This window comes from Leptinotarsa decemlineata, unplaced genomic scaffold (genome assembly GCF_025532065.1).
Source record: "Leptinotarsa decemlineata unplaced genomic scaffold, Ldec_3_MD MMD2_tig00026328_RagTag_RagTag, whole genome shotgun sequence".
In the NCBI taxonomy this organism is placed as follows: domain Eukaryota; kingdom Metazoa; phylum Arthropoda; class Insecta; order Coleoptera; family Chrysomelidae; genus Leptinotarsa; species Leptinotarsa decemlineata.
In genome coordinates this window covers 3,730,313-4,018,670 of record NW_027412688.1, presented here as the reverse complement: position 1 = coordinate 4,018,670, position 288,358 = coordinate 3,730,313, and the positions used below count along the sequence as shown (strand labels likewise).

The window sequence follows — 288,358 nt, the reverse complement described above, 5'->3', positions numbered from 1 at the left end:
CCTTTGTATTACAGAGCCCAAAAGCACGGTCTAATAGAGTCTTGATGATTCCTCTTTTTGTCGATTGATGGTGGTTGGATTCGTGGTTCAGATACTGTCCCGTATGAGTGGGTTTTCGGTATACAGATGTTTCCCACTTAGTGTCGGTCCTCTTCACCAAAACGTCTAGGAATGGCAATTCATTGTGGATTTCCTTCTCCATTGTGAAAGTGATGGAAGGTCTTACGCTGTTGATGTGTTTCAGAACGGCGTCTAGTTCAGTATTCCCATGGTTCCATATTATGAAGGTGTCATCAACATATCTCAACCATACTCGAGGTTTCTTGTGTGCTTCTTCAATGGCCAGAGTTTCAAACCACTCCATATATATGTTGGCTATGACTGGTGAAAGTGGCGATCCCATTGGCAGTCCCTCATCTTGTGTAAAGAATTCGTCCTTCAGTTGGAAATAACAGTTTCGTACACAGCATCCTAGTAATTCCATAATTACTTCTATAGGTAGATTCGTTCTCTCTTTCAGGTTCCCGTCTTCGGATAGCTTTCTCTGTATGATTTGGAGTGCTTCTTCGACCGTAACGTTGGTGTAAAGGCTTTCCACGTCGAAACTAATTAGTTGATCTTCCTGTGTGACTTCAATTGACCCTAGTAGTTCGACAAAATGTCTTGAATTCTTCACAAAAGACGATGTTTTTCCTTGTAATGGTTGTATTAAGGGAAGTAAAAATCTAGACAAGTTTTGAGTAGCCGAATCTCTGGAGCTGATGATCGGTCTAAGCGGAACGTCCTTCTTGTGGATTTTGGGTAGACCATACAAGTGAGGGGGCTTACTGTGGTGCGGTGTTAGCCATGATCTTTCCTTGTCCGAAAAGTAGACTTGGTGTTTTTTCAAAATCTGGTACAACTTCCTTTTGATTGATGCAGTAGGGTCCCGTACGATCTTTGTGTATCGTCCCTTCTGCAGAACCTCTTCGATCTTCTGTTCGTAGAGAACGGTGTCCATTACCACAGTAGCGTTTCCTTTATCTGCACCTTAATGGTGTTGTCTCTACGTAGGCCGTTCAGAGCTCTACGTTCTTCCTTGTTGATGTTAGATGTTGGAACTGGTTCTCGATCCAACTGCTCTCTAATTTTCCATCTGAACTCTTCTGCCTCGGTCTGGTCAATGAAGGAACTGGTGGATTCCACTGCAGTAATTATCTCCAAAGTGGGCACAGATGTTGGCGTATTGGCAAAATTCAGGCCTTTCCTCAACAAGGATTCCTCTATTCCCGTGAGCGGGCGGGAACTCATGTTGATGACGTTGGTGGCTTCATAGTTGTCCTGTTTTCGGTCTGTATTTGGGCATTGTTTCCTCACTAACTTCCCCCACTTTCTGTTGTGGGTATTCTCCATGTCTTGGCGGATCTTCAAGCACGTCCTTTCAATCTTGGCAAAGATTGGTCCATGATCATCTTTCAATGTCTCTCTTCTTATTTCTTCGAATCGTTCTGTGGCATCCTGCAGCAAAGTTGACCTCTTCCAACGGTGATAATTGATTTGAGACCTTATCAATGCTCGGCTGGCGCGTTCCAATATGCGTTTAGCTCTCTCTCCTGGGATTGGCGATTTCAATAGAAAACCTTTGGGGATGATGTTATTGTCTCTGGCTCTGCACAGAAAACTGAGGTGAGTTTCTTCCTTTGTAAGCTTGACCATAGTCTTCTCATATCCTCGGAATAAGTCGCTGGTTCCGGGTCCGTACCGGGTATTCAACGTTTGTTTGAAGGTGATTGACAATTATTCTTTTTTACTTGTTTCAGGGATTTCAAATCATCTTATATAGTAGACAATGGAAGTCCGAACTAGTGAAATTCATCACGAAACATTGTCAATCACCTTCAAACAAATATCGATTTACTCAATAAAATAGATTGGATATTACCACAAAGTATTTTAGGCATGTCATTCTGAATTATCTACTGATTATGGATACCAAATATTAAATAAATGAATGAATAAATGAATAGAAATTTGAATGGAGGTTTTTGAGTTCATCGCGTTCAAACAGACTGACAGACAGACATACATGGCGGGGAAGTTTGATAATATAAATATAGTTTTACGGTAACCGTATGCCAAACGGAAAAAATACGAGACGAGAAACATAGTTTAAACATTAAGGAAAAACAGTATCACATCACTTTTCTCTTTGAACTGATCCTTTTGATATTACGTTGAAAATGTATGTTCAATGTATAAGTTTGAAAATGTCCTCATAGGACGAAACTGGAGTAACGTTAGTTATAAAAAAAGTGGTAAAAACATGAAAAGTTTCAATTCTCTTTTCTTCATTATTGAATTTTTTTGGTTGAAACTTCAGCACCCTGTAGAAATGTACGATTCCATGTATTGCAGAAAAAGAAAATTTCCAATGAAATCACGTCTGTGAAGTAGAAAATTCTGTTATTCCATATTAATATAATACCCTTTTCTCAAATCGAAAAGTTCCCATCTATGCGACCACAATGTAGACGATGTGGTCAGCACGCTTCAGGTATTTTCTGTCTCGACAGAAGTTTCCTGGAAAGAACAAAAACAAACTTGATTTGATTTAGTTTTTCTGGAGTTGTGCGAGTTGGCAATATATTCGCGATAATAAATAGGATCGATTCAGCAGATTCCCAGTTCCGTGTTGTGTTGACATTAGTTTTCCTGTTTACAGTGGCTATTTTGTTCAGTGTTTTGTTCATTTTCGGTTCAGCTGCATGTTACGTTGTAAATTAATGAAAAGCTTTGTTTACCCCGTCCCAAATTATAAATTGTATATAATATCTGGTTATGTTACATATGCTGCCCCGTTTTATTTGACTCCGAATGCTCAAATTAAAATATTAATGATTTCATATCAAACATGCGTTTCCAATATGCAGACACCAGATAAATTGAATCATACAAATGGAAGGCTTTTAGATTGGAATGGTGCTATATATTATTTTGATTAGGATGATGTGTTTTTGAGAATTATCTATCTTACTTCTGTGGTATATTAATTTCCAACAGATTTCTAATAGAGTCTAAATGAATTTCAAATGAATTGTTTGATGGAGCCGTTACTACGTAGTAGGAGATTATCATGGTGGGCGACCCTCTGTCGTATGTCACCCATATTTGGAATAACGTACTCGAGAAATATGGAGGATCAAGAGCTGATATTTCTGAAGGTGGCCCTAAACGATCAATCTGCTCAATCAAATGATTGACGTGCGCTTCAATCAACTGCAATCGACCCTTCAATCTTTTGATCAAAACCTTCTTCTCACCAGAAATGGGACCACTGTATACTAGCTGTTCGTTCGCTGGTGGTTCATTTCGATGAGCAATGGTTTTGAACACGGAGTTGGCCTTTCTCTTCCTCACATTGGTTGCCCTCAAGAGGAAAAAACAACATAAAAAGAAACGACGGTGATCAAAGAAGTGTTACATGGTAATGATGCAGTATAATCGATCCACTCATAAATCAGTCCTTAGAATGCCAAGTTGATGAAGAAGACAACCCGCTCTTGGATGAGCAAAATTAACATTTTCAACAGGACGGCGCACCGCCACACTACACATTGCATGTCCGACATTGGCTCGATCAACGGTATCCTGACAAATGAATTGGCGAAAGAGGCGCTCTGGAATGGCTGGCGAGATCTCCGGATTTAACGCCATTGGATTACTTTCTCTGAGGTTATTTGAAGACAGTGGTATACAAAACTCTCCCTCAGGATATTCAGGATCTAAGACATAGGATCACTGACACATGCATACAAATTAATAACGAAACATTTACAAAAGTCCGACAGGAATTTGAGACGAGATTGTACTTTTGCTTAGCTACTTATGGTAGTGTGGTATATTGAACACCTAATAAAGTAAGGTACATTTATTTAATTATGATACCTATTATTTTATTTTTTATTATAATTAATTTTTTTCCTACCCTATTTCACGAAAACAGATCAACCAATTTCAGTTTTATAAACGGGGATGAGTGAGGATTTTTAAGATCTTTAAAATGATGTGTTACAAGATAGGGGGTGCCATTCTAAATTATTAAGCGGGGGTAGCTAGGAGTAGGGGGATTAAACCTAAAATATCACTGGCACTGGTTTTGAACTTCCCCATCAATATCTAAATTGAAGTGTTTTTCGCCTACGGCAAATTCTCCCTGCTAAACGAAGTACTAGGGATGGAAATTTTTGAAATGAAGGCACTGTATATAATATATTTAGGCCAGGGTTTATTCCAATTTTCGAAGCAGTTTTGATATACACTTTTTGGTATGTCCTTGAGCTTGCTCAGCGATCCGATATGCATCTCCTCAATCGTCACAAATTGCCATTCTTTCATGGGTCTCTTCAATCTGGACGGCAGAAAAAAGTCACTGGGGGCAAATCTGGTCAATATTGTGGCTGAGGCATGATAACGGTGTTGTTTTTGGCCAAAAAATCAAGAACAAGCATTGACGTGTGAGCAGGTTCATTATCGTGATGCAATGGTTTTCCACAATACCGGATGATTTCTTCGTATTGCTTCTAGTAAGAGGCACATAACTTCAAGTTGATACTTGTGGCACTACGCCATGGTTATTGAATGAAGTAGTGGGGGAAACCTTGATATTTGCTTTTGTAGATTTTGGCCCTCCTCGGTTGAGACGATTGAAGCTTGGTTTTGATGTCATAACGAAATACCCATAATTTGTCACCAGTTATCACCCTTTGAAGTAAATGAGTATCGCCGTTGATGTCATTCAACAGTTTTTGAGCGATGCTCATGCAACGGTTTTTTTTTGGTCAAATTTGTTTTCAGTATTTTGAAACAAACTTTGCTGCCACAGGCTTCATGCTCAACGTTAATGGAAAGATTGCATGGCATGAGCCAACTGATATGCCGACATCCTCAGTTACTTCGAAAATAGTGATTTGACGGTTTGCCATGACAATTTACTTCACTTTCTCAACATTTTCATCGGTTGTTGATGTGTTGGGGCGTCCAGGGGCCAGCGAATTTTTTTTCATAGCGAAAAATCGCCGAACATGCAAATACTCATTACTTTAATGCCTCTCACTCACGAGCTGAACATGCTGGACAGCATGTGTTCGAAACGAGTGTACCAACACCTTACTTTTTGAACAGTCCTCGTACATAGTCTACATCTGTTAAAAGCAATCTACTTTCTCGTTTACTTCCAATTCAAATCAGAACATGAACACATTATAGCTAATTAATCTGTTTATGATAAACAGATAATTAAAACATTGTCAATAGACAATAGTGAAATGAATCCCATTCCAGAATTACATTTTTTCAATCATATATGTGAGGAAATGTCTACATTCTTTTCCAGATCATTCCTTATATTGTATTGTATTCTTTTTTCTTCAAAAAGTTTCAGGTTTTCAAGACAGAAGTCCGCTGACCCGAATCAAATCGAACTGAAGGCAGTAAAAAATCATGGTGTAGTAAACCTGAATTACTGAATGAAATAAAATACGACTATGTCATGTGTTGCGTTATTAATAATCCCACGGACTTCCGCTGAAGGAATCTAAAAACAAATAATGATTGGTCAGCGACCCATCGACGATGGTTCTGAAGCCGACTAGATGCCTTACTAAGGATGCAACGAAACGACATGTTCATAAAAAAACACACGGGCGTAGGTAGCAAGAAATTGTTGAAGTATCGCTTCGGGTAACAAAAAGGATGTAACGGATATTATTGGAAAATTCATAATTCAATCACCTGGAGACTTTTATTTACTTGTCATAATCAGGATGTGGATATGTTAATGTGTGCTTTAGATGTATATATTGCGAATCAGCAATGCTTGGAGTATGTTTGTCCAGTAGAGAATGTCATTACAAATTTAGGAATAACATGTCATTACGCAATAATAAGTATAAGAATTTTCACGCTAAATTACTGTCTACTGTATATTGTCCGGGATATGTCGTGGTATTAGCCAAAGAAGTAGTTGTAAGCTGTTTCGAATTTCAATTTGAAATATTTTTCCTCAGTAGATACGTTTATAATTATCGTAGACATACTAATCAGGCTTATTTAATTTCTGTTGAAGAAATCTGCTTGTTCGAAGAATTTCTCAAAAACTGAAATAAAATAATAAAGCTGAGTTGAAGGAATCCGAGAATATCGACAGATACATACAATAAAGAATACAATCAATTTACGGGACAATGATAGTACGAGATGAGATTATACTTGCCTGTTTGTGGCACAGATCTGTCACTTTTTGACACATATGTCGAAAACTGACAAATTATCATTGATTTTGCATTAATTATTTATGTGCTTCTGTATTATTCGGCGATGAGATAGGATGATGTGTAACAAGATACTCTTCTAAGCTCTGAAAATATTGAGTTTTTTGAAAAATATATATTTACAAAATTTTTGAAAGTTTTCACTACAGATATAAACTTTTTTTCATCACCAATTTTCCAGAAAATTTTATTTTTCAAAGAGATTGATATCATTTATCCGAATATGAAGTACTAAGTTTCGAAAAACCTTTTTTTCACCTTTTGTGAATTGATGTCTAATTGTTCTCTCGATTACACACATCAAATTTGGCAAACAACTTTTCATCATATAAGGGGATCAAAAATTAGCAATCGGAGCAAGTGTGATTGAGCTACCTTCATATGTACCTACTTCGAATACAGAAAAATTGTATTCGAAAGAGTTGTTCAAATTTAGTTTTTTATTGGTTAAAAATTAAAATAATCCATGTTCTACTTTAGATTGACGTGAATAATTGATTTCAATTAATCCTTCTTATCTAACTGAAGATGAAATCGAGATATTGGCTTCAAAATCAGCCTTTCCGAATTGAAATTTTTCCGTGTTTGAAAATTTAAGGGTAGTTTACTTTTGCCTCTGCTACTCTTTTTTGATTCTCCCTGTATGGAAAAAAATCATTCCAGATTGTTGCATGTTACCTAGGTCAAATCTACAATAAAAATGTTTTCCGTTTGTATGGAACAATTTGAGACTCACTGTATATATAACTCTTTCAAGAGAATAGCACAGTCGTCTACTAAATCACATTTGACAAATATAATCTCTCAATGACTGGAGAAGTTGAAAAATTGGATTTATTCAGTCGAATGAATTTTCAGGGCATGCGCACTGTTTAATTGTTCTGCCGTTAGAAATGTGAATTCACTACTGAAATAATACGTTATTCCTATTATTTTGAGTTTTTGAAACTGTATAATTTGAAAAATAAAATAATATGGTAGGTACTCGATGAAAAAATATCCCTTCCAAGGCAATTCTTTTTTTTGTGATTTTCATTGTCAATTTTTCACTATCAACCTCAACATTCCAGAATGACAATTGGATAGTTTCGTTAGTGATTATTAATCATTGCTCTAACAGTTCGCGAAATGAATTTTAAAACTTTTTTGTTGAACACAACAAAACAATGAGTAGTTATATTTTATTCAGTGTTGAACGGAAAACTAATGGGTTATTTGATCGAAATCAATTCAAAAAGGAAAATAACTTTGTCTGGAATATAAATTTTAAATTATTCGAAAAATATCAGATCTTCATCAATGATTGCTGAAAAGAAAAAAGAACAAATGAGATGAAGCACGGCATCCACAAACAGTAACAAATGATTATGTGTCAAAGAATATGAAGTCGTCAAATAAAGTGTGTTTCGAAGGACTGTGTGACATTTATTGAAAACTGTAACAATGAAAAAGAAGGTAAAGTTGTTATTTCAAAGACATTTTCATCCCTTCATATTCCATTGCATTCGAATACACTGAGTTAGGTATATAACCTACATTTTTCGAATGAGGGCGTACCACACAACTGATATTTTTTTGTTTGAAATATTAATGAGCAGCATTACCACACAATGAGCCATTTGTGTCTAAGGTCACTAGATCTATTGCACCAATTGCAAATAACCTGCAGTTCAAAATTCAAATTGTTAAATTATCATTTATTTATTCATAGGTTGAATGTTTTATAAAACATGTGCGTAAATATCTTTCTCAAATAACCATGAGGTGATAAGACTTCACGATAGGAATTGAGTAAGACGATTATTCCACCGGTTTAAGAGTTGATGAGAAATTGACTCAAAATAAACTATCGCTCCTGACAGTGGACTGTTACAGAGCCAGGATTCCCCGTAATCGACGGTTAGAAAGGAAATCGATGTATGTCTGTCTCTCTGTAACATTCAGTACAATGAGAGGCCAGAATCCAAAGGCGTCTGTTTTGTTCTGCCCTAACCTCATTGTTGGTAACGGTATAGCATTTGATTTTCAAAACAACACAAAAATTTGAAGAAATTGATGAAATCTTTATTGGAATCGATAGAACGATCAATGTAATTTAATGTTTATGATGATTTCATGCAAATGTTGTCCGCGCCTCCGCTTTAGATGTCTCATGCGCAAGGTGCAATTTTTGCACACTCTCTCTAAAACATTGACCGGTATTTCACGTATAAATGCTTCAATATTGGCTACCAGAGCGTCAGTCGTTGCTGGTTTATCCCTGAGAACATGAACCTCAACATGAACCCACAAGAAATAATCCAAAGGCGTTAAATCACACGATCTAGGCGGCCAATTGACGGGCCCCAAACGTGAGATAAACTGTTCACCGAAGGCGGCTCTTGACTGGGCCATTGTTTCGCGTGCCGTGTGGCACCGTCTTGTTGAAACCACATGTCAGGCACGTCCAATGCTTCCATTTTGGACAACAAAAATCGTCAATCATCATACGGTAGCGCTGGCCATTCACAGTAACGTTCCGGCCATTGTCGTCTTTGAAGAAGTACGGCCCGATGATGCCACCGACCCATAATCCACACCAAACAGTGACTTTTTAGGGATGCATTGGTAGCTCTTGCAATGCTTGTGGCTGGTCTTCACTCCAGATGCGGCAATTTTGCTTGTTAACGTATCCATTCAACCAGAAATGAGCCTTGTCGCTGAACACAATTTTTCGATGAAAATGTGGATCTTCCTCCAACTTTGCCAGCGCCCATTCACCAAATGTTAGACATTGTGGGAGTTCGTGTGGCTTCATTTCTCGCACCAGCTGTATCTCATAAGGTTTTACACCTAAATCCTTTCGCAAAATTTACCACGTAGTGGAGTAACAGAGGCCCAATAGCTGCGAACGGCGGCGAATCGTCATTTCACGGTCATCACGAACACTGGCGGATACAGCCGCAATATGTTCTTGCATTTTTACTCTACGTATGAGTGTTGGTGGTTTAATATCCAATAATGTAAACTTGGTTCGAAATTTAGTCACAAGCATCCGAATAGCTCCCTCAGTAGGCCGACGAAACTGCCCATAAATTGGAAGGAGTGCACGATGCCCTTTCTTCATCGAGCATAAACTTTGATAATACAATCCAATAATTTGCAAGCGTTGTTCATTCGTAAGTCTATTGATGGTTTACTTTTAGACCAAACTGAACAAGTTTGACAATAACACAAGACACGATTCATGCGTGATATGTCAAAAACAGTGTTGCCAAAAAGATACCAGCACAACAATCACTCATTACTTGTCTGCATTGTTAACACAATGAATAATGCTCTCGAGTACCTTCACTCGCATGTAGAAAAACTGTTTTCCTATAAACTAAACTACACTCTGACTGTAAGTACTGGAAATTCATGGAAACCTACTGTTTGATTACTGATGACAAGTGTGGGGACAGTTTGAAATGAATAAAAAGTGGGAAGTTCTTTGGAGTCCTCTAATGTATCCTGCGATTCACGCTAAATGATAAGTACAATATTCAGTATTGATATACTGAAAAATCGTGATGGTAGTCAGCTAGTTAGATAAATCAGCATTTCTGATCAGTAAACCCATTCAGAAGCATTAATGAACTGTGTTGTAAACAGATTCAGGTGGCAGTGACACAACATTTTGGTACTGAGCTATTGAACATTTCGTCATCGATGACAAGAGAAGATTTTACTCATTCGATACATATATTCGTGATGTTATAAAATAATTCAGTGCTAAATCTGGTAATGTTATCCATATTGGAACTGAAGAGGCAATAAGGCCAGTATCTTATTCCGAAACATTGAGGTCCGCTATTTAGGGTAACATTGTAAGTGAAATTGTAATTTCTTCACATAATTTGTAGCAATCCTGTGAATAATATCTTCTTTTTTTTTAATTTAGATTTCAAACCGCATCAACCACATAGGGTTATTAGCGGCGGTACATATGAGATACAGTTCATATCGGTATACATTAAATTGAATCAAATATATGGATTCGTTTGACATATTTTATTATATTATTCCATCCTCTATTTAGAATGGTGGATATGTCTCCATATCAAATTTTAATAGAAAATAATATATGTCGTGGATAATATGAAAACATGCACGAACGCCACTGAATTACAATAAAAACCTGTGTTCGTTATATCGAGATTACAAGTATGGCTCATCACAATGATGATGAAAAAGATGAGGTGCCACATTAAACAGTGAAGTCTATTATATTTTCTTGAATGAAATGGCTGAATCAAGATAATAGTAGACCCACTTGTACATACAAATTAGTTGATCATCTACGAAGTGTATACTTATGTTCACGGTAACATCCTTCGGTTCATTTTGTTCAATGAATATTGAAGATAGTGAGAAGTTTATTATAGTATGTATGAGAGAATTTCAATGCAGAATTATGGGTTATACTGGAAGATTTCTCATTCATTGAAAATGCACTACTCATTCAAGAATTATGAATATTATTTCTCATTGAATATTGAAACAATATTTGAAATGATCAGTATTAGTATGCAATACAGTAAGTTGTGGAGTTGGAAAAAGTGATAATAATATATAATGATTTCGAACAAAGGGCCTTGGAACAAGCGCCCGTGAAACAACATTGCTGGCTGCGTTATGTTAATGATACGTTCATGGAATGGCGAGATGGTGAAGAACCACTTAACTATAATCTATTCTATTATTTTTCATTATCTATCTCAAAACTCTCAAACAAAAATCCAATTCGCAATGGAACGATAAAAAACCAAGTGACTATAGCCTTATCAAATTTATCTCCGGAAGACTGTGAAGAAGAACAAGAAAACTGGAAATGAAATGAGTACACTCTCCATCAGAAATATGAAGTGATTTATAAGACTCCAAATCAATGACGATTCACCAAAAATGTGGAGTTATTTTATAGTTCCTGTCAACAACAACGATACCGTAGAAATATATTGACATCACGTTGGTTCATAGGAAAGGATCTAACTCACTTTAATTGGAAAAGGTTACAAAAATATAATTTGAAACAAGGAATTTTTAGGATAGATAAATATTTGAGAAACAAGGGGTTAGTTTTCTACTATCCAAACCAGTACTATCACATGAACATTGAATGATATAACAGAAAAAGTGCTTTTGAAACAAGTACTTCCAAATGAACATTGAATTTCACGAAAAACATTTTTTTATTCAGTCTATTATCCATTCTCGTAGTTTCATATTGAACTTTTGAAGACGGAAACAAGCTCAGTTTTTGCGCAATAATACAACTCCATGTCACCGGATTAGACAAATTTACTCATGTCCCAGTGACAGTACGTAATAAATTCATACTGTTGTTTGATTTTAATCCCAGCTATAGGAACTTGGTTTGTATGAAGGTAAATTAGTAGGAAGCCAAACAGCTTCTCAACGTATCAAAAGATCTCATTTTTGGATTAAATTAATTATTGAACAAAGGATTCGATATTGTTTTTTTTTTCATTACCATTTGATCTGAAATTTGTGAAGTTTGTCAGTTTCAGTAAAATTTCGATAATTTTTGTCAAATTCACATCAGTTATAGATTTTCCAATGAAGTCATGTAAAAAGTATAGTATTCTACTAGCATGTAATTGCCTTCATTCACTCCAATAACTCATGGTAACACTGCTCTTTCTGAAAATATACTATTATCTATAATCGGACGAGAATATCACTAGTCCACGATGTCCATCTACAAGTTTTACTGAGAAAAAATCGTATTTGTTACAAGAAAATGTATATGAATGCATGTATATGTATATGAACGAAGTTTTTATCAAATAGAACATTGACTTTAAAAATAATAATGATAATAGCTTTATTGTCCAACAGTTACCCATTTACAGGACAATATAAAATTTTATTCACAATATTCAACCATAAACGAAAAATAAAATGAACAAATAAAAAACTAATTCTAATCACCTACTTCAAGTACACGTTAGCAATTCTAATAATGTTATGAAAGTTAGAGAAGAATAAATCACCATGGGCACGAATGCCATTGAAATTTGTGCACATAACATATATTGGAGAATTGAACATAATGTTTGTTCCTGCTCTGAAAGGTCTAAAAATGAATTCAGATCGAGCGTGGTACATTGAAGTTAATTTGTTTAAGAATTTTAGGATAGTCAACTCTCTAATTCACTAACTTGAATAAAAATATGAGTGACGCACATTTCCTACGTTGCTCTAAACTTAAAAGTTCCAAACGTTGATATATGACATCATTACTGATACCTTTCTCAGGGTAAGAACCATCTTTTCTGAAAATTAGAAATATACAAAAACTTTCTTTGAACTTTTTCAATCGCTATATTATGAATCTAATAGAATAGACTTCAGACGATACATGCATATTCTATCTTCGAACGTACGTAGGTGAAATACAACAGCTTCATGGCTTTAATATTATGAAAGTTTCTACAATTTCTAACAATGAAACCATAAGCTCTGAGAGATTCTGAAACTTTTTGTGAAATATGTCTACCAAATGTTAATTTATGATCTAATATTACCCCTAGGTCTTTCATCTCATTACATCTTAGCAGATCTGAATCCTGTATTAAATGCGGGAATGTATAAACCTCTTTTTTTTTATTATAACTCACTTCTTTACGTTACTCCACATTGAGTTTCAATTTATTATTGCTACACCAAGCAACAAGAAATTCTAATTGAGATTGAAGATTTGCATAATCTTCTTAATTATAGAAAATAATTTCGAGTCATCCGCGAAGCATAACCACTCACAAGCTAAACTATCAGCTAAAAGTCATTAATAAACAATGAAAACAAAGGAGGACTTAGATTGGAGCCCTGAGGCACTCGTACACTAATAGAAATCCTTCATCATCCAGAATCGATATCATTTGGATATTGAGAATGTGATAAAATATAGATCATTTTAAAATAATCATATACAAAACACTGTCAATTTATCATATTTCATTTTTTATGAGTCTACTCCAAACTGTAATATCTCAGAGAATAATGATTTAATTTGATTGAAATGAGCGCCATTTGAATCAGTGTACTTTCGTCATCGTGACAAAAGTAATTTTTTCTGTCAGCATAAAAATTGTATGCTCTGGATGCGAAGTCGACAAAGGTCGTTTTTGTCTGGTCCTGATTGGCGAAGGTTCTACCGGTGAGTAAGTTATCGAAGTAAAAGGAAGAGGATAGGATAAATACCTGCACTAAGGCGTTCTAACAGTATAAAAGAACAAACAAGAAGATAAAACGTTCAGTTTGGGTAGAGTCATAAAGATGGCAGCACAGCGTGCTATCGAAAGCGCTCGCATATAATAATAAGAAGTTAATGAAGTTTCAAACCCTTTTTGTGAATAAATGTTAATATTAAAATTATTGAGATATGGTAGCTACATGAGAACATGCCACTGAAACGGACCAAACGTATGAAACAACGTAATATTCATTTTTACCTCATCTCAAACGATGCGACGTTCAAATCTCTCGATATTTATCTTCACCTCAATGTTTGCCTGACCTAATGAACTAATTCAGGACACGCCACTGAGAGGAACTTAATGAGAGAGACAGAAACTATTCTGGAGCATGTCGATTATGATAATACAGCTTGCCTTCTTCTCCACAACTCACAGTGTGGGAACCCACTTGTGAATGAACCTTTGAGGCCACTTTTAATTATCAACCAGTTATTAAATATTCAAAAGACTCAAAGATATCGCTACGGGTGTGCAAGCGAGGTGAAAAAACGAAACTTGTTGTCAATAAAAATGTCGCAGCAGAAAGCTGGTTTCCATGATATGAATGCTGTCGTTTGGAATTTTAGAGATGCTGTATTTGCTGTATTTGTTCCATATATGTTCTGACTAGAATGGGTGACTTGGGAAAGCTACAACGTGAAAGAATTCTACAGTCAGGATTTGTGAAGATAAAATCGTGAAGTGTAGTTCTTGAAATAACTATGGATCTTCATCAAGTAACGGACGAATCAATCAGAAAAAAAAAGTGTATTTCATCTTTCCTCGAATTTTTTTCCCTGTCGCGAATGATAAAAAGCGCTTGCAAGAAATATTACACTATTCGCATTCAAATTCGAGATCAATATGTTTTCAAACCATTCATCAAAAATATTAGCTTCCATGTTCTTATGATAGTCAACATTGCAGTCTTCAAGTTTTTTCCACATAATTTTGGAACCCATCTTTTAATTCCTCCGCAATGCACAATGCTTCGTCTTGATCTTTCATTTGCAGGTATGTTAGGCGTACACATTCTCGAACCATCAGTCCACCCTTTCGTAACTGTGTCGTGAGTGTCATACCAAGTTTCGTCCAAATAGAAAATTTGTTCTGAGTATTTATCAAGTATTCCTCTGATATTCGTAACTGCTTGACGTTTGTTTTATTATTTCAAATCTAAATCCTAGTTTCTTCATGCAATTCTGAAGAGTTTTTTCACAGAAGCTCACGTTATGGCCGGAAGTATTCAACTTGTTTCTTATGATTTCAGTTGTAGGAATCACATTGCTTTTTTTACAGTTGTATATTGTTTTTTTTTTTCAATGATTTTATTAGATGAACATCTGAAGGTTTTGGTAATCCTGCATCACATCGCATCTTTCGTTCATAAGGTTCGTTTTTGACTAGTTTACGTACAGTTGAGAAAGGAGTTTCGGTCAAATCTGATGTTGCTTGTAATAGTTTGCTTCCCTCGAAACTATATTTGAGATGTAGATTCTTATATATATTGAAACATACTCTGTGTTTAGATATTCAAATGCATCCGAAATTCATTCACTGGTTTTTTCTTCGCATTATTCACCATCGCTATTGGAATCACTACACAGGAAAAAGTCTGCGTTGTTATCACACTCGTTATTTCTATTAGTACATGTCCAAGGACGCCACATTTTAAATAGGTAACAGAAATTTTAAGTAATTATAACTGCACCAATATCGAATTTCAACGTCAAATCAGTTCCTAAACTGAACATTTACGACACAATGGCGATACTATTCCTCCCCGTAACATGACTTCAAATTCAATTTTATGACTCTTCATCCAATCATAAAACTCGGTTAGTAAAAATTATCCAAACCGCCAATACTTCAGTCCACGTGGACTAGTTGGCAGCGGCATTATTTCTCTGTATTGGTTTTTTTTGCCTTTGAGATGCCGATAGCTTCAACTATTCACAATACAGGTTACCTCGACAATACAAAAATTTTTACCCAGCTCAAAATTGGCTGGGATTCTTCAAAACAATATACTCGTGAAAGAAATCTAAAAAATCCCCATCGATCAGATTCGTGCAAAAAATTTACTTGAAGTCAAATGTCACAAAAACGGATATTTTGTGATTTTCAGCAAAACGGTCAGTTTAATCATGAAATTAACTCGGACAGATGATTATCTATAGAAAATGTCTCATTTTTTAAGAGCCACCGTGGAAGAGTTGAAACCGTCATGATATGCATATGTGTCCACGCCACCTTTGAGGTAGTGGTTTCCTAGATAGGCCTATTCCACGGATCTGTTGTGATTCTGTTCAAATTTAAACTATTGAATGATAAAAGATATTTGCAAGGGTTGAAAATACTGAATGCGGTGTATATTTACAAAATGGGAAATTCATTCGTCTGATTCATAATCATCTAATTCTTCTGCTTCCTCGTTTTTCTTATTCTTCTTCTGCACCTTGTTCTTCTTCTTCACTCTGGGTGCAAGCAAATTGCCTCAATAGTGATACATCGCATGTTTCATCATTGATATCAAACGAATTCTCAACTGTTTGTAATTCAACATTGGAGCACGACCGGCGTTGATGATTTGTACAGGCTAGAGAACAAATCAGTTGAACTTTTTTGCGATCACATTTAGCAATACAACTATTTTTACAGTTGCACAAAATTGTATTTAGCAGTTTTTCCAGCTTGACATAGAGCCAAGCCCAACTTCACGAGCTTTATAACAACTAATTTCATCATTATCAACGACACCACTCGCAATAGATAGAATTTTCTCAACCTTTGGAAAAGGAAGAAGAACAAGGAGAAAAAGAAGAAGAGGAAACAAGAGTATCGGAGAATTATGAATCAGACGAATGAATTAGCGAATTTTTTTACCGCTTCATTTCATTTTCAGCCCTGTTCAGTATCTTCCATTATTCAATAGTTTCAAATCAGGCAGAATAGGCATACCTCAAAGGTGGCATAGAGACGTATGCATATTATGAGGATTGCAACTCTTATTCCTATTGTTTCAATCGTTATATCTCTGAAACGGTGGCTCCTAGAAAAAAAAGTATCAAAACATTTTTTATAGACAATGATCCAATCTACAATTTTTGTTTGAACTAATATTATGATAAAACTGACCATTTTGCTGAAAATTTCTAAAAACCCGTTTTTATAACCTTTGACCCCCGAGTAAAATGACTCTCTGGCGATTTGACGCATTTTCTATCTTGCTTATTCAAACAGAATTCATATTTTTCCTCGGGTCACGGTTAATAAATCAGAGCGAACTGACATTTTATTCTTCATCAAACGCGAGTTCAGTCAACTGTGTGGATGAACAACTTTTTCGTAATTGAATGATTAAATATTCATAGCTCAACCTGCCCTGGTTTACAATGGCTAGGTTGCTTCATCATTGTTTGAACAGAGGATATATTATTTCGTTTTGTAGTCAATCGATAAAATAGAGACAGAGTTAGAGAATGCTCATGTTTTGCGAATAATGTAACATTTTCAATGTATAGTCTCGTTATTAGGATTTTTCTTAGCATTTCAGGCATCATAACTGAACAGGGCATCTATAGATGGCATTTGTCAACTGCTGAATTTTCTGCTATAGGTTTGGCTAGCTTCTCTTGAGTTCCTTTAATTGTTTTGTTCGCCAAGGCATAAAAATTTATATTTATTTGACGTTTAAAGTGGTACACTTGTGAGAAAATGATTTATTGCCAAAACTACTTTAAAGGTTTGCCAAGGAATTTTACACCACAAAAGTCATAAAATGAACATTTCACGTCGATTCACTTATTTCAGTTAATTACGACAGTTATTAGGAGGTTTAATTTTTCCGAGAGAAATATTTCTACCTTCAAACGGTTGATTATTGCGAAATGCACAACGATTCGAGGTGAGGTTTCATTAATAACAGTCTTTGAAAATATGTATAGTAAATTTTGAAAATCGTAGAAATGTGGTAACCCCGTGCGATTTTGTTAAAACCACAGTTATTTGAACAATTGCTAGGGATTATTATATTTCAACCGAATATTTTTTTTAATTCTGTGTTGGAGTACAACAAAAAAAGATCCTTAGACTTCCCACATTGATATTTTTGATGATATGAATTTTTAAAGGTTTGAAAAATCTGAAATTTGGGTACTTCTGATCCATGAAAAATATTTTTAAAAAACAGAAAATATAAAATTATTTATTTTTCAATTCCTTATACCATAGTCAAAAATACAGTCAATTGAGATTTGGAAAATTTTCATTGTTCATTCCTATTTTTTATTTGTATATTGTGCGCTCCCACCAGTATACCTTATAGTATTGCCGTCTCTCTCTGACTTATACGCTGTATCGGCCTCTCTGTGTCCTGAGTAACGTTATTATTATCTACAGTTTGTTCCGAATAAGTTTTTTTCTGAACTAAATTTTACAAAAGTTATCGAAACTTGAAGCGGAACATGTGATTGAAACAGAAAGAACGAAGGTTATAGTTCGAGAAGAAGAAATAATGAAACAAGATTCATAAACATATATTCATTCATTTATTATCAATATCATTTTTATATAGTACATTTCTTGTCTTCAGAATCACAGGCACATAAAAGTGTGCAATTATTATAATTTTTTTTGCAGTAACATGCTTTAGTTTTACAGACTTTCTTACAATTACATGTTTAAAACATGTTGTTTTAACTTTTTGATAATTCCCATATTGATTTCAATTTAAGAGCCACCGGTAGACAGCTGTTTCAGCCTATTGGGCATCGTCAGTACTGGGCAGGCGGTCCTCGATTGAAGACAAAATGACGTAATCCATCTTGAGTTCCTACAGGTTGAAGCCTGGCTGCCTTCCCCTTTCAACTGGTGTTTGTCAGAGAGACAAACGGGTTATAAGACAAAATGACGTTAACCATCTTGATTTTATTCAGGTTGAAGCCTGGCCTCCTTCCCCTTTTAACTGAAGTTTGTCAGAGAGACAAATGGGTCACAACTGATGTTTGATGGTGGCATGAAAGTCCTTAGACATCCATACCGCCCTTCGCGTTTTACCCCTACCTGGCTGGGGTGAGATAGATGAAGATATTATTCATCTGTTAACGGAGGACATAGGGGCCTCATACGACAGAGTGTCGGGGCCTTCTATATCGGGAGGGGTCGTCTACAGCGTAATCTATTGCTTCCCTGACTAAAGGATTTTCGTGAGTTTCAGCATAATCTAAAACTCGCCGATTCCTCGACTGAATGGATTGCTGAATGGAAGGCAGCTTCAAATCTCTGCGGATGGCTTCATTCCCCACGAACCACGGGGCATTCACAATCATCCGTAAAATTTTATTTTGTAAAGTCTCCAAGATGGAGATATTAGTCGGAGCCGCTTGTCCCCAAACGCCTGAAGCATACATGATGACAGACTTGAACATCATGTTATAGATCGTGATTTTGTTCTTTAGGCTCAGCTTAGATCTTCTATTGATCAAAGGGTACAGGCTTGCCACCCGACCCTGGATCTTTGCCTTCACGCTTAACAGGTGCGGGTTCCATGTGAGCCTCCGGTCTATAAGAAGACCTAGGTACTTGACCCGCGTTTGCCAATCAATCTCCCTTCCAGAGATTCTCACTTTCATGGCCGGAGAAGCTATCGTTCTTCCCATGGTTATTGCCTGAGTTTTATCCGGATTCACTCGGATCTTCCACTCGAGGTACCAGCGCTCGAGGTCGCCCAATGCACGTTGCATATAGACGATCCCGAGCTCCCGACCCATGGAAGATGAGAGGAGAGCCGTGTCATCGGCGTAGAGGGATACCTTCACATGCTCGGACCTCGGAAGGTCGCTGGTGTAAAGAGAATATAGCGTGGGAGAGAGCACGGCCCCCTGTGGCACTCCTGCGAGGATCTCTCTGTTGTCAGACAGAGAGCCCTCTACTCTAACCTGAAATGTTCTGCCTCTCAGGAAAGACCCAATCCACCGGATCAGGCCTCGAGGCAGGTCGAATGCGATTAGTTTGTGAAGAAGGCCTTCATGCCAGACGCGGTCGAAGGCCTTCGAAATATCTAATAGAACTAAATGGACTTTTTTGTTCCTGTTCAACTCCGCGATGGTGTTTTCGACCAGTCTCAGAGCCTGCAACTCAGTGGAAGACAAAATGAGAAAAACCAAGAAAGTACTTGATAAAAATAGCTGCGTAAACGCAAGCGAAACATAAGTGGAACCACCTATTGGTGTGACACCCAAGTCAACTTGCCAAGCTTTTATGTCAGTGGTGGTGGTTTGACCAATCAACCGCCAACTGCGGTAGCAGAAATTTCGGTGGCTAACCTGAAATGCCATCGGAAAACGAATCCACATGTTTCTAGAAATGATGTGAAATCTAGAAAGGTTAATGCAGTCAAGCTGCTGGAAAATAATTCCATGAAAATCAAAAAATAAATAGATAAGTACTTTTTGATAATTCCCATATTGATTTCAATTCAAGAGCCACCGGTAAACAACTGTTTCAGCCTATTGGTTTTTCTCATTTTGTCGTCAATCGAGGACAGTCTGCCCGGCACTGACGATGCCCAATAGGCTGAAACAGCTGTCTATCGGTGGCTCTTAAATTGAAATCAATATGGGAATTATCAAAAAGTAGTTATATATTTATTTTTCGATTTTCATGGAATTATTTTCCTGCAGTTTGACTGCATTAACTGGTTTTCCGGGTATTTGATCCGTGTATGTGATATTATCTCTAATTTCACCGACGTTTCGACAAAATCTCATTTGTCATTATCTAGGTGTGCTAATACGTGTTCAGAAGTTTTGTTGACCTTGACTTCTGACTTCTGAACACGTATTAGCACACCTAGATAATGACAAATGAGATTTTGTCGAAACGTCGGTGAAATTAGAGATAATATCACATACACGGATCAAATACCCGGAAAACCAGTTTAGCATATATATATATATATATATATATATATATATATATATATATATATATATAAAATTTGTATAAATATGTGAAAATTGATAGATGGTAACTAGGGGAACGAGATAGATTTTCAATTGTTTTATCAACAAGGGGTTTCTTCTTGAGGCAACGAAAGAGACGCCACGCTAAAATTTTCTCTCCGTAAAATTTGAATTATATAAAGTACATGAATTAAGAATTAAACTGAATAGTAGTGAATACTGATTAGCAATAATGAAGGCAGTGAAAAAACCTACCTGTCCAGCCAAGTCGAGTAAGAAATCCACGAGTTCCAGCTTCACAGAAATATCACACCATACACACACCAGCGTTGGAGGAAAGTAAGGTATTTACTTAAACCATTCATAAACAATGTATGCGTATATTAATGAAAAGACCTACGAACGGAATAAAAATAAAAAGTACTTGAAATAAAAACCAGAAATTGGACTCTGCCGAATTACAGTGACCTGCAATTCATAAACTGATTCACACATTACCACATTTGTTCGGTGTTTCTTTATTGAATAGTTCGTTGTTCGGTGTAGATTTAGGACTTTCTTAGAATTGAGGAATTACTCTTTTGGCAATTGACAAATTTATATATTTCTGAATCAAACATATTTTTACTTTTACAATTGAAACTGTTCTATATTTCCTGACAACAATTGTGTCTTTTTCAAAATTTTTCCACAGGTGAAATCTACTTGAAAAATCAAAGTTTGGTAAGTGATTGTTGTGTTTTTGCCTGAATCTACCTGAGAGGTTGAGAAAAATCTCTATACACTGAGTTATAGGATTTAAACTCAACGTAAGAGTCTAGCCGATTGAAATTTTCATAAAAATTAATAACAATAATAAAAAAAAAATGTATATTTTACAAAACTCAAATCAATTAAAAATCATTTATCAACATCATCATCATATAATATATATATATATACATATATATATATATATATATATATATATATATATATATATATATATATATATATATATATACAGATAGAGATTTTATCGAGTGTGTATGATACAATCACTTGGCTGCACCGCGCTGATGAGGCCAATAGCCAGAAACACGTGTCCGCGGTTTGCCCCTATTTTTTGAGTGTTGTGTCCACGAATTATTTCATTCTTGATTTGTATCATACACACTCGATAAAATCTCTATCTGTATTTATATTCTGGACCCGGATGTCACGCAGGTAGCTATAGCTGCCTACGTGGTCATGTTAGATGTAGCTTAGGAATTCTAGGTCTTCTAACTGGAACCACAAATGTGCGGTTGGCTTCTGTTGTTGACTCCGTGCGTATGTGTTGTTTCCTGCTTTCGGCAAACAAGTGTTGCCGATCTTTACACTTGGCTGCACCGCGCTGATGAGGCCAATAGCCAGAAACACGTGTCCGCGGTTTGCCCCTATTTTTTGAGTGTTGTGTGTTGTGTTGGAAAGGGGCTATGACTTTTCACTTTATCGTGAAAAGTCATAGCCCCTTTCCAAGTTGTACTTTAACACGAAATAAAAATTAAATGTCTAATTGCAAAATAACAATTCCTTGCAATTGTTCAAACATTTAATTTAAAGAGGATCGTTTAAAAAATTTAGGTGCAATAGTTTTCAGAACTCACGCTCCCAATCATCGTGGACTAAATCGCTTCACACGGGCCTTTTAAATAATATATTTCCGGTACTTTTTAAAGCGAATGTATATTTAGTAATTATTCACCCAAAGTTTTTCAACGGTTTCTTTTGTACTTTTCAGGTTTTTTCCACGTATCATAATTATGTAATCTCAATGATCAGAAAATATTGAAAATAAATACCTATAGTTCAAAGAACTAAAAAATACAATTTTAAAGCACATCGAACTGAAAAGTTAAAAATATTTTTTTATCAAGCTTAAAACAAAAACCAACGAAAAATACCAGTATTGTTGTGATAAAAGCGGCGGGCGCTTGATATACAAAAAATATAGCACAAAGCGCCCACGCTTTTTTCACAATAAAACTAGTATTTTTCGTTCGTTATTGTTTTGAGCTTATAAAAAAAAACAATTTCAACTTTCCAGTTCGATGTTCTTCAAAAGCGTGTTTTTTAGCTTTAAAAACTGTTTTTATTTTTCATTTTTCAGATTCGTATGCTATAAAATCGTGTTATTTTAGAATTTTTAAACTATAGTTATTTTTTGTAAACTTTGGGATGAATCAGCCGTATATTGTTTAGAAAAATGACTATTGATATTTTCCTATTCCGAAGAGGGAGCCTAAAAATCAGCTACCAAGCGCAGCAGGCGCTTGTGTTAATAAAAAAAATACTTTTTTCAAATGAAGAAATACATGTAAAGCGAGTTCGAATTATATCAAGGAGGTTACGTACAGCCCCATCTGCCCGCGAATAGATCAAGCAATAACGTCGATAATTCTGTCAAATACAAATCCCGAGTTTAAGAGTTACAAACAATCAAACATACATACATACATACAGGTGAAGGTAATGAAAGCGTGTTAATTAAAATAGGTAATAATCCTGCCTGATAAATATCATCCAAGTTCCAAAGTGTAGGTATCAGGAAGGTAAACGCGCTACTACATTCCATTGCCAACCGATTTTTCTATCCAATTCAAATTGGAGGTGCTGCTATCAAACATAATTCTTACTAACAAGGTGTAATTTGAATGTTGCCTTTTGTGAGAAAGAATTCCAACAAAAAAATACAGCTGTTTGTTTCGGAATCCAAATGTTCCGTAAATCACAGCAAATGTAAAATTTTGTTATTTTACTCAGATGAATGGTTTATGTGGGCACATTCCGGCAATACTGTTGATAGCTATATCGATTTCATGAACGTATTCAAAACAAACATAAGTGAAATTTAATGTCGTTTCAAGCCTATTTCAATTTTTCCATTCGTCGCTAACCTGTTTATTCGAACAATATTTTTGAATATCGATGAATTTTTGGGTATCACTACCGAATAATGTTTATTTTTGAAACTCCACTCATATAAAAATGCATTAACAAAAATATCTATAGAGCTTTGTAAACGAATGGGTAAATTCAAATTCAATAGAAAAAAAATGTAATATTTTTTATCCCATCAGTCGGTAGAGTAATGGATTTCATTTAATAAAATCTGTATTTCATTGGAAATTTATTTGTTTTATTCGTTAAAAATGAAATTGTGAAAATCATTCCGAAAAATTAGTGGACACTGTTACTTTGTGTTATAGAATTTTATTCGACAAGAGCTTTGTCCTATTTTTCCATCGATTTTACAATTATACGATTTTTTAATATCAATAGACCATTGAAAATACATACTAGTAATATGATAATATTCATTTCATCAAGTTAGATATATTAAAAAACAACATCTTGAAATCATGACTGAATAAACTACGATTCCACCGAGAATTTATTCCTTATTTTAGATGAAAATTGTGAAAATAAGTAAAAAAATTAGCAAACTATACATTTAGAGCGATAATAAAATTACTCACTAGGAGTTTGGAAAAATAAAACATAATTTATTCATCCATTTATTTCACTAGCAATAAAGATACAAACAGACAGAGTCCATTACAGTATCTACTACTTACTCATTGATTACTGATAATTCTATGGAAAAAAAATCTAATTCATTCTGTAGAGTAGGGAGAGTGAGTGTAGGTCCACAGCACATAGGCTTCATGTAACCCATTGTACATCCTCCCAAAGAGCTGTCCTTCTAGATCATCGTCCATCATGTCCTTTCCAGGATGGTGGACAGGTCTCTGGGAGACATCTCCTTCATATCGGCAGGTGAAGGCTAAGACTCGCCGAACACACACTCTCTTATTGACGATAACTCCGGACATTCGTCTAGGACATGCCTGACAGTTTCATCTTTCTGTTCACACATTCTGCATAGAGGAGTGTCCACTAGCCCCATATTGTGGAGGCGTTTCCTTACTTGACAGTGGCCAGTCAGAAATCCTGCTGTTAGGCGTATATTTTTCCTGGTCATCGTCAGATATTTCCTCGGCTCCGAATTCCCAGGGTCGTCCAGGGTAATCCTGGCAAAATTGCATCCTTTAGTTTCAGTCACTATCAGCGGCTGTTTCAAAGTCACCATCTGAATGATGACTCTGTCACATGATCTTTCTCTTGATGGACAATTACTACATCGTGAAAATTTCGAGTCCAGATACTGCAGAAGCAAAATTTCAGTGATAGTCTATTTTTCTAACTAAGTATTTGTATCACTTCATATATACCGTATTGTTGTAGAAATTTGAGATGAAAAACTTATTGTCAGTAATCCAAATCCACATTAAGTGAATAGAGCTATTTCGATGTCAAATTTCCAGACGTAAAATAATTCATCCGAGAATTTCGAAATGTTATTTACGATAATGGGACTCTGGAAAATGGCACTCCTTGTATTGACAATCCCCCAAATATATCCATGTCTACCGGCATTAACTTAATCGATTCACTACAGATTGTGAGCGTGAGAAACGAAAAAAGACATAATGTTATGCAAATTTGGCGATGTGTAGGCTAGATATATTTGTTAATGATCATTCACGCGTTATTAAGAAATGGAAATCATCGAAACACAACTTTATAAAACTCATTTGGTGATGTCACGCAGTAAGGAAGTGTGTATATGTTATTCGAATAACCATCTTTATCATTGATATAAGCTACAAAAGTTACTTTTTTAGATGACTCATATGAATATTTTATTTATCATTTTACCATCATGTTTTTTTAAAATTAGTTTCCTCTTTGTCCGTCTGTCTCCTGGTCTATTCGATACAAATTCTGCAACCGATTTTCAATTAATTTTCTGCTGAGGCAACGACAAAGGAACTTCATACTCGAAACAGGATTGAAATTTTATAATAACTTCAATACCTAATCACAGCAGAAATGAACCAAGTCAATTTATGTTATGGTTGAGGAAAAACAAAAATGACAAGTGAACAAAAATCGGAAAGAGGTGAAAAATAGACCACAGAATTCTTCAGAAGTCGGCTGTGAAGGGAATATTGTTCAGTCAGGGAAAAATATTTCAATGCTTTTTTATACCCCAAAAACTACAGAAGTTCTGTAAATTTTGTTGTTTTATATTATATCGATGTATTTCCTTTTAAATTGTTGCAAACAATCGAAGAAATACTGTAACAGATACATTAAAATTCACTTTCGATTTCAATATCAACCTGCACGTCGTCTCGATTTCAATCAGGTTGGAGCCTGGCTCCCTTACCCTTTGAACTGATGTGTGCCAGAAGAACAAACGGATCATGACTGATGGTGGGTGTTGATGGTATGGTGACTGATGGTGGGTGTTGATGGTATGTTGATGGAATGTCGTCAGACATCAGTACCGCCCTTCACGGTGTACCCCTACCTGGCTGGGGTGAGTTGGATGAAAAAGTTGTTCATCTTTCAACGGAAGATATAGGGGCCTCATTCGACAGAGTGTCGAGGCCTTCTATATCGGGAGGGGTCGTCTACAGTGTTATCCATAGCTTCCCTGACTAATGGGTTTTCATGAGTTTCTGCACCATCGAAAACTCTCTGATTTCTCGACTGAATGGACTGCCGAACGGAAGGCAGCTACAAATCTCTGCGGATGGCTTCATTTCGCACGAACCAGGAAGCATTCACAATCATTCTTATTAGCTTGTTTTGCAATACCTCCAGAATGGAGATATTAGATTTCGCCACTTGTCCCCAGACGCCTGAAGCATACATGATGACAGGCTTGAACATCGTATTATAGATGGTAATTTTGTTTTTGAGACTCATTTTAGATTTTCTGTTGATCAGAAGGTACAGATGTGCTATCCGACCCTCGATCTTTGATTTGACGCTCGTTATGAGCGGGTTCCAAGTGAGCCTACGGTCTATTAAAAGGACGAGGTACTTCACCCGCGCTTGCCATTCAATCTCCCTTCCAGAGATTCTCACTTTTCTGTCCGGAGAAGATTTCAGTCTTCCCATGCTTATTGTCTGAGTCTTATCCGGGTTCACTCGGATCTTCCAATCAAGGTACGTCCAATCGAGGTCGTCCAATGCACGTTGCATTGGACGCACTCCTGTGGCACTCCAGCAAGGATCTCTCTGTTATCAGACAGAGATTCCTCTACTCTAACCTGAAATGTCCTGTCTTTCAGGAAAGACCCGATCCACTGGACGAGGCCCCGAGGCAGGTCGAGCGCATTTAATTTGTGCAGAAGACCTTCGTGCCAAACACGGTCGAAGGCCTTCAAAATGTGTAATAGGACAATGTGCACTTTTTTGTTGGTGTTTAACTCGCGGATGGTGTTTTAGACCAGCCTCAGAGCCTGTAACTCAGTGGAATGGTCTCTCCTGAAGCCAAATTGTTCATCAGGCAGAACATTTCGGTCCTCAACTTCTTCGTTCAGCCTTTGGAGAACAACTGTTTCAGCCAGCTCAGCCGCCGAAGAGAGTAGACTGATCGGGCGGTAGTTCTGTGAGAACAGCGGGTTCTGACCCTGTTTTGGGATCATGACGACGACCGCATGCTTCCACCTTCTGGGGAAGTGTCTGAGGGCCAACAAACTATTTATTATGTTCAGTAAGCATTCAACGCAGTTGTTCGGGAGCCTCTTCAACAACTTGTTAGTTATTGAGTCGATCCCCGGTGCTTTCTTAGCCTTTGCGGCCCTGATATATCCCTTCAGCTCTTCCACAGAAGCTGGAGATGTCGTCATTGTCATCGTCATCTTCCCTGAGGAGTCGGTGAACCCGGTCTTCCAACAGCATATCGCGATCGATGTGGTCGTCGTCGTCAACGTCAACGTTAAGCTGAAACTGACGTTCCATCGAGTCAGCAAAGGCTAACGCTTTGTCGGCGGGGGAGTAGCATAATCCGCGCTCTCCGTGAATGGGTGAGAGAGCAGTCTTCTTCCCCTTGAGCGTGTGAGTGACTCGCCAAAGCTTGTCACTCCCAGGGTCGAAGGATTCCAAAAGCTCTTCCCACCTTTCGTTTTGATGATCAATGATGGCCTGCTTGACTTGGTTGGACATCCTATTTGCCGCAATTTTATTCCCTGGAAAAAGGGTTCGCTGATAGAGCCTTCTCAGGCGATCTCTCTCTCTCTCGAAACGCATCATTCACGGAAAGCTCGAAACGCTCGACTGCCGTCTCGAGTTCGTCAGGAGAGTCGAGTACCTCAGAAGGGGCGCGCATCTCTCCGAATTGGGCTGTGAAGACATCCCAGTCCGTCTTAGATTTCGTGCAATAATCAGGGGAAGGAAGATCATCGCCCAATACCAGGACTACTGGGTTATGATCAGAATCCAGTTCCGACAAAACGTAAATTTCGCTAGTCAGAGAGACATTTCTGAGAAGCGCAATGTCTAGTACGTCAGGCCTAGTCTGCCCGCGATAATACGTAGGCTCATCTGGTCCCAGCACTAGATATTCATGTCTGTCAACGTGCGATTTCAGTACCAATAAGCTGAAGAATGATTGCAAGCTTCAGAATTTCAATTACAATTGGAAAAAATATCGGTTCAGATATATTTGCAACTTTGCCATACGCCAAACGTATAATGATTTTACTTCTACATTTGCATTTTCAAACTATCGAAAAAAACTCCAAAAGTTCTGCACTAGGTTAGGTTAGGTTAGGTTTAAAGTGAGTGAGTCTATTCGACCCTCCACCGCAACCCGCAAGGGTTTATTGTGGCTCACACCCATTCACACTCGACCAAATAAACCCATCTAGCCTCTCTCTCCAGAAAAATATGGAGAGGAGGTAGATCTGGAAGGATCTCCATGGCCGCTGACGGTGTGGTACTGATGGCACCCCTGATAGCCAGACAAGCCTGTCTCTGTAAGCCAGAGAGCTTCGCTTGGACCGTTTTCTGTAAAGCCTTCGGCCTGGTGGCCGAAGGCTTCAAAACAGTTCTACACTAGGTATTGAAACCAATATTATACGCTTGGCAAAAGTTTGCTACCTTCAATATTAAATAGAACCTTTATATTTTTATATAGTTTACTTGATTTTCAATAATTTGTCCTGAACAGAGAATATTGAATTCGTTATAGGAAAAAACTCTTTGGCTTTCTGTTCTCCATCTTTATACCAAAAATTATGGAAAACTTCTGAAAGAATCGTATTGAAAAGGTTAATGAACTGGAAAAGTGGGTACCCAACGATTTGACCGATCGATAGAAATTCTCACGATTCGAGGTCTGTTCTTCTTTGCCTTTGCGCAACCAAAAGATCAAATGACTTTCCTTGATTTTATCGAATCTAGAGCATCCAATTTTCATGCTAACGAAATCAATCGACTCCTGTTACGTTGCCAAAAGTTCGTTGATTAAAATTGCAATTGCCGACCCAAGGCGAGCTGAGCCAAAGCGAGTCGACGCGAGCCGAGCCAAGGCGAGTTGAGCCGAGTCGTGCCAAGCCGAGCAGAGGCGAGTCAAGCCAAGGTAAGTCAGACCGATCCAAGTCAAGACGAGTCGAACTAAGTTGAGCCGATCCAAGGCCGAGCCGAGCCAAGTCAAGGCGGGACAGGCCGATCCGAGGCAAGCCGAGATGTTGAGAACCGATTTGAGGCGAGTGTAATTGGGGCGAGTCGAGCCAAGTCAAGCCTAGATTTTGAGAACCGATTCGAGGCGAGTGTAATTGGGGCGAGTCGAGCCAAGTCAAGCCGAGATGTTGAGAACCGATTCGAGGCGAGTGTAGTTGGGGCGAGTCGAGCCAAGTCAAGCCGAGGCGAACCTAGGCGAAACGAGCTCAGTCGCGGCGAATCGAGAGGAGCCGAAGCGAGCCGAGCTGAGTCGGGCCGAGCCGAATTCAGGCGGGCACCGACGACCTGAGCCAAGTTGAGCCGTGACGAGTCGAGTCGAGTTAAGTCATGTCAATCCGAGCCGAGTCGAGCCCTGCCTAGTCAAGCAGAGGAGATCCGAGTCGAGCAGAGGCGAGTCGAGTCGGGCGCAGGCGAGTCGAGGCGAGCCAAGTCGAGTCGAGCAGAGGCCAAGTCATGTTTATGCATCAGCAATAGTGTGGTTTGCAAGGCATTCGCGTATTCTGATTTCAGTTTTGTATTGAATAACTCTCACATCTTTCAAACGTAAATCATTCAACACTGAAAGGTTACTTTTCTCCATGCTGCATTGAATATTATTGCAATTGCCGGTTACAATTGAGAAAACTGAAATGAGTGATATATATTTCTGACCTATATATATAATATGATCCAAACAACAACATGTCTATGAGATAATTTAGGGTATGAAAGATAATTCACGGCAAAAAAACAGGTCAGCATGATAATTCATGGCAGAAAGCTAGTCAGCATAGATGAATCCCGGTAGGAACTTATTTGAGAGCCGAGTTGAGCAGTGCCGAGCCAATTTGAGCTTAGGCGAGTTGAAACGGGACGAGGCGAGACAACCGAGGCGAGACGAGCCAAGCGAATTAAAATAGGCGAGTCAAGTCGAGTCGAGTTGAGAGGAGTGCAATGGTGTGGAATAGAATAGAATAGGCGAGCCGAGCCGAGTCAAGCAGAATGGAATATAGTAGAATAGGCGAGTCAAGCCGAGGCGTGTCGAGCTGAGCCGATTGGAATGGAATGAAATAGAATAGGGTAAAAAAGGCAAGTCGAGAAGAGGCGAGTCGAGTCGAGCCGAGACAGGCGAGTTCAGTTGAGCAGAGATGAGCCGAGTCGAATCGAGTCCAGTGAAATGAAATAGGATAGAATACGCGAGCCGAGCCGAGCCAAGTCGAGTCGTGTCGAGTAGAATGAGATGGAATATAATAGAATAAAATGAAGTCGAACCGTTCCGAACCATTTTTGTGAAAATCGTAAATAATGAGTGAACTATGAAATGTAATGCATAAATGAAAGCATAAGACAAATCTCACCCTATATTTGGAGAAAAACTGCGAAAAAGACTAAACGAAAAGTTATTTCTCAATGAGTAATTACTTGACCCCTATTTCCATTAAAATAATTGTGGGTGACACTCCTGCTTAGAGGGTTGAAAGTTTTCAAATTTTCCAGTTGAAAATATGCTGCTCCTATAAATGACCTTACTGTCTTTATTGTCTTTCCCGGAAAGTTTATTCCTTGGAATTTTATCAGCAGGTATAATTTCTCAAATCAAATTCCTGATAGAAATTTAAATGGCCGAAAGATCCACCAATATCTTTCAAGCAAAATACTTTCCTTCCAGAAAATTTCAGTGAAATCGTTAAATCCCTGTAACTGGGATTTCATTTGAATGCCTCATGATTATGTTTTTTTCGATTTTTCAAACATAGAGTTGATTTCACTTCATATAAAACGCCGTAGGCTTTTTCAGTCAACACGAACAAAATTTTTACTCGGAAAAACAAGCACATTATTACAAATGAAATGCCAGTCTGATGATTCCACAGAGAATTCTCCAAATTAAAAACAATAATTAATTCTGATATACATATGAAAAGAGTATCTGGAAATGAAAAGTTACTCATTACATATGAGGCATGATCATTAGCGTACAAATATAAAAGTTAATGATACGAAACAGGTGATCCACAATATCCCAGAAAAATGAGATGATGAAACCCATAAAATCTAACTTCATAAATTTTACTGTTAGAAGGAAACATTTGATTTTACGTCGTGATAACTGATTAGTTTCATTCTAGGCAAAGTGACAGCTCGAAAATACGATAATGCATAGAAACTACTTTCAGAGGCAAACTGAAAGAAAAAGTCATTCCGAAATAATCGCTTCCAAATGAACAGTGAATAACACGAAAGAGAAATTACTTTCAAAACAACTATTGGTTGTTTGAACTGTTTTGTCCGTTTCAATCTGTTAAAAAAAATCTGTTTTTACTGTTAATGAGCTGTCTCCCTCATACGAACGACAACTCTCAGAAGTTGAGAAACTTGTACGAAGGACTAACGAGGTCTCACCTTTTTACGTGTGATTCCTAACACAGTTGCAGAATCATCCCAGCTTCTACCAAATAAATTATCTCGAGGAAAATATCTGGTCGAGGCAGGAATCAAACCCACGGCCTTCCGATCGTGAGTCGGGCGCACTACCACCGCGGCCAATTCCACAACAATATCATGTGTTTTTGTAGTTCCACACCTCAATAAATATTTATTCTACTGTGTTGTGGTATATACTGATCAATTGTGAATTTTTTACTTCATACGTCGATACTATTCAATTTTTCCAAATTTTAATGATATGCATTGTTTCAGCTTAGTACCAAATTTTCTCTATGAATTCAAGTTGAATCAAAGCGTTGCCGAAACAACCCAAAAAATCAAGCCGGCATTTGGCAATTATAGTGTTAATGAACGCTTTGTTCGATGATGTTTGCAAAATTTTGTTCCAAAGATTTTAGCCTTGAAGATAAGCCCCGAAGTGGCCGACCTACAGTAATCTAGGACGATGATTTGAGGACCCTGATATAGATGCTATCGAGTGTTTATGACATGAATCAAAAATGAAGCAATTTGTGGACACAACACTCTAAAAAAAGGTCAAAACGCGGACAAGTGTTTCTGGCTATTGGCCTCATCAGCGTGGGCAACACTGGTTTGCCAAAAATTGGAAAAAACATACGCACGGAGTCAACAACAAAAAACAATCGCACATTTGTGGTTCCGATTAGGACACCTAGAATTCCCAGGCTACATCTAACATGACCACGTAGGCAGCTTTAGCTAGCAGCATATGAACGAATATATAGATACTATCGAGTGTGTATGATAAAACTCAAAAGTGGAACAATTCGTGGACACGTGTTTCTGGCTATTGGCCTCATCAGCGTGGTGCAGCCAAGTGCAAAGATGGGCCGCAATTGTTTGCCGAAAATAAAAAACAACATTTGAGCACGGAGTCAATAAAAGGAACCAACCGCACATTTGTGGTTCCAGTTAGAAGACCTAGAATTCCCAGGCTTCATCTAACATGACCACGTAGTTAGCTATAGCTACTTGCGTGACATCCGGTTCCAGGATTTGAACAATGATATAGATGCTCTCAAGTGTGTATGATATAAATAAAAAAAGAAACAATTCTTAGACACTCTAAAGAAGGGGCAAATCTCGGACACGTATTTCTGGCTATTGGCCTCATTAGCACGGTGCAGCCAAATGCGGTGCCAAAAATAGGAAACAACACATACGCACGGAGTCAAGAACAGGAACGTTTCCATTCTTTCTGCAAAATTTTTCAACATATCCTGTTCAAAGATGAAGTAGAATGTCAAAACATTTCTTTCCCAGAAACTAAAATAAAAGTTTACTGTTAGTAGCCTACACTCGAACCAATGAAATAAAGTTTCCAATTTTCTTTCGACGATAAATTTCAAAATGTTTCAGTTTTTTCCACGAAATAGAAGGACGGTGTCGTCGGCAAAGCAGCTAATATTCGCTTCCACGTCAACATTGTAGATATCATGGATATAAATATTGAATAGAATAGGTCCAAGCACCGTTCCTGGAGGCACTCCACATTCAATGACTTGATCTGAACTAAATGAACTATTGATTTCAACTCTCTGTTTTCTATTCGATCAATAAGTATTTGATGGTATCTCAGAAAGTATTTTTTCTTTCATTCAAGTCAATCTTTAAATGATAGTAGCTGTTTCGAGAGGGCTTTTTTTCAGATTGTATCTGAAAGTTACTTTTTTGCATGATTGATGATTGATGGAACCCAATCAACAATAATATCAAAAAAATTGGGTGTACCGCAAGGTTCAGTCCTGGGACCGCTCCTTTTTGCAATTTATATTAGTGACTTCCATGAATTTGTTAGTTTTGGTTGAATACCTCACTACGCCGATGATACTCAATTGTATAGTTCATTCAGCTCTGAAGATATCATACCTGCTAATGAAAATATTAACAGAAACCTCAAAACTCTATATGATGTATCCTGTGCACATAATCTTATTATCAATCCAAAGAAATCCCAGGTCATGTTATTTGGTCCCAAAAGTAAAAGAAATATTGTTTGTGGGTCATTGTCGATCCGTGTCAACAATAACATAATACCTTTTGTGAATGAATGTAAAAATCTGGGCTTGTGGTTAGATACAGACATGAGATTCACGAAGCATGTAAGTCATCTATGTAAAACGTCATTCAATGTATTAAGACAACTTTATCCAAGTAGACAACTTTTATCAAAAAGTCTGAAGTTGAGTCTCTGTGAAACACTCATTTTTTCAAGATTAGCTTACTGCGATTGTATCTACGGACCCACCTTACAACAATTAGATGTAATGCGACTCCAGCGTATACAAAATAGTTGTGTCAGATTTTCCTACGGTATCCGAAAGAATGATCACATAAGTCCGTCCTTTCGAGATTCTGGCTGGCTTTCACTCAAATATCTAAGAGCAATCCATTTGCTTAGTTTCACGCATAGAATTCTTGTTTCGGAATATCCGCCTTACTTACGTGAAAGACTGGTTGCACTATCACGCAGTGGCACTTCTAGTAATAGGCATACCTTGCTCATTTCCAGGCATTGTACAGCAATATTTACTCGAAGTTTCTTCTCCTACAATGCGGCAAAGTTGTATAACACCATCCCTACAGACTTTAAAGAAAGTTCATTGAGAAACTTTAAGAAAAGGTTGAAAGACATGTTTCTTACACGACAGTGATAGGGCACGACATATGCAAAAAGATTTTGGCAAATTCTCACATATCTGAATATTATAAAAATAATAAAAATACATACCAATCGAGATTGGGTTTAAAACCAGCTCTCATAGCTGAACTCCGCCTATTCATCATTTCTTTGAATTTTATTTAATTTGTACTTCTTATTGTGATGAATAAAGACATATTATTATTATTATTATTATTATCATTATTCACATATCTTTTTAAAGATTTTAAAATCGATTGATTTTTTCCTTCATTTGGAAGATTCCCACATTTTTGTTTGGAAGATGGGTCTATTTTTAGATAAGTTGAATTATCTTTTCTAAAAATACACTCCTTTTCAAATCTTGCATTCATACATTTCAACTTATTTACTGCCGCTTCGTCAATAAGATCTATTCTCTTGACAGTCAGGCTTATTTTTTTATTATTATCATTACAAACGCAGATGAATCATCGCGAAGAGACATTAAACCAACTCGCGAAACGATCTTTTTTACCACCAGTCCCGTTCTTGAACACGTCACAAACATGTGCAAGCTCTAAATTCAATGTAACATTATATTTTGATAATCTCCCACCGATGTTGAACCATACGCCGTGATCTAGATCTGCCTCCCGCTTTGTTTCACAGTTTATTTTAGATCTGCAGACATTGAAAACCAAACCGCAAGAGACGAGACACACTTTTTTCGATGTTGACGTATTTTAATTGTTTGTTGAATCGATCCCTGACATGATACGCCATGGTGTTATGTTTCGAAAGTGGCCGCAATAAAAATGTTCATGGTATTTAAATTTATACAGCACTTTCTGATAGTGTATAGCGAAGTTTTGGATTTTCAGTCTACCGAAATTTTCTGAAATTTTTTTACCGATTATACATCAACTTATTCGGGTAAAATAACTACACTGGCTAGATATTCAACAACAACTGACTAAGCATTCAGTAATTTTGTAAGCAGAGGTATAATCGAAGTAAACGATATTGTGCACTCTTAAAGTTTTCGGCACTCTCAAAAGCCAAAAAACCAATACATAGAAATGATCCGGCAGCGAACCAGTCCACGTCGACTGTAGACTTGGCCGTTCGTATTGGATAATTTTCACTAACCGAGTTTTATGACTGGCTGAAGAGTCATAAATCTAAATTTGAAGTCATGTTACGGTGACGATTAGAAATCGGGAATGCGGCGATGGTTATCGCCGTCGTGTTCAGTTCAGAAACTGATGGCGATTTGAGTGTTGAAATTCGATATTGGTGCAGTTATAATTACTTAAAATTTTTATGTGTTTAAAATATGGCGTCCTTGGACAAGTACTAATAGTAATAATGAGTGTGATAACAACGCAGACTTTTTCTAGTGTAGTGATGCCAATAGTGATGTTGAACAATTCGAAAAAGAGATGCCGGTGAATAAGGTTCGGATATATTTGAATGTTGGAACACAGAGAGTATGTCTCAATGTATACAGGGGTGCGCAAAAGTCCGGAATAAAATCAATATCTCTTTAACCAGTATTTTAGGAAAAAAACGGTGAAACACGTCAGTTGATTTCACGTTGTACGCATTTTTTGGCAGTAAAATGAAATATTTTTTCTCAACCCCTTAGCAGGAACCCTCCCCAACTTTTTTTTTTCAAATGCAAACCTATGTCGTGTATGGGCTCATTGAAAAGCTCCTAAAAATGGATTCTGACCATACCCTTTATTTTTTTTGTGGTTACAACGAAATGAGAAGAAACTCTTTTGAAAAGTTACAAATACCTAACTTAGTGCTAGAACCAATAAAGTTTCGAAATGCCGACAATTTAGCAATTTGTCTTCTTCAATATTTTGACCGATTTTCCGCCAACTTGTCTATCGAAATAATATTCAACGGTCGCCACCCTATTCAACTAATTACATATTCCTTATGTGGAAAGTTATACTGAAAATAAAACCCTAAGTGAAAGCCTTCAGCCTATAAAATTTCAGTTTTAATCCAAATTTACTGAAAACATCATTTTCATCGCAACAACTCGAGTGTTTCGAACTTGTTTTGATAATTTAGTTAGGTTCATCGTAATTTTATTAGTTTCGGATCAGAAATTTCAAACTGGATCTTACGAACTTCTCAAGAAAAACAAAATGGATTACTGGATAGCGACTTGTTTTGGAGGATTATTGTTCTCGTCAGTGATTCTAAAACGAAAGAGATGAAAGTCATGTTGCATATTGGTGATATGCATTTGAAAATGACATTGTTTCTATCAACATATCGAACACATGAAGTGTTTTATTGAGATAAAAAAAACGCGGTTTCAATAAATCAAATGAGTTGTAACATCATCAACGTTTTTACCTTCCATACTCCAAAAAATCAGCAAAAATTCCTTCACAGAAAAATGTTTTAAAAAAATTATCTTCAACCTTTATAGAATTATAGTTACATTAAGGTGAAACCTCTGTCGAATATTTAGAATACTGAATTAAAATGCAATTCCAACATCCAAGATCAGTCACAAAGAACGTTAGAACAACATTATTCAGAAGAGGAAAACACGAAGATTGCAGATCTTACTGCATCTATAGAAGGAAAGATACACCTTTCTTCGAAGAAAAGTCATTTTTCCAACATAATAGGTCATCGGTAATATGGCATCTCAGCAAGCCTCCCCACTTGTTGTATCATCCAAGATTTACATGATTTGTTTCTCACCAAATATCAGATCCAACCACAACTTGTCAAGATTCCTACTTTTGATTATGCAGTTGCTACAAAGAAAACTTATTTGCTGAAAAATTCAAGATACTTTGTCAAATTACTTGAGGCACTCCAAGTCACTGATTAAGATCAACTAATGAGTTTCGACGTAGAAAGTGCATATTCCTAACCTAACCTTCGATCCTTTCTGGGATTTGTCTCTTCCCATACCACAAAGAACTGGCCATTTGAGTTTGTCACATTGCTTGGACTCCTTCACAAGAGAGGAAACTCTGGATGGAGTTATGTCATGAGTTATGTCATGACGTTTCGATTGTTAGTATCCACAATCGTAAATGAAATCAAATCAGCCATATTGGATGACACTAGTGTACAGGCATCTGAAGTAGGGTTGAATGGGGGAATGGCAGTCACTTAAGCAGGAATCGAAATAACTCATTTCTTATATGAGCAAAGGCCGAAGTAATTTACTTACTGAATAGCTAATTCTCTTCACTTTCTGTATATAAAATACAAATACAAAGCTTTGTATAGTTTTTTATATTTTTATGCCTTTTAGTAAAGCTTTCATTGACCGCCATTACCCGGACTTTCGGGTAATGGCGGTCAGCAGGGGGGGGTAATGCCAGTCAGTCAAAAAATATAAGGTTTATTCTAAGGTTTGCTTTTAAATTAAAATAAAACAATAAAATATTGAGTACTAATGTATTATAAAGTAAGTAGGCAATTCAAAGTTTGCAAAACTAATTTAAATTATTACAGTTCATATTATAAGAAATTACAAATCAAGACGCTTGATAACCTTCCATTTTTTATCACAATAATCACATGCATATTTATCAGGGGAATCACAACCGGAACAATTTTTGTGAGCCCACTGCCCACAACTTCGGTGTCTATACCAAACCTCATTCTTTCCGAACTTTTTACAGATGCAACATATCTCTTCTTCATTTCCTGAAGAAATATCGTCAACATTATTGTCGTAACAAACATTTTCAAAACGCCTTTTCTTTTTTGAAGCCAAAAGTTCCTCATCCGAAGAAGAAAATTCTGAACTGATTTTTGATGCCTTGATATTCTTGGATTGTCTTGTCTTGACATTCTTGGCTTGTTCTTTAGTGTTTTTTTTGTAACCTTTGTTTTCTTCTGACCAGATTTATAGCCAGTTCTCTTATTCTCCTTTATTACTTTTTCTTGTCGTTTTTTTCCCTTTATTTCTAATTCTTCTTTTACAGGTGTTGCTGTCAATATGGCGGAGTGTTGTTTGGTTTTCACACGTTTTGTAGCTTTTGTTGCTGTTGGAAGTGGCAAGGGAAATAGTATAATTTTACTTGGCGTCAAAATATTACTAGGATCTGGAAGGGAATTATCCATTTCAGGCGGAGGTATGGTATTCTGCAGTTGGTTGCTGGTTTCTGGTCCAGAAGCATCTTCACCTGTTTCTCGATTTTGATTAGAGGTGTTAGGTATGGAATCATTGATGACAAGATCGGTGTTGTTAGCTAATAAATAATCTGAAGCGAAAAAGTCTTCTTCTCCAAAAATTGAAGGGTTAATTGGCACTATTCCTGATGCTTTGAAACCAGAAACCCCTTTCTTAATCGTAGCTGTGTCACAGTAGGCTTTGTTAAATAGAGACGCCACATCATATGGGGTAATTTTCTGTAATGCATTGCTTTTCATAAACAAATCACATGCCTTCCGAAAAGCAGCTTTTAGAGGGCCATAAAATGCAACATCTAACGGTTGCATTCTATGAGATGTCTGGGGCGGAATAGAAAGAATGACGATATTGTTTTCTCGGCAAAACTTGTATGCTTCTAAAGACACGTGGCTATAATGGTTATCCAAAACGATAAGGATTGGCTCGTCTGAAGATGGCTTTGCAAACTTGGCAAAGTGTATTAGCCATGTCACAAACAACTCTTGGTTTTTCCAACCATTTTTGGAGCAGTGATAAATAGCTTCAATTGGACCATCTTTCGATAGCTGTGGTGACATTCGCTGTCTTGAGTAAATAAACATAGGTGGTATGTAGGACCCTGCAGCGGACACTGCACAAATGACAGTTATATTTTTTCCTCTTTCATAACTTGTGACAGACCCTACTCTCTTCTGTCCTTTTTCCGCAATAACTGTGCCAGGGTCTTGCACGGTAGTGACCCCGGTTTCATCCATGTTATATATTTTGGAAGCAGGAAAGTGATATTTTTCCATAATATCTTCCAAATTTTTAAAGAATAAGCTAACCTCTTCCTTGTTGAATGCTGTCACGCGATTTATGCTGGTTGCTTCAGGTTGGCGGATAGATATCGAAGGATTTCTTTTTGAAAATCCATAGAGCCAATCTTTTCCATCAAGTCCTGCCGCTCTATTGAACCGGTGCTTTATATTATTTGTCTCAGCATAAACGTAGGCTGCACGACGAACTTGGCGTAGAGTCAAACCATAAAATAGTTCAGCTAGAATTTTTATATTCTCAGCCATAGATTTTTCTACCTCTAGTGAGAAAGTGGAATGTCTTCCTAAACGTGGTTCAGTAGCAGGAAGATTCTTCTTGATCCGTTCTGGCAAGGTACTGAACGGTATGTTGTAAGTTTTGGAAGCTCTTCTAATAGAAAGTCCACCACCTACTGCTTCGATAGCTTTTTCTAAGATCGCTTTACTCCACGACGCCTTTATTGTTGTTCTAGGTCTCTTCCTGGGCATCTGCGCACAAAAAGCAATTATGAGATACTATTTTTACATTATTATATGTGATAAAGATATATGAAAGTTTGTCAAAAACTTGTCCTATATTTTCGTATAGGGTAATACCGGTCACTGACCGCCATTACCCGCTTCGAATGATTGGCATAACCCCAAAACTACGAAAGTTTGTTTCAGTTGACAATACAAATGATAAAATACGCTTTCAAAATCAAAACCGAGATATTGTATTAATAAATACGCATGCAATAGTTGGTGGTTAATGCTGTTTTATTCGAATAATATATTAAATGACTTACCTTTGGTTAAAAATTTCCAATTATAACAAGAATACACCTCTACACACAGTAATGGCTGGCACGCTCACTATAGGTGCGCCAGCACGATTGCGCCATATATATAAGGTAACTTGCAGGTATACTAGATGGAAGCACTGGTATTTTTAATGAGATGTTTCGGGAAGATGGATATCTTAAACTGACCGGCATTTCTCACTGACCGCTATTCCCCCATTCTACCCTAAAACGTAGAAATGTCGCTTGAGATGGTGAAGCTCCAAATACTCAAGAATGTGTTGAATAATACTGATTGTTCATCAATATCAACAACAGTAATCTCATTCACAAAAAAATAACTCTATTCAGTGCACACGAAACCACATCTGTAAATCTTTCAATTCGTTCTGCTGAATAATCAGGTGCTGAAAATGGACTGAGCAAAAATTAAGCGTTCTTGACGCGTTAAACGCGATAAAAATAACCATCGTAACCATGCAAACGAAAAATTCGCGATAGTCGTTTAATACCAAGAAATAAAAACCGAGCACATGTGTACAATATCCGACGCCATTTTACGAGCACGCAAGTAGCAAAATAAACACAAAAGGTTTCCGGGAGGTCTTATCCCCTTATTTGCAGGAGAACTAATGGCCGTCCCGTTTTACAATGCGAGTTTGGCCTCAAACGGAATTATGATTCGTAGAATCGGACATTATGATGTTGATTTTCAACTAGTTTCCGTTGTTCGAATTAATATACTTTTTACTCAAACTATAACTATACAGTGCTTTCCATTTGAAATACACTGAAATACATCCTGAATAACTTTTGGTACAATGATTTGCAGGAAAAATTAAAAAACACATCAACCATAGTATACAGAGGGACACATTTTGACATATTCAGATTTAATATAACTTTCCCTTTCGCACCTTCAGAGCATGTCACAATTTTTTTTCAAATTGATCACCCTATATTGTTTCGCATTATCAGATGCTCCATGATGGGCAAATTTCAACGAAGTATAAAACATTTGACGAATATATTTCGGTTTGACTTTGAGCTTTTCCTGGCTTTAGAAAAAAAATAGTTTTTTCAGGTGGAGTTTGAGCAGTGAGAAGTACGAGTAAGTCTACATCTTCACCAACAACAAAAGTTGTATTCGTCAAATTAAATTACTCTATAGCTATTTCAATAATCAGTACGTCGGCATCGTTATTAGCCTGTTCAACCAATATATTTTCGCCAATAAACTTATCCTTCAACATTGAAATGAACCGAGATTTGTTGTGAGTATTTGCAAGAAATTTTTGTTTACTGGTAGGAAACTGTCATAAGTCCATCATATAGAATATCGGAAGATGAAGATGTTGCTAAAGTTCGACGACGTTGTTCTGCAGCTTTAATATTTCTCGTGCAATCATCATAGCCATCAACTACAAGTTAAGGGACTGGATTTCATTGTACCTGATATTCTTATATTTATACTTATGCACACCAATAGAAAATATTTTCACTTTAATTACATACTTATGCATATAATGACGAGTAAAACTTTTACAACTTTTTGACTCGTCGTATCTCAGAAACGGTGGCTCTGAAAAATGAAAGTATCGATACATTTTTTGTAGAGAATTTTATGATCTACACGATTACACGCATTTGCAGCTTGTTGTAAATTTATGTACCTTCACTCTTTCTTTTTAGTCTAATTTGACCGGACTATAAAGCATATTTTGATTGATTGTTTGATTGATAAAACACAGTTCTGAAACCACAAGGTATTGTATTTGCAAAAGATTCAATTCGAATGACACAATTAAACTTGTTGGATACAACGACCTTGCACTTCACACTTTATCTAGGTACATGCATCAGAACAGTAAAGAGCTTTCGTAGCAGTTTATGATCGTTTGACCAATTCCATTGCAGATTCCACGAAGCGACTATGTGCTGATCATTATTTGAATGTACCGAATTAGGGATTGAAGATCTATAAACAATATGGTGTATCATTGAATAATGAAGATGTTCTCATGGTTTTTTGAAGCCTTCCTCCACTACCAATTCCCACGGTTTCTTCATTCATCTCGAATTTCATTCACGATCTTCAGTTTTCTCAATGGACGCAAAATAGTTCGCATCCTCGTGTTCCGTTCGAGCAGAAGCCCTGCATGAACAGGTATCTTGATGAAGTCCCACATAATCTCCACTTATTTACTATACCAACCGCCCGAGGCCCGGATGTCCTAACGTCATTAAGACAACCGGTTCAGGAGATACCGCTGAAGTTCAGTGTATATTACAGATTAACACTGAAATATCGCATTCATTTTTCTCTGAGGAACGGATCACTGGCGAGTAACTTGTTTGATGAGAGAAATAATCAACAGTTGATGGTCAGGCTGTTCGATGTAATTATCTGTTTCCAGGTTAGGTGGAAGAACATTGATGCAGACTCAGATGCTATAGTAAAGTCGTATATAGCGACATAAAGGATCCAGTACCATACTTCGTTTCCCAATAGTGAATGGTGAAATGAATCCTCAATATAAATGCAAAACGCTAACAGAATGCTCAAAGAAAATTTGTGTAATTTGAAAGGGTTATATTTTTAGGAGTGACTAATTTTTGGGAAAAATTAGTCACTCCTAAAAATATAACCCTTTCAAATTGAATAAGATTCCTTTTGGCTGGGATTTAATCAAATAGGTGAATGTCATTACGATGTCATCGATGACATAAGTAGATCAAACTTATTCCGTGACATAAAAAATCGTAATTTATGAATTAAATGTGTGTTTTTTCTTATAATGTTATCCATATTGGTACTGAAGAGCCCTAAGGCAACTGTTTTACGGCGAAACATCGGTTCAACCAGTGAGGATGACAGTGTCCCATGTAAGTGCTAATTTTTACCATTTATTTAGTGTAAAACGCCCGTGAATGATATCTTATTTTATTTCATAACGAATGTTTGGAATACAAATTGAGTAGAAAAAAGTGTTTTCTCTCACTTAAGAGGGTCATAGAAAGACCAGAGCACCACAGGTTTTTCAAACTGAAATGAATAAAATACTTCTTCAAAAGAAACCCTGTTCATTCTATAAAAAATTCCTGTAATTTTCAGTCATCATAATATAGTTTTATATGTAGATTCACAAAACTCTTGTTATAAACGAATTGAGTTATTTGAAGTAATATAAATTCAATCAAGTTGATATTGCTTTTCATTTGAAACAGTTTATTCTTCCCTTCAAATAGGTGGTGGATTTTGAGATGATTCTATATTTTCTTGATTCAAAATAGTTCATCTTCGCAATAATATAATCAAACGAATGATGTCGTTGAAAGGACAAGAAATTTGATTTCTTTGTTGAAAAAAGTGTGATTTTCTGGTGGAACATGGCGATGTTAGCATAAAGTAATAGTTTCTCCCATAGAGATAAAAATTTCAAAGCAACCTATGATCTTCTTTTAAAGAAATACTTTTGAACTGTATACAAGGTTTGAAACGTAAGGAATGATGTTACAAAATGCGATGTTTCACATCGGTAGTTGGAGAACGGGGTCAGATTCGTCGTTGTAGGGGTAGACAGAGGTTTGGATTAACATAGATAGGAAAGGTTATAATAGCGGGTAATTCCCAAGATAAGGGATACAGGGAACTAGCTATTGGTAGCTTACAATATTTACGTGAAATAGACTTGAATATACGGGTTGCTTGAGAGAAGATATTCGAGAATATTGAATTTCATGAGGATAAGTGGATTAAAAGAGATCCGTACATGAGAAGACCAACTGGAAAACCCCGATTGGGAAACTCTTGGAAATGATGAAAAATTAAATAACTTTAGTGTCCGACCGAAAGTTCGGTTTCGGTCGAGTTTCGGCAAAAAAACGGGTTTCGGTTTGATTTCGGTGGTAAACCTGCCGAAACTACGACCGAAACCGAAACTTCATTCGGAAGTTCCCGCGCTGTGATCGATCATGTTCGGTTCGTTAAATTTCATACAAGTAATAGTAGGTAACAACTCAAATAAATAATTTTATGTTTGATATTTTTGAAAACCCATCAATAATATTCAAAAGAAGGATCTACACCTACTCAAATAAACAACTCACATATTTTAGGTATTTTTAAGGTGCCATTGATATTTTTTCTTAAATAAGGGTTTTTTTATGTTGATTATCAATGAGTAAAAATGTCGAAGACTGCATGACGTTGTGATTTAAAAATAAAAAAAATAAAGACTAACTGATTAAAATAACCTTTTCTTTATTTTTCCTCAAAACATAATCCTTGTGAGGAAGTTTCGGTTTCGGCTGAAACTGAGACCGTTGCCGAAATTCGTTTTCGGTTTCGGTCGTAAAAACCAGTTTCGGTCGGACACTAAATAACTTAAACACAATTTACTTGAAAAACATAATAATTTCAATTCAATTGGTTTGAGACCGAACACTGAATTTTTCAAGAATACTGTTTTTCCTATGCGATTATTTAATATGAAAGAAATCTGAATGATTTGATAATACAACTAACTGCACTGGAAACCACCAAAGAATTAACAGAAGTCAAACAATCGCATACCCGTTATGCACAAATAACCTATGCGTTTCCTCAAACGACCATCGATTACAAATATCGTACACAATTGATGCTGTTATACGAGGCTTTAGCACCTCCTTGTTGCGTGGTTATTTCTCACTGTCTTAACCTGGTTCAATATTCATTTCACAGCGGTTCACACGGGGTCACTTTGAGCGTAAGGGTTGCCAGACACGTAACTTGGGAAGCCCGTCTCAAAGGAACGCTTTATGATGATGGCACTTGGATTATTTCAGCCGCTGAGGAATTCATCACCTGAAAACAGATGTAACATCAGTCTTTCACTAAACACGGTCGTTTTCACTCGAACATTATTTTATCATTTATCTCGCTTGAAAACGCAGAAGCACAATAGAAATAGCAACTGATTAAACTTGGAGCATTAATATATACGGATAGCAGAGTAATAATAATAATAATAATAATATGTATTTATACATTTCTCAAGATTGTTTACAGTAAATATACATGTGTATATAGAAATTAACAGTGAACAAATAAAATACATCTTACGAGGCAAAATGATCTGCCTGTGTGTAAGGAATGAAAATACTGAATCTGACATTGAATGAGATTCACGCTTTAAATTGAGTACTAAGATATAAATTCAAAATAGCTATTTTTCAACAGAATATAAATAAATAAAACCAATCAATCTATTGAAATAAGTACTAGATACAGACAAGAATATAATTTTAAACTGGACATATTTGAACAGAATATGAAGAATCAAAATAAACTAATCTATTGAAACGGTACTAAGTATGGATAAAAACATAAATTTGAACTGGACACATTTGAAACGAATTTGAACAGAGAATTTGATATTAAGGTACCGTATTGAGTAGATTTATATTGAAATTTATATATACTGTAACGAATTAAAGAATTAACTGTCTTAAACAAATTTATTTTAACAATACTTTACTATCACAACTAATTTATTTACATCACCCAGTAACTAACGCTTAATTTATCTTCACCGTTTGTTAACCGCTCGATTCGCTTTCTTGGTACAGACTACTCTTCGGGACGAAGAGCGACGTTTTTATATCGTCAACGAACGTTTCGGATCCCTCTGCGGATTTCGGAACCCATCCGGAGTTTTCGCGGTATTTCGCGATGCGTCATGCGTTTGCTGACTGGGACATCGGTCAGGGCCGGCTTCAGATTCATTACATTTCCCCCTTCTTAAAGACGTTTCGCCCCGGAATGTCATCCTTGGCGTGTGTCGATACCTGCAGAACTCTCCATATTTGCACTGTGAAGTTCGATGGAAGTAACACTCCACAGTCTTTGTGCTCGGTCGTGGAAGATGGTTAGCACACACCAAAATCTGGATGCCGCTGGATCTGAAGATCGTTTCCAACATGCTTCTCACAATTCTCCAGTCCAGCCTGTCGAGCCCAGAGGCTAATTTCGGGATCGCCAACTCCACGAGATTCTGGTCGAGCATCGTCTCCTTCAGTCTATTAAGACTCCTCCAGACATCTTCATAGGACGGTTTGTTTCGAGAATGCTTTTTGGTCACCAAGTAGAAGATGTTTCTTCGACCCTTCTTCAACTGTAGCACTCCTCCGACTTCTGGATTCTGTTCTCGTAATGTTTGAAGCTAACCGAATTTCTTGTTGAATACCACAGCGATGCCCTTGGACATTTGGAGATCCTCTGCCACGCAGTGCGCTAAGGCGTAATCAACTGGAACCTTGAAAAGGTCTCGTGGCTCTTCTCGAGTTACCCCATGTACGACCTTCTGTCCGTTCGAGTATAAGGACATGAATTGCTGGAACGTTATTTCATCCTCTGGTGGTCTGAGGGCGCGAACTTGGTCGTGATTTCCAGCATAAGGAGCCAGTCTATTAAAATGGACGACCCTAGGCTTTCCTCGAGGTGGCTTATGGATTCGGTAGACGAGGTCATTAATCTTTTTCATGATTTTGTACGGACCTTCCCACGAGTTCCGCAACTTCGGTGATAAACCACGGCGGCGCTTAGGATTGTACAGCCAAACTAGGTCGCCGATTTCGAATCCTCCAGCATTCGCCTTGATGTCATAGGCCTCCTTCATCCCATTTCTGACACCAATTGTAACAAATTAAAGAATTAACTGTCTTAAACAAATTTATTTTAACAATACTTCACTATCACAACTAATTTATTTACACCACTCAGTAACTAACGCTTAATTTATCTTCACCGTTTGTTAACCGCTCGATTCGCTTTCTTGGTACAGACTACTCTTCGGGACGAAGAGCGACGTTTTTATATCGTCAACGAACGTTCCGGATCCCTCTGCGGATTTCGGAACCCATCCGGAGTTTTCGCGGTATTTCGCGATGCGTCATGCGTTTGCTGACTAGGACATCGGTCAGGGCCGGCTTCAGATTCATTACAATACACTCCCCCTCACCGAAAAGCAGCGTAGGTTAACTAATGTTGTTTGTAATGTATAATGTGTACATTTAACCGTGCTTATGGCCTGAACTTTACTAGGCTGAAATATTAGTAGGTATCTTTATGTTAAGTATCATTCGTACCATTTTAAAGCCTACACTTATTGACTTCGATGATTATGAAAATATTTCCGTTTTTATTTTCTTATGAATCTTTTCAGAACTTGTAGGAAACTGGAATCTTTGATGGCATTTGATATTTATATTCTTTTTAACAGGCTTTTATTAACTTCACCTGTATATAGGGGTGGGATGGGCATAGTGGCCACCCTAAGGAACATCAATTTTTTTCCACCCTTGAACTTTTTTGAAACATTTTATAAATTCCTCCAACATTTAGTATAATTACTTAGGCCTGATCCAAAAATAAAAACGACTTGATTTTTTAAGTTATTTGTACAAAATTTTGACTTTACCAAAAGTTGTCAATGTGGCCACTTTAGGCCACTAGGTAGGGCTTAGTTTCTCTTTTGATATACCTATTGACCTTGGGTACAGGAATAATTTCACGTGGAATTACAGCAAATGAAGTGGACATCTTGTTTGGTGGACTGTACAAATTTGAAGTTGTTTCTAGGAAACCAGCTGATGAAGTGCTGGGACTAGACGGATCAAATGTGGCAGAAGGAAGCCCACTGCTAGACCTTATTGGATGATCAACAGAAGATAGGGATACCATTATGAAGACGGTATTGGGGTTTTCAGAACCACCAATGGGTTCTGTTGAGCTACTGTTGTTGACAGTCTGAGATGAAGTTGCACAAACTTGTATGATGGTGTTCTCTTCTACTGGCGCAGGGTCTTCTTATAGAGTTATTTATGTTGTTTCAGCAGCTGCATAATCCAGTTCTGTAAACACATTTTTGTCGATTGGGACGATTCTACATTTTCTAAAGCCTTTTATGGCGATTACTGGTGTAGCTGCCTTCAAAAACGCTTCACCAAGTAGCCGGGAAACCTGAAATTGAGTCACTGTCCGTCCTGGATTATTTCTTAAGAACTTTTCAATGCTTTGTACAAAATACGTATGGAAAGGTGCCATAAACGCAACGTCGAGTGGCTGTATTTTATGACTGCAGTGAGGGGGAATGCATAAAACAGTGACATGATTGTCTCTGGCTTTTTCGATGGAGTCTTTGTTGTTCCTGTGAGTTGCATGACCGTCGAGTCGTCTTTTGTTTGTTTTGCAGATGTTAAAGAGCCGACTTGTCGCCGACCTTTTAGAGCAAAGACCTTGGACGACTTGGACTGGACTGTTAAGAGTCCAGTCTCATCAACATTGTACACCCTATGAGGTGGGAATACGTGATCTTTCTGAATGCCTTCCAAAATGTCAAAAAACTTTGATACATTAGTGTTGTTAAACGCTTGAGTCCGTGCAGCTGAAGTCGCCTCAGGCTTCCGTAATGCAATCATAGGTTGGGTTTTCTAAATCCCTGTACCCAATCTTTCCCAGCAGCTTTTTTTTCTTGACTAAAGTTATGAGGTATGCAATTTTTAACAGCGAGTTTGTAGGCAAGAGCCTGTAGATCAGCGACTGTTACACCAAAAAAACGGACTTCCATATCCAAAAGATGGTTAACTATTTCTTTTTTCTGCCCCTCAGTAAATATGGGCCGAAAGTGACCAAGAACCTTTTTTGTGTTTACTGCTTGAACATTTTTGTCGAGTGCACGCCGTTTTGAAGTATTTCGAGGTACCTGGAACCTTTTAGCTGCGGTTTGCCAAGGCAACTCGTCCTTCTTCACTGCATCAATGGCCTTTTGCATAGCTTCAGAGTTCCAGGACTGCTGAGCGGTTCACCTTTGATACTTGGACACCATACTGTTCTTCTTCTGTATAAAAAAACACGGAATTAGAATAACTGAAGTTTGCCGTACTCTTGCTCTTGATATTATAGGCCTACTTAGTTTTGTTTCAAAAATCAAGTTTTATGCAAAATACATTGCGGGCAAAGTGGACACATTCGCGGGCAAAGTGGCCACGGCTGTGGCCACTCTAGCACGCCAATTTCTAAATACAATATTTCACGTATAACCCGTTGTAGTATCTACTGTTGAGACATATGAATTCAAAGTTGAAACATGTTTTTTTGGACGATTGATGTACAATTTACTTCACCTAGGCCTACAATGAAATAAAGCGAAACATGTGATGCACTCACCTAACACCACCACCAAACTACAACAAAATAACAACGGCTGCCGGGCGAGTAGTTGTGACTATTGCCGCGAGGCTGCAGCACTATACAGGGAAGAAAACTTCAAGTGGCAACATTGCCCGCAGTGACCACTATGCCCACCCTTCTCCTATGTATATATGTATGTTTGTTTTTTTGTTTGTAATTCTCAAGCTCGGGATCTGCATTTGTAATTTCCTCTTTTGAAAAAAGATTTTTTTTTATTAACACGCGCCCCTGCTGCCTTATTTGTAACCCTTCTTTGCGCGCCTGCTGCCTGGGGCTTGGTAGCTGATTTTCAGGCTCCCTCTCCGGAATCGGAAAATATCCATGGTCATTGTTCTAAACAATATACGGCTGATTGATCTCAAAGTTTAGATAAAATAAATATATTCTAAAAAGACTAAAAATCACGCTTTCATAGCATACAAAACTAACAAATTTAAAATAAATATTTAAAAAGTAAAAAACACGCTTTTAAAGAACATTGAACTGAAAAGTTGAAATATTTTTTTTAAATAAGCTTAAAATAATAACGAAAGAAAAATACTATTATCATTGTAAAACAAGTGTGGGCGCTTTATGCCATATTTTTTGTATATCAAGCGCCCATCGCTTTTTTCACAATAATACTAGTATTTTCCGTTCGTTATTGTTTTAAGCTTATTTAAAACAAAAAAATTTAACTTTTTAATTCGACGTTTTTCAAAAGCGTGTTTTTTAGTTTTCCAATTATATTTATTTCTTTTTCATTCTGTTAAGTATTCTCAAGTCATCTTGTAATTTATATTATCGCACGTCAGGATTGCTAATGAGCATCTTTTTTTTTCTGTAGATCTACGAAATGTAATTGTAAGTATGTGAAACATATAATTAAGTTAGCCAACTGTATTCTAAATGAATGAATGAATGAAAACACTTCAAATGAAACTGAAGGCAAAATTAGAAGTGAAGACGGAACGTCTGTTAACCATAGCAGTGACGATCTTAACATCGATTACATAAAATGTTGTGGGAGGCCCATTGATAATACAGACGAATGAAGTCTGCATTTCTTGGTGAATGCAACTTGGTAATTTCGCGGGTGTTGTTCACCATCGCCTCTTTTTGGTGATATTTTTGATTTTCAATAAAAGATTTTTGGATTTGTAAACAATACATCCAACCGCCGACAAAATGTAACGACTTATCGCTGCAAACTTGTCACACCGTGTGAACGCGGCTTAAATAAATCTTCAATCTGAAATTCCGAAGCAATAACAAATTTTCATCGTTTTCCTTCAACTTACAAGCTCATAATCACCACTGTTGGGCTACCATAAGTGACCCATAAAATTGTAGTCTAGTCACGAAACACGATAACCCAAAATATGTTGTTTCAACAATTTCATCCTCTGAGAGCCGACTACCTGTACTAATTTTCTTCATATTATCCATGTTTCGACACACGGCGGAATGATGCCGAATATCCGAATGTTGGAGAAGGGCATGAACCTGCCGGGAATTTTATTGTCTTACATTCACCTGCTCAAAAGGCGGCTGCTCTTATGTTATTAACAGGTGGTAGACTTGGCCCCAGGGGCCCGAAATATCTTGGGGTCGGGGTGTGCTGTGACTAATACATTAGCAAACAATATTCTGAGAATTATTTGTCGGCTGGGTGATAATTGATTTTCACCTCCAAAAGGTGATAGTTTTTGTCAAAAAGACAAAAATAACTCTACTATCTGGGCTGAAAAATTTCGAGTCTAGCACATAGATGACACTAGTCTTATTGTATTCATCACTTTTTCAATTAGTTCTAACCTTCGAAGGGACGCTGTTGAAATTTTATGATATTCTATTCATAAGTTTCTGAGTTATCGACCTTTTTTGGGTTATTGTTACCTTCCAAAATCTGAAAAAATTATAATGGAGAACTTTATACAAGTGTAGAAGGGCAAACTTTTTAGTTTACCCCGATAAGTTACTGCGTAAAAATCAAAGTATTTTTCACAAAGAAAAATCTTGTAAACTTGTAACTTGTCGTATTTAACAATTTTGCCTATCAAAAAAATTATTAAGAAATAATACTTGTCTTTTACGTTTCGGAGGCCAAAATCTGCCTCCGTCTTCAGAAATGGATAAAAAATTCGAATAAATTCGCAGTTATTCCTTTTTTGATAGCTTATTTCTTTACTTCTTCGACAGATGTCAAAGAAGTTTAGTAATATGCAGTTTCAACAATAAGAACATCCGCATCATCTCTGGCTTGTTTAGTAGTAATATTTGCAGTTTGTAATTTTTCAATTAACATATTAGTGAACTTATCTTTGTTATTTCGATTTGATAAGAATTTTTCTTGAGTAACTGGTACAACCATTGTTTCTTCGCATTGAGAAGCAGCCTTTGTTATTCCAGCAACATGATTGTGCCAAGACATGTTGGTGTTCATTTTGACCTCTAACAAACTTATCGAAGCCAAAATCGAAGTTGTCTGTTCTAACATTATTATATCCGGTTCGGAGGATTTATCTCTTTGGAGAAAACCGATGTTTGGGTTTATGTGGAACTGAATTCGACCTGTTTACGTTCACCCCAATTTGAAATCACTTCTAGATCCTCATTGAGATATGCAACCTCCTGCTGCCGATGAAGATGTGCATCCCCAGCCGATGTCCTGGAATCTAATTGGAACGAGACAAGTGTGCTGTCGTCGAGTCGAAATTTTGGAATCAAAGTCGAAATTTCGAAATTAATGTCGAATTTTCACTAAACAAATAATGAAAATAAGTGGCCACTCTGCGCTTCCGTACCATAATTTCACCATTGTCATTTCAGAAAACCCTTTTTCCTCTTACGTTACTTTCTTATACTAGTTTTGAAAATTATTCAATAAAGTCGGTGACGCGAATCCAAAATTCTAGCTCTCATAGTTATGATTGCCACGTTAATTTTTCCGTAGAAATAAACAGATCCAGTTCAGCAACACTAAATGTTATGGAAGTGTACTTTATATGTACATTTCATTCAACTGTACATGAAATGCATGTTTTCGTTTTTGAACTGAAAACTTCAACCGCCAGAGAAACAATCGTTCGCTGCTTGTCTCGGTTGGAGGAATTGCTCTTTCAGATTGCGGTACAGAGAAGTTCCCTTATCCGTCAGTTTGCAGAACTTGTCAAGAATCCGCGAAGTGAACAATTCCCGGTCAAGTGTCTTGAATATTCCAGGAAAAATCACTGAACAATTTCCTTTATTAAATTTATAAACGGTTCCCTTTTATTACAATGGACGTAAAAGGATCACAAGTGGCCTGGAATAGATATGGGTTAAGTGGATTCAATTATGCAGACAACCAACTTGGCCCAAGTATTTTAATGTCATGTGATTTCGAGATAATTCCCAACCATGACTCCGAATGGAAAATTAATTGTACTGTGGCGATTCTGACGCTTGTGTCGGGATGATGCAGATGGAACTAATGTATAATAATTGAATTTGTTTGCTGAGTGGACTTGAATATCCTAGAATATTGAAAACACATCATGAACTCAAGGGGTGTGATTTGTTGGAGAGGATAAAAATTAGTAGTTTACGTAACAAGTCCGGAAAATACTGATGAGCCCTGGGAGTCTGCATGTCCAGAAAAACTGTTTTCGGTCGTATTGTGTACACTGTACACTATATTTTGGGCAACCCTGTAGACTGACAGAATAATGAGACACCTGTCTTCATTATGATTATTTGTGGAAGAAAATGTCGAACGTTTCATTTATTTTTTGCATTAAATACCGAAATTCGAACAGAATATAGGTACTAACAGAAACATTATTATACTCATTATATTAAGTAATATTATTCATATTGAAAATGATAATGATAAATTATTTTACATTCAATATATTCGAGCAATTGCTCGCTACAGAAAAATTACAGTTACAGAATTTTTCCACCAAATAGGCCAAAATTATAACCTCTGCAATAGTTTTTCATTTCTTCATATCTATCCATTTCATCCATATCAATGCAAATCAGAAAGTTTTTTGTAACTGGACTTCGATTTTCAGGTAATGCTTGTGCTGCAGCAGCTGCTGCATTAGAAATTTCATAAGGCACATTTTCACTCACCATTGCTGCTGTTTTCCATAGTTTATTGTGATAATTGCGAACTAAAAAACCTAAATGACAACTAATTTCATGTAAAACAATTGGTTCCAAATGGTTGATTATCAGCAACAAGTTGATTATAATCAGCAACAAACATATCAGGGAAGCAGTAAGCTGCAAAAATTTTTCAGGACTCCAGATATTTCTTGTGCCGTTTTGCATCTCGAGAATTTCAGTTCTATCTATTTCTAAAAGTAATCCATAAGAGCTAAACAATATTTTTCATTATACACACAAATATCAACCGCCATTTTTTGCCATGATATTTCAGACATACCATGAAGAATAGTTCAAGTACACTCAATAGGGGTTTCAGTTTTCCCCAAATCAACTCGATGGGATTGAAAACACAAAAATAGGGGGGAAGTCTCAGTATGGTGTGTTCATAGGTACGTTTCAGCAATACTCTCAAGGGCATACAAATGTTTTTGTTTGTAAAACTGGAAGTTTTTAATTTTTGGTATAGTAATTTTCAAATTGCAAATTGTCATCCATTGAAAAACTTTGTATTTCGTCTTTATTCGAATTTTTATTCGGTACTTTGATGTGCTGTCGCGAATGATAGAAATCGTTGTCAAGAACTATTACACTATTCGCATCCAAATTTGGGATTAATGTGTTTTGAAACCATTTCTCGAAAATCTCAGCTTCCATGTACCATTGCAGTCCTCAAGTGTTTTTCCACGTAATTTCAAAGACTTCGGAACCCATCCTTTACTTCCTCCGCAATGCACAATGATTAGTCGCGATCCTTTGTTTGCAGGCATGTTAGGCGTACACATTCTCGAACCATCATTCCACTCTTTCGTAACTGTCTCGTGAGTGTCATACCAAATTTTGTCCAAATAGAAAATTTGCCGTTGTTCTTCTCTATATTTAGATATTTCTTCTAAGTATATGTTACGTAATTCCAGGATTCTTCTGCTTTCCATAACTCCTAGACGTTTGTTCATTACTTTAAATCTGAATCCTAGTTATTGCCAAATTTCTTCCTTATGATTTCAGTTGTAGAAATCTTATTGCACTTTTTCGCATTGTTCACCATCGCTATTGGAATCACTACACTGGAAAAAGTCTGCGTTGTTATCACACTCGTTATTACTATTAGTACTTGTTTAAGGACGCCACATTTTAAACAGATAACAAAAATTTTAAGTAGTTATAACTGCACCAATATCGCGATCAGTTTTTGAACTGAACACGTAGAAAAATGGATATCATTGAGTCGCTTCGACAAAAAAATATCATTTGATGAAAGTATACTCAAAAAAACTTTTGTCCATAATATTATTTTTCTGTTCCTGCCCCCTTATCATTGCGAAGTCAATTCCATTGACTTCGTTCAGACTCTAGTGAAGGGTTTCGTGACAAAAGTAATACGACACTCAAAAGATGTCAAAATACTCTTGATGGAGTCTTCAAAATACGTCAATTCCGAAAAATGGCAAAAAAATATTGAACATGCTATAAAAGAAGAGGACAAAATGTTGAAATAGGACTATTCAGTTGTGGAGAATGTAGAACCTTCAATGTTTCATGATTAATTTCACTACTTTGGACTTCCATTGTCTAATATTTTATAAAATGATACGGAATCCCTGAAAGAACTAATAAAAAAATAAGAATTGAAAAAGAATAGCTGAAAAGAATGATTATATTAGGCAGAAAAAACCTGAACTGAAATAATCTAATATATAAAAATGGATGTTTCTTGGTTGGTTGGTTGGTTGGTTAGTAAGTGATAAACTTCTACATCGCTTAACCGATCGTGATGAAACTTGACATGCATAAGTAATTTTTCATAGGGAAGGTTTTTAGGCTATCAATTTTTTTTGTAACTCGCCACTAGATGGCGCTGTAGAATAATTTTTTGAAAGCACCGTTCTATAACGCTGCGCACGCCTGAGTTCATTGATTCTGAATCTGTCAAAACATTTGAACAGCAGCGACACAGCAATATTGTACTAGTAGTGAAATAAAATAAAAGTAGAAATAGAATAATTGAACAAAAAATAAAAAGTTAAGATTCCAAGCCAAGTTACTTCACGACGTTACGATTGTTAGTAACCACAAACGTCTTCGGGTGATGACTGCATTCATTCCTCCGAGAGATATATATGTATGGGTCATTCGTGTACTTTCACTTCGAGTTCTTCGCTTTCCTTTTTCCGCTTCTCCGGTTCAGTGGGAGATGACCGTTTGGCGAGAGTTGGCCATTTTTCGCTTGATTATGGGTTTCCATATGTTGCGTATCTCTACGCTAGCTTCGGTGAATACATTGTTGGACAGCATCTATGCAGCTTCTTTGAATTTCCTTCTAAACCAATGTTTCTCCCTGTGTGTGATCTCAGCTTGGGACAGGAAGGCGTCTAGTTCAGTATTCCCAACTGGACGCCTTCCTGAAACACATCAACAGCGTGAAACCTGCCATCACTTACACAATGTAGAAGGAAGTCCACAACGAACTGCCATCCTTAGACGTATTGGTGAAGAGGACCGACATTAAGTGGAAAACATCTGGATACCGAAAACCCACTCACACGGACAGTATCTGAACCACGAATCCAACCAACATCAATCGACTAAAAGAGGAATCATCAAGACTCTATTAGATCGTGCTTTCGGGCTCTGTAATACAAAGAAGGTCTTGAGAAGGAACTAGACATCATTAAAAAATATCTTCAACGGAATGGCTACTCCGGAGCGATGGTGGAACAGACTTTGGCTGAAAGACAGCAGGAGCCTCACAAGGAAGAGAAGCCGTCACAACCAGTGCTTCCAATTTCCACATCAGAGGATTATCGGAAAGGATAAGACGAAGTGGGTCCAAGTACAACATCAGAACCTGCTTCAGATCCGGAAACACTATAGGTAGTAGCCTCGCGAAAACCAGGCCACCAAAACGGAATGCGATTCCAAGAATTGCATTTACCGGATACCCTTTGAGTGCGGAAAATCCTATATAGGTGAAACTAAGAGGCCACTAAACACACACAGCGAGGGAAAACCTCGCTGTGGGGGAATAACAGAGCATGTTTGGACCCATCAACATAACATTGAGCGGTTCCAAGCTGAGATCATATACAGGGAGGAACATTGGTTTAGGAGGAAATTCAAAGAAGTCGCATTAAACTATATTTATTTTATATGATGGAATCAGCCGATACTTGATGAAAATCCATAGTTAACGTAGTCTTAGAACAGTTTTATTAAGACACGCCCGAGGAAGCCATCGTATGGCGAAACACGTGTTGAGTTTTTGTGAAAATCACATAATAAAGTGTTTTAGGATGCGTTATATTTATTTTATCTAATCTTTGGGATCAATCAGCCGTATATTGTTTAGAAAAAAAATAACCATTGATATTTTCCGATTCCGGAGAGAGAGCCTGAAAATCAGCTACCAAGCCCAAGACAGCAGGCACGCGTATTGATAAAAAAAAATACTTTTTTCAAACGAAAAAATACATGTGAAGTGAGTTCGAATTATATCGAGGAGGTTAACTACAGCGCCATCTGCTCGCAAATAGATCAAGCAATAATGTTGATAATTCTGTCAAATACAGATTTCGTGCTTGAGAGTTACAAACAAACAAACTGCCAAACAAACAAAAAAACAATTGTTTTCTTGCCGACGTTTTGAATTTAATTAATTTCTTCTTCAAGGCTCTGTAACAATGAATGTCCATAAATATACCTTCCACAAAACTCATACGATTATTATCGTTTCGTATCAGTTTTATGAAAGGTATGTTGATGAAAATGCATTGTTACAGAGCCCTGAAAAAGTATTTCATTGAATTTAAAACGTCGGAAAACGAAAAGATAATAATCGTATAAGTTTCATGGAGGGTATGTTAATGAAAATTCATTTTTACAGAGTCCTGAAAAAGAATTTGATTAAAAAGGAAAAGTCGGCAAGAAAATAATTTTTTTTGAGAAAAAATTGACCCTGTTACTCAACCAACCTTTCTTCAAAAATATTATAGCATCACTAAACTAGTTAACTGAATAGTTGTTAGTTTCAACAAATATTTTTGGTTAAATACCCAAAAGCTCATAAAACCTTTTGTTTGCGACCCGTTTGTGATACAACAATAGGGTGGACCCGGTAAAGCATTACAAAACCCCCTATACCAGCTGTGGCAAAGTATAATGCAATCAAAAAACTTTGGTTGAGCACTCTGTCATCGTTTTGCATTCATAATAAACACTTATTACCATTTTATACTAGCCTACATTGTATAAATAGCCTTATCACCTTCAGAAGGTTCATAGAAATTACGATTTATGCCCTTCTTTCACGGTATATCTGGGGTCAAATAACAATAGAACATCGCGCGTCAACAATAAAGTAGTAAATAACACCTTGCAGCTTGCAGCATCTTTTCTGTAGCACCTGTACTACAGGAGTATTCGGAGCATTCATACCACCCTTTTTAGTCTCGTTTTAAACTTTCAACCGATTCCACCAGTTGTCCTAAGAAGGATCAACATAACAGGTGATGGAACCCGAAGGACAATCGGTCGCGCTCGACTCTGGCCGCGGCAAACTCTGCACGTGAAGCAGCCAGTGAGTTTTAGGGCGCTGTTACTGCACGACGCAAAGCTCGCAGCTTGCTGTGATCCGGTTTTCGTGATTACTTCGGTTCATCCCAGCAAATATTTGTTTCACGGCTACCTGAGACATTCTTGCAGTGCTCAAGAGTTTGTTTTCTGTTCAAATTAGGAGGATTTTTGGACGTACTTTGTGCTGGTGCTAGCAAGATTTTCATTCATTACTCGCAAGTGACTGTGAAAGTGTAGACCTTGGATCCACTCTAGGTGTCGAAGCCGTTAGATTTTGTTCATTCATAAAAACCGGAGTCTGGCGCAGTGTAGTAACGACTGAATTTCGTTTTGCAATTCATGTATGAAGTGGTGGATTGGAGACTACGATTTTAATTCCATTAAAAAAGGAATACATTTAAATACGCTAAAAGTTATCGGGGACTAGACTCTAAAAGTGTTTTCTTTTTCGTAATTAAATGGTGATTTATTCAGAGATTAGGGGATTCAGGGACTGTGTGCAGTGCTGAAAGATTTAAACGATGCGTAAAGCAGATTAGTGAAAGCACTTATTAAAATGTTTGTTTTTGTTATGGTTTAATTGTTTGAGTGATTTATTAAGTGATTATTTCACGCCTGTTGACTTGGATTACGGCTTTTAAACATGGATATTACTCTTTTAACGACATGTAAGTAGACATAGTTGTTTTATCTGCTCGTATATCACTGATATGAGGTAGAAAGTATGAACTTTTTGATGGTTGATTCACTGGTGATGCTGATACTATGGGACTTTTGTTTGAATACTACTTAAATTTACTTAGGTGCCACTTGATAGATACACAAAACTCGAAGGATAGTGAGTTTTTCAAAAGTCATTGCTCTAACAGTTATAATTTGGATTTTTATAGTTTTAGATATCGTCGACATAACCGTCACTATTGCAATGAAAACTTGGTTGAAGTTGAAGATTGTTTTGTAATAAGGATATTAATAAAATTTAGTTTTCTCATTATCGATTCATAATTGGACAAAAATCGCCCTTCTAAATAAGGGGTGTTTCAAAAAGCAAAAACAGTTTTTTCTTAAAGTTGTCTGTAAAAGTGTGGGGTCGTGTTATCAATACCTACCAGTAGGATAGTTATACAATAAACAAGAAACGCAAAAAAACAAATATCTGATTTTTGCAAGAATATTTCATGGAATAGAGATCTTTTACTGAGAGACATATTTGGATCAAAATAAATAATATTATTGATGCCGAATAATCCTAGATATCAATGTTTTCCAATGATCTTTTGTTAATTTTTTTGAAGAAAAAAGTTCAGTTGAGTTACAGTATCGGAAAAAAACTAATTATAATTCAGTTTCACATTCATTGACCGAAGGTTTCGGGTGCTTGGCGGTTCGAAAATATATTGATTATATCCTGCGGAAAGCAGTATTTACATCTTTTACTTCAATATAAATACTACTGGTAACTCCTCAGTGATGGAGTATTTTCGGACACAATTTTATCCCAACTTTCGAACCCATTCGATGATTTGTTGGCTCTTCAATTACTTTTCGAAAATATCAGATCTCTTGTTTTGACCACGAATCAACAGAAACCATCAAACAAGAAACTATTTTCTTTTTTTGCGTCTAAAATCTCGGATTCAATTCAATCAATGCTCGCAATTTTGCTCGCATGGATTTTTTATTAGTAGGTTCTGTTCAAAACAGACCTAACTGTTGAGATGACCGAAACAAATCTGAATTCAACAGTTTTTAAAGGAGCTTTCTTTTTAGTTTGAATCAAATATACCTGCTCACTTGTTCTGTTGAAGTTCAAATAACATTTTAGAATAATATTTCCAAAATAAAGGCATTTGAACATATCAAGCATTCGGGTCTACCGTTTAAAAGTTTCATCCGTATAATTATTTGGTTGATTTTAGAAGTTAAGGCTTATTCAAAATCATTCAATCAAGCATGCATTCACTGAAGAATTGCGGTTTATCATTTTACTCGATTCTATCAAAAATTAGAAAAATATCATTAATTTCAAATTAGATCATAATATTGGCTCATTAAAGACTAATATGGCATTTTACCTCAAGCGAGATCAAATATTTGTATAATTCGTTCAATAAAAAGAAATATTTTCTGGGAAAATGGGGCACGTATGCTACAAATTTTTTCCTTATTTCCTGAAATACATACATATAAATCACATTACTAGGTACATATAAAATCGAATAATGTAGGTACATAAAAAATCGAATCTCTTTTTTTAAAACTTCCTCGATAAAGGAGTTTTGAATTGTAAAATATATTACTCGTCATATTTCACATTTAGAAACTCCTGACATCTGCCAGGGAAGTTGGAAATAATGAGAATCAGCGAAGAAAAAGTTGCTGATATACTTAGATTTTTCTTATTCTGAAAATGGAGCTTATTCACTATGAAAATAGTGAAAAGTCATTTATATTGTGATGTTATTACTCACAGTGAATGTACATTGAAATAATATGAATCCACTGTGTACTCTTATGGTACTAAAATGTTATTTCATAGAATTGATTCATTCGATATGAATTTTACCTAATTTGACTAGGGTGGTATGTAACGTGTATGGTCATCGCAGACAACTGAAATATAATTATCATTACTTATTATAATGATGCCAAGTACAAAACAAATTCTGTGAATCGGTACGCCTACCAAAGCTGCAAAAAATGTGTTTTAGGACCAAGGTTTCACAATATAATTTGTTCCCGAACTCATTGAAACAAATTCAGTATTCATTGAAAAAAGGTTAAAAAATCGGCGCTCTCTCTTTTATTTTCAGATTTAAATCCCTCTAAAGTTCCGAGAAATACAACTTGTTTGAAGGTGGTTGACAATGTTTGATATAAAATGATTTGAAATTCCCAATAGAACAAATAAAATTGAAATGCAAATGAATAGCTGCAAAATAACAATTATATCGAGCAAAAAATCCCCGAAATGAAATTAAGTACAATAAAATACAAGCAAAATTGAAAATTGAACAATCATAAAGAAATAAGCCAAGTTATTTCACGACGTTTCGATTGTTAGTATCCACAATCGTCTTCGGTTGATGACCAAAATTCAAAACACAAGTATTTATTCACCATATCATCTTCACATCTCACTCTTAAATATTCAAATCAAAATTTTTCCTGTTAACAAGGTATTCATTTGCTGGTGACATCCCTTCAGCTTGAGGTTATATACTAGTGACATTTTGAAAAAATGCGGTTGTAAACTGTTACTGACTATTCATTTAATTCACATGATTTGACGTGCAAATTCTTTTTTCAATATGTATCATGAATAAATATATATTTAGTTGCCACAGTGGACAGAATGTGGAGGGAAGTTTGACAAAATATTCCCCGAATATGGAGGAAACATTTTCCCAGCTACCTTGAAAAAATATTTATTCAAACGAAACATTCCACTTGATGAACGTTTTCGTAGTTTTCTGGAAATTACAGTGTATTTATTCCATGAAAATGCATGATTATTGATTTATTATTTTTATTTTGTTCCATTTTCACTACTTCATAATATTTGTTTAATTTATTTACATTAGATTTCTACAAGGTGGTTTTCGAAATAGTCTGTGAAATTGCAAAAGATGATTTTGGCTTTTTTTCAATACTTTAACTTATCGCTTCATTACATCTTTATAGCAAAGTATCATATTGCATTCTTCAATGCAAACACTCCGACTTGAACCAAATGGAGAATTGACCTCCCCATGACTCTGACCGAAATAAATAATATACAGCATAATTTTGTTCTATTCATCTCATTTATATAAAACTCAATATATTTCTTGGTTTCCTATTCAAATATTCATAAATTTGGTGTAAATTACACCTAGGTACTAAAATACTTTCTTCCTTTGGCAAAACTATTTTCCACATCTAACCTATAACTGTACAGGTTTTTCATTGTTTATAGTAGTTGTACAAAAGCATTGGATTTCTCTAACCGTTTGGATACAAAAACGAGCATATTTCTACTATTTCAGTATGTTTGAAAGGTTTCGATGAGAAAACCTCAATAACATAGTTTTGGCGATTCTCTTTGAGGTCCGACAAAATCCTGCATTATCCTACAAAATAGATTACAAAACCAAACCGTCAAAATTATTCTGCATTGCATTCTCACTTGGTTTATTTTGTTGGACTAGTCAATATCGATTTATTTCTTGAATCTTTTTTCGCTTAATATAGCGTCAAAGAATTGAAAATCTGAACAATGAAGGCAAAAATACGTTATTCGAATTTGAAAGTATGATAGTAATCAGTGATGCCAACAATAAAGTTAACCTCAAAAAGCAGCTCTATATTATAATAGAAAAAATGTCCATTATTGAACTGAAAATTACCATCTTCATACAAAAAAATGTGGGAATCCTCCAAAGAAAGGAAGGAAGAAATCAATTTCAAAACAAAGTAACTCTTTCTAAGATATGTAGATAACGCAAAGAAGTAACTTTCAGTTACAAACTGGAAGAAAAACCCGTCTCGAAACAGCTACTTCCATATACATATTGAATTAACCAGAAGAAAAATAATTTCGAAACAAATACTTTTACATGAACACTGAACTATATAAAACACTTTTCTCTATTATGGAATTGAATCAGATATCATCCACAGGATTCCTACACAATAAACTAAATGAAAGAGGTAAAATTTCACTTACATGGAACACTGTCACCCTCATTGGTAGACATCTTGTATGTTTCGCCGTTAGATAGTTGGCTTATCAGCTCTTCACTACCAAATCTGGATAAAATTATAAGAAAACACATTCCTTTAATTCATAAAATTATGACTTTATGTCACGGAATGTCATGTCAGCGATGAGAGTGCGAAATGACAGCCATTCGCTCATTTGATTAAGTCCCAGACAATAGAAACTTGTTTAAATTGAAAGGGTTATAATTTTAGGAGAGTTAATATTTCGGAAAGGATGTTTTTGGCTTCCTACTTCTTTCTCCATTTTTACATAAAAAAATGTGGAAATCTTTCAAAAAAGGAAGTAGCAATGAATTAAAATGAAGATTTGTAGATCATGCAAATAAGTTCAAAATCTGTTTTTCCGTTAATCAGCTGTCGCCCCCATACGAACGACAACTCTCAGAAGTTGAGAAACTTGTGTGAGCTAAGGACTAACGAGGTTTTACCTTTTAACGTGTGATTCATAACACGGTACTCACATATTTGATTTCCAAATTGGATGGTGCAGCATATCTGAAATTCTACCTTTTGGTTTTCATTTCTTATATTTTAGGTATATTTATTGAGTTTCTTTATTATTTTTGCATTTAACTTTACTTCGATTGAGTATGTGTACACAATATTACGCTTTTCCTTCTCAATAAAACAGTACCTACTAATAATTTTTTTTTCTTTTGTGGGACATGCAAATTTTGCTAACTTATACACTTAAAATTTTTGAAATATTATTCCATAATTGTAATTTTCAAGTTCCTGTTTTCAGTCCTCTGTATACTACTTACTCTACTGCATATGGTATTAAAATAATTCTAACTTTTCTCACCGGATGCTCTGCCACCAAAACTTCATAGTGCAATGTAATGTCGCCTCCACGATAACAGGTAATTCATGTTTTATTTAAAAATCATTAAAGTTCCCATTTAGAAGGAACAGGAGCTGTAAAAGCGAACGCTTGCATATTTTACAAGTGGCCGAGGTCTGTTACAATACAAGCGGCGCCCTCTTGTAGAGACCACTTCAACCACCACCTCGCCCGTATTCAGCTCGAGCACCGGACGAGATTTAGTACATGAGAATTAGGTGAAACTATAGGAATTTTTTTTGCAAGCTTCAAGTTGTTTGGAACGCTTGGAACAGAATAGGAAACGTGGAGTACTTAAGTTTTTTCATGAAAATCAATAATGTGTGATTAAATACTATTCAATTGATGATTGAAAATGTCTGTCAAAAATTTGAGTTTCCATTTTTCTTTGTCCTGGAAGGATTTTGGGTTCTAAACGTGTTTTTTTTCTCTTATTTCACTTCAATTTTTCATAACGGTATTGAAACTGAAATGTTTGAATAGTTACTGTTACAAAAAGATTTGTTAAACATTTTTCTTGCAAGTTTTCGATCAAGGACAAAAAAAGATTGATTTTAACCAATGGAAAATTCTTGAACTGGGCATCATGATACTCACTTGTTTGAAGTTATCTGCACAAAGCCACATTTACATTTTCAAATATTCAAAATCTCTATTTCATTTCATTCATTGGATGGTCTGGAAATTGTGAAAAGCTAAAACGCAGTTTGAGCCTAATCAGCTTCGAAAAATAACTTCTATGACTGCTCTAACTAGGTGTAAAATTGATATTTTTGGTGCCATATTAACTTCACTCATCTGTATCCTCTGTTCACTCATATTCACATCATTCATATTATTCACTCATATTAACTTCATCACCAAATTATATGTTCGCTGAATACCCAGAAACTTTGGATCTATCATTAATTATGTAGATTAGGACAGTAATTTACTCATCTCCTCTATCGTGTGGTTGTCAATTTTCAAAAATTGTTTTGTTTACAAGTAAACTGGCAAAACAAAACAAGAAACTAATCAAATCTTATAAAAAAGCCACCGTAAGCACCTGATTAGGCTCCGGCAGCTTTTTTTCTCCTAAAACTCAAATCGCCACTTTGTGTTACCCGTTTTCAGTCGACATAATACAATAAATGTGGATGAATAATACATATTTAGTGTTTCTTTGACGCATTCACGGTGCTTTTTTATAGTCTTTCTTTTCTTTTTAGTGTCTTTCTCATCTAGCATTTCTGTGTGTGAATCAAAAAGGGATTTTTCCGTCAAACGGCAAAATTTTCCAAAATATTTTTCATGAAACATAAAGTAGGTTGTTGTTACAAAGGATGAGGAACCGAAATAAAAAAAACTCTATCCGTGAATTACATTCTTTACTGAATATACTACAAAATCTCTTAAACTGAAGTGTACTCCCTCTATGCAGTGTTCAAAACTGTTTCTATACTTCAATATGCAATAAGTAGTTTCACCAAAAATTTTTGGATTTACCAACTTTAGGTAGGTACTATACTATACTTAGTATACAAGTAATAGATATATTCATTGGATACAAATAGTTGAAATTCGTTTATCCGTGTGAATACAGGTTTCTACACACTCGAATTGAGTCAGTGAAGTTCCCTTAAAAAAATCGATTTGAGATTTTTCACATCATATCAAATAATTCAACCTAATTTCTCTGTACTAATTCAAAATTCATCTCATTTCCGCTGCGACTTTTTATTTTTCACCTGCACGCAGATGGCCACGGTTGGAGAGAGGTTAATTGATCAGCGGAGGGCACATCCCAACGACACCTGTTATTTTATGGGGTTTTACACATGCAGCCTCGTGTGGTATTACATGGCATCCAATCCTCGAATATACTTAATAGAATAGTCACTTTACGGATTTATAAAAGGGTGGGGTGTGTAGCGAGGTTCGATTTTCGGGGTTTTCCTTTCAGATTTCCGTTCGCGTTTTCAATTATAGTTGCTGAACGAGTCTGAATTAGTACCTTGTTGCTATCAAATTTGAAATGAGGAAAACGGTTGAAGGTAATGACTTTGTTCTTTTGTTTTCTTTTGCAGCTGATCTGTATTTTTCAAACAGTATAGGATTTTCACTAAACAGTATACGAATCAGCAACATATATTTTACTTTGAAAAAGCTCAATTAACGAGTGTGAAGTTATTCACATCCACAAAGTACCATTAAAAACATATATTTCCTTGTATGCCTTTGTATATTAAGAGAAATATTCTAGTTTTCCAAGTAGTGTTTCGGGTCTAAGAAAACTGGAGATTATCACGAAGAAATGAACGGTGAATCTTTCGAACGGTTGTTTTCCAAAGTTCTACCCCATCTGGAAGATAATGCTGTGATTTTAATGGACAATGCACCTTATCATTCGCGACGGTTAGAGAAGATTCCGACAACGTCTTCAAAGAAGGTTGAAATCCAAAATTGGCTGCGATCAAAGAATATTACCTTTGAAGACTCAATGCTAAGAGTACAGCTACCAAAAATTGTCAAGGAGCGCAAGCTTGAATACCAAAAATATATAGTCGATGAGATGGCAGCAGGCCAAAACAAAATTGTCCTTCGCCTGCCTCCATACCACTGCGAGCTCAATCCCATCGAGTTAATATGGGCCGATGTGAAGAATTTTGTAGCTCAGCATAACACCACGTTCAAATTTGCAGATCTCAAAGTACTTTTTGATGAGGCTTTGAAAAGAGTCACAGCGGAGAAGTGTGTTCGGCATGTGATATCGGAAGTCGAGGACTAGAGGCACAAATCGAGCCACTGATAATTCAGATTGGTGAGGATGACACTACTGATGAAGAGACAAATTCATCCAGTTGAATAATTTTGATTAATATTCCTTTTGATTTTACATAAAATAAAAATTATCAATAAAGAAATAATTACGTCTCTTCTCATATAATGCTTGAGTGCGCTGTGAAAAATCCAATGAAAATCTTTTTTTATTACACATATTATCTGTATTTTTCCCGTTAAACTGCAAAACTTGTGCATTTCACTCGTTATTATAAAAAAGTTTTTCTAAGTATGATATAGCATTTGCGATCAACAAGATGTTGGTTCTGAATACGACCCTGGTCAATTCTTGGGATTTTCAATATCACGTGCGTAGGTTTACATCCACTCTGTCTTGGATTTGAATTTGCTTTAGAAAATAAATAAGCATGTACAGGTATATTCTTGACAATTCACATCACTATGTACAGCACAAACGTGCTGAGCTGAATTTTCTAGTGCAAAGTTTTTTGACTTTGACTTTCACACATTAGAGGTTCACAAGAGAAAAACGGACCATACAGGAAATAGCAGCCAGTAACGGTTTCTCGAGGGGTAATGTAGGTGATATAATAAGTTTAGGTTTCAAAGAACTAGGTATGAAGGTGGTTTTTAAAACAAGGTATACATTACAGAACCTTTTAGGAAATCCAAAAGACCAAGTCTAGAATCTGATAAAGTCTAGAATTTACGAAATTAAAAGTAAGGACTGCGATGCAAAATATTATGGACAGATGAAAAGATCTATTGAAATAAGATGAAAGAAACACTTAGTACATTTAAAATATGGAAGACCTGAAAAATCAGCAGTCGCCCATCACATTCTGCGAACAAAACCATTCCATAGACTTCAGTTCATTAAAATTAGTTAGACAAGTTAACAACAGGCATCTAGATGCCTATGAGAGTGTAGAAATGAGTGAACATAATAATATTATGAATAACGATGGTGGACCAATGCATCAGTGCGAAACAGCCATGGGGGTCAGCCACAAATTGGGGGAAATTACCATTAACGAAAAGGAGTGCGCCAAGCCACCATTGGCCGTTAAAATTCATTGCTGGCCATGAAAAGTTGTCTTTTATAACAATAATTTCATGGCCAGCCATGAAAATTGTCACATGAAACGACAGTTTTCAACGTTTTCAATGTTTTTTCAATAATACCTTTACAGTCCTCGATTTTGTCGCTGAAAAAAACCTTCCCTTCAACTCCTTCCATCATTTTGATTGAAAAAATCATATCTTTTGAAAAATTTGTGCTGCTGGGGATATTTTCACATAAAACGAAAGTATTCGGCGTATTTTATGATACCTACATAGTCCTCGAATTTGTCGCGGAAAAATACACCACCTGCAACCCCTTCAATTATTTTGATAACAAAAAATCAATTATTTTTAAAAATTTGTGCTGCTGAGAATATTTTCACATAAAACGAAGGTATTCGGCGTATTCTATGATACCTTTATGGTCGTCGATTTTGTCGCGGAAAACTACACCCCCTGCAACCCCTTCCACCATTTGGATTGAAAAAATCATATCTTTTGAAAAATTCGTGCTGCTGGCAATATTTTCACATAAAACGAAGGTATTTGGCGTATTCTATGATACCTATATGGTCCTCGATTTTGTCGCTTCGATTAGTTTGTTGGGGGTTGAAATGGATACCAATATGTCTTGGCATAATAATGTCGCTGGAATTGCAAAGGCTGCTTCCCAAAAGTTTAGAACACTGTTCCGAACCAGAAAACTGTACATACCTCAGCAACTTTTGATGCTTTATAAAGCTCAGATCGAACCTTCTTTGGAGTAGTGTTCTCATGTATGGAGCTCAGCCCCTGGAACATCGAAGAGAGGTTGGAGATTTGTCCCCCTTCTGTAGATACTTTCACGGGAGGTGTTCAAGTGTCTTGGCACACTTTATTCCACCAAGAGCGGTACATATCAGAAATACGCGACGAACTGTGGCTGCTCATCGTTTTCAAAATAATGAATTATTCATATCCGTCCTGTAACTTGTTTTATTCATAAAAATGAACCATTCTGCCCATTCAATCACTCCAAAAGTGTGATAAATGCCCCAGCGGATAATTTTACCCACCTTTGTTACAACCTCGTTTTTGAAGCAAATTTAATGCCGTGACTTTATTGACGGATCCGTAACAATCCGTCAAAGTGTTTGTTTTTACACCGGTACACTTTCTGTTCGTCTTTCGTTTGATTGCTATACACAATCATTCTTTCGCCTGCTCTCTCATGTACTTTGTTCTCAAAAATTGTCGTTTATACAGTGTGTAACAACGAAAACTTAACACAGCCGTTTTTGAATATAAAAGTAATATTTTTAAAAAAAGCTCGCACACATCGATTTCTAATTAAACGGGGACACCTTTCAGACTAATCAGATTTTTTGTAGTACGCACCCCCTCGGAGGGGTGCGTCCGACGACCCTTATTTAGATAGGGAAAATAGGTCGAGTGGCATCTTGTTTTAAAGTTCTTTCGAATACCTTTACATCTCTGTCGAAAGAAAATTTTTGTAACGATTAGTTTTCGAGATGATTTGAAGATTTAAAGGTATTTTTATTGAGTTCAACTCTTTTTAAAATAAGTCAAATTGTTTTTAAGGTACAATTTACGTTCAGAACTTTCATAAAAAAATAAATTTTTGCTTTTTATGACAACCTGCTAATAGGTGTCCATTTGATTTCGTAAAAAAGTGAGAATTATTTGTTTATTACGAGGAGATTTTTTCGGGGGATGGGGTTGGTTACCACCCTTACATTTTAGGTAAATTGAGTGGCACCTCCTTATGAAGGTTGCCTCTTGACGTGGATAGTTTATGCTTCTAATAAAAAAGTGAATCATACTAAAAACTTACCTACACAACGAATACAATCTGCTGATTTTTTTGAATGTTGATGACATAGAAAAGTTTGAAAAACTGTTTTAGGGTTAATAAAACCCAATAATTGTTTTTAAAGCACACACAAAAAAAGTAACATCTAATAAGGGTAACTCACATAGGAAATTTAGAGTAAATGTTCAAAATGTGCGCCATTTTGCTCCATGCAACAATAAAGATTTTGTTCGAATTTTGCTCTTACATTATTCAACATTTCAGGAGTTATAGCTCGGCATTCATCAATAATTCTACGACGTAATTCATCCAAATTGGCTGGCTGTGTAGCATAAACTTTAGACTTTAAATATCACCACAAAAAGTAGTCCAGTGTTGTTAAATCTGGTGATCGTGCTGGCCATTCAATTGGACCTCTTCTGCCAATCCATTGTCCTTCAAAATGATTATTCAAAAAATTTCGAACCTGCTGGGCATAATGGGGTGGTGCACCGTCTTGTTGAAAATGGATAAATTCATCTTGACATCTTGGATCCTGTTCAATTATTTCAACTATACGAGGTTGTATTGCCTCTTCAAGAAGTTGTAAATAAGAATCACCGGTTAAATTTCCATCAATGAAAAATGGATAATATGATTGCCTACTATTCCGGCCCAGACATTCAACTTTTGGGAATGTTGGGTATGTATCTCTGCGTATTGTCTTGGGTTTTCATCCGACCAATAACGGCAATTGTGACGGTTATGCAACCATTTAAATAAAATGAGCTTTCATCTGAAAAACAGATGTTATAAAGCAGCTCGGGATTTTGCATTAATCTCTTACTCATGCCCGCACAAAACTCCTATCTTCGGTCAAAATCATCCTCATTAATTTCATGAACAAGTTTGATTTTGTAAGGATGGAATTTGTGGTTTTTAAGGATTCTCCATGCGCTCATATGGCTTATTCCGGCCATTGCTGATAAACCTCTGTTACTTAACCTGGGATTGGCGATGACTTGACCAATCACTCCAATCGCATTATAGTCATTCACTACCCTTCTCTGAACATGTCTTTTCTTATTTAAAACCGAACCTGTCTCCCTGAATTTTGTGACCAAATCCAGAACGTGATTTCTGCTTAGGTGTTTACCAGGGTTTTGCTCGTTAAATAAAATTGATGTTCTATTAGCATTCTGGACGTTGCCAAAAAATAAAGCAATAACTGAAACCCTTTCAGTAGTAGTGTAAGGCATTTTTAAACAAATAACAATACACGACCCGTTCAAACAAAACAATCGAACGATGTACTAATGAAAACTGGAAGAAGAGCAGTGGGTATTGATTTTAAAAAAGGGATTTTATTTAACAAAAAACTGATAAGAAGAACCGCTCGAATTTTTTTTTATTTAGGCCTACAAGTTACCGAGTGGTCTGTCTAATGTATTATTAACATGGCAATTTTAACTTCAAATTATCTCGAAAACTAATGGTTACAAAAATTTTCTTTTAACAGAGTTATAGAGGTATTCCAAAGACCTTTAAAACTAGGTGCCACTCGACCAACTTTTCCTATCTAAATAAGGGTCGTCGGACGCACCCCTCCGAGGGGGTGCGTACTACAAAAAATCTGATTAGTCTGAAAGATGTCCCCCTTTAATTAGAAATCGACGTGTTCGAGCTTTTTTTAAAAATCTTACTTTTTATATTAAAAAACGGTTAAGTTTTCGTAGAATAATCAAACTCAGAAGTTATTTCTGACACACGCCGTTTTTCACACATCCATATTCGTTTTCCAAAGAATCTGCCTTGCTAATAAATGTTCCTGTTTGCATAGTGGGACACACTACAAATACGCCTTAACAAATTGCGACGTCTTGGTAGGTAGGTAGGTAGGTATGTAATTTCTTCGGGTTGATAAAACGGAGAAGTTGTAACTTATAATTAGTTGCGATGCGGGCTAAATTGCCTAATTCGTGTAGACTTCCTTGGGTTATAAACAAAGGAAAACAACGTGGAAACCACCCCGTTCTTGAAATTTAATCTCCTCGTATGTTGTCTGTACTATTTGCAACTCGAAGAGAATATTATATGAGTAACGAATTGAATCGTTAATTTGAACTGGAGTAGCATTCGTCTACTTCCGAGTTTGCTGAAATGTTTCTACTTTTGCATAATCAGATTTGGCACGAACGAGTGGCAGCAGGCTTGGTAGTCTGAAATATTGGAAAAGAAAATCCATTCAACAAGAAATCAAACACCTAGATATGTTTGGAAATTTTCTGGAATTGTGAAACTAATATGATAACTAACAAACTCGTTCGATTGATGACTTATTTATTTTGTAGAAATTCATGTTGAATATAGAATAAAGAAAATACTTTTGTCTAGTTTCTACTGTGTTTATTTATTCGTTACGATCGGTTTCGGCTTATAAGGCCATTTTCAAGTAACTACCACAAATTGTCAAGTTGCGTACCTGACCTAACACGTTACCAATATTACAATATGTCACGATTACCAACTATTGGATGGATCCTAAAATTCCTAAATTCAAAAGGGACGAGCTGCATAGATCTAGTTGGTCGTTGAGCGTTATGGGGTCCTTGTACAATTTATTCATTCATAAATTCATAAATTCATCTCCCTTCCTTTGTTACATGTATGAAGCATTTTCATGTTTCCTTTATTTACTGTATGGTTTGTTTCCTTTAGATGTCCATATATGGCTGATTTTTTATCTGATAATACATGCTCTCGGTATCTTATGTCGAAGTTTCTGCCTGTCTGACCTGTATAAGCTGCTGGGCAGTGCCCACATTCTAGTCTGTATATGCCCGATTTTTTCCATTTATCCCTTTTGGGTTTTGCGTTGAATAACATGTTTCCCAAATTATTCTTATTAGAAAATGATGTGCTTATGTTGAGTTTTGATAAATAGTTCTTTATATTTTCTGAGAGCTTCCCGGAATAACTTATGCTATCATATTTTTTACCTTCTTTATGTTCTTCCTGATATAAGTATAGTTCCTTCATGATCAATTTATTGTTCTTATTGGAGATCAGTTTTTCAGTTAAGTTGGCGGCGAATAAATAAACACAGTAGAAACTAGACAAAGTATTTTCTTTATTCTATATTCAACTAACAAACTATTGATGGAGTCGTAAAACTGAAAAATGTATGAAAATAGAAAATGAACTGCCGCAAAGATCAGTTTTAGCATGTTGTTATTTGTTATCCATGTGAACAGTATGCTGCCCAACTGTATGTGAATGACTTTGTTCTAGATACACTGACGACGTATTTATAGTTGTAAGTTTGTTTTTTTTGCGGCATCAACTGCTAGGTTATTAGCCGCGGACTTGTTGTTTGTTTTTCAAATGTCATCTTTTATATTTATGGCTTTAGGTTTGAGGATGCTCAATGTCCGTCTGTCTTCACATAGAATTTCATTCATTGCCTCAGTTATATTATGTTGTCTTCTGTTTTCCTCATATTCTGGACATTCTACAAGTATATGTTGTTCTCCTAGGAGCAGGTGATGGTGTGTCATTTTTGTATGACCGACGTGTGAGAACAACTTGTTCTTTCCTGGTCAATTTACTTAAGTGGTGAGATTCGCTTATTCACACTTGGTTTCGAGCATTTCAGTTTCGCGTCAGTTCCATTCCAAAGAGTCTGCCAGTCACATTCTTCTTTGGTTTTATTAAAATTCTTCAGATCTTCTAAGTTGAGTGGTACATCTTCATGTTCCTTGTAGTTGGCAACCATTCCAGCTGCCTTATCCACATCCTCGTTGTTCTTTATGCCACAATGACTAGACACCCACATGAAGCTGACAGTTCTACTGCTTTCCTTCATAATATGAACTCTAGCAAGAATAATCCTTACAAGAGGGTCAAGAGTAAATTTATTTTGAAATGATCTTATGGAACTCAACTAGTCGGTACAAATTAGGAAATGAGTTTCATTTTGTGCGAAACAGAATAAAAAAGATTGGTATCTAGCGTATAATTCTGCTGTGTATACGCTGGTCGTAGTGCATCGTCCAGCTATGGAGATGTCCATCTACAAGGAATGCACAACCCACTTTATACTCACTCCTTGATTCATCAGTATATATTTTGCAGTAGTTAGGAAATTTACTAATGTTTTTGTAATAGTTCAGTTTGTGTTGTTGTGAATTTAATTCTGACTTTTTCATTTCACTTCCCGAAACATTGCAATGTATATCACCTAGTTTCCATGGAGGGAACTCAGGGAAAGCGAGCATGAAAACTTTTGAATCTGGGATTTTACGTTGCTCTCTTATGCGTGTACCTGTTTGTCTGGTTGCAGTTGGTTTTTGTAGGAATAAATCATAGATTTTGTCATTGAAAAAGATATCGTGATTCGGTTGTGATTAGGTTGGCAGTATATTTTTACAGCATAGTTTGCCAGAAGTCTCGTTCTTCGAAGTTCAAGAGAAGGGGAAGCAGTCTCACAGCAGAGTGATATTACAGTTGTAAGTAAGTATTTTAATTTTTGTACAGAGTATGGGCCAAATTTGACACATTGAAGGGAAACTCCTCTTTTCAAACTAGATAGATGAAAACTGATAGCTGTGTCTAGGGGTCAAATTTAATGAAAAACCTAATCGTGAAAACCGCATATTAATATCTATAATCGTTTTTGAGTTTTTGTATCCCTCTCCAGGCATCAAATCGGAGTTTATTGTGCCACAGAAATTTCGAAATAAATCGAGTTACTACGTTTTACATTGATATTTCTGATTAATTTATTATGAATGTCAGAATTTTGTTATGCATTTTTTCATTGAGTGTAGCTAAACGGACTGTTATATTGGTTGGAAACGAAACATTCGAGGAAAGCAAATTATTTAAGAAATCCGGCCGGTACAGTTTGAAGTTGGGACATGTGAATAGGATGTGATTTATATCCGCTAAAGAAAAGTTGTCATATGAGCATAATGGATTCACATAATAGCCTATTGGTTTCTGAGTTACATCATGTTTTTCAAAAATACACATTTACGAAAAGTTACTGTAATTTTTTTCTTGTCAAAACATTATTGTTTCTATGAAAACATTTCCAAAGCATTTTTCCATGTAGAATTCAATGGTTTAAAATACTTTCAAATCGGATATCAACAGTTATTGATGGAAAATTATTCTTTCAATGGGACATCCTGTATATTCCTGCATATTTCACTAGAGCTTAAAATTACCTTCCCAAAAATCTAGCACATTGTTGTTTCACTCGAGTAATCTTTGAAACATAGAGCTTTCAGTTTTTTTTCGTGTAGACTTTGAAACGCACACTTTGACCAAGTAGGCTTTGGACGATGCGGCTATAAAACATAATGCAAATCTTTAATGGTATAGTCGAAGTAACCGATATAGTAATCTTAAAGGTGTCGGCGAAGTCAAAAGCCAAAAAAACCAATACAAAGGAATTATGCCGTAACGAATTAGTCCACGAGGACTGAAGAATTGGCGGTTCGTATTGGATAATTTTTACTAACCAAGTTTTATGATTGGCTGAAGAGTCATAAAATTAAATTTGGAGTCATGTTACCGTGATCAACAGAATGTAGCGATGAGTACCGCGTTGTGTGTGTTATTGAAGGGGACTGCTGGAAGGTAGGGGGCACTATATCTTTTACTTGAACTATAGCTTCATTCGCAATGAAAGAACTATGAAAAATAAAATAAAAAAAGCGATTTATTTCCAACAGGAGTACCCAGTTACAGGAAATGCTATTATTACAGTAGTACTGACAAAAATATTATTTATAGTATTATTAAAAGTGATTGTGGATACATGATACCAAGGAGTTTAGGGAGTCGAAATGAATATCGCGATGTTCACAGATTTTATTGAAGCAATAGTGATCGTAGCATAACATTTGTGCGTGATGCTTCGCAATAGAATTTCAGATTGTGTCGACCTCCACTTCTTGGTGCTAAGAAATTGATCTCAGGTAAAAGAAACGTACTATCAATATCGTTGTTTAGTTACTTAGGCAGGAACTTTATACCAAGGATAACTCTCCTATTTTCCAAAGATGTCATATCGAATCGTGTCAACAAAATGATCAATGCCTCTCGTGGGGTATTGACAATCAACTTTTAGACATAAGTATTTTAGGAACTTCCTTTGCACGCTCCAATTAATGTTTTTTGGTAGTCGTATACTGGATTCCATAACACATAACTTTAATCTAACTTGTGGCATACGTTAAATACAGCAATTTTAAGGTGACAATACTTTTGAAGTTTTTGCCATTTCTGTTAATGAATCCAAGCATCCTATTTGCATCAGCAGTCATATTCCTTACTAATATGTGTTGTAAATGTTGATTTACTGTCGTATGTTATATCAAGATCTTTTATCTCATGTACGCGGTTGATTGTAGTATTGTTGTTTGAATAATCGTACATTAAAGTTTTTTGTTGTGAATTATATTATTTTACATTTGGATACGTGGATACGTCATCGATTTCATAATATAGTTTAAGGTCGTCTGCAAATAGTAGGCTAGGAATAATCAAAGAGGTTGCCAAGTCATTAATAAAAATTAAAAATGAAAGAGGCCCAAGATTAGATCCTTGTGTTACCCCAGATGTAACTACGTACTGAGACGATTTGAAAGATTCATATTCGACGAAATGTTTTCTGTTAACTAGATATGATTCAAATAGAGTAAGCAGAAGCAACATTGCGACACAACATGTTCGATGGATGATGTATGGTAGTCAATTTAAAAAGAAAAAGACAAATAGGGATAAGGAGTTGAAAGAAATAGTCATTTTAGGAGTAGTTGAAAATAATCCCAAAACGTCAACGTGAAATTTGAAAATATCAAAGGCCCACCAAGTCATACAGGACAGGAAGAGATCACCAGCTCAGACCATGAGATTGTGAACGCCGCATGGCTTTTTGCCAGTGATTCCTGGAAAGTTGTAACCAAGTGCGTGATTTTTCGTTAAATTGTATTTCGATATACGAAGCTTATGTTGCGCCAATTTCTGTTGCCGGAAAAATGTACTTTGTTTGCTGATGATACTACCCTGATTACCTCTCACTATGACTATCAGCAACTACCGATGTTATCACTGGCGTTACAAGAAAAAGCCAAATATTGGTTTCAGGCTAATAAACTACAACTTAATAATAGTAAAACCCAGAATATCACATTTCCTACAAATAATTCTCCCGTGGAGGACAATAACGTTAAATTATTGGGAATAACAACAGACTTGGCTGGAATTGTCATATTGAACAGCTTAGACATAAACTTTCTAGTAAGCTATTTTTACTTCGGCAATTGAAGAGATATGTTAATCATGATACACTGAAAAGTATCTACTTTGCACTTTTTCATGCTCATATGAGTTACGGTATCATAATGTGCGGTAACTCCTCAAAGTCACTGCAAATCTTTCGACAACAAAAAAAGGCCCTGAGAATAATTTTAAATTGTAATAGCAGAGAACATTGTCGTCCTTTATTTGTTCGCCCCAAAATGTTATCACTACCTTCCTCATACATATATGAGACTCCTCCAGAAATACATAGACAAACAAGAAATTTGGTAACACAATCTCAAGTACATTCCTATGATGCAAGACGATCCGATTACATACGAATTTCCAGATACAGGCTTACAGTCTCCCAAAGAAATTCACCAGACTATCATGTGTATAATATATTATCATCTGAGGTCAACCAACGCAGGTCAACCAACGCAGGTAAAGTTTTTTTGGCTCAAAAAAACATCATCAGAAGTATCACTGGTATAAGTTACATGGAGTCCTGTGAACCTTTTTTCAAGAAATTACAAATACTGACTTTACCCTGCTTGTACATAATGGAAATTTGTGTCTACGTTTTTCAAAATAAAAGTCAATTTCCTTTAATAGGCTCTACTCATACAAATAACACTAGGCCAAAAAAAATATATCAAGTTCCTCTAGCTCGAGGGCGGATTGCTCTTAAAGGTCCTAATGTTGCAGGTCCTCGTTTGTTCAATATGTTACCAACTGAAATAAAAGAAAGCAAAACATTAGAGATGTTCAAAACAAAGATTAAAATTTTTTTAGTTCTGAATGCGTATTACAGTGTTGATGATTATTTAACGTAAGTGTATGTGTGGTGTGTGCATGCGTTTTCGTGTGTGCTTCTAGTTTTAGTGTAGTAGTTTATAATTTTAGCTTTACTGACTATTCCTAATACAATTACTTATGAAATTGTCGAACAGGAAAATAAAGGATTTGATTTGATTTGATATCAAATCACTCAATATAATAGAAACGATCATGTTAAAATATATGAATTCTGCAGTAATTCATGTGAACTTTTCAAATTATATCCAGCTTCAATAACGTTTTCCTTTTCATTTGTGGTTGAACATCATACATAGAAATTCTCCATTCCTCATATATTTCCAAGTATGTTTCCATTCTCATTCCATTATTCTATACTGCTAATGTCCTAAAAGCCTCGGCTGTTGCCGAGAATTACAAAAAATTAATTAATTTCTGCTCTTGTACGTTTTGTTTCATAATTCTGGGATTTGTATCTTCATTACGAAACTTCACTATGTAATCTTCCACGTTCTTGGACATTTTTAATTGTATAGCCACACTGCATTCCCACTTAACAATAAATTCTAGATAATCCTACCTAATGAACTTCTGTTTACGAGGTAATATACGTGCTCTGCCTTTTCCTCCACCCGGCGCAGTTTCCAGCTTATCGTTTTTGCAGATCTTGGTAAATTTGCTTTTCAGTTCTTTCTTTAATTCCATCTGTGGAATTAAAGCAGAATATAAAAAGGACAGTTTTGCATTTTACTGTTCGAAGGAAACGCAACAATAAAACTTAAATTCGATTAAATGAGAATCTAGTATTGTTATAGCGTTTTTTTTCAATAAAACCAGGGCATATTCATCATCCGTTCTCCCCCATGCGTTAATATATCAATACATATGAATTTATCTAGAAAAAAGTTCAGGCAAACCACAAATAGTGAATCTAAAAGTGTAACGTAACATCGTAAATTTCGACTCGTTGCGAGATGACACGGTTAGGTTCTAGAAAAATTTTGAGTTTTGGTCCTGTCAATTATTCCTTAACGTAGCCAAAAAAGGTCAGGAAACACATCCACAACGGTAAAAGATAAGTGATACCTCTATATTCGTTGTTACTTGTCGCTGTCCGTAACGTAAGTCTTTTGATGCGATAGCTACAAACCGATAAGAAGTTACTAACCGTGACGTAACACGTTTGCGGTTATGTTACGGATAACTTCTCACGAATTGATATGTGCCTTAATGATACTACTGTCTAATATATACATTATTACTTGTCGCTGTCCGTAACGTTACATACTTTTGATGGGATAGCTACAAAACGACAAAATAAGTAACTACTCTTTTGTAACGTAACATTTTTGTGGTTATGTTACAGTTAATTTGTTGCGATGTATGAACCACTTGTTTTCCAGTATAAGTTCGTGAACATGCGGAGTATATCCACCCGACAGTTTTCCAGATTGAACGTGACTCATAACTGAATCACTGGCATTTTTTCCAACTCAATTTCTCTTTCGAATATAAAAAGGACCCCAAATTATTTTTATTTTTCGCCACATTTTTGTTGAACACGTAACTCTCATTACGTTGAAACAAGATATCTCAAGAGGCAACGATTTCGGTTTTTCTGTTGCGAAAGGAATTTTCTTCACCAATCAATCAGTTTTTATCTGTGCTTCGTCTCAAGAACGGAATATAACGTGAAAATCCTTCATCTGCCGAAATCGATTCAGGGATCTTCCGGTAGAGGAAACACTTTTCAGACCCGTTTTATTGGGACTTCTTTTCCTTTGATCGTATTATTTATAATACAAGGACTTTGGAGTCTTTCGTGATAAAGTTTATTTGGATCGTGCATTTTGCAGAGATTTTTCTCCATCAGAGACGATTTGCGTTCGTTCTAGCGGATAAATGTTGGGGTAGGGTTAATAAGATTTTCAACTAATACGAAGTGATTTGAGAAATGGAGGATTCCAATTAAAAAGAACCTACGCAAAATATGTTTTTCGTATTTCCTGTTAGAGTAAAAACTTGGTCGAGCAAATCTTGTTCTATGCTAGTTTAAAATGAAAAATACCATGATATCAAGTGTCATAGTCAAGTTTTGACGTTAGTATAATTTCTGGTAATTGTGGTTGTCACTTCTAAAATAAATACAAAAGTAAAAAAGTTATTTGTTCACAAAACGGAGCGATTTATTTAAGAGATAACTTCAATAGGTTAAAGGTCCAGATACACAATAAATAGGTTTGTGAACAATATTGTATTTGCTGGTATTCGAAAGCTGCTGACATGGATTTAGCGAAGCATATCAAACCCCGTTGAGTTAGAATAGCCCATGTGGAAAAGGAAAATCTGGGATCTGCTAGACTATCATGAAGGCCTACAGTTATGCCAAGTCAATGATAACATCTGCAATAAGTGACTCCGTTTATCAGAAGATCATGGATAAGGAAACCTGGAACCTGGAAAGCGCTAAAACAACAGTTTGAAGCTACATCAAAGAATCAGTTGTTCAAAATCTGTACCGATTTTTTCGCTTCAGTCTGGACGTCAGGAGATGATGTTTCTACTCACATAGCAAAGTTACGGAGTTTATGGAATGAACTCAATAATGGATTCAAAACGAAGAATCAGCCAGGTCTGCCAGATTTGATGTTGGTTTGTAAAATGCTCCATGTTTCACCCAAAACCAAAAAAACATTCAGATCCAGTTGGATGTTGCTGACTAAAGAAGGTGACAAAATCTTTGATGACTCCTTTGATAATTACGAAATTACGCAAGACCGAGCGTACGAAGGAACAGTACAATATTTAAAAGGTATTTATAGAAAATTTGTCTGTGGATGGTTGAACAAATCCCAATAATTTGAGTGATTTAGATACAATGTGATCAATATGACCTTTAAAGGTTACTTCATTAGCAAACACGACTCCAAAGCCCCGAACGCTGTTGGTCAACATTAGAATATTTTTTTTGGTTTTGTATTGATACACAATAAGTTTCACAGTTCTTGACAATATTCTTTGATAACATACTTCTATATTTAATTGAAGCATGTTCATATCACACCAACGAGATAAGTTATTTAAGGCTAGCTGTAACAGTTCTGCATCACAAAAGTTATCTAGTTCCCTATAAAGTTTGAGATCGTCTGCAAACATTGAGTAATGGCTATGGTGTATGACATCCGACACATCGTTTACAAAAATATTGAAGAGTATTTGGCGCACATGCGATCCTTGAGGAACACTAGACGTTACAGAAATTTTTGATGATATTAGGCCAGCATGTTTGACATACTGAATCCTGTTCCCCCAACAGCTCTTTATCCATTTTGACATGTTACCATTAATGCCAAATGCTAGGAGCTTAGCCATGACAGGATCATGATTTACCCTGTCGATCTACCAGATACAAAGCCATGTTGGTGTTCATTTATCATGTGTTTCGCATCGAATATAAGTTTTCTAGTTATCATACAGTCCATACTTGGGCATTTCAGATTGCTTGCTCACTGGAAGGTAGTTTTTAATGTTTTTTCTATCTCCAGATTTGTAGATTGGAGTTAGAAAACGTAACTTCCAGAATTCTGAAAACGTTTTCATGGATAAAGAAAGATTGAATATTGTTTTCAAAGATTTTGCTAGAGTTAATATGCAGTTTTTCTTATTTTTAATATTTTTACAAAACTTCAAAAATCGTTTGGAAAAGCATTTTCGATTCTTTAGAGGTAACAGTCATGGCATTGCTTATGAACTTCTTTACACCTATTTAAGAGGTCAGCAAATTGATGGTAGTGCTCAATGCACTTGTACCTTTGTAACTTTCATGATATTTTTTTTTCTATTAGTTCGATTATATGTGTATAGAAAAATAAATGTCGTTATTAGTTTCAATAGGTATTTTTGATTGTATACCAAAACGCACTCCACTGCAGGTAACAAAAAGGCTTGATAGCTCATTAAATCTTCTTTCCGATCCAAAAATACGGTGGACTTGGTAAAGTAGTATAAACCGGCCTATACCTGCTGTGGCAAATCATAAAATTTTGTTTGAGCATTCTGTTAATGTTTTGCATTCATAACGTGCATTCATTACACTTTAACATTAGGAAACAAAGCATACCTCTGAAATTTACTCATAACTAACTCCTATGTATGTAGGTAGTTTGGTAATGTTGATACAATTGGCAGTCTCATTTGCAGAAATTGTCGTAGGTATACATGTCGACAAAGTTATTTTTAGACAATGACCTCAATATTTTCCAACTAATAGACTGTACTTCTGACTTTCTGAATTTACAGGTTAATTGTTTACTTTTTTTCATTCATACATTATTATAACCCAGGGAAAAATTTCTTTAAGAAATTTATCTAACTACTATAGAAAATTATAAGTAATTTCATGAATATGAAAATATAGAAGCATACAATTTAAAAATAAGAAAATGCATGTAAAAAAAAGTAAAACACAGTAGATATAGGCAAATATTTCCTAAATAAGAAAATGTAAATAATGATTAATGAAAAACAAGAGACGAAATTGAATAGAATTCATCAATGAAAAAATAAACCTAATTAATATGTGTTATTAAGAAGAGTTTCTTCCCAGCTTCCCAGAGCTTCCCAGGGTCGTCCAGGGTGATCCTGGCAAGATTGCATCCTTTGATTTCATCCCATCTTTTTAGAGATTGAGCATGGGTGTAACATTTGACTAGTTCCGCAATTGTCGAAGTCATCAGGCCGTGGGTGCCACTGGGTCCTAAAATTCCTAGTCCAGCCGCTTCCTTGGCTTAAGAGTCGGCAAAGCGATTATCTTTACTCATGTCATGCCCTTCAACCCACCTCAGGATAATGTTATTATCTGCCGAGGTTTTGGCTAAATCTTGGTGGCACGCTATTACTAGCCCTGAGGTAACACGTTGTCTGTTCAAGGCTAATAGGATTTTTCTGCTGTCAGTGCAGATTGTTAGGTTTTTGTCAGAAGTTCCTTTCCTGGTTATTTCTTTTATGGCTTTTGAGATACCAGCCAGTTCTGTTTGGACCACGATGGTATTATTTTCCATTCCCCACTTAATCCTTAGGCTCAGTGATATAGAGTACACTCCACATCCTGAGCCTTCTTTGGTTTTTGAGCCGTCTGTATATATGCTTATTATATTTGCAGCATCTGACTCTGTGTTCTGTTTTATTTGTATTTTATAGGGTTTATTAAATACAAACCTGGGTTCAATAGCATCACTGGGTTTGTTCTGGTTCTAACATCCGAAACTGTTTGGACACTGCACAAGACATGGTGCGTACAAACAAATAATCTCAAACAGTCCGAAACAGTCTCGGACACTTGTTTGAACCAGAACGCTTTTGAGGAGACCACTGTGCCACCTATCGTATATATGAAGAGATGAAGACGAGAAAATACTATTAATCGTGTCCATTTTGTTATGTAGCGTATCCCTATAGTCAGTTCAAATGTTATCTACCCTCAATCATCAATTACTCAAATCAAATAAATAAAAAAACATCCTAGCAAAGAGCCCAAACAAATATCCACACGAATGCGCATGAGCAACGCGAACAGTTCTCAACAGTTCAGCCTCGAGAGCAAGAACGATTCGGGACGGTTCAAAACAGTTTAGGATCATTTCGCAGTCGAAACCAGAACAGAGGATTCATCAGTCCGAAATTATCCTCAATAAAGCAGAACGCTCTATATTAACTGCGCATGATCCTGACGTGCTAGAACCAGAACAAACCTACTGGTTGCCTGCAGCAGAGGTTACGTAGTAAGCGCTTCTCGCCAAAGGCCCAGCCTCAATTGACCCATTTCTACTTCCGAGGTTTACACCGACCATGCGCAATCGTAACATGGCCATTAACGCAACCTTTTTAACGTACAGGTCCAGAGGGGTCAGACCCGTAATTAATTCCATTGCCGCGGTTGGTGTTGTTTTCATGGCTCCTATGATATTCAAACAAACCAGTCGCTGCATTTGATATACTTTTTGAAAGGCCGTTGCTTGCAGAACTTTTGGTCCCCATGCAATGGCTCCGTACTTTAACAAAGGTCTTATTATTGAGTGTAGATCCAGGTGACCACACGCGCGTCCCACTGTCCTCCGACATTGCTCATAAGCCACATATGCTATTTTTGCTCTACTCTGTAGGTGAGAGTTCCATGTTGACTCCCTGTCGAGGAAAGTACCAAGGTATTCCACCTCTTCAGAGAAATTTAGTTTGCTTTTAAAGATTTTCCTGGTGAAAAGAACTTACTCAGTCTTCTTGGGATTGATCGACAGTGAGTGTTCCTTACACTATGTTTCTATTAATTTGAGCCCATCCTGCGCTCTATCGCACAGTGTGTTCACAAATTTGCCGGTCTCCAAGATAACTATGTCATCTGCGTATGCAATTGTGTAGAATCCATTATTGTTAAGGTGATTAATCAGGGTATCCAGAACTATGTTCCAGAGAAGGGTTGATAAGACCCCTCCCTGTGGACATCTCCTCATGACCAGTTCTCTCACTGTGATGTCTTCTACATTGATACTTATTGCTCTACTATTTCTGATATGTCGCGTATTTCGAATATGTACCGCTCTTGCTGGAATGAAATGTGCCAAGTCACCTGAACACTTCCTGTGAAAGTATCTATAAAACAGAGACAAATCTCCAACCTTTCTTCGATGTTCCAGATCAGGCGGATGACTCTTTTCTGGATGGAATCCAGCAGCTTCAGGGCATGCTTAGAGGTGGAGCTCCATACATGTGAACAATACTGCAAATAAGGCCTGATCTGAGCTTCATAAAAAAATGCTGGGGTTTGTACAGTTTTCTAGTTCGAAACAGTGTTCCAAGCTTTTGAGAAGCAGCCTTTGCAAATTCAGCGACATGATTGGGCCAAGACATATTGGTGTCCGTTTTAACCCCCAACAAACTTATTGAAGCAGAAAGCGGAATTGACATTGACATTATTATATCCGGTTCGGAGACATTTATCTTTTTGGTGAAAACCGTTGCCTGGGTTTTTGTGGCATCGAATTGAACCTGTTTCCTTTCACCCCAATTCGAAATCACCCCTAGATCCTCATTAAGATATGCAACCTCCTGCTGCCGGTGAAGATGTGCATCCGCAGCCGATGTCCTAGAATCCAAATGGAATGACGAGACAAGTGTGTTGTCGTTAGCAAGGCTTCATATTGGATTCTTGGTTTTTCCAATGAGTCGTTGATATACAATAAAAAAGAGTGTTGGAGACAATATGGCTTCCTGAGGAACACCAGCGTTGATGGGAAAAGTATTCGAGAGATATCCTTTAACGGTCACTTCATTTAGAGAAGGATTTTCATGTAGTACTTGTGTTTTGTCTTTAAAAAAAATCGTACATTTGTAGATTTTGCCATCCGAAAGGATGTATTTTCCAGGTGGAACTCATCATTTACGTAGTAAATCAACTTGCACGAACTCTTTCGCCACCGAAGCAGTTTGGTTTGAAAACAAAGCGGTGTGCATTGGAAGAGAAATCGTGTTATTTACAAACTCCCTGTCGTATTTTTTGCTGGGCACGCAGTGTTACGTCTCCGAGAAGTTATTGCCTCTAATTTGTTATTCCAGTTTCAGTTAGAAAGTAAGTTTATTCCCGCTGCAAAGGTCGTAACGAGATTGCCTCACAGAAGAAAATAGGAGAAAAACAACTTAATGGGTAGTTGAAATTCAGTAGAACCGATTTTTATTAGGAAATCATTCTCCGGTCTACGTAAAGTTGGGATTTGAAATTTTAATTTCCAGACTACACAACCGGTCTCCGGCTTTGAGGAAATAGGCCAATGCGCCTGAACATAAAATATGGAGTTGTGTGGGAAAGCAATGTATGCGGAATATATTATTTCGTTTTTCCTGCTATACGCAATAACCGGGTATTCACAGTTTCTTTTTATTTTCGGCTCTGCGGGTATTTTCCGCATCACGCAATCCAGAAATGCTTTGCGACTCTCTCGGCAATCAGCAGTCGGAAGTAACTCCAGATTCAAACTGCGGTTGAATTTTTGATGTGAGTTATTTTTTTAATTCGGAAGATAGTGTCAAGAGATGAAAAATACTCAGCTGCAGGAGGTGAATAATACTGAAGACGCCCACTTGGTTGGTGAAACGCGCGTCAAAAAGAGAATTCCATTTCTGGTAATTGATAAAAGTGCTTGTTTTGGATTAGTATCAGCGCCTTTAAAATACCTTCCACCAAAGCTTCCAATGAAAGTGATAATAGTTATAATGTTTATTCACTTAATATACTTATGATGCATTTTTTGGAACCTTTGGTGTAGTAATGAATATTACCGGAGTTTTTTCCCAACATCAAATCGTTATTTTCAACACCTCGACACGTGTTTCGATCACCAAGTGATCATCTTCAAAGAGGAAGATCAAAACAAGAAACTAATGCGAGGTAGCCCTATTTATGCTACATAGGTAGGTATCCCATACAGGTGAACCATCCAGGCGTACTACCCATAGAGGTATACCAACCTAAATTAATTTTACAATTTTGCCTTATCTATTATTTTCCAATATATGTTTATATAAAACAATTTTCAGCTATATAAAAATTAATTTCACAATATTGCCTATCCAAATTTATTTTTGCAATGTGTCCTTATGTAGTAATCAGTAAACCCAACAACATTTTATTTTAACAAGCTATATAGTATAATCTTTGGTATAAGTTCGTCATTGTTATCCATAATATTTATTTGTTTTCTTATTTCTACACTCTCATAGACATCTAGTTGCCTGTTTTTGTTAACTTGTCTAACTAATCTTAATGAACAGCGACTGCTGATTTTTCAGGTCTTCCATATTTTAAATGTGCTATGTGTTCCTTATATCTTACTTTAATAGATGTTTTTGTATGTGTGTACAAAAAGAATTTAGGCAAACGTTCATTGATTCAGTTCAGTTGCTTTTGAAATTATTTCAACTTTACTGTGAAAATGGTTTATTCCATTCCTGAACGAGTTGAAATTGTTAAACTTTATTATCAACGTAATAGTTGTGCTAAACTTACTTTAATAACAGTAATCCCGGGAAAATGTGAATGATTCGTACGTTGCCAAGTTAGTCCAAAAGTTTGTCGATACCGGATCTGTCTGTAATGTGAAACACCAGCCAGGGAAACCGATCAGAAATGAAGCAGTGGAAGTCGCTGTTTTGAGACATGTTGAATTGGATCATACCCAAAGTACCCGTCAACTTGCTGCAGCCTCAGGTGTCTCCCGTTCGTCCATAATACGGATATTAAAAGCCTATAAATTTTATCCGTACAAAATTAAATTAGTACAGGAACTCAATGAAGATGATCCTGATAGAAGGCTGCAATTTTATGAACAAGTGAGACAGTGCTTTTCCGATGAGAGTACATTTTTTTTGAATGGAGCTGTGAATAGGCATAATTGCCGTTACTGGGTTGACAGTAACCCACACTTATTCCGAGAGGTCCATACCCAGTACCCTCAAAAAATCAATGTCTGGTGTGGCATATTAGGTAGTCATATCGTAGGACCACTTTTTATTCTTGGGAATTTAACTGGTTAGGTCTACCTGAACATGCTTGAAGCTACAATTGATCCTCTCATAATAGAAATAATTGAAAATTACCAAAATCATAATGATGATCGGCTTCATTTCCAGCAAGATGGAGCACCTCCCCACTATGTTGCTCCGGTAAAAGAGTTTTTAGATGACCAGTTTCCTGGACGGTGGATTGGAAGGAGAGGCCCCATCGAATGGCCTGCCAGGTCACCTGATTTATCGCCTTTAGACTTTTTCCTTTGGGGTCACTTGAAAAATAAATGTTTTGCTAGGCAGCCCGAGTCCATAGAAGATTTCGCCAACGAATTACAGCAGAGTGCAGAAGTATAACACCTGATATGCTACAGAATGATAGGAATAGATTTGAACAAAATCTGTATTGTATGGAAGCAAATGGGTCACATTTTCAGCACTTGCTGAAGTAGGATTCTACTAAGTCAATTACACATTTCAAAGTACTGGGTTGTAGTTGTTTTTCTTCATAATACCTACATGTTTGAGTGAAATACAACAAATTAGGTATCATTGGAAAGATAATTTTGTGCCCTTTCAAGTGATATATCACTCGACCCCACTTTCCATTTAAAATTTTAGGGTTGTTATTCACCCTCGCTAAGGGGTTGAAGGCACAGATAGAAAAATACATCTAAAATGTGCCCCCCTCAAAAGCAAAACTGACCTGTCTGAGCATTTTTGCGTTAAGTTACAAAAAAAGGAGAAAAACAAGGTGCATAGTTTTTGATGGACCACTCTGTTGAAAATTGAAAACTGTTGGGTACCATAACAATCTGAAACATATTATTAAATAATTACATGGATTGACACTTCATTTCTAAAATATCTTGAAGAGTTTTTAAAATGTTTGAACAGTTCAGTTTTATATATTTCATTGATTTATATTTTTAGCAACTGTTGATTATAATCGATAACTTACTCGAGCAAAAGGTTCACACGCACTATTCACGAAAAACGAGACAGTTTTAATTCGCAGAAATCTAATAAATGTAATTCTTCAGGTAATGCTAACAACTTCGACTTATAAGTATGTGTCTGCATCCTTCCTCTCTCGGCACTGTTACACTTGACACCGAATATATAATAATACATACCTACTCCTGTACTCCTGAAATGTAAAAAAAAAGTGTCTAGACAATGTCTAGCGGGGCTGGACGACTAACCGCCAAAACAAAACAGTATTGACACTCAATAGACTTGAAATATCAATGGCGCTATCCTAAGTATAATAACACTGATGATGATAATAATAAAAATCTGTTTTTTCGTTAATCAGCTGTCACCCCCATACGAACGACACCTCTCAGAAGTTGAGAAACTTGTGCGAGCTAAGGACTAACGAGGTCTTACCTTTTAACGTGTGATTCCTAAGGTGGTGATGATTATTATTCAATTATTATGGATAGAAATGATTTTATGAGAAACATTTCAGGAATGACATATTAAAATTATGTGTTTAGAAGAAGTTTTCTCGTGTATACTGCCTGTAAAGTTTGATAAAAATAACTAAAATTGCAAAAAACTCATGATGAAACCCAAACGAATGATTTTTCGATGAACATTTCATAGGAATAGTCTCTAAATTGTTCAATTATTTTCGCTGAGAATGCAATTTCAATTTCTTCGCATAACTGTAATTTCTATGATCTGAAAACTTTTTATGTCGCAAAGTTTTTTCCTCAAAGGTATTTGAAACATTGGAAGTCCAACAAATCTTCTGAAATTACCAAACAACCATCCTTTGTTAGTCGCGACGCTGAACATAATTCACTGAAATAGACTTTCTGAAATTAGGTGGTCTCATACTCGTTTTTATTTCTGGTACTATTTATATGTTAGTTTACTCCGTTTATTCCCGGAATTTATGCGTTCAACTTCGCTGGCAAATTTCCAGAAACCATTAGCAGAACTGTCAGCTGACTAATCCACTAGGAACCTCCCCATAGTATAGCAATCATAATTCATTACCAGCCAAATAGACAAACACAAATATACTCAAGACGTACACAAAATACGCTGAATTGCCAGCAGAGTTGTGTCATTATCCATTGAATTTAATTATGTCTCTCAACACAAGTTGGAATACATCAACAATGTGATATTCTATGCATATGTCAGAAAGTCGTCGAAATGTTTATTTCATTCGTAATAGGGATTGACTGTTTGTTTCAGTTCAGTAGTTTTATTCATTTCAGTAACTGTGACAGTTTTTCGGATCATTTTTCTCAATACATAAAAACGACTAAAAAGTTGAAGGCTAGACATTTTGTACAGACTTGTGAATCACTGTTTGGAACATTTGGTGCAGTAATGAATGTTACTGGAGTTTTTTCTCCAACACCGAACCGTTATTTCAACACCTCGACACGTGTTTCGATCAGCAAGTGATCATCTTCAAGAGGAAGGTCAAACTGTGGGGTTAGTATGTTGTCGCATTTCTTGAGGACGTCTTTTACTTCGGCAATCATCTTTGGTAACGGATTCCAGGACAATTTCGCATACAGTCCGTTATTGATGAGAGAATTGACCCTTTCATGGTAGTCCGATTTATCCAGAATTACTACTTCGTTACCTTTGTCGGTTTCCAAATAAAAAGAGTCTGATAAGTTTCTTTTGGTTTGTATCGTCGTTTATTAAATGTTTCCGTTTATCTGTTATCATATTCCTGGAGATTTTTTTTTCAAAAATAACCTCATCAACCGCGAAGGGTTATTAGCGGAGGAACAATTAGGTATAATTATATTTTATGTAATATATGAATAGATTTCAAAAAAGTTGGTAAAGATTTCAAGTTCACTACGTCTAGGACAGAATTGAGATCACTGGGAAGTCTTGCTTCTTGTCGTTTATTTGGTCGAGTGTGAATAGGTGTGAGCCACAATAAACCCTTGCGGGTTGCAGGTATCACAGGTAATGATAAAGCTGATGAATGCGCTAGACGCGGATCATCAACTTCATATATAGGTCCTGAACCAGCTCTGGGGGTACCAAAATTATTGGTACGAAACCAGATTAGGACATGAACCAATAAGAAGCACATAGAGTACTGGATAAAAGTACCTGGCAACAAACACAGTAGAACCTTCATTAGGGAACCATCCGAGAAAAGAACCGAAGAACTACTTTAATATAGTAGGGATCGGCTCAAAGTAATTACAGGGTTACTAACCGGTCATTGTCCGCTTAGAGGACACCTGAATGAAATGGGGCTGTACAACGGAGATCTCAGCTGCAGATTATGCAACGAAGGGATAGAAACAGCTCTACATATCTTATGCGAATGTGAGGCACTGAATGACAGAAGGCAGGCAATATATGGACGTACAAAATTACGTCCAGAAGACTATGAGGAACATCCAACACGGAACCTGCACAAACTAGTACAGGAAACGAGACTGATGGAATGGGTGTCATGAGAAGATTGGAGAATAAACTCAATAAGTCCAAGAGGCTGCAGTGTTTTCTGGAGACTTCGACTAAATGGACAAGTCAGACAGCTCCCAAGATACAAAAAAAAATACAGTAAAAACCCATAAATCAGTCTGGAAACAATTCATGATATTTTGCAAGGAAATGGGTTATGGAATGAAAACGAATACATCTGTAAGGAATATTGCCTTGATACTCAAAGAATGGGCGTTCAACATGAAGAAACGAAACGGTGGTGCTAACTGAGAAAATGTTATCAAGATTCTTGGGAACATAACTGCCAAAAAATTACAAGAAATGTACTTTTATGGTTATTGAATAATTTTTGACCCATTCAAAAACACTGCTAAAAAAACGACGAAAATTACAGAAATTTCCAAATATAACAATAATTCGGTGGCTTTGAAAAATTGATAAATACGGGGGTGGTCTGAAAAGTTTTCGACCTCAACATGAAAATGACGGCACTCGTAAATTAAAGCTAGTGAATTCCGTTGTTCATCTGTTGACAGTTACTCACCAAAGTTTCAGTCATTTTGGCCGCGCAGTTATTATGTAACAGTCTCGAGTTGATGTGAGTGATAATGAACAAAATCGAGAATCGAGCTGTCAAAATATGAAAATTTGGCCTTCAGGCAAACGCTTTCGTGTATAAAAATTAAAAATAAAATCCCTCGACGTACGGTCTCGGGGTTTTATTAAATTTTTATACACCCAAATGATTTGCTTAGCAAAGTTTCAAAAATTATGGACTTGCACATATTTCAATCGACTGAACTTTGTGCACTCGGAATATAACTCCTGAATAAAGTTTGTGTAAATCTAAGGTATACTTCTGATTTTCATTTAAGATTATATTACACACTCGACTATTTGAAAATTCGATCTATTCAGCCTCGATCATTTTACCAAAACTCTTCAAGCAATCTTTTGAATCTAGAGATTTGCCTTCCCTCTTTATGAGGGTAGATCCACACTGGAGAACTTTCCAACTATAGATCCTTATAGTTATTAGTCACTACTATAGAGAACTGTACATAAACTTATCAAAAATAAAATTGTGCTAGTATCCTTCTGTAATAAGCATTTTTTGAACTTTCATCTGCTTTGACTTCAAGCTAACGAAGCTACTATATTTTTTCAATAACTAGTAGCTTTGGTCGGAAAACTTGAGCTCAAAAATTTTTTTTAAACTTCATAGACTATTTTTTTGGTGAAAGAAAAATTACTCAATTTTTCGAAAAATATTGTACAGGATTTTTTCAACTCTTTCTGAAGTTCAATCGATAATTAAATAAAAACATAAAAATGTTTGAGTGGGTACGCCAATGGATCGAACAGCAGGCTTACCGATATCAATCTAATTTAAGAGGAACAAAAACTAACAGAATCTCATCGTGGTAACATAATCTCTGAAATTTTCTTAGATTTAACGAGGGATTCATTTTTAAAGCGAGCTTTATTGATCATGATTTTATTACTAACCGTAAATTATATGGAGGGATAGGTACTTTGTATAACTTTTAGTATAACTACATTTTGAGATAAAAGTCAATTATACTCCAGCTCTGATAAACCCCGTAGATTAGAATATTGCTCGTAAAATCCGAGATTTGATAGCGGAACTGAAGCCCGGAGCAAAATGTAACCCGCGCGTTCACCAAAAAAGTAAATAAATTCGGGAGTGGAACTTTTGGACATTTTATTATTATTTACATAATTTTTCTCGTCATTTATTGCGATTTCATTAGAGACTCGAACAACAGATGTAAAAACCAAATGGAAATTCTCCAGGCAGTATTTCCAATTCATAAATGAAAATAGAATGAACAATGTTGAAATTCAACAAAAAATTAATTTATGGGACCTACGTATGACATATTCTGATACTGATTTACTTCATTCTGTACTGTGTAATCATGAATATGATAATAATAAAATTATTACCTGTAAAATCAACAAATCAGTCACCGTAGTTTTTTCATCTTATGTCAAATAATTAGTGTCCGACAGAAAGTTCGGTTTCGGTTTCGGTCGAGTTTCGGTTTAGTTTCGGTTTCGGCGGCAAACCTGCCGAAACTACATTCGAAACTGCATTCGGGAGTTCCCGTGCTGTGATCGGTCATGTTCGGCTCTTTAAATTTCATACAAGTGATATTAGGTAACAACTCAAATAAGTAATTTTATTTTTATTATTTTTGAAAACCCATCAATTATATTCAAAAGAAGGATCTACCTACTCAAAATTGATATTTTCTTTTTTTATCACTAGTCAGTGTACAAAAAATCATGAGAAATTGCCAGAGATTTCCAAGACATGTAGAACCCAAAAAAAATTGTATTTCATTAGCAGATAGCATTGTTCCAATCTACGATAGGTTTGACAAAATTCTTATGTTTATGAAATGAATAAAAATACTTTTGTCTAATTACCACTAGTTGATTTTATTTACACGACCGGTTTCGGATTTGAACCCATTGTCAAGTATGAAACTCAAGTTTCATTATCAGGTATAAAACTTGAGTTTTATACTTGATAATGAGTGCAAACACGAAACCGGTCGTATGAATAAAATCAATAAAACAAACTTGAGTTTTATACTTGGTAATGGGTTCAAACTCGAACCTATTCATGAATTACCATAAAATAAACAAATCATCAATCACACATATAACATTCTTACGAACAATATATCAAATAATAAACCTTATTATAGTTTGGGGAACTCTCTAATGATACTGATGAGTGATTTTTTTTTTCTGGTATCTTTTTAGCAACACGGTTTATGACGGATCACGCGTGAATCGTGCCTTGTGTCATTGTCAAACTTGTTCAGTTTGGTCTATAATTTAACCATGAATCGACTTACGAATGCACAACGCTTGCAAATTATAGAATTTTATTATCAAAATTCATGCTCGGTGAAGAAAGTGCATCGTGCACTTCTTCCAATTTATGGGCAGTTTCGTCGACCTACTGAGGAAGCTATTCGGAAGCTTGTGACTAAATTTCGAACCCACTTTACATTATTGGACATTAAACCACCAACTCGCATTCGTAGAGTGAGGACCGAAGAAAATATTGCGGCTGTATCCGCCAGTGTTCGTGATGACCGTGAAACATCGATTCGCCGCCGTTCACATCAATTGGGCCTCTGTTACTCCACTACGTGGAAAATTTTGCGAAAGGATTTGGGTGTAAAATCTTATGAGATACAGCTGGTGCAAGAATTGAAGCCACAAGACCTTCCACAACGTCTGACATTTGGTGAATGGGCGCTGGCAAAGTTGGAGGTAGATCCACATTTTTATCGAAAAATTGTGTTCAGCGACGAGGCTCATTTCTGGTTGAATGGATATGTTAACAAGCAATTGCCGCATTTGGAGTGAAAACCAGCCACAAGCATTGCAAGAGCTACCGATGCATCCCGAAAAAGTCACTGTCTGGTGTGGTGTGGTTTGTGCCACACGGCACGCGAAACAATGGCCCAATTAAGAGCCGCCTTTGGGGCCCGTCAATTGGCCGCCTAGATCGTCTGATTTAACGCCTTTGGATTATTTCTTGTAGGGTCATGTTAAGGCCCATCTCCACAGGAATGAACCTGCAACAGCTGGATTGGACCTTGCGCATGGGCATATAAAGCAAAGCCGCGGACAACATTTGCATGAAATCATCTTCAAACATCGAATTATATTGATCGTTCTATCGGTTTCAATAAAGATTTTATCAATTTTTTTTAAATTTTTTTGTTGTTTTGAAAATCAAATCCTATACCTTTCAAAAAATCACCGTTATTTGAGCTTTAAAATGTTTCATTTATGCATTGGGCATAGAAATCCCTTATTTTATTTGTTATAATGTATACATGTTTATCAATGAAATTTATTTTGTTTTTTATATTGAAAGGGTATATTTTTAGGAGAGATTAATTTTTGGAAAATAAAGTTTTTGGCTTTCTGCTTCTCCATCTTGATTGAAAAAATGTGGGATAACTATACATAAAGTGTACATCATGCCAAAAAGTAACTTCTAGGCACAAACTGGAAAAAACGCATTTGAAACAGCTATTTTCATATAAACATTGAATCACACTGAAGAAAAATACTTTCCAAACAAATACTTTTATAGGAACGCTGAATTATTCGAAAAACACTTTTCTCCATTCCGTTTGTATTCCAAACATTCGTAATGGGATCGAATCAGATATATTTCACAGGATTCCTACACAATATAATTAATGAAAAGAGTAAAATTTCACTTACGTGGAACACTGTCATCCTCACTGCTAACCATCTGAAGTTTCGCCGTAAGACACTTGCCTTATCGCCTCTTCAGTAGCAAATACGGATAACATTATAAGAAAAAACACTCAGTTCGTTCATAATTGCGTTCATAATGTCAGCGTATTGGGTTGAATTCACCCATTGCTTCATTTTGTTCAGTTTTATGAATTTTCAATAAGATTATGTTTTGAATAATAAATTATAATTATTATCAACATTATTATTGTTTTTAACTGTTCCGAATCATTCACCGGAAATAAGATATGCAGGGTTATCACCTTTTTAAATCCATATGCAAAATTCCATCCACTAGGATCTTGAAATATTGACAATATTTTTCTTTTCTAGTGTATTTCCTGACCGCCGTTTATGCATCTCAAGCCCAGCAGCAGTACTTCCGTTTGTTACCGAAAGATGTCAAGATCCACGAGGGCGGAGAGGCCATGTTGGAGTGCGAAGTGGCCAATCTAGCAGGTCAAGTGCAGTGGACCAAAGACGGATTTGCTCTAGGTAAGCCGCCAACAACCCTTATTAGCGTCCCTGTAATTTACTAGTGAACAAACCTAACTCCTTCTTGGTCCGCCAATATAACTTGTAGGACGCTGATATTGAATTAATTTGGTTGAGCTCAAGTGATACTGCAAGCCATTATAGATTAGGGTTGGACTATCGGGGTTAGTCTACAGGTGAAGGGTCAAGTTATTTCGATTAGTTGAAACTTTGTGTTTGATAAAACAAAAACATTTTAATAATCTTTCCCTGAATGTTGAAAGATTATTAAAACGGCATTTCTCTTCACCGAATGAATTAAATTCTTCAAAATTGTAGCTTTCTAGATTACACATGTGTTCCTTAAACACATGCTAATATTTAAGGAGGTAATTCTTAGACCCATTTTAAGGAAAAAACGTCCTATGGATGTATCTCCTAAACGCCTCAACTTTTGAGATACAGGGTGGCAAAGTTTTCAAAAATAATCAGTTTTTTAATAATAACTGAGATAATTTTGTAGACATCTTTGGCATATTTGGTACATATGTTCCATGCCTCTAGGCGCATTTTCTGATGTACAATTTTCTTAATTGTCTCTGCCAGTGGCGTACGTACGAGTTTTGAAATGTATATTTTTGGCGAAAAAAATACTACGCCACTGCTTTATCTTGAATTAAAAATTATTTTTTAAATCTCCATACATTTTTGAGCACATTTGATTTGCTGGGTTTTCTTTGTCCGACGCATGGTTTTCGCTCAAAAAATTAAAAATCACTTTACTTAAGGATAAATTCCTTAAAAATCTGATGCGGTATCGTGTATCGACTGAAAGCAAACTAAGAGATCAGATTTGTTGGAAAATAATTGAGGATCTAAAAGGTATTTGTTTGTTGTCAGATGTACTGTTCTCAATTAAAATTACGTCATAACGCAGCACCGCTTAATAATTTTTGAAAACATAAATTTAGTTATCCTGGAATAAATGACGTGTAGCAGAATTTATTTACTGCACCTCTTGGAAATATGGAGTTTGTCGATATGTGATTTCTTTTAAAGATCAAAAGCAGAAAAAACAGCGTACCCACCATAGCAATAAAAAACGAATTCTCTGTATGTACAAACGTCAGTAGCTAATATTGATGTTGGTTTAAAGTAAGGTGTTGGTGTTAAAAACTGTCACAGCGCGTTTTGATTGATTTTGAAGTGTTATTGAAGTTATTTTGGTAGTCCGCTGTTTTTCTGAATATCAGTAAATATGGTAAATTATACGAATGCGGAAATGGCGCAAATGCGTTACGTATATGGCCGTGCCGATGGTAATGCAACAGAAGCCAGGCGCATTTATCAGGAAAGTTATCCTAATCGTGCCTTACCAGATAGCCGAACCTTTTCAAATATTCATCATCGACTTGGGGAAACTGGTAGTTTCAAGAAAGGGACTCCGGAAGGTAGACCTCGTGTAGTAAGAACTCCTGAAATTGAGGAAGCGGTGCTGCAAGAAATTGAGGAACATCCTGAGACGAGTACGAGGAAGATCGCTAGAACTCTGGATATTTGTCATCAAATTGTTTGGCGTATTTTGGTTGATTTTTTGTTATACCCATACCATATTTCAAGAGTGCAGGCATTACTTCCCAGAGATTTTCCACAGCGTGTGAACTTCAGTCAGTGGTATCTACAAAGTATTGCACTAAATCCGCAGTTTGAGACACAAATCTTGTTTACAGACGAAGCAAATTTTTCTCGGAATGCCATTCAAAATTTCCATAACAATCATGTGTGGGCTGAAGAAATTCCCAATGCATTAACCGAAACCCATTTCCAACACCAATTTTCGGTTGATGTATGGGCAGGAATTATAGGTGATCATCTAATAGGCCCATTTTTTTTAGCAGGACGCCTTGATGGTCGTTCTTATTTACACTTTCTCGAAGAAGACTTACCTGGGTTATTGGATGATGTGCCACTTGCGTTAAGGAATCGAATATGGTGCATGCACGATGGCGCCCCTGCTCATTTCAGTGTAATTGTCCGAAACCATTTATATACCGTTTATCCTAATCGTTGGATAGGTCGCGGAGGATCTCAGCAATGGCTAGCAAGATCCTCCGATCTCAACAGTTTAGATTTTTTTTTTATGAAGTCACCTTAAAACTCTTGTGTATAAAACTCCCGGTAATACTTTAGAAGATTTAAGAGAGCGAATAGTTGCCTCGTGTGAAACTATACGAAATACGCCGGGAATATTTGAACGGGTTCGTAATTCCACGCGTAGAAGCATGCATACTAAGTGCAGGTGGCCACTTCAAACAATTCTTATAATCAGTTTTGGTATTATTACTAATTAACAAATTTGTGCTATTCGTTTAGACTTACTATCACAAAATAAAATAAAACTCGTTTTTGTGAAAAAATAATTTTTTTGCAGATTATGTTTTCAAATATCATTAGGGAATTGGTAATGGGTTATGAAGCAATTTTCAGATTCTCATTCATTTTAGAATTGATCTAATTTCTTAATTTGCTTTCTATCGATTTTTATTTTTTTTAAGTGAAAATCATGCGTCGGACAAAGAAATATCAGAAGATCAAATTTCCTCAAAAATAAATGAGGATTTTAAAAATGATTTTATTTTGAAAAGAAAGCATTGGCGTAGTACTTTTTCCCCAAAAATATTCAATGCGAAACCCACATGCCACTGCCATACCACTGCCATGTACCAAATATGCCAAAGATGTCTTCAAAATTATCTCAGTTATTATTAAAAAACTGATTATTTTTGAAAACTTTGCCACCTTGTATCTCAAAAGTTAAGGCGTTTAGAAGATACGTTTAGGAGATACGTAGGAGGACGTTTTTTCCTTAAAATGGGTCCAAGAATTACCTCCTTAAATATTAGCATGTGTTTAAGGAACACCCTGTATAACGAAAACAGGAGTCATTTGGGCTGAACGTGAGCGTCTGTAAGAAAACATAGGCGTAAATGGGGAAGGCGACACGGCGTGGCAGTTCCCCCCCAAAACCTACGTTGTCACGTATATTTTTTCATTTCAAGAACACCCCGTTTCATAGTAGTCGTTCCACTCTGAATAAAATGTTGCCATCTCCATTGAAAAGCTAAATTCACGACTCTTCAAGAGCACACTAAAAAACTGGACGCACGTTTTTTTGTGTGCGTTTTTCTTTCAGGAAGATTTAAAAAATTCAACAATATTTTACATACTGTTACAATAACCTTCACTTCAAAATTACCCTCTGGCATAAAATAAACTAAAACAATAAAAATTGAAATGATTTTGCCAAAAACCTTGCGTATTGGGGGAAGCACAAAAATTGTAAATCATCTAGTATAGTTCAAAATAAATAACTATCCTTGAACCACAAGTTGTTAGGTATAATGGGAATAAAATTCAAATCTTGTTTTTATAACAACTAATAAAGCTTGAGTTGTATTCAGTTGCGTCTCTCAGTCTTCATTTCCCTTTCGTAGAGGTATTAGAAAAGAAGGAGCTAACAAAACCTGTAAGTGTTTAAAAACCATTCCCAACAACAACTAATTTCTATATGTTAGCAGTAATGTGTTTCAATATAAATGGATATATGAATAACAAATCTGTAGAATAAAGAAGAGATTGAAATAAGTATAATTGTTGAAATGAAAAGCAAATTGATAAAATGAAAAAAGCCCAAATACCGTAAAGTGATAGGAAAGTACCAAATAAAGACATTTTTCCACCTTGCTAATGATACTAATGAGTTTATTCACTAGAATTTGAGAAAAGTGATACTGAATATTAGTCAGTAATCTCTTGGTGAGAGATATTACTAATTGAACATTGATATTATCGCTTGCTAGATCGTCTTGGTCCATGTTTTCCAAGAATATTTTCGTAAAGTACCTAGTCATCACCGTTATTGTTTCTCAGGATCCATATTTTTGCTGACCCTCTTTCGACCAAGTAATATCGATCTATATATTTAGCTTTAGGTTAGGTTAGGTCCAAAGTGGCTAGGTCTATTCGACCCTCCACCGCAACCCGCGAGGGTTTATTGTGGCTCACACCTATTCTCACTCGGCCAAATAAACCCAGCTTCTTAACGAAGCCGATTACTTTATGTAGTGAGTGGTCTTACAGGTCAGATGATAAGAGTACGGCTCTGCCGAACTCTAAAGACCTGATTCGGTCCCCAGCGGGGCAGGCACAAAGTATATGCTCTGTTAATGAGGTAGTCGGATAGACAAGTTGCAAGAATCCCACCTCGATATCCAAAAACCTTCCCATATGAGGGATTTTGCACGTCAGCTACACCTGACGATGCCTTAAATTCAGCCGTGCAGGGATTTTTCGCCTCTGGTTTTGGTGAATCATTACTTGGGCACAAACGTTTGCAAACCTGCTCATGGGTGGTTTGTTTCCCCACCTGAGACAGATTATGCGTACGCTGCTCAAGAATATGGTGCAAGGCGGTTTTATAAGGTACACCGCTCTTGAGGAGACGACTCAGTCGTTTCCTGGCTGCACCACCAAACCTTTTGTTTTAAGGTTCAGTTGTTAGATCAGGAGTTGAGAAGCTCTCACTCCTCAACTGAATTTACAGGGAGATCAGTTGGAGTCATAAAATCGACATCCATTTCCTCTGTAGACTCGCTCCTGAACTAAATTTACAGAGAGGTCCGTTGGAGTCGTAAACTCGACATCCATCTTCTCTGAAGACTCGCTCCGAATTAAATTTACAGGGAGGTCAGTTGGAGTCGTTAACTCGGCATACATTTCCTCTATAGTCTTAGCGTCAAAAAGAATGTTTTAAGTTTACTCTGCCCATATAGGTCCCACGAGTAGCTAGGGAAAGAAGGTCAATCACGGCAGAGCCGCGCATTATCGTGACAAGGCGATGCTACGACGAGAGGGCGCCCGGTATCTCGAAGGTTCCGTAGAGACAGCTGATAGGCTCATTGTCATTCATCCTCTCGGCACGGATACACACACCTTAGGATTAGGCCATCGTTGGGATGCCATTCGGTTAGGGAATAACAGATCCACAAGTGATTCTGTCATTCCCGTATCCAGCGGGTCAACGTGGAAGCAGTCATCAGATGACCGGTTTGCTCAACCCCAAATCCCAAGTCAATGCACTCGCTGAAAACTGCATGTACAGTGGTTCAGGCAGTGAAAGATGAACAAGGACCGCAACCCAATATTTAGCTTTACTCACGACAGCAAATTTGCCTCATCTCCTCAAAAATGATGCATTTCAACATATTTTCTCATCCTATTTTATTTTAATTTCAGCTCATCTTCTCTCATTTGTTTCAGGGATAGATGGCATTTTGCTTGAAGGGGCAATCTTTATGAAATCGTGATAGGCAAAACCCCCATGTCTTTGGTAATCACCCATTTCTTTCTCTATGTTTGCCCACTTCATTGTCTACCTACATTCATTCTACAGTAAATCATTTGTTTTCTCTCTATTTTCTTTCTCTCTTGTTTCAAAGATATATCTCATTATTTTAAACGTACTTTTCAACCTTCTTCACTTCTACCAAAGACCATTTTATATTTCCTGCCTCAAAATTGCTAGCGCTCAGCCTATTCCCAAAAAGGGCAAATAATCTTTCAAATAACTAAAGACCAATCGCTTTACTATCAGTGATATCAAAAATCATGGAGAAAGCCATAAACCACCATACTCTGAAATATTTGGAAGGCTTTACCATCCTGAGCGATCATCAATATGGATATCGGAAACAGAGATCAACAAGCGACCTTCTACCGTATATCACCCATATTTGGAATAACGGAATCGAAAAACATAGAGAGTTAAGAACTGTTGCGCTTGATATTTCTAAGGCCTTTGACCTTGTGTGACATGAGGGTTTACTGGCCAAACTTCTATGTTAGGCTTGTATACTTTTTCGATAAGTTTGTTGAGGGTTGAAATGGGCACCAATATGTCACGGCACAATCATGTTGCTGGAATAACAAAGGCTGCTTCTCAAAAGCTTGGAACACTGTTTCAATAAAAAAAAAACTGTGCACACCTCAGCAAATTTTGATGCTTCATAAAGCTCAGATCAGAACTTATTTGGCGTATCGTTCCCTGAGCATACTCGAGTTCCTCGATGTTATTGAACTCTCACCCCACTTCGCCGGCTAATCTGCTGCCAATCTGTAAATGTAACCTCCAGAGATTTGAATTCAAACACTCCATCATAAAACAGCTCTTCCATTCAGAAGCTTCACTTAAAACTCGATTGTTCATCTGTTTTAATTTCTTCTTGAATAGACGAAGATAATGTTTTTGTGTATACTAAATCGTGAAATCACTATTGAAAACCAGTCCATCGAAATACAGTTACGCATTTTTATCCTATTTACCTCTATATTCAAATAAACTCAAATCGTTCAAGCGAAACCGCTTCTTCACAAAGTACAGCAAAGATCAACAGGAATAGTAAATCGGTGTTCCGAACTAATTACATGTAATTTCCACGAATTGAACGGTTAACTCGATTGGAAACGCATTAAGAGATTATTCTAACTGTAATTGAATATTCGCAGACATTTAGTGAATCATAACGAGTTGAAAAATGACGATGAATGGTCTTCTTTCAACCGGATATCTCTTGCTAAGGTTTGGAAACTATATTTATTAATTTTCTGTAAATAATTTTGTTGAATATCGACTTGAACCTGAGTTTCCAGACTCAGAATTTGGTGAATTTTATTTTCAAGGAAATGTATGGCCCATGTAGATTCCCTTGAAAATAACTAGCAAGTACGAAAAATAGTATTAGGTTGATTCAAAGGTGTTGTCCGTTTTTATAAGTCTACTTCACTCAGTTAATACTCATTCAATTCAATGTAAATAGGCGACCTTTGAATCAGGGCACTTTTGCCAACATAACACAAGTCAATTGTTTCCGACAGCACAAAAATTGTGTGCATGGCATTCGGTCAAGTCGACGAAGGCCGTTTTCGCCTGGTCCTGATTTGCGAAGGTTCTATCGGTAAGAAAGTTATCGAAGTGATTGATAAGATGGTATTCGGTTGGCGAGAGGTCTGGGGGAGTATGGTGTGTGAGTCAGAACTTCCACTGTTAATTCGTTTAGATTTTGGACGGGCCTTGTCGTGGAGCAGGATCAGACCTCTATTGTTGACCAGTGCTTGCTGACGCAATTTTTGGTATATTTCTTCTATTTTCTCACAATAGGACTCTGCTATGATGGTTTTGCCCGGTTGCAACCGGGTTACACGTTGTAACACACAACGTGTTACCTCAGGACTAGTACTGGAGTGCCACCAAGATTTAGACAAAGCGTCGGTAGATAATAACATTATCCTGAGGTGGATTAAAGGGCACGACACCGGGCCAAACCCGTGTTACAATGTGTAACACACAACGTGTTACCTCAGGATTAGTACTGGAGGACCACCAAGATTTAGACAAAGCGTCGGTAGATAATAACATTATCCTGAGGTGGATTAAAGGGCACGACACCGGGCCAAACCCGTGTTACAATGTGTAACACACAACGTGTTACCTCAGGACTAGTACTGGAGGACCACCAAAATTTAGACAAAGCGTCGGTAGATAATAACATTATCCTGAGGTGGATTAAAGGGCACGACACCGGGCCAAACCCGTGTTACAATGTGTAACACACAACGTATTACCTCAGGACTAGTACTGGAGGACCACCAAGATTTAGACAAAGCGTCGGTAGATAATAACATTATCCTGAGGTGGATTAAAGGGCACGACACCGGGCCAAACCCGTGTTACAATATGTAACACACAACGTGTTACCTCAGGACTAGTACTGGAGGACCACCAAGATTTAGACAAAGCGTCGGTAGATAATAACATTATCCTGAGGTGGATTAAAGGGCACGACACCGGGTCAAACCCGTGTTACAATGTGTAACACACAACGTGTTACCTCAGGACTAGTACTGGAGGACCACCAAGATTTAGACAAAGCGTCGGTAGATAATAACATTATCCTGAGGTGGATTAAAGGGCACGACACCGGGCCAAACCCGTGTTACAATATGTAACACACAACGTGTTACCTCAGGACTAGTACTGGAGGACCACCAAGATTTAGACAAAGCGTCGGTAGATAATAACATTATCCTGAGGTGGATTAAAGGGCACGACACCGGGCCAAACCCGTGTTACAATGTGTAACACACAACGTGTTACCTCAGGACTAGTGCTGGAGGACCACCAAGATTTAGACAAAGCGTCGGTAGATAATAACATTATCCTGAGGTGGATTAAAGGGCACGACACCGGGCCAAACCCGTGTTACAACGTGTAACACACAACGTGTTACCTCAGGACTAGTACTAGAGTGCCACCAAGATTTACTTCGTAGTAGGCTTTCCTCAACAGAATAGTCTTTAGTTCCTTTTTAAATATTTCCAGGTGTGTATCTTTCAATTCAATAGTTAATTTATTAAACAGCCTCATTCCTAGATAATTGCGACTAGTACTTGCTAATTTATGTTGTGGAATCAGCAGGTTGTCTCTATTTCTTGTATTATAATTATGATTATCACTAAGTGTCTGATAGTTGCTGATATTTTCTTTTATGAATACCAAGTTAGTATATATGACCGATGAAGGTAACGTCAAAATACCTAACTATACAAACCACGGCTTACAACTTTCCAGTCTGTTTAAACCTACAATTGCTCTAATTGCTCTTTTTTGGAGTAAAAAATAGGCTGTAAGTAGATAGAGTGTCCCCAATTCAATAATCCATATTTCATAACATTATGAAATAGTGAATGGTATGTCATGATAGCCACTTCCCTACCTAAATTAATTTTAACTTGTCTTATAGCATAAATGGCCTTAGATAACCTACTCGAAAGAATGTATGTGTGAGTTTTCCACGACAAGTTGCTGTCCAAGTGAATTCCTAAAAACTTTAACGACTGAGCATCATTTCCTTGGTTTAAGAATATCATAGAAGCTGTTTTCGCTTTATTGATTTGTAATTTATTTGCGTTAAACCAATCATTTGCTGACTCAGTTATGTCCTGGATAACGGTGGTTTCCTCTCCTTGTCTTACCCTCGTATAAAATGTTGTGTCGTCGGCATATAAGATAATCTTCATATTAATTGAAGAAAGCAAATCGTTTGTATATATAAGAAACAGCAAGGGTCCAAGAATACTGCCTTATGGTACTCCATATTTTATTGGGGATTGTTTACTGAAATTAGTGTCATGGTACACAGATTGTGTTCGATTTGTCATATAAGATCGCATCAAATCAAGAGATATACCTCTGAGACCCTCTCCTATGAAATTGGCTAGCTCAAAAACTGCCCCGGCAGTACTTTTCCGCTTTCTAAATCCAAACTGCGAACTCGTGAATAAGTTATTTTGTTCTAAAAATGAGGCTATTCGCATTGCAATTTTTTCAGCAATTTTACCCAAAATGGGGACCAATGCAATTGGTCTGTGTTTTGATATCGATGTTGTATCTCCTGATTTGAATATTGGTATCACTTTTGCGATTTTCAGTTTATCCGGAAATATTCCAGTTGTTAATATATTATTTATTATCTGAGTTATTGGTTTTAGTAATGCATCTAGGTTTTTTTATACATACACACTGAGTGGTTGTAGATGTCAGTTGACTTGGAATTCTTGATTTATTTTATTATATCAGTTATTTCTTCTTCTGTTGGAGGATAGATGAAAAGTGAATTTCCATTTGAGGTAGTAGGGGATTTACCCAGATGTGTCGAGAAATGAGCTTTCGAAGGTGGAATTTCATTGATCATTTCATTTACGATATTCACAAAGTAATTGTTAAATTCTTCGGCAGATATTGTCGTAGTTTTTTTTTTTAGGTTTCCTTCCTGTATTGGTGTTGATGTGCTCCCAGATAGCTTTTGGTCTATTAGACGACTCGCGAATATTATTCTGCGCCACTTGAGTAGTTGTTCATACTCGTATTTCTTTAATTTGAATTGTTCTTTTGATTCTTCATTATTTGGTAATTTTAACTCTATTAAATGGTTCAAGTTGGTAATTTCTGTCTTGGCTTTTATAATGCTAGTATCGACTGTAGCTTCTTTATTTCTCCGGTAATTATCACCCTTCACCTTGATTAACGGAAAGCTCATTTCGTGGTAATATTGAAAAATATTCAGAAATGTTTCAGTGCACTCATTAGAATCTGTTATTTCATCTGAAGCAACCCAATTTTCTGCAGAAAGGAAATTTTTAAATGATTGCTTATTTTCATTGTTGTTGTTGAAAACTAATTTACTAGTGATACTCGCCCTTTCCAAAATATTTGTGAATTCAACCGATTGTGCTTTGTGATCGGATAGGTGCAATTCTGTAACTTCTGCTTTATCGACAACGAAATTTTTAGATATATTATCAATACAGGAGTGACCTCTTGTCGGTTCTATGTATAATATTCCTTTCCAACCCAAAAGCTGAAGAAATATCAGCAACCTCACGACAAATAGTCGATTTCCCATTGAAATTAATGTTGAAATCGCCCCAACTATTATTCGATACTTAGAAAAATTTTCCTCAATTTAGTGAAAACTATCATGTAGATGATCTTTGAAAATTGTTAATTTGTTAAATAAATATAGTTTAAAAAGACTAAAAACCACGCTTTTATAGCATACGAAACTAAAAAATGAAAAAATTAATATAGTTTAAAGAACTAAAAAATACAATTTTAAAGAAAATCGAACTGAAAAGTTAAAAATATTTTTTTAAGTAAGGTTTAAACAATAACGAACGAAAAATACTAGCATTATTATGAAAAAAGCGTGGGCGCATTGTGCCATATTTTTTGTATATCAAGCGCTCGTCGCTTTTTTCACTATAATAGTAGTATTTTTTGGGAAAGAAAGTTTTTGACTTTCTACTACTCCATCTGATACAAAAAAATGGATGAGAGAATCTTCCAAAGAAAGGAAGGATTAATCAATTTGAAAATAAGTAACTCTATACATGGATATGTAGATCATGCAAAGAAGTAACTTTCAGACACAAACTGAAAGAAAGTCCTCCTAAAACAGCTACTTTCATATAAACATTGAATTACACGAAAGAAAAAATTCTTTCGAAACAAATACTTCTATATGAACACTGAATTATACAGAAGATACTTTTCTCTATTCAGTTTGTATATCGAACATTTGTGGAGGAATAAGAATCAGATATCATTCACATGAGTTCTACTTTGAATGAATGGTAATAAATTGTACTCACATGGAACACTGTCACCCTAACTGGTATACACGTGTTTCGCCTTTCAAATCAAATAGTAGTATATTTCGTTCGTTATTGTTTTAAGTTTATAAAAAAAATATTTTTAACTTTTTAGTTCGATGTTCTTTAAAAGCGTATTTTTTAGTTTTTTTGAACTATATTTATTTTTTATCATCGATTTAAAATCCTGATACTGAAAGTCTCTCCATTTTTATTATAGATTATCACTATAAACCGCAATAGGGATTTCTCTTACAGTAGCTTTATCATGCAGGAATCATCAATCTTGTATAATCCGTTCCTGCTCAAGAAAGCTATCGTGTAGCAAAACACGTGTCTCGGGAATATAAACCTATTATAGTGAAATTCCTTCAGTGAACTGTATCAGTAAGTTTCAATCGTTCAAGCCAGTCTCAACTCACCTACACTGCAAGTTAGTGGACTGACACGTATCAGAAAACAATTACTCCCCTGGCTTATACCACGTCAGTCCATTAACCTACAGTGTAGATGAGTTATGACTGGCCTGAAAAATTTTTTTAGATAATTTGATTTACAGACTATATGTGCAGTTAGTTTTGATAAGAATTTCTTCAAGTATCAGCCATGTCAGTTCGATTCTCAAAGCTACCCCAACCCGGTGACGTCAATTCATATCTATCACTACTAAATGTTAACGATTACCACTTGTTTTCATTATTTCAAAGCGACGGAAACACGACAGAAGAAGCGATCGCAGAGCAGTGCATGTCTTTGCTGAACCCACTTATTTTTTGCAGGTTTTTCTTCCGTAATTCCCGGATTCCCTCGTTACTCCGTGATAGGGGACAGACGACACGGAGTTTACAACCTGAGGGTGAGCAATGCATCCCTCGAGGACGACGCCGAGTATCAGTGCCAGGTGGGACCGGCAAGACTGCAGAAGGCCATCAGGGCCAACGCAAGACTCAACGTTATCTGTAAGTCAATTTTTGTTATTGATTTTTGGTGGTATTACGCGTATTGCGTTTTTGTGAGAGAACGGGGGTTTTGGGGTGTTGGGGAGGGGTGTCCGGAACTCTATCACCGCGGACCGCGCGTCCCGCACGCGCGGGACAATAAAAGTTATTTCAACCGATATATCATTAATAAGAAAAATAATCACATACCTTTTAAACACTTGAATAAACGAAAATCAATGTAAAAAATTTTTTCCTGTGATTATTATTTTTTTTGTGGTTCAAAGGCATCGACGACGAGGTCATTGGCCTTCTACTATTAGTTTGTTTATCATTTGCTTTCTTGTTCAAATTTTTGAGTATAGCCCAATAGCTTTCATGAATTTTATTCAGACTTTCATTATGATCTTTCAAACATTCCTTCATAGAAATTGGTGTTTCAAATCGTTGTCTAGCTTCATCATATTGGAAACAATTTAGCAAGATATTTTTCACTGTTAGCCTCTGCCTACATTGTTGGCATTTTGGTTGTTGTTCTCCTGAGAGCATGAATATGTTAGTTGAGTTGGTATGACCTATTCTCAAGCGTGTAATCACAGTTTGTTCTCTTCGTGTCTTTGGAATAGAATGCCTCCAGGGTGTGACTTTTGGCTTCACCTCTTTCAATTTTGCATGTTTCCTCCCATTCAGTTTGCCATAAATCCATAATCTGCTGTTTAAAATAATGTTTTACGTCTTCTGGTCGAATAGGAATATTATTAAAAAATAATTTTATTAGATATTCTTTAGTTAAATAACTAATTTTTACAAGTTTTAAATTTACATAAAAATCCTGATAATTTTTAACTTGAAACTTCAAAATCGCTCCACTTCTTGGAGCTTTTCTTGTAAGCCTTGAAAAATGATTCCCGTGGAAAAAATAACAAAATATATTGTTTATAAGATATTTAAATTTTTTTGGGGGGAATTTTTATCAGTGATGAATATTATGATTTTTAAAAACAAAACCGTTACTTAAAAAAATTATTGCTTGAAAACGCATATCAAGAAACTATTTTTTTCTAAAAATCATAATTTCTATTTCTTTGATTTTCTGAAAAAAAACTTTGTTTCATACATATTTTCTTTATTTATTCAATAAACGATTTGTTTTAAACAAATCAATTCTTACGCTATTTTTTCAAATACTACCAAAAAAACAGAAACATCCATGTGTCTCTTTTTGTGTAAACAAATTTTTCTTTATTTTTCACAAATTTTTAATATTTCCCTGTTTTCAGACAAAAAGTGACACATGGTTGTTTTTGTTTTTTGGTAGTAATAAAAAAATATATCCTAAAAATCAATTTGTCTGAAAAAAGTGCGTTTTTAAGCAAAAAAAGGATCTTCTGACCCAGACTAATAAGTATATTTTTGAGGAAAATATAAAGGCAGACTTATAAAAAGAACAACAATCTTCAGAATTTTATTATAATTGGAACTCAACATTAGCAATTGAATCAGAACACAGAAGTTGGTGAAATTCCATAAAATTATTAATCGTTGTGAATATTTTTCCACTGGCTTGATAATACGTTTTGCCTTTTGTAATCATAGTATATTTATTTATTCATGAAGTACTGCTACAACACTCGGTATTCTGTTGTTTAGAATCCCACAAAAGTATTTTACTAACATGCCTTTTTAATGTGGTTATATATGCCCCAGAATCCACTACATTATGGCAGAATTTCTGCGGAAACAATGCCCAGCAAATTATTGTGGGTTTGGTGTCTTTAAAAATTTCATTTAATTTTTCTAAGTTCATGGAGACAAAGTCGTTGTCTGAATGCCTTACCATTCAAAAGTGAAGTAGCATTACCAATCATGAACACTTGATTGAAGTAATTGAAGTAAGTATGGACATCTGGGAAAACCTAAACATCCATAAATTCAAAAGTCATAATTCACTTATCGAGGAACAAACACAAATCAATACGTAACAAGACCTAATATTCAATATACGACACAATACAATACACATTCCTAGAAAACATGAACCTAGAGAAACACCAACACAAAGGATATTACATGATATAACCCAAGTACAGGCAAGATACATCCGGATGAAAGGAGAGGACAAATACCTGCACTAAGGGGTTCAAACCCTATAAAAAAACAAACAAGAAGATGAAACGTTCAGTTTGAGTAGATACATGGAGATGATAGCACAGCCTGCTATCGAAAGCGCTCGCATATAATAATTAGAAGTTATTATAGCTTCAAATCCTTTTTGTGAACAAGTGTTAATAATAAAATACTGAAAATAAAGGAAAACAAGTTGCATCAATTAAAACATCCAAGCCAATTACCTGGGACTGTCAAGAATACGCGATGGAATCTCCTATTGGATACTCAAGGTCAACGGCCTACCTGCGGAAGCCAAGAAAGTAAAACTCTAACCTGAAACATTTTCTTCTACAATATGCCTTTTATGATGTCAATGAGTTTTTCAGCGGTACTCTTACATTTCATAACAACTGAATTATACAAATTTTGACCTAATTTTAATGACTTTTAGACTTTTAATGTGCGACTTTATCTCCTTTTCCAAGCTCTTTTGTCTCTTTTATTTTTGTAATTGTTTCATATACAACTTGAAATGACTTATGTTAACAGTTTTGTTTGTATCTTAGCACCAATAAAGAATTTGAATTTTAAATTTTATCTAACAAATTTGCAATAAATCCAACTTGCTGCGAGACGTGCTGAGTACAAAGTGAAAATGCATAGAGTTTACCGAGTACAAACAATAGTCCTGACTCTAGAGGGTTTTTCAACTGTGATTTCACATTTATAATTATTTGAAACAGAATCAATTGTGGACGACATATCTAAAAAATATTAAGGTGAAATCTCTGATCTTTTCGATAGATATATAAATTCGACAACATCGCATCATTTTTAGATAAATTTTGTAACGTGCCATGTTGTATATAACAACAAAAGACGATTCAGTCAATTCCTTAATGTTTTCATGATAATAAATGATGAATACAAAGGCATAATCAATTTCTACACAAATATCAATTATACATAGAAAATGGTCTATCTATATTTAAAAATGACTATGCATAGCAGTTTTTCTAGACCTCGCTAAGGCCTTTGACACAGTATCACACGAAATTCTACTAAATAAATTGAGTCACTACGGTATTCGTGGTCTTCCACAAATTCTTATGTCCAATTACTTAACAAATAGAGTTCAGAGAGTAAGTACGGAGTCAATAGTGAAAATCAGGGTGCCTCAAAAAACAGTGTTGGACCCAATACTGTTTCTTGTATACATGAACAATATAGCAAAAATAGATGATCTTGGACACCTTATTTGTTATGCTGACGACACAGCCTTGATCTGCGCGGGACAGAATTGGGAGGATGCTAAACACACCATCGAAACAAAACACACTATTAAAAATCATCCTGAAAAAAAATGAACGTTTTTCCACCGATAAGCTATATCAGGAAGCAAATATATTAAATGTTGATACACTCACCAATGTTTGAAGAGAATGTACATAAATCAAGAGAAATTCAACTGGAAAAATAATAAAACAAACAAATATAAGTACCACAAACATGAATGTTAATATCCAGCCCTTATAAAAAAACATTAACACAAATAACTTTTTTTTTCGGTCCCAAATTTTTTCAACGCTTTACCAATTGACCTAAATTCAATACAATATTGAAACAAAAAACTATGTTTTGAATTATTCTAAGAAATTTTATGATACACTGAATACAAAATCAACCTAAAAAAAAACATGTTGACATCCTCTTCTCTGTGATGATCACAACCGGAAGTAAAATATTCAATATCAAAAATATAGTTTATTTTGCTTACTCACCTTGTCAAATAATGTACATTTAACTCTAAATTTCTCTGATCGAGCACATGGCAGACAGGCAATTTTGCTTAGAATAATTTGTTGGATCACGAAATTTATTCTAAAGTGCAATACGTCAAGATTCGATACTCTACTCTAAATTCAAAGAAAATAAAAAAAAGACGTCAACATTCTATCAAGTTTTTTTATTTTTCCTGATACATAATCAGTTTATGCAATCTAGCAAATGAAAAGGTAAAAGAAATTTAAGAAATGCATTGGAATTTTAGACGATATCGTAAAATTTCAAATTCTTGCAGAATAACCACAGCAGGAACTTAAACCTAATGTAAGTTTCACATCTCAATAATTTTATTTACCTAAGCCTTCAGCATGCACAGTCCGTACTCAAAATCTTTCAGTGAGGAATTTCCAAAATAAATTTCGAACATTTCCCCGAGGAAAGTACATTTCATATCGAACTTTGATCTCAAAAGTTGCGAATGAAAGGGTTTCTTATTCATACAGATGTGCACTCATGCAAGATGCACCAGTGTATTCCGAGATACTTCCTCTAGGATTTTTCCTCGTTAACGTTACGTGAAAAGAAAGAGACACTGACAGTTGCCAAAGCAAAGTTTCATATAAGAACCTATATTTCCCGCGCCGAGATCAAAGGAAGAAAATTCAAATTATACATGCCCGTACACACTTTGTGAATAAGATAAAATGTAGCACAATTTCTGACAGTATATTTATACGTTTTCCAACAAAATTACTTTTTGAAATGACAAAGGTAAGACAGCCAAGAAAATTTTATCGCGTCAGCAAATACATAAAACGTGGAGTTTAACAAACATAAAAGTTTCAGGTGTAGTCGGAGTTTTGCGCTTCTCAAAAGAGTAGGTTTTTAATTTTGCTGAACGATTTTTCCTTTTTATATATGTCTTTGAAATTGAAATTATTGCACTTTTTGTTATTGGGAGGATGGTGAAATATGGAAAACGGAAAAGTGTTTCCCACTTTTTATGCAACTTTTGCTCAATTTATTTGTGAAGGGACAAATGTTTTCAGAACTTATGTTTCAATAGAAAGTTTGAGAGTTTTATTGTGGTCGCAAACAGTATAACATTAAGTAGTTGGAGAGATAAGTTCGAAAGTAATATTCAATTTGAGTTACTAATATCCCGAATTTGTTACGTCCATAGAATTTTGACATACTTGGCGATAAAAAAAAATCTAATTGAATGAAGCCCTTTATGTATATTGAGTACATCGTGATTCAAGGAAAACGGAGTAAAATCAATTTCTCACATTTCAAAAAAATCTCTCGTACTGGTCCATCTACCAGAAATACTGACGAGCAGCGGAAGTATAACGAGGACTTATTTTCAGGTTAATGAAAATTGTTAACGTGTGATTTTCAAAATTTTTCAAGTACTTCTTCGGTTTTTACCAGAAACTGCCTTATGATTTTTTGGCATTAATCGATGGGTCAATATTGAAGTAACTCAAAACAATAACATCTATTGCTTCGTTTTCCACCATCATACTTTTTCATTTGCCACCATTATGGGCATTCAATAAATGTGCTGTAATATTAGTGTACCTACCATTTTTATAATATAGTTCAATTATCTGTACCCATGTGAAGTTGAATGAGCTATTGAAAACAAAATATTATGCCAAAATATCCATATCCATATCCAGTTGCAAATTGAAAAACAAATAATAATAATAATAATAATGAATATTCTCATGCAACACATAAATGTAACTATGAGAATATAAAAACTATAAAGCATAAAAATATAAAAGTGAATGGATAGAAAATAACAGTAAGAATCAACTTCGCTCGAGCTATTCGCGGGCAGATGGCGCTATACGTAACCTCCTTGATAGGTTGTTCAAAAGAAAATCAAAATGAAAAACATATTTTAAGAATTATACGTGTTAGCGAAATTATGTACTACAGATGATATATTTAAATATTTTCAATTACCCGTGATTCAGTAAAGAAAAAAGTTTCTAACGAAACGGAAGATACATTTTAAAATCAAATTCGATTATTTGAAAGCAAACCAGAATATGGATTTCAACAATGAAAACTTTATCGTAAATTGTACACCTGAAAAATTCAGTTACTTAAATACTTCAAAAAATCGAAAAATTTGAATTAAGGTGCTTGACATGCATATCAAATCAAAAGATTCATTTGAAAAATAAAATTATTCACTGAAAAAATATTTTTAGTCTATTAATATTTTGAATTGAAATCAAAACATCAAGACTGATTTTTTTTTTAATTTTCTCTTAACTTCGAAACAAATTTTACAACTGTCCGCCCTCTATTGGAGACTTACTGCATCTCATTATTACTATAGAATTTAAGACCTCAAACCAATGCCCAAACTTTATTATGTTGTTTGAGAGGAATTTTACGCCTTCTTCGTACTCCGTCTGTTAAAGATTTATAATACTAGTGACTAGAACTAAAGAGTGAAAAATAAATTTAGTTTAGAAAAACTTAAAAACACGCTTTTGAAAAACATCGAACTAAAAAGTCAAAAATATTTTTTTACACGCTTTGTATTAGCTTCACCTGTATGTATTATCGTCATTAATGCTTGATCTATTCGCGGGCAGATGGCGCTGTACGTAACCTCATTGATATTTCTTTATCTATTCGCGTGGCCGATGGCGCTGTACGTAACTATAATGATAATAAAAATAATAATAATAATCCGCTTTATTCATCAACATAATAATATACAAAAACAAAAATAATGATGAAAGGCGAAGTTCAGCTTAAGCTGTTTTTCGACTTAACCTAGCAATTATTGTTTGAGATATTCGCGGGCAGATGGCGCAATACGTAACCTCCTTGATAGGTTGTTCAAAAGAAAATCAAAATAAATAAATATAGTTCAAAAAAACTAAAAATCACGCTTTTAAAGGACATTGAACTAAAAAGTTGAAAATAAATGTAGTTTAAAAAAACTAAAAAACACGCTTTTAAAGAACATCGAACTATAAAGTTAAAAATATTTTTTTAAATAAGCATAAAACAATAAAGATCCAAAAATACTAGTATTATTGTGAAAAAAGCGTGGCCGCTAGATGTACACAAAATATGGCAGAAAAGCGCCCACGCTTTTAAATTTTTAGTTCGATGTTCTTTAAAAGCGTGTTTTTCAGTTTTTTCAAACTATATTTATTTCATACCTGGGTTTTGCAAAACTATCACCCCGATCTGTTGATTTTTTTGCGGAAGATATATTTTGAGCATATCTTAAAATTCCTGCAACAACAAATCTAATGGACCGAAACGAAAATAGAACTTTCTGACTATGACTGCGGATATCAAAAACCGTTCTGGTGCACTCTCCCCCAATCTTTGTGTTTTGACGAAATCACGAATCTGATCAGGGCTCTATACACGCTGACGCAAACAAAACAACATTATTTCTCCCTTCTCCGTGACCACATGAATATTCATAAAAGTGCCCCGATGCTGAAACGGCTGCCATGTACAAAGAAAATTGTCCGATACGACTCAAAGAGAATTTATTATTCCGTTTGTTGCTTTTGAAACATGATTCTCAATGAAAAACGATAATAACCTGGAATCAGAAATGAGGCGGCTTTGAAACAAGTCTCATTCTCCGGGATACCTTCGTTTTAGATAGGAAAGTCTTTGTGATTCACGGCGCAGGAACTTCCATAGGCATTCACTCTTCATGTGATAGCCGATCCCGGGAAATGAAGAAAATTAATGGCGTAAATCTATATTGTGGTCGAATATGAAGTTTTTAGATTTATACACAACGTGTTCATCTTATATCCGCCCATTTTGAACGTCCTATACGGACATTTTCAAACTTATACATTTATTGTATAAGTTTGAAAATGTCCGTATAGGACGAAACTGCAGTAACGTTAATTACAAATAAAAGTTGTAAAAAACATAAAAAGTTTCGTTTCTCTTTTCTTCATAACAGAAACACTTTGTATTTACCTGGCACAATACAACACTTCACGAAAATAACCAGTAATAATGTATTTTAAAATCTCCAGTATTGATTACATGAACTGTATTGAGAGTCAGACACAAGTCAATCAATCAATCAATCATGCTTTATTGTCCAAGAAATCCTTATTGACAAAGCTAGTGAAACTTTATGAAATCAATAATGTTAAAGTTTTTTTAAAAAATATTAAAATTATGATACACAGTGAACAATCATTATAGGGTTAAAAAATGTACATACAGCGTGACTCACGGTCGATGGTAGGTTAGTTTCTGAAAAACGCAAAGCATGATTTTTCTGAAAATTTCACCTCTCACATTTCCGTACCTGTTCTATCGATCTAAAATATTTCCAGCATTGCGGTGTTGCCACTTCTATCAAAAAGTCCTAGCAATTATATTTTTTTAAATGGAACACCCCGTATATTAATACATTTTTGGAATCGCTCTAGTATTTTAATACTTTTTTATTGGTAATGTCTTATACCTATCTCTATCTGTTTTCGAGATAAAAAATAAATTGTGCTAAATATGGTCCAAAACATAGCCTTAATTGAAATCAAGTACATCAGTACTCTCAATTCATGAAAAGTTGATATTTTGATGATAGTTTGGACAAACTCGAAATATTCAAATAACACCAAGAAATCGACTCCATATCATACAGGGCGTGCATTGGGACTCCATTGTGCATAAAAGTAGTCGAAAGTTCATTTTTTCAAATGAAACCCCCTGTATATTACTCAATAAATTGAAAGATGATATACATGTCCCTATACCTAAACCGTCAAGTTTTCTCAATAAAGCCGTTTTTGTGGAAAAATAGTTATTCACGTTTTAACTACAAGTGTTGAAAATGGCATTTCATTTTGTGAGTGAGGATTATTGCAAAACGAGCGTTAGCAAGTGGAGCAAACTCACGAGCAAAATAAAATAACTTTTAACAAATGTATCATACAAATTTTTTTGTATAACGTTACTGCTGATAATAAAAAAAAATTATAGGGTCCATGGGGTACAAAAAAACAATTTAAAGTGTTTAGAATGTAATGGACAACATTTTCAGCATTTATTGTGAAAATGTGATATTTTGTTTACAATTTTGTTATTTTGAATCATCCTATTCTGTTATTGTCTGTACTTTCACATGTGTTAGCCCACAAAATCTTACAGTTGTTCCCTGGAAACTTTGAGCCATAGTTAAGGAAATTATTTTGTAACCTTACAAACTTTCTCTCGTTCATTGGTGTTAATTCAGGATACATTTGGTTGAATTTTTTACACGTTCTGACAATGATTTGATCACTTTGTTCATGTGTATAATAAATAATTTCATAAGAACTTCGTTTGAATAATCGATATTTGCATTCATTTTTGAAGATGATTCGAAACACCGTCGATAACTCTTTGTAAATTACTTATAACCGAACTGCTGTAAGCTTGATAATTCCACTGGTACCTAAATCCAAATTCTAAAAAAATGTTTCTAGAAGAAGCGACTTTATTGAGAAAACTTGACGATTCAGGTATAGGGACATGTATATCATCTTGAAGCATTTTTCACCATCTTTCAATTTATCGAGTAATGTACAGGGGGTTTCATTTGAAAAAATGAACTTTCGACTACTTTTATGCACAATGGAAATAATAGTAATTTTAGCACGCCCTGTATGATATGGAGTCGATTTCTTGGTGATATTTGAATATTTCGAGTTTGTCCAAACTATCTTCAAAATATCAACTTTTCATGAATTGAGAGTACTGATGTACTTAATTTCAATTGAGGCTATGTTTTGGACCATATTTAGTACAATTTAATTTTTATCTCGAAAACAGATAGAGATAGGTATAGGACATTATAATCAAAAAAGTTTTAAAATACCAGAGCGATTTCAAGAATGTATTAATATACGGGGTGTTCTATTTAAAAAAATAAAGTTGCTAGGACTTTTTGATAGAAGTGACAACGCCGCAATGCTGGAAATATTTTAGATCGATAGAACAGGTAAGGAAATGTGAGAGGTGAAATTTTCAGAAAAATCATGCTTTGCGTTTTCCAGAAACGTCTAACCTACCATCGACCGTGAGTCACGCTGTATACGAATACACATAAATAAAACAAAATATAAACCATTTCAGATGATAAGCAAATGAATTATTACAGATATGTAAGCATCTGAAATACTAAGAATTAAAATATATCATCGTAGTATTTCTTTAAGTCATAGTAGGCTTTTTACAAAAGTGTACCTTTAACTAATTTTCTGAATTTTTCAATATTTGCTATTGCCCTATAGGACATTGGAAGATGGTTGTACATTTTCTTGCTCTCATATATCAAAAAAAAAATTTGTAATTGCTAATTTTGGGATTGGCAGGGGTAAATTCACACTTCCTCTCGTTTGGTAACGTCTGTCATTATTTGCTGCTTAGGTGGAGTATTTTTTGTGAATTAAGCAAACGGTTTCTAACAGGTATAAACAAGGAACAGTAAGAATTTTCTGACTGATGAAAAGTGGTTTGCAGTGGTCTTGTGATTTTCCCCTACATATTTATCTGACTGCCCTTTTTCGTAGAACGAATATCGAATTTAGTAGTTGCTGACTAAAAAAACCCCAAAATGGTAATTCCATATCTCAAGAGCGTCTCTATCAAGAAAAAATACACAGTTCTGGCTGAGGGTTGATTGAGTTCGTTAAAAACAACTCGAACTGCATAACAGCCAGATGCTATTTTTTGCATAAATATGTTATATGCTCAACAAATGTTAATTTATCATCTGTAAATACCCCATAGAAGAGAGACAACTCCCCAACCTTTCTTCGAAGTTCCAGGATATCAAGTTTGCAAGTGATGTTGGTGTCTTCAATCAGGCTGATGGCTCTTTTCTAGATGAGATCCAGCAGCTTCAGTGTATGCTTAAGGGCGGAGCTCCAAACATGGGACCAATACTCCAAAGAGGTATAATGTGAGCTTCATGAAGCATCAAAAGTTGCTGGGGTGGATACAGTTTTCTAGTTTGGAACAGTGTTCCAAACTTTCGAGAAGCAGCCTTTGCAATTCCATCGACATGATTGTGCCAAGACATATTGGTGTCCATTTTAACCCCCAACAAACTTATCGAAGCAGAAAGCGGAACTGTCTGTTCTGACATTATTACATCCGGTTCAGAGACATTGACTTTTTTAAAGAAAACAGATTTCTAGGTTTTCCTGGTCACTTCAATATTAGAGTTACTTCCAAATAATTGAAATGTTCTACAGTAGTTGAAACTTCTTTTGATCTAAATACAACCTAAATCTCCACTTCTTCATACAGAGTTAATCCTCATTTCCAACTATTCCACCGAACTTCTGTTTATAATCATCTTCACAGTTAACTACCTCCCAGGAACTTTAAAGCTCCATCATCGCATTTTCCAACTTTCAACAACTAAAAACGCCAATGTTCCTGCAACTGCGAGTGTTGAGCAGTTTATAACAACCTCATTAAACCTCCCTTCGGCAAAACACTCGAACAACCGCTGGCAGAGATCGAACCGAACTACATATACGATTACAATCGTCCCGTTTTGTTTTGATGAAGTGCAGAGCAAAGATTGGAATCATACACTACACAAGCACAGAGGCATTGAGCGAGCTCCTGAACACCTGAACACATCTTGTCGACGAGACTCTCGAATTTCGAGGCAAGGGTAAACAGAACCACTTATGCAAGTCGTGAAAACGTTGAATGTGATATTGAATAATTCAATCGAATGTTGGTATCGCGTTATAAACAAACCGAGAGCTTCTGTGAGAACTCTGCTTGCTCTTGATATGCGGACGTATTGTGTTGCTGATTTTCTCCTGGATGCCTTGTACGGTTCTCATAACGTCTGTTATACCTGTTCCACGATCTGGGAAGTTGAAGTCTTCGATTTACCTAATCAGGTGATTCATAATTCGATGTGAACGTGGTGGAAACTCATCACATGTATTTTCAATTCAATTCATTTCTTTTCCATTCGACGTAAAACGCAGCAAAACAGAAACATACAAAATAATCCACATTACAATATGAGCCGTTCAATTTTAAAAGAAACGAAAAATTTTTGGAAATCTTCACAGACCTAAGTGCAGCTTTTGATTGTGTTGATCATGACATACTACTGAGGAAAATGGAGTACTACGGAATAAGAGGAGTGGCACGCAAACTAATCAAATCCTACTTGTCCAATCTATTTCAAGTAGTTTGTATTAAACATATGAGACGTACTCCTCAGACAATAAGTAAAGGAGTTCCTCAGGGATCAATATTGGGCCCCCTTCTCTTTGTTATTTCTATTAACGATTTGCCAAATATGTTCACCTCAAATATCGAGACAATTATGTATGCTGATGACACCACATTTGGCATCAGTATCCTTGGGGAAGTTATGGAACAAGCAAAAACCTAGTTCTTGACAAACAAACTCATACTCAATGAAAAAGAAAACAAAAGTCTCATTTTCGAATCCAGAATATCCTACAACGTGGAAAACAACCTAGACATGCTGCACACTAAACTTCTGGGTGTAGATGTAGATGTCAGATGTCAGATGTAGATGCACTGTTCAAATCCATTATTAGATATTGCTTGTCTGTCTGGAGCTCGGCAGCTCAGTTTCATTTGTCATTCAGAAGAGGGCTGTAAGATCTATTATAGGAGCTAATTTTGAAGACTCCTGCAAACCAATCGTTGAAACGTTGAGAATAATGATTGAATGATTATACCTCAAACCCGGTTAGAAATAATGGACGATACTATTGACATTAAATTGTACAATGCCCTACCTCTCACAGTACGTTCTCTAAACTTTACTACATTCAAAAAACATTTAAAGACATTACTTACGGAAAATCCCATATATGGTATTAATGACTTTTTCCATTCATTCCCTGGACCATAGAGCATAGATGCCCTGCACGATTGTATGTATGTACTGTATTATTATTTTTATTAGACAGTTAAGTATCATCTGAAGATTTTATATTTCACTTTTTGAGCATATGTTAATTTTATGGTATTTTGTGACATGTTTATTCATCAATTTCTATTTTGCTCCCTTGAAAGTAGTCCCCCTCAGATATAATACACTGGCGTTTTTTCCAATCTTCGAATGAGTTTCGATATACACTTTTTGGTATGCCTTCGAGTTTCCTCAGCAATTCGTTTTCCATTTCATCAATAGTCACGCAACGACATCCTTTCAGTCTTGGAAACAGAAAAAAGTCGCAGAAGGCAAGTCTGGGGAGTACGGTAGTGTTTTTGAAAAAAAGTGTTGTTTTTTTGTATTGTTTCTTGCATCAATGGTAATTTCTAAAAACTTCGTTTATTCTATGGCGAGACCTGACCTGTTCATAATTTCAAACTGAATTAACACATAATGTTTTGGATATTGAGGAATCTAACCAATTGTATTTTATTGGCATTGAAAAATATAGGGAATTCGTTTCACACCAATTCGTCACAGATTGCAAGATTTGTTTACATTTATCGGCAAGGTAATTATCATACATATCAAATACTATCAGCACACATTTTCAAGAAAGTATTCTCAACATGCGCTTTCAAGTCATTAGTATATAAAGAAACAATATTGGTACTAATACTGATCTCTGAGGTTCACTCATTGAAATATTCAACTAATTTATAATAAAAATAATAATAATAAATGAATTTATTGACAGCTGAAATAGCATGATACAATATGGAGAACAACAGAGTTCATTCTTCCTCTTGCACCTTACAAAAAAAAGAAAATGATGAAAAACAAAAAAAAAAATAACAAAAGACCTAAAATAAAATTGGAATTGTGATAGCGGGTACAACATTTAATTCATGAGGCGGATATCGATACAAACATAAGGATACTACAAATATTTTAGCTATGGCCTACAAGAGCCAATGTGTCATAGAATATATTCGGGTATTATTGATTTTTCAGAAGGTGTTTTTTCAGGCAGTACCTGAAACTGGAAACAGATTTCGACCGAAAGGAAGGTGGTAGGTTGTTATAGAATTCAGCTATCGTATATGTAAATGACCTTTTGAATAGTTCTATGGAGTGTCTAACAACATGGATCATTTTGTGCCTGATGTTCACATTATGAACATCAGTTCGATAAGTTATTTTGTTATAGAGGTAGGGAGGTGTTCTATTGACAACAACTTTATGAAATAATGTCGAAGAATGAAGAGTCCGCCTATCGTACATTTTCAGCCACCTAGCTTTTTTGAGTGTATGAGAAATCGGTTCTCTTTTTTTGATACCGTATGAAAATCTCAAACAAGAGTTTTGAACTCTTTGAATTCGTTGTTGCTCATTTTTATTCAGAAATTAATAATACACTACGTCACAATGATTGAAAATAGATAATATCAACGAATCACAAATGAGTAATTTGGTTTTTAGGCCTATGAGGGTATAATACTTTCATTTTCCCAAATGCTCTTTGAATCAATGTTGAAGTATGTCTTTTGAATTTGAGTTCATCATCGATACAACCTCCTAGATTTTTAACCTGATTTACAACCGGTAAAACAGTGTCATCAATTTTTATGATTAGATCTCTAAGTTTTGACCTTGCGACTTTCCTTCCAAATACAATCATAGAGCATTTGGAATTATTAACTTCCAGGGCATGTTTCCTCGATACATTAACGAATTGATTCAAATCGTCAATAATGATATTTTCGCTTTGCTGTACAGAGTCAGGAGTAAAAGAAATACAACTGTGTATCATCGGCATACATATGATATTTGAGTTTTTTCAAACAGGTTGTCAAATGGGAGGTGTAAATTATGAAGAGGATAGGTCCAAGGATTGAACCCTGTGGGACACCTGAAGAAGTATTTTTGAAATCTGACATGTGGTTCTCCACTCTAACAATTTGTTGTCTATGTGAAAGATATGAATCGAAAAATTTCAAAGTGCTTTGACAAAGTCCATTATAATGTAATATAGATCGAAGTAGTTGTTGATTCAATGTATCAAAAGCTTTGCTAAATTTATGAAAATACCATTTTTTTTGTTATGGATTGCAACATATTGTTGTTTCTAATAATCATGATATCCATACTGTGGTTTTTTTCCATTCTGAAAACCGTTCCTATGTTCTTTTATGCGTGCTTTGACTGTTCCTCCAGTTTGACCTACGTGAAAAATCGGACATGATTCACACAACAATTTTTGAACTACTGGTTCATTTGCCAACAAACTCTTCTCTTTGTTATTTCTAATGCTTGCTTGGTTTTTATAAGCCATGCTCTCAACTTAATAAAGTCAGAATGCTATTAATTCTGATCTCAGGAAAGTCGTTTGCTTCACTTCATGGCTCGCGTGATCCCCTGTTCGCAAATACAATCCGCTTATTTCAAAATAATGCCCGGCGTAGGCTTTCTCAGGAAGCAATTGATAACGACTCAGGCTACCTATACAAACCCACTGATGCGGTGATACGATGAGATAAATCTGTAATAACTGAAAGTGCAGATATGATTTAGTCCGGCGGGGGCAAGCAGAAAACAGTTAGGGAGCGGATATTACGGAGTTAGTTCGATCGTTAATAAATTCCGGCGATTTCCTCTTGTCGATAGAAAATAGAACGCGGAGGTATAGTCTGGTTCACAGGTGCCTTGTTATCGAAGACATGTTCTTCAGACGACCTAAAATCACGATTGAGGTGTCGTCCAAACACTTTGTGACACTTTTGAAGAGGGGTCGGCAAAATTTACGTCAGTTATAAGCAAATAATCAATCGACATCAAACTGCAGTGTGACTTTTTTGAATACAATTTAAAATCTGCAAGTTTGAAAAAGATTCCATAGATCAGAAAATTTAAATGGGGGCGATGACTTCTTTCCGTACGACGGCTCCATCTATGGGATTCCCAAAGCGCTCAGTTGAAAAGCCAAGCTTCAAGTCCATGGCGTCTTCGTAAGGGGAGACCGCATCAACCTCGCTTCCTTAGGCTTTTTCTTCAAGGTCAGTTGAGTCCAGCAGCGTATTTGTGGTTCAGCCTAGTACCACTGCGTTGCGCTTCAGCTCTAATTTTCAACTTGTTGCTTTGCAGGGCGGATCTCATCGGCGGTCGAGGTAGAGGCAACCTTTTTCTTGGTGAGCCTCGTACATCTTCGATATTCGAGGGTAGAGATCCCGCTCGATCCCATAGATGACGTCTTTGTAAGACAAGAAGTCATCACCTTCTCACTGACAGAAAGGCCTTCTTCACAAGCTACTTGAATGCGGTCTGCCCTGGCGGTAGATAAGGTTCCTTTTGAAAGGCGGACCCTTTCGGCTCATCAGAGCAGAGGATTTCACGTCTGACAGCCTCGGAATCCTCACTGGAGTGCCTCAGGGGGCCGTGATCTCTCCTACGCTGTATTACCTGTACACCAGCGACCTTTTGAGATCCGAGGCTGTGAAGGTTTTCCTGTACGCTGACCATACGCCTCTCCTCGCCTCCTTCATGGGTCGTGAGCTCGGAGTCGTCTACATGCAACGTGCATTTTGGATGACCTCGAACGCTGGTACCTTGATTGAAAGATCCGAGTGAACCCGAACAAAAATCAGGCAATCACCATGGGAAGAACGATATCTCCTCCGGCTACGAAAGTAAGGATTTCTGGAAAGGAGATCTAGTGGCAACGGCGCGGCGGGTAAACTATCTCCGGTTTATGATAGACCACAGGCTCACCTGGCCCTCGCACATCGAAAACGTGAGAACCAGGATACAGGGGCGGATTTGCAATCTTGATTAATAGGAAGTCAAAACTTGACTTCAAAAACAGGGTTTTAATCTACAACACGATGTTCAAGCGGGTCATCATGTATGCTTCAGGCGTCTGAGGAGAAACCGCACCGACGAATATCTCCAAGCTGGAGAGACTGCAAATAATATTTTACGGATGATAGTGAATGCTCCGTGGTTCGTGCGGAATGAAGGCATCCACAGAGATTTGCAGTCTTCTTCCATTCGGCAGTTAATTCAGCCGGGGAATTGACAAGTTCTTGATAATACAGAAACTCACGATAATCCGTCAGTTAGGGAAGCCATAGATTATGCTGTAGGGGACTCCTCCTGATATAGAAGGTTCCAACACTAAAACAAGTGAGGCTCCCATGTCCTCCGTTAACGGGTGGGTTGCTTTTTCAGCAAACACCCCAGTCAGGAATGGGCGCACCATGTTGGACGGTTCGATGTCCGATGACTTCTTGCTGTCACAATGTCACAGTGCTACGTTTGTCCTTGTGACGAACAGCAAGCAAAAAAGATAGGGAGTTAGGTTTTGAGTATCGTGCAAGAGTTGCATATCATCACAGAATGTCTTAAACCAAGATGACAGAAACATAACTTTGTTCCCGCCTCGACCAGATATTTTTCTCGAGAGAATTTATCTGGTTGAAGCTGGGATGATTCTGCAACCGTGTTAGGAATCACACGTTAAAAAGTAAGACCTCGTTAGTCCTTAGCTCGCACAAGTTTCTCAACTTCTGAGAGTTGTCGTTCGTATGTTGGCGACAGCTGGTCAACGGAAAAACAGATTTTAAAGAGATTCAAACACTGACTATATGTGAAAAGTTCTCTTCACTTATACGAGCAATTGGGCAAATTTTGGATATGCAGTTGGTTACCTCGTTCACAGGCAGATGGGGCGACGACAAACCTGTTGTTTGTTGTATGCTTCAGCTTAGTTCGAGGATTGATACTCTGAAGGAATTTGATTTTCAATTATCGGAAATCATCGACTTTATGTTGATGATATACACTACCTTGCACTGACGAGTGGCCAAACAGCCCGAAACCGGTCTGCAAGTGTGTTCCAATAATTGAAAATCTATTGCGGCAGTTGTATCGCCAACAGCATATGCAGGAATAACTTCTGTGAAGAATCCTGCACTGACACCTGTCGGATATAATTCAACGCCCTTCGTGGTATTAGCCAGGGGAGTAGTTGTTTTCTGATAGGTGTCAGTCCATTAACCTAGTGTAGGGCGTTGAGACTGGCCTGAACGAATTGTTCTTTTAGATGATTAGATTTAAACAGATTGTCTCCCGTGTAATATGTATATATCGGGTCTTACTAGAAAATCTGTTTGATATGAATGTCTGGGATGAATTTCCTTCCATTTATTGAAAAAATCGTAAGAATCGGGTTTTAAGTGAAAAAATTATTCACGATCAAATATTGGTAACAATTGGAGTGGCCATTCTTTATGCGCATGAGTGTATATTAAATTATGTAACCGTTCCTGATACCTACTTCAATTCCATCACGAATGTTTGGCATACTGACTGAATGAAAAAAAGTTTTTTCGTGTAGCTCATATGTTCATATCAATATCCTTGAAAGTTGTTTCTGATAGACAGTTTGTATGTGAAAGAAACTTTGTTACATGATCTACACATCTTCGTGAAAAGTTCACCTTGAAGTTGTATTCTGTGTTCGGAATTTTTTAGTATATTATTAGGTTGTTTAAAAAGTTCGGTCTGTTTTGTTTATACCTCGTAAAATATTCATTCCACTGTGTCGTGGTATATACTGATAGATAGAGAATGTTGTACTCTATACATTGACGCTGTTCATTTCCCCTAAATTTTAATTTCTTGCCTCTTTTCAGGTTATTACTATATGATTTTCAGACAATTCTTCTCTACAAATTCAAATTGAACCAAAGGGCTACCGAAACAGCCCGAAAAGTTAACCAGGCAGCCCGAAAAGTTAACCAGGCAACCCAAAAAGTCAACCAGGCAGCCCGAAAAGTTAACCAGGCAGCCCGAAAAGTTAACCAGGCATTTAGCAATGATAGTATTAATGAAATCACTGTTCGACATTAGTTTGCGAAATTTCTGTTAGGACATTTCAGTCACGAAGATGAGCCTCGAAGCGGTTGACCTACAGTAATTCAGGACGAGGATTTGAAGACCCTAGTGGAGACTGATCCATCACAAATGGTGCCTAGGATGACGGAAGAACCCGGCGTCAGCTCCCATGTGGTTTCGATGGTTTGAAACGTATTGGAAATAATAAAAATTTCGAAAAGTGGATGCTCCACGATTTGAAGGATCGGCAGAAAAAGATCCTTTTGGGATTGGATCGTCACGTGTGGTGAAAAGTGGATCCTCTTCGACAGCAGGACAGTGGTAAGCCTCCGTTGAGCCATCAATGCATTTCCAAAGGCGAAAACTCAACAAAAAAAGACCATGGTTACTGTATGGTGGTTAGCGGCCTATTGTGAGAAAATCGACGAAATGTACCGAAACTTATGTCAGTAGTAGCCGGCACGACAACGCCTGTCTACACGTTTCACAAATAACCGTCAAAAATTCAAACGAATTGAGCGTCAAATTTCTGTCTCACCCATCATACACCCCAGACCTTACACCAACCGAGTATAATATTTTCGAACACTTAGATAACTTTGTCACTGGTAGAACCTTCGCCAATCAAGACCAGGCAAAAACGGACTTCATCGAATCCAGAGCACTCGAACCCTTGAAACAACCTGATAATGAAGGAAGTGGAAAACCAGAACGCTATTTACCAAAGACCAATCTTTCCTAAAAAATATTCTCATTTCACTTTGGGTTTTCAATGAAATGGCATTTGCGAACTGGACTAAGAATGCGGAGGTAGACCAGTCCACATCTGGAATGCTTTTAGTTTCTGAAATGGCTTGTTATGGCTAATAAAGAGGACGCAGGGACATCGCGGATGACCGGGAACGTGACTGGATGTTTTTGGACCCTCGCCAGTCGAGTATGGGACTTCTGAATTTTCTCCGGGACAATGCGGACGGAATTCCAGAGTGTGAAAGTACAGTTTCCTTCGATAACGAGGGTCTTTATCGACATAAGGAAGTAAAAGAATCGCAGTAATCGAGTAACTCCTTATATTCGAGAAGAACACAGTGGAACGAATATTAAAACTCTGAATGATCGGAAATTTGAGCAGAAATGTTTACGTTAAGGAAATAATGCGGGTGAAATCATTCCAAAAACGCAAGTTAACAAAATATGAGGTATTTCAAGTAACGAAATTTAACAGCGGCAATAAAATTTATTACCAAAATAATGCAATTTTGATGTTTGAAGATCATTTTTCACGTTTGAAGAGGAAATGAAGAGAGTTTTTTGTAGTTTGCTACAAAAATATCACCCTTTCTCCTAATAAAACTCCTTATCAGTTGGGCTAAATAATTCGTAGGCTAACATAGAAATTTTATTTCTGACAAAATCTGATTTTGTTATTCATTACAGTTGCCTTCTAAGGCGATACAACGATTATAGCGGTCATACAGTTTTTCGATATCATTAAATGATATTAAATGATCTTAAAATGTTTAACACGCTTTTATTAGCTTTACCTGTATGTATGTTTGTTTGTAACTCTCAAGCTCAGGATCTGTATTTGACATAATTGTCGACATCATTGCTGGATCTATTCGCGTGCAGATGGCGCTGTATGTAACCTCCTTGATATATCGACATTATTGCTTTATCTATTCGCGGGCAGATGGCGTTGTACGTTATCTCTTTGATATATCGGCATTATTAGTTGATCTATTCGCGGGCAGATGGCGCTGTACGTAACCTCTTTGTTATAATTCTAACTCACTTTACATGTATTTCTTCATTTGAAAAAAGTGTTTTTTTATAAACACGTGCGCCTGTTGCTTTATTTGTAACTCTCCTTTGCGCGCCTGCTGTCTTGGACATGCTAGCTGATTTTCAGGCTCCCTCTCCGGAATCGGAAAATATCAGTGGTCATTTTTCTAAACAATATACGGCTGATTGATCCCAAAATTTAGATAAAATAGATATAGTTTAAAAAGACCTAAAAAACACGCTTTTATAGCATACGAAACGAAAAAATGAAAAATAAATATAGTTTAAAGAACTAAAAAACACGCTTTTAAAGAACACAAAAACAATAACGAACGAAAAATACTAGTATTATTGTGAAAAAAGCATGGGCGCTTTGTGCCAAATTTTTTGTATATCAAGCGCCCGTCGTTTGTTTCACAATGATAATAGTATTTTTCGTTCGTTATTGTTTTAAGATCATTTGAAAAACATTATTTTTAATTATTTAGTTCGATGATCTTTTTCAACATCTCAGGAAAATTCTTAAAAGGAAAAAAGTTTGATCACCCTGTATATGAATAGAATTGCAGTTCTCTAAGCTGAAATCAACTTGACAAAGAGGTGAATATGTCAGAAACTCAAGAATTGAATATAAAATGAAGTATTTCAGAATAAACATACACGACCTGTATAGTACTATCAATCAGAAATAATATTGTATCTGTTGTAGAAAATTGGAGGAAACATACTAAAATCATTATAATTACTTAATTAGAAATGATGAAATATTTGAAAAGAATAGTTGTAAACATCTTTCTTAGTTATGAACATTAAATGATGCTTAAAAGAAATTAAGGCATTTAGACATAAGTGAGGTTATTCAAAATTTGTAAACATACAAAAGCTGTAGCTGAATTTAGAAGTATATATCAAAATTTCAAGTTAAATAGTTATATGAATATGAAACTTCGAAATTTGTACTTGTGACAATTAGTGATTCGTATCCAATAGAATGAGAGGTTTTCAATTTTTTGGCAACAGGAGGATTCTTTCTCAAGCCCCAAAATAGAAGCTTTTCTAATTTCATTCTCCACAAATATTCGAAAATTGAGTCAAAAACAATTAGAATCCAAGTATTTTACTAGTAATGAATTGAAATTGAATAAAATCGAATACTACTACCTACATGCAAAAGCCAACCAATCAAGGAAGAAAATAGAGAAAGTACCTATCTTGAAACATAGTTGGGATTTTAATCAAATTGGTACATCACTTCACACATGAATGAGAGAAACCAGGTATTTATACCAACAATATCCAAAGTTCGAACTTGTCACCGAATAAAATATATATGCATACTCCTATAAAAGATTTGTCCAAATAGACAATGAGGACAATACATTTGAAATTATAATCATGTTTCTTGCATTTGCAAATAACGAGAAGGCGATTTGTGTCAGAACTAATATTTGACGTTTCCATAATAAAGTGCGTTCGGTTTACCATTCACAGTTCGGTTTAGCATAGTACATATTTTTAGGCTAGATTGATGTTTTGGGAACTTTATAACTTTTCATTATTTAACACTTTTATCAAATTATTCTGTATTCATTTGTATATTGTGTCTCTTCCAAAATGTATCCACACTGTCGTGTTGTTTCCTGGTACGTTATATTTATATTTGAGCAAGAATCCACCTGAGGTGTTGAAAAAATTTCCTATAATATTCAGAATTCATTAGGTACCCATCCATGCAGCTACATCATTATTCTATTTTTAAATATTTGTAGCAAATCATAATGAATTATTGTGTATATACGCATGTGTAACAAAGTGAAAATGAACAGTGAAACAGATAGAAAGATGAATAGAAATGGTAGCAAAAAGGTGATAGCAATATTTCAAGAACTAACGAAATTTTTTTTTACAACAAAATAATGTCATTTTTCAAGCAGCAGCGCCTGCGGCGAGTAATCCAACGCCTTCTAAATGTCAAAAAGAAGTCCAACGATTGGACTGAGATTGAATACAGAAATATTATTTCAAAAACAAAAAATTAGGACGTTCTCCGACCGTTATTTCCAAAATTTCTTCGTAAATATGAACGGAATGATAGGTCATGTTTCTTCCACAAAAAGTTCAAACAGTGAACTGAACAGAAACAGACAATTTCCTGCTGAACCAATCATTTTTCAATATATCCTCTTCAACCTCTCATCTTCATAACTGATACGAAACCGATCTGGATATATAATCCCGAATGATCATCTCTACAACGAGGAAATGAAGTAAACCATGTAAAAATATATTCAGATCCGCGCAATTTACGGATAAAATCTACATAATAGAAGTTATCGATTTGCTCTTGCTCAGTATTCCTCACACCGCAGTTATTAAGAAAATTGAAAATTTCACTATTCGCTTCTTTCCCGGCTCTTTTCATTTCTCTTTTTTTAATTTTCCACATGATTAGCTCGCTCCTCGCCAATTTAGGAAATGTTGCCAGCAGTTCATAGACAGTCTCTTTCCTATTATATCTGACGGATTTATTACGGTGGCACATGCAGCCAGATAGTTGTTGTTTTGTTTATTTCGTCCATTCTCATAAACGAAAACATGGAATCTTTGTTTCGAGACCTTTCATTTATCTTCTTCGTTGAAACTTTAGATTTTTATCTTGTCATCCCATTTGCTGCGTTCCAGCCAATTGTAAATAATGGACCTGCATTGTCTCATTGGCTTGTTTTTAACGATTTTTCATTATCGACTAAATCGATTAGCACATAGGGGTGAGTTAATGAATATGTAGGTAATTGTAAGATTGGGTGATGATGTCCTTAATGATTTCAAGTAATTACCAAAGTCGATTGTACATCATATGCTCAAAGGAAATAATTATGAATGGAGAACATTTTATCTTACATCTAGCGAAATAATCATGGAAATTTCACACAAAATATGGAATGCCTCAGGGTTCGATATTAGGTCTCATCTTATCAATATTACTTCTCCATGATCTAATTAATATTCAAAATATCAAAACTAGTCATAATAGTGGTCTTCTATGAGAAAATATAAAAGGTAAAAGAATAGTGTGATTCTAATAATGTCTTAATGAACGTTAACCAAACCTAAGTTATTTTTTCTGAAAGAGGTAAGCCTGATCTGCTACTAGGGATTAACCTGATAGAAATGGCACATTACCGAAAGTTTTTGTCTGTCAAATGACAGAACTCAATAAAATATTATTCATAAAAATGAGATCACGTACCAAACTGCAGTAATTTTACCAATTCCTAATCACTTCTTGTTAAATGCAGACTTTCCAATTCAAAGTCAGTCATGGTACGAGATTCGTTATTATACAGTACTATTCAGATTCGTTTTTGTACATGGGGATCTCGTAAACGATAAGAGATAGAGTGTCGGTTAAATCTTGGCAAAGTTGCGTATTTTAGAGACCTATTCAATGATGTAAAAAAATCGAATATAGCTTTTTTTGTTCTGGAGATATAGAGGAAAAACAAAAAAATCACAAATTATTTTTTTGCGTATATCTTCTCTATTTGCAGACATATTGAAAATCTGTCCACATTTTGTTATTGGCACTTGATGTGGGCTATCAGAATATGTCCATGAATCTTTTATATAGGGGGTCACCTGACTTGGGCCACCCCATCTTTGAATTTTTAAATACGGACCTGTATTTTTTGTTGTAGTTTTTATATCTTTGACGTTTACTTCATAATAAGAAAATAAATTCAATTTCATATTTCGGGATGTCTCAGTAATATTTGATTATGATTGTGTGAATTATTCCTTTTTGAATTACGGCCCTGGAAATTGGACTCTGTTTGAAATTGGGAGTATGCTGGTTACTCCAAATGAGCTAACTAATCAAAAACCTCTGCGTACCAGACTTTTGATGTATTATGAGAATCGAATATCAGAATATATGGAATGTCACAAGTTTCTAGCTGAGTCACATACTTGCAAGGGTTTGTTGTCTATATCAGGGGTCTCCAAACTTTGACGCCTTCGGGCCATAATGATTTTTTCAGTTTGTTCCAAGGGCCAATTTGTGCCCTTAACTATATTCCTAGACTAAAATAGTCGCAAAGTGCGTGACCTAAGCAAAGTTACGCTTTTTTTGCATTTCAATTATTATTGTGTATTGTGACACTTAACGACATTTAGTGGCGAGTAGTAGTACTATGTACTATCTTTTTCAGCTACCCGCTAGGTGGCATTAGGCGTAATTAAATATTTGGAATTACCGCTTTGGTTCGAGAAAGTTCTGGTTCTAGCTAGTGTATTCCGATCACCTCGAGATAGCAGTAATAATTGCATATAAAAAGGCTAGCGGCGCAACTGCGAGTTAGTCTGCGTAGAAAAGGCGAAGGTAGCGAAACTGTCTATTGTGAAATAAAGTAACACCCGCCAATAAAAGTATTTTGATTTGACTTATTGTTTTTATGTGTGATTTGTTAGTATGGAAAAAAAGCGATAAATCGACAGTGAATGCAGAACGTTCCAAGAAAAATGGAACTTTCAGTATTTTGTGATTGAGTGTCAGTTTGTCAGCAAACACCGTGGCTCGGAGAGTGGTAAAATAAAGGAGTGGTTGCACTTGTGTCAAAGGCTGTAGAAAATTATGGTGGTTCAAAACCACCACATTGTATTATTCTCAACAGTCCTTGTGCGGAAAATGTTTGGATATGTCTGAAGTTCTAAAACCAATCTAACAATAGTTGTTAGTTATAACAACTATTATAGTTGTTATAACTAACTATAACTATAACTAAAGATTATTATTAATAATAATCTTTATTTTCCATTAGACATATACATGTATAGGAATTGTCAAATTTCACACATAAAATCATGAGCACACGCACTATAAATGTACATATATGTGTATATAAATTAATACATATAAACTATTAATAAAATAAGGATACATAAACAAGATCATAAGTAACAACAGATCATAAGTTAAAAAGTATCAATCGTAAAAATACATTTACAATCGTCATAAATTGAAAAAGAAAAAACTCGGCCAAATTATAAAAACATTCTTGAATTAAAAATCTTTTCAGCTCTCTACTGAATTCATCAACGGTGCGTGCCTCGTTTATGTATTTTGGCAGATTATTAAAATTAATTTTCCTCATCACAGATGGCGAGTCTGATGAAATTTTGTACTTGCAGTACGGAATATGAAAATTTGATTTTTCCCTCGTATTCACATTATGGACATTTGAGTTCAGTAAGAACTTATCTTTATTCTTAAAAGTATGTAAAGAAAATTCAAAAATATAAAGACTTGCAAGAGTCATAACCCTGAACTGCCTGAATAAACTCCTACAAGAGAAAGTGCTGTTAACTCCAGCCAGTATTCGCAAAATCCGTTTCTGTACTATGAATACTTCAGATGCCAATGTAGAGTTACCCCATATGCATATGCCATATATCAGCCTGGATGTAATCTGTGCAGTGATATAAAGAAAGTAGTTGTTGTTTCGTCAAGAAACTCCTTATATTTCTGAATAGATAACACAAGGAATTTAATTTACCAATTAGGAGTTCACAGTGTTTCCTCCAATTCAGGCACGAATCGATAGTGTGACAGTAGTTGTAACAGTTGTAGTCAAAGGTCTAATTTTTTTATGTAAAAATTCCAATGTTCAGAAACCTGATCATATTTCCAAAACAAATCAATATTGTCATTGTCATAATTATCAGTTCTGGAAAATTTCTATTGACTTCTATTCTGTTAATTCCCAACATATTTTCACTTCAAACGAAACATTTCTCAAGAAACCACAATCATATGGGAATCAATAATCGTTTTCCAATCTGAAATGCCACTTTACCGTAAATAATAACCTAGCAAAAACATGGAGCTCATTAATATGTTCTAGTGCAAATCGTTTTCCTGCCTATACGCTAGATACGAACAGCTTCCGCACGAACTTGCACACTATAACTATAACAGAAACGACGCCTCAGCCCATGTAATAAGCAGTTTGCCGACACATAACCTCTAATAATCATATGCTGTGACTAGCATCAGATGAAGCATATACGGGGACTCAATCGATTACCGGGTGTAGGCCATTCCCTGTATTGTCTGACATTTGTTGAGTCCAATTTGGTGTAAACAAACCATCGATACCGCATTATTTTCCAATTTATGTCATAGCAAACCTGTGATTCATTATGCGCAGGAATGGGAATTTAATTAATAATAACTACTCCACCAACATGTTTTATAAGTATGTAATTTTAATGGATTGACCACAGATAATGGGTTTGGCACTAACCACCAGCGCTGTATTTGTTGTTGGATGAAAAACATATAAAGGCACTCTTACCGATCATTCAGCTTGAATAATAGGTCGAAACAAATTAACATTAGTGGCGAAATTTATTGAACATCCTGAAAATCATGGGTGGACAACTATCCAGCAATTACTCGAATAAAGTTTGTTGGACTCATAACCATAATTTTGACAGTACTGAAGTTCACTTATGGTTTTGTATTACCAAGTATAAGTATCTTCTCTTCAACTCTCCTTTAGTATTCAGTCGATCTGCAACCGTGAAAATAGTATATTGTGTAACAAGTGCGTGAAATCGACTTTTTTACACAAGCCTGGAATTTGCGACACGAGCCCTCAGGCGAGTGTCGCAAACAACGCGAGTGTAAAAAAGTCTTCACGCACATGTTGCACACTATACTTTTTCTACGACCATACAGAGAAAATTAAGCATCATTAGTTTAAAGAGCTTTATTGAATTTCAGAATAATTAGTAAGTACCTATATTATAAAATTAACAATTAATTCTTATACTGAGATTATTATTTTTGGTTTTCATTCTGATGTGGAATAATAATGATCATTAATAGTAATATTGGAACCTGTGACCATTCCAAAACTTACACCTGCAGCATTTGATTTTTCTATTAGTGTGTTTCTTGACTTGGAAGTTGAGATGATAGAAGTAGTGGCGATAGGGGCTGAGAAAATTTGATTTTGAGGCGATAAAATTTTATTTGCCACATCAATTTTCTGAGTAATTGAGTTTTCTATATAATGCTCTGCCACTGCAGAGGATTTCCAACCTCCATGTTTTTTTAAGGTAAGCAAATCGCCTCCAGCTTCTACTAATAACGTGGCGGATGACCGCCTAAAACAGTGGCCTGTATATTGTTCGGCATGAGGTAAATTTAGGTATTTTGCGATTACCGAAGGAACTTTACCAATTTTATTTATACCAACGATCTGGCAGGTACATTTTCCACCTTGATAATTAATAAATAATTTTTTTTCTGAGTATTTTTGCGGTCGGAGTGCCGTATATTTTCGGTATAATTCAAGATGTTCCGTGATGATAAATTTTCTTGAGATTTTGGTTTTTGTATCATGGACGTTTACTATGAGTATTGTACCTAAATCTTCAATATCATCTAATTTCAGTTTATACAGTTCATCTCTTCTAAGAGCTCCAGCAAGTCCAAATATTAGTATAACTTAAAAGAAAAAGAAATTACAATATAGAAACTAAAAAAATATTTTGTGACCAATCGTATGTAATGAATCTTTTTTTGAGGAGATAGCACTTCTAGCTCACATAGGAAATTAGTAGGTACCCGGTGCTTTCAGCTTTGATAACAATTTGAACAGTATCGTATCTTTCTTTGCTCCTGGGAAACGTATCAAATCTATTGACAAGAAAGTTTATAGTACATTCGGTATTGTCTAAGAGTGAAAGAATTTCAAGGATGCAAACATCAAAGAAATCAAGATAGTCGTCTCAAGCAAGTGGCACTGCAATTTATCGACAAAGTCACTGAGATATTTCTACCCGCTGTGACCCTTGAGGACACCGCTGAGGAGCCATTAAAATAGTGATTTGCGACCAATAACTCCGAAAGAGGTTGCCAACGCTGTTTGTCATATTGCGTTAAAAATATTATCAATAGGCGTCGGACTGGGGGTATTAATATAAATTTTTCAATGATATGTGCTATATGATGCGAAGATAATTGAAATATCGTGAAATCTAATTTGGTTTAAATATTTTATTTTTAGAAGGACAATTTATATTTGAAATAGTTTTTCATTTAGGAATGTTATCTTCTACAGATCTATGAAATGATCAGAATAGTAAATTTAAAAATAAATACAAATGTGGAAAAGGTAAAAAATTATTGCGTTTGATAAATACGCTTTTTTAAAAGAATCCATTTGTCAGTAACTTGAATTTAATAAAATTTTGCATATAAAATGACTTCTCTGTGTCAAAAATCGCAAATACATCATCTTCATATCAGATCCAATTCAGTCGAAAGTAATTTAATTTCTCTTTTGCTTCCAATTGAAATCTGCTCTAAAACAGATCATCTATGACATTAGACCGTGCTTTTGGGCTCTGTAATACGAAGGAAGGTCTCGAGAAGGAACTAGACATCATTAAAAGTAATCTTCAACGGAATGGCAACTCCAAAGCGATGGTAGAAAAGACTTTGGCTAAAAGACAGCAGGAGCCTCGCAAGGAAGAGAAGCCGTCACAACCAGTGCTTGTACTTTCCTACATCAGAGGATTATCGGAGAGGATAAGAAGAATTGGTTCCAAGTACAACATCAGAACCTGCTTCAAATCCGGTAACACTATCCGTAGCAGCCTCACGAAAACCAGGCCAACAAACGCGGCTGCGATTACAAGAATTGAATTTACCGGATACCCTGTGAGTGCGGAAAATCCTATATTGGTGAAACTAAGAGGCCATTGAATGTTCGCATTGCCGAGCACAAGAAACACACAGCGAGGGTAAACCAGCAAATCAGGAATAGCAGACCATGTTTGGACCCATCAACACACCATCGAGTGGTCCCAAGCTGAGATCTTGCACAAAGAGGAACATTGGTTTAGGAGAAAATACATGTCGTCCAACAACGTATTCAGCCAAGCCAGCGTAGAAATACGCAACATATGGAAACCCATCATCAAGCGAAAAATGGCCAACTCCCGCCAAAACGGTCATCTCCCACGGAACCAGTGAAGCGGAAAATGGAAAGCGGGGATAAGTGAAAGTACTCGAACGACCTATAAATAGTCATCTCTCGGAGGAATCAGTCCAGTCATCACCCGAAGACGATTGTAGATACTAACAATCGAAACGTCGTGAACTAACGTGACTTGGAATCTCTCCACTTTTTTATTTTTATTTTCTTTTTTCATTTCATTATTTACATTTATTCAATTGTTCTATTTTTACTTGTATTTTATTTCACTATTATTTCATTTCAGGTTTATTTTGGTTAATATAATTGTTATTTTCAGCTATTCATTTTCAATTTTTCTTTTTTAGTTGTTTCAGGGATTTGAAATCATTTTATATAGTAGACAGTGGAAGTCCGAACTAGTGAAATTCAGGAAAAAGTGGGTTTCCCATCGCCATTGCCGTTGAACAGGAAGCAATTCTGTTCGATGCAGATTTTTTTAGTTGTGTGCTAGGTTAGGTTAGGTCAATAGTAAGTGGGTCTATTCGACCCTCCATCGCAACCCGCAAGGGTTTATTGAGGCTCACACACTCATTCACACTCGTACAAATAAACTCAGCTTCTTAACGAAGCCGATTAGTTTGCATGGTGAGTGGTTTTTCGGGTCAGATGGCAAGAGTACAGCTCTGCCAAACTCTAAAATCCTGATTTGGTTCCCAGCGGGGCAAGCACAAAGTACGTGCTCTGCTGTTTCTCATCATTTTCTAAACAGAGGCAACACACACTGTCTTCCGACAGTCCGAGTGTTTGCATATGATGATAAAAATGACAGTGACCTGTAAAAAGGCAAGTTGGACACAGTAGTTCATACCTACAGTAGTCCAACAACTGTTTGGTATCAAACTTCGGAGGGTGAATAAACGTCTTGGAGTGAGCCAATCCTGGAAGATTCTGCCAGAAGTCCATAAATCTTTTTGCCATCCAGGTACTCAGTGTTTGTTTGGCAAAGCCTAAAGCGATGATAATTATGAATTCACCACTTGTATTATAAAAACCTTAAAAAATCTTATTGTTTATCCATTGACCCAACTTTTTAATCTCTGTATAACAGAAAGTATATTTCCATCCTCCTTAAAAATTGCAAAAGTGATTCCTGTTCCCATTCAATTCATTACAGAAATAACTATAGACCTATTTCACTTCTACCGATATTTTCAAAGCTACTAGAGTCGCTAATGACGGACCAAATTATAAACTATTTTGAGGTTATTGGTTTGTTTGTGGATGATCAATATGGGTTTAGGTCCAATAGATCTACTGTGGCTGCCATTGATGAGTTGTCAGTTTTACAACTTTCATTCTGATAGTATAGCCTTTTTCAGGTCCTACCTAACAGAACGTTCTCAGTATGTTATATTTGATGGTGTCTTTTCAGATATTATGCAATTGCATCATGGAGTCCCACAGGGCTCAGTTTTGGGGCCTCTACTCTTCTTGATCTATATAAATGACTTAAAAGTCAATGCTGCTGACTCAAAACTCATACTATTTGCGGATGACACCACGCATCTGCAAGTATATCACCCGTCAGAACCAATTCAAGAAATTGTGGCTGAGGGACAGAATCAGATAAAAGAATGGTTCTTAGCGAACAAACTTTCTCTTAACCAAAACAAGACCCAAAATATCAATTTTACCCTCAGACCTCTGTATTCAGATCTGCCAAGAAGTGAAGAGGTTAATCTTCTTGGAATAATTATTGATAAAGGTCTAATATGGGAAAAAATCATTATTCAACTATCGTCTAAGCTCTCAAAAATTACATATATGATAAGGTCACTTGTTAAAACTGTATGTAGATAAACTATAATGTCATCTTATTATGGTTACTTTTATTCAAACATGACATATGCTGTGCTGAGTTGGGGTCACTCTTCCCATTCGGAAAAAATGTTTAGGCTACAGAGGAGATGCATCCGTATTATTATGAATCTCAAATATCGCCAGTGCTGCAGACATTGTTTTACAATTTTATATTTGTATGTATTCTTGTAAATTGTTTTCTTGAATTATATTCATGACTTGTAAAAAAGCACGATGTGTATTATTACCAATAAAATTGATTGATTGATTGATTGATTGATGCCAATGACAAGGTTCTGGTCCGATGAAGTTGGTTGCAGCACCCTCCTTTGCAAGGGAGTCAGGACCCTCAAAATATCCTTCAAATATTCAATATTTTTTGCTATTGAAACACCTAGATACAACAAGAATTCATCGAATGATACTTAAATCTCTCCATCTCGTAACTTCATAACCCTGATTTTCCCTATTAATGTTTGTGAATCAGTCAAAACTTATTTAACGCTAGTTCTAAATTCGTTTGGACATTCGTTCTGAAATCGTTAATTTCATAGGCAGTTTTTTTAGTTTCTATATGAGCTCTGGTACTACTGTTTTTGGTCGTTACAATAAACACGCCATTTGTATAACAGATAGTGTCAGTATGTTTATGTTTTCTGTTAGAAGCCATGCTAAAAGGTGGAAAGTAACATCCATCTTTGTACAATATTCAAGAACCTAATCAAGTTATAACCTAGATCGTGCAATTTGCAGAAGATTCATCAGCAGGTATGTTCGTAAAAAAGTTTTCGAAACGTCTAAACTCACTAGAATACGCCATCATGTGGTGTTACATTCTGGAATCAGTAGTTATGTAAGATCTAGGCGCTTCGATATTCTAGCCAGCTGTTCAAGGACTGTCTTCACTTTCGGCATCCGACGTTGGTTTGGTTACAATTTTGATTTCAATTCGATTTAGGTGAGAACGTCTATTACAGAGCTTGTGATTCATTCGACCCAAATAACAACGTCGACCACTAGAGTTTTTTAAATTTTTCTGAATTTGCCTGACGGAACTCTAGCACTGTTGTAAAAATTCTGACGGCTTTATTGATAGTAAAAATTAAATAATAAAGAAGATGTCTACATGATTTACTGTTCTTCGTGTAAAGCTAGGCACAGAAAGTACCCTTTCAAAATCCCATCGTTCACACATAGAATCGGTTTTAGTTTATAACCCAGGCAATTGTACCACCTATTCTTATCAGTGCCTTCAAACAAACAAAAAAAACAAACAAAAGGGGCGCCACCAATGCTAAGTATGACATCTTCGCGAAGGTAGGTGGATGTCGTTCACATTAATCACTATAACCGAATAAAAAAAGGAGAATACTCGACTTTAGTTTGTCCACCTAACCGTGAAATAAATAAAATAAACAATTAATATAGAATTTGAATAGCTGTTACAATTTTGTCTTTGATTTGCGGAGTACTGCTGCAGTGGAATTGGCCACGGTGGTAGGGCGCCCGACTCACGATCGGAAGACCGTGGGTTCGATTCCCGCCTCGACCAGATATTTTTCTCGAGAGAATTTGAGGCGTGCGTTTTCATAACTAATTAGATCCATGTTTCACTAAAATTGAGGAAATGGCGACAATACCTTCTTTGACAGCTTTAACACATGCCTATATAATTGTAGTGGACCAAATTTGATTACTTCCAGTAATACTATGATATTAAAAAAATAGTACGTTTCCAAAACTAGCTATATTCTTCATAAACACTGCTACATAAGTGTGTGAATCCACTGCCGTAAATGCTGTTTCAAAAGTGCGCCGTAGATCCTGTTCGTATGTGCACGTTTTTTTTTGTTTTGTTATTTAAAAGGAAAAACACCGCATCAACCACTAGGGTTATTAGCTGTTACAGTAGGTACATTAAATTTTGTTAGAGATGCCAACATTTTCCAAAAAACTATAAAGGGAAGTAAAGTTCGTAACATCCAATGCATTGATGAGGTCGCTTGGTAATCCGAAAAATCGTCTTTCTTCATTGAAAGCTGGGCAATCAGAGATGAAATGTTCAACACTCATCGTCACACTGCAGGTATCACAAATGCGAGGCTCTTCATGCTTTAGGAGATGTAGATGGGTAAATTTCGTATGTCCAATTCTCAGGCGTGTAAGTAAAACTTGCTGTCTGCGGGTGAGAGCTCGGTAATTTTGAGTGACTAGATTCGGATTAATGGCTCTGAGTTTATTATTATATAGGGATTGCCACATTTGCTTCCATCTGTCGCATATGAGCTCTTTGATTTGGAGATAAACGTCTTGATACGGCACTCGTTGGATCTCTCGACAGTTGGGGTTTGAAATGGCCTCTCGAGCTTCTGAATCGGCCCTTTCATTATCCTTTATTCCCATATGAGAAGGAATCCAAACTATCTCAATGTGTTTACCATCCTGTAATAACTTTCCCAGTTCAGTCCCAGTTCAGTCTTAATGAGAAGAAGAAGAGCATTTTTCGGGTAGAGTTGTTGGATGCCCAAGACAGCACTGAGAGAATCAGTGAAAATGACATGATCACCAACGGATCTACGACAGTATTGTAGTGCGCTGAGTATAGCAAATACTTCTCCTGAGTAGATACTGGAGAAGATATCACAGCGGCTCCTACTCCTTCAACTGTTTTGGAAGAATCGGTACATATATATGCTTGAAGTGCTGATATTAGGAGACCAGTGCACGGTTTCTTTACTGTTTACGTACACATAAGATTTTTGTCAGTAGTTGTTTGAACCTGTTTTTGCTCAAATGAGAGACTGTATTTTTGTTTTGAAAGATGAGTTGAATAAACACTATTTTGGCATCACATAAGTCTTTTTCAACTTCTTAACCATTCAGATAAATTTTCAAAGCTATATAAATCCACAATATGTTTCCAAAACTGGTTTAATCCTACTTTTGTTTTCAAATAACTCAGAAAAACATTCTCATATATTTGTTTGCTGACCGTATATTAGTTTTAAAGGACAACCTACAAATAACAAATCAGTCACACAAACCTACTTGATTTCCAAATTGAAGGCATTAGAAAAGTTGGATTTTCTCGAAATCACTTCTGATGGATTTAACAAGTTTTGTAAACGGGCGCCTCATTTATCTGGTTGATGCTGGGATGATTCTGCAACCGTGTTAGGAATCACACGTTAAAAGGTAATACCTCGTTAGTCCTTAGCTTGCACAAATTTGTCAACTTCTGAGAGTTGTCGTTCGTTTGGGGGCGACAGCTGATTAACGGAAAAACAGAGTTCACACAGATTTCAAATTTCAAACAGACTGCTGCTGAGAAAAATCCCAGATCTAAAAAATAGAAATTTAAATAATTGATTTATTACAGTATACAAGTGAACATTGTCAAACACGTTTTCTTTCGTGTTCAAATTGCATGACAAACAGTATAAAATGAAAAGTGAAAAAATTAAATGTTACAGTAATCACTCCATTAGAGATGAGAAAAGAACTGAGGAAGTTTGAAGCTGTCAAGAAAAAGTACGATGATGTAGGTAATTGATTGTATTTCATTATTGAAAAGCACATTGCATTGAGGATTATACAGCCTGGCATCAGATATAAAAATAAACGAATACTGATACGGATCCCGCTACAAAGTTAATTTCAACAGTCTATGAAAATATCCGACAATGCAGAAAACCATTCACCATACATGGTCAAACATACTGAATAAAATTGATAGCCAATGGATCGAGTGAAATTGTATATCAACAAGCAAAGTTACACCGTATAGAGGTACCGCCATAACCACGGTCTATTCAGATCTGTTTATTCATACTATGAAATTGTGTCGTACATCTATAAACAAGTAATTAGTTCGCAGTGATTCCCCCATAGCATATCAGATTCCAAGTAACGAACAGAACAATGATCGAAGGTGAATCATGGAACAAAGTTTCAATAGGAATTGGTCAACGTTCTATTCATGAGAAGATTAAAATTTCATTAAGAAATCAAATGAGAATATTGCATTGTATTCAAGGTATTCATGATACCGTCAGAGAAACAAACATGAGCTACCGAGCTAATGCCGCGCAGAAAGCTGAAGTAAAACCATCAGGTACCTATGCAATGTTTTCCGTTTGAAAAAAATTGTTGCAAGTAACTTCCTATATATGAAAAGCTAATATTAATTTCATTTGGTCGGGATGACTACCGACAGACCAGTTTCGGGGTACTAGCTCCTTATCAGTGTCGGATGGGTGAACCGTCTAAATATCCCCAACAAACAAAATAAATAAATAAATAAATAAATAAATAAATGCGTTCTATTTTCTAAAAAATCCCTACAGATCAAACCTTCTCTGAAATTGAATGCTCAGCAATTGGAGTTTGTGGACGAAATGAGATTTCTGGGGCTGACATTTGATAGACAACTGAAATGGAAATCTCATGTAAGCAATCTGAAGAAAAGCTGTCAGAGGGGTTTGAATCTGATGAAAATACTCTCGAATCATACATGGGGAGCTGACAGTATTACTCTCTTGCGTATATATCGTGCTCTCATTCGATCCAAGCTAGATTATGGTTCAATCGTTTACGGTTCAGCGAAAGCAACTCTCCTGAAGTCCCTGAATATGATCCAATATTCGGCCATGAGGATTGCCCTGGGAGCTTTTTGTACCAGTCCAGTGGAGAGCCTACTGGCTGAGGCCGGAGAACAACCCCTTGATGTTCGCAGAGACTATCTTTCCTTAAGTTATGCCGCAAGAGTAGCCGCTTCCAAAAACCATCCTTCCTATCGATATACATTCTCAGATCGTTTCCAACATATCTTTGAACAGAAACAAAATCACCCCTTACCTTTTTATGTGAAAATTGCCAGTTTCTGATAACCATATAGACTTTCCAAATATTCTTCCTCTTGACTTGAAAATTCCCCATCCCTGGACATTACCAATTACCCCCTGTAATACCTATCTCCTCAACTTTCCCAAATACGATACCCCTTCAAATTTCATAAAGAAATCCTTCGCCGAACTGGTCTCCAAATATCAGCACTTATATATATATATACAGCATATATATACCGATTCTTCCAAAACAGTTGAAGGAGTAGGAGCCGCTGTGATAACAGATACCACCACTTACACTTATCGACTGCCGTCTTTCTCCAGTATCCAGTAGTCCAGCAGTCCAGTAGTCCAGCGCACTACAATACTGTCGTAGATCCGTTGGTGATCATGTCATTTTCACTGATTCCCTCAGTGCTGTCTTGGGCATCCAACAACTCTACCCGAAAATTGCTCTTCTTCTCCTCATTAAGACTGAACTGGGACTGAACTGGGAAAGTTATTACAGGATGGTAAACACATTGAGATAGTTTGGATTCCTTCTCATATGGGAATAAAGGGTAATGAAAGGGCCGATTCAGAAGCTCGAGAGGCCATTTCAAACCCCAACTGTCGAGAGATCCAACGAGTGCCCTATCAAGACGTTTATCTCCAAATCAAAGAGCTCATATGCGACAGATGGAGGCAAAGGTGGTAATCCCTATATAATAATAAACTCAGAGCCATTAATATAACTCAAAATTACCGAGCTCTCACCCGCAGACAGCAAGTTTTACTTACACGCCTGAGAATTGGACATACGAAATTTACCCATCTAAATCTCCTAAAGCATGAAGAGCCTCGCATTTGTGATACCTGCAGTGTGACGATGAGTGTTGAACATTTCATCTCTGATTGCCCAGCTTTCAATGAAGAAAGACAATTTTTCGGATTACCAAGCGACCTCACCAATGCATTGGATGTTACGAACTTTACTTCCCTTTATAGTTTTTTGGAAAATGTTGGCATCTCTAACAAAATTTAATGTACCTACTGTAACCGCTAATAACCCTAGTGGTTGATGCGGTGTTTTCCTTTTAAATAAAAAAAAAAAAAACAGAATAATCCCAACTAGTCTCGAGCTCCACCTGCAGTTGAATCAGTAGGATGTACTGCTGTCCGGAAGCAACTTCACAAACACATACAAACACAATAATATATAAATATAATCCGAAAAGGTGGATAGATATGCCGAAATTCTGGTAAAAATCCTTGTCTCCCATGTGAGACCTACGATTTTGTAGGTACGGATATTCAGACGGTTCACTACGAATGTTATCTTGGGTGAAAAAATGTCAGGAGCATTAGATGGTGAAAGAGGAGTTTCTCAGGGTTCTACCCTGATGCTCCTACTATTCAGCATTCACATATTGGACTCAAACAAATATGTCAGCAAATTTGAAAAACACAATTAAGCGGACGACATTCAGCTGTAATACATTCGTAATATTACTAGTCAACGAAAAGAAGAGTTTTTCCGATCTATCAAAAAAATTCCAATCAGCGAAAACTACTTATTAGAAAAATCACTGTTTGGATAAACTGGAAAGGTAAATCAAACATGACTACAATTAACTAACTTTTTTTTGGCAAACCGCGTTCGGTAATCTGCAACCGATTTCTCGTTTTAGTTAGCAACGTTGCCACAGCACTAAATCCACGTTCACACAAATACGATGATGGAAATGCTATCAAAAATCGTTGAACGATGGACCACAATCCAGAGTACAATTGCGGGATTGGCTTTTGTAGCCAAAATTCTTGGTATCTTCTTCCAGCTGGGGCGATCCTGCTGTGTTGACTTTTGAATGAGGATCCAACACCCAGTCCGGTATTTCCAATTTTAAAATGTCCTGGAATCGTTCTGCGAAATCACTGTGGAGGTTCTCCAAATGTTGGCAGTAAACAAGCAAGTCGTCATTGTTGAAGGATACTGCTGACAAATTAGGGAAATTGTGAAACTCACGTCTGCCGATATTATTCTTGTAAAATAGCAATTTGGCTACAAAAGCAGCAATGACATTTTATGTTTTGATCGAATTCAAGTCGTCACTTTGAAGTTGGAGATTAACATCATTAAATAATTTATACAGGTCTGTCAAGTACGCAATATCATTCTTTGAAGTGATGAGGTTGTCCTGCAATTCTTTGTCTTTATTTTCGAAGAACTCTATTACAGGGTCAAATAGATTGTAAAATCCAGTCAGCCACTTGATAACCAATGCACTTCTGTGTGAATTAACAATCGGTTGAAATCTTCATCATTAGCAACACAAATCTGATTAAATAATATGTCATTTAAAGAGTTGTTTCAGATTTTATTGAATGCTTTGATAATATATTGCAGTGATTGAGAGAGGCGCTCACTCAAATTTTTCGCAACCAAATGTTGCATATGAATGACACAATGTACAGCGAGCACATCTGGAATTTTATTTTTTAAGTACGCTATGAAGCCTTTGTAACGTCCTGTCATAGCCGAAACGCCATCCGTAGCAGCTGATATAATATTCTTCAGTGGAACTCTTTCCCATCACAAAATTTTTCCAGTCAAAAGGTTTCTCCTTTTGTGTCCGTCTCTGAATTTCTGGCAAATAGTAGTTCTTGATACATTTTCTCATTTTTAATAAACCTCACGTATCACAACAACAATGCTTCATTGGTTGGTAAAGTGGACCCATCTTACTGAATTGAGAATTTAGAAATCTTCAGATGATTGCGCAATGACTCTTCAATGTTTTCATTTATAATAACTGCCGACGGTTTTTAGAGCACAGTAGTTATCACTTCTTTTATTGCCGGTAAAATTAAATCCTCCCCAATAGTATGAGGTTTACCTGTTTGGGCAATTAGCAAGGAAATATTGTAGGAAGTTTGGAGTCCGTCGTCGGACGGAGATAGTTGGCTCAACTAAGTGTTTGTTTTCCAGTTCTTGAAAATAAGTTACACTTTTGTTTTTTTTTATCTGAATGCATTTTATTCAAATGATCTTGTAGCTTTCAGGGTTTCATCTCTCCATTCGAAAATGTTTTTTGACAAGAAGGCACATAAGCCAAGATGGATTTTGGGATTTTCAAAAAATCCATATTTTATATATTCCGCGCTATACTGCCGTTTATTCTTTTCTACTTCCGATATAATTTTGTATTCAAAAATGCCGAAGTAAAGAATCGAGTATTAAAAACTTGCTGATGACACCACTCACAGTATTCACCATCGCACGTACAGCACTTTACCTAGCTAGTCGCTAACTAAATTCACTCGTTTTCGTAATATCGTTGAATGACATGACTAGCTGGATGGCGCGCGCGCTTTTATATGAGGCCGCGGGTGGGCCTAGTACTTTCGAGAATGAAGACTAGAAACTTCTTGCTTCGCATTGAAGCTTACCGTCATCTATTGTACAGTTTCACAACTATCGGACAGAAAATAGTTACTGTCTAGTCCCCCAGAAGGCGTTACACGAGGAAACGCGCGTTAAGCATAAAGGAGCAGTAAAGTGTGTGTTAAAAGCAAAAAAATATTTTTAAATTAGTCATCGCCCCCCTAAACCGCTTCAACGCCGCCCACTCTTCCCTGTGCCCTTTACTGCCCCCCTATAGGCCTCCAGAGCCCACAAGGGGGCGTTGTCCCCTTGAAGAAAGAAAGAAAGAAGAAAGAAAGAGGATCCACTTTTCTACACACTGACGATCCGGTCCGAAAAACGATAGTTCTGGTTACACAAAAGCAAAGAAAGACAAACCTCGAAACTTGACAATTTCTGTCGACCGGTCAAATGGTGGGGCACCCAATTTTTGTGCAATTTTTCATTTACACCCGGGTCCTCGAATCCACATCAGGTCTCATCTTCGAGGCTAAAATCTCCGGAACGAAACTTCGCAAACCAACGTCGAACACTATCACATTAACACTATTATTGTCAAAAACCTCGTGAATGTCGCGAACTGTTTTGGCAGCGCTTTGGTTCAATTTGAATTCGTAAAAAATTTTTTATTGATATATGGAGCTACATAAACACTTGACATCAAAACTGACAAATCTATCGAAACAACCTGATATAAACTAATAAAAATCTCAGCATCGAAAATTGATTCCTAAAGACCACTCCTTATGATTCAACCCTCTTTGTCTTGAAGCGTCTTATTGCTTCGCTACGAGCAGGGTAGCCTTCTTCCTCCCTTCTTGTCCGCGTAATTCACCCCCATAAATTATCGTATCTTGTTGTTGCATCGGGGCCTTCTGTAGCGAATTTCTATTTAAATCTGTTCCATTCATAATACACGAGATAAGAGATGTTGGAGATTACAATGTAATATAGGAAACACGGAGGAGAGAAGCAGTGATGGAGGCACTGGTAGTAGGGACCTATTATAATAAATCGGCCGTTGTAGATCTGGCCTGGATAATGGAATAGAGTTACAGGCTTTGTACGGGCATTATTGGACTAGTATCCCGACCATTATGCTCACATTACGGGACACGTTTCTGGAACAATGTCTGCTCTCCCAATTGTCCTCAGTGAATGTTGACTAATTGAACTACAAAGAATCAGCAAGACGTCACGTTGTCGACGACAACGTGACGTCTACATACAGAAATCATGAGCAGAACTGAAAGAATGTTATTTCAAATTATTGTGCTGATGAACTTGATGTTATTACTGCTACAAATGATTGTGCAAATATTTATCTATTTATTTATTCATTCAACGGCAAAGCCAATTTACAAAAACATATTTAACAAAGTGTGAGGAACTACAAAGTATTTTTGAATGCTCATGTCTGATGTCTATATTACAATTCACAATTTTATAAAACATTTAGCAAAATGTGAACTACAAAATAATAATAAATCCTTATGTCTAGTGATTATATTGCTAAAAGATGAAACAATTATGGTACTCACAAGAAAACAGATGTAATAGATCTGGTACTTACAAAAAAAATGGTAAGGTAAAGAAAAGCTTTGAAAACACTCTAGCCTTTTCTATTGATTTTTAAAGACCTGAAGTGATACATGAAACAGATCTAACTTATTATGATATCGATTTCCCAGCTTCAGAATAAGAGGAATCGGACTGTTCAAAGCATAATTGGCATAGAAAAAATTCAAATGAAAAATGTCAGGATTTCTCGAATCTTTTTGTTTCATATGAAAAGTCATTACTTGAAGTAGTTCCAATGATTCAATATTTAACTTGGTTGAGAGTTGACTGTACTCATATTCATTTCGTTGAAAAGCACAATTCTTTAAGAATTTCTTTTGAACATTCTGAGTCAAATCGATATTTACATTATAGCATAGGACCCATATAACCGAACAATATTCAAGAATTGATCTTACGAAAGCACAATATAAAATCTTTTTTGTTTTAATTGGAAAATCAGTAGAAATTCTCAACACAAAACCAGCATTTTGAGACTTTCTGCCACAAGTTCTGATACTTCAAGATCAAAATTGATTCCGCTACCAAATTTAACTCCCAGATCGCCAATAAATGTTTCCCTTTCAAGAGCTATATTATTTAATGTATATTCTAAAAATATTAGACTTCTAATTTAAGCGAACGTAATGATTTGACACTTGTCAATGACAATGGTTACCTCTTACAAATTATTTCTACACCACATGGAAAAGGCTTCGAGAACTTTTTGAGCTAATTCAGCATCTTCCCGGCAATTAATTGCTTGATAAAGTTTGAGATCATCAGCAAACATAAGAAATTCTGAATATTTGAAAACAAACTATTTGTCCGATACAAACAAGTTGAATAGCAGTCGGCCCATATGGGGTCCCTGAGGTACCCCTGATGGAACCTGAATGGGCGTAACATCAGAAAGAAGTTCTTCAAGTTTGATATGGTATAAATGAATTGAATTCTAGGTTAACAGTCACGCCTGAAAAATATACTTTTCATAACAATGATTTTGGAAAGCTAGGGGTAAAATTCAACGAAACATACTCAAAGAAATGTTCCAAAACTTCAAAAGTAATTTGGTTTGATTGTTAGAAATTGTAGGAACTTCAAAATATTAATGCTATGACCCCCCCTGTAAGTCAGAAACTGACGTGAATTCGAAAATTTCAAAGAATACGTCAATTTCTAGTTCTAGGGGGACTAATTCTGATATGACAGTCACACCCGAAACTTCACTCCCCTGCGGTCAGCAACTACCAACCTTTTTTTTTTCAATGGTATGGGGGTCGAATGATACATCATTTGAAAATTATTTTTTCACTATATCACCTCTGAAATTTTTGTAGAAATTTGTTCATTCGTTATTGAGAAATTACATGTTGAACGTATTATTTAAGAAAGATCAGAAAATTCGCTGTAGTTCATTTAAATGTTTCAAAATGACCTCCACCGAGTTCATTACAATAATATAGTTTACTCTCGAAAGCGTTCCTTACATTATTGATGATGTCTTGAGCCAGAAAGCGGCATTCCCGAAAAATTCTCTGTCGCAGGTCTTCTAGATTTGTAGGCTATGGACTTCAGGTGTCCTCACAGAATGTATTCCATCGGTGTGAGATCAGGTGATCTAGCTGGTCACTCCACTGGACCCCTTCTACCGATTCAACACATTGGAAAACGTTCGTCCAAAAACTGTCTCACCCGAATATCAAAATGAGGAGGTGCACCATCCTGTTGGAATGTTGATAATATTTTCTACCAAATTGTCATCATTTTCTAAAATGTGTGTGATTATAAGATCTACACAGTCTTGTAATAGATTCAACTATGTGTTTCCATTGAGTTTACCTTCAATGAAGAATGGAATGATTACCAAGAATGCCGGCCTAGACATTCAATTTCTGTGGAGTTTGTGAATGTGTTTCTGTTACGGGCAACGTGATTACCTGGGCATTAATAATAAGGACCGGCTATTATTAATAATGCCCAAGAGTGATGGGCAAAGTCTTTAATTTATCACTTTGACCGGCCATTATCAATAATGCCCGACGCCCGTGGTCCATATAATAAGTCAGTGTTTGAGATAGTTTGAATTTATCACTTGGACCGGGCAGTATGAATAATTCTCTACTTGTAGCCGGACAATGTAGCCCAAAATTGTACATGGCAAACCCCGTCATAGCCAATCTCAAGGTTCAGTAGAAAGAGCAAATCAGGATATAGAAAAGATTGTATTTACATAGTTGGAGGTAAATGAAACCACAAAATTGTCGAAAGGGTTAAGATTCGTACAGTTCATGAAAGCAACAGCTTTCACAAGTAATAATAACTCAGTTAGAACCCTGTTTAATGCAAAACCCAAACGGGATAGAATGAAAAAATCGGGTATATATAGAATAGAGTGTGGCAGTATATATAGGCTGCAGTATATATAGGCCAAACCGATAGAAATTTTGACATAAGACTGCGTGAACACGTTTGGACAAAAAATCTGCAATGTACGAACATCTTCAAGAATCATACCACAAGATAAATAAAGATAACCTCAAAATCCTACACATATGTAATAAAGTAAATAAAACGTTCAACATTTAATTTCTCAATGACGAAAGAACCAATTTAAAAAAAACAGAATGCAGAAGTTATAGAGAGATAAAAGATCTTTCAAATGATGTATCACTCGACCCCCATGCCATTGAAAATAAATAGGGGGGGGGGTAGTTGCTGACCGCAGGGGGGTGAAGTTTTGGGTATGATTTCCATGTCAGAATTAGTCCATCTGGAAACAAAAATTGACGTGTTCTTTGAAATGTTCGACAGGGGTGGTCAAGTTTCAGTTGGAACGCCCTGTATATTTCAATTTCTACTATTTACAGTAAATAATTTTTATATTAGGTTGTTCCAAAAGTTTTGTCTGTTTTTGTGAGTTTACTTCGAACCGTAATATTTCAGTGGATACGCATTTGTGCTTGAAAAGATGATATTCGATTGGCGAAAGGTCTGAAGAGTATGGTGGATGAGGCAAAACTTCGAAGCTAAAATCATTCAATTTTTGGGCGGTCAATTGTAAAACATTCGGATGGGCTGCTGTGATGGTTAGACGAGGTTACACCAGCCGCTGACTACCATACAGTAAGCATGGTCTTTCATTGATGGGGTTTCGCCTTCAGGTAGAGCCTGGGTGGTTAATCGGTGTCCAACCACTTCCCTGAAATTCTCCTGTTATCGTAGAAGATTCACTTTTCATCTCACGTGACGATCCGCTCCAAAAAAAGGATCGTTTTGGTTGAGCAATAGCAAAGATGAAAAGACCTCGAAACCTAACAATTTATGTCGAGCGATCAAATCGGAGGGCACCTACTTTTCGAGTATTAGACCTTTCTGATACGTTTTGAACCATCAAAAAACACATGGGAGCTGACGCCATCCCAGGCACCGTTTATGATGGGTCACCAGAGTCCTCAAATCTTCGGCCTGAATTATTGTGGGTTTAGCACTTCGGTGCTCCTCTTTGAGGCACAAAATCTCGAATAATGCGTTCATTAACACTAAAATTGCCAAATGTCTGGTTGATTTTTGTAGTGTTTCAGCAGCGCTTTGGTTCAATTTGAAATCGTAGATAAAAGTTGGCCAAAAACTTACCAACGACATCATATAGTTATAATCTGGAAAGAGGAAAAACATTTGAATTTGGAGAAGAATAGCTTCAGTGTATAAAGTGAAAAATTCCCTATCGATCAGTATACACTACGACACAGAGTAATAAATATTTAATGAGATATGGAGCTACAAAAACACATGACATTGAAACTGACAAATCTTGTGCAACATCCTAATAATTTTCAAGGTTATGGAAAAACAGCAGAACAAAGTATTAATCCAGCATTAACAACTGATTTTTGAGGTCTATTTGAACTTTTCACACCATACAAAGCACTCTCATTTGCAAAACTAAATAAGTCATTAAAAATTTCACAACGGCACTAGTGAAGTCCTACGACTCGTCAATATACGGACATGGTTAGTTAGATCTCACGTACGCATACGTGAGAAAGCCCCGTCTGAATTTGCTTGTTTGTCTTAGTGCCGCTAAGAGGGTCTTTCACATATACCTCCTACCTTTAATTCCTGCACCCTCAGGCCAAAGCTCGGAAAACTTATGACTATTGTTCGCTCTAATTAACTTTGCTTGTTGTTGTTTTGTTTATTCGTTCGGCTACAATAAATACGTGAGCATACTAGGTCGGAATACACAATTTTAGTTTTATCAGCAGAGCGGTTTCGGAAGTAGGTTTTCCATGTGAAGAATCAAATTTGTATATTTTTTTCATAAGTAATTGGGAGACCGTGTTGTGGATTCATTATAACGTTAAGCGGAAAATTGCGGTTGAATTATTGGAACTATCGTCCGTTCCTGATTCTCCAGAATTAACATAAATAAAGCTTGGCTGCCGTCACTCAATCAATACACGAAGGAAGTCAATCAACTGAACCGATAGGAACGAAACCTAGATCACCACCGAAAAAATACAACTGCAGACCAGATAATGTCTATCGAAGTTATGGATGAAACATCAGGCCTGAACACAACAAGGCAAAAAAATCTGGAAAATTGCTTTTATACAAATATCCCTGACTGGAAAGCATACATTCTTTCAGTAAATTGATTGATGTAGTCGTTACTACGTGGTAGAGAATCATCATGAAAAATAAGAAACCCTAGATCTTACACCTCAAAAGTTTTTTGTTAACAAAAATGCTTTGAAGAAAGGTCATATAATAATAATATCATTGTCATATCTTGGTCAACTCATCGAGGAATGCTTGGACTTGACAAATTTATTAAGAACAATAAAGACATAACTCCGGTATCGGATAGATCAGGAGTATATAAGCTGACTTGTGGCTCTTGTCCAAAATAGTATATTGGCCAAACACAAAGGAAAGATCAATTCCAAATTCGCAAACCATCTTTTAGCAGACTGGCATGAGCTAAATTAAAACTATTTAGAAGAGAGTAGTTTGAAACTCAATCTTTCAGAATGTTCAGAAATGAATAGATTCCGGAATTCCAAGTCATTTACTGAATGACCGAATAGAATTAAATAACACAACGTTACTGAATATTTTTCAAATGAGGAAACTGGTGATTAACGTATACATCAGCTTAGGTAATTTCATTCATTACACGGCCCAGAGGCCGGATGATCGATTTTCACTGCCTATGGATCGCACGTCAAATGGTAGGACCTCATTTAACCTCAGCTCGCACAACTTATGACTTCTGAGGGTTGTCGTTCGTAGGTAGGCGGCATCTTTAACGGAAAAACATATTTTAACAAAAACACATATCCAAAACATCCAAACAGACTCATCTCCAGCTTTCTACACACGAATAACGTTTGAATTCAATGGTAATTACTGATATTGTACGCCTTCTGCTTCCGCATACAGAACATACTCTCGTTCATTAAGATAAACAACGTTGTAAATTACACTGAATGCAAACCAGTTAGATAATTCCAAATAAAACATTCCGTGGAAAGTAACGAATGCATTCAAAAAGGAAAACGGCGGCTATGCACTCAAATTCGCACTAACATAAAATTATCTTAATTACATAATTAGTCTGGGTCACAAAACTTTGCAATAGTATAATCACGTCATTATCACATTTAATTTGACTTCATAATCTTCTGAAATGGTGAATTGTAACATGTTTTAGAAAAAATTTAATAACTGTTGCTTGTAATTCATCTCATTGATCGCTGGACAAAATGTCACTCGATTATTATCTTCTGCATTTCTAACATGACTGAAGTGAATGCAGACAACACTTCAGATAAATTTTGAACACCTCTATAAAAAGTCCTATGGACTAAGATCAGGTGGTCTAGTGGACCAGTTCGATGTTTCCCTTTCCTTGTGGTCATTGTAAAAGGTGATTTTTTGCAATCAGGATTGATTTTCATCAGATTATCAACTTCAATAACTTTATAGATATATAGCACATACTCTCTGAGCTTCAATACCCATTTTATGATTTACAAGATATTTCAGGGTTTCAACCAGGGGCGTTTGTAAAGAAATGTTGATTACAAATTTTTTAAAAGTACTTTGCACACTACCGCCTTTTCTAGAAATAACAAACTTTTTATAGTTCTCATTTATTTTGGGGCTACTTTGATTTCTTTTCTTTTTTTGCCTGACATGCGATTTTCGCATAAAAAAATATTCATATATTTTATATTTTTTAGTGAAGCTAACCTCTTACCATTTTTTTGAGCTGCAAACTCTTTCATATGAAATAAAAATGAAGTATTCAATATATAGTTTGTAGATCAAGAATTCAACGCAGTGTTAAATCAGAACACGAAATTGAGTTGGACCATTTTTTTAGAATGAAAAAAACAGTGTCACTCTCAGCACTATAAGTCACAAAATTCCTTTTCAAGGTCAGTACCAACTGACTACTGACCAACTGTTATAACCTACCTTGGTATATATGTGATTACCAAAAAGTAGTTCGGCCCAGGCTAGTCGATTAATGTCGGGGCTGGACGTGGGTAAGGAAAATATGTTTTTTTACAGTCGAAATAGATGAAAAAAAGTAAGTCCTGGGGAGCCAGTTGAACGGATTCAACAGGGAAGGGGTTGGAGAAATAACGAAAAAGTCAACAACGATGCTCCAAGCATCTGATGATACACTTGAACTCTCAACCAATCTCATCGAAGGTCAACCCCGAAATCCGGGAGACTGCCACATCTGACAGCTAACCAGTTGTTGCCATAGTGTGCCCAATCTACACTACAAGCACCAAGGGGGCGCTGTGCACCACATCATAAATCTAGCAATTCCTCCACAGCCACTCGAGACATCATCAACAAGTCCATGACCCATCAAAACTCCTTCTCAAAGCAATGCAACCCTAAAACAACCCTTGACAATTTGAGTAACCGATCAATTCCTCACCCGTGAACAACTGTAGAACTAGTTCGGTGTAGGTCGTCGGCACGACACTACGAAAGTTCGGCAGATGTCAACCAACAGCTGTCTCTTAACCTTGTTATTGAATGTTTACAAAATTATTAACTCCAACCTATTTTCGACTATTTACCGATCCTTATTCATGCGATGGAATAGAAACATATAAGGTAAGTCGTCACATCTTTCCCATCCAGTACGAATATTTGAACATTCATATTATGCAGAATAATTATCGAAAATATCAAACAGTATTCAGAAACCCAGAGCTAACTAATATTGTTTTTCAGGCGATATGGCTCTAATATGTAGTAATCCTTCTGGAAATGATGAATAACAATCTATGCAAGAAATATTCTTGGAACGGCTGAAAAAAATGATAGGTGAAGTAAACTGAGAAACAAACAATAACAACTATTTCAACCTAGCGAGGAATTTCGGAGGGAGCATACATAATGGGTGTTTTTTATAGAGGTATAGAACTTTAAGTTGGCATTACTTTCCAAGATGGCGACCGATTTAACAGCTGTCAAGTGATTTATTCTTAGTTTGGTTTGGCAATTCATCATGAATAGACTCACGCCTGAACAACGCTTGCAAATAGTGCAATTTTATTTCGAAAATAATGGTTCTGTGCGGAAAACGTATCGCGCACTACGTCCATTTTATCGTCGACAAAATCGTCCATCAGAGCAGTTAATTCGATTAACCATGGAACGTTTTCGCACCACGTTTACTCTTATTGATAACTCGCATCCCCAGAGACGCCGTACGGTGCGTACAGAAGAAGCTCTTGCTGCTGTACAGCGTAGCATTGAGGAAGACCCGGAGGAGTCCATCCGCCATCGAGCACAGGAATTGGATCTGTGTCCATCCACTTTATGGAAGATTTTGCGAAAGGATCTTGGTTTGCGTGCTTACAAAATCCAACTCGTGCAAGAATTGAAGCCAAACGATCATCAAGTAAGGCGTAGATTCGTCGAATGGGCCCAAAACGAGATTACCGTTGTTCCCAATTTTCATAAGCAAATTTTATTTAGCGATGAAGCGCACTTCTGGTTGAATGGCTACGTCAACAAACAAAACTGTCGCATTTGGAGTAAAGGTAATCCTCAAGTGTATGTCAAAACACCGTAACATCCACAAAAACTTACTGTTTGGTGCGCTTTATGGGCTGGTGGAATCATTGGTCCGTACTTTTTCAAAAACGATGGTGGCCAGAACGTTACAGTCAATGGTGATCGGTATAGAGCCATGATTACTAACTTTTTCATTCCTGAATTGAATAACCATGATGTCCAGGAGTTGTGGTTTCAACAAGACGGTGCAACATGCCACACAGCTCGTGCCACAATAGATTTATTGAAAGACACGTTTGGTGATCGCCTAATTTCACGTTTTGGACCTGTGAATTGGCTTCCAAGATCTTGTGATTCAACACCGCTAGACTACTTTCTGTGGGGCTATGTAAAGTCATTGGTCTATGCGTATAAGCCACAAACGCTTGACCATTTGGACGACAACATTCGCCGTGTTATTGCCGATATACGGCCACAAATGTTGGAAAAAGTCATCGAAAATTGGACGTCCAGATTGGACTACATCCGCGCCAGCCGTGGCGGTCATATGCCAGAAGTCATATTTAAAATGTAATGCCACAAGATTATCTTTCGGATAAATAAAATTCATGTCAATCGAATAATCCATCGTTGTTTTATTGCAACTTAAAGTTCTATACCTCTATAAAAAACACGCTTTATATTCTTGTACCTTTCAGGTATGGTTTTCTATGGAACGGAAGATTCCCATTACTATGATGTTAAATGAATAAAGTCAACTTGTAACTGAATTACATTGTTAACATCCTCTGAATAAAGACCTTAAAAGGTAAGGTAGTGTTTTGGAAGGTCACATAGGAGCAATTTTGATCTAGTGCTAAATTGAAACTTAACACTGCTAGTGTTGAGTTTGCCTGTTAAGTCTTCTACAATTTTTTTAGAACTGAACTCTGATTTACTCTCACAATAGCACAAAATACACAACGATCAACGTTGGATAAAGCAACAGTTGGCTGAGGACTATGGACTAATTTTTCCGTTTTGTTTATCCGATTTCCCCTTTCCGAACCTCTCAATTTAGAGACATTTCAATATATTTTTCCAATGAATAGCTGCTTGTCGAATAAAGGAAGTTTTCCTCGCTCGTCTATTTATTTCCTATCGAGTTTCTGAGGAATGAAAAGCCGGCACCGTTAATATCGACATTATTTTGATCGGAACTGTGTTATTGAAGTATATAGAGAGTTGAGAGGGTGCAACGGACTCGATTTTCTTTTATGGTGGCACTTCTGAAACCAATATTATTCCATTCAGAAGTTTGACACTAGCTTTCGAGAGAATATTTGCAGTCCTGACACAGGCTGTCAGGCCGGTGGGTACTTAACTTCTGGTCGGTAATAAAGCTTTTATTACAGAGAGACGTCTGTTCCAGTAATGTTCCACACGTCCCCTGTGGCAATGCTCCGCTTAATGAATAAAAAACAATTTCGTGTTGGTTCGTACGTACGTGGACGAGTTGTTTTGAAGATATAAAGCGAAATTTATTCATACAAATATTATTTTGCGGTGTTCAGTCCAATTCTCTCTTCCCGAGCGGACTGTAATCTTGAAATGTTACTAGTCGTTCTGAGGGTTATTTTCAAAATGGGATGATTAACTGTAACTTTCACGAATGAAAACATTTCCAGAAGCGGCATCTCTGTATGTTTTCTTAGTGTGTTCGAGCAGTACTATTATCAATCATAAACTGAATAGTATTATTTTAATTCATTTCAAATTTCCCTCGTAAGTTTTGGAACGAAGCGTTGTAAAACCTTCAACCTTCCAAGCGGAGGTTCGTGAGTTACATCACGTCTTTGATAAATATGAGTTCAAGTATTTTTTTAGACAACACAAGCACTACAGGAAAATCCTTAAGGCGCTTTCAGAGCGGTGCCTATGCGAAAGTAGCGATACACATTGGATTTGAATCGCTGGAGATTAATCCCATTTGGAAAACTTTCTAAGGAAGTTTATTCCATAAACGCAGTTCTTCAGATGAAAGAGTTCTTAAACAGTGAAGTTCGAGGTGTACTGAGTCGAACCTCAAAACGATGAGCAGCCACAGTCCGTCGCGTATTTCTGATATATACCGCATCAAATGTGCCAAGTCACTTGAACACCTCCCGTGAAAGTATCTATAGAAGAGAGACAAATTTCCAACCATTCTTCGATGTTCCAGGCTATCAAGGTTGCACGTGATGTTCATGTCTCCAATCAGAGCTTCATACGTGGAGCTCTGATTCGAGACGCGAAAAAGGTCAGATCTGAGCTCTATAAAGCAAAAGTTGCTGAGGTGTGTATAGTTTTCTGTACTTATGTGAAAGACTAGCAGCAGGATTTCATGCAGTAAGAGTTGTTGCCAGAGAGTTAGACACAACTATCACAAGATCAGTTTATTTTGCACAAATTGAGTCCTATTTACGTTATGGAATTTGTTTCTGGGGAAATTGTGCACAATTTCGTTTCAATATGGTATTCTCTCTACAAAAAAGATCCATCAGATATTTATTCAAGGCTAGCTACAGGGATTCATGCCGCCCATTATTTGTGAAGCAAAAAATTCTGACCTTAGTATGTCTTTTTTATTTTGGAAACAGTGTGTCTTATCCACAAAAAATATAAAAATAAATTTGATACCACCTCAACTCATAGTACAAGTCAGTCTTACTTCATTTGTCCTCCAACACCTACTCTAGCCCTTACACAAAATTCTATTATTTTCAATAGCAAGAAGTATTTAACCACCTTCCCATTAATTTAAGGCGAATATTTAATGAAAAGAAATCCAGAGAGAATGTAAAAGAATCTCTTGTTGGGAGGCCCTATTATAGTGTGGACGAATTCTACCAAGGCTCTATCGAGTAATTGATAATTACTCGGTTTTATTTACTTGAGTATTTAAATGTAAGCATATTAATAACTAACAAATAATTGAAATGAATCACAGCAAAACAAAAACACTAATGAGATTCATGTAATTGAGATTTTCCACCGACAATACTTTGTAGTGGTGGATCAATTTTACTTGTACCAATTATCAAAAGAGATTTAAGACGCTCATCGGTTAATTGAGATCTGTAAACATTCTTTGTGTACTTCATCTTGGAAAACGTTTTCTCACACAAGTAAGTAGTATCAAAAACAGAAAACAACCCACGAGCAAATTTATGCAAATTATCAAATTGTTCCAGTGGAAGACTTTCCAACAAAGATGAATTTTGATATTTGTTCTTAAGCATATCACTGCACTGTAAATCAATAATTTCCATTTGGACTTTCGGAGCCAGGGTTTCAATGTCAGAATCAAAAAGATTTTGAAAAAGCTTAATTTCTTTCGCAATGACATCAAAATCTGAAAAACGAGTATCAAAATTTATCTTTAAAGTTTCAATTGCAAAATTGACGGGAAATTCAGTCTCTGTAGTGTGGCTGAATATTTCACATGTTTCAAAATGTGTGAAACATTTTTTACGTAATTGCGATTGGAATAGTATTATTTTCTGCCTGAAGGATTTGATATTGGTGTATAAATCAGGGAGAAGTTGATTTTCTCCTTGCAATCTCAAATTCAGTTCGTTCATATGATTTGTCAAATCGACATAGAAGGCTAACTTCCACATCCATTCACTATTTTCTAAATCGGCAAAAGGGCGCTGCTTCTCATTTAAAAAAATTTCGATCTGTGCTCGAAGTTCAAAAAAGCGCTCAAGGACTTTTCCGCAACTAAGCCAGCGTACGGCAGTATGATATAGTAAATCATTTTCTCCAATCTGTTGAATAAACTCGCGGAATTGTCGGTGATTCAGCCCAGTGGATCTGATGAAGTTAACAACTGATATGACTGGTTTCAGAACTTCAGACATATCCAAACATTTTCCGCACAAGGACTGTTAATGAATGATACAATGTAAGATTAATGGTTTTGAACCACCATCATTTTCTACAGCCTTTGACACAAGTGCAACCACTCGTTTATTTTTACTATACATATTTTGCCTCCATCAGTTGTTATAGATTTCAAATTTCTCCATCGAAGGTTCTTTTTAATAATGGCATTTTCAACTCCCTTAAAAATATCTGCCCCAGTTGTCGTGCCGTGAATACTATCAATATCAAGAAGTTCTTCATACATTTCATAGCTATTATCTACTACGCGAATGAAAATCAACACCTGAGCAGTTTCTGACACATCCGTTGACTCATCCAATGCTAGAGAAAACCACTCATGATGTCCATTTTTGTCAGACAGTTGAGATGATATATTGTCTGCGATGTCTTGCACCCTCCGAGCCACGGTGTTTGCTGACAAACTGACACTTTCAAATAAATTTACCTTTTCAGGACATATTTCTTCGGTTACTGCAATCAGGCATTCTTTTATCATTTCTGTTTCAAAAAATCTGTTTTAAAATCTGTTTTTTCGTTAATCAGCTGCCGCCCCCATACGAACGACAACTCTCAGAAGTTGAGAAACTTGTGCGAGCTAAGGACTAACGAGGTCCTACCTTTTAACGTTTGATTGCTAACACGGTTGCAGAATCATTCCCGCTTCAACCAGATAAATTCTCTAGAGAAAAATATCTGGTCAGTGAATGGTTTGCCACGTTTTCCGATTTCAAGAGCCACACGAAAGCTGGCGCGAGTTGCAGACTCTTGTTCAGTATTCGCTTTGGTAAACAAAGATTGCTGCGATTTGAGTCCGCGTTTCAAAGCTTCAAATTTTTCCTTTCGCAAAATTCCTCAATACTTGGAGTAACTTTGAAGATGTTTCGATTCGAAGTGTCGTTTAATGTTATAGTCTTTGAGAATAGCTATGGTTCCATTACAAATTAAACATAGCGCCTTATTACTAGACTCAATCACAAAATACTGAAAGTTCTATTTTTCTTGGAACGTTCTGCATTCACTGTCGATTTTTTGCTTCTTTTCCATACTAACAAATCACACATAAAAACAATAAGTCAAATCAAAGTACTTTTATTGACGGGTGTTACTTTATTTCACAATAGACAGACAGTTTCGCTTCCTTCGCCTTTCCTACGCAGACTAACTCGCAGTTGCGCCGCTAGCCTTTTTATATGCAATTATTACTGCCATCTCGAGGTGATCGAAATACACTAGCTAGAACCAGAACTTTCTCGAACCAACGCGGTAATTCCAAATATTTAATTACGCCTAATGCCACCTGGCGGGTAGCTGAAAAAGATAGTACATAGTACCACTACTCGCCACTAGATGTCGTTAAGTGTCACAATACACAACAATAATTTAAATGCAAAAAAAGCGTAAGTTTGCTTAGGTCCCGCACTTTGCCACTATCCTAGTCTAGAAATATAGTTAAGGGCAGAAATTGGCCCTTGGAACAAACTGAAAAAATCATTATGGCCCGAAGGCTTCAAAGTTTGGAGACCCCTGTATTAGACAATGGAAGTCCGAACTGATGAAATACACCACGAAACATTGTCAATCACCTTCAAACTAACGAAGAAATGACAAAATCTGGTTTCAGCGCTCTGTTAGCATTCACGATGAGCATTTATTACTTTTTACTATCAGGAAAAATCTATTTTTGGAGTGACCTTATTGTGTACATGAAAATTGAAAAAATAGGATGGTCCGTTGACAATAAAAGCATTATCATTCATTATCAATTATAAGTAGAAAATTCTGGAAAAAAAATGTATTACAATTCGATTTTCAAAAAGGATGTTTGGGTAACAGAATCAATTATTCTCAGAGATCAATTTATTAAATTTTCTATAAATAATTAACAATGTTTCACAATTAACCTACTTATCTGATTACAAAATGAATTTGAAAAGAATCGCTTCGGAGAAATCAAAGACATCCCGTTCTAATAATTTCGGGGTATATCCTGTATACAGATATAAAAAGACACTTCAATTAACTCACTAGGTCAAGTAGCCAATCGGCATTTCTTAAATATGTACATCGACATAAAAAATAGCCGAGACCCGGAACCTTCGCCAAAACATAAAATAAAATTTTAACAGCACAAGTTATGACCCAATCAAATTACCCCCGTATACCTTCTCCCTACGCCAGAGCATATTTCTACATCGACGTACGGAATGATCACAGACAGAGTCCATAAAACAGAACAGTTATGTAATTCGGAATACAATCCATTACTGGAATATCCCCAATTTTGGTAAAATACGATTACCATGATGCAGTATAAAGTCAATAGTAGTCGTACAAAACTTTGATATACTCGTATAAACACACAGGAATAAAAGGAGATTTATAAAACACAGAGTTCTGACGTCGGCGAATATTGTTCCAGTTTGGATGAATAATGCCATTCAGATTGTATTCAACATGCTTTCATGTTTTATATTCAAAGGGTATCTAAAATTCGATCAGTGTGAATGATAGACTAAAAATACTGTGTTTACCCGTTAATTGAACCATTGGTGCATTTATTTAATGGTATTTTACCTAGCAAGCTAACTATCCATACCTTTGAATATTGAATGCGCAGTAGATCATCTGGAGGAGTGGAGCAAAAGCTCATTAACATCGAAGAATTCGTGTATGGAACATCGTGTTGAAACAGTAAGTGGGGAACTTATTCTTTGTGAGACCTATGATTCATTTGTTATCTTTGAGAATGCCTCCAAACAGTAAACTGAAAAACAAGGTTATCAGTGAACAAAACATAGTTTTAGTGACGAATGTACATTTTTTAAACGGCAATGTTCACGAACAAAATTGCCGTTATTGGAGTGACACCAACCCTCACGTTTTCCGGAAAACACACACCCAATATCTAGAAAAAATCAACGTTTTTGCAGGAATATTGGGAAACCATATTGTAGGACCTTTATTTACTAATCAAAATTTAATATGGGGAACTGTATTTGAATATGCTGGAAACTACTGTTGACCGTCTATCACTGAAATAGTCGAAGCGAATCCTAATGAATTCGATATGGATATTGTGTTCCAATACCGTGGAACACTACCACATTACTCCACACAAGTAAGCAACTATTAGGATACTACTTTTCCCGGTCGTTGGATTGGCCGCCGAGGTCCTACAGAATGGCCAGCCCGCTCACCAGATTTGACACCTTTGGTGGCTATTTGAAGCAAAAGGTGCACAAAACTAAACCTGCTTCAATATTGGATATACGGCAGAGAATAATTAATATTTGTAGAGATATTGACGTTACTGTGTTCGAAAATGTTCGGCGTGAAATATCTGATAGGCTGTTCATATGTCAAGAAGTTCAAGGCAGCCATTTCGAGCATCTTCTTAACTGACCTCGAGCTTATTACCTCGTATTATGTAGTTAAATGTCGATGTATTCAGGCAATTATTATAAAAGTTCCACCATTTTGTAGTAGTTGAAGATATTGACCTTACATTCTAGGAGTGTGAATCATTTGTCAGGAGCTTTAAAAAGATGTATCACAAGATTCTCCTTTCTATTTCTTTTTTTTCCAGATTGCGCCCAGTCGCCTTCTTGAAAGTTTTATCTGTCAATTTCACTTCAAAATAAAATATTTATGCAATAATTTCATTATCCTAAATTTCAATTCTTTGATTTGACCCGTTCAAAAAATAAAAAGGGGGAGGGACATTAAATAAATGTTATTCCAATTATTAAAAAGGGTTCACATGAATATATAGATAACTATCACCAAATATCATTACCGAGCATTCCATCTAAACTTATTGAAAAAATAGTAGCAAATAGAATTATTGCGTTTCTCGAAAAATATAACATTCTAACCGATCATCAACATGGTTATAGAAAAGCTAGATCAGTTGAAACTGCAATTGCTAGAAAATTCAAGTGTATTTACAATGAAATCGATAAGGGGAAGTACGTAATTTCAACATTATTTGACTTGGCTAAGCCGTTTGATGCAGTAAATAGTTACATAACGGTTAGTAAGTTATACAACATTGGCATTAGAGGGTTCCTTCTGGAATGGATAAAATCTTTTATGGAAGATAGGAAAATGGTAGTGACTGTGAATAATGCAGTATCTGATATTCAATATATTATCCTTGGGGTACCACAGGGGTCCATTTTAGGCCCACTGCTTTGCTCTATCTATATAAATGATCTTTCGAAGTATATAAAACAAGGTTTCATTATCTTATTCGCAGATGACACTACCATAACAGTTTCCGGAAATACTGCGGAGGAGCTAGAAAACAACATTAATTCAGTCATGGATGACATGATTTCTTCGTGTGATAGAAATCAACTAAAACTGAATGAAACTAAAACAGTACATTTAGGCTTTGCGTTAAGGAAAACAGTAAAACTTAACATCCAACTCTCGGAAACAGCCAAACTCCTTGGTATGTTATAGATAAAACCTTGTCTTGGGAGCCCCATATCGATCATGTCTGCAACAAATTTAATCAAGCAATATTTGCAATATTTGCAAAGACGTGCTCAGTTTAGATGGTGTCAGGACTGTTAGGTCTGTTTACTATTCATTGGCTCACTCACATATGGCTCAAAATGTATTAATGTGGGGTTCTTCTGTGAGGGCAAAACGTGTTTTTATTGTTCAGAAAAGATTAATCAGAACTATCTTTAGTATTGCACCCAGGGATAGCTGTAGACCCGCTTTCTGCAAGAACAAGATGCTAACGTTACCTTGTATCTATATAAATATAAAGCTCTGCTCCATGTGACAAATAATGTACCCAATCTGAGAGATGAATCAATAGTTCATAACTATGCAACACGAAATAGACATTTATTAACTATCCCAAAACATAAAACATCGAAGGAATCACTTGCATATAATGGCATAATATTATTCAATACGTTTCCTCAAGGTCTTAAAGATTTGTATATTATATTATTTAAAAAACAAATAAAGGAGCTATTAACTAATAAGGGATATTACAGCGTAGAAGAATTCTTAGGAAGGGATACACTGTTATGATGATAATTGCTTTCACTGCATTTCTTTCACTGCATTTCTGCATGTATATAGTTAAGTACCTGTCTCAAGTGTCCGATCTATGTTATACTGTGGACCGTTATTATATTATTTTATATAATTTTCATATTTTTCATTTATGACATGTTATGTCATAAATGAAAAATATGAAAACGAATGGAGTTATTATTATTATTACACTATCGAAACAATACTTTCTATTTCGAATATTTATCCATAAACACAACAAAATTCATTTCTCCACTTTGTATTTCAAATTTTTCGAAGTATCAATAGTTGTCGTATATTTCCATGGTTTTAGTAAAATATCCGTTTTCAATAACAGGTTCTTTTGTGTTGATATTGTACTTGTTCGTTTCTGTGCAGAAATGCTCGTTCGAAATAGAAATAGTATCTGGAGCTCCAACCGGAAACAAAAGCTGAAATATTCCACTGGGAACATTCCGCTGATGAGAACCGTCTAGAAATATTTGCGAAGACTGGATGTCTCTCGCCAACTAAATGAAAACTAAACGCTTTCCCAGCAAATAAGTTCCAGAGTTAGAGTGGAAACTTATCCCGCTTTTTCGGTCCATCCGTATTCATGCGTTCCAGAAAACGAGACGTTCAAATTAATTCCAGCACTCGCATTGTACTCCCAACTTCATCAAGATGACAGCCAACACACGGAAGGGGAAATTTGAACTTTGCCAGATGGAATATTAATCCAGCAATATATGCGTAATGATTTCGGGAATATCAAGATGTAAACATAGTTAGAACTTTGCGGCTTGGCTTTGTCGCGGATCGGTTTCGCATCCAGAAGTTGATCCCGTTAAAAATTAATATTCTGGGCCTAAGATGAACAGAAAGCTCACTAACTTCACTTTTCATGTCCGCATCGAAAATGAAATACTTTCCTCCGTGACTGAGATGAAAAATTCAGAATTGTGGTTAGATCCAGAACTTCGATTCGCTAAACAAGAATCACTGAACCAAACTTCTTATAACATTCTCAGGCAGTTGTTTCAAAATCGTGATTTGCTCAACACAAGCTTGAAACTTAGACTATGCGAGTCACTGATCATTTCAAAAACTTTTTATTGCCTGCTTTAAAACAATGGGATGCTATTTGACTACAGCGTATTCAGAGAAAAGACTAAAGACTTAGGTTAGGTCTAAAGTGAGTGGGTCTATTCGACCCTTCACCGTAACCCGCAAGGGTTTATTGTGGCTCACACCTATTCACACTCGACCAAATGAACCCAGCTTCTTAACGAAGCCGATTAGTTTGTATGGTGAGTGGTCTTTCAGGTCAGATGGAAAGAGTACGGCTCTGCCGAACTCCAAAAACCTGATTCGGTCCCCAGCGGGGCAGGCACAAAGTATATGCTCTGCTGTTTCATCATTTTCCAAACAGAGGCGACACACACTGTCTTCCGACAGTCCGAGTCTCTGCATATGATGATTCAAATGACAGTGACCTGTAAGAAGGCTTGTTAGACATCGTATTTCATCCCTACTGTACTCCAACATTTGTTTGGTATCAAGCTTCGAAGGGTGAATAAACGCCTTGGAGTGAGCCAATCCTGGAAGATTCTGCCAGAAGTCCACAAATCTTGTTGCCATAAAGGTGTTCAAAGATTTTTTGGCAAAGCCTGAAGCGATACCAATGACAAGTTTTGGTCCGATGAAGCTGCTTGCAGCAGCCTCCTTTGCAAGGGACCCAGCAGCTTCGTTGCCTTCCAGGCCAGTATGGCCAGGAATCCAGACCAGAGACAATCTGTCAAGTCTTCCTTTCAAGGAGAGTCGTTTTTGGCAATTTGCTACCAATTTAGACGATGCTCGGTACGAGTCAAGAGCTACCAACGCCGCTTGACTGTCCGAGAATATTTTTATTGACTTGTGTGTGAGGTTGGATTTATCCAATCTCTCCGCACATGATTCAATAGCATAAATTTCCTCTTGAAATACAGTCGCATAAGTTTCTAGGCAAGTAGATATCTCTGTACTTGGTCTGCGACTGAAAACACCTGCACCAGAACCGGAAGGTGTTTTTGATACATCTGTGAACCAACAACTATCTGCTCTTGATATTTCCTTCTGCCGGAGGATTCAGTCCTCTCTACTCGTGAACAATACTGTATGAGGCAGTTCGTAGTTGACAGTTGGAGGTATAAAGTCAGAGGTCATTTCCAGAATGCTGTGACTTCCATTGTCAACCAACAGTCTGTTGCACTCCGCATTAAATTAATTTGTGCAATGTGCACAAGTCTGTGTGCAGTCCATCTAGCCTCTCTCTCTAGAAAAATGTGGAGAGGAGGTAGATCTAGAAGGATCTCCATGGCCGCTGACGGTATGGTACTGATGGCATCACTGATAGCCAGACAAGCCTGTCTCTGTAAGCCAGAGAGCTTCGCTTGGGCCGTTTTCTTAGACTAAAGACTTACTCAACTGTCTAGTCTTCCGTCTGTCCCCGACCTTGGCAATCCAAAAAGAATTTTGTTATTTTTACTCCGCCTAATCACCTTCTTACTGAAAGATCTTTCTTTTTTATCAGTTTTGTCTGTTTTGATTTTATTTTACATGGTGAATATGGAGGTGTTATTATTATTATTATTATTGGCAATCGGTGACACGATGAATTTCTGATACTTTTCAGAATATTTCGATGTGAACGACAGGTGCGATATTTGCATTCCAAACACGATTCGTTATCGTAGGACATATGGGTGGAAACGATAATATAGGGGAGTTAGTAGTAACTCTATATTTGCCACGTCAGTTCGGTTGAAAGTTCTCCCATTGGGTTTGTTCTGTTCATCCCAAAACGTTTAGAAACTGCGCAAGACATGGTGCGCACAAACAAAAAATCTGAAACCGTCGGAAATAGTCTCGGACACTTGTTTAAACCAGAACGCTTTTTAGGAGACCACTGTGCCACCTATCGTATATATGAAGAGATGAAGACGAGAAAATACTATTAATCATGTCCATTTTGTTATGTAGCGTATCCCTATAGTCAGCTCAAATGTTATCTACCCTCAATCATCAATTATTCAAATCAAATAAATAAAAAACATCCTAGCAAATAGCCCAAACAAATTTCCACATGAATGCGCATGAGCAACGCGAACAGTTCTCAACAGTTCAGCCTCGAGAGCAAGAACGATTCGGGACGGTTCAAAACAGTTTAGGATCATTTCGCAGTCAAAACCAGAACAGTGGATTCATCAGTCCGAAATTATCCTCAATAAACCAGAACGCTATATATCAACTGCGCATGATCCTAGACGCATGACGTCCTAGAACCTGAATTTCGCAGAACCAGAACAAACCTATTATCAAAATAGTTGCAACATAATACGAAACAAATGATTCGATTGGCGATCGTCACATGACCGTCGCTCAAGAATCATTGAATACCTATTTTTAGTATTAGAAGACAAGAGTTGAGCAAAATTGATTCGAGAAAAAGTAACAGAATATTAATGTTTGGTGATTTCTGGAACATTGTTTCAAATAATTCTAGTTTTGTTTTTAAACTATATTTTTCGAGCATTCTGAAACTCCTCTTGTATTCATTCAGTTCTAATGTTCCGATATTCGTTAGTAAGTTCCGTGTATGTCAAAATGCTGATATGCAATTACAGTTGCAATCTCTTCAGAGCCCTAGAAATGAGCAAAATTGATTCGAAACAGGGTAACATAATATCAATGTTTGGAGATTTCTCGAACATTGTTTTTAATAATTCTTTTTTTATTCTTAAACCATATGTTTTCATTCCGATCTAATGTTCCGATATATCGAAAAATATTATTCTATTTGTTAGTAAGTTTCATGGTAACAAACACTTATACGCGAATGACCTCCAACCAAGCAATTACCATACCACGCTGTAGATTGAGTCATAACCAGAAATTTGTGACATATTTTGGCCCGAAATTATACAATAAGCTACCACTCCATTTGAAGAATATTAATAATTATCATAAATTGAAGAAGGAACTGAAAGTTTTCATCAGAAATCATTATGATCAATTGCAGGTTATCTTTGAAAATGTTTAAGCTAAATTACCTGCTCTCTCTTTCTCTCTTCTTATTTCCTCACTATAGCCATCATTTTCCAACTGCGGTTTTTAACCTAGTGAGGTGGATAGTATTATGTAACCAAACGACCTATTTTAGTTTTTTCTTTTTTTGTATTTATTTTATTATACATTATATAACACACCTTATATCAGTCTGTAGCCACGACACAAGCCTAGCTTAGGTGGCTACAGATTGTGTAATATATGGTTATATGATAAGACATTTGAATTGAAAATCGTAATTGAATTGAATCGTAAATCGCACGGAAAACAAATCATGTAACTGAATAATTGATTGACATGAAAATTGAATAAAATTACTATTAATAACTAATCAATACAGTTCATTGTATGGTTTTCACTATGAAGGGTTTTTCAAAAACCGCGACACGTGTTTCGCTATACAATAGCTTCCTCAAGCGTAAATACGTAAAGCGTAAAGCGAAACACATGTCGCGGTTTTGTGAAACCCTTTATATGAAAATCATATAGTAAACTGTATCAATTGGTTTCAATATAGATTTTCATCATCAAGTATCGGCCAGTTCTAATCACTTAGAGAATTTCAAATCGCGATATGCCGTTAACTATAGACTTCGATAGAAAACTCGTAATGATATATATACCTCACATGCTTTCCATGAATAATCTTGATTCATGAGAGTCTTACTCTTTCTTAATTCCTTGCGAAATTGTACCGATTCTATTTAATAAAACCGTATGTTCGGTTATTTTTGAGTGATAAAAAAATTTTCTGTGTCATAAGCACGTTATGGAAATATTTTTGTGTGTTTCTGAATGTCACTTCTACTCTTTCATATGATTCATTCAAAGTAAATATTCCACCCTTTGTTAACCGTTTTTTCAAAAATCTCTTTACGTTGCTGACGGTGTTTATTTTATACGAAACTGTCAATCGTGATCTCATCATACTTGCGATAATCACAAAAAGCCTTCCAAGTGATCACGACTGAATTTCATCGACCTGAGGCCAACTTCAAAGTGAGTTGTAGTCGGATTCTTCGTTTGCACAAATAGAATATCATCTGGTGTCGCCTGCCTTCTGCCCAGAATGTTGATTCACTTTGAAGAAAACTTCCCGTTTGATCTTCGAAGTGACACACTTTAGCATCGCTAACTTATTTTCGGTGTGAGAATCGAAATCCCGGACTCGACAAACGTCCAAAACAAAATTATAAGTGCCAGCGGTAACAGTTGTAAAAGTCTTTTTTCTTTGTGCGCATTTCAAACAGAAATTCAATTTTATAGTTTCAAACGTCGCAATTTAATCACAACTTTTCTGGAGTGCAAGCTGTACTTAGAAATACTAATTATTGTATTATTATTCGAAAAGTTCGGAACTTTCAATGAAGTAAATGGTCGCTTAAGAAGTCGATCAGGTTGTACCTAATTGTAAATGCAAATGAATTTTCCAGGAGTGGTCGTTTAAACTTTTCCCCTTAGAAAGGTGAATGAAATCTCGGTTAGATCCCTAACTTGTTGCTAACTGTGAGTCAGTTTTGTTGAAGATAATATGCTGGGGTTATTCTTATCTATTGGAGAGGCGTGGAATCATCGTTCACATAACACTGAAGTGAAGCTAAAGCCCTAGGGTGACTTCTTCGAAAGATTAGATGAATATTTGGGCGAGGAGGTCATACAGGGTCTTCTGAAAAAAATGTCAATCGCTGATTGTGGTTCATATTTCAATAAATAAAAAATATTTTGTAACTCTTTCAGGTTTTCCCTGACTATATATCTATTTTTATCTGATATCTGCCTCACATTTTACTATGCAGAATATCATTATATGACTGACTACTATACTATACCTATTCTAATCCAAGGTTCAGTAAATATACACAAAAGCACGCGAATGTGATTTTTAGCAATGAGGACAAAATATTATTGCAATGTAGTTTCAATGTATTTGAATTAGGAATATTAGAAATATAAACTGAGAAAAATACATTGAAAATATCAGACAAGGTGGCGCAAAAGAACATATAATATAATCAAACTGATCGTATGAAATAAAAAATAAGAATCAAGCATAAAATAGGTATTATTTTTACACGAGTCATGCATCTTCAATTCGAATATTATTCTCAAAGCTCTCTTCTGGATAACGAATATACTCTGCGTCAGGATCTGGCTGCCTGAGCCCCAGAAAAGAATTGCATACCGGAAATGACTTTCCATAAGTGAATTGTATGCAGTTATTGCTGCTGAAAATCCGAGTTCACGAGATATGACATTCAAGGCAAAACAACCAGAAGATAATTTCTTTTTCATAGCAGTAATTTGCGTATCAAATTTTGAAAGACAAAGAAATTTAGTTACAGGCTTACTTTCAATCATGTTTCCACCTAGTATTACTTGTTCTAAGTCCCACTTGATTTGTTTTAGATTTATTGAAACATTTAGTGATAGCATATTCGATTCACTCCATTTAATTTTTCCTAAATCTAAGTGGAAAGACCGAGTCAAAGTTCCAGGATTTTTACCGTGGTGTCATCCGCAAACAAAGTAAATGCTCCAGATATATCAAGTTTCACCATATCGTTAATATATAGCAAAAATAAAATTGGGCCTAAGACTGACCCCTGAGGAACTTCGCGTACCATTTTTTCCATTATCAGAAGTGCTCAATGTTATTTTTGGACTTCTACCAGTACGATAAGATCTGAACCATTCCAAGGCTGTTCCCTGGAATCCATAATGAAAGAGTTTTTGCAGCAGGATTTCATGTTCCACGCAATCAAATGCCTTGGAAAGGTCCAGAAATACTGCCGCCGCCACTTCTTTATCATTCAGGATCGTGTAGAGGTTTTCGAGAAAATGAAAGATGGCGTTATTCTTATTTTTTTGTGTCAGAAGCCAAGAAATCACTATCCTACTTTTGACTAGTTTTTCAATGATTTTTGATAACGTTGATAAAATTGAGATCAGTCTGAAACTGCTGGAGTCATCAATGGTACCTCCTTTGTAAAGCGGTATCACTTTTGCTAATTTCAAACTGGAAAGAAAGACACCAGTAGTAAACGACGAGTTTATAGCTTTCACTAAAGCTTGAAGAGCTTCATCAGGCAATTGTAAAAACAACTTTGCTGATAGATTGTCTGCACCAGCGAAATTTCATTTCATTTCTTTTATTACTGACTTCAGCTCACTGAAATCTGTGTCATATAAAAAAAAGAAATTCATAGGAGAGCTTACCTTACTCAAATTTCTGAGAGGGTCAACTATTATAATGATACCATTGGGATTTATGTATAACACTTCAAAGAAATGAAGTGACACATTTCCAATTCTTCAAACTATCCAGCCAGAATTGTGCAGTCGTCCGTGCCCTAATGGGCGCTTACAAATAACGATATGAATCAGCTATTCTCGCAGCTTAGCAAGTGAGCTAATGAATATCGGGAACAAAGGGACCGTGAAGACTGAAACATTCATTTCTCAGCATAGAGACGTACGCTCCAGTCCGGTTAGAACGTTAATAATAACAGCCTGTCTTTTCACAAAACAGCACTACATCGCTTCTTCCTTGACCAGATACACTCCGCAGGGGATTAAGTGAGACGGTAAAGTACGTGAGATGATTCCCAAGAAGCCAGCTCGTTACTGGCTGGTCCCAATATTATATAGTCTAGTTCACGACAGCTATTTTGGAACTTTTGAGTTCAAATTTACAGAGAATTATGTTCGAGGTGTCATTTGATATTTGGAGGACATTTGATGGGATTTAAGTGGAACATTTGAGATGATTAAGTGAGGGGTTTGGTGTGATTTAGTGAGACATTTGAGGAAATTGAGTGAGACGATAAAGTTCGTGAGATGATTCTCAAGAAGCCAGCTCGTTAGTGGCTGGTCTCGATTGAGGTGTCATTTGACATTCACGGGGAACAAGGGAGATATTCGGGACATGTGTCATTTGATATTTGGGAGGATTAAGTTAGGCATTTGATGGGGATTAAGTGAATCATTTGAGGTACTCAAGTGAGGCGTTTGAGGTGATCAAGTGGGACATTCAAGGGGAATGAATGAGACGGTACAGTACGTGAGATGATTCTCAATAAGCCAGCTCGTTACTGGCTAGTTCCAATATTTCATAGTGCAGTTCACAAAAGACATTTCCAGCTCGTTCTCACAGAAAATTATGGTTTGACTTTTGAGGGGATTGAATGAGTCATTTGAGGAAATTAAGTGAGACATTTTAGATGATCAAGTAAGGTGTTTGTGGTAATTTAGTGAGACATTTGAGGAAATCGAGTGAGATGATGAAGTTCGTGAGATGATTCCCAAGAAGCCAGCTCGTTACTAGCTGGTCCCAATACTCTATTATAGTCTAGTTCACGACATATATTTTGGAACTTTTCAGCTCATATTCACAGAGAATAATGGTTAAGGTATCATTTAAAATTTGGAGGAATGGAGTGAGACATTTGGTGGAATTCAAGTCGGATATTTGAGATGATCAAGTAAGACATTTGAGGTGATCAAGTGAAACATTTCAGTAGATTGCGTGAGACGGTAAAGTACGTGATATGACGCCCAAGAAGCCAGCTCATTTCTGGCTGGTCCCGATATTCTATAATGTGCTTCACAAAAACCATTCTGAGCTCGTCTTCATAGAAAATTATTGTTGAGGTGTCGTTTGACATTTGAGGGGATTGAATGAGTCATTTGAGGAAATCCAGTAAGACATTTGAGATGATCAAGTGAGGTGATAGAGGTAATTTAGTAAGAAATTTGGGGAAATTGAGTGAGACGATGAAGTTCGTGAGATGATTCCCAAGAAACCAGCTTCTTACTGACTGGTCCTAATACTTTACGACATCTATTTTGGAAATTTTGAGCTCATATTTACAGTGAATCGTGGTTGACGTATCATTCAAAATCTGGGGGTATGGTGTGAAACATTTGGTGGATATAAGTGGGATATTTGAGGTGATCAAGTAAAGCATTTAAGGTGATCAAGTGAGACATTTCAGGAAATTGCGTAAAGTACGGTAAAGTACGTGATATGACGTCCAAGAAGCCAGCTCATTTCTGGCTGGCCCGATATTCTATAGTGTAGTTTACAAAAACCATTCTGAGCTCGTCTTCACAAAAAATTATGGTTGAGGTGTAGTTTGACATTTGAGGGGATTAAATGAGTTATTTGAGGAAATCAAGTGAGATATTTGAGATGATCCAGTGAGGTATTTGGGGTGAATTAGTGAGAAATTACAGGAAATTGCGTGATGACGGTAAGGTACGTGATATGACGTTCAAGAAGCCAGCCCATTTCTGGTTGGTCCCGATATTTTATAGTGTAGTTCACAAAAACCATTCTGAGCTCGTCTTCACAGAAAATTAAGGTTCAGGTGTAGTTTGACATTTGAGGGGATTAAATGAGTCATTTGAGGAAATCAAGTGAGACATTTGAGATGATCAAGTGAGGTGTTTGGGGTGATTTTTAGTGAGACATTTGAGGAAATTGAGTGAGACGATGAGATGATTCCCAAGAAGCCAGCTGGTTACTGGCTAATCTCGATATTCTACAGTCCAGTTCACAAGAGCTATTTTGAAAGTTTCGAGTTCATATTCACAGAAAATTATGGTTGATGTGTCATTTGACATTAAAGGAGAACAAGGGAGATATTCGAGACAGGTGTTATTTGATATTTATGAGGATTAAGGGAGGCATTTGATTGGGAATCATCTGAGGTAATCCAGTGAGACATTTGTGGTGATCAAATGAGACATTTGAGGTGATCAAGTGAGACATTAAAGGAGATGAGTGAGACGGTACAGTACATGAGGTGATTCTCAAGAAGCCAGCTCGTTACTAGCTATTACCAATATTCTATAGTGCAGTTAACGAAAGCCATTTTCAGCTCATCCCCACAGAAAATTATGGTTGACGTAAAGTTTGACATTTGAGGGAGTTAAGTGAGACGCTGAGGTATGTGATTTCCAGGAAGCCAGCCCGTTACTGGCTAATCCCAGTACTCTCATTCACAAAAGTTATTCTGAAAGTTTTCTGCTCATTTGTACAACAGACAATGATAAAGACAACCATCAAAAATGAGCTTTTCGATGATATAAAAATAAATAAAAATGATCATTTGAAAAAGTAATTCAATTTTTTATTTCAGAACGGTACTTTCGAACTAGACTATGACATGATTCCCAAGAAACCAGCTCGTTACTGGTTGGTCCCGGTATTAAAGAGACTCGAGACGTTGCATGGATGTAATGAAGACTTGAATTTAATTTCGTTACTCGGAGGCGTACTAATTGTTTTCTCTAATTGTTGTTTTTACTGAAACCATTCCAGAAACGCAATCAGGCTGATGTGTGTGTACGGGTGTAATTTCGAGCTAGTAATCGATGTGTTTCGCTTGTGTAATTACCTGGTGACCTTTGCATTTGTAATATCTGTGTTCTAATAGGGTTTTTGTAGGATGTCTGCCAAAAGATCAAAGTGCTACAGAACATATTGTGTTGTGATAAAGAACTCTATACAGGTATACAAAAGAAGTTTTCAAATCTTCTTGCTCACTCTGAAGTCAAACTGTTGGAAAATGAAGATTCAGAGATATATTGCTATGACTTCGACAAAAATATATCGGTCAAACTAAGCGAGCCATTAAAATTCGTCTCAAAGAACACAACACGCAATTACAAATGCTTTTTGAAAGACCATACATTTATTCTTTCTACACTACATCTAACCACATTAAAAAACAGGCGGATTCAGGCTGACCTAATATTTCAATTTGAATTATTGTAAGGCCAAACTAATTGCCCAGAACTTCTCTCTTTGGTTGGCCTGAGAGTCAAGCAAAGAGTAACAAGGGATGACAGAGCTGTTTTCGTTGGGTACTCATATGCTTCCAATAATGGATTCAATAGTCCAATGTCAAGAATGTTAGGGGAACTTTAATTTTACCTAGGTACTCCTTGGAGGTCTTCAAAAAGTCTGCGACTATGTATTTAGTCCATAGACTTATGCTTTGTATGTTCGTCAGTTTTTAGTTTATGCAGGAAGATTCTTTGTATAGCATAAATAAGCATCAAGAAAGGGAATCAGGAATTTATACATTCAACGGGGGAAAATAGGAGATTGACTTTCGTCAGTTTTGAAGTGAAACCTGAAGTTTTCAATTAATAAAATAATATTGTAACTATTTGTTCAAAATCACGAAAAGCAATGTGACAAACCAAATTCTACGCAGGCGAAGCCGCGGGCAACAACTACTGAATTTCCACAAAATAAATAGATCGTCAGTTGAACAAAATGAATACATCATTTCAGTGATTTTTACTTACTATCATCATGTCTATTGCCCAGATGTGTTTTGTTTTTGCAGAACAATGCCCCAACACAAAAATCCCATGTTGTACGTTTATTTCACGTAGATAGAAAATACTATTGTGTAGACTAGTGTGTGTATTGAATCATATACCTGTGTAATTCCAGGCTGGTAATCGATCTGTTTGTTTCTCCTGTAATTAGAAATCCTGGTAATGAGCTCGTTATTTATTTGAGTCTTTCCAATGACGCGTATGGAAACGAAAACGGACCAAAAGAAGTATTTGAATGGAAAAGAGTTCTTTGCGTTGCTCTTTGAAACGCGAAAATGTAAATGAACAGATATAAAAGCTTTCTGAATTCAAAACAGGACGTATACATTAAACATGAAAAACTCGCTTGTATGTAAACCGTATTGATGCTCCGTCGATTTTTTTCATCAATTCGAAATTCGAATTGATCCGTTGCTACATTGGGAAATTTTTTCCAAGTAGTATTTTGGTCTTGGTATACTTATACCAGGTGACAAAAAAATCATTGCATACGACGCCACTGAGTTGTTTGTGAGGTAAAAACGCAACAAAATTATAGTTTAATGAAACCGATATTTCTATCAATGAAACAATTGAAAATCTATACTGGTTGACAGGAAATGAACTCACAAGTCAAAATTTTTGAAAAGAACCCTGTTTATTTTCATGTCATTCGATTGGATATAAAATTATCTTTCTAACGATATAACACAAGTGAACATTTCTATTCAAAATGGTGGGGTAAAATAATTTTCTTCAAATTAAATATGGCGGCATCATGACGTCATCTATGTAAATATTTTCAAACAACTTGATGTAGAACAAACGATGTTTGTTCAGTTTTTTATGAAAAATTGGAACTTTTACCAATTCACGTATTCTTCAATTGAACTATTTCATGACATTTTCTCATCTGGAAACTCCCAATAGGAAGTAGTAGGTATTTGTCAAATGTCGATGACATTATACGACCTGTATTGGGCCAGTGAAAGGGTTGATGCTTCAGAGCTGTTCTGTCCTATTGTGAGTTGATAAGTATTCACTCACTATTCCACTGACAAAGAAAAATGAAACGCATAGTACCTATATTTGACAGTTTTTCTAGTAAAACAGATACACCTCAATATAAAGGTTTGAAAATATCACTTCTCATTAAGATTTTCGAACTAAATGATATTTATCTCCAGGTAGGTTAGGTTAGGTCCAAAGTAAGTGGGTATATTCGACCCTCGACCGCAACCCGCAAGGGTTTATTGTGGCTCACACCTATTCACACTCGACCAAATAAACCCAGTTTCTTAACGAAGCCGATTAGTTTGTATGATAAGTGGTCTTTCATGTCAGATGGTGATAGTACCGCTCTACCAAACCAAACGGAGGCGATACACACTGTTTTCCGACAGTCCGAGTCCCTGCATATGATGATTCAAATGACAGTGACCTGTGAGAAGGCCTGTTAAACATCGTAGATCGTTCCTATTGTAGTCCAACATCTGTTTGGTATCAAGCTTCGAAGGGTGAATAAACGCCTAGGAGTGAGCCAATCCTGGAAGATTCTGCCAGAAGTCCATTAATTTTTTTGCCATCCAGGTATTGAATGTTTGTTTGGCAAAGCCTAAAGCGATGTCAATAACAGATTCTGGTCCGATGAAGCTGCTTGCAGTACCCTCCATTGTCTCAGAGGTCAGTATGGCCAGTAATCCAAACCAGAGAAAATCTGTTGAGTCTTCCTATCGAGAAGAGTTGCTTTTAGCAATTTTCTACCAATTTAGATGTTGCTCGCTAGGAGCCTAGAGCTTCCAACGCCGCTTGACTGTCCGAGGATAATTTTATTGATGTGTTTATGGGGTTGGATTCTCTCCGCGTAGGTTCCCAGGCAGGTTGATATCTCTGCCCTGTGTCTGCGACTGAAAACACCTGCACCAGAACCTGAAGGGTTTTTGATGGTGAAGGGTGAACTAACGACTATCTACTCTTGATATTTCTTTCTCCCAGTTGATCCAGTCCTCTCTACTCGGAAACAGTACTTTATAAGGCAGATCGTAGTTTACAGTTGCCAGTGCCAACCAGCAGTCTGTTGCACTCTGCATCAAATTTATTCGTGCAATTGGAATGTGCAATTTCGGAATGTGCACAAGCCTATATGCAATCCATCTAGCCTCTCTCTCCAGAAAAATGTGAGGATGTGAGGAGGAGGTAAATCCAGAAGGATCTAGATGATGACAGCTGTCGAAAGCGCTCGCAGATAATTAAATAGAAGTTATAAAGCTCCAAATCCTTTTTGTGACTCACATTCAATATTAAAATACTGAAAGTAAAGGAAAATAATTTGATCATCCCCATATTGATTTCAATTTGAGAGCCACCGGTAAACAGGTGTTTCAGCCTATTGGGCATCGTCAGTACCGGGCAGGCGGTCCTCGATTGAAGACAATATGTGAATAATCAAGAAAAGTACTTAATAAAAATAACTGGTGGTTCCACTTACATCTCGCTTGCATTTACGCAGTTATTTTTATCAAGTACTTTTCTTGGTTATTTACATATTATCTTCAATCGAGGACCGCCTGCCCTGTACTGACGATGCCCAATAGACTGAAACAGCTGTCTACCGGTGGCTCTAAATTGAAATCAATATGGGAATGATCAAAATAGTACTTATCTAGTACTTTCGCAATCAGCAGTATGTTGTCCGTGAGTTCGGGTTGAACCGCGTCTGGAGTTTTGTATTCAACGTTTCGGCTCCCATTTTGGAGCCATTTTCAAGAATTTGATGTGACTTGACGCCGTCAAGTCACATCAAATTATATATATATATATATATATATATATATATATATATATATATATATATATATATATATATATATATAAAGCTGTATTTTTTTATCTTTCACCTTTGCACAAGTTTCACTTCGTAAGGTTATTATTAATTTATTTAGAAATGTGTTTATTTTACCGATGTATATGAATAAACCTATATTATTATTATTGAATAGACAGCCATTATAAAGCCGTGCTTCAAAGTATCTACTCAAGTTATTTTACAAATATATGGTTAATTTTTGTAATACTAATTTCATTACAATTCAATTAGTTGTCATATTCTGTACATCTGAAGAATTCTGAAGTATTTATCTCACCACTTCATAAGAATTTTCAGTTTAAATGAAGTTAGATATATCTCAATTGTGAATTTCTGCTTGGATTCAGCAGCTTCGTCTCTAAACTTCACTAATACTCTTTCGAAAATATGCCCTATCTACCACCTGAAAATAAAAATCGTATTCGTGAAATAAACAATTCGTTTGGAAAAACTGAAACGAGATCTCAAAGCTCAGTTTATATTTCGAACGATCAGTGCGTTCGAATAACTAATTTCATTCTCTTTGTTTCAGCTCCACCCTCTTCAGTTGAAATATTAGACCACTCACACAATTCAAAGATTGAAATAAAAGAGAATCAGGAATTTCATTTAGAATGCAGGGTGAGGAACGCCAAGCCCGCTGCGAAAATCGTCTGGTACAGAGGAAACGTGGAAATTAATATACGTGAGTAATATTTTTATTTGTTCGTAAACTTGGCATTCACAAAGATTTACTGGGTTCTTCTGCCACATTGGATCCAGAATAATGGAGAAGAATCATTTCGGTTATCTCTTCCACAATCGAATGAATGACTATTTGGTAATCTTGGGTAATTAATTGTTTCTGTACCGAAAACGAAACAGATGTGTTATCTTAAAGACACATTTTCGACAAAAAAATACAAAAACAGGTCGATCTTTAATTGAAGGGAGACAGTTTTTCATCACAACCTCAACTGTCATACCTCCTACTCTGTCTCTTGGTGACCGGCACCCGTCATTCATTTATAGTAGGAATTTTTTCATTTTGGCTCCCTCTTGTGGAAAAAGCAAATGGTCTAAAGTAAAATTATGTTATTTTCACTTCGAAGCTAATGTATACAAGTCATAAAAATACAACAAAAATTGAAAAACATACATTATATAAAAAGTCACGGATAATTTCAATAACATCAAATTACAATAATCCACAGTAGATGTAATGTTCTCTATTATTACCCGTATTCTTCGCATATCACGCAAAAATAGCCAAGATTTACTGAGCTCAACTGAAAAATTAAGCTCATTTTGAATGTTGATTTGTGCCCTATATTAACTTAAGCCAAGCTTTCGAAAGCCTAAAATACATGTGGCAACGCCTTAAAATTGTTAAAATTCTTCAAGTAAATCATGCTCACCAAGCACCACTATCAAGGGAACCCCTACTCCTCTGAACTCTCCCCCCCTTACAACTTACAACTCATCTCAAATTCACCCTATTCCCTAATAATTATTACAGTGATGGAAAGCGAACGAAACAAAACAAATCATATAAAGTTGTCTGTATAAGCATCTGTACATTCCTATAACTAAGGCCTTCCCGATTGGGGATTTGATTAGGATCTCTGTCCTGTTCCTCGACATCTCCAGATAAGCAGTAAGCAGACAGCTCACCTTTCATCCCTCTCGTTAATTCCTCACCACATTCTATGCCTCTTTTACAAACTGTATTCACTCGTCCTTCTTTCCATTGTATCCTCTCAACTCAATCTCTCCATGTTCTCTTTCCATACATTCTTTCCATTTGCGCCATCCAGCCCTGTCGTCATCCATACATCTCTCGATCACATGATCTGCCGTTTTCGGCTCCCGATATCTACAGAAACACGGGACTTACGGTCCTTGGTTGAACCTGGTGAGGTATTTCGGGAAGTTGTCATGCCCCACCAGTATCTGTACTGCATACGTCGACACATTCATACCCAACTGTTTTACAAATCCTGTAAAACAGCCGCTCAGTCGCGCTACATTTCCATTTCCGTTGCCAATCATCTATGATACATTATTTTATTCTATTTCGCTCCCCATCCTCACTTCCAATTTTTCTCACCTCTCACATTACATTCTCTCCATCCAATCCTTTACATACTTTCTCTTGTGCTTTTTTATTGTCAACTTCATTGACTACATGCCCCTTACGCTATTCGATGTATGTCCGTGCTTCTCTTTCTCTCCTTTCCTCCATCATTCGTTGAATTAATGCGACTCTCTCATCTGTCACACTCCCCACGTTCATACTTTCTACAGCCACTGCTGAGTCACTGATTGCATTTAACTCGGCTTCATTCACACTACTATGTCCGGTGACCCTGTCATTCCCTGTTACCCATTCACGCTCGTCTTTTCATACGCCCAGCCTGTACCCATTCTTTCGTCTTCTATCCTTATTCCGGCGTCCACCTACACCTCAATCATTTCTTCACGCTCCGCTTCTTCCAGCAAAGCTCCTTGAATCTAGGGGAATACCCTGTCCTCTTATCTCATTCCCTCATCAATCTTTTTGTGCCATTCGCGATCCATTCCCAGTATTTTTCTGTGACTCCACATGTAGTGGGGCTATACCGAAAAGTACGATGAGCGCTTCCGTCGGCGTCGTCCTGTACGCCCCACATAAGACGATAAGAAAGGGCCTCTGTGCTGCGCTCAGTTGTCTCCTCACTCTATTTCCCTATACTTGCACCCCATACATAACCGCAGGTTTAAGTACCCTGTCGCAAATCATCTCCACATATTCCCTTCTAAGCTCCTCAGTTTTCCTGCCAGTTCACTCACCCTCTTTCTCACCTCCTTGTGGTAGCCTATGAATAGTAGCCTAGAGTCCTTCACGGATCCGAGTTATCTTATGTTCATCCTCTAACCCATTCCCATTCATGCTCATTACCGGGGGGTTTCATCTCTTCTGGCTGGTATGAACATATCTTAGGTACAAACAAAATATTCCGAGGCATCTTACGATCATTCTTAGCCCTAACTCACTCCCATTTATGCCCATGACCAGGGATCTTTCATCTCTTCTGGCTGTACTTCTGTACAAGTACAGACAAATATTCCGAATTCCGAGGTATCTTTCGTTCATCCTTAGCTCTAACTCACTCCCATTCATGCTCATGATCGGGGGTCTTCCATCTCTTTTGGATGGTATGAACAGGTACAGACAAAATATTCAATATTTTGGATACTCAATTCTGGTACATGGAAACAGAAAATATCCTCATTATGAAAAAAAAAAACACATAATAGAATAGAAATCCAATTAACTAATCAAAATAAGTAGACTTTTGAAATACTATTTGCATTGCACATCATACATTTTCATTTTTAGAAAGTTTTCACAATGTGAATCAAATGAAGCGTTCATACCCCATACTTATACCTATATGTGTTAATATAAAGTAAAAAATTGATGCATGATCCACCCGTAAATATTGAATGTTGTGGGTAAAATGGGGGATGTTCCTCCTGACGCAAATCAAGTAGTTTTCATAAAAGAGCTCTAAAACAACGCATTTTGAACTTATCTGAAATGATAAGTTCAAAATGCGTTGTGCATTTTGAACTTATCATTTCAACCTTTTTCTTTAAAAAAATATTTAAATACTTAAAAAAGAGGAATGAAATTATGCATTCAACATTTAAAGGGATTCGTTTCTTTTTCACCATTTGGCAACATCGGTTATAGCTAATAAAGGACAATGAATCTATTACCTGTATGAGACAAACAAAGATATTTCAGAGGCGTGCTGTTCTGTTTACTCATGTTCCGAGTTCCGAGACATTCTGTGACATATAACATTTTGTGCACCTAACCTATCTTCCTCTATATAAATAAATAACAAAACAACTGTTGTTTATGTGGCTTGTGGAGGTGGTATTGAACTATAATTTATATTTTGTCTTAATGGTTGATTTATAAAGATAATTTTCCTTTTTTAAAGTAGAATATCTAGGTACGTATAAATTATTTCAATTTGATATAGGCGCTGTTGCCAATATGTGAACAAATCCCTTCAAAAATTAAAACCCAACATTTGAAACATCAATTTGAATACTTTTCGAAGTGAATTTGACAAACTCATGAATTAAACTCAACTTTATTTTGTTCAAACTTGCATTTGCTGTAATAACCCGAATTGAGGAACATTCCCTGTATGATACTTGCTAGTCCTCACCGCAGACAGAAAGCTAGGTTAGTTTAGTAAAGTTTAACTCAAGTCGACAAACTGGCGGGCTCAACTTTAAGCGGGATCAAGGCTGGTTTTTGTTACGATGCATATGTAATTCACGAATTTATCAAAGCCTATAGTCTAAGTCAGGCTCAATATTACACGGAGAATGTGCCCTTAACTGCCATACATGGGTAAAACGTTTTTAGACATTTTGAAGCATTTTTGGAGATACATGATGTCATATGCCCTTGTATTGAAAGACTGCTATGGTACTTGAGGAGGGAAATGAAGGACAGTGTAATGCTTCGTTTTAAATCTGCCATTTAGTTACATGCAGATTGTCATATTTTCTGTCAGGAGTCAGGACTCCCGATGAAGTTGACGGGAAACTTTTATTTCTTTTATTTCTTCCTATTACCAAACTTTATTGTTCACAGCTAATCGCGAAGACCAGACCATCGACGTTCCGGGTAAAAACGGTGACAAACGAATTACCCGATACGACACCCACTCCAGAGTAACTCTGAAACCAACCGCCGAGGACGACTATGCGGAATACACCTGCGAAGCAAGACACGAAGCTCTGTCGCAGGATATCCCCATGAGGACCACCGTCCAGCTGAGTGTACTATATCCTCCGGGTCTGCCCTACATCGAAGGTTATACCGAAGGAGAAACGATAAGAAGAGGACAGACCGTCGAACTGGTGTGTAGAAGCAGAGGCGGTAATCCCCCCGCACAACTCATTTGGTATAAAAACGGGGAACAGATTCGGATGGCCTACAGAACCGCTGGCAGAGTATCGGAGAACGTTTATACTTTCACAGCAGATGCTAGTGATGACAAGGCGAGGTACAAGTGCGAAGCAAGCAACGTTATGTCGAAGTCCCCGCTGAAAGCCGAGATCGATTTGAGTGTATTATGTAAGTATTTTTTAGGGTGGATGCTCAAACTTTTTCAAATATAGCATATTCGTCGAGGATACAACTCTTAGCTATAAAACGTTGGACTAGACTCCTAGACTCGCGGTAATACGTATTTTCCTTCTTTGTCCAATTCTTTTAATGTGGTGGGAAGAAAGATAGCATGTGTGTTCTGGAAAAATGAATAACACCTCAACACGTGTTTCTATCACCAAGTGATCATCTTCAAGAGGAAGGTGATGCTGAAATATAGTATCACAATCAATTCGGTAGCCGCAAAACATATTGTTCACCAATTTTGAAAAACAAGTCATGTCTCTATGACCAATGATATTATGTCTGGCAAAGTTTGGCAAGGAATCGAAAAAAAATCACAACTGAAAAACTATGAAAAGTTGCTGAACATATTTAGGGGTAGTTCGGGTACCACTAGAGGTGCTCTATCTCTGGACTTCTGGTTGATAATAACTTTTGTCAAGCTTCTTACAAAACTTCACGGTATCGTATCACAAATCATTTTTAGATTACCTTTCGAAAATATCTAGGTCTCATTCAGATATAGGCACTGTTCTGTTTAAACTGTTTGGAAAAACTCATGAATACAGGTTATGTTATGACAATAGGGTTTGACAAAAACCACGACACGTGTTTCGCTATACAATAGCTATCTCAAACGTTTGACCGAAACACGTGTCGCGGTTTTTGTAAAACCCTCTGTAGTGAAAATCATACAATGAACTGTATTAATGAGTTCTAATATGGATTTTCATCAAGTATCGGCCAGTTGTATTCAATTGAACTGCTTGTATTTTTTCAAACTCTTCTTGCTACCTGCCTTCTTGTATTCAAGTCTTATATTTTATGATATCCTGTTCTACCAATGTCTGCTTTTTCTTTTTGCTCATTTCAAGAAAGATAGAGTCAAAAAAAATTGTTTCAGTAACTCTAAAGACTTTTGATTTTATCAGTTAACTCCAGGGCACCCTTTTTCAACTTTATCACGCTTCTTCATTCAGATTCACTAATTCCAGTAGACTCACATACGTATCTAGTAGTTAATTTGCAGTAACAGCATAATAGGTCCACCATTATAACTCAAACTATGCAATGAAATCTCCCACCAACTGAGACCAGTCAGCACTTAACCAGTTTTGGCAAGTAGGTACCTAGAAAAGAAGAGCTCAACTTGTAGCTTGACCCAGTTCTATGACTCAAAGGTCTATCTTGCTTCAATATACTATAGCAGTTAATTTTCAGTTTCGCCGGCGCATGTTACCATTTCTGGACCAACTGAAGCAAGAGTTGGAGATCCTGTTCCTCTCACTTGTACCACTGCAAATTCCAATCCTCCCGCTGAAATTAAATGGATGGTGGGTGGAAGACAAGTTCGGAATGCCACCTCCAGGACTGTCATGTCTCCAGAAGGGGGTTGGATTACCACTTCGAATATTACCACGGTTGTTGAGCCAAACAGGAGGAGTTTGGTTGTCATTTGCCATGGTCTCAATATGCAGTTGACGGAAAATGTCGTGTCTACTCATACAATCAATGTTTTATGTAAGTACCTATCAACAAAACTCACATTTTTGGAATTTAAATACACTCTGTATAAAGTATTAACAAAAATTTACCAAAAACCACCAATAATAATGTTTACTTCAAATTTTCAATCTTTCAAATGAAATCATATAATATCAGTATTTGATTAAGGTATTCTTGACTTTGTCTCTTTTTAAAGCTCTGCTCAGTCTAAGTACATAGACATGAGTCTTCAGTTGGCTACTTTATACGATAAGATACAATTGTATCAGGTCTGTTTCTATTCTCGAAAATACTCAATAAAAATATGTAATTGACGGTTCAAAGAAATGTTCTCAAAATAAGTGTATGAAAGAAACAAAATTATCAAAAACACACTGTTAAAAAAACAAATATGTCACTCAATCAAAATACACCCAATTACGAGATCTGTTCAAAAACTCAGTGATTCAGTTTTTATCATCGTTGCATATCATCGTTGCAATTTGTGTCTTCAATCTTGGGAAAAAAACTCGCAGGGGGGCAAATCCGGTGAATATGATGGCTTAGGCATCATTACGGTGTTGTTTTTGGCCAAAAAATTACCAAGAAGCAAGAAGCATATAAAAATATGTTCGAAACGATTGTACCGAAATAAAAAAATTAAAAAACGCTAATCGATCGTACGTAGCCCGCGAAATTTCAACATTCACCTAATTTTTTGAACAGACCTCGTATAGTACCGAAATCAAACATCAATTTCAACAGAATAATAAATTGTGATTTGTTGGTGCCTATACTCAATTTTTTTTTCATTAGATCCTCCCAGCCAGCCATTCATCCACGGCTACACAGAAGGTGCTCACATTCCTGCTGGTACTGTTCAGAAAATATCCTGTACATCCTCCGGGGGAAATCCCCTTGCGACAATGACTTGGTACAAAAATGACAAAAAGATCCACTCCACAGTGAAAACTTCCGAAAAATCAGTCACGGCTGAAGTAACGATTTTGACAAATGTCACCGACAATGAAGCCAGGTACAGATGTGAAGCAGCGAATTCCGCTACAGAGATACCATTGTTTGAGACCTTAACCATGAGCGTGTATTGTAAGTATCAAATGTATAATCTTGTTATATTTTTACCTTAACCCACATCAGTGAAGGTAAAAAATACCAATACTACTGAAGATAAAAATACTAAATAACCTGACTGACCACTGACAGAAACTCATAACACGAGATGACCACAACTGACATCTTATTCCACTCAATTTTTTCCTCGTCTTGTAATTGAAGTACCTCTTGTTGGTCTAGAAAAAAGTGGAAAGTACAGAAACATCTACAACAACCAGTCATGATTATGACTTGCTTAAACATTCTAGCAAGTTTTTTCAAGATCGATAATAGTTTACTTGTATTTCGCAAATTTTTACATCAAATCCTGGTTTACTGCAGTATCAATGTCTTTTATTTTGTTTAGTTCCCCCTGACCATGTGAAAATCAGGCAAGAACCGGAGGAGTTGAAGCCCAACGAAGAGGGCATATTAATTTGTGATTCCAGCTCCAGTAATCCACCAGCAAAGCTATCTTGGTGGCGAGAAGGAATACCTGTTCCCGGGTTGGTCAATTCCACAAAACCGGGCCTTCATGGTGGTACAGTGTCCAGTATTGAAATGAAAGTGAACGTTACTGAGGAAATGAATGGGATAGTGTATACTTGTCAGGCAAATAATGAGGCTCTGCAAAGGTCTGTCCACGATGCTATCACTCTTCAAGTTTTGTGTGAGTATTTGATATGTTATGCCCTATGTTCCACGATTGAATTCTTTTTCTTTATTGTTCACCTTGTGTACAAATCTTCCATCCATTGTTGATTCACTACTGACTGTTTCAAATGTTCCAATTAAATGGTTAGTTACACGAAACAAGTTTATATTCCTTTCTAAATACAATCAAGTAACCATCTTGTGTTCCAATAAACATTGTACAAAACACTTTTTAAAACGAGATTTTGATTTCATATCATGCAACAGGTTAATGCTTTTTTCTGCATTTGCTGTCTGGATTCTAGAAGAACAGAAACGGTGTCGAAGTACTTTTTCTTTAGCCTCTTCAATTCTTTGAATAATGATCAAACTTTCAATGGGCTGCCCCTCGTTGGGCGCCAAGTTCTGCAGTAAATAACTTTATTTCTGACCGGGATATTATAAGCTTATATCGTCATAGTTACGCTATCAATAAAGAGGGTCATAACTCCCTTGGGACATTATAGATTTTATAATTCCCTCTACCTTTCACAAGTAAAAATAAATAGAAATGAAAACTGAACCATATTTTATTTATTCACGTCATTACAAATAATAAATGTACAATTTTGAAATGTTCCCTGAAAATTACTTCCGCCACTGGAAACAATTTCTTCTTTTGTATGGCTGGAGCTTCTGTTCACTACAGTCGAGGTACCTGCCTCTTCTGATGACAAAGTAGACAACATACGCGCCGTTTTATTTCTCAATTCGATGCTATCCTCCAAATACCCCTCCGCCACCGTGGAACTTTTCCAACCTCCGTGTCTTTTTAAGTTAGTCATAGTTGCTCCTGCATTGGCTAGAGCAGTAGCAGAAGTGCGACGAAGGCAATGTCCCGTATAGGAAGATGAGTTTGGCAATCCTAAATACATTGCGATTTTGCTGGGGATTTTCCCAAATATGTTTTTTCCAATTGGCTGAGATGTACATTTATTTTGTCGGAAGCTCAAAAAAATCGTTCAATACCTTTAGGACGCAAAGACATATAAAGTCTTAATGAAGGCAAAACGGAGAACTCTTTTTCACCCACAACTGTAAATTTCTTCGATACACCAGTTTTACTTTCCGGTACGTTCACTACCATAACGGAATCCCGGTCCTCTATATCCGATATCTTCATATTCAAAAGTTCCTGACTTCTGCATCCTCCAAAATAACCCATAATCAAAACAACCTATAACAAAAAAAAGGAAATAAATACACACAAAAAGGGAAATAAGAAAAAAATTACCTTATGCAATAAATGAATATCATTAGGAGCGTCCTTTAGGAATCTGATAACATCTTTAGGAGATAAAACAGCAGACTTTTTCGGCTTATAACTCTTACTCTTCCGTTTCAAAAAAGCCTGTAGTTCATTGAACTTGGTGATATCTCGTTTCTCATGTATAGTCACCATCGATTTTAGCATTGACCATTTAGTCCATAAAGAATTCGGACTATACGTTTCTGACTGAAACGAATAAACACAATTACTACCAAATCTACCGAAAAACAGAAAATTCCTTACCAGTTCTTGAAAATATGCCAGAAATACAGTTTCAGTGACATCTTTTGGCATAACATTTTTCCGTGTCAGCCAGTCCAGATATATCTTGTATTCTTTTTGGTATACGGCTTCACTTTTCGATGGAATTAATGATTCTCTTGCTTGTTCAGCTTTTTTCAAAATATCCTCCATTATATTTGGGGTAGAAAACACGTTTTCACCGCAAACACAGCTTGATAACAAAGTTCTGTTTATAAACAAGTAACATAGCAACAACCTAGCAACAAGAAAACTCTACTATAATCAACGGTACCTGATTCAAATATACCGGGAAGGTAATGAATTGGTACATTTTTCCGTTTCAAAAATGAACAAAATTTTATTGAAATCGGTCAGAAATAAAATTATCTATGTACCACGGGAATTAATGAGCCTTAATAACCTCAGGCAATTGCTGTCCCTCGGGCCAGAGGCCCTCGGGACGCAAACTTTGCCATCGGTAATTAAGGCCCTCCTAATTCCCTTGATACATAAATAAATAAATCAGAATACTGATAATCTCATAGCCGCCTGACATGAGCTCAAACTTCTAATTGAAAAAAACTTTCCAAAATTTCAATAGTTATATTACTGTAATTTCCTAAAAAACACTAAAACTTGATTATGCATGATAATACTTTCAATTCAGGAAAATAAAAATGTTGAATTTTGAAACAATTTGTACAAAAATATTCATTTCTCTGAGTGAACAAATTCTGGTCATAACGATAAACATAGTTTCATAGTTTCAATAAACCAATATCACGAACAGATACTTGTGTCACAAAGTCTAAATAATCGTTAACATTTTTCAATATTTTCGTGTACATACTTCTGAGAGAGTTCATCTATTCTTTCATCAGATAAACCAGTTTTTGATACTAACAACGAAGAAGCAGTAACAGGAATTGAAAACGAACCCCTCATCATCACACTGAAAGCCGATGGAAATCCCCAAAATATCGCCTATACATGGACCAAAGACGGGTTGCCGATCACACAGGCTGCGTCAGCAAATGGCATCGAAAGGATTGTGTCTGATGGACCTCTACTGAATATCACTAAACTCAGTCGACACGATGCTGGTAGCTACAGCTGTGAAGCCCTGAATTCTCAAGGTAGCAGCTTGGCTGTGGTCAACATTACTGTACAATGTAAGTTTCATTTAAATATATAATAATAAATCTAAAGAAAATGGAACTTCAGATGTTCACTCCAACTTCGAAAGAGGAATGAAATACTCTGAAAGAATTCCGATTTTCAATTGTGGAATATCATTGACTTTAGGTCGATGATGGTCACTATTTGCACTTATGAGTGGCTAATAAGCCCGAAACCGGTCTGCAAGTGTGCCCGTTCCATAACTGAAGGTCGACTCTTTCAGTTGTATTGCCAATTGCATATGCAGGAAATTTTCTGTGAAGAATCCTGTACTGGACGGCTGTACGGCTAAAATGAATAATCTCTGAAAGTGTCGTCGAGTTTATACATTCTATGCAGTTCTTGCTCAGCAATTAAACTGGAAATATTGTGCTTTAACATGGAACGCCATCACTTACCATTGGCTGAGATGAATAGAGCTGTAGGGCTTCTTCAAGGTGGCATGCGACAAAATGATGTAGCTCTTCGTTTGGGGGTCTCCCAAAGTGTTATCAGTCGATTGTGGCGGCGTTTCCGTGAAACTGGCAGTCCAGCCGAACAACATCCAGGGCGAGGACGCGCTACAACTGCAGTTCAAGACCGATTTTTGGTCTTAACCGCAAGAAGACAACCGACAATCACAGCACCTGAGTTGGTTAACGTGTTGCGGCAGACGCACCAGGTAACCATTGGTCGTGATACTGTCAGAAATCGACTGCATGAAGCAGATCTCCACAACAGAAGGCCACTTAGATGTCCACCTTTGTCGAGAGGCAATCGCGGTAGAAGATTAGAGTCGTGTCAAGAACATCAAAACTGGGATGCAAATGATTGGGCCACAGTTTTGTTCACAGACGAATCCAGATTTGGATTTCATCCAGATTCTCGTCGAGTAAGACTGTGGAGACGACCTGGAAATAATGAACGTTTGAGACACGTCCAGGAAGTCCACACATACAGAGGTGGTACAGTAATGCTATGGGGCGGAATCATGATCGGCGGCAGAACCGATCTCTTTTTTCCAAATCGCTCCCTCACGGCTGGACAGTACCTCGACACCATTCTTCTACCTATCGTCCGTCCGTTTGCTGGTGCTGTTGGTGAAAACTTCCACCTAATGCACGATAATGCTCGTCCACATGTCGCGCGTCTAGTGACTGACTGGCTCACCAACAAAGGAGTTGATGTATTGCCATGGCCAGCACAATTACCGGACCTGAATCCCATCGAGCATGTGTGGGAAATGCTTCAACGAAGAATCACTCCGCATATGGGGAACATTCACACAACGTTTCAATTGAGAGAGCTTTTAATCGCTGAATGGGCAAATGTACCTCAACAAGACATTGACAATCTCATTTTGTCGATGCACGATAGATGTAGGGCCGTAATAAACCAGCGTGTAGGCCATACTTTGTACTGATTCCAATTTTTTTTGTATTATGATTTTTTTTCGGGGTGCCAAAGAAGAGCCATATTTTTTTTTTAGTTTTGCTTATATGCGCACTCAGTATTTTTGACCATTTAATAAATTTTGTTGTAAGTTATATTCGTTTAATAATCACCCGTCAACTTTTTTTACTAAAGCGATCTAAAAAAATTATTGCCATTTTTAAAAATATCCCTATACTTTTCCGATATATATATATATATATATATATATATATATATATATATATATATATATATATATCCTTGTTTTAAGGGTAACTCAAAAGTAATGTTCTTTAATCCATAATCATTTGTAGACATAGAATTGAGAAGTCATGGAAAATGAGAAATGAAACTTTCTTTGTTCTTCACCACTTTTTTTCAGTAAAAAGTGGTAAATAAAATAAAATAGTGGTAAAAAACATAGAAAGTTTGATTTCTGATGATCTACCAGGTAGTAACGGCTACATCAATCAATTTATTAGAATTGAGAAGCTATTCCACAAGTTGTATGAACATTTCAAAAATAATTTAATTTTGGTAATCCAGTGGATCATCAATTTTTTTTTTTAGTTTCAGTTGTTCAATTCTTCCTTTTTTATTTGATTATATATAATGATTTTTCTTTAATTCATCTGGTATTTTATCATAAATAGAGTATAATATATTCAAAATTTCTTTGGGCAATTTGATATTTTGTTTAATTTTTGAAAAAGATAATCGTTATTCTATGAATAGGTATATAATTGATTTGTGTCTATTTTTTCACATTCTTCAAACAATAATTCAGTTGAATATTTCCAGTCTCTATCATATATTAAATTAAAGAAATATATGAAACTGGACTGGAATGGCATTTGTTTTCTCCTCCATTTCAAGAATGACATCATCTATCATTGTGAAGTCTCAACTGTAATCTGAATCTATGATGCGTTTTTCAGTCTTCAGTTCCAAGAAATCATAACGTTATTTTATTGAATAGCTAAGTCAGTGAACATTTTTGTCTTGTGATACAAATAACAGATCACATAATAATTTCACAAACTGTCGTATGTGTACTTGGATAAAGTGATCTATAACGTCCAAATTGCTGAACTAGGTGATTTGCCTTTTGTTATATAAATCCTATTTGCTGTTCACTCTATATTTGAGACAGAAGGGTAAATTGAAATTATTTCATGAAATGTCGTAGTTGAATTATCAAAAATTTGCCAGTTTATGTGATCACTCTATTTCTGTTGAAACCATCCCAACCTCACTTCACAATAATGTAAAATACTAATTCCACCATTTTATTCGATAACGTCTGTGGTCATTTCCATCATTATACTTCAGCTTCTTATTGGATTCATTTTACAGATCCAGCATCGATATCTCAAATAAGTGAAAACGTGATAGTGAACCCAAAAGAAGACGCCACTCTCTCCTGTACTGCAGATGGCAATCCTCTGGCTGACGACACCATAACATGGAAAAGAGATGATTTCCCGGAATTCGCTGCCCGAACTTCAGTGATGTATGACAAAAATGGCACCTCTTATCTCAGGATATCGGGCGTTACACGAGAAGATCTGGGTAACTTTTTGTGTGTCGTTAACAATGGAGTGGGAAACGCAACCTCGAAAGAAGTTATGTTGATTGTTAAACGTGAGTATTGTTATGTTTGAAGATATAAGCTGTAAGGTAGGATTATATGGTTTTTTTTATACGCTGTTCAACAAATGAGGTGAATTTTAATTTTTCTGAAAAAATATTCATTTCTTCATTAATTTCTATTTCGTCCTCTCCAAAGTAGTCCCCCTCAGATATAAAACACTTTTGTCAGCGTTTTTTCCCATCGTCAACACAACGAAGTATTTTCATGAGTCTCTATAACCTTGGGAACCGGAAAAAGTTGCGTGGGATCAAATCTGGTGAGTACGGTGGCGTGGATTGATTGATTGATTCCTTATTAATCGTACGGCCATGTGGCACTACACCACATGGTCGAAGAAAACTGTAAGCAAAATCTTGACTTTTGATCCAACTTGGCATGCTTTATTGGGTCTTGGCTCTCCTGGGCTATTTCATTGGGACGATTGGACTTTGCTTTTATACCCAGGATGTGTCACCAATTATGACCCTTTTAAGCAAATCTGGATCGCCATTGACGTCATTCAACAATTTCTAGTGATGCTCATGCGTCGAGGTTTTAGTCAAAATTGAGCAATTTTGGAACAAACTTCGCTGCCACACGCTTCATGCACAAAATCTTCGAAAAGCATCCTCAGCAACTTCTCTAATAGTGATTCGACTATTCTCCATAACAATTTTTTTCACTTTCTCAATATTTTCCTCGGTTGTTGATGGACTAAAGCTTCCAGCGCGAGCGTCATTATTCACATCTTCTCGACCTTCTGTGTAAAGCTTGTGTCATTTTTAACATTTTTACGACTTAGAGTACAATCACCGTATGCCACTGACAATATTTTGAGTGTATTTAAGTACTCAATGGTTTTTTTTACTCAAAATTTGATGCAAGTTCTGGGATCCATACTTTTCGATGACAAAAATTTGTGGAACATGCAAAAACTTCTAACTTTTATGCCTCTCACCAACAAACTAAACCTGATGAATAGCTGAAATTGTGAAAATATGTTTGAGACGAGTGTACCATCATAAAAAATTGCTAATCCAATGTACGTCGCCTGCCAAATTCAAACATTGACCTGTTTTGTCCATGTATTTGTGTCCCGAACTAAAAGGACCCCCATAACTATTTTAAAATTATTTCAATAATTCTGAATCTCGAAAACATTTTTTTTTTCATCGCAGATAAGCCAGAGATCGATGAACAACCACAGTATTTGAAGTTTGCAACTGATGCTGGTGATACTGGGAAGCTGATATGTAGAAGTAGAGCATCTCCATTGGCAAGATATACATGGGCTAGAAATGGGACTCCCATCACTTCAAATACGACTGGAAAATATTACAGCACATACAGACAAGTAAGATTCAATGATAGCAGTTATTAGAAATAACTTAATTATAATTTATAATAATTATTTGATATATATCTACTCATATGAACTTGTGAGTTATTTTATTAGACATTTTCATTTCAATACGAAACTGAAAAATGGTGCATAACAAAACTAATTACACATTCACATGAGGTAGATAGATAGATAGATTTATTGATCCTTTTTGCTACATATAATGTGTAGATGAGATAAGTCATAATTGTAGTTATAAACTTGCATACATATAAACATACAAAGGTATAAACAAACATATAAATAAAATTCTAGGTCTGTGTGGTACAAATACATTATTTAAATATAAATAGAAAAAATAGGAAAAATATGAATCACCAGTTTGCTTAGAAACAATAAACAAGGAGAGGTAACAAGGACATTTTGAAATAAAGTTTTCAAAAGAAATACGGTCGCTCATTGCTTACTTCAAGTGTAAATTCGTCTACTGTGTAAAAACCCTTTTCTGATGAATAATGTTTCAATTTTTTTTTGAAGATATGAGGAGACAGAGTCTCTATATCGTTTGGTAGTAAATATTACATTCGAATGCCGGCATATTTAAAAGATTTTTCATATTTTGCGTGATGGTGTTTTCGTGTTATAATCATATCTTTTCTTCTTATATTATAGCTATGCATCTCTGTTTTTGTTTGGAAAAGTTCTTTATTTTCATGTACATATGTCAGTGTTTTATGTAGAGGGTTTAATTATATCCCCCAATATACTACAATATATTTTTATCCATGTGTAAAATGTTTGTATGAAATTCAACTTGTAAAGCGATATCCTGAATAGCCTAAATTTGCTATCAAAGGTGCCTTTCATGTCTGTTGATGATTCACACCAATAGACTTGAATCAGCAATCTTGAAAAATGGCAGTATAGTGAACCTAACATTAAAATTCTACCTCGCTTCATAAAATTATACATATTTGTCAGAATGGCTGGTCTCATTATCATAAAATCATGTTTCGGAGGCTTAAATCTGCCTCCGCCTTCATATATGGATAAAATTTTAGTTTATATGCAGTTTTTCCTTTGCTGATTCTTTTCATTTCTCAGCTTTTTTCGACAGATGTCAAAGGGTTAAGATTCTGGAAGGTAAAAATAACCAAGGAAGGGTTAAAACATCTAATTTTCCTCCACAAAAAATCACTTACGTTCAACATTCTATTATTTTTCTTCAATTCATAGGTTGATCAGCTGACGACAGACTCAACACTGTACATCACCCACGTAACTTCTGCCGACTACGGCCTCTACGAATGCGTCGCCAGGAATGAACTGGGTTTCTCCACTATATCTCCACGACTGGAGGTTACTTCTGCTCCTGACACACCGACACTTTTAACTGTCGTGAATGTTACCCACGACAGCGTTACTCTACGATGGACACCCGGATTCGATGGAGGAATGAAGGCGGCTTATAGAGTTAGGTACAGGAAGGTTGACGATGATGGATACAAGTACGAAGACGCTGTTGGTAGCAACGTAACTACACATATTGTCAAAGGGCTTGAGGTAAACACCCAGTATGTCTTCTCGATTATGGCGTCCAATAAGCTCGGAAACAGCAAATATATGCCGGACTTGCTGTCGGCCAAAACGTCAAGTAAGTGGACATTCCAGCTTGTAGTGCTATCTCTAATGACTACCACTCACATTCTATCAAGATCATAACTGTAGGTAGACTTTAACACTTTCAAACCTCTTCTATTTTCTGAAATTTGTCTTCCCAAAAATAGTAAAGTGTCTACTCCTCTGAATTAGCTGAAAACCAAAGCCCAAACACAACGTATTTGTGATTCAACACCAGGGAGCGCTGTTTCTACCTGCCATAGGTTTCATCAGTGGTGCTAACCAGAACCACAAATGCATTGCTCAACTCAACTGTCCTTAAAGGACAGTTGAGTTGAGCAATGACATCTCCTTTCACGAAGACGCCATCTCCTTTCACGAAGACGCCATCTATGGGATCGACAGAGAACTGAATTCCCGAATATCAAAGATAAACGAGGATTGCTAGGGCGGTCAGTTGCAAGACCAAGTTTTCGACATCGGTCGCCGACGAGAGTCGTCCTCTGACTTTCACTGCAGCTTTCACTGCAAGGAAAGTCGTTGTGAATCAATGACCAAGCACAACAGATGTGTGATTCAACACTAGACAGCGCCATTTCGTCTCACAATAGATCAGTGGTGCTGTGCTGAACTGCAAATGGATTGTTGCACTCAACTGAGACATAAATGCGTTGTGTTTGGGCCTAACAGTTGAAGCTGCAGTGAAAAAAAGAACAAGAATCTCTTCGATGGTTCATGTTGAAGCATGGCTTTTCAACTGACCACCTTGGGGAGCCTCGTTTAATTTTGATATTCGATGATTAAGTTTTCAGTCTATCCCATAGATGGCTTCTACGTATGGAAAGATATCATCGCCGTTACTTGAATTGTTTTCTAGTCGTGTCTCAACTACTATAGGAGTCTGCTTCTGAGCTTTGAATATACCTTTCTGCTCACCCCTCTGGATATCCCGTACTACCTGGTCATGAATGTATACCGTTGACAATGAATTGTTTAGATTCTAAACAATTGGCCGGTGATTTAGGTTCTTAAGCACAATCATTTGAAGTAGAAGACGACTTCAGAAATCGTTTCATAGTTCAGTTTTCTCATACGAAATCACAATTAATTATTTCAACACCCACAACGAACCATTACAACAACATATAAACATTGCACAATCACTGGCAATATTGTGAGGCGGAAGAATGTAGGTGTGGGGAAAGGGGGGGGGATACAGCTCTCGTCGCTCCATTCCTGACGCGTTCCACCTGAAACGTTCCTGCGTACCACCAGTGGTACGCGTACCGCTGGTTTGGAACCCCGGTTTAGAATATTATTTATTTCACGTTGAGTCAATCCCTTCTGTTATGATCACAATAAAAAATTATATTTTTTGGTCTTAATAGTATATAGATAATTCATAAAGCATATAAATTTCAACAGGAGAGTAATTTTGGAATTTTTGTCAAACTTTAGCCGAAGGGATTAGCCAATTAGGAAAATATCAATAATGATATCGAAGGAATCAAGTAGGTCATCAAAAAAAAAACGAATACAAGAAAATGATGAAGACAATTAAGATGAAAATGATGAATAAAATAACCATAGTATCCAAAAAATTGTAATTAGTATCACAAAACTAGATTGTCAACTAATTTATAGAGTGAGAAGATATTCACATCTATCAATCCAATACTATAAGATTGGGAAAACTCTTCCAGAGCAGCCATTAGATTGTTCAATTGGGTTAATACCTACTATTAATATATTGGTAGATAGCTCTTTACTTTATTCATCAATCAGTTTTCTGGAAAACCTGTAATAAATAGATTCAGTAAATAGGAGCCTACAAATTCTCGAGCGAACTAAAGGATAGTAACATGTATTGAAAATTCACATGACTTGATAATATACAGGGAAGCATAAAAATAATTCCTACTAGAGGTTTTGTTGGCATTAATCTTATACCAGGTCTGTCATTCCCATGAAAAGTATATTCTCTTTCTCTCTCTCTCTCTCTGCTCTACAAAAATATATCGAACTGAGATGGCAAATAACCTTTGGCAGGAATCACTCAATACAAAATACATTTTATCATCTATATTATTATATCTGCTTCATATTTTGGAGGCAAATTGAATACTATATGCTACATAAAATTATGTAAATCTCGAAATTTAAAAGGAATATAAAATGTATGCTTATGTAATGAAACTATTTTTATTACTCTATCCATTATAATGTATTTATGAATAACATTGTACTCAGAATTTTCGCTTGACAGTTCACAAAACCATAACTCATGTCACACCAACCTCTTCTGGCCTGACTAATACTGATTATGCCTGGAGTAGCTATTGTACAATGAAACACGTGTTGTGGTTCTGAAAACTGTCAAGTTAAAATCTTACAATAGAGTGTTATTTGATTAGAATGTACCTATGCTTTATGAATTCAACTTGAATTTAATAAAATTATTGTAGAAGCATGTGCCTATAAAACTAACACAACCCAATATTTTTTCCATGCTTCCTTCCACCCGTCACTAAAATACTAACAACAGGTAAACTTCCTCCTTCGTATACCTCCTCAAGCCTGGATGAAAGGACTGCTAGGACTCTTCCTGGTTTCCTGATGATTCTTGGCAGTATAGTTGGTGTCCTCCTGATACTAATGAACGTCCTCCTAATTGGCTGCTGCTTGCATAGAAGATCAAAAAAAAGAGTTACAGGTAATGAAAACATTTAATTTTTTTATTTACTTCAGTGTTTGTTGGCGATCAAGTTGAGAAAGTCATTCCAGACGAGTTGCTGGAGAAACAGGATTTGCCCAGGATTGTTATTATAAGTGTTTCGGTTGTTGGTGTTATTCTCCTATTCATAAACATTGGATTGGTAGCTGGCTGTATGCTCAAAAGGAGAGCCAAAAGAATCAGAGGTTTGTTCATCATTTACAGAAAGAAAACTAACCAATAATCATCTTGCAAAATTTTGTCCAACTCCACCGGGTGTCCCAAGAAATATGTAAAAAAGTGATTCAAATGAATAAGTTATGGTACCCAGACGGCCACATTTCATAATTTGTTTCAGATATACAGGGTGTAGCATTTTGTTTCAACGTCAGTAAAAGGATTCTGTAGTTCCCTACCCGGATTGAAATTGTTTTCAGATAAAATATAGTGTTGTTATTGATTTTATGGTAAAATTTGGAAGTTAAGCTGAGTCAGAATGAAATACGGCTTTACTATTACTTGATAGAAGCAGATTTTTTTGTCGGATGCAAAATATAATAATAATAATAATTGTAATTTATTGTACATTATTACAATTTTGTTCAACTGGCTATCGACTGAAGTCCTTCCGCCCGTGTAACAAAATTGCTTTGAAATAACATGGCTTATTTTACAATATAAAAAAAAATATTATATGGATATAAAAATGAACAAACAAAACAGTTTCATTGATAAAGTTGCGTTAATTTTCCTAACAGTGCTTCTGTTGGGTGTCGATGTCGTACTCTTGCATGGGGGTTTCTTGTCACAGCATACTTTTTAATGATTTCTACATTGTCATCTCTTCTAGCAAACTTTTGAGTAAGTGACAATAGTCTTTCCTCGATAGGGATAATACCAGTGAGTTGGTACAGCAGAGGGTTTGGAGGGTTGTGTTTGGGGTTATTGGGATGCCTTAATCTTGTTATTTTCCTCATAGCCGTTGTTTCAGACACTTTGAGTGTTTTCAAGGCCCTTTGTTTGATATTGAGAAACAGTGGGTGCGAGTATTCAATAAGTGGACGACAGATTAAAAGGCTTGCTGTTGATATGTTTGCACCTGCTTCTGGGTTTGTCAAACTTTTGAAATGTGCGGCTCTTGCAATCACTTTTTTTGTTATTGACATGGCTGTTGAAATTTAGTCTGGAATCAAGCGTAACACCTAGGTAATCAACTGTCGATTTGGACCAAAAATCCACCTTAACTACATGTTAATGATCACCACTTCGAGTGGAGTCCCAATGAATGGGGTAGTATTGTTGATACTTATGTTGCCAGACCATATTATTTTGAATGAAAATTGAATGAGATTCGATTCTTCTGAGAAGTTTTTCTCTGGTTGATCAAACACCTACCGAATCACAACAAAGATGAAATGTGACTTCAGTTAGATAGGGCACCAGCACATTGCCTTAGAAAAGTACGAGGGGAGTTGGATGTGATGTATACTGATACGTGGATTGGACGAAAAGGACCTACTCGTTGACCGCCGAGGTCACCGGACCTAACATCAATGGATTTGTATGAATGAGGAACAGGAGGAGATTGACTATATTGTCGCTACTACACAAGACAACCAAAAATTGAAAATTTGGGAGGCATTTCGGCGAATTATGCTTTTTAATCAGAGCCGTGTGAAAACAAATTTTTTAAAGAGATTTAGGAAATGCACAGTACAAGATGTAAGACATTTTGAAAATGTATCATAAGTGTGATTACTGCCGTTTTCTTGTTTCGAATTTGAAATGTACAAGAATAGAATAATACAACTAGTAGGCTCTTTTACCACGTGATCCACCCCAGTTGCCGGGGACCTTCAACCGCTCTTAGGATGAGATTCTCATCCAATGCGTTCAGTGCTGTAGTATCGAAGGATTCAACGGTACCACGGACATCGGATTAGCTATAATAAACGGTCGGAAATTGATATTGTGATTAGTTTATTTGCTGTTGTTATTGTTGTTTTCAGTTTTTATAATTGGTTATAAGTATGATAAAACAACGAAATTGGCTCTACACTTCGTTTCGAGGCCACCAAGAACTTTGTGAATTTTGAATGAAAGTAGTGGGAGTGGACTGATTGGTTGGTTTTTACTATGGCTCAGGCATAAATCATAGTACATAGTACCAAGTCTAAGGAATATTGTGCATTGTGACAATGCATCGATTATGTAGGTACCTATCTATTATACTAAATGGTAAATTAATAAGCAATAATACATAAAATAAATCCACGAATCTAACAGTCGGATTGCTGGAGCTACAATAACTTATTCAATTGTAATTTATAATAGGTACGCGACTGATACATTTTAACAATGCACAATATTCCTCAGAACCGGTACTATAGGTACGCTTCAGCTCTGAAGAAGCGATAAATATGATCGCGAAACATTAGTAAAGACGTAAATTTGTGTTTTATACTCCTGCGATTTCCCCACGAATTTGTTCATTAGACGCAATTTCAATGAAGAATTCATGAAAATTAAAAAATAACCCATTTTTGTACTCGAAGATATATTTAAGGGATGATAATAATGATTAGTCATTGCTGGAATCAAATAATACAGTATATTTCAAAGATCCAAGAGTATTTGGCAAAGAGTATTTTTCTTTTTTCTTGTGGTACATTGATAATCACATTTGACTTCATACAATTATCTGAGTTTTTCTTTTTTACAGAGCAAAATAATCAAACCAGCAAATCTGCCACCATTGAAATGTATGCACCAAGCAGCTACAACGACACTGTGACAGGGGAAACCCTTTCTTCTGTTAGTGAAAAAAGTGAAACCTACAGCAATGAGGGCAGTCATCATGACTACACAGTGAGTTCATTTATGTATTTCTATGGGTAAAGTGAAGTTTTGTATCTCCCATAGATCTTTATTTTTGTCATTCAAGGTACATTCTTAATGGAAATTTCAACCAAGTATTTAGGTATAATGACATCTCACAAAATGTATTTTATGTGGTAGTTGTATGAAAGTTGTAATGTCTTTGCAGGACGAGAGTCGCAAACCTCCGCCAAACACCTATTTGATGGATCATCAACCAGATTACCCAGGGGCATATCCAGTTTATGAAATGCAGATGCCTGTACAAACTGGTATCAGTATGGCTCACAAGACGCATACCCTGCCTCACCCTCATCATCACCATCAACATGATCAGAGACCAAGAGCGAGAGATGACCAAAGTCTAGGTTACCATGGTGGCATGTCAGGTAATTATCAATCATCTGCTAGTTTTTTCAATATTGCACATATTACTCAACTTCTAACGCAAGGTACAGGTGAATTCTCTACAAATTGAAATGCAGATTTCAATCATTTTCTGAGTAAGGAAAGCAGATGCCAATTTGTTTGTTCATTCAGAACTGTTTCATTGAGCACTCTTAGCAATACCAAGGGAGAAAATTAAGTAGACTTCATCTAACATCCCAGGTAAAGGTTGCAGAATGACGATTCTCTAATTTTGTGCAGATCAAATCCACTTAAGGGAGGTGGGTTAGTCCACTAAAAAAAGTGAGGAAGTTATGTTGTGTGTAAAAATATCTTGGTGCAAAATTACTCTGTCATTTTGCAAGCTCCTAGTAATTATGAGCCATACCCTCTCTGTTAATGTTTTCACTGTTTAGGTTATTACCTATTTTATGAACAAATTGAGCATTGCCTTTGATAATGACTGCTTCAGTAACAGAAGAAAAGTCAGGCATAAAAACCTACAGACCACGGCTAATGAACGCAGAAACATCGGACAATTCGTAAATAGTCAATCATTAAGAAAGTAATGTTGAAATTTAATTTTAATTAAAATATGTTCAATCAATGAAAAACTACAAAGTAGGTAATAGATCAGACTTGATCTAGTCCGAATTTTTTTCTTATCAGTTCGTGAATGGTAACCTTACTTTTTTGCGATACCTTCAAGTTAGTTCGAGAAACTGTCATAACTCAAAGAACAATTGAAATTTATACTGTAGTAGGTTAGATCTGGTCAATTTATTGTTTTAACTGTGGTTCTATATCTTTCTAATTGTGATATAATATCAAATACCAATAAAATGACATGAAAACCTATTGTTCATTCATAATGAAAGCAGATGTATCTACTCCATCTTGTGATTCCTTGAAGATGATTTAAAAAACTGGTATTCTCATTGCCAACTTAAGTTCGTCTATTTACTTTATTTCCAGATAGGCAAGCCTAATATAAACATAATTAATGTACTTTATCTGAATATAATACATAAAAATCAAAATAAATTAGTTTATTATAACCAAATAACAGAAAATCACAAAAAAACTATATCGCACATATTCTATATAGGATACACATTTACATATTTACTTATATATTCATTCAAAAGAAAGTCTTAGTTATTATTATATTTTGAATATAAATTAGCTTTAATTCAGTTTTTTGTTATGAATCTTACCAAGTCCCTCTTGAATAGACGGAGAGAAGAAGAGTTTTTTATATTATTTGGTAGCTTATTGAAACTGTCCAGACCTTTGAAAAATAACGAGTTCATAGTGCTACGTGAATTTGTCTTTGGGATGTGGTGAAAATTGGTGTTCGATCTAGTATCATGATGATGTACTTCACTATTTGTGATTAAAAGGCTTACTAAGTATGTTGGTTGCAATTAATTCATTATTTCAAATATAAATATCATATTTTGATAATACATTGGTTGAGAGACATTGAAGCCATCTTAAAGTACAGAGCATATTATGTATAGGTGTCATTCTATTACAGAGTAATATTATTCGCATTCCACAATTTTGTAATTTTTGATATTGATTTAATTTGTTCTGATTCAAGAGATATAAGAGAGTCTCGCAAAAATCGTTATGAGGTTTTATTATGCAATTATAGCACGTTATTTTGGCATACATTGATAATACAGATGCTACTCTAGAAAAAAAATACAGTTTCTTTGATATTTTGCTTATTACATAGTCAGCATGATCATTCAATGAAATTCTATTATCTACAATGGACTCTAGATACTTAATTTTACTCACTATTTCTACATCAATTTCGTTAATTTCAAATTTGACTGTGTTTCTCTCAATTTCATTTTGTTTATACTTGTTGTAATGATCATCGCCTTAGTTTTAGTGATATTAGGTTTCAGTTTATTTATTCCAAGAACTCAATATTTTTTCGATGAATTATTTATCTTTTCAATAACGACTTGCAAGGTTTTCTCGTAGGTATATATCAATGTATCATCATGTAAATAAGTCAATCATATGATCACGATCTACGTAATTGATATCGTTTATATAAATCAGGAATAGTAAAAGTCCTAATACACTACCTTGTGGAATTCCAAAATCATTCACTAACTCTTGTGAGTAGCACCTATTAATTTTTTAATAGCACTTCAAAGCTCCATAACCAATACCATAATCTTTGAGCTTTTGGATTAATATATCTCTGTCTATTGTTTTGAATGCCCTCATTAAATCCAAGAATGTATAAACAACGTAATTATCTTTCAAATTCAACTTAACAAAGGATAAGCTCTGTTAAAATTTTGTTCAAAAAGCACATATCATTAATTACTCTCCGATTCCCTGATGTTGATAAATTCAGTTGTTAACGAGGAATATTAATATGTAAGTAATCACCTCTTCTAAGACCTACCTCAAATGCACAAATCTTCAAAAAGGTTTTATGTTCACTTTCAAATTGTCTTCTTTAATGAATTTCATGATAAGGACTCAAGATGATTGAACCAACGTAGATCTCACCAATGAATAGTGTAACAACATAAGAGTTAGGTGTTCATTATCAACATTTTTCAGGCAAATCTTCTTACGTGAGCGCACCATCTCCAGCTCCACCAACCGATGGGTCGTACTTCAACATGTCTGACCGATACCTGTCGTATCCCCCTCCACTGGACTTCCAATCAGCGCCACCTATACCTGCACATCCGCACATCACACATACTCACGTGCCGATCACGCCTCCGCTGCCATCTAACGGATCTCTGTTGCGTCACCAGAGGGGCGTTCTGCCTCCAGACGTTTTACACAACACTAGCCAGAACGCCCAAATTTTACAAGCCCAAACTCTCGCCCAGAAACGGGAGCTGACCAGTTTCGGTAACGGTTACGGCGTGAACGAACAGGAAGGACATCTTGTGTGAGATTCGGAAGAAATTTTGTTTGTTTTGTAAAGTTCTTTCAGCCCGAGAGAGTATTTTGTCCGATTTTATTAGATGTTACGGAATGGAGTGAAGACTGCTTGTACATAGTGAGACTCGAACGATACTCGAATAATGTGATTTTTAAAAAGTTGATATCATTGCATACTCAGCCGCGGATGTGTATAATAACTGGGGAATAACTAGTAAGTGTAATGAAAATATGATTAAGTTTTTTTTAATCGTCCACGAATTCAGTGGGACAATAATCAAAAATGATTTCATTTTATACTTAGCTTTAGTAGTTTTTGAGTAATACGCCTTATGTTTTCAGTACGATTACTGAAAAACTTTATTTGCTAACTGATAATCAGTTGTAGTTTATCAAAATGTGATCTGAAACAATGTACGTTAATCGATATCGCTGTTACTGTTATGATTTATCCAATGTACGGTTTATTTTGTATTTTCATCTTTGAACATATGTTTCTTGTAAATATCTTTTAAGTTTTACGTGTAAATATTTATTTTCTAGGATTTGTTTCATCGGAAATAATTTACTAGTCCAATCAATCAACCAAAGCATTCTAAATACACTTTTGTAAAAAATCGTTATTGTATCCAGAATTTCTTCTTTTCATTTATTTTGTTTATACTAGCAGGGTATTTATTTCTTCATTATAATCCCCAAAAATTAAGTTTTAGTTTTGTTAATATAGTTTGTACATTTTCAGCTAGAGTTTGTATAAGTTTCATTTTTAGAATTAAAGTTATTTTATTTTATTTGTTTTTTTTTTATTTCGTTATAGTAGGCAAGATGAGTATAAACTGTGAGAAAGTATTTTTGTTGTGTCTAGTCTAATAATATACTTCATGTAAAACAAAATTATTTTCGGAGTGTAACCACATTCCAGAACTAGAAAAAAATGATTCTACACACATAGCACCAACCAATAGCAGACGAAGCTTGAACTAATTCAGATATTATGACAACGATTTCTCAACTCTGGATTGACCAGTAACCTCAATTATCTACTCGGTATTCATGAAATTATCTTCAATTGACATGACTGAATAAAATTTTAGGGAGTAGAAATAATGAAAAATTCATCACATTTTGATCTCATCAGTCTTCCTGAAGCATCAAGAAGCCTGGTATCATATACCATTTTCAATAATTTTAAATAATCTTTCCGAATTCCAGTATGTTATTTGAATAACTTTTCATACCTACAAAATATGTGTTGCAATCTTCTGAGATTTTTGCAAATTGTTAATACACCTTTGGCTTTTCATTCTACCCAAGTTATAATATTCAGTTTTTTATAAAGTATCACATACTCGCGTGACAGATTCAAGGGTTATGAGAAAAATTCAACACATTTTTTGACTTCTGTTTCATTTTTTCGAAGTGAATAATTGAAGAGGAGAATGTCTATGGTGAAAAACTTGAATTCTAGATCAGAACCCTAAAAAAGATAAAAAACACATTGACAAATACAAAATTTCATGGATGAAGAACTCTGTAACTGAGGCAGGTCTGTGGTGTTGTACAGAACCACAACTTGGCCAACCTATATACGAGTATGCTAAATTGGACCAAAGAGATTTGGCAGAGGTATATCTTTGATGCACACTATATTTGCTTTGCAAGATCCTTCAACCAATTTTTGACTCTCTATCAACTTGTTTTTCTAAAAGTTCTTCTGCAATAATTCAAAAACTTATCCAGAATAGTTGATGGTTTGACATATATATGAATACTTCAAGAGAAAGAAAATCATAATTAGGTGGTCCATCCTTGAAAATTGAACAGATATAAGGCAGAATGTTGTTAAAATACGATTATAGTATCAGCATCATGGTAGTATGACATACTTGTTTGCAAGCTCTTTTTTGAGGAAACTATTGGTTAAGATTGGCCCAGAAGAACGATTTCACTATAATAATGCTCAGTAATTGAGTCAACAAGAAATCAGACGAGGTTCTTGCAAAACACTCTCAATCTATCAAATTTACTGAGGTTTTTGTGTAATTTTTGTGTTCATAATGTCTCATTCTGAATTGTCTTAAAGCGTCGATCACACATACAAGATAATATGAGGCCTCCATTTTAAATCGGCAATCGGAAAACAAAGAGTTAAATAATTATGTTTAGATATATACTTCGGAGTGTCTATGAAACATATAATAGTGAAACAAAATTCTGATAAAAAACGGAAATGTAGAAAATTCCAAATTGACAAAACATGTTTCAACAAGAGATGATGAAATAGGTATATGATGAGTTGAGAAAATGCTAAAATAATTAGAACTCAACATAATGCAAAAAAATGAACTTTTGAATGGAAATGAGAATACAATATCATCTTGAATTAATTTTGATTCCTACCTCTGTCGAAAAAGGACGCTGAAGTGAGAAAATTTTACACCAAGTGAAATTCTTAACATTCTGTCTACTCTGTATGCTGAAACTGTCATTCATTTTCGGAAGACACTTGAATTGATATTTTATGCATTTGAAGTGAGTTTTTCTATAGTTTTTATCACAGATTCTTGAAGGAAATAAAGGTAGCCCCTGAAATGGTATCCTTAAAAAATATATTTCTATTAAAAACTCACATATTTCCACAAAATTCAAAGCAAGAAGTAATACTAACAAGTTGAATAAACCCTTCAGTAATATTTTCATACAGAAAAGTCATCTTCAGAAAATAATGAGTTTCCATAATTTAGCAGTAGGTTGATCACGCTTATCAGAACTAAACGAAACTCAGCTCTATAACTAAATAACGCCTTGATTCTGAGTTCACACCAATTTATATGCTTTGCCAATTCTCAATATTAGAGTGCATCACATAAAATGGATTCTCATGGTTACAAAAAATATAAAAAATCAACAAAACTCTTATTCAGGATCCAGTGAACATAATTTGTTTTGGTTGTCATGATTATTCACACACATTCTCGAACAATTATTTTTCGAATAGGTTGATCTAGATTCAATGCTGGATAGTTTCTTTCTAATAAAGTGAGATTTATTCCTTGCTTTTCACACTATATATTTAATAGCTTACAATACATAATATCTCACATCTGATACAAAGGGAAAAGTGAACGTGTTTCATCCCGAACTGTTATTTATTCCCAACCTATTATTCTTCTTCTCCTTTATTCTATATTGATAAATCTTCATTTATAACATATGTGAACTAAACAGTCGACATCTACCAATCATAGGTACGCATATACTGAAATATAATGAAGTTGATCCTTCGGAAGTGTCTTTATTAAAAATACTCAATTAATTTATTCATTTTTGAATGTATGGTTCCTCTTAGCACCACTGATGAGACAAATAGCTGGTCGAAACAGCAATAATACTCTATTTTTCTGGCTCTGGTGTCAACTAATTGTTTTCTACTAATAGGTGAAACGAAGACTTATGAATATCCAACTGAAAATGGTGTCTTCATTCATGTTGTTGTAATTGACTTTACTTTGGGAACTATACCTACTCTCTCACAGTTTTTACTCGTAGTAAAAATCGGACGAATAGGGTATTACAATAAATTTAGATGTGAATGAACAAATTTGATGGCTTAGTTTGCATTCAAATTCCACTCTCATACAATCTTAGGTAATGTAGTTTAAATTCAGATACCACCTCAATTCATGATGCTTTGTTTTCTCACTATCTATCAATGAATTTCCATTTTGTAAATATATTGTAAAATATTCATGAAACTCATACCTTCCATTATTGCCAATGTAATAATTATTGTAAGTACTGTAAAAAGTGCCTTTGACATTGATAAACAATCTGCTGTTGTAACATTTGTGGTAGAATCCTTTTATTTTGATCTTTCCTAATAAATGTTGTGTGCTGTATATATTTTGGATTTCCAAAACCGGGTACAGAAAAACGCATATTCGTCAACGAGGCGTTTCCAGAAATGAAACAAAAATATAATTTCAGTTTCTTATAAATATGACAAAAATGTATCAAAAATACCTCTGGATACGCCACTGGTAATAAAGGACAGATAGGAATAATCAATAACAATTGAAGATTGTCAAGCTAATCTATTTTGAACATGACTGTGTACATTAGTTAGAAAATTGTGTTATTTTGTATATAAATTATATTATCTGAATATGTTCCTAAAAATGTGATATTGTTCAAAATTCAAGTACGGAACAATATTATTCATTTTCTATGGATTTGTATACATTTTTCTGTTATATCACTGTTAGGATATGAACGAGGAATGCTCATATTATTGTAAATAAAAAAAAGTGTTGAAATGTCCAGTCAATAATACCTTGTATGTTTGTTCATCTCATACCACATATTGTTAAAATTTATGAATACCAATAAATGCTCGTAAATATTCCGAATCAGTTTTATTGAACTCCAAGGGCAGACTGCAGATACTAGATGTTACAAGCGATAAACTTGCTTATGAGATTCATTTTATTTTCACTATAGAAAAAAATATACCTGTTTTTCCGTTAACCAGCTGTCGCACCCCTACGAACGACAACCCTTAGAAGCTGAAACTTGTGCGTGCTAAGGATGAACTAGGTCTTACCTTTTAACGTGTGATTCCTAACACGGGTTGGACGATATCATGTGAAAATCTATCGTTTAGACTAGGGCTCAAACCACCGACCAACACGGCAATCAATTTAATAGAGTGAACAAAGCACCCACTTCGAACCGCCTGGCTACCGACCGGCTACAAAACCGCGATACGTGTTTTGACATCTAGTAGCTTACTCAAGCAACATTTTAAGATCATGTAACTGGGCCACAGAAATCAAACAATTTACGGAAAATACTATATACATATTACGTTGTTTCAAAAGATTTGTCCGTTTCAATGTCATCTGTTTTTGTAGCTCCATATCTCGATAAATATTCATTTTACTGTGTCATGGTATATCTGTTTCTATAGAGTAGGGAGGGTGAGTGTAGACCCACAGAACTTGAGCCACATGTGACCCATTGTACATCCTTCCAAGGAGTTGTCCTCCTGAGTCATCGTCCATCCTGTCCTTTCCAGGAAGGTGGACAGGTCACTAGGATACATTTCCTTTATATTGACAGGTGTATGCCAAGACTCGCCGAACACACACTCTCTTTGGCAACCTTGAGGTGTCTCACGGTGGCCTCCGCGAAGGTTTTGGAAGGTGAAGCGACATTACTGTCGTTGCGCGGCTTCTTCAACCTTCTTGGGGTTCCCCCGTGGAGGTGCACAAGTGGGGGAGCTTTCCTGCAGGGGCAGCCGGTTCCTCGCCTTTATTCAAGACGGAGCTTTTGGTGCCCACCACAGGAAGTGCCCTTGCTGTTCGAGGTGGAGTGGGGGAGGAGGAAGGTGCACTTATAGTTGCTGCCAATCCTGCCTCCTTCGCTCTCTTTCTTCTTTTGGCCTCGGCGCCGCAAATGCGTTTACGCCTTGGCCTTTGTATTACATCACGAGGTGATCTGCTATGTCCAGACTCATTTCAAACGGTAGATTGGGGTGTTGTGGTATATTGTGATCGATAGAGAATTGTCAAATTTTAATTTTTCGCCTTTGAACCAAAGCGCTGCCAAAATAGTCCAAAAAATAAATCAGCCATTTGGCAATGATACTGTTAACGAATGCACTGTTTGACGTTGGTTTACGAAATTTCGTTCCTGATATTTTAGCCTCGAAGATCAGCCCCGAAGTGGTCGACATACTGTATCTGTAGAGTAGGGAGGGTGAGTGTAGGCCCACAGCACTTAGGCTACATGTGACCCATTGTACACCCTTCTAAGGAGTTGTCTTCCTAAGTCATCGTCCATCCTGTCCTTTCCAGGAAGAAGGACAGGTCTCTGGGAGACATCTCCTTTATATCGGCAGATGTAGGCCAAGACTCGCCGAACACACACTCTCTTATTGACGATAACTCCTGACAGTTCCATCTTACTGTTCACACATCCTGCATAGAGGTGTGTCCACTAGTCCCATATTGTGTAGGTGTTTCCTTAGTTGACAGTGGCCAGTAAGAAATCCTACTGTTAAGCGTAGATTTTTCCTCTTCATCGCCAGATATTTCTTCGGCAGCTTCCCAGGGTCGCCCAGGATGATCCTGGCAAGATTGTATTCTTTGATTTCATCCCATCTCTTTAAGGATTGAGCATGGATGTGACGTTTGGCTAGTCGGCAATGCGCAACCTCCTTAACGTACAGGTTCACAGGGGTCAGAGCCGTAATTAATTCCATCGCCTCGGTTGGTGTTGTTCTTATGGCTCCTGTGCTGTTTGAACAAGCCAGTCGCTGTATTTGATACACTTTTTGGATGGCCATTGCTTGTTGAACTTTCGGTCCCCATGCAATGACTCCGTACATTACCTGACATAGGTCTTATTATTGCAGGGTAGATCCAGGTGACCACACGGGGTGAAAGACCCCATGCGCGTTCCATTGTCCTCCGACATTGTTCATAAGCCACATATGCTCTTTTCGCTCTACTTTGTAGGTTTCATGTTAGCTTCCTGTCAAGGAAAGTACCAAGGTATTTCACCTCTTCAGAGAAGTTTAGTTTGCTTTTGAAGATTTCGGGAGGTTTTAAGCCAGATAAACTTCTTTTCCTGGTGAAAAGGATCATCTCAGTCTCCTTGACTGTTCCTTAACACCATGTTTCTATTTAATTTGAGCTCATCCTGCACTCTATCGCACAGTGTGCTAATAAATTTGGCGGTCTGCAAGATAACTATGTCATCTGCATATGCAACAGTGTAGAATCCATCATTGTTGTGGTGATTCATCAGGGTATCCAGAAATATGTTCCAAAAAAGAGGTGATAAGACCTCTCCCTGTGGACATCCCCTTATGACCAGTCCTCTCACTGCGATGTCTTCTACAGTTATACTTATTGCTCTACTAGAGGTCATCTTGAGTATCTATTCCTCTACTGCCAGGGGTACATTCCTGGAGTGTTGTTGCTAGGTAATTGTTGTAAAAGTTTTATTGTCAAACGCTCCCTCGATATGCATAAATATACCCAGGGTGGATTCTTTGTTGTTCAATGATCTCTCGATTCTGTCAACTACATATTACTGACTAGTACGTCTGACTGACTAGTACGTCATCTCTTATGTACCGCTCACATAGCCTCTCCATAGTTTTTAAAAATAACGAAGTGGGACTAATTGTCGACCGGGATGAGGATTAGACGAGAAAATTTTAGGACCCTGGTGGAGGCTAACCAATGTGTGTATTTTATCTCTTTATATTACAGTACATAATGTTAGTACATATGTTTGTACATTAGGATATTTAAGAACAATTAAAATAAAGCATATGTGATTTCTATAAAGTGTTTTATTCACCTATCGATCAGCAATCCGAACAGCTAAATGAAAGACTAATGAACTAATATACACTTTACTACCACAACATTAATCCGTTTTGTGCGTCGTCCGATTAGTACGACATAGTATATCCGCTCCCTTGAAGGTTGTTATATCCGGATTTTACTGTAATAGAAAAACAAATATCTGAGAGGCTTTAAAATTAGGTATATTCAGTCCTCATCATCACGGAACAATATACTCCTGATACTGAGAAGTTCACAAAGAATAGCCAACAGATTACGAATTATGTGTCAAAGCAGAAGATAATTATGCGAATTTTCTCATGAAAAATTCATTTTCCATGAGAAAAAGGTGAAATACGAGACGAACTTGGTGCAAAAATTGCATAATTCCAATGCATTGCATACATTGCAGTAACCTCAAAGTGGTAATTATGTTTACATCAGCAGTAGGTCACCGAGTGATAAAATTCATGTTCATTGTCGTTGGTGTTTTAGCGACATGTTCAAGGAAGGTGAGATTAGACGACAATCCTGCAGTTTCGAGTGTGACTTCAATTTTGATGGATTTCTTGGTAGAGTAAGAAGAGTGGAGATATTATGGTTACTTATATCTACTGGAATTAAATGAGAATTGATGAACTGTTTGCTACATTTTCAGGAAGGATCCAATTCTCATTGAAAGTGAATATTATTTTTCTGCCACTTATCAATCTATTATTAATTTTCTATATACGATTAAATCGGCCTAACTAGTTTAACAAAAACGCAACCCGTGTTTTGCTATACAATAGCTTCTTCATAGCCTCTCACCGTAACTTGACTATAACGAAAATCAATAATGAACATGATTTGGCAATTTTCCACAAACCATCTTATATAGATATACACACCCCCACCAGCATAAAGTAGCCCACTTGATGTGGCTCAAGCTGAACCTTGTGGCTACATTACGTGGAAGAGGCGCCCTGAACGTTTTCCCGGACCACTTGAACGCTCAACACCTAAGCATCAAGTACACCATGGAGACTGAACAGGAGCTGGGGAAAGCATTCCTAGATGTATTAATCGACGATGTGGTGCTTGACTAACCCACAATGCGTACCGAGAACCCACACACGAATAGGTACCTGCACGCACTATCCAACTACCATCCTATTCAAAAGAGAGGAGTCATCTCCACTCCAACGAAAAGAGCTAAAAGAATATGTGGACCAGATTATCTAGAAGAAGAACTGCAACATCTTCGAGTGACCTTGAAATTGGATACAGTGTATCCGAGGTGAACAAAGCTATGAAACTGAAGAGTTCTACGACTCAAAACGGGGAGAAGGCTCATATAGCTGCACGCGCGTATCTACCTTGTATCCCTAGGGTTACAGATATAATTGGAAAATTCTTGGAAAAACGCACAACATCAAAACGTCTTTCAATCCCAACAAGAAGATTCAACAAAGCCTCAGGTCGGCTGAAGGCAAAAGGGGTCCACAGGATTATGTATGTACCCCTGACCAGGGATACCATAGCCAACTGGTACGGGAGGCAACAGAAATCTACAAACACACGGATAATTTCAACAGGAAAGAAGAAGCTGTGAAACACAGTCGAATATGGAATCCCATTCTAAGAAGTTCAAGAATAGCCAGCAACATGACAGCAGGTAGAAAAGGGTCAACAAACGTTATTGACAATCCACCAAATCCAGGTACAGGTATTATCACACCAGGTTACCTGAATAAAAATGAACACGCTTTACGTAATTTACTTAAGCCAGATACCGAACTACCTGCAGGGTTAACATAAATACGCCTTACGCAGCCGTCATATTCAGTTATCGAAAATATTAACACAGAATATATAAATCTCTGAGGAAGACATCCACTCGCACCAGCGAAACGTCAGAAAGACATTCCAAAAATCCACAGCCTTCAAACTCGGAAAGCAGTGACACTGAAAATCTCGGCCGAGAAAGCCATTTTGTCAATGAGAATCAAAATGTTCGCAATATTGTTTTACAAAGAAATATATTACACGGTTGTCGACAAAATAGTGTACGCAACACGTCCGAAAGCAGTTTTTTCTGAGATTGTTCTGTAAATTACAATTTTATTATATTCTTGACGTCTGCGATAGTGAAATCCCTCCATAAATCAGGCTACACTAATAAACATAGACATTTTAAGCCTACTTTAATTCGATCAACATCATCTATATTGAATAACTTTTTTCGAGATCAATTGCCCTAACACCAAACTGATATTTTTGCACTCGACGCGCGTTTCGCCAACAAAGTTAGCATCCTCAGGAAAGACACGGGCACATTCAGATACATTCCCAATGACTCGAATCATTGTCCACAACACAAAATAGCGGCACTGCAATTTTTGGTACACAGGTTAATAACTTTTCTTTTAGAAAAAGATAAGTACGACAATGAAAAGAAAGTGATTCGGTATGTAGCTGAAGCAAACGGTTTTAACCCAGATATAGTTGACAAGATAATTAGAAAATGCAAGTTTGGGGAAGCACTTCGTAAATCTTCGACTTTTCAAAAAGAGGAGGGTAATAATGAGTTTATAGTAATCCCATATGAACCCCAATACACGAGAGGGCTTCAACAGATATTCGATAAAGTAAATAAATTGCGACAGCTTCTTGGTAATCCAAAATATAGACTAGAAAACACAGAAAGGTCGGGGATTTACGAAATCAGTTGTCAAGATTGCAACAACAAATACATCGGCCAGAGCCGACGAGCGATTAAAACCTGCTTTAAGGAGCATTGTGCACACATGAAATACGGAAGGATAGAAAAATCCAGGGTCGCCCAACATGCTCTAAACAAGGACCACAGAATTGGTGAAAACAATTTGATTAAGCATGTGCATGACACCAGGCTACTCGATGCATGTGAGAGTCTAGAAATAGCAAAATGTAAAAACAGCATGAATGGCGATAAGGGACCCATCCCGTTTAGTCCGCTTTTTAATCTTCTGTTAGGAAGAGAATAATCACTAAGAACTTGCAGGTAGTTAATTACCGAGAAATTCCATATTGGACTTCAGGTATACAACCTCAGGTAACAAATTTTAGTATATAAGGACTAATCAGACTAGACTAGGTATCAATTTTCTTCTCCTGAAGATGCTAACTTTGTTGGCGAAACGCGCGTCGAGTGCAAAAATATCAGTTTGGTGTTAGGGCAATTGATCTCGAAAAAAGTTATTCAACTTTCACACCAAAGGTTCCAATCTCATCGTTAATCATCTATATTGGATTCATCAAAAACATATGATATCTTACTGATATCAGTAAGATTGACTTCCAAGAGAGTAAACGAAGAAGAAGTGTTTGCTTTTTTCAGGTTATGTTGGTTTTCGACTGGAGAAATGGAGATGTGATGCGGATGCTTTTTCTTCATATGAAACTTGAAAGTTTCACTTTGGCTTCAATAGTGATGAATACATAGTAAACTATTGTTGAACTTTCTTTGTTTCTATTGATGAAACTCACACATATCTAATCATATCCATTTCTATTAATTTTTAAAAATTGTTAACTTAATAGTTTTGTTTAAACTATACAGTTTGTACATAATGAATAAATAAACCATTAGACTCAAAAAAATACAGCGGAACACGGAAATATATTTGAATTTCAATAGGTCCATTGTCTAATATGAATAGACTGATAGGAAGCATGTGGGTGACACCTAATAAGTGAGTGACTGTTAATGAACTTTAGCAATTGTCTCTGTAAGAACAACTGTTCTTCGCGGAAGTAATACGTTAAAAAAAACGATAATGATAATTCATAATAGTATCGAAAAGTAGGTATTCATTGTTTCTGAGAGGCGAAATTATCTCCTGAAATTACACGGTGACTCAAAGAGATATTCGTTACATTATTCAATTGTTTTTATAAAACCGAAAATAATTTGTAATCAAATATTGTAGTAGAAGCTATAGATGAATTATATTCTCGAAATATAATCAGAACACATTCAGAACAACTACTTTTGGAATGTCATATGTATGAAATTTACAGATTTAAAATTCGGATCTAAATATCAGCTTCAAAATATATTTATAGGCCCTCCAATATATTTTGGTTTGCCACTTCATCTTCTCGAATTCTGTTCCGTCCAATATTTTCCATTTTTGATTTCAGTCATAAACACAAGACAAAACTTTTTTTTGTTTCGTTCAGCTCCGAGTTAACTTGGCAAAAACAAGCCAAGAATCAAACCATTCCACCATGATATGTAGATTCTCAGGATATTACTCTCAAGTTTCACCTTCGACGTAAAGAAACTACTGTCGCAAAAGAAAGTACTGTCCTATCAGTATCTGACTCACTGAATGAATCGTTCAAATATATTAGGAATAATATGATTCCCAGGACGGTTCCTTGTGGGATATCAGGATTAACAATTTTTCGACTACTCTGTATACTATCGATTCCAACCATCTGGCTTCATTTAATTTATTATTAAATTCGTTATTATTAAATTCGTTATTATTAATTTATGGGAAATGGGAAATAAAACTTTCAGTTACTAACGTTACTGCAGTTTTATTCTACCAGAACATTTTCAAACTGATACAATAAACTTGTACAATAATAAAACATACGAGATTTAATTCCTCATTTCTTATGATGAACAATAATAACAAATGTGAATTAAAACATAAGTAAAAATAGAATAGAACAGAATAAACGTCTTTATTATTTTCAAAAAATACAAGATTGAGGAAGTACATTTTCAGACTATTTTCGAAAATGAAAGGCGAAGTGAAATTATTTCCATTTATACTTTTTCCCAATACCTCATTTATTCTACCTATTGTTATATTAATTAACCATGCTTACAGTTTTCTTTCAAATTAGATATTGTAATAGAATTTATTTCAAATGGAACTTCTGCATAGGCAATAGGAAAGCAATCTTTGACTTTGTGATGTACAGGGATTCTTGAAAATCATTTTTCATCAACCACAATATTAGCAAAAATCCTCAACTAATAGTCTGCATATTTTCATGAATTTCCAAATAACAATTAATAAGAATATTTCATAATTCATTCTGATTTAAGTATATTATATTTTATCCATAGGCTTGTTACGTTCCCCTTGAGTAAAAAAAATATAGAAAAAAAATGTTAACAGATACATAGCTGAAAAGAAAGGATATTTCTCAAATAGTAAATAAGTTGATTGGAAAAAGTAATTTTGGGAACAATCTTCTTTGATCTTCTATTTTTCAAAATGACACTGATTCTTTGGTATGAATCATGACACACTAACGGATTAGATAGTATTTCAAAAAAGTGAACGTGAAAGTAGCCTTCAAAACTGATATAACCTGTGAGGCCTACGACAAAAAATATATCGATCCGACAAAACGAGTTATTGAAACCCGTTCCGAAGAACACGAAGCATAATTTCGATTTCGGAGACCAGAAAAGTCCACTGTCGCTCAATGCGCCTTGAAAGACAGCATATAAAATAAATGAACACCGTTTGAAATTGACTGCTTCCAAAAATCTGTTAACAGCTGAGTGTGTCAAAAGAATATGAACAACAAAAATGTCCTATTCCAAATAGTCCATTCTGAACTACTTTATCAAAAAATAGAGGAAACTTTTAGTAGAAAATGTTTCGCCAATTTCTGAGTGAAAAAAGTGGAAGTGTGACCTGATATATATATATATATATATATATATATATATATATATATATATATATATATATATACATACAAATATGAAAGTTATTGAGTGTCTTGATATAGAAACAGAAGTTAATATCGGACATAGCACTCATGAAAGTGGCAAACCATAGACATGATGGGCCAAAAGCCCGAAACACGTGTCTATGGTTTGCCACTTTCATGAGTGCTATGTCCGATATTAACTTCTGTTTCTATATATATATATATATATATATATATATATATATATATATATATATATATATATATATATATATATATATATAACAGGTCACACTTCCATATATATATATATATATATATATATATATATATATATATATATATATATATATATATATAGGCTAGGTTAAGACTTAGAAGTCATTTTCCATAATTTTCTGACGACTCCAACTTGGTTTAAGAACCGCGAGCCGGGAAGAGCGTTGCAGCTCAGGTGTTGGAAAGAAGTGCTTGAATTAAATAAGTATAAGTATTTGACGAGCTTATCACAGTGATTTCTCAGCAGCATTTGCAGAATATTACGTGCTTCGACAGAAACTTTTTTTCATTTCTCCTGAATAAATTCAGTTCCTTATATTTCAATTGTATTATTCATTTTCGATTCATTCTATCCATTTTTGATTCAATTGAATTCAATTATATTTCATTCATTTTGATTTGATTCAATTCAATTCATTTCAGTTCATTTGATTCAATTTATTTTGATCTATTTCAATTGAATTCATTTCATCAAAATTAATCAATTGAGTTGAATTTGATTTGATTAATTTCATTGAATCAAATCATTTGAATAAACCTAATTTGATTTATTTTTTTTCAATTCGATTTAGTTTATTTCCATTCAATTTAATTCATTTAAATTCATTTTAGTTCAATTTTATTCAATTCAACTCACTTTGATTCAAATCAATTTATTCATTTCAATTCATTTCAATCCAATTTGAGTAAATTTAATCCATTTTAATTTATTTCAATTCATTCTAATTTAATTTAATTTAGTCTAATTGACTTGATTCGATTCAGTCTGATTCAATTCATTGAATTCAATTCAATTTAATTTAAATTGAATCAATTTGATTCAATTCAATTCAAGTTGACTTAATTCAATTGAATTTATTTTATTCATTTTCGTTCATTTATTTGCATCCATTCTCAGTTTATTCAATTCAATTCAAATATTATATCATCATAGCAAGATATGTAGGACATGTTTCAAAATTATTTGATAGTCAGGTTCATTTCGTCCGAAAATTATTGAGAGACACAATAAGTCAATAATAAGTACTTATTTTCAATATACATCTTTGATTTATTTCTAAAAAAATTATGTCACTATTATAAGCTATTCTGCATTCTGTCAAACCATATCCGAATTGCGATATCTGTACAGTTTTTAAAATATTTCGGATTTCTCAGTTTTATAAAACCACATTCATAAAACATCCATAAATCAAATACTTTTCTCAAATTCTTTCCAAGTACCGGTGATATAATCATAGCCTTATGGAGATCAAAAACTATTACCTTGCCCACCAGATAATAACTATGACACTGACAGGTGGTCCACAATCCCGTAAAATAAAAACTTCCTAAACCTCACATTGTCTTGACAAAGGCAATCGCTTACTTTGCTCATATTGTAAGAGAATCTTTAATTCTATTGGATCTTCGTTACAGAAGAAAACACCAAATTATAAATTTCTTATTGAAGTATCTCAATTATTCACTTGCTCTTGGATCTACGTCAAAGCAATTGAAGGAAATTCATTTCTGAAACCTCAGTATACCATAAGGTTTTGACCCGAATACTCTCTGTTAATGGAAGTGCAAACATCGACTACCTCGTCCACTAATTTGCATTAAAATACTTGACATTCAGAACGCTTACCTTGTTATCGAATTATGTGTTAATATGCATCACATACAATTCAATCTTTGAAGATTATCATTGTCGTTAGTATTAAATCACATCAAATGACCTTATCATGATGCATTTACTATAAAAAACGACAAAATCCTTCTCGATTGTTTGATTTCCTACACAATTCTCTTCAATATTTCTAGCCGCTAATACCTCCTGTTTCAATGCAGTCTTCTTTCTACTAGCTCTGTTTGTAATTCACTCAAGATCATTGAAGCTGAGTGTATTTTTTTTTTGTGAAATTTGGTACATAAAAACAATTATGGATAACAATGGTTCATGATGATTTTCGGGAAGACATGGCCATCTGATAAATTAATGTCACCATATTCAATGCTGTCCAAGCGTCTCCCTAACCCAAAAATTGAATTCTACCTCTTCATTTCGGAAACTTTGAATAGGAAGTAAAAAAAAATGTTGATCAGTTAGGAGTACAGACCTGATAGAATACAAATGCTAGTGGCTGTTGAAAAGTCACTTGTGAGGCGAGTAAAAGGTATAATTAAAAACATCAAATTAGTTGAAATTTTTCATTTCTTTCGGAAAGCATCATCGCAGTGTTCAGGGGAAAACCTCCTGAAGGAAAACTCATACACATTTACAACCATTTGACGTAGTTATATCAGATGTGGCGTTGTTCGAAACTCTCACAGACAGTTCAGCAGACATTACAGCACAAAAAACTGGTCAATCCGATTACCCAAAAAAAATTGAAGAGGGTCATTGATACAACGAGAAAGGGAAAAATTTGTTACTGCCAATATACTTGTTCTTCTGATCTTACACTGTTCTGAGTAGTGAAGTGAAATCAAGAAAAGTTTCACCAAATCAATGGAAAGACAAAAAAACATTGCTATAAAAGTTAGCATCCTCAATCGTGTATCCTACAATTTTACTTTACTTATCAATAGAGAGACCATGAACTTTTGATTTCGAAATGTCTGCATAAGATAACGGTTTTGGCCTGAAAAGTCATCAGGAATTTGGTTTCCTTTCTTGGTATGATCTGAAACTACAAGAGCAGAGACTAGATCATTTTTCGAGCATCTACCTAAGCCGCCAGTAAACTTGAATATGTTCTCAACATCGAGTTGGAATCCTTTCTGGAGAAAGTTCGTATCAAAGCCGCAAAAACAAACCACTTCAAAAGGTTAATTCAGCTAGTAATGAATTTGAAGGTTTCTGAAAATATATCACAACACAACAAAGTTTTTGTTTCGGGGTTGAAATTAGATGATTTTAATGTATTTCCACGTGTTAAAACCGAAAGTGACCATAAAAATTATATATTAGCTCTTGTTTACAAGATATAGTATCATTATATTATATATATGTATATTGAGTTTTCAACAAATGAAATATTTCATCACCAACAGTTGGTACACATGTTTGTTTACATAACACCCCTCTCATCAGCTGTTCTTAAGTAGTAAACATAACCTATGTGAGTTTGTCAATTGTACGCACGTGGTTGCTATTGAAATTATCGTGTGAAGTTGATTTTTAAATTAATTTAAGTGCTGATCTGAAATGCCTCGAAAGTGTGTGAATTCTGTCGATAGCTTTTGCTATATATGTGGTGAAATAACATTTAAGGCTCAGAAACGTAAAATGACACCTATCGTTAAGACAGCCTATGAACATTATTTTGGTGTGAAAGTTGGGGACCAAGGTAAATCATGGGCTCCTCATATATGTTGTAATTCTTGTTCCGTCATATTGCGAGAGTGGCTGAAAAATAAAAACCGGGCAATGGCTTTTGCAGTACCTATGGTTTGGCGTGAGCCTACCAATCATACAGACGACTGTTATTTCTGCTTAACTCCTCCCATTAAGCAAGGTTTATCTATGAAGAAAAGAGGAACGGTTAAATACCCTAATCTCCCATCTGCTCTTCGGCCTGTACCACACTCAGACAATTTGCCAGTCCCTTCTCCACCCCAAAACTATGAAATTTTAGAGGAAGGTGATGAAGACTGTTTAGAAGGAGCAACCCATCCTTCTACATCCTATGACCCTGATTTTCAGGTAAACAATAGGTCTAGTGATCCGCACAGAATTAGTCAAGCAGAGTTGAGTGACCTTATAAGAGATCTTCGCTTGTCTAAGGAAAAGGCTGAGCTGTTAGGGTCAAGACTACAACAGTGGAATCTTCTGAAACATGATGTGAAAATATCTCAGTACAGACAGCGTCAAAAAGATTTGCATCCTTTTTTTGAGAAAAAAGAAAACCTCGTAGTTTGTTCTGATGTTAATGGTTTGATGGACTGCTTGAATTTGGATCACACTCCATCTGAATGGAGACTGTTTATAGACTCTTCAAAACTAAGCTTAAAAGCTGTACTTCTGCATAATGGAAATCAGCTACCCTCTATTCCTATAGGTCATGCAGTTCACATGAAGGAAACGTATATAAATATGAAAACACTTCTCCAATCAATCAAATATGAACAACACAAGTGGCACATCTGTGGTGATCTGAAAGTCATGCTATACTCCTAGGAATGCAATTAAGGTTCACCAAGTACTGTTGTTTTTTGTGTCTGTGGGACAGTCGGGATAGAAAATCTCACTATAAAAAAATGAACTGGCCTACACGAGACCTAAACCCTAATGAGAAAAATGTAGTTTACGAGCCTCTTGTAGATCCTAAGGATGTTCTCCTTCCCCCATTACATATTAAGTTGGGACTAATGAAAAACTTTGTGAAGGCCATGGACCAGGAAAGACAAGCTTTTAAGTACTTGAGAGCAAAGTTTCCCAGGTTGAGTGATGCTAAAGTCAAGGAAGGCATCTTTATTGGGCCTCAAATCCGTGAAATCGTAAATGATCCTGCTTTTGACATGATTTTAACAGGAAATGAAAAAAGAGCCTGGGAAGCCTTTAAGGGGGTTGTATATGGGTTTTCAGGTAACAAAAGAGATGATAACTTCACAGCATTGGTTAAAGAGCTCCTTCAAGCTTACCACCAACTTGGATGCAACATGTCCTTAAAAATTCATTCTCTTCACTCTCATCTTAATTTCTTCCCACAAAGCTGTGGAGCTGTGAGTGACGAACATGGAGAAAGATTCCATCAAGACATTGCCTTAATGGAACAGCGATATCAGGGCCGTTGGAATGAAGCAATGCTTGCAGACTACTGCTGGTCTGTGTGTAGGGATGCTCCAGAAGTGTTTTATAAAAGACAAGCTAAACGACAGCGATCTTACAATGAATCGGATGGACTTAATTGAAATTTGGTGGTACAAACTTCTTTTATTTGTCAAAACACTAAGAATAATGTTTTTTTTTTATCAATTTTGTACTTAAAATATTCTAAAAGAAACATAACAATATTGTTTTATGTACTTTCACTTTTCACGTATAGTATAACTACTCTTTAAGATTAAGTACTGTGTATCTCAAAAACCAGAGCTAATAAAAACTTTTCATTGTTATTTTCGTTTTTATCACCCCAAAATTAGTAGAAATTGACTAATTTAGTGTAGGAAACATTCAAAAAATATTTTTTTGTTGTGTTGTGAAATAGGACAGAAATAAGAGCATCTAACTTGTTCGATTAATGGCCTACTTTTTCACATCAAAATTATGAAGTCACAGATGAGAAATTGCAGAATCTATTTTGCAGAATGCCCACATCGAAGTTATATAACTAGAGAATTTCTTTTTTCGTCAGCATTCTGCAAAAGGCTCAATTAGTGTCGCAGATACTGACTACACCTTTCATGCCGCTAAGCAAGACTGGGTATATTCATGGAGTCTTCTTCATCAACTTTGGAAACACCTAACACCACCATGAGGTAAATATTAGCACCAACACTTATTAAGATTTGCAGTGGCGCTCTGAGGCGATTCATTGAGTTATGTCAAGGCAAAGTTGAGAAAACGTTGGTATGACTTGTTCTCTTCTCGTTAGCCCTTGTGGAAGTCTCATGGCTGCAATATCATGATATCTTTCAATTTTGAATCGTTGTTTGTCAATTCGTGTTGCAATGTAATGACTATTGAGTTTTTTATGATTATTTTTGTGTCATTTGGACTCACAGGTATATTCAGTTCGACATTATTCTCAGTTGCAGCTCTTGCTGCAGTGTCAGCTTTCTCATTACCGTCAATTCCTATATGACTAGGGACCCAAACAAATACGATCGATTTTCCTTTGGACTGGAGACAACTCATCAGTGTTAAGATTCTTTGAACCAGCGGATGTTCACTGAAAGAGTTTTCAATTGCTTGAATAGAACTCAGCGAGTCTGTGCAAACGATGGATGAATGAAAATTACATAAGTCCATCTATAGTAATGCTAACCAAATTGCATATACTTAGTTCTGCTGTGAAAACACTCGCTTGATTCGGTAAGGTCCAGAAGTGGGTTGATCCCAAACATGCGAAAGAACTTCCAGTTCCTTGCTCAGTCTTCGATCCATCCGTGTAGACTATATGGCTATTCGGGTATGTTTCAATTATTCTTTTGAATTCAGCCCTGATCACCATGTGACTATTTTATATTTCATTGTATTAACTGTTGTTTCATTGTAGAATTTTGAATAATTAGCTGATGATGAATTTATATAGGTTCGAAACATGTACTTATTGAGGGTTTCACCGTTTTAACATCTGAGGATGATAATAAATGGTGGAGACAACTTTGAGTTTTTGTTCTTCGCAAATCACTATCTTTTGTTTACGAGTGCTGCTGTCTTCATGTTGAGGTCGGAAACTTTCCAGACCACCCCCGTATATCGTTCATTACGGTATTAATAATGAGAACTTTATGTCTCTATTTAAATCTGCGAACCAAATTCATCAGATATGCCTCCAATTAAATTCGCGATTCTGTTTATGTGACAAATATAACATGGAAAGAGTCCCAATTATCGGTTACCTATGAATTCTAAGAACATCTCAGTTTCCACTTAACTGCTTTCCGACTTCCGGAAACATTTCCATACTAATTTTGGCGGGCCGCAGAACCTTGCATTCGAACACACCTCCGCACAATGTTTATATATTGCGTTTCTGAATAAATACAATGGCGACCTTTATTCTAGACAAGGTTATCGCAAAAACCAATATCATCATTGAATTTAAATTAATACGAAAAAGTGTCGATCACCTACCCTTGAGTCGATACACCACTTGAGGAACTTATCCCTACTCAGACCGGTGTTATGTAATTTTCATATAAATGTTGAGCGGTTTTTTTCTTATTATTGATTGTGCTCCAATCAGCATCCAAGAGAACACGGGGAAGTTTTTGCGGTACTGACTGGAGCACAGGAAAATTTGTTAAAAAAATATATATCTACTTGAGAACATCATGTTTCTAGTGAAAATTGGAATTCAGTTATTGTGTATTGTCATTACCATGGTGATGAATATTAGAGCGTTCAACAATTGTGAGTAATTTTTTTTTCTTTTTAATGTCATCACTATCTATTACCGCGGCTTCGCTCTCATTTGTGCCATTAAATAAATGTCAGTACAACTTTTGGTGCACGGGCCCACGATGAATTTTTGGATAGATCAGATTTTCGCTTCCGAGGCATTTTTAGAGAAGAACAAAGTAAGAAATAATTACGTGGCATCCAATCACAAAAATGATACCTAACCTGAAAATAAAAATGACAGATAAAAACATCTAAAACTATAGTCAATTGGATTGGATTGGATTGGATATTGTCGTTACTGTGAATAATACAGTGCGACGGTATTACGGTACTAAGGGTTGGAACTTCCTTACTGGAATGTTAGATGATATTGAAGTAGCTAAATTCAGAGATTTTTTTGACAAACAATTTTTTTATCCTACATGAAAAGCATTTTTTTAATAAAAAATATCCTATGTTACTTCTAATACCTCCAAAAACATGTGTACAAAATTTCATTATGATTGGTTGAGTAACAAACAAACTTACATTCGCATTTATAATATTAGTAGGGATAGTAGGGATGTCATAGTATCATTTTTCCAAATATTTGAAAGGAAGAGTTTCCAGTAATTTCGTCTCTTTCTATGTATTAAAGCGTCCAGATAGATAGTTGTATGAATACATTCATGGGAAAAAAAAGTTTTGGCATTCTACGCCTCATCTTTACACAGAAAAATGTGGGATTCTTCCAAAGAAAAAAGGGGATCGTTTAATTTCAGAATAAACTCTTTTCAAAGACGTGTAGATCATGAGAACTGGAAGAGAAAGACCTCTCTAAACAACAACTTTCATATAAACATTGAATAACACGAAAGAAAAGAATACTTCCGAAACAATCTCTTTTTTATAAATGTGTTTTATCATACAAAAACACGTTTTTTCATTCAGTTTGTATTCCAAACATTCGTTATGGAATAAAATCAGATATCATTCACAGGATTGCTACAAAATATAGTATAAGAAAGAGGTAAAATTCCACTAACATGGAACACTGTTATTCTCAATGGCGGACATACGATGTTTCGGAATAAGACACTTGCCTTATTGCCTCTTCAGCACCAATCTGGATAATATTATAAAATGAAGCACTCAATTAATTCATAACACTACGACTTCATGTCACGAATGAGTTGAATCTACTCACGTCATCGATGACAGTACGTAATGACATTCTTTCGATCATTTAATTTATTCCCAGCCATAGGAATCTTATTCAAATTGAAAGGGGTATATTTTTATGACAGATGATTTTTTGGGATAGAGAGGTTTTGGCTTTCTACGTCTCCATTTCTATAAAAAAAATTGGAATCATTTCATAGAAATGAAGAGAGCATTTAATTTCAAAATGAACTCTTTACAAAGATGTTCGTAGATCATACGAACGAGTAATTTTAATACACAAACTGGAAGGAGTATGAACTGAATAGGAGAAAGTATTTGTTGTATATTCCAATGTTCGTATGAAAGTAGTTGTTTCTGAAAGTTACTCCTTTGCATAATCTACAAATTTCTCTTAAGAGTTTATTTTGGAATTGATTGGTTACTTCTTTTCTTTCGAAGATTTCTACATTTTTTTTATAAAGATGGAGAAATAGAAAGCCAAAATCTTTCTATTCCAAAAGTTAATCTCTCCTAAAAATATAACCCTTTCGATTTATTAAATGTATACATTTGACTTTTCTGAAGTTTTCACAATTTTCCCTTTCAGTTGCCGACGTGAGTTGCGGAAAACACAACGTCGCGCGTCGTTTTGGTAAAATAGTGGGAGGCGAAAATGCAAACAAGGGAGAGTTTCCATGGCTAGTTTCGATAACCAGAAGAGGAGGGCATTTCTGCGGCGGCACGGTTATTACCAACAAGTTTGTTATGACGGCGGGCCATTGCCTCTGCACGTAAGTGAAAGCTAATGTTCGCGATATCTGAGAAAACGGTCATGAACTTGACTCGCGCTTCTCCATCATACAGTTTTGTCTAGTATTAGTGTTAGGCGCGTAGATATTTTGTAACATGGACTTGTGACTTGGGTATCAACCAGGTGAGATACTATAATAATAATAATTGAACAATAATGAGATGTATCAAAAAACATACTTCTGGTAGGTCATAATAGGCGAATGAAAGTAACTCGTTCACATAGTTGTGTTATAACAATGATAATAATATTCATTTGCCTACGTTACATAATATAATATGTTTGTAGCAAGTCATGTTTGGCTTTACATTTAAAGTTCACAAGTTAAAATTTACACGCAAATAACAACAATCACATATGTAAAAATTTTGAAAATCAAAAAGAATTAATGACTTGTGTGTTACCACAAAAATGTGTTCTGAAGTCATTGACAGAATAGAAGCAATGCCTCAGTAAATACTTTTTCAATTTTCTCTTGTAAGTGTTCAGACTGAGTTCTTCGAAATCTTGGGGCAAAATATTGTACAGAGAGTAATCTATGGAATTTTTTTGCGATGAGTGAAGACGAAATCGATTTATTCTAATGTGGTGAGCGTTTCGTGTGTTATGTTCGTGGATATGACATTGTTTCGCCAAGGATGGTTTTTTCTTATGGATTTCAATCAAAACATAATAAAGAAATAAAGTTGGCAATGGCATAATTTTTTGAAATTCTTGACAGTGATCCCTGTATCCAATATTAGCCAGCACTCTCAATGCCTTCTTTTGCATCCTAAATATTTGAATAGAATGACATAAATTTCCCCAAAGTTGTACACCATAACTGATATGAGAGTGAAACAGTGAAAAATATGAGGTTTTCAATATATTTGCAGTAGTGATGTACTTCAATTGGCGAAGAACAAATAGAGAACCCGAGAGTTTCCTCTTCCGTTGAGAAATATGTCCAAACCAGTTGAGTCTATCATTCAATGAAATGCCCAGTAATTTAATTTTATTAGTTTCACAATTAGAGATAATTTGATTATTGACAGAAATCTGGATGTATTGTGTTTTCTGACAATTCAGACTCAGGTTATTAGATAGAAACCACTGATTAGCACTATTAGATACCTCGTCGAGATGAGACTGTAACACATCATTATTTTTATCCAACAGAATGAAAGTGGTGTCGTCCACAAAAAGAACCGATTTGAACGGCATCAAATATTTGCAAAAGTATTCACATAAATGATAAATAAGAGCGGGCCCGAAACAGACCCTTGCGGAACGCCATGCTTAATAGTTTGAAAGTTTGATAAGGTACCGTTGAGCATCACTGCTTGTTAACGATTAGTAAGATAGGTTATTATCAAGTGAAGCGGAATACCCATATTGAGATCAATGATTGAAAAGCATTAGTTCCGCGAGAAAAATCACACATTATAATGAATACAAACGTTTAGTAACTGAATTCTTCGATTATACCGGCTGATATACGACGGATGGAAAGTTGATTATTTCAAATGAAACACCCTTTGTATTGTTACGAATTCAGGAAGCTGTTGAAATTTGCTTTATTCCTATGTATATCAAGCGTATACCTAACTGATCAAGTTTCGGACTTGACTAGTTAGGTATACTATTCAAGTTGAACTTTATACATGACCTGCTGATGATACTGCCCAAAAATAATGAACTGATTCATAAGAATTTTTTCGATTAGTTTTGTTCCATCGTTTTGAAGGTATTTGAAACTTCTGAAGTGAAGAAAAGAATGTCATAACGTTACTGTCAAATAGTAATCATGGTCTGCTTGGGAAATACCGAATGGGAATACCTACCATCCTGAAAGGAATAAATTTTCATAAGTTCAAAACTTGACTGGTTAGGTGTACACATGATATACATAGAAAGAAATCAAATTTCAACAGCTTTTTGAATTTATGATTCATAGGGTATTCTACTCGAATTATTCACCTTTCAGTCACTTTTCCAAGCAAATGAAAAAACTGAATTTTTTCACCACCTCGTATTGAAGTAACGGAGATTACGCTAGAGTATGTGAAGTATCATCTAATTCCAAACCAAATTTCGGTACCATAGTATTCCTTAACTCAAAGATATCAGCATTTTTTAGATTTTCGAAAAAAAAAGTTGAAATTAATAGGTGTAGGAAAATATCAGAGAAAGTTGTCGGGTAACTGATGTAGATTTCATGAATGATATTATATACAGGATATTCCTTTCGAAAAATCGAAGTTACTACTATATTTTAATGAAAGTAGTAACACAGCATTGTCGTTGGGTAGAGAATGTCCAAATATGCTCTCCATTGAATTTTGAAAGTTTCCCGTTTTCTGGTGAACCAGAAACTTCTAATATCCCTGTACCGTGAATCAGCCTGTATTGGATTATATTCAGAGCTTATCTCACTGTAATACGCACCCCTTTGGATATATCGGCTAAGGAGTGATTTACTTTGAATTAATTATATATTATCAGATGTTCAGTCAAGAGAAAAATAATATCGATAGCCACTTGTAGGTAATTAGGCCGTTGTCACCAGAAAATGATATTTCTATGTAGTTTTGGAAAAGTGACCCAAAAAAGGGTCTACCCACAAAAAAATCAATGAAGTTCCTTAAAGTTCCAAGTCTTTGGCTGGCTGGACTCCCAGTATGTTCGACCGGAATCCAATTTGGCTTGGCAAAAGCAAAGTCTTATCAAAGTTCAGTGCCCTTACTCTCTTCTAATCAATTCGATATGCTCAACACTGAAAGAAATAAATATAGTTTAAAAAAATTAAAAAACACGCTTTTAAAGAACATCGAATTTAAAAGTTAAAAATATTTTTTTTAAATAAGAATAAAACAATAAAGATCGAAAAATACTAGTATTATTGTGGAAAAATCGACGGGCGCTTGATATACAAAAAATATAGCACAAAGCGCCCACGCTTTTTTTCACAATAATACTAGTATTTTTCGTTCGTTATTGTTTTAAACTTATTTGAAAAAAATATATTTTTAACTTTTTAGTTCGATGTTCTCCAAAAGTGTGTTTTTTAGTTTTTTAAAATTATATATATTTTTTTACTTTTCAGTGTTATATGCTATAAAAGCGTCTTTTTCAGTTTTTTTAAACTATATTCATTTTTCACTTTTCAATCCGATTTATTGTCAAAAATATTTTTTTTAAGTTCTAGTCACTAGTATTATAAATCTTTAACAGACGGTGCACGAATATAAAACTCCTCTCGAACAACATAATAAAGTTTGAGGTCTTAAATTCTATAGTAATACTGAGATGCAGGTAGTAGAAGTAAGTCTCCAACAAAGGGCGGACAGTTATAAAATTTGTTTCGAACTAAAGAGAAAATTTGTAGTAATAATTTCAAAAAACAATTCAGTCTTGATGTTCTCATTTGAAGTTTCATTCAAAATATTAATGGACTTAGAATGTTTTTTCAGTGAAATATTTTATTTTTCAAATCAATCTTTTGATTTGATATGTACCTTAATTCAAATTCTTTGATTTTTTTGAAATACAGTGTACCTGTACACTTCTCATGGAAACACCCCCGTATCTTCCGTAATATTCGAGGTAGAACGATGAAACTCTCAGGACTGATGGAAATGCTCAAACTGCACCTACCACCTGAATGGGTTGGCCAAAGTGATATACACTGTCCGCCACTCGCGATGGAACACCCCATTTTTACGGTAAAACATATTAGGGGGCAAAATAGGCTCAAAATTCCTCCAGATTCGTGATCAGGACTACCAACTTACTACGAATACATTTTTTTCCTGAAAATTGATTGTTTTGTTTTTTAATTGAAAATGTTATTTTGAAAGTAGTACTTCGAAAGAATTTTGAACTACATAACATTTTTCGCCACAAATATCCTTGTTTTTTTTTAATAATGTGAAAATGAGAATATGAACTAACATTAACCATCCTGAAACCTTACTGATTACATGTTTCCGTTCCTCTTACAAAATTACCATTTTCTCTCTTATTGAGAAGGAATAACTTTCCTGACAACAAAATAAAAAATAAATTATTTATGTGAAAACAAAAGTCGAGTTTCTCTCAAACAATTTCGTTCATGTTTTGATGTCAAAACCAAAAAAAAATTTACTTCAATTATTATGGAAGATACGGGGGTGTTTCCATGAGAAGTGAAACAAATTCGGATTTTTCAGGACTGAAATTTTTTAGGAAAAAGGGGTAGTCGTAGTGAGTTGGTTGTCCTGATCAAGAATCTGAAGGAATTTTGAGCCTATTTTGCCCCCTAATATGTTTTACCGTAAAAATGGTATGTTCCATCGCGAGTGGCGGACAGTGTATATCACTTTGCCCAACCCCATTCAAGTTGTAGGTGCATTTTGAGCATTTCCATCAGTCCTGTGAGTTTGATCGTTTCACCTCGAATATTACGGAAGATACGGGGGTGTTTCCATAAGAAGTGAGACAAATTCAGATTTTTCAGAACTGAAATTTTTTCAGGAAAAAAGTGTAATCGTAGTAAGTTGGTAGTCCTGATCACGAATCTGAAGGAATTTTGAGCCTATTTTGCCCCCTAATATGTTTTACCGTAAAAATGAGGTGTTCCATCGCGAGTGGCGGACAGTGTATATCACTTCGGCCAACCCCATTCAGGTGGAGGTGCATTTTGAGCATTTCCATCAGTACAGAGAGTTTCATCGTTCTACCTCGAATATTACGGAAGATACGGGGGTGTCTCCATGAGAAGTGAGACACACTATATTTAAGTAACTGAATAGATGAAGAACTAATACGTACAGCGCCATCTGCCGCGAATAGATCAAGAAATATCAAGAAGGGTATGTATAGCGCCATCTGCCCGCGAATAGATCAAGCAATAATTAACAGTTACGCCAAAACAGATTTCGAACGTGAGAGTTACAAACAAACATACATACAAACAAGTATACATACATACATGTGAAGCTAATATAAAGCGTGTAAAAAATGAGTTACTGGAACGAAATTTATTGAAGACAAAAAAATTAATAATAATAATGAAACATCCTACAAGCAAAAATCTGATAATAAGTTTACAGAAAAACTGAATACATATTTGCCTTACTGATAAAAAAGAAGTTACCATAGTAATGATTATTTTCAAATTGAATTTCTTTAAAAGTAAATATACTCGAACTAAGATGAGAGATCAATTTACCCTTTAAAAAATTGGTGTGACCAAATGTGCAACATTCCTAAGTTTCGATTAACCTCTATGGAAAGCGATTAATTCAGGCTACAGCAAAGGGAGTTGGTACCTGAAAACACAGTTTTTATCTGTTATCGATCTCAGCTGGTGTTGCGGAATTGATTGAGTTTGGCATGTATCCCGATAATGTCAGATCAAATGGTTAAAGGTTTTCACCTCACCTGCTCTTACTCTGCAGCTTTGCGGTGAAGGGGATGCATCCGCCCAATCAGCAGCGAATAGTGGACTGTAAGGGGTTGATTTCTTTGCGGGTAAATAGGAGCACACGTAAATCGGCACTTTGATTTCTGGATACTCGATATCACCACCAGCTCGTACGTTTTTACATCCGTACTGTCACTGTAAAAATCAAACATTATGTTTGTCTATCGTGGAGGGAAATTTTTTGGCCATTCCCCTTGACGATATGCGCGAGGAAATCAACATGTAACGAGTTATGCCAAATTCGAAATATTTTCGACATATGCTTATAATAAAACATGTTTAATATAAAATTATTACAATGTGTTAAAACAACGATAAAAATAAAATAAATACAACAATAAAAATTAATTGGCGCTCCGGGGCGACTTCATTGATTCCAGTGGCGCATTTGCTTTTTCAGCTGCAGGAAAACCCGGAAAAACCTGCAGCACCACATCATCTGAAGATCTTGATCTAACAATGTCCTCTCTCTCATAAAACAAAATGTAGGGTGTCTCCAGAGGCTCCAATAAATTCAATGCATTGCCAGAACACTTCGTGACACGACTATCGTCAAACTTAAACCACTCCGTTTCTTCTTTGACCAAGGCGTAATAATGACCACATTCAACGCCAGAACCACAGTGAACAATGACGGCATGAATATTATAACAGTGGTCTGCTAGGTTGAAATGTTCATCTATTTCGAACCTTCCAAAGAGTTTCTTGCTTCCGTTAGAGGTTGAGTCTTGTTTGAAAATCATCAGTGTTATTATTAGATTGACTAGTGCCTCAGCTATACTTGTTTCCTTATAACAGTCAGTTAGTTTGGCGCATGTTTGACAATACAGTTGATCATCACCTGTTAAAAATTCCATTTTCAGATGATTTAACATACATTATTATATAATATATATAATTATATTATATATTCATAATTATAACTGAATATTCGAGAACTTAACATCTGGTTTATGCATACGAAATTCAAACTAGTTTATCAGTTTGACTCCTGTCACAAAATTATAGACTACTCAAAATGAACATAGAGACATGTCCTTAAAATGCAATAAGTAAAAAAATATGTATTATTTTGTCAAACATTTATATTTATAAAATAGTTTATAGGTGCCATTGTTTTCAAAATGCTGTTTAGTAATACGATTAAAAAGAAATACAAATGAGTGTCAAAAACAAATAATAATGATAGTAATAATAATAATAATCCCAGCTGTAGTTACATACAAATATATAAATAAATCACAGACCTAGTTGCTGACACAAACAAAGGGCGAAGTTCAACTCAGTTATCACAAGTGCTACTGAGTTGTTCTTCCAAATAAAATTTGTTAAAAAAAAATTAGGAAAAATGTACATTAATAAGGAGTACGTTCACCTCTGTCTCTTAGAAGTTCGGCACAACGACAAGGCATGCTTTCCACCAAATTTCTAATTATTTGTTATGGTAACTGCTCGTAAATCGTCAAAAAAGCATCTGCAACTTGGTTCAGATTTTGAAACGGTTAATGATCCTTCAAACGTTTTTTCAGTTCATCCCAGAGCTGCTCAATAGGATTTAAATCCAGACTATTAGCTGGACATCTCATGACATTAATATTGTGCTCCTGTAGGAAATTTCTAACGACCCTGGCTACATGTGGCCTGGTATTATCTTGTTGTAAAATGAATCCAGCGCCCATATTTTGGGCAAATGGGACAACATGAAGTTCCAATATCTTCTCTATGTAACGGACAGCCGTTAAAGTCCCTTCCCGAAATACCACAAGGTCCGTGTATCCTGTCAAAGTTATACCAGTCCATACCTATATCGATCCACCTCCAAATGGAACAATTTCTTGTACATAGTCATCCAAATAGCGTTCACCGGGACGTCTCCATACCCGAACACGTCCGTCATTGTTGAAAAACTTGTTTTTTTTTTTCATCTGTAAACATTGCCCCACTGCTCTAAATTCCAATTACGATGCTCTTGACGAAAGTTTCTACGATTTTCTCGATGAGCTGGAGTTAATCTAGGGGCTCTAGCAGGTGGTCTTGCATGAAGTTGTACTTCGTGAATTCGGTTTCGTATCGTTTGGTTCGAAATTCGCGTTCCCGTAACTTCTATAAGGCGATTTTGCAGTCTTCTAGCAGAATCGGTGCGACTTCTTCTTTACTATGCCGTGAATTTGGTAGCGATTCCAAGCTCTGGGAACAGCAGAATGACTCACATTAAGCATTTGGGCAACACGACGCCTTGAATACCCTACTTCGATCAATGCCACTGCTCTAGCAACTTGAAATTCGTTGAGGTACACTCTACTATCCTCCTTCTACCCAATACATCAACATTCATTGTTCAAATTTTAAAATTCAATACCTATCACGAACTAAAGTAAAGTGAAACTACAGAATTTTTCATATTAATGATTTTGTAGGTAAAAGTACAAGAAGAAGTAAAAAAAGTAAACAACAACCGAATGGAGTACACACCAGAAGTTTTTATCATGAAATAATACATATTCTTTTACTTATTTGATTTTAAGGATGCGTCTCTATATTCTTTTTGAGTAGTTCATTTATTATTTTCAAGAATATATGGCTGTTAATAACATAACCTCCTTATAGCATGAGGGTTTTGATACCATGGCGTAATTAAAGAATCCCACATCATTTATAGACATACACTGTCTCAGCTCAGATAGATACTACTCAATATGAATTACTCAATATGAATATTTACATATATTTTAGGTATTCGGAGTGATACACAACACGTGTTGTCGGTTCACAAACACTCGAATGAATATCGTGAAAATCACATTTCATGTAATGCATTTTGTATCTCACTTTGAAACCAAATTATTTCAGGGGAATTGAAGACGATGTCTTGAAACCAGCCAGTATAAAAGTTACCATGTCTCAACACGACTTGACCCATAAAAATACCGATGCTTATCAAATGGACGTGAAAACCATCACCATTCATCCAGGGTATATTTGCACTAGACCGAAGGATGATATAGCTTTATTGGAGTTACAGAACACTATTCACTGGTCTGAAAGTGTTCTTCCTGCATGTCTTCCAGTTGCAGCTAGCCAGAGAGATTCTGAAAATATTCTGGCAACAGTTGCAGGATGGGGTTGGACAAATGAGGACAGTTCCAAAGGTAAGTACTCTCTCACATCACATTGTGTCTATCATAAGTACGATTTAATCGAACAGTATTTTTTAAATGTAGGGCCAAAATGATACTTCTGATCGAAATAATAACAGCAATGACAAAAATGTGGTGACTAATCTGAAACTCTGACATTCCAAGTAGGTTTTCGAAAAAGTGTCGTCCTACAGCGTGCAAGAGTTAGTTCAAACGCATTTATGATTTAATTAGACAGCACTGTTTTGACCCGCCATAGGTCTCTTCATCAGTGGTGCTGGGCTTAACCACAAATGCGTTGTTGGACTCAACTGTCTTCAAAGGGCAAACCTATACAAGAAAGGTCTCTTTACGAAGACGCCATCTATGGGATCAATGGAGATCTCAATACGTGGATATCAAATACAAACGAGGTTCCCCAAGATGATCAAATGCAAAACCAAGCTTTGACATCGACTATTACAAAATTTTATTTAGCGTTCGTTCGAATAGTGCCATAATACAAACACTGAATATTACTGGAGTTTTTTCCCAACATCAAATCGTTATTTTTAACACCTCGACACTTGTTTCGATCACCAAGTGATCATCTTCAAAGAGAAAGATCAAAACTGCTGCGGATATTGAACATGCAGAAATGGAAATTCAGGAAGAATATTACTCAGCATGAAAAATAAAACTTTCGGAACTTCTGAGAAGAAATCCCGAAATAAAACGCAAACATTTAGTAGGAAAACGGACGAAATCATCCCAGGCTGCTGTGATGTGGGATAAACTGCAAACTGTGGACGAACGTCTCCCATTTGTGGAACCAAGTGGAATTCCTTATTTTGTGAGAGATTTGAATGGCCCAACACCCAGAAAATTGTTCGAATTCTTCATGACAACAAACGTAGTTGAACACATTGTATTCCAAACTAATTTGTATGCCCAACAAATACAGAATTTTAATCTTCCTCTTTGAAGATGATCACTTGGTGATCGAAACACGTGTCGAGGTGTTGAAAATAACGACTTGGTGTTGGGAAAAAACTCCGGTAATATTCATTTACAGCAACGACTGGATAGACTTTATTTTCCAACCAATAATACGGAAATCAGGAACTACCTAGGAATAAATATTCTAATGGGAATAAAAGTTCTCCCTAGTTATAGGGACTATTAGAGCAGCGCTCCAGATACTCACGATTCTTATATCAGCCAACTTATGAATGTCAATTGTTTCAGTTGGTTCTTAGTTTGCATCTGAATGATAATAAGATGATGCCAATGAAAGGAGAAAATGGTTTTGACCAACTTTATAAACTGAAACCATATTTAGATATGCTCTCAATCAATTTTGAAAATTGTTTTTTGCCATCTGAGAAAAAAATAACGATTTGGTGTTGGGAAAAAAACTCCAGTAATATTCATTACTACACCAAACACTGTTCAAAAAAATTGTTACCTTGTTATCTGCACAATAGAGATTTTTAGAATCATTTGAAGTAACAATTTATGTTTGATTTATGTTTGACTTTCATTCTGGGATCCAATTGAAGGTTGTATCAGCCGAATAATATAATTCACAGAATTTCATAGAAACGAGATTGTTTCATTCAAGAAATGGAGTAGTTTTAATTATAGAGTATGATTCCATGTATTTTCTCAATGTTATTTGTGGTGACACTCAATAATTGAAAAGATCGAATGCCAGAGGAAACTGGTGATAAATGTCCTCGAAACTCATTTGCTTCCCAAATCACCAAGTAAATAATGTATAGATGATGATGGAATTGACTTTTTTAATTAGCAGCCTCTATTTAAATGGAATGTTTTTCTAGCACTATCTAAACATACTCGATAAGACGAACTGGTTTATACTAGTATTGATAAGTAAGATAAGTGGATCGGTAATATGAAGACATGCAAATCATGTTATTGTTACTGAATGTAACAGACATTCAGAATACTGAATAATAAAACCGAATCAACACATTTTTACAGGTATTACCTAATAATTGAATCATGTGGAAATTATTTCAAATACATTTTTGCCGATATTTTTACAGATTTTTGAAATTTAAATTCATTTACAGTTCACTATATTATGTACTACATGATTTTGGTGATTTTTAATAACTCATGAATTGAAATAAAACTATCGTAACATAATTATAAGGTATTCTTTAGTAAATGAAATATTTTCTGATTTTATTCCAACATACTTTTCCAAATTCAAAATGAATTTTTGAATTATTTTTTTTCAAATATCCAATACATACAGAGGAAATAAAATGATCCGAATGTTTTAGATAGGTATGCGTCAACTTTCATAATGATATAAAACCAAACCAAACTATTATTACCAAACTCGATAAAAATATCTCTATGTAGGTATATCTTACAAAAAAGCTCAATGCTCTGTTCCAAATATGCATAACCATATATTCTCATGTATAATAAATAGAGAATTTGTTGATTTACAACGAAAATTTCTAAACTGAAGTCGAGATTTCCAGTTTGAAGTCGTAATTTCGACACTGAAGCCGAAATAACAAGATCAAAGTCGAAATTTTGAGTCCTTAAGTCGGTATTTTTAAGAAACGAATGTTAAAAATATATCACCCATCTGCTCTTCTGTATTAACGTAATGAAAATGATTTACATTAAACAGGGAGTATGTTAAACAGTGCCATCAATTGCAGGTGGTAGTACTTGTCTTCTTTTATGAAAAAAATTCACATGAACGTGTGTCCTAACTTGCTTCGCTACCAAGTAACGTAGTGTCACAGAATTACTACAAATATTTTTCTTTCATCAATAACTCAGAAGACTTATCGCCGATTTCATTGAAACTAGGTGAGTTTGTTCAAGGGGCTCCTTTGCATGAAATTAGATTTGGAATTTCAATTCCAGTGGCGTTGCAGAGGATTACTTGATGAAGATTTTTGGTAAAAATTATTGTGTGCCACTATTTTCGCTAAGTTTGATATTGGATTGCTGAACTAGTGTCATTGGATATTCCAATCTTGTTGAGTTTCACAGGTTATTGAATCAAAGTGGATGATTTGTATCCCCATTCTAATACACATTCACTTTCACTTCGATTCGATAATGTTCGGAAATTGAAATTATCATAAAAACCTTCTATACAAACGCTCTAAAAATGGAAAACTGCTTTTTCATTAGTGTGAAGTTACCTACAACTTTTCATCCACAGTTTATGACGAAGAACAATCGAATAGGGTTTAGAATGAGATTTGCGAACTGTGTTGCCAGATTGCAAATATTGATCATTTTACCTGTATTTTGATGTTATCATTTTAAAAATACGATATATTATTGAAACATGTCGAATAAATGAGTCAGCATTCTACATAAACTCATTATATCAGCCAACTGTCCGTATTCAAGCAGTAATACCGAAAAAAATGTAAAATAAGAGTGAAATATTATTCAGGAAAAATTAATTTGTACCGAAACAGGTAGCGAATGAGAACTGGAAAAATAGTTTCTCGGTAAAAATTTTATGACTTGTAAAAAGTATGTCATTTGAAATATCCTGCGTTAAACAATACCGAATGCCCAGGAAAGACTCATCCACAAAATATCAAATTTCTCACTGATCAGAAATAGTTTGTTAACGGAAATTTCAGAATTAACTCAGCGAAAGTATATTTATCGACGTGCTAAAACAGATTTGCGTACCATACGTTTCTTGGGTGCGAAAAAAAATAGTTCCATATATTGGGAACTGAATTAATCATAAAAGTCAAATTTCTCACTTAACAAAAATAGTTTGTCGATGAAAATTTCTGAATATATTCTCCTAAAGTATATCTATCGACGTGCCCAAACAGATTTGCATACCATACGTTCCTTGGGTGCGAAAAAAAATAGTTCCATATATTCGGACCTGAATTACTCAAAAAAAGTCAAATTTCTCATTTATCTGACACGTCGATACATATACTTTCAAAGAATATATTCTGGAATTTTCATCGACAAACTATTTTTGATAAGTGAGAAATTTGATTTTTTTTGAGTGATTCAGTTCCGAATATATTGAACTATTTTTTTTCGCACCCAAGGAACGTATGGTACGCAAATCTGTTTCAGCACGTCGATAGATATACTTCAGGAGATCATATTCTGAAATTTTTATCGACAAACTATTTTTGATAAGTGAGAAATTCGACTTTTATGAGTAATTCAATTCCGAATATACGAAACTTTTTTTTTCTCATCGATGGAAAGTATGGTACACAAATCTGTTCCAGCACGTCGATAAATATACTTCCAAAGAATATATTCTGGAATTTTCATCGACAAACTATTTTTGATAGGTGAGAAATTTGACTTTTATGAGTAATTCAGTCCTGAATATACGGAACTTTTTTTTTCGCACCGAAGGAACGTATGGTACGCAAATATGTTTTGGCACGTCGATGAATATACTTTCAAAGAATATTTTCTGAAATTTTCATTGACAAACTATTTTTGATAAATGAGAAATTTGACTTTTTTGAGTAATTCAGTTCCGAATATATGGAACTATTTTTTTTCGCACCCAAGGAACGTATGGTACGCAAATCTGTTTCAGCACGTCGATAGATATACTTTCGCTGAATTAATTCTGAAATTTTTGTTAACAAACTATTTTTGATCAGTGAGAAATTTGATATTTTGTGGATGAGTCTTTCTTGAGCATTCGGTATTATTTAACGCAGGATATTTCAAATGACATACTCTTTACAAGTCATAAAATTTTTACCGAGAAACTATTTTTCCAGTTCTCATTCGCTACCTGTTTCGGTACAAATTATTTTTTCCTGAATAATATTTTACTCTTATTTTACATTTTTTTCGGCATTACTGCTTGTATACGGACAGTTGGCTGATCTAATGAGTTTATGTAGAATGCTCACTCATTTATTCGACATGTTTCAATAATATATCATGTTTTTGAAATTATAAAATCAAAATACAGGTAAAATTATTAATATTTGCAATCTGGCAACACTGTTCGCAAATCTCATTCTAAACCCTGTTCGATTGTCCTTCGTCATAAACTGTGGATGAAAAGTTGTGGGTAACTTCACACTAATTGCTTTTTCATTGTTTGATCTAGGTTATTTCGGGAGTAGGAAGCTTGCCACGGATATATAATAGATTTTCATGCGCTCGAAGATTTTGAATATGTTGCAAAGTAACATGGAACAAACAATTGTAGAAATTAATTTTTCAATTTGAGGCATTTGTATAAAAGCATGTCTTCAAACACGTTTTTTTTTATCAATCAGTATCAAACTTGGAGAGAAACAGTGACGTACGAAGATTTTTATCATCAATATCGGTCAGACAACCCTCTGCGATGCCACTGGAATTAAAAATCCAAATCCGATTTCATGAAGAGAAATTATTGATAAAAGAACGATATTATTAAAATTTTGACACCTCGTTACTTAGAAAAGAAGCAAGTTAGGATACACGTTCATATGGATTTTTTATGAAATGTCAGCATTCAAGATACAATCTCTATTGTTGTTTTTTATTATATTGTGAGTACGAAACAAGTATTCAACACTCACAGCTTCTCTCCTATCGATTATAATCAATAATGGATATCATATTGAATGATTCATATTTCAGGTGGACGTGCCAAAAATCTTCAGAAAGCTCGTGTGAATATTATCGAGACGAATCAATGCAGAACATGGTACCATTCCCAAGGAAAGAAAACTAAAATACACGACAGCCACATATGTGCTGGATATGAACAAGGAGGAATAGATGCCTGTTGGGTAATAATGGCTATCACAATTCATTCCATGAACAAATAATAATGAATTTTGCTCAGGCTAACATTTTTTTGGTATTTTCACCTTTAACAATCTGAAAAAATTAAAATTGTGATAGAGACATTCACACGAGTGTAGAAAAAGACAAACTTTCTAGTTAACCCCAATGAGTTGCTGTGTAATTCAAAGTATTTTTCATAAGCAAAAAGGTTCTATTCATCAGTAACTTGTCGTATTTGTTTGTTTTGCCAGTCAAATGAAAGCTGAGAAATTGTACAGCTACTTATCTTAACGTTTCGGAAGCTAAAACCTGCCCCCGTCTTCAAAATCTAATGTGAAGTGTGGCTTTTTTCTTTGGTTGGCTTAATTTTTAAATATTCTCGACAAATTTCTTACGAATGTAGTAGTGAAATTTTCTGACTAATCAAATAAAAAAAAATCCATTTGTTGGAAATAATATTTCAGCTACGTCGCGTCGTTTCGATTTTTGGCATCCAATTTCGTTTTTGGCTGATAACTGACCTATTTCTGACATTTATGATTTATAAATTTCTTGGGCGTTCTTCCTCTCCTCTTTCTCCTTCAGTTTTTCCAGTTCAAAACACCGAACCTCTTTTCCCGCATGTTTATTATATTGCGGATCTATACACTACTCCGAAAATGGGTTGTTGTTAAACATGTAAATACCGTCTTTGAATTTTATTTCAAAGCAGTGTACTTCTCTATGGCTAATTTCAACTTCTGATTACATGATGTTATTATGCATTGCTGTTTCCGATTTCTGAAAATGGACATTTCAGATTCATTATCTGCGTTTGGTGGCTTTATTTTCGTGACACCGATAGTTTCATTGATTTTCTTGAGAATGATTCCATTTTGAAGTGAATGAATTTCTACTACTTTCAGAAATTTCAACCGCTCTAACAAATTGAAAACTGTTTAACTGACTATTCAGGATATTCACACGGAAGGATATTTCACAACTTCTTTTTACTGCTGTCTCTGACAATGAAAATAGTTCAGTATATTTCAAATGCCATTGTGTCGATTGCATGAAATCCAGCGTCTACCAAACATACATCAGATTATCCTAGGAAACTTTATGAACTTACAGCCTTTCCTTTTACTGTTTATTGACACTGAGTGCGTTATTATTTTTGATCTGGTATAATGCATCCATTTGGAAATAGTTTCTTCTTTGTGTGACTGCTATGAGTTGAAATATTTTGATGAACTTCTGATAAAAAGTGTTTTGAATATCATGAGCTTTTCCTGCTTGAGAGGTACTTTTCTGACTTGTCTAGATCTTCCAAAACGCTATAGTCCTACGGGGTTTTTGAATTTTCATTCTTATATTTTTGTGACACCCATCCCAAAATATCATTCCATGTATTAGTAGAGATCCTTTGTAGTATTCCAGTGCCTCACATTGATAGTGCACTGCTCCTATCTAATTCTCGTTATTTTAAGTCATTCATTGCTAATTACGATTTCTTCCTAAAGGCTTTCCCGCGTGTAATCCCAAATCTCTTTTCCAGTAGTCTTCATGTTTTTCATCAACTCTTCTGTAATCAAATCAGATCGTGGACAGATATCATGGACTTTGATACTCCTACAGCTGGTTCACGGCTCATGAGTAGATGGTTCGTGTTAGAAACATTCATTAGCTTCTTCGTCACCTGAATTGGTTGAGTAAGCTGGCATCCATTATAGAATCAGTCCAGTTCTGTCAGCCGATTTTTTCAGTTCTGCAGAGCATTTCCAGATCAGTCTTTATGTTAGTCATGTGTTCATTAGCTGTTGTCCCTCTACGGTTTCAACTCTCATAAGTCGCTGTAGAAATCAATCGACCAGACGTCTAGCTCGAACCATCGTTTCATATAGTGAAACCAAGCGTATCCAATCAGGTACCATGTCACATTATGAATCCCCCCATTCCGATGAGGCATTAAATTAATATTTTTTGTGGAGGCAGTTACTTATAACTTGAATGGCGATTTCGATAGGTTACTAAAAAAAATTGAAATCTGATAGACATACAAGTTCTTGTTACATCAAGGAATGATTTTTCAGTCAGTCTGTTCATATCTGTTTAAAATCTGTTTTCCGTTAATCAGCTGTCACCCTCATATGAACGATAACTCTCAGAAGTTGAGAAACTTGTGCGAGCTAAGGACTAACGAGGTCTTACCTTTTTACGTGTGATTCCTAACACGTTCAGAATATTGACAAACATCTGCTGGTTTTTTCTAACACTCATCACAACTCTTTGAAGTGGTTACATTATATTACTATTTTTCTTTTCTAGGCCGATAGTGGTGGTCCGCTCATGGTGAATACTAACCAGCAAACAAACCAGATGATGGTAGTTGGAGTAGTTTCCACAGGAATCGGTTGCGCTCGACCTTACTTGCCAGGGTTGTACACAAGAGTGTCAGACTACATTCCATGGATTAGAGAAGTTATTGGAAACTGATCAGCGGAACAGGAATATGTGTGGATATCTTGTCAATTTATTTATTTATTTATTTATTGTTATGTTTTCAAATGTAAATTTTATTCTATAAGTACCTACATTAGGTACGATAAAAACCTCAGTTCAATGATATTCATTCAGTTGATTGTTTCAGTTCATTTAAGAATACAATAAATTTGAAAAAAAAATTCGAAGGAAATGAAATACTCTTTTCACGTATATCTATCTGTAGATACTCAAGTACCTCTTATAATTTTAGCGTATTCTGTCGTAATCATTTGTGAAATATTTCATGGAACCTAAGTTTTATCTAGAATCCTCTCTTTTTCTGTTGATGCTGCACGTTATTCAATTCGCACGTACAAAAGGACAGGAGACGTTCACATCTATGATACCTTCTCTATGAATATAAGACTGAGGAGTCTGGAAGGTGAAGGTCGCCAGATATTTCAGAGATTTCAATGGCGATACCTGAGAAACCTCAGGCACACTACTGAATAAAGTCCCCATTTCACTGGCCCTCACAACGCGGAAGGGATTTCAGAAAGTAACTCTGATCCCAGTGTCACAGAAGGATTTTTGTGAATTAATCACTCTGGTTGTAAAAAAATACATTCGAATATATTCCAATTAGTTTCACCACCATCAGTTTTATAGTTTGAAACATCTTGGGAAATAATATTGACTTGGCAAAATAAAATTATCCAGTTAACTAGTTTAGTGATCCAATATTTTTTTCTGAAAAAGGGGTTGGTTGGGTAACAGGATCAACTTTTTCTTAAAAAAACTATTGTATTCTTGCTGACGTTTTGAATTTGATTAAATTCTTCTTCAGGGCTCTGTAAGAATGAATATTCATGAATATACCTTCCACAAAACATATACGATTATAATCTTTTCAGTTTCACAAGAAATAACGAGTTCTTAATTAAATTACTCACCGAAAAGTAGTTTTTTTGTGTGGATGATATTACTATTTTAAAAACCATCAGACATATTAGATACATATTTGGAAAATAAAAATAAACAACACTGTAACAACAAATTTACGAAACAACACCAACACAAAACGACATTAAACAAACGAATGGTTTTATCTGTGATTCTGATAAGGTGGTGTCAGTTTTTCAATCAATGGATAGTGTTAACACTATCGCATTTGAGGATATGTATATTTCACTCAGAAGTCTTTCGGATAAATATGGTTGAACATCCAGAATAGTTGGATGATCAAAATCAAAAATGTGTCCATATTCTTTTTCATGTTCAACAAGAGCTGTGGCGTTTTTTATATTCAGCCACTTCTATTCCTTCTGTACTGAGTAGCACTCCGAATTTATCAGACACATTTTCTACAAATGGAATTTTGTGATTTTTGGGTTTCACCCCTGTATTTTGGGAGGAGAAACTTCTTTAATTATTTTTCCAATAAGGGCTCTAGGAAAATCATTTTTCATTAGATGATCCTAATTAATTGGACATTTTTATTATGGAATTCAGAATTGAAAATGGCAATTGCTCTGGAATTCAAATTTCTTTTAATGTTGATTTTACTTTGAAAATTATGTTTCGAAAAATTATTCAAAAATCTCTCAGAAAAAGTTGGTTTATGATACCAGTCTACCTTTAAAATTCGGTTTGCATCTTCCATTTCTAGAGTAAATTTTAGTTTTGAAAAGTGTCTAATATTTCAGTTTGTTTATTTTTTGGAATGGAAGTAACAATATTGTCAACATATCTTTTGAAAAAAGGTAATGAAAATGACAACTTCTTAATGCATATATCAGCCATGACCAAGGCTGCACAAATGAGTGACATACAATTACTCATTCCCAACCCAAAAATTTGTTTGTAAAAAGATCCATTATAACAAAAATAATTGGAATCTATACAGAATTCAAAAACTTCCATGAAAACATCTAAGGGTAAAGTGGTAAAGTTTGAAATGATTCACATTTTCTTCTAATTATACTAATCAATTATCCGTTCACATGATTATTGGGAAGTCGATTTTTGTTCCTGGTATCAACTATAATATTCGATTTTTTTTATCAGGCAACATTGACTGCTAGGGTCGTTAGCTGCCTTTTTTCAGCTGGAAACGTTGATCCTCAGTTATATTTTTTGGTAGAGGTTACTTTGTTATATAAAATTAAAGTTATTTTTGATTTGGGCCACATCATTCAGTAAGCATTCTTGTAACGACTTGGGCATATTCAGTGTCTGTCTAAGTTGTTCGTAAACTTGACATTCGATTAGGATGTGATTGGCCGTTCCCATTCTATTGCAGATCTTGCATTCTTCTGGTCTATCACCCCGTAATAGGTATGATGGAGTGAGATGGGTATGTCCTATTTTCAAGCAGTTTGGGATCACTTCTTCACGTCGTGTCAACTTGCATAGAGTTCGTTTTGTCTACTTTGGGTTTGACAGCTTTGAGTTCTCCATTATTACTATTCTGATTCTGATTGCCAGTTATGTTTAATCCTGATGTCTACTGTCCTTCGGAGGTTTCGGTTGTAGCTGCTGCTTGACGATCTGCGTTATCAGCTGCCTCATTCCCAGGGATTCCCGCATGTGTCGCTGACCAAATAAAGTATATATTTTTTCCGTTTTCTGTTAACTAGTTGGTCGATACGATTATGTGTTCAACAAAAGGATCTCCTGAAAAAATATTCTCCATAGCCTGGAGGGATGAGTCTGTGCATATTATGATGCTATTTTGTTCCACTGATTCAAAGCTTGCCAGATGGCATATGATTCATCTGTGAATATATTTGAAAATATTGAGAAATATTAATTGAGTTATAACTTTCCACTCCGGATATGATTTTCACTCAAGTTGTTAAAAGACACTCATTATGACAAAATAGATTAGACAAAGCGGTAAATTGAATAATCATTACTGTAAATGAAGAAATATATGGAAAAACAGAAAATTTAATCGACAGTAGCAGTATGAAATAATGATGTACTTCAAATCGTAGTTTCCTTAGTTTTCCAGAAGTCCTGCCTCTTTTACCATACTATGAAAGACACCATTTTCATTCTCCAACAAAACATCTGGCGAATCGAATTCTATCACCATTCCTTCATCTACAACCATGATCTGCAAGAAATATTCAGAATTGTATTTTTTGAATCTCTCAATCCTTGAAGCTAAAGTTATAGAGAAATTGAGTGATTCAATGATTCAATCTGCCGTGCTGATCAACAAAATTCTATCTACATTTTTCATCATTCTGAGCATGGATGATTTCAATGGAAATACATTTTTTGTATACTAACAGTTGAAGTGATATGGGTTTTTCATCTCGAATAATCATCGTGTAAATCATAAATACTCAAATATGTTTAGGATGATTTATCACAAAATGTAGATACAACTTTATTGATTAGCATAGCAAGATTAATCTGTTTGAAGGTGGTTGACAATGTTTCGTGGTGCAGAAGTTCGGACTTCCATTGTCTAATATGATATAAATTGATTTGAAATCCCTGAAAGAATCTGTAAACAAATTAAAAAGATTAGCTGTAAAATAACAATTATATTAAGCAAAAAAACTGAAATTACAATGACAATAAAATACAAGCAACAACCAAAAAATAAAAATAAAAAATTGAACTATTAACACAAGATGAAAATCAAAAAATATAAACAAGAATTGAAAAATAAAAAATTAAAAGAGATCTGACTATTTATAGGTAATTTGAGTGCTTTCACCTATCCCTCCTTCCCTCTCTCCGCTTCATCGGTTTTAGCGGAAACTGACCGTATGGCGGGAGTTGGTCGTGTTTCGCTTGATTAGAGGTTTCCATGTGTTGCGTATCTCTACGCTAGCTTGGCTAAATGCGTAGTTGGAAAACATATATGCGGCTTCTTTGACTTTTCTCCTGAACCAGTCTTCCTCCTTGTGTATGATTTCAGCTTGACCACACTTGATGTTATGTGGAAGAGTCCAAACATTCTCTGCTATTCCCGATTTGCTGGTTTCTCCTCGGTGTGTGTGTTTTTTGTGTTTGGCAATCCGAATTTTCAATGGCCTCTTTCACCGATGTATGCTTCTCCGCACTCGCAGGGTATCCGGTAAATGCAATTCCTGAAATCGCAGTCCACGTTTGATGGCCTGGTTTTCGTGAGGTTGCTACGGATAGTATTCCCAGAATCTGGAGCAGGTTCTGATGTTATACTTGGACCAATCCTTCTTATCCTTACCGACAATCCTCTGATGTAGGGAAGTACAACTATTGGTTTTGGCGGCTTCTCTTTCTTGTGGAAGAGAAGCCGCCTTGCTGTCTTCTAGCTAAAGCCTGTTTCACCATTACCATGGAGTAGCCATTCCGTTGAAGGTCATTTTTAATGATACCCAGTTCCTTCTCGAGACCTTCCTTTGTGTTACAGAGTCCAAGAGCACGGTCTAGTAGAGTCTTAATGATTCCTCTCTTGGTCGATTGATGGTGGTTGGATACCGTCCTGTGTGAGTGGGTTTTCGATATACAGATGTTTCCCATTTAGTGTCGGTTCTCTTCACCAATACGTCTAAGAATGGCAATTCGTTGTAGACTTCCTTCTGCATTATGAAAGTGCTGGAAGGACTTATGTTGTTGATGTGCTTCAGGAAGGTGTCTAGTACTTCATCCCCATGGTATCAATTCATATCATATTAGACAAAGGAAGTCCGAAATAATGAGATGCATGAATGATCTGTTTACGTAAATATATAGTTTCTGGATACATGACGAACGTAAATAATCCATTTTTTTTAGGCAATATACAATATTTACTTGAGAAGGTATTATTTTCAGTACTTTTTCATGAGCAAAAACAACAGTGTTGCATCATTCGTCAACGAGGGGCTATTCTATGCTGCAGTCTTTTTGCAGACCTCAAAAGTATCACGAGGCTCCTTTGTATTACGACCAATCGGACAGTTTTCATTGATACCAGTGTGGAAGAGCATTTCAGAATATAATTATCGAAACTGAAAATACCTGCCAACCTATCAGTTTGTGGATGTGGATGTGGATGAATGACACTGAGTATATCAGCTGTCTCTACGGAATATTCGAAATACTGGGCGCCCTCTCGTCGTAGCATCGCCTTGTCACGATAATGCGGGTCTCTGCCATGATTGACCTTCTTTCTCTAGCTACTCGTGGGACTTTTACGGACAGAGTAAACATAAAAATTCTTTCCGACGCTGAGTTTACAGAGGTGATGGATGTCGAGCTTATGGCTGCAAATGACCTCCCTGTAAATTTAGATCAGGAGCGAGTCTACAGAGGAGGTAGATGTCGAGCTTACGACTACAACTGACCTCCCTGTAAATTTAGATCAATTCAATAACTGAACCTGAAAGAAAGGTTTGGTGGTGCAGCCAGGAAACGACTGAGTTGTCTCCTCGAGAGCGAAGTACTTCATAAAACAGCCTTGCACCAAATTCTTGAGCGACGTACGCAAAATCTGTCTCAGGTGGAGAAACAAACCCCCCATGAGCAGGTTACCAAACGTTTGTGCTCAAGTGATGATTCACCAAAACCAGATGCGAAAAAGCCCTACACGGTTGAATATAAGGCATCGTCAGGTCTAGTTGACGTGCAAAAACCCTCATATGGGAAGGTTGTCGTGGGTATCAAGGTAGGAGTCTTGCACCTTGACTATCCGACTACTTCATTAACGATGAAACAACTAAGCATATACTTTGTTTCTGCCCCGCTGGGGACCGAATAAAGTCTTTAGAGTCCGGCAGAACCGTACTCTCACCATCTGACCTGAAAGACCACTCACCATACAAACTCATCGGCTTCGTTAAGAAGCTGGGTTCATTTGGTCCAGTGTGAATAGGTGTGAACCACAATGAACCCTTGCCAGTTGTGGTGAAGGTTCGAATAAACCCACTCACTTTGGACCTAACCTAACCTATCAGTTTGTATCGTAACACATACTCACCCGATCTGAATCCATTACAGTATTCAACCTGTGGGCAATACTCAAAATGGTGCAGTCAGCAAATTCTCTCCTGATCGCGGCTTGAACATTTCGACACGTCTCTGAATCCACACTGGCAGTCGCTTCATCTAAAACGATGATTTTATTTTTCCTGATCAGGGCTCTCGCTAGACATATGAGCTGCTTTTGACCAAAACTGTAGTTGAGACCGTTCTCTGTGATTCTCTCACCCAAATTTTTGACGAAGTGAGTGGCACCCACTGCGTTCAGAGCTTTCCAGATGGACTCGTCGGAATGTTCTTCAGCAGGATCTATGTTTGAACGCAGGACACCTGAAAATATTGGAAAAAACTTCAAGAACAGAGAGATTACAAGCTAATAGAGCACAGCAAATATGCCAGATATCAGAAACTGGGAATATGTACCAAAAGAATATAATAAATTGAAGATATTCTCTTTTACTTGGTTTAGAAGATACCGAAGGGTATATCAAAGAATGTAAACTTTTCCGAATCAAGACAATCGAAAAACTCTTCCAACACTCTTGTTAATAAATTAATATAACGGAGTCCGTTCAAAGAACCATAGAAAAATAGACCAATAAAATTCTGCCTCTAAATAGACCACACCAAACATCAATACTAAATCGTCTTTGCCGATTGTGGGGATGGACTAGAAATAGATTATGTCCACTGCTTGTAAATGTGAAAACATAATGAGATCTAATATCAATCAAAATGGATATATTTCATTACTCACCTGAGAATAAAATTGGATCCTGTGGTATTATAGAAATGTTTGACCTCAAGAACTCCAAAGACAGTGTTTTGATATCCACACCATCTACAACAATACTGCCCTCTGTCTGATACAGTCTGAACAAACTTGAAATAATCGAAGACTTTCCCGCCCCCGTTCTACCAACAATGCCAATTCTCTCTTTGGGCTGGACAACGAAACTCATAGACTTCAAGACATGTTGATTCGTTAGGCTGTAGGTGAGTGACAGGTCCCGATACTCAATTGAACCTTCCCTCGGCCAGTTTTCTTTAATATTTCCACCATCTAAAGATTCCCTTGCTATGTCTGTGTATTCAAGAATTCTCTCTGTGGCTGTCATATTGTTTTCAAGATCAGCGTATTTTCTCAGTGACCACTGAATAAGTGATGCCATTCCAAATGCTAGGTTAATCGCCATTCCAACATCTCCGGCCTTTGTACCTGTAGAAGTCGAAATATAAGAATCACCATATTCATGAATTCAAACACACCATCAGTTGCAAAGAGGTAATTATTTTTTTTTAAATTAGGTGGATAATTTGATCAAACGTCACACATTAACGCTCTCAATTTCGTAATTGAACATTTTTGGAATTGGTTGTCAATCGTGTAGACCAGATAATTGTGGCAACAAAATTCTGGCAGAGGTGAAAGAAATGCTGAGATACTTCGATTTTTCTCTTTGCATGACTATTGACTGGCCTATCTACTGTTCTGAAAGAGTTATGAAATACCATTCACAACCTCATTTGAATGTTTGAAAAGGGGCCCGTTGGGAGAAAAGTCAATACACTGAAACAGCTGCAAACTTAGAATAAATTGATGCAGATAACTTCAGAATCAGACAGTTAGGGATACACTGTTTGCCAATTTCAATTCTAGAACCTCCTGGTCGCTAAATAAAGCTGTTGATCAAAACTTCACATGGTTCAATTGCAACAACAGAAATAGAAAAAGAAAATCTACTAGCTGAACAATTTGTAACCGCCCCACAATCGATTTTGTAGAAAAGGGTCGGTCGGTAGCCAAGGGTGCTTTGTGGGTGCTTTGTCCACTCACTGGAATTGACCGCCGTGTTGGTCGGTGGTGAAAAAACGTTTCCTACAAGTGGCATCTCGATGAACATCTCTCGTATTATTCAACCATCAACGATGGTGTTTCCCAGGAATCCATATTGACTCCAATCCTCTTCTCATTGTTTATCAAGAACGCATTCAGAAAACCAAAAAAATCAATATTTTGTTTTACTGACGACAGCACACTTGTGTCGTCATTCTATTTGGATTCCAGGACATCGGTTGCGGATGCACATCTTTACCGGCAGCAGGGGGTTGCATCTTAATGAGGATCTCGAAGTCATTTCGAGTTGCGGTGAAAGTAACCAAGTTTAGTTCAATGCTACAAAAATCCAGGCATCGGTTTTCTCCAAAAAGATAAATGTCCCAAACTGGATATAATAATGTCAGGACAGACAATTCCGCTTCCGATTGTGGGGGGTTAAAATGGACACCAATATGTCTTGGCACAATCATGTTGCTGAAATTGTGAAGGCTGCTTTCCAAAAGCTTGGAACACTGTTCCGAACCAGAATACTGTACACACCTAGGCAATTTTTGATGCTTTATAAAACTCAGATCAGACCTACTTTGAAGTATTTTTCTCATGTATGGAGTTTCGCAACTAAGCTACTGTAGCTGTACTGTAGCCCTCTAGCTACTGTATTCCATTCAGAAAAGAGCCATCCGCCTGATTCGAAACACGAATATCACTTGCAACTTTGATAGTCTGGAACATCGAAGAAAGGTTGGAGATTTGTCTCTCTTACTTGGGAAGTGTTCAAATTACTTGGCATACTTTATTTCACCAAGAGCGGTACATATCACAATTACGCGACAAAGTGTGACTGCTCATCGTTTTGAGGTTCAACTCAATACACCTCAAACTTCACTATTCATGGAATCTTCCACTTGGAGAACCGCGTTTTTGTTGATGTATCCTCCTGAGAATGTTTTTCTAAATGGATTCAATCTCCAGCGATTCAAATCAAATGTGAATCGCTACTTTCCTCAGGCACCGCTCTCAAAGCGCCTCAGTGACTTTTCTAGGGTGCTTGTGTTTTGTCCTTGAAACATACTGAGTCGTCAAAGAAAAGTTTCTGACACACGTTACGTCATTTTGCAGGTCACAGAGCTTCTGCTTGGACCATCAACTCCAGAGAGACCTTTGGTCATATATCAAAGTGGTAAGAAACTCTTCACCAGTACGATTTCAAGATAGTACACCTTAGTGGTCAAACGCATAACAACGTGAACCCAGAAGACCAAGTTTCTACTAGTCATGCAAACGTTGCCAAATTCTGTTAAGGAAGGAAGTCACTCAATATAATTCACGTCAGATGGAAGATAGTGATTCAAAGCAGGTTGGAACGTGTCTTACCAAATGCATTGGACCTGTTGGCAACAAGTCTCCGAATATAGTGCAACTGCCAAGACTTATTGGACTCATTAGAATTCTACAGTATTAAGTAATGCCCAGTTTTAGATAAAGAGTGAAATTGAACTGGAATAACTGAAGGATCAACTATCGTCATGATGATTCAAAGGAAGGTATAAACATTATCACTTGTTTTTTTTTTCGTAGAGGTATTAGGTACCTATTAATAAAGCAACGTTTCTGTGCAAGAACAAGAGAACAACTTAGCTTTTGTTATTGAATCTTCTGAATCTGTTTGAGCACGTGGAGCATCATCAGGTTCAGATTTCATGCATCTAACATTCCCTCTATAAGGAAATTTTCTGCTGCGAAACGCCATTCGCTGTAATTTCCGCGTCCTTTCAAGTTTGGTACACTAATGAGATAGTTCGAACTGGACGCCATTACTGATGCCAGACGACACACCAATGCCTAATGCCTATGCACCAATAGCTATTTTGTGATGTATTCGTTTGGTTTGGGTGCTCAAAAATGTACACACAAAACTTCAGAACGAAATATTGAAAATTTACTTTCATTTCGCTCGAAACGTGCTTTACGGCACAAGTAGTTATTTCCCGGCCGGCGTCTGACAGATTCTTCTGTGGAGAGAGATTATGGAAAGTTCTAAAATTCCATTACAGAATATTTATTTCTTGATACTGATGTATCTCTCCTCGATTCAGTCATCAGACTTATTTTAATTTATTACAGTGAACTATTCGCTAAACTATACGCTGAACTTGTTTTTTTTTTCAGTTTTAGTATGGAGGCATTTGACTTTGTTCGTTCCTCTTTCACTAATAGAAAGCAATGTGTTGTGATAAAGGGTAGTCAGTCTGATTATATGAGTGACGTCATGGTGCACAGCAAGGTTCAATTCTCGCCCCGCTACTCTTCTTCATCTACACATCTGACTTCTCCAATGTTCTGAAAAACGTCTGTTACAATTCAAAACTTACCTGTGCTGAAAAAAGCAAATTTGATTATCACAAAAATCGGGAATATGGAGCTGATCAACGATGCATATAGACCTAACGCTCTCATCATTGAATTCATCGAATAATTAGCCGATGTGAAATGATCCTGATGTTTATCAAATTCTTCCGTCAGGATTGACTGGTTTCCGAAAGCTCGTACTGTAGTGATACCATCAAGCGTGGCATTTAGGTGACCAATCATGGGACTCCTTGCTGAAAGAGATATACATTTAAAAAACCGTACACAGAATGAACCATGGCTGGATATGTTGTTCATACTGTTTTCAACTAAAAAACTGTTGTATAGATTTCCATTGATTTTTTATTTGTTGGATATGTCTTCACTCGAAATATGAGAACAACTATTGGAACATTGGAAAAGTTAGGAAAGAATTGGTAGATTGACCAAATTGATGACATTCTTGTAAGAAAATAAATATTTCGGAATAAACGAAATGAATTTCAAAATATTAGTCTCTTCCAACTACCTACACAGTAGGGTGTGGTAAACGTCTGTCAAAAAACAACAACTACTACAGTGAGTGAACTCATACCTGTTAATTTGAATTTTGAAGCGATTCACCCTATATCACCATCACCATTATCATTGAATTATTATATGTGAGACAATACAAGAGTTTTGATCCACAACATACATTTGTATGTTTGCATAAAATATTCGAGCATGAACTAAAATCGGCCCTTTGCCAAAACGAGTAATTTGAATCCCAAATCTCAGTACCTTGGCTCACATACAATATTAAGAAAATGATATCAAGTAGAAAAAAGACATTTAATGAATATGAAAAGTCTCGCTCCTTGCTAGTCTAGACATATTACAGAGAACTGAAAAATTACATTACGGGTGCGAGAAACTTCGCTATTTCGATTTCTCTGCCAATGCTACGTGTTTAACTGAAGACTATCTGCGTAACCGTAGTCAACGAGTAATTATAGACAAAAATTTATCAAGTGCCTCACTTGTGTCAAAAGGTGTACCACAAGGAATCATTTTCTGGCCACTATTATTCGAAATATATATTTCTGACTTTTATAAATCGATAAATGAAAGTAAGATATATCACTATGCAGATTTGACATTTCTTCAGCAAATATGCTCAAACCTAATGCAAAAAAGTCTGTAGTCTAGCTTTTGGACCCAGAAAAGTGGGAGAACTAGAACTTGTGAATTTGGAAATATGCATCGATAGCAATAAATCAGCATTACTTTGGGAAAATAGGAATCTAGGACTATACTTCGATTCTGATCTGAGATTCACGAGACATGTTAACTATCTGTGCCAAAAAACCTATTCAAAATTCATGTTTGAGACTTTTTTATGCAATTTGAAAATATCACCACATCTCATCGATTATGAAACACTCTGGTTGGTTCAGACTAGATAGCCCCAGAACTCTGCACTTTTCAACTAACACGCATAAGATTCTCATTTCCATTAAACCAGAATATCTCTTTCGAAAGCTGACAACTTTTTCCAGTGTAAGTAGATCAAAGACTCGAAAGTAAATCATTAATTATACCTAGATATCGTTCTGCCATTTTCACCCGCAGCTTTGCATTTAATTCTCCTGAATTATATATATTAAATTACCTAGTGATTGTAGATCGTACTCTCTAATTTAAAAAAAGGTTGAAGATTTACTATAAAAAAGCAGAGATAAACGGAATCCAAATATAACAAGACATGGCATTGTACTTTCTGAAATCACGATATAGAAGTGAGGTATATATTTTCATCTGTTTATGATATACTTATTTTTCTTGGCGTTTCTCCACCTTTTTATTCTGATAGTTTTTTGTTAGTGGTTGAGTTAAAAAACAGATTTTGCTGATACTTCGTCAATTCATGACTCATGGTTATTCTTTTATAGTATTTCCAATACCAATTGGAACAGCACAGAGAAGGAATTCCCGCCTCGACATAGGCGTCGGCATATTATTTTTCAGTGGTAGTTTTTCAGTTACTTATTCTTACAATCATAGCAATTGATCACCCCATGAAAAAGTTATCTCAACTGAATTTTTCCACCATGTGTAATTATGAAAAACTTCGAAATTTAAGGTAGTAAGGTAGTTCTCGTCAAACATATATTTACAAAATAATAGAGGCCAAAAAAATTGCTGGAAAAATCAAAATTCTTCTTGGCTATAATCGGATGAGGTGGAATCATCATCGGGTTGAATAACGATCGGATTTATGGAACTTCACACATAATATTTGTTCTCTTCTTTTATAACGTGGGCCACACAGTTCTTCCACACATCACTATTACCTACTTCATTCACTACTCGCCTTATATTGTCAAGCACTACAGCATTCAAAGTCGGTGACTGATTACATTTCCGCAGGCTTTCTTTCATTGTGGCCCAAACCATTCCAATTGGATTGAACACACAATAGTATGGAGGCAAACGTAAGAGAATATGACCACGTGTTTCACACATCGAATCAATAATATACTCTTTTTTGAAATTACGTTGTTTTATGGTCGCCAGTGATACCTTTTTCGTTGGAATCTTTTCGGGTAATTCCATGTCATGATTTCGCATGAAATCAACAATATCTGCTTTTTTTGTGTTATTGTTTGGTATTTTAGTCAATAACCGAGAATGATACGAAGCGTTATCCATAACAGTAACCGAGTTAGGAGGAATATTTGGGAGAAGCTGCTCACTGAACCAGGTTTCGAATAAAGCCGCAGTCATATCTTCGTGGTAATCAGCTGACCCGACATGCAAAATTATAACACGTTTTCCCCTTGAAGAAGGTGTGTTCGAAGCACAATACTTGGTTTCGTCTACTCAGCCATATTTGATAACATCATTGACGTCAAACCAAGTTTCGTCGAGGTAGAGTATATGTCTGCTGGATTCTCGGTAGCTTTTCATTTCCCTCAAATATTCTTGTCAGAGTTGAACAATGCGTGTCGATTCCATTATGACTATCCGATTGTTCAATTTTTTATATTTGAAACCACAAGACAATAAGACACCGCGTAGAGTTTCTAAAGATTTGTAATTGTAATCGGGATAGTCGAGTAATTTATACCAAATCATTTCCAAGGTTGGTACTTCATTTTTTTGGTATATACCATAAATTGTTCGCCGAATCACATCTTTTGTAGCACCATCAACGTTTGCGAATGTTTTATTCCTTTGTTTTCGTTTCATTGCATGGTCAATGACATCCCCTATTTTGATGACTCGAAGAACTGTTGAACAAGATAGTTTCGTTAACTCGCATATTCTATTCACAATAGCATTCTGTGACGTTTGACAGTTTTCCTTCTTCAAGCATTCATGAATATTTTAAATTACTCGCTGAACTTGAACATGTAAGTCCTCATTTTCAAATTCCGGATCCCTGTCGATTGACACAGATTCCGCACACATAATGTTATCATTTGTTTGTCATGTAATGTTATCATTTGTCAAAAGCTCTCCACAGAGAGCCATATTGATGAAAGTACCCAAAAGCACTAGGATTTTCAGAAAAATCGGTTCAAACGATGAGATTGGAACCTTTGGTGTAAAAGTTGAAAACTTTTTCTAGAGATCAATTACCCTAACACCAAACTAATATTTTTGTACTCGACGCGCGTTTCGCTAACAAGGTTAGCATCTTCAGGAGAAGCAAATTCATACTGAATCTAAAGACAAGGGTTAACTGTTTATATACCCAAAGTTTTTTGGTCCGATGTGGACTTTGTAGGTTAAATGATGATTATCCTAATTGATTGTTCAGTAATTAACTAGTGGAACCACTACCTGCAAATTAATTTGTCCGCTTTTTAATCTATTGTTGACAAATTAATTTGCAGGTAGTGGTTACACTAGTTGATTACCGAAAAATCAATTAGGATAATCATTATTCAACAAACAGTGTCCACATGGGACCAAAAAACTTTAGGTATATAAACAGCTAACCCTTGTCATTAGATTCAGTATTAATTTGCTTCTCCTGAAGATGCTAACGTTGTTAACGAAACGCGTGTCGAGTGCAAAAGTATCAGTTTGGTGTTAGGGTAGTTGATGTCTAGAAAAAAATTTCAAAAATCAGTTTGCAAAACTACTCACTACCTCACCTAACCCCACGGCACTGATAAAGAAATATTGTGAAACGGACAAAAAATCAGTATTCAGCCAGTCCAACTAGCCAAGCCTTTATTCCTCAGCTACATTTGATAGCACGTCTACTAACTATCTGGGCGACTAGGGGCAACAGGCAAGACATGTTTATGACTGTACTTTTATTTTTATTGCCGTTCCAATTGGGAATGAATAGACTTTACTAGTGTGTAAGTTTCTCTTTGTAGATTTGTTTTTGTTCATGAAGTTGATGATTAAAGCCGATTTATTATTATTATTTTCATTAAATCCAAAGATTCATCCAAATTCAGCAAACCCGTACCCCACATCTCAAAGTAAACGATGAACAGACGGACCACCCAGAAGCTTTCTACCTCATATTCATGGAGTTACCGACAAAGTGAGCGAATTTCTGAAGAGGCACGACATAAGAACAGTACTCTAACAATCAAATTTTCACCTTTCTACGAATACCATGTTCCACTTGCTCCACCACACCATCTCACTGTTTAGGATGGGCTCATATTGAATTGCAATTGTGAAGAATATAAGTTTGTATGTAAAATTAACTCACTTGAAGAATCTAATCTCTTGATGCTTCTTCCTGCCTTCAGATAATACCACTGGAATATGCTCAACACAACCAGAAGGAATCCTGCTGGTAGCAGAAAAATCCTACTAACACTTGCTGTCATTACAACTACTGCAATCATCTGAAGAGTACTCTACAAAAACAGACGAGAACAATATTTTGAGTTTTTACAATAAATACAGAAAGCATGTAGAGGGAACAATTACTATATGGAGGGAGGGGCACCCCATGCGACACGGTCCCTGTGAACCAAACTATAATTTTTTTCGGGAATTTCTTCACTTCATTATATGTATACTAGTTGTTGCCCGCGGCTTCGCCCGTGTAGAATTTAGTAGTTGTAGTACTATGTTGCTGTTCCAATGTTTTGACAGAATCAGAATCGAAGAACATAGGCGTGCGCAGCGTTATAGAACAATGCTTAAAAAATATTGTTCTACAGCGCCATCTAGTGGTGAGTTACAGAGAAATTGGTAGCTTAAAAACCTTCTTTATGAAAAATTCCTTATACATGTCAAGTTTCATCACGATCAGTTGAGCGATGTAGGAGTTTATCACTTACCAACCAACCAACCAACCAACAAACATCTATTTTTATATATTGGATTGTATATTGATGAGGGCTGCAAAGGGAATCATTTTGAAGTCTACAGGGTGGCTAAAAATAGGTGGGACATACACAAGTTGTTTTTTATGGAACATCCTGTATTTCGTTACACGTTTGAATAGGCCAGGAAAAAATAATATGATTTCATGGGCTTCTGGAGAATGTGTCGCTGAATATCGACAACGGTTCTGGTTACAATTGGATGGAGCTCCGGCACATTTCAAATTCAGTGTCAGTCAGTTTTTGAATATGTGCTTTCCGAATAAATTGATTGGTAGGGGAGGACCACAAAATTGGCCAGCGAGATCACCAGATTTGACTCGCCTCGATTTTTTCCTATGAAGAGCGACGTTGCTTTTTGGGGTCAAATGTTGAATAGTCTTTCTTAGAGAGAGTGAATCTTTATATTCAACAGGATGGTCGTCATTTTGAGCACCTACTTTGAATTAAATACATTTGTATTTCATATCTTGTTATTGTTCCAGTTGAATAATGGGAAAAAATTGTATATTTTGTTTTATGAACTACTGTTAGAATATTCTTGTAAATGATAACTTTATTTTTGTGAACAGTAGATATTTTCAATGAAGTGAAGTATAACAACTCTCAATGAGAATCCCGTGAGCAAATCAAATGAATGCCAATATTTGAAAAACTATTAAGGTTACGTATAGAGAACCCCAAAATTGAATGAGAGATTATTGAATTTTATATTTTTAAACAATACAGTGTTTTCTATTCGAAATAACAAAGTTATCTTTGTCCGAAACTATAAAAAAGTGAGAATGATCTCTGAACTTTCTGTATAATATTGAAAAATGAGTTCAATCAGATTCAATAACCCAAAACCTCTTCTATCCTTGGTGATAATTCGAAGGGATGATTAATATACATCTAGATATCAATTAGTTTCCAATTTTCATAAAAAATCAATAGCTCAAAGACGTTTATAGTTAGGTACATAGTACCTCATATGAGATCATATTATTTTTTCCTGATCTATACAAAAGTGTAACAAAATACAGGGTGTTGAGCTACCCAGACAAATTCCATAATATTGAATGTATATTTGTCGCCTTGATTGTATGCATATGTCAGCAACCGATTCAAAAATCATTTTCATTATAATATATTGTATTCCATTCATAAAAAAAGTTATATATTCAGTGAATTTTCACCCCTTCATGAAAAACATATCATGCAGGTTAGTTTTTATGTCATTTTCCATTATTTGGAAACTGATTTGGAATAAATTTCAAATGACAATATAAAAGTAAATGCGTTAATTATCAAAAATAGCAAAACAAATATTTATTTTCTAGATTGATGAAATTTGGTTTACGGTCATAAAATTTTCTAACACACAACTTTTCTGACTTTCTTCGAAATTCTGTGAAGAAATAACATTTGTTTTCGAAAAACATGTCAGTTTTGACAGATACTAACAGTAAGAGTGTTATTTTTTTGTCAAAATTCAATCACGAACCAATGCCTAAGTTCAATTTCACGTGAATCTATTTTTTGGAAAAAATCCCATATTATGGTGCCAACTTTAATGATGACACTTTACATATGTTATTGATGATATGAATAATGATGTTATCGTGAAGAGTTTTTTTATATCGTCCTACTGAGATAAACTTCCTCAATTTTTTTGAAATACATTGAAAAAAATGGTAATTTATAATTCAAAAGCCTTTTCGAACCAAGTGAAACCAAAACCAAAAAAAATCTCAACACAATTGACATGATAAAACACTCTAAGCAATGTGTCATAATGTCAAAGAATTACTAAATAAAATGAAGAAAATTTATTGCTAGCTGACTCGTACTTCGAAAGTTGACAAGCTTCGAAAAGTAGAAAAATTTCAGTTCTGTAATTTTTTTACTATAAGTGTATTTTGTTATGGAATAAAAAAAATGTATTTCAAATTTAAAGGCTGTAATGTAGCTGTGAAATGGCATATTTTGAAAGTTTTGGGTGGGGTCTGATTACTTCCCCTCTCCATCACATCACCTCGAAAAAGCTTACCCTCAATACTTCATAAATCGTCATTGGTATCACTTCATCAACTGTGCTCAGATCTTTGGAGAATCTGTTGATTATATTTCCGATATAATGGCCGTCAAAAAATGTCATAAACGAATTCAACACCGAATTGTTCAACGATTTGTGTAAGTTCTTCGACGCCCTCAGAGAGAAGAAAAAAGTCATGTACGTTCTGGAGAAAACGAGGACAAGAGCTACCACTTGGATAATGGAGAATAATCTCAGATAGTTATTGCGTGTTTCCAACGTTTCAGAATATTCTGAGGAATCCGTCAAATTGGCTTTGATGAAGCGTGTCACACTTGGTTCCATATTTACCCTGAAAAAAAAACGTTAAGCACAAATGGTATAAATTTGCTTATTGAATTTTAGCTTAGTGATTTTTTTACCGGACATTTTTTTCAGCATGGGAAGCAACTTCTGAAAAGTCGACGTCAAATTGGTTGAATTAATTAGCAATACAACAAAATTTCTAAACTTTCTGTATAATAAATCATCTTTTCTTAAAAATTTCGCTCTGATAACCAATAATTTTGAAGAGCTTTCATGTGTTCTAAAAACTTACAGCTTCAGGCCAGAATGTACTGAACTCTCCACAAAATTTGCAATTCTTAGTTGGATGGGTTGATCTATTGAAAACACTTTTGCAACATCAGAAAAAAATTACGGTCTCTCGCTAACCAAGTGAGCGTCCTTAGGAGATCATTGTGACAAAATTTCACTATTATGTTAGTGTTTTCATAAGTTAGTGACCTAACTAATATCTGTTAGTAGTACCTACTTAACTACTACAGGTTAGTATTATTAGTTATTGTTCCTATGTTAAACTGCTTCTAATTTTTCATGTATGTTAGTGATTATCCCCTACATTTTTTCTCTAATATTCATTTGTTCTTCATTTGTGATAACGTTTAGGATCAAATAAAGAAATAGGACCTTTGTCGCTATTCAAAGAACTCATTCCAAACTTCCACACATAATCAAGTTTGCGGAATACGAACCAGCCCAATAAATCGTCATCATTGTCGGAAACCACTCAGAAGACCATCTTAAGAACAGAAGCCGTCCCGCCAAGGCTCTACGGTCTTCCTAAGATACACAAAAAAAGAGTTCCGTTGAGACCCATAATAATTGCACCGGGTTTGCCTACGTATTACATGTCAAAACACCTTGCATCACTCCTCCAGCCTCATGTTGGAAGAACAACCTCGTACGTCAAGGATTCAACAGACTTCGTGGGAAAAATCAAGAATATAACCTTGGAGCCGAGTGATATTCTGGTCAGTTTTGACGTTGTGTCCTTGTTCACCAATGTTCCGCGCTGTTAGATTCTTCGAGAGAGATAGCCAACCTGTTTCCTAGTGATATTGTCGGACTCTTCAAGGCTTGCCTCACGGGAAGTTACTTTTAATGAAGGGTAGATTTATATGAGCAATTAGACGACGTAGAGATGGAACGTTCACTCAGCCCAGTGATAGCCAACTTTATCATGGAGAAATTTGAGAAGGCAATCGATGCTTTCGAGTTCAACCAGCCATTTGGCTGCGATATGTGGATGACACCTCCATTATCTGGAGACATAGAAAGGACAGACTAAAGCTATTTATAGACCACTTAAATGTTCAACACCCTAGCATCAAGTTCACCATGGAGACTGGACAGGAACAACGAGTAGCTTTTCTAGATGTACTTGTGGAAAGGCGGAGCACAAGACTGACATATAAAGTGTACCGAAAACCGACACACACGGACAGATATCAGCATGTACTTTCAAACCACCATTCAAGTCAAAAGCGGGGAATTATCAACACAGTGCCCGTAGAATATGTGAACCAGAACACCTACAAGAATAATTGGAGCATCTTCAGGTGGCTTTAAGATTGAATGGATACAGTGTAACCGAGATTAACAAGGCTATGGAACTGAAGACTCCTACAAGTCAAAATATGGAGGAAACTCAAACGGTTGCACGTGCATTTCTACCGTACATCCCTAGGGTTATAGACAGAATCGGAAAAATATTAAGGAAACATACCATAAAAACAGTGTTCAAGCCCACCAGGAAAGTACAACAAAGCCTGATATCTGCAAAAGATAAAAGAGATCCACTATCAGCGAAAGGGGTATATCATGACCTGCGGAAAAGTTTATATCGGTACTACCAAAAGATCCATGGGCACAAGGCTGAATGAACATTGGAGAAACTGTAGTTGAGGTCAAATAGAGAAATCAGCAGTAGAAGAACACGCGTTAAGTGAAGGAGATCATACGATACTGTTTGAAGATGTGAAATTACTTGCACCCGATCATGGATACCACAGTCGGCTTGTACGGGAAGCCATAGATATCCACAAATATACGGAAAACTACAACAGAAAAGAGAAGGCAATAACGCTCAACCGGATTTGGAATCCCATACTAAAAGATGATAAGGTGCAATGCAACGTCATCAACAGGTAATAACACTGCGGCCAATAGCAACGCATCAACAAGAAAGGCGGGCTACCTGAGTGAACATAAATACAACTTACGAACTAGAAATCACTAGTCATCGGTGAACCATCAAGATGAATGAATCTCTGAAGAAGCCAGCCACTCGTGCTGCCAAAAAGTCAGGATATAGTTCCAAACCACGACGGCCTTCAAACCCGAGTGAAGATTGTCACAATGAAAATCTCGGCTGCGAAAGCCTTAACCTATTTATCATTCCAAACTTTTAGATTTCCAAGCTCACGAAGGCATCTAGAAATCTGTTGTCGTGAACCATTCTCAAAAATTTCAAACCTTTCTCACTCATTCTGAGGTCGTTCTCAATGGCGACACTAGATTTCTCTAGTCTACGAAAGCGAATATGTGAAACATGTTCTTTGTAGCGAGCTAATATAGCCCGTTTGGTTTGACCAACATATTTCTCATCACAATCCTCGCAGCTTATTTCGTTAATTCCTGACTTTTGTCTTTCCAACGTCTTGTCTTTCGAACTGCCCAACACTTGTTGAAGTATACATGCAGTTTTGAAAGCCTCTCTTATATTCAATTTTTTTATGTTCGGACCAACTCATTGGCGTATTTGGGTTCATAAGGAAGCTGTATGAATTATGAATCTTCCTTTTTTTCGAAAAGATACTCATCCACTATATTTGATGAATACCCGTTGCTTTCATACACCTCTCTAGCAACATTTTTCTCAGTCTCTTACCTTTCTTTGCTCAAAGGAAATGTGAGCAGTCACAGGCCAATTCCCAGATCTATTAAAAATTTCGAAGACAATACCAGTTTTCAAAAAGGGGACGAGCGCCTAATTGAAAATTACAGGGCAATTACACTGGTTAGTCCCATCTCCAAAGTCATCGAAAAAGCTGCATATGATCGTATAACCTCTTGCATAAGTGTCAACATGGTTTTAGAAAAGGGCTGATGCCCCTTAGTCCTCAGCACGGCCTCACCTTGACTTGGGTGGTAATTTGATGAAAGATGAGCTACTTTTTTCAGCTTAGAGCTTACTCGTGCCTGACAAAACACCGTTCCGGGTTTGATTTTGGAGTTTTCTTTCTCCTAGACGGGTTGCAGACCAATGCTAATGACGCCCATCTCACCAAATTACGCAAGTCATAGTATGCCTCTTGTGCTTGTTGCTCACATTGCGTGATGGACCCTCTTACTCTGGGAACTTAGAGGGTGGTAGATAATAATATTTTTTTACAATGCAAATAAATATGTGTTCTTACAACCTACTACACCATTTATTGTCTTCTTTTCAGAGTCGGGAAGTAGGTATTTAAAGGTAAAAGCTTGATTTAATTTTTTTTCTAGAAATATACTTTTTTTATCGAAGCCAACCCTGGATGTGTCATCTATTCCATGGTGGGCCTACTAACTGCCTATCATAAACGAATGCGTATGAAAATTTCGTGTCCCTGCTATTTACCGCTGAGGAGATCCCTCGTACGGAGCCGATCCTGGCAGCAGCATCAGGTCACGTTTATGATTAATATGCATTGTCATCGGTTCTGGACCATCATGCAAAACTTCAGGTCAATCGGATACCGGGAAGTGGGTCAAATTGCAAGATTTGTTAACATATATATATAAGTCAAGATAAATAAAAGCTTTCAAAAATTAACTCGTATACGGATACGGATACGAGGGGATTCATAGGGGATACATAGGGAGATTCATAAGAGATCAACAGGAGACATGATTCACGAATATTATTGATAAACAAGGTCTAGACTAGTTCGTCTCATATATATTTCGAAATCAATTTTTTCCAGGAGACACAAAAGTGTATTGATTAGCAATACTTCTAAGAAGTTTATCAACTTCGAGCATGTTGATAAATATTCCGCCTAAAAGCTTGTATTTTTTCATCGTTTACTCATTATTTTTGTACTAGTTAGTCCAACGAAAACAACTGTCATTTGAATCGCGGTTGATATGAGTGTATAAATAAATAATAAACAGGCATGGTTTAGAATTCATTATGGTGCTTCACAATGCATTTTGAAGTAGATGAATATTGGAAAATTCCGAATTACAAAGAAAAATTACCTTTGAAAAATCTGGCAAATCCTATCCGCTCAATATGATGAATATAATTATTCTCTTGAATTATCGTTTGTATACATTTCGTCGAATTCCAAATTATATACAGGGTGTTCATTGAACATGTGGCAAAAAATTAAGGGACAATTCCTTGGACTATTCTGAGGATATTTTGTCTTGTGATGATTTTTGATAGGGCGCTTTGTTTCGAAGATACAGGGCGATGCAACAAAATGCTGTGAAGGCTCCGGAACTCAAGAGACAAACAGTTCAGAGATAACCCGAACTATGCTCAAAAGAATATCAGAACATTCAGCATGGAACCTATATCAACTAGTATATGTAACAAGAATTTCGGGATTGATAACATGAAAAAAAAAGCGAAAAAAACGCTTCCAAGTAGTAGAAGAAAAACGGTATAGAGGAATTTTCACAGAAAATTTCCTGCATATGCAATTGGCAATGCAACTGAAAGAATCGACTTTCAATTTTGAAACGGGCACACTTGCAGACCGGTTTCAGGCTCATTAGTCACTCATCAGTGCAAGATAGTGGCCAAAATCTACATAAAGTCTATGATATTCCATAATTGGAATATTTCATTCCTCTTCCTGAGTTGGAGCGAACAACACAATGTCACTCCATCAACTGGACTAGGTACTAACCAACTTCATATCCGAAATTTGCCCTGAATAAGGAATAAGGAAGAAAAATTTTCTTATTAGTCAGTGGGCTGAGCTTGAAGACTGGCAGTAAACAAATCTAAAGAAATGAACTTTAAATGTTCAAGCCAGTCTCGAATATACCTTCACAGTAGGTTGATTCCTATGATTTCGGCACTGACGCCTGTTGGATATAATACAATGCCTTTCGTGGTATTAGCCAGGCTAGTAGTTGTTTTCTGATAGGCGTCAGTCTATTCAACCTACTGTGTAGGTATATTTGAGACTGGCTTGAACATTTAAAGGTCATTTCTTTAGATTTGTTTACTGCCAGTCTTCAAGCATAGCTCACTGACTAATAAGAAAATATTAATATAAATATATTTAAGCGAATCCGCATCGCAGAGTAAATATTCCAAGAGACTCGTTTTCGAAACTTCAGAGGCCAGCTTATGGCAATATTCAGCTTGAATTTTTTTGAACTCTTTTCTGGAAACATTACAGAAAAATACTCACCACTGACTCAGGAGTTTTTCGCAATAAGAAGCTGCAACTTGAGCGAGAGAGAATACTAGCAGCAATGTAATTACCATGAAAATACCTCCAGCAAATCTGTAATATCTTAGATACACCGAGAAAGCCACATTTCCATTTTTCTTGGTTTCATGATAGATGTTTTTCTTATTGATTTTTGGAATCAAGAGCGGAGTCTTTTCATCGCCTTCTTCGTAAACGTCTTTCTTTGTGATTTCTTTCCCGTTAGAAATCAATTCGTCCATGGGCTTTGTTGAATCATCAGCAGGGACGCTATTTTGGAATATCGGTGGTATTTCTTTCTCAGATCTTCCATCTTTCATGAAAAGAACATTACGGCCACGTACCAACTTGATATGTTCCATATTATGAGTCACAAATAGCACGGTTTTATATTTGAGGAATTCCATGATGCAACTCTTGAAAATGTGCGTATTGACGGTAGGATCTAGATGAGTCAAACAATCGTCGATGAGATAGATGTCGCTGTCCTTGTAGACAGCCCTCGCTAAGCTAATTCTAGCCTGCTGCCCTTTGCTGAGGCTTACCCCCTTTTCTCCTACAGGTGTCTGATCTCCATCTGGAAAGTTCCCCAGATCAACTTCCAATTCGCAAACGGAAAGCACTTTGTTGTACCGTTTTATTTCGTACTCTTGGCCGAAGAGGATATTCTGTCTAATTGTCGAAGGGAAAACCCAAGGATCCTCTGCAGCATATGAGTAACTTCCAGAGACATTGATCTGTCCACTTATTATGGAGCAGTCTCCCAAAATAGTTTTCAGTAGAGACGTTTTGCCACTTCCGACACCCCCTGTTATCAAATAAAGTCCTTTTTCGACGGATAAGGACACTTTATCTAGGATTTTAGTACCATTCACCTGTACCGTTACATTGTTTAGATACACTCCAGGTTGTGCTGATAGCAAAGGTCTAGAGTGCACTTCCTCCTTACTGAGAAATGCTGATATTCTCTTGATTGCGGCGTGTACATCTGCTGACTGATGAATAAAATAGGGAACGACTGTGAGAAAGTACATTTTCACCGGAAAGAAACAGTTGTCAACGTAATACAAAGTTTCCGTGTCCATGAAATTTCCATTCCAAATATAGGTTATCAGTATAAGCAAAAATGATATTGTTGACGCTGTTCCGCTCATAATGATGACAATACATTGCAAATAGTAGATTGGAGCCAGATGTTTCAGTTCCTTTCTGTAAGACAAAGAAAAGCATGTTACTTTCTACTTAATAACTGAAGTTATGAAAGAACATTGAGGAAAATAAAGGTGATATGCGTTATGGAAATTGATTACAATCTCTTTCTGGTTGTGACGTATCGTTTGCAGGCTATTAAGCTTGTCTTATCATTATAGTAGTTATGAACAGAGAAGGTCAATAAACATCATGTAAAATGAATTATATGTATTGGTTGACGATTTTTTTGTAGAAAGTCATCTTGGGAAATTTTATTGAAAACCTTGCCCTCTGAGGTTTTGTTTTATTTCAATAGGTCTACCAAGTCTGCGTGGTATCTTTCAAAGATACTACATCGACTGAACAGTCTCGGGCCTAACACATAGATGTTGCTAGTCTAATAGCATTCAACACTTTTTCGGTTAGTACTAACCTTCAAAAGAAGGCTGTTGAAATTCCATGGTATTCTACTCATAAGTTTATGAGTTATTGTGCTAAGAGTGACCACTTTTATTATTTTCAAAACAGTGGATCGACAGCATGGCTTGCTATCCGATGATTAACTTTTAGAATTTCAACAGAAAAAAAGAAGCGGTGAACCTCAATCGAATATGGAACCCATTTTAAAGGAATTCGAGAATAACGAACAGAATGACAACAGGCAGCAAGATTGTTAATGTTCCAGGTTCAAGAACAGGTACAGGTACACGTACAAGTGCAGGTACAAGTACAGGTACAAATACAACTGATTACCCGACAAGGCATAAATACGCTTTACGAAGCCTAAAAGTTAGTCATCAGACAGCAAGCCATGATGGTTAAACCTCTGAAGAAGCTAGTCACCCGCGCCAGTGAAACGTCAGGAAGAAATTCCAAAAATCCACGGCTTTCCAAACTCGAAAAACAATGACACTGAAAATATCAGCTGCGAAAGTGTAAATCATTTTGTTATCATCAAATAATTAGTCCTCAGTTACTTTAAGCATTTAATGCACATTATAATTGTCAACTGAAGATAAAATCTCAAAAGTTATTGCAAAACTGAACCTGTTGCCAGGAAGAAATCAATTCAAGCAAGCTGATAAAATGGTGCGACAAGCGTGATGAAGAAAAGTTGCCATTACGTTTTTACAAAGTTAATTATTTTATAGGTTATGGTTGTGTTGTGTTGTATGTGTTGTGTTGTCCATTTCGACATTGAAATTGATAGTTGTGAACGATGTATGAGTACTTGTGCATGCTAAGAGGACTGACTTTCATACAGGGGTCCCACAAGGGTCAATTTCAGAGTAGAAATCGTTCACTTTTTACCTTTATGATATCGAAAATATTTTGCTAACAGCATGTAGTATTTGATTTCAATAAAAAGTAGATCAAAAAACACATTCATCAACTGTGTATTTTATCAAAAGCCACAATTTTCGAAGCATATGCAAAATTTATGGGTTGATTCACACACACCAAAAGGGGAAATGTTACAAGGCTGAAAATATGTCCATGAGATTCCTCCCTCAAAATAAAAAACAAACAATCCTGAGCGATTTCCTTCATACATCTCAACTATGAGGAATCCGCCCTGTTTCGTTTTCATTAACACACTTCATTATTTGGGTAAAAACATAAGTTTCAACAGAGTCCACATGACTCTAGAATAGAAAGAGGTGATGCTAATCATATATTGGATTGTTTCTGAATTTCACTAGTTCGAACTTCCATTGTCTACTATATAAAATGATTTGAAATCCCTGGAACAAAAGTGAAAATATATAACAATTGAATAAGTAAAAATAAAGGAATGAAAGAAGAAAATAATAAAAAGTGTAGAGATTCCAAGTCACGTTAGTGCACCTATATAGAATGATTTGAAATCCTTGGAACAAAAATAAAAATATAACAATTGAATGAATAAAAATGAATGAATGAAAAAAGGAAACTGAAGGACGAATTCTTTACACAAGATGAGGGACTGCCAATGGGATCGCCACTTTCACCAGTCATAGCGAACATAATATATATATATATATATATATATATATATATATATATATATATATATATATATATATATATGGAGTGGTTTGAAACTCTGACCATTGAAGAAGCATACAAGAAACCTCAAGTCTGGAAATACTGAACTAGACGCCTTCCTGAAACACATCAACAGCGTCAGATATTCCATCACTTTCACAATGGAGAAGGAAATCCACAACAAATTGCCAACCACCATCAATCGACAAAAAGAGGAATCATCAAGACTCTATTAGACCGTACTTTTGGGCTCTGTAATACAAAGAAAGATCTCGAGAAGGAACTAGACATCATCATAAGGAAGAGAAGCCGTCATAACCAGTGCTTGCACTTCCCTACATCCGAGGATTATCGGAGAGGATAAGAAGAATTGGTTCCAAGTAGAACATCAGAACCTGTTTTAGATCCGGTAACACTATCCGTAGCAGCCTCACGAAAACCAGGCCCCCAAACGCGGACTGCGATTCCAAGAATTGCATTTACCAAATACCCTGTGAGTGCGCATTTACGAGAACAAGAAGCACACACAGCGAGGGGAAACCAGCAAATCAGGAATAGCAGACCATGTTTGGACCCATCAACACAACATCGAGTGGTCCCAAGCTGAGATCTTGCACAGAGAGGAACATTGGTTTAGGAGAAAATTCAAGGAAGCCGCATACATGTTGTTCAACAACGTATTCAGCCAGGCCAGCGTAGAAATGCGCAACATATGGAAACCCATCATCAAACGAAAAATGGCCGACTCCCGCCAAAACGGTCATCTCTCACGGAACCAGTGAAGCGAAAAATGGAAAGCAGGGGTAATTGAACGTATTTCAACAACCTATAAATAGTCATCTCTCGGAGGAATCAGTCCAGTCATCACCCGAAGACGATTGTAGATACTAACAATCGAAACGTCGTGAACTAACGTGACTTGGAATCTCTACACTTTTTATTATTTTCTTTTTTCATTCCTTTATTTCTATTTATTCAATTGTTATATTTTTACTTTTGTTTCAGGGATTTCAAATAATTTTATATAGTAGACAATGGAAGTCCGGACTAGTGAAATTCATCATGAAACATTGTCAATCACCTTCAAACAAACGTTGGATTGTTCCTGTTGAATGCCCTCCTAAATCTCAAATTTTGAATCCAGTAGATTTTTATGTCAGCATATCCGACACATGAAGTAAATGACATGAAGTCATTCTCTCAACACAATCAGTGGTATAAAAAATCATGGAGAAAGTCGTTAACCACGATATCCTCGAATATTTGGAAGTATTCAACATCTTGAGCGATCATCTTATGGCTTTCGTAAACAAAGAACTATAGGCGTCCTTCTATTGTATGTCACCCATATCTAGAATAATGCAATAGAGATATATGGAGAATCAAGAGCTGTTGCGCTTGATATTTCTAAGACCTTTGACCGTGTGTGACATTATGGTTTGCTGGCCAAACTTCGATGCTATGACTTGTCGGGTCATTTTCGTATATGGCACTTCAGCTTCCTGAAAGAACGTTTCCTGCAAGTGGTTGTACTTTCACTATCAATGCTGGTATTCCCCAGGGATCCATATTGTCTCCAACTCAGATCAGACCATCTTTGGAGTATTGTTCTCATGTATGTAGCTCCGCCCTCAAACATTCCCTGAAGTTGCTGGATTACATCCAGAAAAGAGCCATCTGCCTGATTGGAGACGCGAACATCACGTGCAACCTTGATAGCGTGGAACATCGAAGAAGGGTTGGAGATTTGTCTCTCTTCTATAGGTACTTCCACGAGAAGTATTCAAGTGACTTGGCATATTTGATTCCACCAAGAGCGGTACATATCAGAAATTCGCGACGGACTGTGACTGCTCATCGTTTTGATGTTCAACTCAGTTCACCTCGACCTTTACTGTTCAAGAACTCTCTCATCTGGAGAACTGCATTTATGTGGAATAAACCTCCTTAGAAAGTTTTCTAAATGGGTTCAATCTCCAGCGATTCAAATCCAATGTGAATCACTACTTTCGCACAAGCACCGCTCTTAGAGCGCCTTGAAGATTTTCCTGTTGTGCTTGTGTTTTGTCTTGAAATAATTCTTTGGGAGAATAGAAATGCATTGGAGAACTTGACGTGCATATCTCAGTAAAAAAGTCAATCCATTCTCCGAATTATGAGAATTTCATTCCACAAATTGTGGGTAATTTTCTTTTCGTTCATCAAATTTCCAAAATTACAGATTACAAAGGTTTATGGTTTCTTTGTGCATTTTCCATCCATGAATCTTTTGAAAAAAATAATCGCATACACTCAATAAGCATTTTTCAAGTTTTCGACAAATTATAATGAAGTGTTCTCTTAGTGATATTTGAAGATACGTCAATGAATTAAGGATTTTCTCCACGAAAGGCAAGAAATATCCAGGTCCGTACTAAAAAAATGTTGTTCAGGTGGTCCCAAGAACATGAAAGTTTGATTTCAAGTCTGATTCTACCATTCTGAATGAAATTTACTAGATATATTGAAAGCTCCGTAACTTTTTCCTGATATATTCACTGCAGAAACAGCTTATCGAGAAATAACAACAATAGAAACAAAAATTGATAACTAATTGAACGTCTATTATACTCACTCCCTCAGAATATTGATCTTCTTCCCAAAAAATTTTTCCCAGCAATATAATTTGATTATTTTGATTGCAGATAATGTTTCCGTGGTGATTTGGATACGTTCGTCTGTAGACTTGGCAGATTTTCTTCTCATCAAACTAGACTTTCTCCCTATATAACCTGAAATTGATCACAAACACGTTATTGAACCTCAAAACAGTATTTTCTTTGAAGAGTTGAGATATCATACGAAAGTGGCCTGAAGCGTTTCCGACCTCAACATAAAAATAGCAGCATTCGTAAATCAAAGTTCGTGAATTTCGTTGTTTATCTGTTGACAGTTACTCACCGAAGTTTCAGCAATTTGCTACTAATTTAGATGATGCTCGGTAGGAGTCAAGAGCTTTCAACGCCGCTTGACTGTCCAAGATTATTTTTATTGAGTTGTGTATGAAGTTGGATTCTTCAATAGCTTAAATTATCGCTTGAAAAATAGTCGCAAAGGTTCCTATGCAGGTTGATATCTTTGTCGTCGGTCTGCGATTGAAAACACCTGCTCTAGAAGGTGTTTTTGATCCATCTGAGAACCAACAACTATCTGCTCTTAATAGTTCCTTTTCCCGGAGGATCGAGTTCTCTCTTCTCGTGAACAGTACTTTATGAGGAAGTTCGTAGTTGAGAATGGGAGGCATGAAGTCGGAGGACATTCCCAGAATGCTGTGACTTCCAGTATCAATCAGTAGTCTGTTACTCTGCATTATATTGACTTGTGCAATTGGCAATATTTACAAGTCTATACGCAGTCCATCTAGCCCCTCTCTTTAGAAAAATGTGGAGAGGAGGTAGATCTAGAAGGATTTTCATGTCGTTCGCTGATGGTGTGGTACTGATGGTACCACTGATGGCCAGACAAGCCTATCTCCGTAAGTCAGAGAGCTTCGCCTGAGCCGTTTTTTGTAAAGCCTTTGCCACCAGGCAATTGCTCCAACAGTGATCATTGGTCTGACAATCATCACATAAATCCATTGGATATGTTTGGGACCTAAACCTTAAGTTTTGCCACAAATCCTTCGACATTTCCATAGGGACAGTCTGGCTGGGGCACCATCATTTACCACAGTGAAATTTTGGGCAGGTGAATTTGAACGTGGCCGTAAGAGTTTGTGAGACGATGAACATACGTTCGGATGTCCAAAAATTTCTTGAATATTTGAATGAATATTTTCAACGCTCTGTTGGCGTAGTTTAGGCGCAATAAATGCGAGTTTTGATACCAGTCAAAAACTTGGATACACAAATATACGCCCGAGAATAATACACTTCAAAGAGTGAACTGCAAAGAAGGAACCGGCCTCCAAAAAGCAAAACCTGTTTTATCGGCTGGTAAATGATAGCAACTGCTTTTTCGGATAGTCGTGGAGTCATTTCAATTGATTATATTCTAAGAAGAAAAACCATCACAGGAGAATAGTACGCATTATTACTCGACAAGCTGAAGGCAGTGCATGTGGAAAAATGGCCACATTCGCAGAAAAAGAATCCTGTTTTACCAAGACAACGCACCGTCTCATACCTCAGTGGTTACAATGGCGAAAATTCACGAAGTACGGTTTGGCTGCTTGGCCATCCACTTCACACACTAGATCTAGCCCCAAGCGACTTCTTTTTGTTTCCTCATCTAGGAATTGCGCTCGGAGGACAGAGATTTTCGTCGAATGAAGAGGCAATCGCCTTCTTGAACAATTATTTTGCAGATAACAACGCCGGGTACTATTTGAACGGGTTACAGAGATGTAAGCAACGCTAGGAGAAGTGTGGAATTAAAAGAAGACCATGTCGAAGAATAGAAAAATATCTGAAAAAAATGTCTCGTATCTTTGTTAGGTCGGAAACTTTTCAAATCACCCTCGTACTTTGTCTAATTATTTCAAGTATTGGTGGACTTATTTTCAATCCAGAAGCCAGCTACATTCAAAATGAACTCCTCAAATATTTCATGATGTCGCTCTTATGAAGGAAAAAATACTTACATTGTAAAAGAGTCATGATGAGCAAAAAAATCACTCCCGAAAATACTGAGAATCCTATGCGACCGTAGATCAAACAACACAAAACAGCGACCTCTATGAAATGGATCCACATTTCATTGATGTAAACAACAGCCTGTTCGAAAACAAATACATCTTTACTGATGAGAGTAACGACTTTTCCCATGGCCCCTTCTGGCAATTGGTCAGATCCTACATTCAGAGTCTTTCTATATAACATGGCTGTCAGAGCTGTCCTCATCTTGATTCCCTCTTCTATAACGAATTGAGTATAGTTGGTGGTGTACAGTGCATTAGCAACGTTGATGAAAATCAGCAAAACTGCGTAAAGATACATTTCTGTCTTCGATATGCTTGACTGTCCCAATTGAAAGTAAGCGATGAATTTGCTCATTGCTCTTGGCTGGACAAGCCTGGAAAAATCAAATCAATTGAAGCATACATGTCATATATGACCAACGTCGAATATAATAGGGCCCTACTATTTTTCTACGATGACTCGATCAAATTTACTCTCAGGCGAGTATCCCGCTGTAGTTCTTTGTGACTTGAGCAGGGGTTTTGACTATGTTAATCATACCAAGCTATTAGATATTCTGGATCGTTATGGAATGAGAGGAAATTCACATTCATGGGTTTACTATTTTCTCAACAACTGAATGCAGTGTGATGCAGGTGATGTTTATTCGTCATCAAAACCAGAAATGAGGTCGGTCCACTTGGTAGTACCCCAGGGATCTATACTTGGGCTACTTATTTCTGTTATATATCAATGATATAGACAGGAAAATACCATATTCAGCAGTAACTGCTTATGCAGATGATATTAGAATTAACACGAAAATGTAAATATACTCTGGATTTAGTTTCAAACTATTTCAATAGTCACGACCTGTTTTTCAATGTAAAAAAAACTCAGTTAATCCACTTTCACAACTACCAAAATAAAACCGATGATATTCAGGTGACTGGGTGAGAAACACCCATGATGCTGTCAAATTCTTAGGCATTCAAATGGATGAGAGTCTTTTTTGGAATGAGCACTATGATCAACTAGTTTCAAAATTGAGCTCTATAACCTATCTTTTCATTGACTTGAGAAATGTTCTCAACATAAACCAACTTATGGCTGTTTATCATGGCCAGATCGAATCGAGGTTGCGCTATGGTGTATGTCTGTGGAGCAACTCTGCAGAGAGTAAAAATGTATTTATCCAACAAAAAGCTATCCTACGCTGTTTGTTCAATGTTCCTCGACAGTATTCATGCAGAAACATTTTCGTTATACACGAAATTTTAACTCTGGTTGGATTATATATTTATGAGTTGTCAGTTTATGTTTTCACTAACAGGAATGACTTCATTCTCGATAGCGATATTCATGATAAAAACACTCGGCAGAAGCAAATGATACACGTTAGACTCAAAGTGCACCAAAACGTATAGGACCTAGAAATTACAACTGTTTACCAAATGAATTGAAGTCAATCTGCAGCCTTTCGTTGTTTGAAAAAATTTAAGTCATTTCTGCTAGAAAGATGTTTTTATACTCTTTACGAGTTTTCAAATACAAAAATGTGATTTGCTACTCTGTGTATTTTCCTTGTCCATTCTTGTATATGTATGTTTTTGTTTTGTCCTTTTATGTATATAATGACTATATTCTATACATTTTTCGGTCAATTTAAGGAAATAAATAATTTGAAATGACTATTTTTATATTAAGATTGAATTATTCAGTGTGACCCATTTTTAATGGAAACACCGACATACAATTTGAAGTTGTAAACCGATTTTAATAATTTTTTTTGAAATGTCAAGTACTGAAAGGTCTCCCTTGGGACAAAATTTGCATTGTTTATTACAGTTTCAGGGCATACTACGATATTTTTTCTTAGTGGAAAATCGGGATTTTTATTAGCGACTTTTTTATTGAAAAAATCACTACGCCACTGGATTCAGAGTGCCTCTAAACAGGTGTGATCAAAATTTCATGAAAATATTTAAAAAATATTCATTATTAAAAAAGTTATGACAACTCAAAAATTCGAAAACTCACACAGCTAACAGTTACAAAAAACACCATATATCAAAAGATATAGCCATGAGAATATTTTGTTTATGATTTCAACAATAAAGTGCCGCCAGATGAAAAAAAACTAATAGCGTAAATATTTATAATGAAAGTAACGGAATTACATTCAAGTTTTCACGCAAATTAAATAAAACTAAGACCTAATATTTCAATTTAAATCTTAGTTGTGAAAGATTCAAGTGTACTATTGTCAACAATATTCACTTTACAGTTCTTCGAATTATGTTGTGTCATGGCTGCAAGATTGAGCGTAAGAGAGAAAATTGAAATTGTACGCCTTTCGGGAGATGACGTTAGAAGTGATAGAGAGGTTTGTAGAGTATTTAATGAGAGACACCCAGATCGTCCTCGTATTAGCTGCGGTACGGTAAATATAATAAATAAAATATTCAATGAAACTGGTGCAGTATCAAAAATGATGTTGGAAAGTAATCCTGTACAAATACGAAACAGGAATGACAGGAATGATCAAATCATTTTAGATTATTTCGGAAATAATCATAATGCCAGTATAAGGAATGCCACTTTAGATTTGAATATTCCACGAGAAACTATTCGGAGATGTCTCAAGGCGAAGAATATTAAACCTTTCAAGCCAAAATTTTCACACACACTTCAAGAAGGCGACGAAGCAAGACGCCTAGAATATTGTTTATGGGCCCAAGGGGAATATTTAAACAATGGAAATTTCCTAAAAAATATTTTATACAATACCGACGAAGCCACTTTCACTACAAATGGAGTAGTGTCATCACAGAATTGTCGCTATTGGGTAGCGGATAATCCTAACTGGGTAATAAACTGTAAAAGCCAGTATTCCCAAAAAATCAACGTCTGGTGTGGGATATTGAACGAATGAATTATTGGTCCTTTCAAACACAGAGTTTTGGGATGCTATTCACGAGCTGCCAATCAATGCACGATCAAATTTAATTGTTCAGTCAGATGGGTGTTCAGTTCATTATGCCAGAGCTGTGAGGCAATAGCTTAACGAACATTTTCCAAACCGATGGATAGGCCGTGGTAGTGCGTTTATAGAGTGGCCACCCAGATCTCCAGACATCACAGTTTTGGACTTTTTTCTCTGGGGACTTCTCACACAAGAGGTTTACAAAAACCGCTCAAGAGATAGAAATGAACTTTGTGCAAGAATTCGAGAGGTATGTGCAGATATTAGCCCTCAAGAACTAAGGAACGTAATCAGAAACATTCGTAAGCGCTACGACACATGTATCGAAATACGTTGTGGATTAGTAGAGGCTACTAGAATATGAGTTGAAATTAATTGTTGCACTGAATCGAAACATTTCAATAATTAGTTATTTGTTACGTTTACTAAAATTTTTTGCTTCATTGTTAGTTGAATTGTGTGAATGTAATTCCGTTATTTTCATTAAAAATATTTACGCTATTTGTTTTTTTTCCATCTGGCGGCACTTTATTGTTGAAATCATAAAAAAATGATATATTGTGACTGTTAGCTGTGTGAGTTTTCGAATTATTGAGTTGTCATAACTTTGTTAATAATGAATATTTTTCCATGAAATTTTGGTCACACCTATTTAAAGGCACTCTGAATCCAGTAGCGTAGTGATTTTTTCAATAAAAAAATCTCTAATAAAAAATCCCGATTTTCGACTAAGAAAAAATATCGTAGTATGCCCTGAAACTTTAATAAACATTTCAAATTTTGTCCCAAGGTAGACCTTTTAGTACTTGACAAAAAAAAGTATTGAAATCGATTCACAACTTCAAATTTTAGGGGGGTTTTCCCATTAAAAATGGGTCACACTGTATAAAAAACACGTTTTCTATTCAGTTTGTACTCCTTATTCTGCTGAGTTACTCTAAAGAGACAAATATTATCACCAATCAATACAGAAGAATAATCAATGAAATTTTCAGTAGTAAACCCTATTACATTTTGACTAAGTTCCATACCGATCATTTTTAACTTACATGTCTTATGTGTGTATTTGTTTCAACCATTGTTTGTTGTTTTCATTCAGTGTTTTTTATACTTCAGTTTAGTGTACCATATTTTATTTATATTTTTATATTCATAGGACATTCATATATTTCACTTTATATTTACTTACTAGCTTTGTCAACAAGATTCTTTCTTCGGACAATAAAGTCTTATTATTATAAAAAAAGAATAGATAGACAAATATCAATGATGCATCTCTCACATGATATAATGACAATATTCTGGTGTATAGAAAACCTGTTAGTGTTGATGATTTTTTTCATCTAGTTTCTGAAGTCATTCGCATTGGAATGGAAAGAGTATTTATGAGGTCTATTAAAAAAATTGATGAATTTTCAAATTTCGCGGACTATCTACGAGTACAATCGATTAACGACTTTTTTAATGTTTTATGAAAAAACGATTTTTTTTTGAGAAAAAGAAAATTGACCTCATTTTTTGAACAGAATAGTATATTTCCTGGATATTACATATGTTTCGTTGTTTTTTGAATTGAAATTGATAATTCATGAACATATAAAGTGATGAAGGTAGAAATTTCGTGGTATGTTCCGAGAAAGTAAGTTTTTGTAGTTTGTTGATATCTTGACTTTTTTTGGACGAACAAATCAGAGCTGCAGAATCAATTGCAACTCTCGTACCAATGCCATATCCAGAAAAGCTGAATCAGCTTTGTAAACTGTCTCTTCGAGGATCAGTTTCTCACATATTGTTAATAGATAACATATATCAGTGTGAAAATGTCACTTTACTTTATATCTATGAATACTTACGTCAAAGTCATTTTGACGATCAGATGCATCAGTCCAAAAAGTAAATATCTCTTGGCATAACATCTCAAGAGTGTTCTGAAGATGGAAGGATTTTTTGGATTTCTGTGATAACATGCTAATAGCTCTTCTCCCAGTTTCTTGGAGGAAAAATTCGTCAGATTTTCATATACGTCATGCTCTTCCAAGTCTTTTCTGATACTTTTTTTGAAAAATGGAAAGGTGAATCTGGAAAGATAGGAATTACATGAGAATTTATCACTGTTGGCGATGAGCAATGGAAAACTAGACGAAATACGAATAACTTCCTTTATATCATTTGTTGAAAAGAATATGTGCCTCCGTTCTTCTTATTATTGAATCGCATACTTTATTCGTACTACAACAAAGAAGTGTTTATACTCAAGTCACATAAGGTATTAGGTTTTTCGGAAAGTTTTGTCCGTTTTAATGAATCTACTTCAAACTGTATTGTTTCAATGAATAATCATTCAGTCCAATCGAAATAAATGCCAATTGATTCAGTACACATTTGCCAACGTATCACAAGTCCAATGATTCCGTTAGAAAAAAAATGTGTGCTCAGGATCCGACGAAGTCGACGAAGGCCATTTTTGCCTGGTCCTGATTGGCGAAGATTCTACCGGTAAGAAAGTTATCGAAGTGCTTGAAAAAATGGTAGTCGATTGGCGAGAGGTCTGGGGAGTATGATGGTTGAGGCAGAACTTTGACGGCCAATTCGTTCAATTTACGGACAGTGACAGTAGCTTTACAACCTGTTGCTGGTGAATTTCGTCGATGTTCTCAAAGTAGGACTCTGCTGTGATGATTTGGCCCAGTTGCAGAAAGTTATACTGAATCAGACTAGCCGCTGACCAATACAGTAACCATACTCTTTTTTTTGGTGGGTGTTCGCCTTTGGAAAGTGCATGAGTGGCTCATCGGTATCCAACTACTGTCCTAAACGTCTTCTGTTGTCGTAGAGGATCCACTACCCATCATACGTGATGTCCCATCCAGAAATATATCGTTTTGGTTACGCTGAAGCAAAGAAGGACAGACCTCGAAACGTGACAATAAATATTTAATGGTTTATGGAGCTACCAATACACATGACAATAAAACGAACGAAACTTTTGAAACAGCCTAGTAACTCCAATAGTATTTCTCTTCATGTTGTGATGGGATGTGAATGACGGATCAATTAATAATAATAATAATATGTATTTGTTGTTCCTTATTTCATATAAATACAGTAATTATTCAATTTTTAAAAATAAAAAAAACTACAAATGAGGCTAGAAACAACATGTACTGGAAGGGTATTATTAATCTTAGTTCTAGCCTTGAAGAAAAGACGAGTAAACTAGATAAAAAACAGAGAGAAAAGAAAAGAAAAAAGAAAAAAGAGAGAGGGAAGAGGGAGAGAAAACATGTTAAATGTTATTACAGAAGTATAAAATCTATGAAATCAATGACTTTATGATAGAGCAGCAATGAGATATTTTTTGTAACACCACTCAAATGAAGAAACTTCACCAACTTTATATTCTTGTGGAATATTATTATACAAACTATATATATAATAACTGTAGGATCGTCGATATAAAGTGGTTCGATGGGGCGGAGGAGAAAGTAACCCTTTAAACCTCAAATTTAAAGTATGTAAAGGCTACCAAATCATATTCTGTTATACAAATATGGTGGACATTTGTTAATTAATATTTGATGGAAGAGGGTAGCCGAGTGTAAAACACGTCTATTTTCCATAGTTAATCAATTGGTTTCCTTAGGTATATGAAATTCAGTGATATTTTTTAATACCATATATATATATATATATATATTATATATATATATATATATATATATATATATATATATATATATATTTATATATATATATATATATATATATATATATATATATATATATAATATATATATATATATATATATATATATATATATATATATATATATATATATATATATAATATATATATATATATATGGTATTAAAAAATATCACTGAATTTCATATATATATATATATATATATATATATATATATATATATATATATATATATATATATATATAAATCAAAAGAGAAAATTTGTGTACAGAAACTCAAAAAAGGGGCAAACCGCGGACACGTGTTTCTGGCTATTTGTGTTCTGTCCACAATATTCCCTTTTGATTTATATCACACACACTCAATTACATCTCTATCTCTCTCTCTCTATATATATATATATATATATATATATATATATATATATATATATATATATATATATATATATATATATATATATATATACCTAAGACATGATTTTTGAACTCTTTCTATTCTAAAAATGTCTTCTTTATCCAGGAATGAACCGTACACAATGAATGAACCGTACACAACATCACAGTATGCAAAATGACTCAACACAAGCGCATCTGTTAATTTTATTTTCAAACTCATTGATAATAAATGACGATGAGGATAAAGCATTTTCAAACTCACACATTTTGTGACATGTTTTGTAAACCTTAAATTCACGTCCATTTCGATACTCAAATTTTTTGCCACGTTCTTGGGGCATATTACTGTATCACCAATAACAATATTAATATATCTTTCCACTAAGCTACGATTAGTAGCAAAAACAAGCAGATTAGTTTTCTTTCAATTGATCTTGAGGTTATGAGCTTCAGATGCTGAAATAAGACGAGCTAGATCTTCATTCAATTTTCGATTTGCAGTAGCAACGTCATAAGGTTAGATGATAGATACAGTTGTGTGTCATCCGCATACATATGTGAATTACAATGTCTTGAAACAGAAACTAGATCACAAGTGTATTCGCAAAATGAAAAGTGTCCAAGTATAGATCCCTGAGGCACTCCAAATTTAATAAATTCACTGCTTGACATTCTCTTCGAAGTTTCTACAAACTGTGAATGATCTTCAAAACAGCTCTTAATTAAATTTGTAGCAGGTTCAGAGAACCCGATAAAGTTCAAAATAGCAAATATAACTAATGGTATCAAAAGACTTGGAGAAGTCTATGAGTATTAAAGCAGTCGTGTTACCTTTGTCAGCGGCTTCGAAAATATCATATTTATTATCAAGAAAGCAGTTGTACAACTGTGTTCTTTACGAAATCCTGACTGATTGATTGGTAAAATATTAAAGGAATTTGAATAGCATTTGATTTGAAAACTCATTATTTTTTCCAATAGTTTTGAACGAATAGGTAGCAAGCTTATAGGGCGCAGATCGTTGAGAGTATTTGGATTAGATAATTCAGAAAGGGCCACTATTTCAGAAATCTTCCACATTTCAGGAAATATATTATTTTGCAAACATGAATTTATTATATTAGCCGCGAGTGGCGATGTGTTTGTTCCTAATGAAAATTGCCCGTCTTAGGTGCAAAACGTAATAGTTAATCCAAGATTTTGATAGGTATGAATGCCCAATTTTATAATCAAAAGATGAAACATATACAAACATAACTACTTATATAAAAATATACAACACGGACATGAATAGCCCCCCTATCCTAATTTTTGAACAGGAACAAGTATTTCCCAAAATGCTATCGATAATTTTTTCAAGTAGATAACCTTCTTCAAAATATTAGGGGAAAATTTTTGCAAACATGAAGTGCACCCCTCCTGACTATGGAATAAGATATCAAGTTTGGAGAGTTTTTACGTGAAAAGATCATTTTCAGTACTTGGTGATTGGAAAAACAATATTATTGCAGCATTTGTCCCCGAGAGAGCGATATGAACTTTTTTTCGAGCGGCGTCCTCTGATAACTCGTTTCATAACTATTTCAGTTCCCAAACTATTTAACTTGGATCTACGCCGCGGTAGCCTGAATTGGTTTCACACATAATCTGGACTTGCATCCAATTTCGAAATTTCCAAAATAAATCAACCCATTATTATGTAGTTTCAATTGTTTGGAGTTTTCAAATTTTTTGAAATTCATGCGCAAATGAGTGTCAGTCCTAATTTGCATTCCATTTTCCTATCAAGTAACGCATACCTACTAATCACATTCCAATTTCTTCTTCCAACGGTGGTAATTGATTTGAGACATTATCAGTGCTCGTCTAAAATTAATTACCACCGTTGGAAGAGGTCAACTCTGATGCAAGATGCCACAAAACAATTCAAAGAAATAAGAAGAGAAACTTTGCCAAGATTGAAAGAACATGCTTGAAGATCCGCCAAAAAATGGAAAATTCCCACAACAGAAAGTGGGGAACGTTGTTGAGGAAACAATGCTCAAATGCAGACCGAAAACAGGACAACTACGAAGCCGCCAACGTCATCAACATGAGTTCCCATCCGCTCACGGAATTCTTGTTGAGGAAAGGTTGAAATTTCGCCATTGCGCCAACATCTGTGTACACTTAGGAGATAATCACTGCATTGGAATCCACCAGTTTTCTTATTGATCAGACCAAGGCAAAATAATTTATATGGAAAATCAGAGAACAGCTGGATCAAAAACCAGGTTCAACATCTAATATCATCGATGAAGAACGAAGAGCTCTGAACGGCCTGCGTAGAGATAACATCATCAAGATCCTTCCAGTACATAAGGAAAACGCTGCTGTTGTGATTATTATATTACATATTGTATATTAATATCTCAACTAGACAGAGCAGACAAAACAACTAAGTATTAAAGAAAATTCAACTGTCTATTCCATAAGGACTATCAATAAGTAGCTACACCTCAAATGTATAAAAATGATGTCTCCCGCAAATTTTGAGCCAGCAGCAAGTTAGGGTACTGTATTATGGGGATTAGCAGGGAGAATAATTTTCAAAAAAGGTGATTATAATATAATAATAATCCAAATCACTGTTGAAGAAGCTAGTGTGTTAGCAAAACGTGTCATGATATGTTTTACAAATAAAGTTTGTGGACATCAAATCGTGAGGTTTAGTTTATGAGATTATAATGATATTGAAGATACAGAGAATCACGTTGAGTAGTATTTATCAAATAATATAATGACCACTATTGTAACATATGTTCACGAATGTTTGAGGTTTTTTCTCCAACTTTGAAGACACAGTTATTGGAAAACATATGCAGTGCAATTATAACAGAATAACCAGAGATATCAATTACCCAATTCAAAGACTCCACAACAATATTTCCACGAAACTATTCAACAAACTATATGACGTACTGAAATCAATTAGTAGTCTTAATAAGTTTGAAGAAGAAATGAAAAGCTTGCTCGTGAATATTGAACTCTTCAACATTGAGGAATACCCAGAATATAATTTTTGATTGTAAATATGTACATATAAGTATTTGTGAAGTCATTACTTATATGCTTCCTGTATGATTATTTTATATTGTGTCATTAATGTGTTCTGGAATAAGAATAATCATGAGGAATCACACGTTAAAAGGTAAGAACTCATTAGTCCTTCGCTCGCAAAAGTTTCGACTTTTGAGATATCTTGTTCATAGGGAGGGGATAGCTATTGACGGTAAAACAGATTCTTACAGGAAAAATATTCTGGAAGCTTTCGGACTTATTTACTTCACTCAGCTTTCCTCAGTAGGAAAGTGTATTATAGTAGTCTAATTGTGACTGGCGTTCATACATGTTTCCAAACATTCTCTGATATCCACACTTTGCTACATCATACTGACGAAGGCGCGTTTATTCGAAACACATGTATATGCTTTGATTTTGAGCTGACTGTAACAGATAAAACTACTACTACTATTCCACTGAAGGCATGCTGTTCAAATGACTCACAACACCAATAATGTAACGGGCCATTCCTTGTTGACTCTCCAATTATGAAAACAACCCAAAATTTCAACTTACGCAAACGTTATGATTGACAGAATTGACGCATTCTGTCTGGGATTTCGTGGTCTTTCTTGAATACCACTCGCATCCATGTTTCGAAAGTAACTAACAAAAATGAACCTACGTCTGAGTTTATCACACGAATGATAAGGCTTTTTGGTAATACTTATTTTCGAAAAATATACGTCTAATTATTATTTTTATCAATACCGTTCAATAATGAAGCAGCATATCGACAAAGAATGTGAAGCAGCAAATAATTTCGAAAGGCCATCTCCTACAACCAGGACCGGATCTTTGAGACAAAGGGCCATGTCAAAAAGATATTTGGGAAGTTTGTGGGAAGGACAAATAACATCAAGGTTTGAGACTTCAGAACCAGAAGTAATACATACTGGAAATTCAAGAAAATCTCTGATGTCACTATATTTGGGTCATGAAAAATGTCAGATTTGAATTATGGAAAAACTATGCTGTTTTTCTATCACGGAACTCAGCGTTCTCATCTGAAATCTTGTGATTGTGATATATTTTTCAAATAAAGTTTGTGGAGATCAAATCATCAGGTGTAGTTTTTGAAAAATTCACTTTTTTCTAACGTTTTCAAATACTCAAAATTTATGACTCCTCAAAAAAGGACGACTTTTCTTCAATTGATGATTAAGAATGTGATAAAAAAACACTTCAACGTGGGACTTTTACTTGACAATAACATCTTCTGTATTATAACACCTGGAGATACTATCAGTATCATGACACCTGGAGATACTATCAGAATTTGACGCCTGAAGATGTTATTGTATAGCAAAACACAGCTGATGAACTAGAAACACGTGTCTGTGGTTTGCTTATTTTTGAGTGCCGTGAACTGTCAAGTAAAAATATCATATTGAAGTTTTTATGAAAACATAATCAATGAGGTTAGCTCATTATTTTAAATCTAAATGTTTTCTATAGTTTCCTTTAGTCTGGAAATATTACTCTCATACTTAGACAGTTTTGAGTAAAATGGGCGAGATGGTCAAATCATCGGTGATGTAATGTGACCTCTTGAAAGTCTTCAGTTGGATTTATTACGAATGAAGTAAGAGGTGTTTCGATATTGTTCATCAAATCGTATTCAACACATCGTTTTCAAGCCGTAGAACTCAAAGTCGTGATCGAGGTATTCTTCAGGGATAGATTCTAGGGCCACTATTTATTTGGATTCATATGAATGGCCTACTAGGGTCACTACTTATTTCAATTCATATGAATGATTCGTACAAATTCAAACAAAACACACTGACAAGTAATATCTTCCACAGAAAATTCTCTATTGGAGAACAATTATATCAAGTTATCAGGAATCACAATTGATTACGAACTGAACGCAATACGCAACATTTTGTAGCGTATTTGAATTATATTGTTGCGTTTGACACTTTGCTACCTACTTTGCTCTTTTCCATTCATTATTCACTTAATGGAAT

At 35.9% G+C, this 288,358-nt stretch overlaps 4 protein-coding genes across 7 annotated transcripts; 2 read left to right on the top strand and 2 right to left on the bottom strand.

Moving 5' to 3' along the window:
• Positions 1–57,868: 57,868 nt before the first annotated feature.
• Positions 57,869–206,614, top strand: sns (sticks and stones). Of its 3 annotated transcripts, none has more exons than XM_023157719.2 (16): positions 57,869–58,551; positions 94,900–95,061; positions 107,088–107,267; positions 180,290–180,442; positions 184,400–184,885; positions 186,143–186,442; positions 187,223–187,513; positions 187,887–188,189; positions 190,607–190,897; positions 193,674–193,961; positions 195,129–195,304; positions 196,529–196,946; positions 199,661–199,831; positions 202,348–202,493; positions 202,672–202,891; positions 205,488–206,614. In XM_023157719.2, exons 1-16 carry the CDS (start codon positions 58,527–58,529, stop codon positions 205,832–205,834), a joined length of 3,957 nt encoding a protein of 1,318 aa, XP_023013487.2. In that variant the 5' UTR covers positions 57,869–58,526; the 3' UTR covers positions 205,835–206,614. The 3 variants fall into 3 exon arrangements, with proteins under 3 accessions (XP_023013487.2, XP_074038605.1, XP_074038604.1); XM_074182504.1 differs by lacking the exons at positions 57,869–58,551; positions 199,661–199,831 and adding exons at positions 79,365–80,056; positions 199,458–199,625; XM_074182503.1 differs by lacking the exon at positions 57,869–58,551 and adding an exon at positions 79,367–80,056.
• LOC141485587 (uncharacterized) lies at positions 188,586–190,325 on the bottom strand. 2 transcript variants are annotated; one of them, XM_074182507.1, is made up of 3 exons: positions 189,726–190,325; positions 189,447–189,668; positions 188,586–189,389 (listed from the first exon to the last, which is right to left on the bottom strand). In XM_074182507.1, the coding sequence occupies exons 1-3, from the start codon at positions 189,894–189,896 to the stop codon at positions 189,162–189,164; spliced, it is 621 nt and encodes a 206-aa protein (XP_074038608.1). In that variant the 5' UTR covers positions 189,897–190,325; the 3' UTR covers positions 188,586–189,161. The 2 variants fall into 2 exon arrangements, with proteins under 2 accessions (XP_074038608.1, XP_074038607.1); XM_074182506.1 differs by having other exon boundaries at positions 189,447–190,320.
• A 19,436-nt stretch (positions 206,615–226,050) lies between the features above and the next one.
• Positions 226,051–245,122, top strand: LOC111503432 (trypsin 5G1). The gene is made up of 5 exons (XM_074182502.1): positions 226,051–226,241; positions 227,983–228,166; positions 236,483–236,781; positions 242,404–242,555; positions 244,861–245,122. The coding sequence occupies exons 1-5, from the start codon at positions 226,163–226,165 to the stop codon at positions 245,026–245,028; spliced, it is 882 nt and encodes a 293-aa protein (XP_074038603.1). The 5' UTR covers positions 226,051–226,162; the 3' UTR covers positions 245,029–245,122.
• Positions 245,123–247,952: 2,830 nt separating this feature from the next.
• LOC111503433 (probable multidrug resistance-associated protein lethal(2)03659) lies at positions 247,953–287,032 on the bottom strand. Its single transcript, XM_023157722.2, has 11 exons — positions 286,902–287,032; positions 281,031–281,255; positions 276,155–276,585; positions 274,148–274,304; positions 268,294–269,523; positions 262,553–262,889; positions 259,896–260,046; positions 255,193–255,423; positions 251,738–252,199; positions 250,979–251,310; positions 247,953–248,137 (listed from the first exon to the last, which is right to left on the bottom strand). Exons 1-11 carry the CDS (start codon positions 286,976–286,978, stop codon positions 248,021–248,023), a joined length of 3,750 nt encoding a protein of 1,249 aa, XP_023013490.2. The 5' UTR covers positions 286,979–287,032; the 3' UTR covers positions 247,953–248,020.
• Positions 287,033–288,358: the final 1,326 nt, after the last annotated feature.

What these genes read in the sequence shown, in the direction of transcription:
- LOC141485587 (XM_074182506.1), bottom strand. Translation starts at nt 189,896, where the DNA reads ATGGAGGATATTTTGAAAAAAGCTGAACAAGCAAGAGAATCATTAATT. An exon ending in ATATTCATTTATTGCATAAG is followed by an intron (nt 189,390 to 189,446) that starts GTAATTTTTTTC and finishes TTTTTGTTATAG; the next exon opens with GTTGTTTTGATTATGGGTTA.
- sns (XM_074182503.1), top strand. Translation starts at nt 79,891, where the DNA reads ATGTTGGTTTGTAAAATGCTCCATGTTTCACCCAAAACCAAAAAAACA. An exon ending in CGCAAGACTCAACGTTATCT is followed by an intron (nt 107,268 to 180,289) that starts GTAAGTCAATTT and finishes TCTTTGTTTCAG; the next exon opens with CTCCACCCTCTTCAGTTGAA. An exon ending in GCAGTCATCATGACTACACA is followed by an intron (nt 202,494 to 202,671) that starts GTGAGTTCATTT and finishes ATGTCTTTGCAG; the next exon opens with GACGAGAGTCGCAAACCTCC.
- LOC111503432 (XM_074182502.1), top strand. Translation starts at nt 226,163, where the DNA reads ATGTTTCTAGTGAAAATTGGAATTCAGTTATTGTGTATTGTCATTACC. An exon ending in TATTAGAGCGTTCAACAATT is followed by an intron (nt 226,242 to 227,982) that starts GTGAGTAATTTT and finishes TTTCCCTTTCAG; the next exon opens with TTGCCGACGTGAGTTGCGGA. An exon ending in GAGGAATAGATGCCTGTTGG is followed by an intron (nt 242,556 to 244,860) that starts GTAATAATGGCT and finishes TTTCTTTTCTAG; the next exon opens with GCCGATAGTGGTGGTCCGCT.
- LOC111503433 (XM_023157722.2), bottom strand. Translation starts at nt 286,978, where the DNA reads ATGGATGCGAGTGGTATTCAAGAAAGACCACGAAATCCCAGACAGAAT. An exon ending in AAGATCAATATTCTGAGGGA is followed by an intron (nt 269,524 to 274,147) that starts GTGAGTATAATA and finishes TTTGTCTTACAG; the next exon opens with AAAGGAACTGAAACATCTGG. An exon ending in CGATTTATGAAGTATTGAGG is followed by an intron (nt 260,047 to 262,552) that starts GTAAGCTTTTTC and finishes CTGTTTTTGTAG; the next exon opens with AGTACTCTTCAGATGATTGC.